This window comes from Ixodes scapularis, unplaced genomic scaffold (genome assembly GCF_016920785.2).
Source record: "Ixodes scapularis isolate PalLabHiFi unplaced genomic scaffold, ASM1692078v2 PGA_scaffold7__128_contigs__length_106722199, whole genome shotgun sequence".
Classification (NCBI taxonomy): domain Eukaryota; kingdom Metazoa; phylum Arthropoda; class Arachnida; order Ixodida; family Ixodidae; genus Ixodes; species Ixodes scapularis.
Genome location: NW_024609882.1, coordinates 51,323,039 through 51,611,396, shown reverse-complemented (window position 1 = coordinate 51,611,396; position 288,358 = coordinate 51,323,039). Strand labels below are relative to the sequence as shown.

Genomic DNA, 288,358 nt, shown 5'->3' with positions numbered 1-288,358 from the left:
CCAAAGTTTCAACACTCGTTATGCGAATTGCAAGCTGTGTGGACATTTCATCGCGCGCGTTACCTACCCAGTCCACCCATTCACGCCGCTTTGCGACGGCAGTCTGCAGCGGCTCATTACCAGAAGAGTGGTCTCACATCGATTTCAGTTCAGCTCATCCACGGCAGTCGCCAGACCCCGAAGGAGAGGATTTATTCGGACAGAATGCCACTAAAGCAGTGCAGCTTTAGTGGTCAGGATAGACTCTTCAAAAAGTCAAATTGGACGTTTAGTGTTTATACAGTGTAAGGTTGGTCTGCCAGGATGAGGCGACACTGGTTTACACTGTAGATGAGCAATTTTGCCAGTGCAGTACGACTGCTAACCTGGGGTCTTTAACGTGCTCACGCAGTAGTGATACACGACCGCACGCCGGTACGATGCTCATCCAGATCGAAACGGGCAGGGGTGAGGCTCAAACCCAGGATCCCTGGGTTCTGCAGCGCGAGCTTTCGCTCCACGCGCGTCGAGCTGGGTGTGCGCTTCAGCCCACTCGGCCACCGATCCCCCCTGGATAGACTCTTTTCTGTCTGTTTTGTTATATTGTCTCGGATGGTTGCTCCAGTCCTATTTTCTATCAATATTTACTATTCTGGAAAGTTCCAGGCCATGCTCAGCTGTCATTGTATGTTCTGGTGGAGGTGCTGCGCACTTTACCCATAGACCTTCACTCTGTGTCCACCCTGGCGGCTCCTCAGCCGAGTTGCCCGATAACAAGACACGGGTGGCACATTATCCCGAGTCTTAAAGGGATACTTCAACGAAATTTGAAATATTCCCGTCGTGTTCAAAATAGGTTGAATATGATCCGCAATATCCGCAAATGACAATCGCACGTTTGTATTTTGATCCTGGTGGCTGTATTTTTCGTTATAAGCGGCCCACTCTGGCAAGCACTCGGAGAAGGCTCAGCTTAGAGCACGTGACATCCAACGCAATCGTGACGTAGGTCGTCTCAAGACAAGCAAAGCTACGGCGAGGCTGACCTAGAGAGGATGACCTAGTCGTTCCAGCCACCGAAGCGGCTGCTTTTGTACGAATTTTGAGTGACGGGTTAATCTTCTATAATCTTCTAGGGGGACAATAGCGACTTCAGCGACACACAAAAGGGATTCTCGGGAAGAGGGGAGTTCCTCCTTCCCCCCTTCTCTCGTCGTGGCCGAAGACGAGACAACCTCCGTCACAAGCTGTCAAGGTTCGTAGACGAGCATTACAAACGAGGCGTTAGCGACATCCACCAGGTGCTCTTTGCTAATCGTTTAATTCGTTTTAAAATTCCTTTTCGAGACTTTTTTAACAAGATATTGGTATGTTCCATGTGATACTGCTCTTTTGAACACATATAGAGCAAAAAAATGGGCACCGAAATTTCGTTGTAGTATCCATTTAAACCCCCGGCGAGCCGTGAACCAAGTCCTATCCCGAGCCCGGCAGCAAAATTGCAAGACAAGCGATTACCACAAGGGCGAAACTCGGAAATACACCACGAAGAACTTGAAATCCAAGCCAGGCGCTGCTACCAGCAAGAACCAACGGAATTAGGTCTTTTGCCAGAAAAACCGAAGCTGACTAAGCCAACAATGACAACCCTGTCGCAGCAAACCACGGTCGCTCCCACCATCGTTTGCAAGCCCGTCGCGCCTTGCACTCCATGCCCTTTCACGCAAGGTGCACAAGACGTCGAGAGCTGGATTGAACAATATGACCGTGTCGCCCGCCACAGTGGGTAGATGGACAACCAGTTCCTGCAGAACCTATACTTCTCGTGGAAGAAACTGTGAGGCACTGGTTTGAGAACTACGAATCCTCCTTAACGTCGTGGGAAGTTTGCAAGACCGAGCTGAAGTGCATGTTCATCAGCCAACATTGACGAGAGAGAGGCGAATTCCCGATTCTGTCCAGGACACGGCCCCAACGAGAGCGTCACCACCTTCGTGGAGGATGTTTTGCTTGTGATCGAGCACCCACGCCAACCCTGATGCTACAGAAGACAAGAAGCTAAGAATCCCATGTTCTTCGTGTAAGGGACACCTTCAGCAGCCTTGTCCGCAACCCCACGACAACAGTCGAAGGGTTCATATCAACGCAGCTTCCAATATTGAATGCACACTGCAGGCCCGAGCACGTCACTATTAAAAACTCCCCAGCGTCGCGACACTCAAGTCGCCCAGCTGCAACTTCGACGCCAGCCCCCCAGGCATCCGTGACATCATTCACAATGGTGTCCGGGAGGAGATAAGGAAGCTAGTTCCTGCCATCAGTTGCCCGGCTTTAATTTTGATCGCCGAGATTTTTTCAGAAGTTTGACAGGCATTTCAACTGGAGACTTCTTCGAGCGAAGCGGCATTTGACGAAACGAGGGCGACTTATGCCACAAAGTCACAACGACCACCACCAGCTACCTATTACTATTCAATGCCAATTCAACGAAATACCCCAATGCCGAAGCATTCCCGATATCGAGAAGGACCAGTGTAGGTCCGCGCTGAACAAAGTACACCGAGGAAGACGGAGGTACTGCGAATGGCCAACCGAAAACCACTCTGCTACCACTGCATGAGGCCGACCTTGTCTACTGGAGGTGCCCGTACCAATCAATTGGCTTGCAAGGGTTCGTGCCGAACGACCCTCGGCCACGTCTTGACGAGCGTCCGGGGAAGATTGAGGATTATCTTCGGCTGTCTTTGTCCCTGGTGCCGACATTACCCCGAAGCTCGTGATCTACTTCATCTGGACGGGAGGTAAGCACGACAAAGCAGGTGAGCGGCAATGCAAGGAGAGTTGATCTGGTGTCGGTTGTCGCCCAAGGACAATACCTAATAATTTGCTGACACTAATTATCTGTGTCCACGCCATGAAGCACACAATTTCCAACTTTGAGGGTGAACCGCTCAGTGACCTTAAGAATTAGAATGGTTGGTTTCTCTCAAAAGTGGACTGCAAGCATCACGAGACTTCACTTTGCCACACAAGACTTGCACAAGTTGCAGTGGTCTTGGGATGCACAATAAATCTCCATTACGAAATGGAAGTGAAATGGCTTGGATGGCAAACATTGTTGCCAGCTATCAAGTCAACGGTACAGCAAAAGGCACAGCCATATAACCAATACAGGCCCGAGCTTATTGCATTGATGCAGAAAACTACCAGGAAAATTTTGCGGATTAGAAGCCAGCCCTGCAGCTTCAGTGCATCAGATGTCAGTAGGCGCACATGACGTATGATTACAAGATGGCATCAGTCGGTTAAAGTTGTTACTCGACCAAACTGAACACCGACGTGCCAGGAGCGTCATCCCACAACAAGGTCCACAGGTATTACGATTGAACGCCTGACAGGAGACTGTCGCAAAAAGAACTCGTTCTAGAACCATTAACTAAGAATCAATAATTATGTAATGCAGTGGAAATAAACATTTGATACACTAACCAGATAAACCTATTTCCGCTTGCCTTTATGCCTTGAGAGTTTATACACCAAGAATTGTGTTCACCAAACGCGCAGGTCGTTTGGGGACACTCGCATCTCTGACCCTTCAATATTAATTGATGGGACATACCAGACTGGCAGACTTGTTGCATAGGGCTGCACTCATCCCACTTTTCCTGAACACACCTCTGAGCATATACTTTAATCGTATGTGTTAATGCATTGTTATATAGCGGGACACTTCCTATATGTAGACCCTTTGCAGAAACCCATCAAGCAACACAACTGTTGCCATTTTTTTTCGGCGTAAAGCACACAAATGGGCCCCAGTTCACGTCAAATGCTAATGCAGCATTCGAGTCCAATGGGCGCTGAGCCGAGTTCACAGTGATGGCGGACGTAACATTCTTGTCGAACAAATGACCAAAGTATAAAAACCTGGGGTAATTAGAGTAGTAGCTACTGTAATTTGTTTCATCACAATTTGGCAAACAGCAAAGGCTACAGTCTCGGTGAGCCAATATGCACGTTGGAGAGAGGCACATGACAACATGTCATTCAGAGTGCTCATCTGCACAGATTTGTCACACACCTTCGCTCTGTCTCTCTGATTGTCTCGAAGGGGCTGTGGCGGTTGTCCTTTCCCAGGTTACAATAATACGAAGTATAGACAACCCACACTTTTCAAAAAAAGGCTATTGAAGAGACCAAAAGGAATGGTCAACATTTTTCAACAAGACTGCTCTTCAGGCAAGGGATGAACACAAATATGAATCATCTTATCCAGGTAATTAGACCAAGTAAATAATTGACTGACTAATACAATGCAGTTTTGATGAAAAAAAAGTTTTGCTGCAATAAATCCTACGAAAGAGAAAAAGGTGCAGTTAATCTATGCATACACCAAAACAGTTGTTTTTATTGCAAGTCGAATAGCTTTGAAGCAGGTGCGTGCAACGATTTATTCATCCCCACACTCAATAAAACGTCATCTTCGTAGCTGAAAATAAGTGTGCACTTCGCACTCACCAAAAAAGGAAGAAAGGCGATCGAATGTAGAATCGCCGATTAGCACAGAGGGCGCAGGAGCTTCGTCGCTAAAAGTTGCTATGGTTATTGGTGAGGCAGGCCTGAAACAACTTCTCCTAGGCCGTAACGCGACGTATACCTTTCGCGTCGATTCATAGCCATTTCAGTGTTAAAACAAAGCTAAGAGAACGCGAAAATTTCATGCTAAAAGCACTCAAAGTTCTATCGATCCTCGAACACATCCCGGAATCCGAGCACCGGTACGGCGATACGGCTGATACTGTCTCACAGGTGTTAATATCCATATGATCCAGAGCGATCTTGCGCAAAAAGGGTATGAAGTCTCATTCCTTTATATTTTCACAATATACCTGCGTCAGCGAGCACGAAAAAGCCCGAAATCGTCGGAAAGCCGCTGCACATAACGGCTGCCGCGCACCGAACAAACTCGCATCCGCCAGCTCTGGGCGCTGCCATCTTACCTGCGACGTCACGGCTCTTGTGAGGTCACGTGAAGAGTGGTCACATTTGCGTAAAACATGGCGGCAACCGGGGGGGTGCCACTTCGAAACTTCCGGTTTATCACTCTAAGCCCCTCTACCTCGTTGGACTGCGCCTACAACAACTCATGCGCCAGCGTACACACCAACCACTGTTAAATGCACATACATATCAACAGTACAACAATGCACAAGCAACCGCAACACACCTCCGCGACTCTGTACTCTAACCACCTTACCGACCCGATTCGTATATATGCCCTACCATGTTCTGACAAGGATTAGGCAAGTGGCTGGCGCTGTTTACTAGATGAATACAAAGAGCGTCTGCAAGTATTATTAGTATACAGGTGCTCTGTGTATTTAAATTGGCAGGCTAGACACCTCTCTTAATTTAGCACTTCGAAGGGCAACATGATATGAAAGTATTTGGCTAAAGTAACACCGCACGGCATGATTCCGATCAGTTTCAGTTTCAGATTCACGCAGTGATAAGCTTACCAAAGCCATGTTTCCCCATGTTCGTTCCGCGCGTGTAATAGCAGCATAAGTTACAATAATATCTGCATTCCTAGCCAGTAATCGACTAAAGGTAACATAATTCTTAGTCTTCTGTTGTTTTATTCATTACTTTTTCACTTAAATTTAGTGCTTCAGAGTAGGTGACAATTGTAGCGGTCAAACGCTGGCGACACGCTTTCCCGTGTTGATCGAGTGACCGATGAGTCGCCCTACTCGCTCCACTTTAGAATCCCCTAAATTATTCAGGCTTTCCCCAGGGATCCGTGTTAGGCCCTCTCCTTTTCCTCGTGTATATAAATGACGTAGTAAACGATAACATAAACATAAATTTTCGCCTGTTTGCCGACGATCTGGTTATATTTTCTGAAATTAAAAATGGTGCAGATCAAGCTAATCTCAATTCGAGCCTGAGCAAAATCAGTGACTGGTGCCAGACATGGCAAATGCAGTTAAACCTTGAACAATGTATTTCGATGACAATAACGCGTAAAAAGTCTCCGTTGGTCTTTTCATACCGTTTAAATAACTCTGCTCTGCAACAAGTTTCTTCATTCAAATATCTTGGAGTCACTATATCTTCTGATCTCAGATGGAATGCCCACAGTGAATCGCTGTGTCAGAAGGCGATGTTCAAACTGTGGTATCTGAGACGTAACTTAAGACACTCTACACCTGCAACAAATTAAGAGCATACAAATCTCTCATCAGGCCACGTTTACAATATCCTGATATTATTTGGGATCCACACAGTATCGAACATAAATAGACTCGAAAGAGTACAAAAGAAGGCACTAAGATTCATTTACAACAAATACAAAAGATTAGATTCTGTGAGTGCCCTATACAACATAGCCGGTATCCAGCCCCTCTAAACGCGTAGGAAAATTAGCAGACTCACTTTACTATACACACTGATAAACGATGGCTTTAGAATAGAGAGGTCACGCTATGTCACTCTAAAATCTGCGAGAAGCACACGTAGCTACCATGCCTTATCACTTACAGACTATCAATGCCATACCCACTGCTTCAAGTTTTCTCTTGTTCCTAAAACCATTACTGAATGGAATGAGCGGCCATTTGACATCGTAAACACGAATTCCATCCAATCATTTAAAGCCTCGCTCTTTTCATTCTTTAAATAACTTCGAGGCTACTTGTTGCTTATTGTTTTAATTTTGTTGTGACTGCTGGCTGTTAGCCAATCTTTCAACGCACTGCCCCTGAAATATTTTGGCAGCTATATATCTCGAACGGAAGTTGTGCTGGTCGTTTGTGTATACAACATCGCTCAATGTCTTGTTCGCTTTCTAGCGTAAACGGTAAAAGGTACACGGTAAAGTGTAATGATGCTCACAGTTTCATTTGATTGTTGTGCAATATTTCGGTTGTGGGTTTCACGGTTTCTGCACCTTACTATATTCGTTGCACTGGCTTTGTTCCATATTGTATGCTTCAGTCATTGTTTAGAAGCCCGTCCTACAACGCCTTCTTGGAGAAGGCGATTCGTAAATAAATAAATAAATAAATAAATAAAAATACATATGTGAAAAAAAGTATTGGGGTAGCTGTAAAAGAAAAAAACAACTAGCATAGCCGAGGTTTCTTTGTGTGTGTGTGTGCTGCATTGGGACAACATACACACCCATATCAAATGATTTTAAATCTTTCAGTTTTCTGTTGACAACAAAAGGTCGCCACTTTCCAAGTATGGGTACACTTGATATAAACAGTGTATTAAGCTCAAACCATTAGGGCATTACAACCAAAACTATACTGTATATATATGTATAAAGTGGCTATAATGAAGACAAAGTGTTCAGGTGGCAATTGTTTGTATTTTTTTTTATTTTCCAAACATGATTATACAATTTTATATTGAAAATATTTCCCTCTAAATATAAATAAAACATTTAGAACAACCTCGTAGGTACTTTTGAAACATTGTGGAAATGGAAATCTGAAAAGGAGTCTTTTTCCAGCACTGGACTATCAAACTGTAATAATTATAGCAATTATAAATTCTGAAGCCGGAAACAACCCTTTGAATATAAAACAAACCAGAAAACTTACATGAAAACAGGGAACATTGAAGCAAAAAACAATGTTATCTATGCATGACAAACATATTAAATCATCAAAATATGTTTAACACAAAAAGGAATATGATTTACACCAAGCAAGATACTGGGCCATAGAACCAAAGTTTCAACAATAAAAAAAAAGTATGAGGGGGTACCCAAAAATAACTGGAATGAATTTTAGGAGGCCGGGCATTCGTAGTACCAGCATCCACCTCTTGCAGCACTATGCGGCACCCTTCCCAAGTCAGTTTGCCGACCAACATTGTCTGCTAAGGATCTCGCGGCAGTTGTGAATTTTCCCCCCAAGCGCTTCAAAATTATTCCTCGTTTTTTGCAATGTCTGACTTGAAGGACCTTCCACATTCATAAAATGATTTCCTTTCGAGACTTTTATACGGGTGAACAGAAAAAAGCCACTCGGGGCGAGGTCCTGAGAATAGGGAGGTGGAAAAACGGTGTCATGCCGTTTTTGATAAAAAAAATTGTTGCACTGACAGGGCAGTGTCTGCTGCCCTGTCAGTGCATTGTTGTAATGGCACAATCATTCCCCCATTCTCTCATAGCGGGGCATTTCTGCCTTACTGAGTTTCGCAAGTGTCGCGAAATTCCCAGGTAAAACACCTGATTAACGGATTCACGAAGAGGAACAAACTCGGAGTGAACAATGCCCAAATATTTCTGTGTTTTCCTCAGTCGAGGAGGTTGAGGGTCGTCCAGAACGAGGTTGGTCATTGATCAATAATTCACCAGTCTTAAAGCGAGAAAACCTCTCATAGACTTGCGATTTTTTATCACCATCTTCTTTGTAAGCTCTCTGAAGCATTACAAGAGTTTCCGGCACAGTTTTACCTAAAGCAATATTTCACAGCCGCATGTTGCTTCTTCAAATTAGACACTGCAAAACAAAAACGATTTTGAAGTGCTTGGAAAAAATTTTTATAGCAGACAGTGCCAGTCGGCAAACTCGCTCGGAAGGGGTGCTGCAAAGCGCTGCTAGCTGCGGAACCTGATACTACAAACAGGCCGCCTTTCAGAAATTCATTTAAGTTACTTTTGCATCCAACCTGGTACGAATCATTGCACCAAAAGCATTCGGTATATGCCGTGTTAAAACAGAAAAAAAGTGGAAACCAATCAAATAGGCTCAATAGACTTGATGAAAAATTCTTGGTGATCTGACAACAGTGGCAGCGTCGCCATTTTAATGTTGGCAAGCGTCGTCGGTACCAAAGCACGGTGGAGGCATCAGAGGGAGCTGTACGGGCAGTGTACGATAGCGCGGCAGCCGTTTTCCGCCTTCTGACCATGAAATGCGGACAAACAGTTTAAACAACTTACTGCAACTGTCTCATGAAGCTCTGGGAGGCCTGTGCACACTGGAAACAACCTCGTTGAATCAGCGGAGCAAGTCCTACGCCTTTGCTGTGGAAGCTTACTCACTGCGGGTTGTACGTCGCTCGCCAGCGTGTGCACAGGCCTCCGAAAGTTTCCTCAGACGGTTGCGGTAGGTTGGTTAAACTGTTCGTCCACGTTCCATGGTCAGAAGGCGGAAAACACAGCTGCCGCGCCCATCACACACTGCCCTCCACCGTGCTTCAGTACCGACAACGCTTGCTAACATTAAAACAGTGACGCTCTCAGTGTTGTCAGACTACCAAGCGATTTCGCATAAGGTTAATTGAAATGAGGCAATTTTCTCTGTAACATCAAGCAACATCGGCCACAGTGTGTGCCCAAACAATGGCAGACTTCGATAATTGGTGCTGCAGCTACCATACTCCATTCACCTCTAAGCTGAGACTGTGGTGGAAGCTACGTCCTCGTTAAATTAGTCATACGCCTCTCTTTTGCCACATCATCACGCTCCCGGCCATACCCACGCGCGAAGAGTTGGGTCAGGTGATAAGAGCAGTGATGTGATTGGTCATAGCCATTTTGGAGCAACTGTTGGAGTAGCCAAAAGTTCATTTCGGAGCAGCAAAAAGAGTTTTTGGAGCATAACGGCACACTTCATTTTCATTTATATAAATGCAAATGTGAGGAGAGATGGCAAATATTAGGGGAACAAACACTAGCTGTTTAGTTGCTTGTGGAAGCACGAGACACGGTAACAAGAAGACGACTGACGAAGAACAGCGCAAACTGCTGTGAATGATTATTTTATGAACAAAATCATATAAAAAAATCTTAAAATACAATCATTTTGAGCACCCAGATTTATGTGTCCTTCAAGTTCTAAGGGGGGTTGTAACAAAACTACAACTCTTAATTCAGACAAAAAAACAAAGCATAAAAAATAAACCTACAAGAGTCCATATATACCTTCTTGCACCCCGTCTCGCTTTGGAAGAGTACCATTCCCCTTAGTACGCGGGTGTGCTGCGGCGAAGCAAGACATAGAATATCGCGACGCCTAGTTCGTAATTGTTGCTTCACTGCATTACACCAATATGCAGTGAGAAGCGCACTCAACAAAGCTAACTAACCCACCAGAACAGACCACGAACGCGAGATTTGTTGCGAAACTTCTGCGAAATGAAATCGAATAGTATGTTATTTGAGACGATTATCGAAAGTCCTGAAAACCCGCACGAGCCTACACTAACGATTCGCCCCGGTAGCGAGGCCTGCAGCTGTTATGTTTTCAGTATTATTTAATTGAACTTAAGTTCTGGTGCAATGTTGGTGCAAATTCCTCATATTTTGATCAAATGTAGCAAATGTAGCAGAATAAGCACTTTGGCGCAGTTTGATACAAATGGTGCGGCAATAACATCACTGGGTGATAATAGGGAGGCGGCTGATTGGTCCGGCAGGGTGAACATAGTAAAGCTGGTGCACACTTTTGAAAAGGGTCTATTCAAGGGTAGCTGACAAGCTGTGTGTGGCTGCAATACAAATAGCAGAAGCGCATACTGCAATGTTCACTCGTCTCCTACCATTTTTATATAGCCTTTGTTCTTCTCATGGGCAACACTGAATCCCACCGCTGCCGGCATGTCGTGGTCGAGACAGGTTAACGACGACAACTGACTTATTGCATACAATACGTGGTCTTGGGGGTTGTCGGGTTGGTGGCATCGATTACATGGTGGGCCTTGTCTGCTAACCCTCTTTCCCATCTTTTTGCTGGTGCTTGCCAGATGAGGTGCTGTGCTCGGCGGTGGGCACTGGTGTTTCCCACAGAAGTTCTAAATCACTATAAAAAAGTGAAAGCCGTTTACAACTCCCTGTAACACCGAATTAGAGCGCAGCTCTTGAGGAGGAGGAGGGAGGGGTACTGGGGGGGTGAAGTGACCTGGGGGGGTCACGTGACCTTGGGGGGTCACGTGACGATGCCGATGATGTCATCAGTGACGTCACTGATGACGTCATCACTGACGATGACGATGCGGACTCCGATGACGTCATCAACGATGATGACGATGACGATGCGGATGTCGGTGACGTCATCAGTGACGTCACTGATGACGTCATCTGTGATGATGACGATGACGATGCGGATGCCCCCGAAGTCACGTGACACCCCCAGGTCACGTGACCACCCCCAGGGTCACGTGACCTTGGGGGGTCACGTTACTTCGGGGGGTCACGTGACTTTGAGTGTCACGTGACCTTGGGTGACCTTGGGATGACCTTGGGGGGCCACGTGACCTTAGGATGACCTTGGTTACGCCGACGCCGACGGCGACGCCGCTCAAGCCGGGAACGGGCCCCTAAGAGCTGCGCTCTAAAAACAAAACAGGGTGACAAACCTGTAACAATGTAGCATACAGATATGTTTTAGGCTGGCTTCACACGAAAAATCTTCTTCAACATTCTGACATCACCAGGCAAACAGAATTCTGGAAGTTTCACGATCTAAACCAACAAGCACGGCCCCCAAAGGATTGAGGATCCATTCCACCGCGTGGCCATGGTCTGACGAGCAGCTGAAATCTCGTTACATCTTGAAGTAGCAATAGCTGCAGTTCCGGTCTCTTGAGTTCACGAGCAGCAACTGCTAAATAGCAACGTGCTATTTCTGATATGATCGTCATACAACAATACCATTAGTTCATGCTGTATAGACCCAAACTTTTGGAGTGATCACATGCAACTATGCCTCTGTCTTTTGCTGATGCACCTGGAACCATAAATTACAAAACTAGAAAAATAAAGCAATCAAATTTTGTTGCCAATTACCCTTCTGACCCTGCAGTGATAATGAAATTAAACTACAAGCATATAAAAATGCATTAAAATATGTTTAATTTCTATCTTGAATTAATTGCTATACTTTTATTGTAAATGTCCCATTCTTGCAAGCAAATCCAGCGCAGTCTTCGAAATGTGACAGAGACATCTTGGGACATTTGGGATGCGAGTCACCTTATCGCGGCCATTGCTAGCCTAAGTGCAAGCATGCCAGTTGACAGTGTCACCAAATACTTTACCAGGAAAAATACATTTGTCTCCATTAATTTATGCCAGCGCACCCACCCTGCCAAATGTTGCTCTTCTAGCGGTGTAGACACCACGCATCTGAGAGAATGCATGAGGATAACACCGTCCACGCTGTACAGCAATCATGCCGCACCAAGGGAGAGGGCTGCCATGGGCACACCGAGATACCGGGTTTGCCGAGACAGCAGAGGCAGCTGTTTCGACTAGTGCTCCAGGTGTCCACAACCATTGACGGAAACAGTCATATATTGTTGCCATCAATTGTCCTAATAGACAGATCTCACTAAGTGTTCCACGCATGCGTGATGCCGCCATAACTTTAGTTCACAGGAGGCAGTGCACGAGACGGCTCGTGTCGTCTCATCACGTGCAAAGCTCCAGCGGGGTTCTCCCACATGCAGAAATACTCAAGTTCCTTGGATGCGTTGTGGCAGCGGCGGCCTAACGAAACTGGCTGGTGAGATTGGTCTATTCAAAGGCAAAAACCCTGAGGCTGCTGCACATCCAGTCGTTCCAACCATGCAAAGCCTGTTTGTGCCAAGGCCATTGGATTCTCATGCGGTGAGATATTTTCATAGTAAAGTATTTGGTGTCGTCATGTCACACCCTGGTGGTCTTCAACACCCATGGGCTATATAATTCCTCTTCACTTTGAAAGAATTCTGTTACATCAGAAAGATGAGAGGTTGAAAACAGGGATGGAGAAGAACGTCAGAAGAAAGGAGAGGTGAAGCAAAGTGACTGGCCGAATCGTCCTGGTCGAGCCAACGCAGGACACCTGTTTGTGCGGAGCGCGGGCTGGGGTGGTGTGTTGCCTAACCTGGGGGGGCCTTTGAAGGAAACCTAGCCCGGGCTTGGCTCAACTGCCAAGACCCCAGTTTCATCAGGCACGGGGACACCTAGCACAGCCAGGCATACAGGGGGTCTGAACCCACGCTGGGCTCGGGGCTCATGGTGATTGGTGACACCACTCACCAAACACCCACAAGCGCACAAGACTCCTGTGTCCACGCAACCCTGTAAAAAGGCATTCAGTACATGAGGTAGATACTGATCAAGCCGAGCGAAAGATACACTTCAACTGAAAGAAGATGAAGGCTCAGCTCAGACATATCATAGATGCCCAAGTGCGGTTATCTGTCAAAACCAATGTATTTTACATGCTCCAAGTGAACTACTAGTTGTCATAGATAAACTCAAAGCTGCAGAGCAAAATGTACCCAAAATACTGAAAGCTGAGCTAAAGTATACACAGCTTTCTTAACCGAAACACCTAAGAATGTTTTTGTTTCACTTGTCTTTCTAATTAAGTGACACCTCTTGTTCAGCTACAAATGGAATGTGCTCATGTGAAACCTATAACTTCATGCTAAATCTGGGTCATTCCTCCTCTGCAGTGTGCTGGCTTGCTCAAAATAAAATCAAGTGGCCTTATCTCGGTCTCAAGAAAAAAAAATTGGCAAGGGTAGTGCTGTCTTAGCAAAGCTTTTTCTTGAGGCTTCCTTAGATAGACCGACTGAGTTACTTTCGAACAAACCAGCCAATAAAAAGATTATGGAAAGACAGAATCAAGATAAGACATTCCACTGAAACGAGTAGCCAAGTGAAATCACCAATTAGCTGAATGCTCAGGCGGTCGTAACCTGCCAACTCGGTAGCCTTCAACAAAAACTCTTTTCATTTCATCAGTTGGCAAAGTAGATCTGAAACACATGCACGACAAAGACAGGCATTGTATGATGGTTCCCACATCAATCGTAGCTGGCGTCCCATGACACTGTGACATGGCACGTCCCGATGTCGCATTCTGGGAAGCTGGCCAACGCAAGCAGAAATTGCAACCGCATATTTTGATCATTCCACTGCAGTGTCAGCTGTATGCAGTTTGAATGTTTTTGTGTTCTGCGAAGTTACTGCAAGCACCAGGAGTGACAAGGAAGGTGTTGTGATATCACCATCTCAACCACAAACCAAACAAAGCATTGCAACAACGACAATGATGCCGAGCAGCGGTGCTAAAATGCTGAAAGTTAGTGCATGCCTTGGTTTTGCTGCATAATTGGTTTTGCTTTAAAGTTCAGAAGGTGAAGAGGAATTGCAACAGCCATGGCCCTCTGGGGTAACAACCACTATGAAGTCACGTAAGCACTGTGGAAGGTGTTAGCTGTACCGGGGCTCACGTTTAGTAACGAGGCACTGTCCCTGTTGTCAGGCGCCCGTCACAATATACCTCGAGCAGTGCGAGAAAGATGTGCGTAGGTAAACAGTAACAGCTAGTCAAGCAGCGCCAAAACAGGACCTGGAAGGTTACATGGGCTCATCCAGCTTTGACACCAGAGAGGCCTGAGCCAAGCTGGGCTTTGAGTGGAGCCTCAGCAGAATGCACGAAGGAGGACCAGACATGACTTCCTTTATGTTCGTCACAAAAAGGTGCTTACCACACACTATTAAGTATATAGGAGGTCGAATTTGGGACGCAGTCTTTCCACAATTTAAGCTTAAGTCACTTTCCATGATCCCGGGTGTTGCTTGGGGTCTCGTGAAATGACAGCCCCGGCAAGTTCTTTCCTACAGGTACCACGACAAATGCCAAAAACAGCACCAAGAATACAAGAACGCACGAGAGGCTTATTTTCATTCAGATTTTCTGCCTTGTATAGGAAGGCAACACACCCTTGTGGTGATAGCTGGCAACTGGCAATTGAGCAGGCATTATCAGTATACAGGAGGCTATGCTCCATGACGCCTATATTGGAGCCCTATGTTACGCTTTTTGGACTCCCACGGCGACTAGGGAGAAGGAAGTGACGTGAAACACGCAGCAAACGCAGATTGGATGTTGATTGGTGAGAGTCGCTGATGAAGAATTTCCGCAAACGAAAACAAAGAAAAAGTGAGCTTTGTTTTCTTCTGCGGAAAATCGTCATCATCGACTTTCACCAATCAACACTTAGTCTGCGCTTGCTGCGTAGTTGACGTCACTTCCTTGTTCCCAGTCGCCGTGGGAGTCCACAAAGCGCAACATAGGGCCCCAGGCAGGTCAGTCATGAACAGCTTGGCACAAACCATCTTCTGGTACCCCGGTGTTGACAAAGACATTTAAGACTATGTAAGAAGGTGCGAAACATGTGCCCAGTCCTGTTAAATGCCCCTGGTGCAGGTTCGGGTCAGTTGATTGAATTCCAAGCAACGCTGAACATGGCTTATGTTATGCTGTACTGCTGGAGACTTACGTGATACTGATCGATCGTTGTCCACTCGGTCACAAATCAGATAGAATCATCGACCGAGACCACAGTGGAAGCCCAGTGCGACATCTTTGATCGATTTGGACAGCCACGGACACTTATGTTTAACCATGGACCCAGATTAATAGTACTGTTTTCAAACAGTTTTTACAACGTTCATGTACATCACCCCACCACCACTTTGCATCACCCGCAGTTCATCGGGTTATCCAAGCATGCGATATGTGGAGACAAGGGGGCATTTATGAGGTTCAACCTCACAGTCTTGGAACCAAGCTTGCAAGCACTACCCCACTGTTGTTGAAGTTCCATTGCTGCAGAACCTCAGCAAAAGATAGGAAGTATTCATAACTGTTATTTGGCTACCACATCAGATCCCCGATTAATTTTTGTCTACATGAATTTCGACTCGTCCCCGCACATGGGAGGCAACCATCCTTTTGGTGTGGGACAGACTGTGTGGGCGCGCCGTTTAGGCCTATGGTGGATTCCTGAAATTGTCTGCTCACTTGATGGTATACGAATGACTCGCTCTGGACACGCTTCTCAACAAGCGTACCGGCCTGCCTGTAGTAATTGTTTGACGGAGAGGCAACAATGTTGGAGGTTCAGTGGTTCAATGATCAGGCTAATCCTTGGCAGCGGGAGACATCCAAAAAGGGCTGGTAGAGCGGCCAGGTGATGGGGTACCCTGATGGGAGACGAGTAGTGGCGGGGTTCACAGTCAGCGCGAACCCTGCCGGCGACAAAGCAGAGGTGATTGACTTTCAGGTTTAGATTTAATTAATTATACAGCAGAACGTCAGAACTGAAGAACAAGAATGGCAAAGAGGTGCAAGCTCGGGCTCAAACTTGCACTCATAAAGCCAATTATTAGATTCTCCTTTCCTTATATTTTTTTAACAAAACCCCAAGAAAGACATTAAGGGGCTACAAAATCAAACCTTGGATTATTTCCGGAATACTTCGAAATAAGTGAAATATGATCAAGGATATCCGTAAATGATAGTGGCACGCAGATGGCTATATTTTTTGTTCCAGCCGACAGATTCTGGCGAGCGCTTCAAAATCAGCCATCGAGTCGGCACGAAGCATCTCGGGATATTTGCCCGTGACGTCACGCTCGCAACGAGTAATTACGATCGCCGTCACTAGGTGGCGCCAGCTTTATCGTCAGCGCGTTACAATTCTGCCAAGTGGGAATGCCCGAGGTGCGGTGTACTAGACCTGAACGTGCGCCAAGCGCCGCTCGCTCCCGCACGCCTCCATCGGACACGCCACACCGTGGCGTAGCTCCTGATGTGCCCGTGACATCAGACATTCCGAGAAAGCTCAGACCTTAACTACCAAGTGATATTAGGAAATTGTGTTTTTTTTTATTTTTTTAAATTGCTTTTCTTGAATTTACAGACGAAAGACTGCTGTTTGTGAGCTGCTGTCATGAAGCAGACCATATGTCTACACAAAGAAATAGGCACTAAAATTTTGCTTCCGTACGCTATTAAAGAAGAACGAAAAACTACTGCACTCCCATTCTTAATATTTTTTTAACATTAGCTATAGGGAGACTACAATAATAAAAATACCAGAACACGACACTTACCTTCTAATACACACAAGTAGTCAATGAGAAATGGTATTGGAAAAACTTCATATCCGAGAAAAGTTAGTCATATTTGAGATAGTTGCAGTCAGAGGAAAATGTCAACTTAACGGCTGTTGTAGAGGTCACAGGCATTTATGATAGAAACGTTTTCTTAAAAGAAAAACCGAAAGAGAAATAATTAATTTCATAGCACTGCGATTCACCGAAAGCACCCGTCTAGAACGGAGGAGATGCTAGCTCCTCCGCGTACGGGCAGCCGTCGATGAAGTTTCGTGTCGCACGCTGGTACTTCGGCATACGGTTTCGAGCGAGGAGGTCCATGAAGACAGCGGCCGTTTTGTAAACACCAACTTCTTGGGAGGCCAGAGCTAGGTGGGCATCTTGCGCGCTTACTATATTCCATTCATCTCTAAGCTGAGACTGCGGTTAAAGCTACGTCCTCAATGGACCAGTCATACATCCCTCCTTCGCCACGTGATCACGTCCCGCTCATATCTACAGACCGAGGACTGGGTCAGGTGATGAAAGGGAGGCAGCTGATTGGTTCGGCGGACACGTAGTTCCCACTGCAGTCTCAGCTCAGAGCCGTGTTTAGAGAGTGTTTGGTCAATGGGAGGCGCGGGCAGAGCCTGGGCGTGTACCAGAAGCAGAAAGTGGGCTTGACATTCTCTCTTGGCCAACCAGAAGCCTAAAAGAATCCCTAGCGGTAGTAGCGAGAAACTGTTTTAATCATAGTTATATGGTTTTAATAAGCACTTAGGTGTGAAGTGTAGTGACCCTTCATGGTTGAAAATAGGGTGTACAGGATGTTACAATCATGATCATGCAGAACGATGCAAGAAACAAATGTGCCGCTCAACTCTGTTTTGCTCGGGGAGAGTGTGACCGCTCAGACAATAGATTCCCGGACCTCGGCGCACGGATTATGTCGATCGTTCCGCCAGTCGCACTATTTCACCATAATTTCGGAGGACCGTGATTGAAACATCACATGCACCACATTTTCAGTCACCGAGAGTTACTCCGACGCACTTATTAATTTCGTTTCTCGCAACCGCCGCCAGGGTATTATTTCCGGCTTCTGATTGGCCACATTCGAATTTGTGAAGACGCCCTGGAACACGCCCAGCCCGCTTTCGGCCAATGGCGCCTCCTGACTTGTCTCCTATACTTCCCAACGGATGGCCAATCTTTTACATATATGGCTATGTCTCAGCTTAGGGGTGAAAGGAGTATAAGGCAGCATGTCTCAAGGCACTGAAATTTCGTGAAGTCCAAAACCGGGTACAGCAGAGCGACCGGCCAAGGGGAAAAGATCAGGAGGTTTGAAAGGACGTCTTGCAGGACAGACTGGTAAACTGAAAAATCACGAGCGTTGGAACACTGTGAAGAACATCAGGGTCTTATTTACTGTCCTAAAAGAACTGAAGGAACACTGGAACACTGCAAAGAACCTCACAAGCTTATTTACTGCCCTAATAAAACTGAACGAGCACGAGCGCAAGAACGTTGTGAAAAACCGCGGGGGCTCTTTTTGTGCACAGAAAAGAGTTAAACAGTCGAAAAAACAGGATGGGCCGACAGGCTCGGCCGACGCGCCAAAATATAGCGGTAGCTGACGCGCCGAAATATAGTGGTAGCTGACGCACCAAAATGTAGTGATCCTCTGGTGGAGAGGCGACGATGGTGGTAGTTCGACGATCGGGCTGCTACTTGGCAGCAGGAGACATCCAGGAAGGGCGGTAGAGCGGCAGCGCTATGGGGTGCCCTGACGGGTGACGAGGCAAAGGTGATTGACTTTTAGGTTTAGGTTTAATAAATCATAGAGCGGAACATCAAAACTGAAGAACGCAAACGGCGAAAGAGGCGCAAGTTAGGGCTCGCGCTGGCGCTTGTAAAAGCGCAAATAGCGCCCGTGACGACGCAAAAATCTAGTAAAAGCCAATTACTACGCTGCCAATGAATTTCAGCCTGCTACTGAATTGGAACGTTCGCGCACTACGTCCGTACAGCGAGGAGATCACAATGACAACGGGTGCAGCTCAAAAATTCAACCAGTCCGAGATTGATGGAAACAGTACGGGCGACATGGTCATATAGGCTCTGAGCATGTTTACCCTGCCGATCCTTGGTCTCAGTGTTTAATCGTTCAACACTATCAGATATACAACTAATCATTTTTCTTTTAAATATTCTTTGCAATAAAATAGGGCAAAAAACAAAAACCGCATCTCCACGTGGTGAATGATGTTGATTGGGGCGAAGCTCTGGAAGTGCTTGTCTGCGTAGACGTTGAGCCGCAGCATGCCGAGCCTTTCCTTGGTTTTCATCCATGTCACGCTGCGGTCAAATGCTCAAATGCGTATAGACGCTTTGCAGCAGCTGTGCATGGACGCCGCCATAAATGACCTTCAGTTTTTGTTTCCTCTTATTCCGTTTATTTCACTTCATTATTACCATAGCAGGCCAGGTTATTGCCATATTAGGTTCAACTGTGTCCTTTTCTAAACCATCGGCCTTTGTAGAAGATCGTCAACTACCGTTTCAGTTGCTCGGCATTTCGGTAAGACAGGAGAAGGTCAGCAATGGCGGCTGTAATTTGGCGCGTGTGTAAAGCGTCTATATAACCACGTTCCATACCACACATTCTCTTTCTGACATGAATGAAAACGAACGAAAGGCTCGGCATGCTGCGGCTCATCGTCTACGCAGGCAAGCACCACCAGAGTTTCGCCCCAATCAATATCATTCACCACGTGGAGATGTGGTTTTTTTTTGCCCTACACGAGCGCGGGAGCACGTGCTCGCGTGCTCGTGAGCACGTGAGCGCGTGAGCTCACGAGCAGGAGCACGTGCGCCCGACGGCGGACGGACATACGGACATGGCTAGCCCCTAAAGGGGTATCCACACGAAGGAGAAATCCGCCCTTTTCCTCCGCGGAGCGTGCATCACGTGAGACATACGTCATTCCTTTTTGACGCCTCGCGGCGCGTTCTCCTCCGTGGCGGAGGCGGAGGCTTTGTGCTGACAGCACGAAAGCTCCGCCGGTGCACGCGGCGGAGCCGGGGACGGAGTTTCCCGGGATGTTGACGTCACGACATCCTTCCTCGGAGTTCTCCTTCGTGTGGATACCGCTTAAAGGGGTATCCACACGAAGGAGAACTCCGCGGACGGATGTCGTGACGTCAGTAACCCGGGAAACTCCGTCACCGGCTCCGCCGCGCGCACTTGCGGAGTTCTCATGCTAAGAGTACGAAGCCTCCGCGCCTCCACCACGGAGGAGAATGAGAGAACGGCGCCACGAGGCGTCAAAAAGGGATGACGTATGTCTCACGTGATGCGCGCTCCGCGGAGGAAAGGAGCGGATTTCTCCTTCGTGTGGATACCCCTTAAAGGGGTATTCACACGAGGGAGAAATCCCGGGGATTTCTCCGCGGCACGCGAGCATCACGAGATGAAAACGCGAGGCTTTTGCACATCGCAAAGCCTGACGTTTTCGTCGTGGGATGCGCGTGCCGGGGCGAAATCCCCGGGATTTCTCCCTCGCGTGAATACCCCTTAAGGAGCTTCGCCAATAAAGGATATCCTCACTTCAATTTGGCAAATACCCACGTCGTTGGTTGTTGTTATGATGCCACAGCTAGTACAGTGCTAATCACACTTTTCTATAACGCGCGAGCGTGCGGCTTTCTCGGGGGAGCGCTAGACTGGTGGCATTCGCGGACACTAAGCTAGTCACGTGGCGCAACATGGAACAGCCTGCTCGAGGGGTGTCCTGCCCACTCTATCAGCTTGATAAGCGTTAAAAGTAAAGTGCTTTATGATATATTTTTGTTTTTTGATGCGAATTCATGCTTTAGCTTGTTTATTGTTCGAGCAATGATGTTTGTAAAAAGCGTGCGAGCAGCCTTCCGCGTTCGCAGCCAGCTGATAGAGTGGGCAGGACACCCCTCGAGCGGGCCGTTTCATGTTGCATTACGTGACTAGCTTAGTTTCCGCGAATGACACCAGTCTAGCACTCCCCGGAGAAAGCCGTACGCTCGCTCGTTATAGACAAGTGTGATTAGCACTGTACATCATACCACGGTCAACAGCTGTCAAGACCAGTGTTGCTGCTCGCGCTGACAAAATGTTTATTCCACCAATTTACGCGAATTGCACAACAGATGTGATCTTGGCGGATCTTAAAGGATCACGAAAGCTAAAGAAGAATATAATTTATAGTCTTTCTGTAGTTATCTAAGTTACTAATATCATTTACGACTGCCTGCACGTGAATATCGGATTCGAAAGTGACCACACCCCTGTCGTCACCTGCAGAAAGGTGGTCATTCCAGAGCGGTTTGGTGTCGTCACTTTGCCCAAAGGCTAGTAACTCGCGTTTTGGGGCAGTCAAAGCCTCCAAAGCGCCATTTGACTAACCAGGGTAGTCATTTTTTCTTAGAGTGTAGGAGCTCGAGCCAGCAGCGTCGACGGCATTGCACGGCTAGCATAAAACAGAGTGTAGAGCATGCGCCAAGAACTACGTCTACCATGTGCGTAGCGACCAGAAAACGAAGACAGCGACCGCAGACCGTCGACGAACACATGCAAACAAGCGAACACGACTCGTGCGGCAGGTGAAGTGCCAGCACATTGGTGCGCTCCGGTATGTAAGCAGCGAGAGACAATCGATATCCGCGGAAACAAATTCAAATTCAAATTCTTTATCTATATCTCTCGGTTAAGGAGAAACGAGACAAAGAAAAAAATCAACTTTTTTGCTGCTTGATTAGACTCTGACTCCCCGCTGTAGCAGGGGGCACAACATGTAAATATGCCCAATATTTTAGCATTAATAAGACACAAAAAGTAAACAACAGGTAGTAGGAAGGAGAACGGTAATCGGTTTACCCACATTTTCAAGGTTCGTAAATTCCACGAACACTCTCTCACAAACATTGAACAAACGCTTTGCCGAGATTTACACAACACATCTCTATTCAGTTCAGTCAAACGATTTACATAAAAACAACTTGGCCTTGTGTATTTCAACATACGATTACCATAGTTCGTTCTAGAGTGCGGCACTATCCACGTGTCTCCAACAGCCAATCTGATAGGCAACTTCCATCAACCTAAGGTCGGAATTGGATATGAATATATTTTTGGTTTGCGCAAGAGCCCTTTTAAACGGAAGAGAAAAAGTTTACAACAATAGTTTTATGAAATGTTTACAACATTCAATTAAAAAACAAATTTAGCGGTATGAGTATCGTACGCAGTATTTCGTATATTGCGAAATGCTTTTTTTTTAGAGTATACATTAGTTTAATGTTTGTGGCGGCCGTATTTTTACTTTTACTCAAAGTATTTATTAATTTTTTTATTCATTTATTTATTAAACCTCAAATGCCCCAAATGCCCCAAATAAGGGGTATTACATGAAGGTAGTACAAAACATAAAAACATTTCTTCGATGAATGTCTTAAAATAGGCGTTTTTGGAGTGGAGCACGGCGTCGGTGGGCAGATCGTTCCAATCCTTTGCTGTCTGGCAGAAAAATGAAAAAAAGATGCGCAGTGCAGCGGGCATGGGGGGGGGGGGGGGAGAGAGAGAGAGAGAGAGAGAGAGAGAGAGAGAGACAGCTGCCTGATGATTGATGCGGCATGAAAAGTGGTGAGCTGGTGCGATAACGGAGCTGCCAAGTGATGAGTGATAAAACTTGTGAAAAAGGCAGAGGCCGGAAATATTTCGCCGTGGTTCGAGGTTAAGAAGCTTAGCTTGAGATTTATGTGCGGTGACACTGTTATGATAAGAGTAGTCTGAGTAGATGAACCTTGCTGCGCGATTTTGCACGGTTTCGAGCGTTTTAGTAAGATTAGATTGATGTGGGTCCCAAACTGCAGATGCGTATTCTAGTTTGGGTCTGACTAGTGAGGGGAAGCTTTACCGATGGGAAGGGGGGGGGGGGGGGGGCTAAGCGTAGGTTGCGATGTAGAAAGTCAAGGGCGCGATTCGTGTCATTAGCTATGTTCGTTATGTGAGATGACCTAGTTCAATTGTTTGAAAAGGCAATGCCTAGGTATTTATATGAAGGTACAGGAGATATGATTAAACCACAAATGACGTAGTCAGGAGGTGGGTGAAATTGCCTACGATGAAAAGAAACGAGGAATGTTTTGTTAGCATTCAAAGACATAAGCCACCTAGCACACCAGGCTCCGATATGGCGAAGATCAGACTGCAGGGTGTGAACGTCAGTGCTGTTATTTATAGGACAATAAACAACTTAGTCGTCTGCGAATAAGCGTATGTTAGATGATATATTATCAGGTAGATCATTTATGCAAATTAAGAAAAGTAGGCGACCGAAAACAGTGCCCTGGGGCACTCCAGAAGCAACCGGGGATCCACAGGTATGATATGATCAGCACTTCAACTTTGATCGTTAGTAAAAAGAGCAAGCTGTGTTTCACAAGAAAACCCCTTTAGGGAACCATGTTGGCTCGGGTGAAAAAAAAATAACAAATACTAAGAAATTTATAACATGCGAGTAAATTATATGGTACATTAATTTTGATGAAACGCTGGTAATTGAAATGGGACAATAACTGCTGCTTGAGGTTGGTGGACCGTTTTTTGGTATTGGAACGATCTTGCCCACCTTCTAGTCCAGCGGTACCACTCCCGATGAGAGAGATTGCTGAAAAACGTGTGACAAAAGGACGCTCGTGGCACTTTTTTGTGTTTTTTATTATCTTTGAATTGATACCGTCAACACCAGCGTATGATGTTAGTTTCAAAGCTTCGATTGGTGTAGTACTCCATTAGAATTAAAGTTCATGTTGGGCATAGCCGGGTGATCAGTATATGGAAATTCAGGGAGATCGCCGGCTAATTCTTGCGTAAAAACAGAACAGAAGGAGGAGTTCAATGCTTGGGGAATGCCATGTTTGGGAATGGGCGAGGTTCTGTTGACCGGGATTGATCATTCTCCGAAATTGCTTGCGATTGCTATGCAACATCGCGGGCAAGGTAGAACAAAGAAAACTTGCCTTTGGCTTGAGCAACAAGAGAGTCAAACATTTTTTCGGTAGCATTGTATTTATCCCATGCCCGCGTGCTGTTCGACAGTTTAGCCGATCTCAACTGTCGCTTTTTTTTTTTTTTGTTTGTTGCTAATACGTTTCTGCACGTTATTGAACCACGGAGTTGATGTTTGCTCAATTACAGTGATAGTGGGAATATACTACTACACACACCACAGCGCACTATAGCAAACAACACTCACACCTTACACACGAAAAATAAAGCAAAATTCAAACAAACCGCGCTGACTGACAACTCTTTTTATATAACTTTGTCTTCTTCAACCTCTAGCACCACCAAATTTCCCGAATCACGCGCACGGATCTCCAAGATGCCTAAATTTTTTTTTCTCTTTTTCTGTCAGGTGTAAAGATGGTGTACTAATACAGTTTTTATAATTCCTGGCGATATGTTCTGCTTCGATAATTTCTCGAGTTAATTGGTTACTGTTCCTATATACCTAAAATTGTTCAGGATGGCAGGTGAACTTCGCACCCACTACATCGGCAGTGTATGCCTAGATGCCTTGAGTTGGCTCTGGTGCTGTTGGTTTTGTGTTCACGGAGCCTATCATTAAGGCATCGTCCGGTCTGACCTATGCACACTTTCCCGCACGAAAGGGGAAAGGAGTACACCACTTCATCGGCACACTCAACGAACCTGTTCTGATGGTTTTTGGTGCAGCATACCGTTCGGTGGGAATCAGGCAAATTGACTTGTTTACACAAGTTGCCATGTTTATTGGGAGCAGTGAAGACGACATTGATGTTGAACTTGTTAGCGATTCTCTTGATGCCATGGGAGAACCTGTGGAAGTAGGGAAGAATGACAGGTCTCGTAGATCTTTCTCTGGCTCTTGGTGTGACATATGTTCCCTTATTTTTTGTTTTCAAGATGCTCTCAGCAATCGATGTTAATAATTGCATGGGATATCCGGCGGATGTTAATCTGGAAATTTGCGCATCAAAGCTTATTAAAATAGAGTGCTCGCAGGATTTTTGAAGAGAGTTCTTTAGACATAATTTGACGATTCCTCTTTTTACCAGCTTAGAACGTGCCGAGTTCTACGGAAGAATTGTTTTTTTTTACCCCTTGGCTCATATTTTCAGCATATATGAGTGTGTTGTAAATTGAGCCTGAGATCGAGGAATCGGATTGATCTTTCTTCCGGAAGCTCATGAGTAAATTCCAGTGGTTTTAGGCAGTTTTTAAAGTTTGATAGAACACCGGTAACAGTGGTTGGAACATTACAGTTCTCGGCGTCAAGAATGATCAAATAATCATCGACGTACCGAATTACTCTAGCAACTCTGGTGGAGTCAAGCCAATTGTTCAAGAGTGTGTCGTGGTGGGCGAGATAGAGATCACTTAGCACTGGGGCTATGCACGACCCAATGCAGACACCTTTCTTCTGTAGATACGTTTTTTCTTTCCAGGTAATAAAGGTCGAGTGTAGATAAACTGAAAGTAGATGTAGAAAATTGTCTTCGGAAGTACCCGCAGAATTTTGGAAGGCTATGCCACCAAAAGAATCAATACTCTCTTCTACACATCGCAAAAGGATGTCCTGGGGCAGTTCGTAGTATAGGTCTTTTATGTCGATGGAAAAAGCTTCTAGGTGATCATAACTCTGCTGTGACAGGAATTGGATTACCTCGTTGGAACTCTTAATTAAGAAAGGGTCGTCAATTGTAAGAAGGTTTAGCTTTTTTTTTTAGAAAAAGGGCGAGTGATTTCTGCCAAGTTTATTTATTTATTTTATTTATTTCAAAATACTGCCAATCCCGGAAGGGATTATTGCAGGCATTGGTACATAATAAAAAGATACATGTGAGGCACTTAACAACGAATGAACAACACTTCTCGTCATTCAAGACATCCAATAATTACGAAAAAAGTTCATCTTCGACTGCATTGATAAATGATTCAACAGTGCCGTGACTGAACACGTGTGGATCAAGGCTATTCCAGATTCTAATGGCAGAGGGAAAAAATGAGTGTTTAAAAGTGTTATTATGAAACGAATAGTCAACAAGTGTATGGCTGTGCTTGTGTCTAGTCGGTCTTGTGTTAGACAATTGAACGTACTTGGATGAGTCAATCTTAAAGGCCCCTTGTAAAAGAAGGTAGAGAAATTTTAGACGATTTAATGTTGCGCGGTCAGTAATGGTCTGTAAACCTGCTCTTTTCAGAAGCTCTGTGGGGGAGTCAAAACGACCATACTTGTGGTAAACAAACCTAATTGCCTTTCTCTGAAGGCTTTCAATTGTGTTTATGTTTATATTCGTGTGAGGGAACCAAGCAATATTTGCGTATTCAAGCACTGGACGTATAAGGGTTTTATATGCTAGGAGTTTTGTTTCACAAGACGAACATTTTAAGGTTCTCTTCAGAAGGAATAATTTCGTGAGAGCTTTATTAAATACATATTTAACGTGTGCGTTCCAGTTAAGATCAGATGTTATCAAGACTCCTAGGTACTTATACTCGGTGACTCTATGCAAGGGTTCATCTTTAAGGCTATATTGAAACTGGGAGACATTCTTTTTCTTTCTCGTGAAACTCATGGAGACTGTTTTTTCTTTGTTAATCACCATTTGCCAGTCATCGCACCAGTCGGAAATCTTTTTAAGAGATTTGTTTAGTAGGATGTGATCGTCTTGGTTCTTAATTTCTTGATATATGATACAATCGTCAGCGAATAATCTTATGTTAACATCAATGCCATCGGCTATGTCATTTATGAAAAGAAGAAATAAAAATGGAGCTAAAACGGAACCTTGTGGGACGCCGGATACTACAGCAACTGGTCGCGTACTTTGTCCCTCGTGATAAACAAATTGGAAACGATTTTTTAAGTAGTCTTCAATCCATGCAATTATCGGTCCTTCGCCCATAACATGTTTAAGTTTTATTATCAGTTTGTCGTGGGAAACGCGATCAAACGCTTTCGAGAGATCCAAGAACACTGCATCTACCTGACTTCTGTTGTTTATGCCCATCGTGAAATCGTGAAGAATCTCAATTAGCTGTGTAACGGTCGATAGTCCACTTCTAAAACCATGCTGATGTGGGAATAAGATATTGTTATTTTCTACAAATGATGTCATGACTTTGAGAATAATATGCTCGAGAAGTTTGCAGCAGGTGCAAGTAAGTGATATGGGCCTAAAATTTGAGGCTAGAGTCTTATCGCCAGATTTATGTATAGGGATTACTTTCGCAACTTTCCATTCGGCGGGTACCGAAGAAAGGAAGAGAGACTTGTTAAAAATTAACACTAAATACTTGCTAACCCATTCGGCGTATCTTTTAAGAAACATATTCGGAATTTCGTCAGGACCGTTACCTTTTTTGGTGTCTAAATTGAGTAAAAGTGCAAATATGCCTGGTTCCGTAACTATTAGGCTTCCAAGTTCTTCAGCAGTGTTGCATTGTGGTAAAGTTAAACCGTCATTACCATCATCAGCTGTAAATACCGACTTAAAGTAATTGTTAAATTCATCTGCCATTTTTTGTTTCTCTATGGAGCTCATACAATTCATTTGGGACATTTTTGGGTTAACGTGGTTCCAAAATTTCCGAGGTGACGTTTTCATGAACTCGTGGAGGGTCACGTTATAGTACTTATGTTTGGCTTCTTTAATTTTTAATTTAAGAAGTTTAGAGTGCTCTGAAATCTTTGCTTTGTAGTCGATGTTATCCTGGATGGAGTGTATTTTGGATGACTTCCTTAGCCGCTTGAGTTTGCGTTTCAGGTGGATAATTTCTCGCGTGATCCATGGGTTGTGCTTTCTTGTTATTTTTTGTTTTTTTGGGATGAACTGTGTAACACAGTGCGTAATAATTGATTTAAACTCGTTCCATATGTCGTCAATACTGACATCTATCTTGTCACAAAGTTCACGGAAATCATAAAATCTATGAGCAAGGTACGTTAATATACACGCGTCATCGGCACTGTTGAAATCAAGTACAGTTTTGATGGTACCATATGAGAATCTAGATGTTCGTATTCCCTTTTCCCTTTTCGGATACAATAACTCTGAATGGGTAACCGGGTTTATGGGTTTTGGCACTGAAAAATACACTGAGGCTTAGCAACGTTGTGATTAGATGTTCCATTTTGATTTTAAAAAATAACCAATTTTTTTCAACAGAACGTTTTGCAAAGTCAGTGAGAAACCAGCGGCAGAAGGTGTCTAGTTCTTCGTTCATGCTTTTGTAGTCACCTTTATCATACAGTGTTAAAGTTTTCTTCACTTTATTAGGGTGCGGAAGTTGACGCTGAAATGTGGCGTGTGTCGTTACGCGTGATCACTGAAACCGGGTAAATATGTAATTGACGACATGTTTTCTGGATGCGAAGCAAGTACAAGGTCAAGGATGTTAGTAGAATGATCAGTTTGTCTGGTTGGTGAAGAAACAAGTTGCGACCAACCAAATGTGAGGCACGTGTTAACGAAGGCGCTTTCTGTGTTGTGTTTAGATGTAGTAAGTGCCACGTCGGCTCAGGTTATTGCAGGAAAGTTAAAGTCACCGAGCAGAAGAATGGGAGCGTGCTGATATGACGCAGTCATCCATCGAAGGGCTTCATGAAATTCAGAAATAAAAAAAGAATTAGCATCTGGTGGGAGGTAACACGCACCAATAATAATGGGTCTTTAGGAAGCATTACAGGATATAAACATGATTTCTGAAGGGGAGTGGGTGAGCAACGCATTGCAGGTTGCGATGAGGAGCCAACAAAACGCCTCCGCCGCGTTTGTTCGCACGATCGCATCGAAAGATATCAAAGTTAGGAAAAGGGGATAACAATTCTGTATCACAAATAGATGAATTCAACCACGTTTTGGTGAGCACGACAATATTACATTCAGTGGTGTCAATGAGACTGCGAAGTGATCCTCGTTTGGGCAGTATAGTTCTGACGTTTGCATAAATGAGAGATAAGCAGCGGTTGTTTGAACTCGCAGAAAATTTTGTTGATAGCTGTGAGGGACGTAGAATAACCTTTTGTGTAGTGTGACCGAAAACGTAAATCCTGTTGTTAATTATAAGTTTATCATGACGGAGCCTGAAAAGACTTCGTTGGTTTTTACCGAATTCAAGCAAATGCTTTCGAGCAGTGCGTGTGTTTGGCGAGTAGTCTTCAGAGATACTGTAGCCGATACCCTTAAGCTTATTAGCAAATGAAAGAACTCGCTCCCTGATTTTGAAATGTGCAAACTTTATAATAATAGGCCTATTTCTGTTAGGCTGGAAGTTTCCAATCCTGTGGGCTTGCTCGATGTCTGTTGGTTGGAGGGGTACGTTGAGCACCACGCTGCAATGCTCAATTATTGGGCTTTCTGACTGGGCCCATGTTTCGCTTTGCTTATCTGCGTGTCCGAAAAAAAAAAGATTTGTTCGACGAGCCCCGTCTCCAGAGTTGTCGAATCTGGCTGTCAAGTGAGCGATTTGCGTAGCGCTGTGCTTGGCGAGAGTCTGAACGCTTTCGACCTGTGACTTGATTGTAACTATAGACGAGCAGTCCTCTTCTATACTCGTAAGCCTTTTTTTAATGTCGTTGAACGTTCTATTATGTTTTGATAGTTGTGAACGTATATTTATACGTTCACAACTATAGTTGTGAACGTATAAAAAAGTATAATCGTACTTTCAGTAAAAAAGGGAATTGTATATCAGAAGCATAACAGAAATCGGGATATGGCAGGCACGTTGCCACGATTTTTATTCGTGGGAGGGGGGGAAGGCGGCCCATTACAAAACGATGTATGAGGGGAAGAGGAGAGAGGAGGGTCCAGAAAAATGGAAGATGTCGGGGGGGGGGGGGGGGGGGCTATGGGTTTTCCCACCCCCCTCCGGCTACGTGCCTATGATATGGTGATATTTATACATAATACCTACAACTCTCTATGGCTTTTGGCATGTCTCATGTACCGTTTTCTTCCCATGGCGTGTACTGATTGAATTTAATTCCCTGAACTTCTACGTTTTCCACTATACCTATCCATTGTTTTGCAAGAGAAAGAATAGAGGAATAAAAAAAATCGTATTTCCTGATTTGAATAATACGGCTATGGTTTTTCTACGATTTATTTGTAAAGAGTTTGAATCTGTCCAAGCAATAGACTTTTCCAAGAATGTATTTTCACTACTTCTAACCTCATCAGTGTCAGCACCTAAAACAATATACTGGTATGATCAGCACTGATGATGAGACTTACGTTGTTATCACTATTTGCAATGTCATTGATGTAGAAATTAAAAAGAAGTGGTCCCAGTATACTTCCCTGCGGCACGCCGGGAGTTGGTAACCTAAGATCTACCTTAGGTGCTTCTTTTTTTCCGCTTTCAAGATGACGACGTTCTAGGTTCTGGGCGTTTTATCTCACGTCGTTGTTTACTGGAACAGTGTGCAGGAATAGGGGCAGTAGCAAAGCCAATTGTTGTGTGTATGTTTATACAGCCGGAAGTTATTCTGCGTCCGAGGGCGTCTGGTGTCTCAGCTGTAGATGAGAAATTTATCCAGTGCGATACAACCGCTAGCCTGGGGTCTTTAACGCGCACCACGCAGTAGTGATACACGACCGCACGCCGGTACGATGCTCATCCAGATCGAAACGGGCAGGGGCGGGGTTTGAACACAGGAGACCTGGGTTCTGCAGCGCAAAGCTTTCGCTGCACATGCTTCGAGCTGGTGTGCGCTAGACCAATCGGTCACCGATCCCCCAGGGGCAGTAGAGTAATACCCGTGCCACACGGGCAACTGAAGTGCCATTTACAACGAATGACATTTGAACGATCGACCAATCAGCGCGACACGCACTCCGAGCGTGGGGCGTTCCACGCGCGACAGATTGCGAGCCGATTCGTCGATCACACGGATCTCATTCGTTGTGAATGGCATTCGAGTTGCCCGTGTGGCACGGGTATAGGGAGTATTCACTGGCGGCCATATCCGAGTGCGCTGCTGCTGAGCGCGTGCTGACAGCGAGCTTCCACAGTCCTTTTGGAGCGTGCATTTAGCACCATCAAGGTTGCCGGTCTTAGCAGATTAATGATAGCTCGTTCTGAGCATGCGCTCTATACATCGCCCTCAAATATGGCGTCCAGTGAATACCTCCTATCGACCTTTCCATTGTTTACAACATCACGGTCCAGCGTGCGATCTTCACAGTCCAACACGTGCGTGTTTGTCGCTTCGAAAAGCGAGGAAAGCACGCGCCATACGCACGAACACACAAGATGGCGTCGGCCACACGCTCTTTATTGGAAAGGTTTATAAGTGCAGCACGTTTTTGATTGCTGTCACCACCAATGACGAGAGAAGCGACCACCGGTGGCGAATGGCTTGCGTCCAGTCTTCGACGTGTCTACTGAGGGTATGGTTGGGCAGTGAATTCTAGTCTCGTTTCAAGTTGGGCTTTGGTGCCCCGTTGCGTGAACCACAGTGAGATTGGAATGTGTGCATGGACTCTATTTCCTATCAGCGAATTCCAAGAAACGTCTGACCTGAAGCAAAATTGCAAACGAGTCTGATCTCGCGATTAGACTATGCACACCGAATCAGGGGTGAGTATATTCAGGAATGCCGATATTTAACCTGAACGCTCTCCACCAAATGTACCGAACGTCCCTGCTCATTGAGAAAAAAAGAACGAAACTGTCATTCCAGCAAGGAAGGTACCATTGTTGACTTCAGACTCACCTGGTGTAGACTGTGTATGAGCGGTCGCAAGCGTCGTCGCGTTCAGATATATCACTCGCGTAACAAGCATTGTAGGCTTCCCGACGCCAAAGAAGTGCATTTTACTCCGTGTTCCCCAACCGCTCGCACAGCACAGGTGAAGTGAATGTGGAAAAGGCAGTATATTTTACTGAATGCCGACGTTTTCTTCTCCGAAGATTCTCGTGCCAGGTAAGCTGGTGGCAAACGTGGCAGGGCCAAGCACTCAGTATGCGGAAAACGTATAGCAGCAGGTCACGGCAGGACTCAAAGAAATCTCCTGATAAGAACAACCTCACACAAAGCTTGCAAGGCAAAAAAAAAAACAAAAAAACAGTACTGATAATAAAGCTCCGGCTGCTTCTAGCATTGATTAAGAAGGAAGGACAACAGTATAAGAAGAACTATGCATTGCTTGCATACATCTAAGAAAGCCCTATTTATATGGCAATATCGCCCCAAATTACTTAAAAGCGCGTAATAAAGTTTAACATGTATGCAATTATTTTTTTAAATTTTAGTTTCGTGACTTTTTTACTTGTTGGACATCTTGGCTCTTTGTGAATCTCTTAACGCGTTTGACATCTTATACCCTATTCACACGTTCAAAATAAAGGTACCATTAACATAGGTCACTTTGCTATCGACGAATCAGCCCGTCCTCTTGGGTTGCGAGTACACGCCACGCGCGGGAGATCCTGATTTGATTGACCACAGAGAATAAAGGTTCCTTAGTTAAAGGGACCTTTACAGTCATGTGAATGGGGTATTAATTGGACATCTCGACCCACATTTGATCTCTTGACACAGACATCTTGACAAGAGACATGACGAGTCAGGTGATCCTGACTAGCCCCCCTTATCTAACAGTGAACTTTTTTCAGGTAAATTAAATCCACTGTGTAATTAAGTTTTAACTAACCATAAATCTCTTCAGTTGTTGATCTTTGGAGTTGTAGTTTTTAACTCGTTGAAGCTCTTGACTTCTGGCTGCTCTTAACTTGTATTGATTCTCTTTACGCGTTTGATATCTTTACTTGTTGAATCTCTTGACTCGTTGGACCTCTTGACCCGATTCTAACCACTGGAAACCAATGACACTTTTGATTTCTACTCCGTTTTGCTATGGGCGTGAACAGAAAAGAAGCTACAGGACAGAGCCGTTTCTACTCAGAGAGTTTGGCCAATGCGCGGAGCTTGTTCCCCGCTACAACCAGCGGAGTTCGCGATAACACAAAATAGCGTTACTTTCTTGACTTTTTTATTCCTTGGGAATCGCGTGGAGTTCCTGAGTAACAAATTGGCGGACGGGAGGAGTCATTCCCCGTTTATCAAACTACGCTGCAGTGCTGTGGTTGCCAGGCTGTCAAAATCTCCTTAAGACGTCCAAACGGCTCTGCTGCAGGAGCGAGCACAACGCTTTGAGAGGGCCTTCTATTCACGCTCGCTCGCGAAGTAAAAGCGCGATTGAAAACAAAATACTTGCCCTTGTGACATCGGCTTTGCTCCAACTTATGGTAAAACAAATTATACTGTTTCATACTTAGAGTGCAACGCTGTCAAAGATACTGGCGCGAGCAAGGGGCTTGATCTCGTTGATCATTTGCACGCGTTCTCGCGCAGACAGAACCGTAGACGAAGCCACGCGCTCGCGCCAGTAGCTTGGACAGTGTTGCACGTTAAGTATGAAACATAAGTGAAAGGTCGCGCTGCGGAACCCAGGGATCCTGGGTTCAATCCCCACCCCTGCCCGTTTCGATCTGGATGAGCATTGTACTGGCGTGCGGTCGTGTATCACTACTGCGTGGTGCACGTTAAAGACCCCAGGCTAGTGGTCGTACTGCACTGGCTAAATTGCTCATCTACAGCTGGGAGACTCGTCGCTCGTTGAGGCAGACCAAGTTCTAGGCTGTATAAACATACACGCAACCCAATTTTTTTTTATGAAACATAGTATAGCTGTTTGTGACACGTTTACAGCTCGTCATCTTGTCAAGTTAACGGTAGCGCCGACAGGAAAAATAAACGTTCGAGCAAATCTCGTGCTTTCGCCAGACCAGGACGCGATACCGATAATGCGCGGTGAAAACAGGCGCGTTACGGATGCCCTTGAACTCAGCATTCTCAATTTTAGATGTTTGGTTTTTTAGAGCACTTTAGATGTCAAAATAATATGCTAAAGTACTTGCGTTGAGTATTTGTTGAGCAGTGCTGAGACCCAATTGTACAATAATCTTGATATAAGATACATTCCTCCTTTCCTTACTCAACGAAGGAGTCCTGCGTCTATTCCTTACCTCATGAAAGGATGAGGTGTGTTTCTGAAACCGAATGGCGCCCTTCCTTAAGTGAAGTCATTTTCTTTCCTTACGTCAGGTAAGGAAACGAAGAAATGAAAGGCTTTTTATTAAATGCGGAGGAAAGGATGCCTCCACTGCACTCACTCATTGAACGTGTTCGAATCGAAAAGCAAAACGACGGACGCCGGCGTTCCGCGTTCTAACGCCTTCGACGAGTGCAGTGGAGGTGAAGGCAGCTAGCTTTAGATCTACCTAGACACATTGAATGTTCCCAGAGTACCGAAACTTCAATGCTCGAGCCATCAAGATAGCGGCTCAATCTTTCGTTTCTTTACGGTGGTCACGGTGAGCGTGTACAAAGCATGTTTTTGCGTAAAATCAAACGGAATATTTTTTTTAGCAACTTTTCTTGGATATTTGAACAAAATGATAGGGGCGTCAGGTGTTCACAAAATGTTAGTTTATAAGTTTTCCGGCACAAGTAATATTGTTTTTATACAACCATGTCTCATCGGTTATTTCAGGTAGCGCATCCTGACCTGGGCGCGTCCTAACTGCCGTGGTGATTCGCGGCGCGTCGGCTTGGAAGACAGGGGTTGGCAGCTGCGTCTCCGATTGTTTTCGTACGCCAGGGTCCCTAAACTTGCCAATCACGAAGTTGGAGCCGAAAGTTCCTGGAGCGCGCCGATTGAACGCCGGCGAAAAAAGCTCGAAGTCATCGTCGGGAGAGTCCAATCGGTGCGATCCGTTGACTGCGGTCCCAACTTTGAGTTTGACAAGTTTAGAGCCCCTGGTGTTTTCTGCTCCGTCGTCCATTTTTTCAGCATTTTGAGAAACGCAGAGTCATGGCTGCTGCGCCAACGCCGCACTCTCCTCCGCCGAAGGCTGAGCCTTTGGCATTGTCGTGCCTTTGGGCGCCTCGCCGGACGATCTCATCCTTGCGGTAGCCGGTGCTGTCAGATTTCTTGAAGTCTATTAGGGCAGCACCTTGGTGCGCAAAGTTTTTGAAATCGGTATCAAAAACTGTTCCGCCGCTGTCAAGCTCAACGAAGCCGGCGTCGTCACCACAGCCTCTACCCAGTCCCCATGGTTCCAGCCCGACCGCAGGTGACAAACTTCACTTGCTTGTTGCTGCCCACCTATGTCCGCAACGACCTTCTAGTCTAAGCCCTGTCCTCTCACAGGGACGCCCTGGAAATCAGGGATGCAACGTACCACAGCACACCAACCGTGAAGACCGAGACAAGATATGTGAGAATCGAAATGACCGAGTCGGACACGGTCCCAAACATTCTTCGTATACGAGGCCACCGGGCGACATCGACTATCCGGGCATCAAGCTGGTATGTCGGCGGTGCCGACTGGAAGAACACATTTGTGTCAACTGTACGACAGAGCACTGCGACCGATGCGCTGTCTTTGGACGCGCCACAGAGGGTTGCACACATCTGACTATCGTCCTTGCGGCGGCTCCCATGCGACTGTGGACTGCGTGACTCGGCGGAGGTACTCGTCTATAATCACTGTGACAGCCTCGTTCGATTTTCCCGCGTTGTCCCCAGCACATGAGGTGACACACCCACGACCAGCCGCCCAGGCTGGAGCGCCCACAGACCCAACCAAGCCCCAAGCCAACGTCGACCCGGAGGACTCCTAGTCCGAGCTGTCAGAAGGTGGGCCGCCCCCGTCTCCGCTGCCGGACTCGGTGGGTGCGACGTCCCTTGAGACGCGCCCCGTCGCACCGGCTCCTGTTCTGTCTGCTGCGCATCCTTACAACCGGCGGAGTGAGGTAACGGACGAGCCCGAGGTCTCTATTAGCCCCGAGAAGTTCGCGTGGCGCCCCCTTACCGCAAAGCGGGGTGACGTCACGACGAGGAGAGAATTTTTCCCCGACTCGTCCCGCTCGCCCTGTGGAGGCTGTGACGACGCTAGCTGTCGGCGCGCTCCTTTCTATTTAATTTTTTTGGCGTGTTTTTCGTAGGAAGTGCAAATTTTTATATGTGCCTCTATTGAGGTACGGCCTGTAGCTACAGGCGATCGAACTTCAACCAACATTTTAAGCATGCTTGACAGGGCAGGCAACGCATGAATCGGAGCTGGTATATGAAAATAAAGAAATACGGCCACAATTGCAGGAGCATCACTATAGGTTTACATCTCGCACAATAAATGCTGCAGATGGTCTGAATGAACTGGCAAGTTATGTATACTATTTTTTTTATCTTTGTTTTTAAACAAGATCGCCGAAGCAGAAAAGCTGCATGCTGCTCGTACAACATGCTAAATACAGTCTGGGCCATGGGGAGAGAATCACAAGTAAGACAGCCCAAGTGCAGGGGCAAAGTAAAAAAAAAAAACAAGGAACATTTATTATATACATTGCTTGCATTTGACCTTTGCTGGATTCGGATAGTATCTCAATGGACTAGACGGGTGGTATCTGTGGGTTTGTTTATATCCACCATGAAGTAATGTATAAGAAACGTAAGCGAAGGTGTTTAGCTCGTTATTAGTCCCTTAAGCCCTAAAATTGAGATTGTATTTAAATCGAATTGTCCTGAAGCTAAAATACCAGAAGCTTTTTTCACGTAGACTGTCGCCCTTCACGGGGTCCACATGTTCTGCTACTAGTGCTGCATCTACCACTGGACAGACGTTCGAATGCTTGCTTTTAATCCTGGTTCCTCTGTTGTCAGAGAGTCCAGCTGTAGGGAGTTTGGAGGCTGAGGAAGCTTTTGGAGACCTGCAGTGGTGTCTCTTTTAATTGGAAATGACAATTTAGACTAAACGGTGTATTTTCCGAATACACAAGGCCGGGATAAAAATGTCAGGAAAAAGTATAAACATTCCAAATTACGGCACTATTGCTGTGCATATTTTGGGCAGTTCAATACATATCATACAGGCAACTGGGGGAATTCGGCCGTCTCTGCTTCTACCATGCATACAAATTAATTTCCAGTAATTGTGTATCTTCTAAGAAATATGCCTGGATACGTGTATAAACTATATTTAATCCACGAAGAAGCTACATTTATGTAAAACAACCCTGTTCCACGAGCACTTCAAAGATAATCAGACACAGGGCCTTTAAAATATCTTCGAAGCAGCGCATGCAGAGTGGCAGCGCAAAGTCGGGGTCGCGAGCTAATTGGCCGACCACCCAAAGGCCCATGATATAAATGCCACTTCAAATGCCTTGAAAGCGGGATGTAATATCGTCCTAAATCATGAACATGCAAGGAACAGAATTCCAGCGTCTGAAACACTTGCGCCACCGCTTCACCGATCCATCGCAAAAAATTGCCTTGTGTCGTGTGGACGGCCGGGGGGTTCATCAGCGGAATTGCCTCCGCCGATAGCTTTCGGGATTTGTAACCCAATCTTGAAGGTAAAAGGGACGAGCAGGCATATAAAATGTACGGAAGCACGTCAATATCGGCCTAAATCAACGTCCTGTACACCTGGTAAACGAAGTCCAGCTCCTCGAAGAGCTTGCGGCACACCACACCAAACCAGGAAACCGGTGCTGGGAAGCGAGCCGATGCGAGATCGCGGAGCGGAGTCATCGCCCTGACCTCATGGTACACCTCACCCAATCAGGGCGCGGCGACCGCAGCGACGCTTGTGTTCGCTCTCGGGGCTATATAGCCCCGAGAAGTTTAGGTGGCGCCCTCTTACGGCCAGGCGGGGAACTAGCTAACTGACGTCACCAAAGGAACGGTTGTTGAGTCTGCCGCGTCTACCATGTTGTTGTTTGGTGTGCACTGTGCACTTGGTCTCTTTTCTTCATGCGTTGCTAAAACGAAGTTCGAGTTTTTGTTTCTTGTTTTATGCGTTGAACAATCTTCGCTACCTGTATGAACGGAAATTGAGTCGAGGAGTTTCGGTTTCACTCATGGACGACGACGGACGCAGCAGTGATCGGGTGTCGGGTAAGCAAGCTCGCTCTTCGTTCTCCGCTTCGCGCGGTACGCCGTCTGAAAATGCTTGGTGTGGTGTAGTTTTGTAGCGGCTGTAAGCCAGGCGAGTAACCGGCGCTTTTTTTATTGTTCTTTTGCAGTCGCGCTGCCGGTGAGCAGTATTAATCGATACATTGACAAGGCGTGCGAGACCAGTCGCTGCCTCAACGAGGCCGAAGATGTGTACTACGCAGGCCACGTTGTCGAGTGCGCGGTATCAACGATCTTCGGGAGCCGTGCTACATTCCTGGCGTTCGTCCTGCAGACCACTGCAATCGCTGGTGCCCCGCACGAAGTGAAAATCACCATCTGCAGGTCGGAGGTGGACCAAGCCAGCTGTTCGTGCAAGGCAGGGTATGCTCCGTTTAGGGCCGTGCCGAGTTGTCAGCTACGAGCACAACTTTTTGCTTGGTTATGAAATCATCGCAGGGAAGTCGTTTGGGTGCGGTTCGCACACATCGAGCAACGGACTGAGTATGCTCGTCGCTTCGCCTGGTCGCGCCACCCGAACCATCGCTCACATGCGGTTTATAGTGCCAGCTGTCTCGGGCGAAAAAGTTCAAGCCGCCGATACGTGCGGTCCATTTGATGCGTCGTGTAAACAGGCGTTTCTTCGCTCGTGCACCCGAACAGTTTCAGCGTTTCTAGGTTGCGCTGATTGCGTCGATAAATCAGACGCTCAAAATGTTTCGTTCGTGCGACAGAAGAATTTCGGCAAGATTAGACCACGCTAATTGCCACAATAGATCTGCCTAACCACTTCCGTAGTTGTGGCAGCTTGTGATACAGTGGAAAATTTGGTTGTCACATCTTTTAAAGTCCACTTTTTTAGACGTGCCTTCTGTTATTGTCTTACAGCAACTTCAAATGCAAGCACATCGTAGCAGTCTTGCTGCACATCAATGCAGCAAGAGAGTTCGAACAACTCTCATCAACTGACCAGCCCCAGAAATGGGGAAAAGCCCAGAAGGAGCGAGTCATGGAGAAGTATGAGCCACGGAAGATGGTTGACCTGCCCTGTGCAAAACAAGGTATGATAATAAGTTTGGCACTTTTTCACTTTCAAAAGAGCAAGCGTGTCATGACCCGGCAGTTGGCGTGGGTCGCTACAGGAAGTTTAGACGTCGGTTATCCCACGGGGCATAGGCCCAAGGGACGCGGGGGACAAAGACAAACACTGAGGTGAACTGGATAATAAACACATTCATTTCCAAAATATTAATTAGAACAAAGCACACAAGAACGCTACGCAGGAATTTAATCGGAGGGCAGATAATACGGCATCACTAACGGGTACAGAGGCTTCACTAGTAAAGGGCAAGGTACAAACTTGCAATAAAATGATGGAGACAGTACTGCACGATGGACCAGTCCAGCATGACGCGGCTTGCGAGGAGGAGCCGAAGTTCCTCAGACTTTCCTCGTTGTGGTGTGGTGCTGCACCACGTACGGCAAGTGAAGTTGCGGGGACGTCACACTGGGGCAATCAAGCAGGGGAAGAACTCGCAGGGCTGGCACTGGAAGGTTAGCCACTCGGTGTCGAAACTGAGTCCTCACTGCTGCGGTGTGACATCCGGAGCCGAAAAGTCTAGCGGCTAGTTGCCGCAAGTTCTCCTAGGCGACTCATTGGACGCCACGTCGCTCTGTAGCAGTACAACAGAGGAAGAACTCGCAGGGCTGGCACACAGAGATCAGCCACTCGGTGCCGAAATTGAGTCCCCTTCAGTGCCGTAACGCCCGCGGGGCAGCATCTGGAGTCCAAGGGTCTGATGACTGCTGGCTACCAGTTCTCCACATCGACTGGCGCGCCGTTGAACACAAAGTGGTGTGCACAGCTCGTTGAAACCCAACATCACCAAAATAAAGCCTGCGCGTTCCCTCCATTTCAACGAAACAACCATCACACCATCCCACAAGCATCACAAAAACACACCTAACAGCTTCAAATTATTCCTGAATTCGGAGGATTAGGTCTTGGTAACCCGATGTCAGACAGCCGGAGCTTCTAGCAGAAAACCTTGCACTTCAAAGGCCAAGGGGCCAAAGAAGTGTCACAAATGTGCCCTCGCCGAGGGTGAGGCATAGGCCCCCGCAATAACGACCCCGCCGACTACCGCCTTAGAAATCATTCGGAGAATTGCCGTGTCACACTAACCGTTGCCTGGCTCTCTCTTTGAAGTTCAGGTAGGTTTTTTGCGGCGATGTTTCTTGATGAACGAGTGGTTTGGGTACACCAACAGTGACACCGATTGTTTCACAGCATCTTCGTGACAAAATTGCAATTTTATTTCTTACAGATATTGGCCCACTGCTCTAGCTAATCATTTTTCCGGTTGTTTCAGGTTTCATGCACTAAAAGCGCCCTCTTAACTTTTTTTTGATCAAGCAAATATAGCTTCGAGAGAACACGTCCAAGCGAAGCATTTGCCTGCTGTGGAGAAATCAATCAATATTGTAACCTCTATTCGGAATGCGCATCCTGATCTTTGACATCGCTTTGTACTGTTTTTAAGGTAACTCTGAAGGAGACTCCGCAGTTGCAAGGGAACATCCTCGAGAGACTCCTGAAGAATGTTCCTCATCGATCTGCAGCGAAAATGCACTCGGAAACGGCAGTGGAAACAGGTATGCAGATGCACATGACTGATTTCCAGTACAGTAGTACACCGTATAATAATGGTTTGCAATACAACTATTTCAGTTGCACTACGAAAAATTTCAGGCAGTCAAAATGAATCGTCAGTCCTTTGAATGTGTCATTCTGGATGCCCTTCGTTGGTTTAGCATGTAATTCCCCAAGTTTACCTTTTAACCATGCTTAACTGGAGGCATGGCAGTTTAATGTGTCAATACAGCACAGCTTGCCGGTACTCCAAATTCTTGTGTTATGAGTCTAATGCTGATTCCTTTCAGTTTTCGTGCATATGGCTCTTATTTCGGTGTGCACTCATGTCAACCGCTTCTCTGGGAGGTGCAGTAGTTGCTGGTCTTAAATGCTTCTGTCGCAGCAAAGCCACTAGGAACCATACTTGAATGGCAGGTTACTTTTTTGCTGTCTAAAGGTCCACATAGCTGAATTTGACATGCTTAATTTGAATATGGTTCTGATGCTCAAACACATCGTGCTCATCAGAGCAGGCTTTGAGCAGCAAAAGGCAGTAGTTACTGGGAGTAGCTTAACAGTATTAGGAATGGAATTGAATCAAAAGCCGCGTTTACATGAATGCGACTTAGTCGCATCGAATCTAGGTGTCGCATTCAATGCGGTCATGTAAATGGCATAATGCACAAAGAAAGCGCATCGCATTCAAGCCGCCAGAGAGAGGTGGGTCGAGATGGCGAGTGCACATTCATTCAGCCCATGTAAACGGAGGTCGCATCGCATTTTGGAACGGGGAGGATTATGGGAAGGCGCTCGCTGCGGGAGCGAGTGAACAGCTGAGAACATGGCGGCGGCCAACCCCGTCGGCGGCGCGGAGAGCGGTCCCGTATAGTCGCCCGCAATTTTTTCCCCGAGAACAAACGCAAGCTTTTATTGCCATTATAAATAAGCGGATTTGCTCGGTGAGGGCGGCCCCCGTCCAAGCCTTGCGAAGTACGACTTGCGCGTCCGAAGGGGTCCCAAAGGCTTCGGCGCAAGCACGAACGACACCGAGAGCTCCGAGCACTGTGGAGCACTCATGGTAGCGCAGAACGAGCAGCTCCTACCTCGGTGCCGTTCCTGGCTGCGCAGGAGCCTTTCGGACTCGGGGTCCGGTCGCGATCGGCGAGGTCTGGCGCGGTGAAGCGCGGAGGCTTCCTCAAAGCGTGCGCACACACGTCGCCTCTGGTCCAGAGTGACCCGGCGGCCCGGCCTGGAGCCATAAACGCTTGGGTTTTGATGTTTCTTCCGCTCGTAACTTCTTCCACAGCACCGAAGTCAGAGGGCACAATCTTTAGTTCACTGAATGCGTCAAAAGACCTCCGAGGCATCCACGAGCGATGCACCGGAAAACGTGTAGCGGCTGGTTCCGGAAGTGCATAACTTCGAGCTTCGACACGGCCTGGCGCCACCTTCGTGTAGGGCTTGGTGCGCATTCATGTAAACGTTGCCGCGTCGGCTTCGTTTGACGAACGAGTGGAGTCAATACGTTGAACGCGCTTTCATGTAAACGAGGCTAAAGTAACAATGCTGGCAGGTTGGTTTATAACTTTGAAAAAAAACTTATACGGCACACAAAGATGCAGACAGGACGAGTACTTGTCCTATTAGCAACGTGGTTAGCTTAGGGTGCCTTCATGTGCGCTTCGCATAGAGTGATGCCAACTGCCTGTTTCCCTTTCCGACACCCTCTTCCACCTACATTTTCTTCCTCTCATTGTTTCTCCGTGCGCCGGAAAGTGGCCTTTGTGTCTATCAATCCTTCCATCCGAGGGCGGAAATGCTAATCCTCCCTCCGTGGGTTCCACAACGCTGCTCCGAACTTGTGAGATAAGGTGCTTGTTTCCGGGAGGGTTATAAGCCCCACGGATTATCGCCGAGGAACAAAATGGCTGCTGGTTTGTCGGCGAGTGGTATTACAAAGGGTGGCATCACCCTAGCAAAGCGCACATGAAGGCTCCCTAGGTTAGCTGCCACCGGGTAGCTACTGCTCCTTATGCACCCTCACTGGGGATTCCAAGATAGGTCTTTGGCTCAGTAGTGGCGACGACACTGAAAGTGGAGCAGGCCACGGCAGGCCTCTCGCTTGGCAAGTATGTTGTCCCTCCTTTGCTTTCAGCTGCACCGGTTATGTGAATCTCCTCTCATTCAATGATTTGTTCAAAGAGAAGCAGGGAAAGACTGATTACCGTATATGTGGTGGCTAGAAATGATGGAACTTTGCGACCGGTGCCACTCGGGTGCATAGATCAAAGCTGGGCCTACTACTTGGTCGCTGCTCGTATATGCTGCATACTTTTACACCACATGTAAACATCCCAGCATGCTAACTGTTTTAACGAGGGCCTTTTAGCTATGAGAGAAATGTGAGTGAACAGGTGGCGACCAAATAGTAGCCCTAGCTTTGATCTGCACACACTAGTGGCACCAATGGGCCTTTTTCACATACCGACAGCACCAGGTGGTGGCTGCACAAACTAAAAATCGAGGAAGTGACCTACCTATGCTACCAATCGATAATGGGAGCTACGCTACCAGTTTCTTCGCTCTCTGAACTGTGGCGTGTGCCCAATGCGACTTTAAAGAAGGGCATCCGTGGCGTCCACCTAAACGTCGTGTTTTTCTTTCCATCCGCTTTCTTTTTTTGTGTGACACAATTATATATATGCTGCAATTACCTGTTCTACTCGCTGATCCACAGCCTCCTTCTGAATTTCCTAGATCTTTGGTGCCGACTTCCGCCGCTTGGCGTCGGGCGCTCGCGCGTGTACAGAACGCTTCTCGGAAAAAGTCTATTGCACAGTCGCATCGTTTCCAGCCACCACATCTGCAGTCATCAGTCTCTTGCCGCTTCTCTCTTAACAGAGTATGTGACGTTATGAGATCCACGAAGCCAATGCAGCTGGAAATAAAGGGGGAAAAACTCATCCGCTGAGCAAGAGACCTGCTGTGGTTTGCTCAGCTTTCAGTGTCGTCGCCACCACTGCGCCGAAGGCCCGTCTTGGAACCTCCAGTGGAGGCGCGTAAAGGGTAGTAGCCACCCTGTGGTTGCACTGACGTAATCTTCGAAGTATTCTCTCTCCCATTCAACAAAGTTTGAATCCCAGCTCACAGAATCAGTGGATGTGCTCAGCATAGCATAAAGCCTTAGTTTGTTTCTCACTAATATGCATATTGCTTCTGGTTTGCGCAATATTTTGAAGTAGGTCATGTTTTATTGCTAACATTACTGTGTTGTTGTGCAGCTGTGGAAGCTACCTGGGACCTGGACGCTTCCCCAAAGCCTGCTTCCAGGGATCTAACCCTTCTGGGTTCCTTGGATGAGCTGAGGGAACTCGCTGGAAACCGCAACGTTGGGCTACCGCTGGAGGAGGTGCTTCGGCACCTACAGGAGAGCCAAAGTAGAAAAGACATTGAGGACATAGAGAGGGCAACGCGGGATCAGGCAAAATCCAGCCTCTGGATGCGCCACAGAGTGGGTATGATAACTGCGTCCGTCGCATACAGCGTATATTCGCGAGTGAAAACACTCAGAACGAGGATGGGTCCGCATGACCCGAGACCCCTGTTAAGAAAGATCCTAAGGCAAACGAATGTCCGAACGGCTGCAATGCGTCGGGGCAGTGATCTAGAAGGCCCTGGGAAGAAGTGCTATGAGGAGAAGCACTCTCAGCATGAGGACTTGGTTGTGAGAGGGTGCGGGTTGTTTGTCATGGAGGGACGGCCCTACATTGGTGCAAGTCCAGATGGACTGGTAGAGTGCAAGTGTTGTGCCAACCGAGTGCTCGAAGTAAAATGCCCAGAGATAATGAAAAAGTTTTTGCAAGAGAACGTAGAGAAGAGCACGGACAACACTCCTTTAAAGCTGAAGCGCACAAGCCCACACTTTTGCCAAGTGCAGGTGCAGATGGGGCTGACAGGAGTAAAGCATGGAGACCTGTTTGTCTACATCAGTGACGAAGAGTATGAATGCATCTCTGTAGACTTTGATGAAGAATTCTTCAGGGATGTAGTTGAGAGGTCCACATATTTTTTTGAGAAGTATGTGCTGCCAAGATGGTTTGCGTGGTCTAAGGGGAATTTTCTCACTTTAACTCATTCCTTAGAATTAATACAATGATTTTATTTTTTCATTTGTTAAATACTGTAAACGACGTAATTGTCGCGAATCTCCTACAATTTGCAAAAAATAGGCCCCACGAATAATTCCGGTAAAATGTAAACACAGTGAAATCTATCGAGATCCCACCGTGTTGCAAAAATTAGAACCCGCGAATTATTCCAAAACTTCAGCTTTGACCTAAATTGCGAAATATTGAGCCCGCAAGAAATCGGTCGTTTACAGTACTTATCAGGATTAATTGTTAATGTTTGTGACCTAAAAACACGATGTGGATTTTTATCATTTTTAAAATATGCCAATATTTAGAGCAAAGCTAAGCCAATTCTTGCAGATACTCTCACATTGAAAAGCCATGGACATCATAATCATATTGTTTATTAAGAAAAGAATGCAGCAACAATTTGGGGACAGGAATTATTCTTGGTAAGATAACATTGCACGGTCTTGTTAAGACATTTTGGAGCAATAAGTTCGTTTAATATGTATAGCTTGAACAAAGTTGAAATTTTTGTTCAGTAGCATTTCAGAACTAATCTTTCTGGTTGTTATTTGTAATCTGTTTCATATTTCCCCTCATTGCCATCTTACAGTGTCATTAAAAACAAACATAAAACAGCAAATGCTTTTTTCCTAATTACAGCAGCCAAAAATGCTACAAATGGAAGTTACAATGATTGAAAAGAAACGCACACATAGCACGCAACGGCTGTGTATCTAAACCTGTGTGGGACTCGTGCATCATCAACAGCTCTACTGGAACAAAAATTTGTTCTCGCTGAATAATGGCTTCGATAAGTTCAATATGCCAGAGATCACAGTGAAGATCTTGTCAATATACGGAAGAAGATCCAGATCAAACCGATGTCGTAGAATTCGAAAGAGCTTCATTCGTTGAATTGCCCTTTCCACGTGTACTCGAGCACTGGCTATCGAGTGATTAGCCCTGGCTTCCTCTGCAGTGAGCTGCTTCTCCATTAGGAACGGAGGCCTTATCATCTTTACATTTTAGAGCGCAGCTCTTAGGGGCCCGTTCCCGGCTTGAGCGGCGTCGCCGTCGGCGTCGCCGTCGCCGTCGCCGTCGGCGTAACCAAGGTCATTCCAAGGTCACGTGACCCCCCAAGGTCACGTGACCCCTCCCAAGGTCATCTCAAGGTCACGTGACCCCACGTGACCCCCTGAAGGTCACGTGACCCCATCGAGGTCACGTGAACCCTTCCAAGGTCATCTCAAGGTCACGTGACCCCAACATGACCCCACGTGACCCTTTGAAGGTCACGAGACCCCCAAGTCACGTGACCCCTCTGAGGTCACGTGACCCCCGAGGTCACGTGGTCGCCTCCCCAAGGTCACGTGACCCCCAAGGTCACGCGACCCCTTCCAAGGTCATCTCAAGGTCACGTGACCCCCAGGTCACGTGACCCCTCTGAGGTCACGTGACCCCCAAGGTCACGTGACCCCTCCAGGTCACGTGACCCCCAAGGTCACGTGGGGGTCACCTTTGGGGTCACGTGGCCTTGAGGTCACCCCCAGGTCACGCCTCCCCGAGGTCACGTGACCCCCTCCCCGAAGTCACGTGACACCCCCCCCGGAGCATATTAAAGAATGAGGGGAGGAGGAGGAGAAGGGGGAGGGGTCTACCCTCCCCTCAGTACCCTTCACTCCTCCTCCTCAAGAGCTGCGCTCCAATTCGGCGTTACAGGGATTTGTAAACGGCTTCCACATTTTTTTCCCGGCACAGCTCATTAATTAGAAATCCTTTGTCAACCATGACACTGTCAATGTGTGGAATGCATTTGTCAAGGATCTGCGACTCCTTTGTTATGAACGTGTCAGATGCTTTTCCGCCATACGCTGGGCTAACATAACTAATTAAGCCACCCGGCGTTTCACTCACCAGGACCTTGGCCGTGTACGTCCGTTTGTAATGACTGTATGTCAGTAACCTTGACACAAGGTCTTTGGGCCGCTCAATTTCAATTTCTGTACAGTCGAGTACCATCCTAGTTTCTTTGTACTGCCAGAAATATGTGGTGAGACAACTTACCACAGCTTCTTTCTCGGGCCAGAAAACGGCATGCTCTAGGATGCTTGCAAGAACTACTACGGATTCTTTATACATGTTGGAGGCTGTGGTCCGGTGAATACCAAATAGCACTCCCAACAGGGAAAACGTAATGTTATGGTAAAGCTTCATGAATGTGAGCAGCACAACATCGTCGTCACCTAAGCAGAAGCTACGGGATGACCGAAGAGTGCGGGCTTCTGTGTATAGTTCCGTAATATTGTAGAACAACTCAAATGAGCAAATTCCAGAGAGCACGAGCAACCCGTTTTCATCCACTACTTTGGAGATTGTGATCAGTTGGTTATCACGGAAGGGACTACTGGTGGTGTCAACTTGCACCCCGGTTTCCTGTCGGAACTTGTCAAGCTCCGCATTGACCACTGCAAACAAAAGAAAACGAATTCCGAGTGTAAATCTCAATTCAATCATTCATACAAATGAAAATAAATCATTCCAATGATATACTTCCTACCTTCACGAGTTGGGACGTGGTTGTCGAGACCCATGTCGGGGATCGGCGAGGCGTTGGCATTTGTTGCAGTCGAGACTTCAACTGGTTCAGGCGTGGGTAGCATCCGAATCACTGATAGCGGAAAAGAAATTGTGACATCCGCAGTTGCATGCCAGTAGATTTACATCACTCAAGCAATGCTATGATAGGCTCAAGCAAAGTTAGAAGTTGCGTGTTTTAACTTTTTTTATGGTATCCCCACTTTCTAAACATATACACGTTAGAAAAGCTGTTTTTTGAGCAGCACACTAAACAGATTTCTCAGCTACAAATAGAGAACCACAGGTAACTTATCCCATGTACAGCTGCAAGCAAACAATGGAAACAAGATATCCTAATTACTTTAAGGATACTAATTACTTCAAGGTTCAACCCAACTTCTTTCCCCTTTGTGCCAAGTCCTTTGAGTTCTTCTGCATTTGTGTAAAGAGTGTTTCCACTTTCTTTTTGGTTCGTGGGGGCAGCGAAACACTATATAAATACAAACTTCTGTGGAATAAAAATCAGCTGTGTTTGAGACTGTGTTGTGTTGTCCTTCGTCTTTTCCCTTGTCTCGGGGGTGTTGTCTTAAATTATGTTAAACCTTCCCCAGCTCGTTTGCACCCCAACTTTTTGTTTACTTCGTTGTGTCTCTACCTGCTCATTATATCTGTCTACACTGCTTACAGTTGACTTTTGCTGGATTTAGATAGTGCTTCACTGGAATTCTTTAGTAATATTGGGGGCTCATTAATATCGGCCCTTGCCTGATGCACAACAAAACCAATGTGAGGTAGCGTGTTAGGCACATTACTTTTTTTCTCGAAGATTTAATCTTTATGGGCAATAAAACATTGATTTTAAGAGAAAAACAAAGTGGCAAAGCCTAAGCAGAAAAATTTCGTACGTAAACTGTCACCCTCCATGGGTTCCACGCCTTGTGCTGCTACTCCCGAGACATCTTCCACTAGACAGCTGTCACCGTTCTCCGTGCTTTCCTGTGTTATCAGGGGATCCAACTGTATGGAGATGGAAGGCTGTGGAAGCTGGTGAGGATGTGCAGCATTGTGTCTTTCACCTGAAAAGAACAATTTCATTGTGCACTGGCTTAATAAACAAGAATGGAAAAAGGGCAGTGCAGTCAAGCAAAATGTTCACTAAGTATCTGGAGTGAAATTGCTCTGTACCTACACAGAACTCGTAGGAATTCGACTGTTTTCTGGTTGCCATAAAATTGTTTTTTTTTTTTTTAGAAAAAGTTTGTTTATGTCTACTAACTGGGTCACAGTTCATTCGTGATGTAGCTGCATTTGCGTAGACTTCCTCTGTCACGTAGGTCTTTGGGCATCTGCGAGCGAGCGAGTGCTTGCCGAGCGGCGCGCGGGAGTCAGTAGCGCGAGCTGACTCGCCGCTGGCCTAAAGGCGGTAGACGTAAATGCTATCTGGAATGCCAGTGAGACAGGGATCTAATATTTTTACGCTATTTTTTGTAACTAGGGACAGAGTTCGAAACACTTACGCCGCCGTTTCTCCGGCCCCTCACACGATCGCATTCTGTCGTGGGGACGCACGGGGAGGTTCGCCGATGGAATCGCCTCCGCCGATAATTTCCGGCACTTGTAACCTGTTTATAAGAGACAAATAAACAAATACGTTCATGCTGTGTACGGAGACGTGTCGGTATCGATCTTACCTAGTACCTTATACACGGGGTAGACGAAATCCTCCTCTTGGAAGTGTTTGCTGCACACAAGGGCATACTTCGGCGCTGGCTTTCCCATTCTTAACTTAATCAGCCACGCTTTCTTCAATCTCGACGGCTTCGGGTACAGGTGAAAGCTGATACCTGGTTCTTTTTTGGATTTGCATTGTGGCACCGAACAGAATGCCACCATAGCTGAGACCGTGCGAGCGTGGACCAAACCGTAGACAGGTACGACTCGGGACGCCTCTGTCGCCGCGTTCCTTTGCTTACGTCACAATACACTTCATCCAATCAGGGCGCGGCGACCGCAGCGCCGCTCGGGCTCGTTCACGGGGCTAATAGACCGTTCCATTAGGGTCATAGCAGAGAGGGTAAAAAAGAAAAAAATGCACTCCCCCTCTCACCCCGATGTCGTCCGCTCCGCCGAGTGGGCTGTAGCTAGCGTCCGGCTGGCGTGCAAACTCTGTTTAAAATCGAGTTATTTTGGAACTTTCAAGCGCATATGCGCAGATTTTGGTATGCCAGTTGTCGTGTAATATTATGCTAGATAAAAAGACTCACAGGGTCCACTTGCGCTATTACCTGCGTGCAAATAAAAAAAAATAGGGAAAACTGTGTCAGATGGGCCAGTCTCTTTGGCGAAAAGTAAATCCGGTTGCTGTACCTTTTTTACTATACAAAGTTCGTACTGGTGTAGGCCTTTAGCGACCATGAGTGGAAGTCTGAAATAATAAATAAAACGTGCTCTCCTGCCGCAATCCACGCAGTAGTTGAGGTTAGTACTGCCGGCTGACTCAATGCTATTTAAGTAACGGAAAAAATATACGCTAGTTGATCATTTAGCAAAATAGAACAACAGAGAGCTAGAGGCTGATTTTCGAGTAGCCACAATTATTCTAAGAACGTGAACCACTTAACCACTTCACAACGGCAGCCACGAGCGAGAGTTCGATGTTCGGTAGAGCCCGCCGATACAGCCCATAGATGGAGAACGGCAACCTCCCGGTTTGTCGTCTGCTAGCGGAGTCGGGCGCGTGCCCTCTCTCTCGTTTTACCCCGCCGAACCCGCTGAACTTCCCGGATGTGTGGAGAGGACGCTGCGGTCGAACAAAATGGTGCCGCCCAGAGAGCGCTAAATGGAATGGTCTCTAGCGACAGCGAGCGCCTCGTCATCATGGAGGAGGAGTCACCTGCGGCGGAGGACTCTTCCCTTTTTTTTTTCTTTGAAAGCCCCAAATACCTCAATGGAGCCAATAACGGCCGGCACCAAGCACATTACCAACAGCTCGGATCCCTCGGGACCTTCGGATATCATGGACCCCTTGGACGACTGGACCCGACAAAGACACGCCGGAGTTAGGCCCAAGACGGCAAGCGCGTCATCTCAAGTGACTGCTCTCGTTCCCCTCAAAGCCCAGACAAAGCGGGTCGTTGTCCCAAGAAGCCGCGACCGAGCTCACGCGACACCTCTTTCAGCTCGGCCGAGGACATTTAGTGAGTAGATGGTAGAAAGCACTATTTCATTTTGTTTAAGTTTTTGATTTATTTCATTTAACGCTCGTAGATTTAGCGGCTGGGCGAAGCAGACAGAAAATTGCACTTGGCCAGACAAGCAACTGGCGATACCCTCTGCCTCCAGGGAAAACCATTTTCCACCCGGCGTGAGACTGCAGAGTTAGAGGCTACTTTTCCTGTGACGTCTTTTTAATGCAACATTATTAACTGTCCCATGGAACGAGCCGTCGTCATCAGCCGCGGTAAACGAAAGATAAATTCCCGAAGCCGCGATCTGAGGCATCCCAGCTTTGAAAGCACTCGGAAAGCCACGAAAAACGGCAGTGATATGAAGCCGCCGCGCGTCAGTTTCAATTGGCGCCACCCGATCGAGCTGCGTGTCCGCGAGGCAGCGGCTCCACCGCTCCTTGCCCAGGGTCAGCACGGCGAGGAGAGCGTGCGCTCTCGACCGTCAGCGCAAGTACGCCGCAGACGAAATAAGGGAGCCGAGGAACCATGCATGCTTTCGCATTCACAACTCATAAGGTGTGCTTAGGCGTACCTCGAGCCTTCTACACCGGAGCTGTTAAGGGCTAGTTTCCCCAGGATCGTGTCCCCCGCAGAGAAATAGACACCGAACTCTGGACACCTGTCGCCATCTATAAGCGACGGCGGCAAGTTACGTACTTGGTTTCCGCCGTCGCTCATAGATGGCGGCAGGCTTTTCACTCTGGCTTGCCGACTTGCGGCCGGCCATTACTTTTCATTATACAGCTCCGCTGGTCTTCCTTCTTCACCAGAGTGGCAAGGCTGAAAGTTTATTTTTTTTCTTTAGCATCCCTGGGTTTGTGCGGCGTAGGTGGAGTAGTTTTAAACCATGAACTGCTGCGTCATGGCTCCTATTTCCTCGACACTCAGGGCGTATAGTATAGGCTTATTAACGTTTATGATCCCGCGAACCGCGCTTTGTCTTATTCTTTTTTAACAACCTAGATGCCCGCCTCCTCGATGCGTGTCCTTGCTTCATCGTGGGGGATTTTAATTGCGTCTTTGACTCAATGACGGGCATGCGGGGCCCGGGAAGGGGACGATCAGTTTGGTACAAAGGCGAACTGCAGAGGCCGGGGCGTTATTTTGAGCTTGAGGATGCGTGGTCTTTCAACTTAAATCATCTCAGCTTATATTTCACCTCGTGCAGGTAAGTAGGTAGGGACTGTGAAAAAAATGCTTCAGCATTGCAGTTTGACGAGTCCATAGACCCTTAATATTGGCGGTTAAACAGCATCTTCCCCCCCCCCCCCATAAAAAAAAGTAATTATAACTATACTTTGATGTTGCACTCACAAAAAAGGAAGAAAGCAAGCAGGCGCTGCGGGAAAATAACCACACGAAAAAACACATTGTGAGTGTGAAAGTTGAGAGCGCGCACATTTAAACAAAAAATTGTAAAAATCATACTCTCAATTTCATACACTGCACGGAGTTCACTGTATTTACAGGTGAATAAATAAAAATACATGAGCTTATATATTGTCACGGGTGGTGACCAAAAATAACAAATAAACAGGAAGAAATAAACGTTTAATGTGGCGAACTTGTGCCAAAAATAAACGAGTACAAAAGATAATAATAGAGCGTCGCGGGCGTCGAAGTCGGCGTGGCAGCAGAGTCGAACGCTGGGGCGAGACTGACTCGACAAGGTAGCGGGCGGCCTCTTATCTAGAGTGTGTCACTATCTCGAAGATTCGGCGAAAGCGGCTCGAGCGTCGCGTGATCAGGGCGAGAATGAACACGCACTTTCTAGAAAACAAAAGCAGGAATAAATTATAGAAGTTACGTGCGGTCCATGAATAGACGAGAACTTTCTGGGGGTCCGTGACCGAGCGTTGCTTTCTCAGCCCTGCGCGCGGCATTACCCCCCCCCCCCCCCCCCCCCCTTTAAAAGTGCATCGTCCCGATGCAGCACAAAAACGGAAAACAAAAAAACAAAAGGACAGCAGAATTGCTAGCCGGAGTTCACAGTCCACAGTTCACTCGTCGACGAGAGTGGAGAGTCCTATCGTTCGTAATACGGCTTCAGCCGGACGACATGCACCACCTCGGGTCGCGGCCGACGTCTTGCAGATGGGCGCGTTCCGTCGGGTAGAACTTCGTAGCTCAGATCGCCGAGGCGTCGGGTGATCTTGTAGGGCCCAAAGTAGCGCTTCAGCAATTTCTCACTGAGGCCGCGGCGACGGATGGGCGTCCATACCCACACCCTATCTCCGGGCTGGAAGTGGACGTCCCTGCGACGAAGGTTGTAGCGACCGGCGTCGACGCGTTGCTGGTCTTGAATCAGGAGTCGGGCGAGCTGGCGAACTTCTTCGGCGCGTTGAGCAACCGCCTGGGCGTCGTCGCTCTCGTTGTCAGATGGCTCATGGGGCAGCATGGCGTCCAGCATGGTCGTTACCTTCCGACCATGTACCAGCTGGAAAGGGGTGAATCCAGTGGTCTCTTGAACCGCCGTATTGTAGGCGAACGTGACGTAGGGCAGCACCTCGTCCCACGTCTTGTGCTCTACGTCGACGTACATAGAGATCATATCGGCGATTGTCTTGTTGAGTCGCTCCGTCAGCAAGTTGGTCTGCGGGTGGTACGCAGTTGTACGACGATGGCTGGTATGACTGAGTCGGAGGATTTCTTGGGTCAGTTGTGCCATGAACGATGATCCGCGATCTGTAATCAGAACTTCTGGAGCGCCGTGCCGGAGGACGATGGACTCAATGAAAAACTTGGCAACTTCCACAGCAGTCCCCGAAGGAAGAGCTTTCGTTTCGGCGTACCGTGTGAGATAATCTGTGGCGACGATGATCCAGCGGTTCCCCGACGTCGAAGGCGGAAAAGGACCAAGTAGATCCATTCCGATCTGCTGGAAGGGTGCAGTTGGAGGAGAAATAGGCTGCAGGAGTCCGGCCGGCCTCGTCGGAGGTTTCTTGCGTCGCTGGCACTCGTGGCATGATCGTGTGTACAGGTGGACGGTTTTGGGGAGCTTGGGCCAGTAATACTTTTCACGAATACGGGCCAGTGTCCGGCTGTATCCAAGGTGTCCGGATGTCGGGTCGTCGTGACATGCTTGAAAGATGTCCCCTCGAAGGTCGGTCGGGATTACCAGCAGCCACGGCGAGTTGTTGTCCCCGAAGTTCTCTTTGTAGAGTACACCTTGTCGAATGGCGAAGGTCGACATGGCTCGTGAGAAAACACGGGGTACGGTACCGCCGCGCCCTTCTAGGTGCTCGATTAAGACTCGCAGCTCCGGATCGTCTCGTTGACGTCGTGCCATGTCATCGGTGTTCACTGCCCCTAGAAAGCCCTCGTCATCATCGTCGTCGCTGCTGCCGGAAGGTGTTTCGACAGGGGCCCTGGACAGGCAGTCAGCGTCGCTGTGCTTGCGTCCTGACTTGTAAACCACAGTCATGTTGAACTCTTGTAGCCGGAGGCTCCATCGAGCGAGGCGTCCTGACGGGTCCTTGAGGTTCGCAAGCCAGCAGAGCGAGTGGTGGTCTGTGACTACGCGGAACGGGCTTCCGTACAAGTACGGACGAAACTTCGTGATTGCCCAGACGACCGCAAGGCATTCTTTCTCAGTCGTGGAGTAATTTCTCTCTGCCTTGGACAGTGTCCGACTTGCGTAGGCGATGACTCGTTCGGTGCCTTCTTGTACTTGAACTAGTACCGCGCCAAGTCCTGCGTTACTTGCGTCAATGTGAATCTCGGTGTCCGCATCCTGATCGAAATGTCCAAGAACCGGAGGCGTCTGGAGTCGTCGCTTCAGCTCGTCGAATGCCTGCTGCTGTTCCTCGGCCCATTCGAACCTCTCGGCGGCCTTCGTGAGGTTTTTGAGCGGTGCGGAAATCCGTGCGAAATCCCGAACGAAGCGACGATAGTAGGCGCAAAGTCCAAGGAATCTTCGCACGGCCTTTTTGTCTGTCGGCGCTGGAAATGACGCGACGGCGTGAGTCTTCTCAGGGTCTGGGCGCACGCCTTCGTTGCTAACCACGTGACCTAGAAACTTCAGTTCGTCATAGGCGAACCGACACTTTGACGGTTTGAGGGCGAGTCCAGCGGTCCGTATGGCTTGAAGAACAGCTCGGAGTCGTCGCAAGTGCTCGTCGAAGTCGCTGGAAAACACCACGACGTCATCGAGGTAGACCAGACAGCTCTGCCACTTCAGTCCTGCCAGTACGGTGTCCATAACACGCTGGAAAGTTGCTGGAGCCGTGCACAGTCCGAAGGGCATCACCTTGAATTCGTACAGCCCATCTGGCGTGACGAAAGCTGTCTTCTCTCGGTCCCGTTCGTCGACTTCGATCTGCCAGTAGCCGCTCTTCAGGTCCATCGATGAGAAGTATCGAGAGTGGCGCAGCCGGTCTAACGTGTCGTCGATTCGGGGGAGTGGGTAGACGTCTTTCTTCGTCACCGCGTTCAGCTGCCGGTAGTCCACGCAGAACCGAAGCGTTCCGTCCTTCTTCTCTACCAGTACGACTGGAGAGGCCCACGGACTGCTTGATGGCTGGATTATGTCGTCGTTCAGCATCTCTTGAACTTGCTCCTGGATCACCTCCCTTTCTTTAACGGAGACTCTGTACGGTGATCTATGCACAGGGCGCGCGTCGTCCTCGGTAATGATGCGGTGCTTCGCAACGGCTGTTTGGCGTACCTTCGACGACGTCGCAAAGCCGTCACGGTATTTGGCGAGGAGGTTAATCAGCTGCCGTCGTTTCGGGTCCGGAAGCTTAGGCTCGATGTCGAGTTGCGCTGGCGACGTACCGTCTTGCTGAGGTGGCGAGGATTCATCAGTAATGGTGGCGATTTCGACGGAGTTTCGGAGATCCTCGACGTGGCCAACGGCTGCACCTTTTGTGAGGTGTTGCGTTTCATTCCGGAAGTTCGTCACGAGGACCACAGCGCCGCCATCCTGAAGTTCAGCTACTCCTCGTGCGACGCCTATTCCTCTTCCCAGGAGCAACTGGAGGTTACCTTCCAGAAGAACTTCGCTACGGGTAGCTGCATCGGTCACGACGGGTACGACAACACTTGATCGCGGCGGCAGATTCACGTGGTCGGCAGCGACTCGGACGGCGGCTGACGCAGTTTGGAGTTTCTCTGAAGGCGGAACAGGTGTCCGCAGCGTCAATCTGTTTTCTCCAAGGTCGATGACGGCGCCGTATTCACACAAAAAGTCCATTCCGAGAATGACGTCTCTGGAACAGTCTTGTAGAATGACGAATTTCACAGGACACGTCTCGCGGTGAATTTCGACGTGAGCGGTGCACCTTCCAACAGGCGTGATGAGGTGTCCTCCGGCGGTTCGTATCTGCGGTCCATCCCACGGCGTCGTGACTTTTCGAAGGTGGCGGGAGAGCCTCCCACTCAAGACTGAGTAGTCTGCTCCGGTGTCCACCAGTGCCGATGCGTCGTGGCCGTCGATGATGACGTTTAGGTTGTTGGACACCGTTTCAGGAGCGTCGTTTCGGTCTCCAGTAGCGTTCGAGTGGGGGCCCTCCGACGTTCGTGGAGGATCTTGGCGTCGGTCGTCTTCGGCAACTCCACCTCCAGGGGTTGCCGCGCCTAGTTTCCCCGGCGTGGAGCGAGGGGCGACAGGCTTTCACGTCGGGGTCGGTGCATCGGCGAAGCTGGACGTCGTGGTGAAGGCGATCTGAACTCTCGGCGGGACGCAGGCTCGGGGGACTGGGGTCGTCGCAGATACTCGTCGATCTCCCGAGGGCGTTCACCATACCTGGGGCGCGGGTCGCTTGGGTGGAATCCGCGCAGCCCGAGTCGTCGGTATGGGCATCGGCGGTACACATGGTCAGCTTCCCCGCAGTGGTAACACAGCGGGCGTCGGTCGGCCGTCCTCCAGACGTCTGTCTTCCTCGGCGCAGGTCGGTCTGGGCGAACGTGCGCCTGATCTTCCTGTCGTCGGGGATACTGCGGCGTTGGGGCGTCTCTTCGGGGTGGCGCCGCGGCTTGGCGGGGAGCTTGCGGCGGTCCTCGGGCTATGGCAGCGTAGCTCAACGTCGGTTCCTCCGGTGCCACCGTGGTGACGGGAACCTCTGGTTGGAGCGCCCGTTGTACTTCCTCGCGCACAGCCTCGGCAATGGAGAGCGTCGCTGGCCGACTTGCGGCTGGCAGCAACTGGCGGAGTTCCTCCCGGACGACCTCCCGGATAATTTCGCGGATGTCCGTACCAGGAGCGTTCTCACCGCCAAGCAGCGCGGTTGCAGCGACACTTGGATGTCGCTGGTAGTGGGAAGCGCGCGTTTGGAGGGCGCGCTCGATGTTTGTCGCCTCGGTGACGAAGGCTTCGACGGTGTCCGGCGGGTTGCGCACGAGGCCTCCAAAGATGTCGTCACTCACCCCGCGCATGAGGACCCGCAGCTTCTTGTCGTCTGTGGCTCGTGGGTCGGCACGGGCGCTCAGGCGGAGGACATCTTCTACAAAGCTTGTGACGCTTTCGTGGGGGCCTGCGTTCGAATGCGGAGGAGATCTTCTGCCTTCTCCCGTCGGTGTAGGGTGGCGAACGTCCGCTGCAACTCGGCCACACAGATGTCCCACGACGTAAGCGAAGCCTCGTGATTCTCGAACCAATACCTCGCAGTACCCTCCAGCGAAAAGTAGAGGTTCTGGAGGCACTGCTCCGCAGTCCATCCGTTGTGCTGCGCCACACGCTCGTAGTGCTTGATCCAGTCTTCGACATCCTCATGGATCTCGCCGTGGAAGGGAGTCGGCGTACGAGGGGCGGCGGGCAGGTAGACGACGGCAGGAGCGGCGGGGGTCGGCGACTGGTTGGCCATCGTCGGCTTCGTTGGCTGCTTGGTCCTGGGCGGCAGAAGTCCGAATTCCGGGTGTAGGCCTTGGGTGCGAAGACTGAACCGGACCTCGGTAGTGCCTTCGTTGGTTCTTCGTGGGCTTGGCGTCGGACTTGCACTGCGGTCCCTCGGAGGGGTACGCGGCAGGGGCATGCGTATGTACCCCGTACCTCCACCAAAATGTCACGGGTGGTGACCAAAAATAACAAATAAACAGTAAGAAATAAACGTTTAATGTGGCGAACTTGTGCCAAAAATAAACGAGTACAAAAGATAATAATAGAGCGTCGCGGGCGTCGAAGTCGGCGTGGCAGCAGAGTCGAACGCTGGGGCGAGACTGACTCGACAAGGTAGCGGGCGGCCTCTTATCTAGAGTGTGTCACTATCTCGAAGATTCGGCGAAAGCGGCTCGAGCGTCGCGTGATCAGGGCGAGAATGAACACGCACTTTCTAGAAAACAAAAGCAGGAATAAATTATAGAAGTTACGTGCGGTACATGAATAGACGAGAACTTTCTGGGGGTCCGTGACCGAGCGTTGCTTTCTCAGCCCTGCGCGCGGCAATATGTTTAATAGAGATGGAGGTGTATAATGTAAGCTATCGTTTCCATAGTTTGAGGGAGGTGTAGGCAGTAACCAATTTTATCGATATCTTGTCGAGTAACTAGCTATGTCTTGTATTTGAGGATGAGCCGGATCACGTATGTTATTGATATTGTTTCGTGTACAAGTTCTATATATCTATACAAGTTGAACACTCTAATTACATGGGAGCGGTAAACAATTTCGTACTTGGCGCCCGATGAGGCACGTGTAAATATACCGAAGACATTTTTTTTTTGGAATACATATAAACACGTTTAAACTTTTTAAAATGTTGCTCCCCAAACCAATTGACAATAGGTTTTATGGGAGTAAAAGAGCGAATTATAAAGGTGTAACCTAATTTTTTTTTTAAAGAAGGTATTTAATGCGTTCCTGTAGCACCCGTGATCTGAGCAATTTTGGTTACTATGTGGTTTATGTGGCAATGCCACGACATAGTTGAAGAAAATATGACACCAAGACAATTAAAAACCTCAACAATTTTTAGAGAATGGGAATTTAGGGTGATATCTTTATGTACTGGAACTGGCTTTTTTTTGTCTGAATATGATTGTTTTAGTTTTTACCTCATTTATCTGCATGCAATTAAACACTGACTACTACTCTAGTGCTTTCTTTGTAAAATTACATTAAGCTACCAGTTCGTGCATTTCATTACCAGAAAAGAAAATGCTTGTGTTGTCCGCGCATGTGATACATTTAGCAATAGTTTTGATGTTCACAATGTAACTAAGATAAATGTTAAAGCGTGGCGGCCCCAGTATACTACCCTGAGACACAGCACAAAGGACGGGTCGAACTTTGGAGCACATGGCATTTATTGGAACGACTTGCTTTCGATTAGATAAGTACACACTAAACTTTTTTACACCCCTTAGGGGTGTAAAGCACTTGTCCCAGGACGAGCACCCTTTGAGGGTGCAAACGAGCACCCCTGTACCAAAGCACCCTATAGGGGTGTGAAGTGTATAGGGTGCTAGGTGCAATGCACCCCAATCCAAGGGTGCTGATGCTGATTTTAATGGGTGCTCGAGGATGATTCATTCTAATCGAAATAGACTTTTGTAAAACAAAACTTATCTTATTTACACAGATGATCGCGTTACAGATGAGCACTTAGCCAAGCCGCCACTTTGTACAGGCAGGCTGGCACTAAAAGTGGACTATTATCTAAAATTAGTTGATTAACTTTTTCAATTACTGGTTCGACAGCTGTTTCAACTTGAAGACAATCACCTCCTTAAACCAGTCAATTTTTTATAAATCCTGAAATGAGCACACAGGCCAAAAAAAAAAAGAGAAAATATAATTTCACCAAATGTAGCGGTCCAGAAAGTACTGTATCTCACAACCCGTTTTGTGTGCAAGAATCTTTCTCAATCGTTTTTCTAAGGTTAGTGCTCATTTCACGAAAAATAAGCTGGTCTAAGGTGACTGCCCCATTTTCACAATATGTGCTGGTGTCATCAAAGCAGTCACTAAAAAGCTAATCCATGGATTTTATGCAATAAGTCCACTTTTAGCTGTCATCTTGCCTCTATAAAGTGTCTGCCAGGACCACTATGACTCAACTGTAAAAAGATAATTTGCATAAAACTGAAGTTTTATTTTACAAGAATCTGTTCCAATGAGAATGAATCACCCTGTATCTCAGCACCTGTCAAACTGGGTTCAGTATACCAGGTATGGCAACCAGAAAACCACGAAGTATGCAGACCAGATAAGTGATGAAATAAGGAGATGCAAAAGTACAGTGCCAGCATAGGACCTCGTTACAGAAACTGGATTCATTATTTGATATGTGTGCAATGCATCGGCACACATGCTACTTCAAGCAGCTGTGCCTAGATGCACTGTCCGATAATGAAGGCAAGATGTGCATGGCAGAAAAGGTAATATTTCAATGTGAATCTTAACTTATGTGCAAACGGAAGTTACAGGAAAATCTTGCGTGATTTAAGTTTTAGTTCCCACAAAATTTGGAAGGAAAATAAAACAATATACCAGAATTTGTTCCATGGCTAAAGCTTCTGAATTTATTAATAGCTTGATGGTCTTAATACTCGTATACTAGAAAAGATCAGTGGGAGATATTCTCAAACATCATACTAAAGAAGGAGTCTGCTACCAATCTCAATGTGTCATTAAAAGTGTCCAATTGTCAAACTGCCAACACAGAAGTGTGATATGCATCACATGCATGATCAGCACTTGCTCATGCAAACTATGCAATGTGAGAAAGTGTATGGTACAAACATAAACAACAAGGAGCTTAGCTTGTTCAATCCCGATACTTGGTCCTTGCATCCCGCTCTGGCTCGTCGGTCATTTGCCTTGCATACGAGGTGGTTACGAGTTGTCATACTTGGTATGCCGTAGTACCGTTACACATTCGCCCAAGGCATGGCGAGTGGCATCAGCTGCATGCAAACAGCATGTGATTAAGCTGCAAGTAAATAAAAGTTGTTATAAAATGAGAAACAGAAAACTGAAAGGAAAACTATATTAATAACTATTTATTGAGCTATTATGCGACCACAAAAAAATAATGAGGGATGTCCTCCACACACATATCAAAATACAATACTTGAGGCATTCCGTCAAATATCACAGCATATATAGGCCTAGATGCTAGTAAAAATCGAGAAACAATTGGGGGGTTTGAGTCAATAAAAGCCAAATTAAATGAATACTCATTTATTGAACTATTATGTGAGCACAACAAAATAACCAGCTATGTCCTCCATACAAATAAGCAAATATATTTTCTTTAAATATCACAGCATAGGCTTAAGATGCTAGTAAAAATAAGAAAAAAAGCAAAAATCAATACAGATTACCTCAGTACATCACAATGGTTCTTGATAAAAATGACTATAACAGAAGAACAATCTAGATGCCTTCCGTTTCGAGTGTATACTTTTTGTTCCATTGCACATGCGACTTTCATTCAGGACCCTAAAGTTGCATAAAAATCAAGCTACACTTCCTTTAGTTTAGGACTTAAAACATTAAAACAAGCTACCATATTTTCCAGACTATAGTACACAATCCGTTGTATAATGCGCAAGGGTAAATTTCGGCTAAAAAGAAAAAGTATTTTCTTAGATAGTCTGCACTCGGTGTATAATCCTCGGGGAAAACTTCAGGCTGGAGAACTCCACAAAAGGGATATCTGCGGATGAATGTCAGGGGGCTTTCTGTGATCCGCTCGTCAGCCAATCGCAGAGCTCCTCAAGATTAAGCTTGACCTGAGTTGGTTGCTTGCAGGCTCCCAAGCAAACATGTCAGATACGAGGTATCGAAAGCCTGGGAAACAGACTGACAGTAGGAGGTTGTCTTGATTACTTTATCCCAGCGTAAAATATCTAAAACACGGCAATCTGGCCTAACCAGTTTTGTAATAATGAACAATCTTGAAACAAAAATTGTAGAGTCCACACCTGTAGATAGACTGTACGATGTAAAATATCAACTTTTAGACATGTATAGTTTGTGCACTATAGTCTGGAAAGTATGGTACATTTATTTTAGTTTAGAGTTAGAAAGTTAAAAGTTAAATGGGTGCTGGTACTGAAATTTGACTTCACAAAACAAGGCACCAGAAGCACACAGTGGGATGCTACAGACCCCAAAACACCACTCATGCAGCAGTATCTCAACTGGATGGGCATATTTTCGAAAAAGAGAAGAGGAGAATACAGATGTCGCAAGCTTTGTTCAATCATGCTCATATTTTCCAAAAAGTACTGCCATCCATTAGAGATACCGTCATTTGAGTTATGTTCTAAGGTTTGCAGCATCCCACCTAGTGCTCCTGCCTGGTTTCGTGCCATCCAAATCTCGGTTCAGCATCCCTTTGGTACTAGAACGGTTGTTTGTCGGCCTCATTGATTTTACGCTCTTGCAACCTTGTTCAGGAATTTCATCACAACTGGCCTCGGAGTAGTGCTGCTGAGGCCGACAAACAACCGTTCTAGAAGAGCAACTGTGTTTGCTGCCTTTTTCAAGTACTTATATTAAAAAGCCAGTAAGCCACCATGATGGCAGTGATGTCGTCCTCTGCATTCTTCACGGACAAAAACCGCTGCTTATCGACAGCGAGGTACAAAAAGTCAGCCCCCTCGGCGTCATTGCCAGAGTACACGACGCACGGCATTGCCGGGATGTCTTGCTCCTGTGTTAGCAAACAAAATGAATGCAATGTAAGGCAGACACCATGCGTGATAGTCTTCTCTAAATCATCACAGTTAATATATTACTATCTACCAGCGAGCTAGTCCACTGTTATTTGCTATAGTCACTTGATCTATGTTAAATATGTAATACCCCCACCCCCTGCAGGCCTGATTACACTTGTGCAGAACGCAACTTAGACAAGTGGCAGTAAATCATGCTTTCCCAGCACTGAAAAATATGCAAGATCGTCAGTGCAACAGGGACACCTGCATTATCTCTGCGATTAGTAAAATTTCGGCAATGCTAGCCAGAAGTCAGGTTCCACATAGAGACGTAAACGTTGCTTTGGCTTGCTCATTGCAAAAAAGCCAGAATCAGTCAACAGGAGCCGTATTCTCCTTGTATGATCTCCTGATCTGCAATTACTTCACCTCCCATGTACATTTTGGCCAAAATAGTGTGCCGTGCAGTGATTAGAAAGCTTGTTTGTCGAAGTTGTAGTCAAACATGTGAAGCAGTGCCATCAGCATCATATTGGCTCCCCTGAGACCATGCGACTTCTAAACATCACCTCCAACTGCATAACTTTGCTAAACTCTGATCTAGATGAAGGCTAAACTAGGTACAAGCATGGAACATGGCTCTATCTGTTGTGCAAGAAAGGTGCTAGTTTGTAATGTACTGCATGCTTGGCTGCCATTAAAAAAAAAGAAAATGGAAAACTTTAATAAGATGGATACATTCACAATTGCAGATGGGTGATTCCACGTCAGTTCATGCAATGGTTTTCCGGGTCATAATTTTGATATTTTTGTTAAAAATATATATGAAAGCCATGTTCTTGGGAGGAACATTCCGCTATATATGAACGCCGTAACGTTTTTTTTCGCTGAGATATAAAATAGAGAAGCTCGAGGCGTGGAAATTGAGAAGATTTTACTATGCTACTTTGCACACTCGTCATTTTCTCATCGAAGCTTTCACGTTACCATAACTTTTTTAATAAATTTCACAAGAGATATACAACACATACCCAAAAAAGTAAAAATATCAATAACATATTTCTATGCAAACAAAAAAGTCAAACATGGCATAAAAACACGTTTTAGAGACATATTCACAATTTTTTTTTGCAAATAAACTATCCTCTATAATACTTCACGAAACATATCAAAATGCGCGCCTTTGAATTATCCTAACGAATGTATAAAGATAATATGGGCCCATCCTTAATTGTCTTCTTGTTATTAACGCGGAAATGCGGCTGATTTCACAAAATGTGTCAAGATTGGGCGTCGATATTTAAAAAAACTCCATCTTTTATTTTTTTAAAACTCCCCTTGGCAGTTTGCAGTGACATGAACTAACCTGTGATGGCAAAACATTGAGTAACATATGACCTCCGAACGGGAAAAGCTGCGACAAACCTTCACTCAGAACGAGCCGACGTCTCGTTATAGCGGCTTTGCCGCATAACGTCCCTTTGATGGAAGCGTCAAAAGCTGGAAAGCGGGACTCTGTCGTAGAGAGCGGAAAGTCGTGCTGTTCCGAGCATTGCTTTATCGTTGTGTGACTATACCCCCCCCCCCCCCTTCCCCCGCCCTGCCCTCTTCTTCCCGCCCCTTAACATGAGCAAGAAACGCCTGCGAACATCACTGCTTGCGGTAGTTAGTAATCGTAAGCACATCACATTGCCTTGAAACCCAAAGCTGTGAAGAGTCAGTTACGGCAAAATAAGGCGAGAGTAGTTGTAAGGAAAAATATGCATGTCAGTTGGTCAGGAAACATTTCAACCTAACCCAGAGACGAGGAAAAACAAAAATAACGGACAGTGCGAAACGAACTCTCAAACGCAGCTGAACTTATTCACAACAAGAACGACAATAAATGCATGTCCAAGCGGAAAGAAATAAAATAGGGAAGATCAAGACATGCGACCGCAAAGACTTGACCGAACCTAACCAGACAAACTAAATCACTCCAAGGTTAAGGACAGCAACGGGAACGGGCACCTCTCCCAAGGACCTGAACAGATGGGTTGCACCACGCTATGCGAACCGACCAAGACCGAACCCCTAACCCTCTCTTCTATTTTGCTGCCGTAACCCCCTTCCCCAACACACACACACACACACACACACACACACACACACACACACACACACACACACACACACACACACACACACACACACACACACACACACACACACACACACACACACACACACACACACACACACACGCACGCACGCACACACACACGCACGCACGCACGCACGCACGCACGCACGCAAACTACACTCCAACACCGAAAACCCCAAAAACATTACAATATAAAAAACTTTTAGAAAAGAAAAAAAAAAGAAAAAAAGACGGCTGACTATCGCTATGCTTACAGGAGACTCGGTGTCTTTGGTGCTCAATAAGTGGTACTACAAACAAACAACACCAGCTTAACCATGCGCGACGCACCGATTATATCTACAATGGAAGACAGAAGTTGATAACCACAAGGACATTTTCTTTCCGAACTCTGACCGGATATTCGGAGCCGGGAGAGAAGAATTCAGAACCCCTCAAATAGGCGTTTGCGAGGAGGTTTGAAGTTCTGTCATTTACGAAGCGAGTAAGAGTCTAGTGTCAAATCGAACAGCCATGGCCCAACGATTCAGCACCGTGCGATTGTTCTGTGTGGACTATCTACGGAGACACAAGAAGAAAGTGTATAGCGATAAGCACCTCGTATCGGTAGGGAGACTCAACCAAGTGCGGTTGGAAAAGCTACTGGCTCCACGGACAGTGAACGAATCTGACCTTTTATGCCAACATTGCTACAAATACCTCCAGAATGAGATTGCTTCTCCTCACAACGTGAGTACATCAGACTCTTCTTTCCGGGACTCTGATGAAGTTCTGGCTAATGTGAGTCAAGAATTGTGTGCTGCTAGTCCGTCGGTAACTCCATTGAAACCACGTAAAACCATTAAAAAAAAAAGGCGCGAAGCGTATTTGAAGAAAAAACAAGCTCAAGTGAGTTCTTCCATTAGAAGAAAGCTGTCAGGCGTTTATGGCATGAAAACCGGCGAAGACAGTTGTGAGCACTGCGCGGAGTGGTTTGACGCATTCCGCGAAGCGCTGAAGGCATGCAGTTCCCACCAGGAACGCAAGCTATTGTACACGCTTCTGCCACCAAGCATCTCGAAAAAAGAAATATTGCGTCTGGTGCCAGAAGCGACTGCCTACATGATTGATCAAACGTAAAAACTGAAGCGTAAAGGTGGTGTATGGGCAACGCCTGATCCCTACATGGGGAAAAAGGCGAATGCCGAAGACGTGAGAGTTGCACTTGAGTACTACACACGCGACGACCTCGCATGCTCTATTCAAAGCCCCAACAAAAAGGACGTCGTCAAAGCCATGATCAACGACAACAAGACCAAAGTCGTAAAAAGGTTTATGACCCGCTCTGTTAAGGAAACTTACCAGCTGTTTGGGAAGGACCATCCCCATCGAGAACTAGGCATCTCTAAGTTCTATTCCCTACGACCAAAATGGGTAAAAAAGAGTCCCGAGCATGAGGTGTGCGCTTGCATATGTTGCGTCAATTTTCAGTTGCTTTTAACGGCAATAACAAATGCCTCACAGGAGACATTTACTGAAGACGACTTCAAGTGCATCTACCTCTGCAGCCCTCCACAAAACGATTGCTTCATGCGCCGTTGCGAAAAGTGCCCAAAAATGCAGAGCATCTCGCTGCAGTCGCTCCATCTCGACGAAGACGAAGAGATCTGTTACGCGTTATGGGACGCCGGCGAACTCGTCAAAAAGGTTATGGACACTTCCGCTTTCCTAAAGGAACTGGAGTCATGGAGCGAAAAGTATGAGGCATTCTTACATCCGTGACCTTCAACGAAGCCTGATACGTGACACAAGAACCGCCTTACCACCCAAGGCAGTGATGTTCCACTTCGATTTTGCGGAAAATTGGACAGTCATCTTCCCAACCGAAGTGCAAAGTTTTCATTGGAAAAAAACTCAAGTGTCTCTCCTCACATGTGTGGTTACGTCCACGCAAGGCACGGAAAGCTTTGCCGTTGTCAGCGATGACACGATACATGACACAGCTCACGCTCTTCTAGCCACAAAAGCCATAGAAGAGTATGTTGATGAACATTACCCGCTCTTTTCTGAAATAATTTTTGTATCAGACGGAGCGGCGGCGCATTTCAAGAATCGCTTCCAATTGCACGAATTATCTCGGAAGCCGTACTCTTTGGCAAGATGGATCCTTTCAGCCACTGGACATGGAAAAAGCGCTTGTGATGGAGTAGGTGGTGTTCTTAAACACCACGCAACGCTCACCAACTTGAGATCTTCGCTCAACTCAACGATTGTCACCGCTAAAGACTTTGTGGAAGTGCTGTGTGAAAAAGTAACAAATGTCTGAATGTTCCGCCTGTCTGCGGAACGGGTTCGAGAGTTTCGTGTGGTGAAGCAAGTAGAGTGGGCCACCGTAAAACCTGTGAGAGGAATCCAGGCATCTCATCTGTGGAAGTCATCATATGCCGAGAGGCCGGATGTATACATGGCCACTTGCGCAACTGAGAGTTTTAAGCTTAGGTATGCATAGTTAGCGAATTTGCAGAGTGGGGCCATTTTGTTTTTGTGAATTGTAAACTAAGTAATGGTATTCCAGCCTAAAGTACATTTTCGTGTCAGTTATACTAACCCCTTCTGAAAAAAAGAATTTGAAAAATATAAAATGCATGCCATAACAAACGCTCAAAATATTTGGCGCTGTGCGGCAAAGCCGCTATGACAAAGACGTCGGCTCGCTCCGAGTGAAGCTGTGTCGTAGCTTTTCCCGTTTGGAGGTCATATGTTACTCAATGTTTTGCCATCACAAGTTAGTTCAAGTCACTGCAAAGTGCCAAGGAAAGTTTAAACAAAATAAAAGATGGAGTTTTTGAAATATTGACGCCCAATCTTGCCACATTTCGAGAAATCAGCTGCATTTCCGCATTAATAACAAGAAGACAATTAAGGGTAGACATATTATCTCTATACATTCGTAAAGACTATTTATAGGCGCGCATTTTGATATGTTTTGTGAAGTATTATGACAAATGGTTTATTTACAAAGAAAATTGTGAATATGTCACTGAAACGCGTTTTTATGCCATGTTTGATAGTTTTGTTTGCATAGAAATAATTTATTGATATTTTTACTTTTTTGTGTATGTGTTGTATATCTTTTGTAAAATGCATTAAAAAAGTTATGGTGACGTGAAAGCTTTGATGAGAAAATGACGACTGCGCAAAGTAGCATAGTGAAATCTTCTCGATTTCCACGCCACGAGCTTCTCTATTTTATATCTCAGCGAAAAAATTTGTTACAGCATTCATATATAGCTTAATGTTCCTCCCAAGAACATGGCTTTCATATATATTTTTAACAAAAATATCAAAATTATGACCCGGACCATCATTGCATGAACTGACGTGGAATCACCCATATGTGCCCCAATGTTGCCTAAACATTTGCTTAGAAAGATTGTGCGCAAGGGAGTTCATAAAAGCGCTAGGTTACATTTTGCAACCTATGCTAGAAAGGATAGTTGAGAGCTTACCTCCTCTCCAACAAACAGATGTGACAGTGCCATGGTTTCCTTGACATTGTAAACCACGATCATCGTAGCCGCTACTGCCAAGATGTCTGAAAAATAGTAGCACCGTTCCAGTATAAGGTTAGTAGAAATTCTCTACAGTTTTTATGCCCTTGGCGCCGTGGAGGGCTCGCCTTCCACGGCGCTTGCCTACATGATTTGCAAGGTCCATCGAAGTTGGAGCTTCGGGCACTAAAAGGAGTGTGGAGCTGGATGCAGTGCTGTACAAGCATACTCCTTGTAAGCGTCTAAAGCGCACTAGCGAAGACTCTTGGCTCTAGCCGATATCAGGGGCAGCAGAAGACGACCAAGACCATGCTAATGTTCCGAGCATGCCTACTTACAGCGCCCGGCGAGTCGAAAACACAGATTGGCGAGCATTTGTTGCATTAGTCCCATAACCACCTGTTGCACAAAATTAAGGAGCTTGGTTCTAAGCAAAGTTTCCTGCGATCACACAGGTGTAATCGCAGCCACTGCACAGCTGTGACAACTGCTCAAGTCACCTTTACTGCTGAGAGCTACTGTGGTGCACCCCCTGTTCCACCGCTTCATGGCGGGTGTGTTGATGATTTGATGTTTTCGTTGCTTTCAGATGTTCCTTGTTTATCTGCAATATTAAATAAAAAGTACCTTAATAAATAACTGGAGCAGCTCCCTGATTATAATATTCATTTTGCTTTAAAAAAGACATAGCGGGTCTGACCCATCGTAGTTGCTTCATGAGGCATCGCCAATGCGTCGCAAGTCACGTGCATTCGGCATTATGTGACGCCACTGCACCACAAGCTGGTTCTGCCTTGTTCAATTAAAACATAATGCACTAGTAACATAATTCTCTCCTTATTGCCTAGGTTGCCCAAACCACCAATACAGGGATTCTAAGGATTCTTTTTATCTGAAGAAGCTGAAATGGAAGGTCATAAATAGCGACAAAAAAAAAATGCTCCTTCATCGTCTATTGCCCAGTACAAACTGACATGTCTAGCTAATTGCTTCAGGGAGCCCAACGACGTCACAACGCACAAAATGAAAGCAACTGCATGGCAACTCCATCGGTAGTGGATTATTCTTTCCGTCTTGTTTTTCTGTATTATTGTTCTGTCGTGTGTGCATTCAATTTTGTTATCCTCTGCCTGCATTCCTCCAGGGCAATTTCTCGGCCACTAATACATATTATAGATTTTTGGATCCAATTAATTTGAAGGATATGAACTCCAGCTTTCCCAGTGGCACAGAGGCATTGCCAGCGCCTGTCCTACTCAAAAGATAATGAAAGCCCATCCCCTCTCCGCTTCCCCCCCCCCCCCCCTCCCCAAAGTCTTCCATTTTGCTGGGGCCTCTTCTCCCCCATCCCCCTCATACAGCATTTTGTCATGGGTGCCGCCGAATCAAGATTTTGGTTACGTGCCTGGCTTGCTCCAATTTTTTTGTTTGTTCATTACTGTAGGATTTAACTGTAAGCGCAGTGTTAACGCAGAGTAAAAAATAGCAGCATACTCTTGTTGGCTAGTGCTGATGATTGGGCCAGTTGGTAGACAATTATTAAAAATAAATTGTGAAGAATATGGGAACAGAGCATACGGACATGGCACAGCACTGTGTTCATCTCCTCCTCCTTGTCTGTGCGACTCCCATTCTTTGTTTCTAATAATAATTCATTTTTAATGATTTTCTGTTTGGTATCATCTGTATGGGGGTTCACTGTAACGACCCACCTGCCATTGCATTCACTTTGGGGGCAGCTCCCTCTTCCTAATGGTGCCATCGTAGAGGAAGTGCAGGGTGGGCGTCACTCTCACCCTTGTGGTGCAGTTCTCCAGGTTCCCATAGGCTGCAAGCTGCCAGCCAAACTGAGTCAGGCCTGCGGGAAATGTCAATTCCACTCTTTTAGACGTAGACACCCACGTTTTGAGTGTACCTGAAAAAAAGCTTTAATAGAGAGGAAACAAAATAATTAGCCCTTTTTGAATGCATCTTTTTCTTTCGCTCGGAACATACATAAAAGTCACAAGCTATTGTACATTCAGTGGTGCGGCTTAATTTACGATGAGCATTTTTTATATAACTTCAAGCATTTAGAGAAAACATACAATATAATGGGTCGGACATAAATTGTTCCTGTGAACTATCCTATACATTTACACATTACCTGATATCATGAAAGCAACAGAGCAGGGAAGACTGTACTGCATGATTTACACATGATTGATAACCAATTAGAAGTTGGTATTTATTTCATTTATTACTATCGGCTATCATTTTTTTACAGAAAGAATAACTGGGCGAGTCGGTACGTTGGTAGTCTTTCAACACCATCGAATATTCAGGAGCGTGCCGCTTCGGCATACGCGAAGAGACAGCGCGTCTCTGCGGCACAGGCATAGGCAAGAAATCATGCTGCTCGCTCTTGTAACGTTTTTTCTCGCTCCCGCTTTACGAAACGAATCGGTGGCGAGCGGCTGTTGAGACCACACGGCAGAACTAACATAACCTGTGATTGCTTGAACTGCCGTCAGACTGCACTTGAACGCTCCGCAAAATGCGTCATCGGACGAACGTCGTAGAACGGCGCCCAGAACAGCCTCTCGGCTCCGCCGCACACGAATCTTTCTCACCCTGCGGAGCAAGCCATAGGTTTTGAACAACATACGCTCTTTTTAATTAACGAAATAACACCGGCCAGAAGCATCGTTAGAATCAAGCATAGCTTAGCAAGCACATGGTACACGACAAAGTTTCAAAACAGCGACGCAGTTCGCAAAACCAGAAGTGCTCACCGGCGTTTGCAGCAGTGTTGATGGACTGTCCGCAACTTGCGTTGGTAAGACGCAGCGTCTCCCAGCTCTCAGTCATCCCTTGCTACGCTTGAACACGTTATTCGTAAGGAAGATATCTAAAATATCGGCTAAAACGTAAAAAGGAAGCGATCCTCGAAGCCTGCCTAACTTCCAACGGCTGCCACCGGTAGCTGAGTGCAATAGCGATGGGCCTTGCGCAGTCTTCAAAAGGCTCTTCTTTTTTTTTTTTTTTTGAAAACAAAACTAAGCAAATAAGTATTATATTACTAATAGTGTCACTATAATGTTGTAGAAAGTTAACAAAAATTTAGCTTATCTTAGGTTTTATCTAAGTTTTAGGTTTTCTTTTTAAACACGAAACCGAAACTATAGCTCAAGCACGTTTCGTTCGTCGTATTCATTTCCGTGCGTGCGTGCGTGTGTGCGTGCATGCTCCCGTGCTCGTGTGCGCGTGTGGATACGTCCGCGTGGTTGTTTGTGCGTGCGTCTGCGTCTGCGTGCGTTTGCGCGTGTACATGCTTGCGTACGCGCGTGAGCGCGTGTATGTGTGTGTGCGCGCGCGCAAGCATATCTGTTTATGCATTCTATTGAACTACGCTAGCAAGAAGGCCAATAGACCGATCTCACCAAGCGTTCCACGCATGCGTGACGCCGCCATAGCTGTAGTTTGTAGGAGGCAGACGCCAATTCACGAGATAGCTCATGCCGCCTCGTGCTCTGCTCGCGCAGAACTCTAGCAGGGTTGTCGCGTGTGCAGAAAGACTACAGCTCCCACGATGCATGTCGGCAGCGGTGGCGTACTCAAACTAGCTGTGGGATCGGTCTATTGAATGTCCCTGGGCACTGCAAAAAACAATAAATGATTTTATTTTTATTGTTATTATTGAACTATGCCAGCGTGAAATCCAGTGATTCTTCCTTAACCCTGCAGTAAATACTAGTTGATTGATTGATTGATTGAGCTTTATTTTTGCTGGTCGTAATTTGAAATAGATGCCGATCGGATTTTCGCAGTATACAGATTTTGGTTGATTAGCCATAAATAAAAATAAAATGAATAAAAAAATATACTGTGGTTCATCAATTCATTTAATGTACGCTGAGCCTAGTTATATAAACTGAAGATGACATACAGATAGCTATCGCTTCCTTTTTTTTCTAAATTATGCTGTTAAAAATAAAGAACACCCTTGACCCAATAACTGAGCACCGTTCCAACACCCTTCCAGCTCTCAGCACCCCTCACAATGAATCGGAAGGGTGCTCGCGCAAAAGCACCCTCGCGCTCGTCGTGAGGGGTGCTAACCCTGCAAGAAATAGGGTGCTAGACGGCTAAGTGAAGGGTGCAAACCCACTGCAGCACCCCTAAAGGGTGCTGTAGCACCCTTAAAGGGTGTAAAAAAGTTAAGTGTGTACGACTTCAAAAGCAGCAACACCTGTCCACGAATCCTTCATGGCGCCACTTTTCAAACCACACGAAGTGACGCCAGGACCAGCTGCCGCTTGGATCGCGTTCACGGGACTCGTCGGCCCGTGAAAGTGACGTCATGCATGGCGGTGACGTCATAGAGGTGACGTCATGCACCGCGGTCGTTTTTCCGCCGACTCCGGTTTGCTTGTCGGATCATAGCTCCGTCATCGTCATTCTTTCTTTACCCAAAGCGAGCGGCCTGCGTCCATGGCGTCTGGACGTTCGAGTTTTGCTCGATGAATTCACTAAGAGGACGCTGTCCAACCTATTAAAACAGTTTCTAGTTAGAATGCGCCCGACTGCCGCTACGTGGGACCATCTCAAGGGCAGGTGGCGGGATTTATGCCACAAGCAATGGACGGCATCTTCGAGCGGACCGTCGAGTGCTCCTTCAGGATACAATTCTCCACATACGCATTGTCCGCAGGGGTGGTGCTGCCACCTCTATAATGCAAACGTACCTGGCAGAAACTTCAGCAACGCTACCAGCGCCTGCTCCACTCTGCTTCAACGGCTTCCATGGATTCTTGGGTGAACCGTTGTCGAGCGACCCATCCTGAAGTCCTGCGATACACCCGGCGGGCTCTGCGGCCTTTTCTAGTGCGTCCTTGCGGCTTCCTGCCCCTGCTCCCTCGACGCGCACGTCCCCAGATGTGGTCCATTGTCTAAACTTCGCCTTTCACTTCAAGGCTCTCGCGCAAAGAGATGACGAGGCTAATCGCCAGAACTGATCGACGACTGATGTGTTTGTGAGCTTTCAAGAATTTCCGACGATTTTGGTGTCCGACCTTCGAACTGGCCCCTACCCTGGTGGGGCTTCAACGCGCCCTTCTTTCATATGAAATCGGACTCGGTGCCCGGCCCGGACAATCCCCCAACAGAACTTTATAAAAACTTCTGTCCTGTTCCTTGCGACTTATTTCGTGGCGTTTTACGTTATTTTTTTTTTTTAGGAACAGTGTTTTACGACCGTCTTCCGGCTTGGTGGAATTGCCCTTCTCTCCAAGGACGGAGCAAGCCCTGGTGACCCGGGAATCTGGCGCCCGAAAGCGCTGTTCAACGCCGACTACAAACTTCTGACCACTTTTTTTTCGTTACGGATGTAGACCGTACAAACAGAATTGATCAATCTGTGTCAGACATGCTCGGGTTGCGGTCGCACCATTAATTCCCTGGTCACCCTTACGCGAGACCTCGTGCGAGCACGCGCGAGCCCGACAGGCAGGCGGTCTGCTAGTATCCCTGGATCAGGCCATGTCCTTTGATCGCTTGGAACACAGATAACTTTTTAGTGTGCTGGCCTCTTTTGGATTACCCCCGAAGGGAATTTTTCTGTTCAAGTATTTCTACAACAGAATGAAAAGCGAATTGTTTCTGTGGCGAATTCCGGCAGCACGTTTTCCGGTCACGCGGAGCGTTCGCCAGGGGTGCCCCCTCTCCCGACTCCTGTTTGTGCTCAGCTTAGGACCCTTCCTTTGTGGACTTGAGGGAGCCTCGAACGTTCGTGGCCTACAGCTCCCAGGGACGGGTCAGGTCAAGGGGACCGCGTACGCTTACAACGTCACGCTCTTCGCCCGTGAGTGCGACAGTGTTCTGGGTGCGCCTCAGGTTTTTGCTACCTAGGCTGCTTTGTCATGCGCAGAGCTAAACTGTACCAATTTCAAAATCGTTGGCATTGGCGATCCCCCACGCAATCCCTGGTCGTTCCCCTTCGCGGCAACAGTTAAATTATTGGGGTGATCTTTGATGTAGACGGCGTAGCACGTGAGACGTAGTCTGCGCTTTCGAGTGACCTAAACTCGCGCGTAGAGGAGGCCAGAGGATACGCTTTCTCAATGGTTGCATGGCGTTACTTGGCACAGGCAGTGTTTTGTGGACGGCTTTGGTATGCCGCGCGCTCGGCTTCGCCGCCCTCCCCGTTTGTGCGCCAGGCGCGCTCTTCTGTCGTGTCCTTCCTTTGGGCAGGCAAGACTGCTCTGGTGGCTCGCCCAGCGCTAAGCCTCCCCTCGAGAGCGTTGTGGCTGGAGCTTTCCTTGTATCAGACTGAAAGCATAAGCCCTAGCTCTCAAGACCCTCTTGACTACCCTGAATGACGCGGAAAGCACGGCTTGTCCGGTGGTGGTTTATTTTCTCTGGACATCGTATAGTCACCTATCTAGAACCCTTGCAACCTCCCCTCATTTGCACCCGTGTGGAAACGGTTCCCCCTTTCTGGAAGACTTCCCGGCAGCTCCGCGCCCGTTTGTCAAAACAAGACATTGTTGAGGCTCTGGCGTCTCGTCTTCCTGAGATCCTCGACTCGTCCCAGTTTCCGGCGCCATTGCCGGGACTTGGGCCGTCCTACACGAGACCACCTCTCTCACACGGTTGCCTGCCTGGAGAAGTGGGTGACTTCCAGTGGAAGAAATGTTGGGGAGTCTTACCAACCAAGGACGTGCACCTTTGCCGCTAGGGTGTGGTCAATGGTGTGAAGGTTCGCAACTGTAGCGTAGTGGAGAGGAATGTCCACGTGGGGGCGCAGTGCTCGGCGGCGCAGATTTTTTTGGCACCTTGTGGCGCATGCCTTCCCTGACGCTGCTGTGGCGCCCTTGTGTCAGTAAGGGTCGTCGGCCCCGAGGGAATTTTGCGTTCACTGTAATCGCGCTGACCGAATGGCTTCTGTGGCGCAACCGTGGCTCCTTGAAGGTACGGCAGCGTGGCCAGTGGGCAATATGGCGGCTTGTATGACGTCTGCGGCGCGAGCAGGCCACCTTTTTTGGAATGTAAGCTGTTTATTTATTTATTTATTTTTATTTATTTGAATAATAATGCCGGCCTACCTTTCAGGGCCAAGTCATGTGAGTACATATGTGACACATACAACAGCACAGCTCTTGTTACACATGGCTTCAAAAAACAGTTGAGAAAAAGTAAAAAGGCATATAGTACAAACGCTTCCCAATAAACAGAGGTAGCACTTGGCAAATGATTAGTCAAATGGATTTAAAACTCCATCTAAGGCGCTGACAAACGATTCGAAGGTGGCACTGCCTGTAATGTTGTGATGCAGGCCATCTCAGTCCCGGACAGTTCTTGAAAAGAAAGAGTAGTTAAAAATGTATTTTCTACATTGAAACTCTCGAAGAAGATTGTCATGCTTCTGCCGTGTGACTCGACTGAGATTGTACACCAGCTAGCCTTCGAACTTCGTTCTAGTCTTATCGTGTATTAATTTATACAAAAAGTTCAGACGCTTCAGTTTTCTGCGGGTTGATAACTGGGTTAATCCGGATAACGCATAAATGGATGACACAAACGTATATGTATGCATTATATATAAATCGCAGTGCCTTTTTTTGCACTCCCTCAAGTTTGTCAATCAATGACTGTGAATACGGGTCCCATAAAATGTCCGCGTATTCCAATAATGAACGAATCAAAGTAATGTACGCAACAAGCTTAGTTTCCGGGGTACAATGTCCCATAGTCCTTCGAAGACTCCGCAGTTTATGAGACGCTTTTGCGATAATGTTCTCTAAGTGAACAGACCAGCTTAAACTAGATGTGATGGTAATGCCCAGATATTCTTCTTGGGGAGCCCGAGATCCTGCGGCGCTTGCGTTCCGGTGCCTGACGGTGCTCAACGGCCAGGTGCACCCAACTTGCCTGTCCTGGGACATGTTGTAATACGGGCACTCTGTGGTCCCGACTCGTCGACCACACCCACCCACAAAACTGTGTAACCTTTGTTTTGTGCAGAGCATGCACCACCTGTGACCTTGTAAGATTCCAAAAACTCGCACTGGAGTGCATACAAATTTTCCTTACCCTGAAACTTGTTCCACCGTACACGTTTCGGCGCCAACATGGCCGATCAAAGCTGAAATTGAGCAGTAAAAGCGGACGCTGTCGAGTGCGATAAACGGGCAACGCACAGTGACTCTAGGTGTACCCAGTAATCCGTCCGACTAGAGCTCGACGTTCTAACGTCCCCACGCGCTTTCTTCTCCTCCTTTCCCTCAGTTTCTCAGCGCATACGCTCAGGCGCGGTACGAACACCAAAAAATCAACAACCATCCTTCTAAACAAAAAGAAAAAAAGAAAGAAGGAAAAGAAAACACGCACAGATATAACATAGGCACTCCAGCTTCATTCACTCGCCATGACCTAGGTCTCGCACGTGGCTTTCGAAACCAAACAGATAAAGAGAACGAAGCGTCGGCGGCTCTGTCCCGTGCCCGCACGCCGCATGCAGCCGGCACCGCGCTCGGAGCCTGGAGTCGCGGCGTCGTTCATTGCGACCCATTTTTTCTTTTTCTTCAATCCACTGGCGAGGCCACAACCGCGCCGGGCGCCTGAACCGCTGCCAAGAAGCCTCGTTTTGGGATCCGGCGCGCGGGCCACCTATCTCCGATTTTATTAGCCCTATTTTGTTGGCTCTCACTTTTTTTTTCTTTCAGGTTTTTTCTTGTTTCTTGTTTTGTTTTAATGTGTGTGGGTGCGGCAGCGGCGGTCGACTTGGAGGGCGAAAGACACTTCGCGCCAGAACAAAATAAATCGCGGCAAAAATAATTAATAATAATAATAATAAAAACAAATAAAAGCGCGTCCAAAAAGAAAAATTAAAAAAAAGAAAACTAATTTTTTTAATAAAATAAAAAACAAAAATTGGGAGGAAAACAAGAAGTAAGAAAAAATAAAGTCGGTTGGTGTATAACGCAAAAAGATAACAAGACCAATACAAGTGTGGAGCTAAAGGCCCGTTCACACTCTTGCGACCGAGTTAGACCGAGAGAGACCAAACCGGTTTTTAAGCCTCTTGCGACTTCTTAGGACCAGCTCCGCTGCATCGCATCCGGTCCTAAGAAGTCGCAAAAGGCTTAAAAACCGGTCTGGTCTCTCTTGGTCGAAGTCGGTCGCAAGAGTGTGAACGGGCCTTAACACTCTTCGCGGCTCTAGGTTACCTTTCAGTTCGCCGAAAATACACAAGGACAATATACAAGAAAGGAGACGTGAACAAGGCGCACTCGCAACTAGCGTTTATGAAAAAACCACTCATGGCAAACAACACAGTCATACTACGCAGTCATACTACGTCCGGTGTAGCCCCCTTCGTAGAAAAGTGTGCTCTTTTGCCGATAGTGACACAGACGTGTCACTAATGCAGTCCTTGCCTTTTTCTTTTATTTCGAAGGCCTCGTGCAGCTCCCTCAATATCCGATCGGCGTATCTGGCCAAAAACCTTGTGTCACTAAATGACGGTGTGCAGGAGCAACGGCTGCAGTGCGTGGCGAGGTGTCCCAACGGGGTAGCCCGTGTAGCCGCAGCATGTTCGCGGGCGCGATCATTAAAGCATCTGCCCGTTTGGCCAATGTACGATGATCCGCATGACATGGGGATTTCGTATATGACGCCCGTGGCACATTCCGTGTACCTGTTGCGGTGCTTCGTATTGCAAGGATCTGCGGACTCACGGGGATTGTTGATTCTGCGACATAGTCTCGATAGTTTGTTTGGCGCGGAGAACACAATAGGCACATCGTACCTATCAGCAACCTTTTTAAGATTGTGGGTTAGTGAGTGTACATAGGGGATTACCACCGGCCTCACTGCTGCTCTTTCACGGGGCTGCCTCCGTGTACCTTTAAACTTTTTTTATTAGGGTGTCCGCTACATCCACCAGAACTCTCTGCGGGTAGCCCGCTTTTTGCAACCTCGCTGCCTGTCTCGTGAAGCTCGCTTGAGCGGTGTGTGCACATGATCTTCTTAGTGACGCCTCGAGACAACTAGATGCAGTTCCTCTTTTTACAAGTTTCGAATGGGCCGAGCTGAACGGAAGGATGCCCTTCTTAGAGCGTGGCTCATATGTCCAGCATATGTGATTTTCTTCAAGACTTAGCCTAAGGTCCAAGAACTGTATATGCCCGTTCACTGGCTCTTCATGCGTAAACGACAACCCATCCCCGCATGACCTAAATATGTCAAGCACTTCTTCAACCCCGCAGCTCGGTGCGTCAGCGGGTCTGCCGAGGACAAGAAAGTCGTCCACATATCTGAAGATGCGACACCGGTTCGCGTCGCCCAACCTCTCGGCAATCTTTCTTCCGCACACACTTAAAAAAATATTGGACAGTATCGGCGCTACACAAGACCCGATGCATATTCCCCTCTTCTGCACATACATCTCTCCCTCAAAAGGGACAAACATGCTCTCTAGGTAAAATGCCAAAAGTTCCAAAAAATGATCAACGGAAATGCCACAAGAGGCTTGGAACGGTAGAACACCGTTTCGTTCAATGCGCTCTCTGACAGACTCAAACAGGGGCTTGTGCTCAATCGAATAAAACAGATCTACAACATCGACCGAAAAAGCGCTGCGCATGCCGTGTTCTTCATCACTCAGGTATTCGATAATGCAGTCTGAATTTCGCGCAAAAAACGGATCATGCAAATCCAGCAAGGTCAGATACTTGCTAAGGTAGCTGGCAACATGAGCCTGCCATGACCCCCTCTCCGTGACAATAGCCCTGAAGGGGATATCTGTCTTGTGCGTTTTCGCGGTGAAGAAAATGTCAGGTTGAAGGTTCTTACTGGACTTGTCACTCGTTAGCAGTCCCGTTAGTTCCAATGCACCACACATTTCAATGGCGCGGGATTTCACCTTGGCTAGTGGGCCTGGTCTGACTCCTTTGAAGTTCTTCTGGATGGCTTCCTTTGCTTTGGTTTTGTAGAAGGCTTGAGGCAGGACCACGAAGCCTCCTTCTTTGTCCGAAGTGAGGAGCTTGAGGTTGTGCTCCAAAAAGTGGTCGACGATGGTGTTGGTCTTGAACTTCCTAGTCGTTTTGCCCTCCAGGCGTTGCAGGACATCCACGCCATCGGCTACACACCTTTCTCTGTCTTCCGGTTTGGCTTTGTCTCCCATCCATCTTATCAGCGACAGCTTTAAAACGGGATTCATGCACGGTTCCTGACTGTACTTCGGCCCTTTATCCAAGCAGTCCTTGATTTGCTTTGGCAGTGTTACGTCTCCAAGCACAGCACGAGGTATGCGTGTCTGAGACGGCATGCGTGTCTGACTTGTTGCAGACGTGAAAGTGTAGTAAGTTCAGTGTCGAAGTGAGGGCTACACGAATCAGTCACAACCGCATCTTTCTTTTTCTTTTTCTTTTTGTAATTTTCCAGCTCTTTATGAAGTGCCAAAAAATATTTTGCGTACCTTAGCTCATCGTAATATTAGTATGGAGCAAAGATCGGCAAGCTGATGGGGTCTGATCCTTACGAGGTCAAACTTCAAAACTGCTCAAGCTTGAAAGCATGAAGGGTGCTTAAATTAAAATGCAGAATAATTGGAAGTAAAAAAAAAATAAGCTAGGTTTTAATATTTTAGTTTATCGGATTGTCAAATTCACTTTGGAGCATGAGTTTGAGTGAGGTATTCTACGAATCGAGCCAATCTTTTTTTTTTTTTTTTTTTTAAATTTGAGTTTGAGTGAGTCCTGGCCGAAACTCTGTGCGGTGCTGTAGTCTACCGCTTACGTGTGAATTTCGGTTATTTTACATTGCCTAAAAATCCAGTCGGTCGTTTAGAATTTACCTTACCTTTTCACGTCCCGTCAAATTTTAAACTTAAAATATGGCAGCTATTCATTGGTGACCTTATAGAAATAAAATAATGTAGTCGTGAACGGAGTTGCTTTCCTTCGGATGCAATGATGCTCACTCACAGGAGGCTGAAATTAAAATCCCGTGAGGTTTACGTCCAGTCACTGAGTGGATAAGTTTTAAACTGATGTGAGAACTTCTGGTCCCGTTTTAAGGTGAGGTGCGGGCAAACAACAGAAACAGCAAACACGTGTCTCGGGTTCAATTCAGTTCAGTATGATCAAAATGAACTTGATTCCATCTTCAAAAACGAATGCATTTTGGCCCGGTTCTGGCTTGCAGCGTCATTATACGATCGGTCGCACAAGCTTAGCTCTGCAACGTGCATATTCTGCTTGAGCGATCAATCGCTCAAGGGAATCACATTCTAAGGCCACGCGCTTTTCGAGCCTGTTTCTTTGTCAGTAGAGTGTTTTATAATACAGGGCCCCACGGCCTCGGGACCTTCAGGCGGCTTGAGACGTCGACCTTCGCATGCGGAGATCTTCTGCGCCTGTGGAGCACGATTCCTCCAGCTGTTTGGGGGAGCTTAAAATTCGGGGCATCCTATTGTAAGACTCTTTTATGTCATTCAAAGTTTTTTTTTCCGGCTGTTTTGTGAAACAATGCTTTACAAAATGTGTTCTTCCTGCACTAGAAGCTGCGTGTACGTTTTTGTTCGTTTCTCTTTCCGTTGGATGTAAAACGCATACTAAAAGAAATATGACTATCCAAAGCATTGAAGCGCGCTTGCCTTAAAATTAAGGTATAAAACAAGAATGATAAAACCCAGACTACACAAGCTGCTTAAACATTTTGTGTTCCAGAATCTAGATTGACCTGGGCAACATTGCTGGACGCTCTTTATTTTCCTCTGGCATAAAAACTATTTATGTTTTTTCTCAGTACTTTTTTGGTTCAAAGGCGTGCTTATACAGTCTCACGCTGTTACATGTAGTCTTCGGAAATATTACAGTCCTTCGTAACGGTGGGCAGAAACTCAATACGTGGCAGATGTGGTTAAAAAACCTCTGCCCCGTCCTATATATCAATATCAATATATATATATATATATATATATATATATATAAACAAGTTTATAATCCTAAGGGTGTAGTGAGTTTTATTTTGCATCGTAATGCATATTTCCCTCTATAAATTTTGTTTGCAGGGAATATCAAAAGTCGTCCGCTAATAATTTTCCCCTTGTCTTTGCGTTGAATGCTACGGGCTCGTTCGACCAAACGCAGAGGCCCATCTTTCGCCAGGTGATCACGCTTTCGCTCCTAAGAACTCGCAGAGAGCGGGTTCCGGTGATCAAAGGGAGACAGTTGATCGGGCCGTCAAAATACTACGCCCTGTCAACCCACAGAGTGGAACAGAGTATAGTTAGGTGCTCAAAGAACGAGGGGCCACATTTAGACCCTTTTCAAAAGTGCGTGCCGTCTTAGATCTGCACCAGTCGACCATCGAATCTGGCACGTACTCTGAGCGCATGTATTGGGCACGAGGACGGCGTCACCGTTCGGCGAGAACTCGGCTCAGATCGCATTGGAAACGAGTGTGACGTCATCATTCGGCGAGCTGTCGTATCCACTCACTCGTTTCGTGGCCAAGGAATGGCGCCTGCCGATGTTTATCGCCTTTTTGATAAAGGTATATTACGCTGCGATTATTGCACTTTAGTCGGGACAAGGTACTAGTAACGATGTAATGACGTAGAGGTCGTTAAAATGTACGGACTCAAGGCCGGTGCACGCAGCCGCGTTTGCTCATGTGACGTTGTGTGTACGAAAGCTTGCGTCTGCTTGCGTTGACAGACACCGGGACACCTACATTTAACAGTAAAAGGCCCCTGAAAAGAAAAAAAAAGAAATCATCTTTTTCAACAGTCTTGTTGGGACAGGTGTGTCACACAATTAATTTTGCGCGAAAAAAAAGAGAGAAGGAATTAGAGCAATATTGACGGCGCGAGACGCGATATCAACTGTTTTTCTCTCGGTATTCGGCCGCGTGGAGGAGAGGTGAATCGGCTTGGCCATCACGTTGACGTGGAGAGAGTGTATGACCATTCCGTAATGTCATGGACTTTGCGCGCAAAATTTAAAATAAATCTCGCGCCGCCAATATTGCTCCAAACATTTCTTTCTTTGTGTAAAATAAAGATTTTGACACGCGTGTCCCAACCAAACTGTTAAAAGATTTTTTTTCAGTGATCTGTTAAGCGTGCCAACCAGTTCAAGGCGTGCACGCGACGCATGAGGCACGGATATTTTCGGCGACTTAAAGGAGCTGTGCAACGATTTTAAAGTTGAAAAAATTGGCATTTTCTGCTTTTGATATTGTTCACTGTGTTACAAATGGCAGAAAACACACCTCCTTTCATCGAAATGCTGCGATTCCGCCGCGTAATAGCGAGGCAAAACTTGGAATATTTCCCGACCTGCAGCCACGAGCGGCGGCCATGAGAAACAAGCGGCGTGACGTCACTTGGGAAGTTGTAAGAAAGATAGCAAGTTGTGCAAATACCTGCTCGATAAAAGGTAACTTTTTATAAATCCTGTCGTTCCAGCACATATATAAATGCGTCAAAACCCAGGTACACTTTTAGCAAGTCCCGTGTATTTGGCGAATATTTGGGGTGAAAAACACGCCATTTACACAAATTACCATAAATTTACACGATGCGTAACGGATAATTCGTTCAGAAATCATGCGAGGTTGTAAAAAACGTGTTTTGGTTCGGTCATACACGCATAACCGTGTAGCCGACCTCGAAAACACGCATCGCCCCCGGCGACGACCGCGGCATTGCCGGCTATCGAAGCACCGGAATGCTTGGGGACACACTTAGAAAGGACCGTCGAGACAAATGCCGCAGAAAGAAACATGTCTCGGAGACAGATATGCACCAAAAGCAATTGCGCCATGTCGCAGGACGTTGGCGAAACCCACGCTCACCGGGCTCGCCGCCATCTTCTGGTCGATGGCAATGCGGCTTGCTTCATGTCGCCCATGTTTGTATTTAGTTTAGGGGTCCTGATAACAGTTTCTTAGACACCACAAACAAAGTTATGGGTCTAATTATTCGTTCCAAACAGTTAAAATGGATATAAAAAGCGTGTCCTCGATGTGAACACGTGACATTGCAGTTGGTTTCGTTTTTGCTTCAACCTTCAACTGCAAGCGATCTGGCGATCTGGCCACGGCGCAAGCGCAACGCCGATGTACGCTGGAAGCAAGCGCCAGTTGGCTTTCGTTGTTTTTGTTTGACCGGAGAAAATCTGGCAAGTACGCATGGCGTCGCTACTGTTTTGGTTTGACGGGACGCGAGAAGCTTCGCATAGAGCTTCGGAGTTTGCGAGCACATGGTGAAGACGTGACCGGAGAAGTGCCCCTGTGATGTTCCTGGAAGACGGAAAGTAGCATTCGTAATCGTCGTGTGTGCTTTGAAAGCGAAGGGAGTCACAGGGTCCACGAGTTCGCAACCACAAGCCAAGGTTCACGACAGCGCGGCGTTGACTTCGGCGATCTCGTTCTGTTTGGTGCAACCCGGCGATGCGAAAAAGAGCTGAAAGATTCGTCGTGTGTGGTGCGGTGCTTTGTATTCTGGGTCTGTTTGAACCACGCTTTTAACACGGAGCGCAAATTGTTTGTTGCGTGATGGAGGTTCAACGGGTACAGTCCCGTCGTCGTCAGCTGATCCTGTCCAGCTGGTCCGGGAGGACGCAGCGAGCGTTTTTAAAAGTAAATCTTCCCTCGTTCCGTTTCGAACTGTGGAAGTATCCCGACACATACCGTGAGTAAGAAGCAGCGGCCGTTTTCAACAAAATTACGTTGTCTTAATTGAATAATGGACTCCGGATTGTTGTCTTAAATCTGCCGTTTTTTATGCTTTGTGTTGGACTGCGTTTGCATAGCGACGCACACCGCTCGAGTATGATTCGGTCCTGCAACGAGTTTGTTGCGGCAATCATGCGGCGTGAATAAATAAGGGCAAGGTTTCCTACCTGCCCACAGATGCATGTACTGAGACCATTTTTTATGTTGTGAAGGTAGTGCTCTTTCTTTATTTTGGAAGACGCGTTGGTGCATTTATTATGGTACAATCACTTGAGAGTTGAGAAATTAGAGAGCGAGCAAGCTTTCTCAACTTTGTCTCTTTCTCTCTGGCACTGCCCTGTTTCAGTTTCAGTAGGCATATCTACTAGCAGGTACAAACTGCTCTAAAGCAGGTAAAAAACGGGAAGCTTAGGACGGTGCGGACTCCGTGTTTCGCGATTTTCGCAAGGTGACAGGGTAAATGCTTCTGTGAGATATGCGGAATATGCAAGCGATTTTGTTACGCCCGTCGTTTGCGTCTCTCCAGCAAAACGAATAAGATGATATACTACAAAGGCGCAATCACAAGCCAAGATTTAAGATAGCAGTCGTTTGCTTCGGTGATCCGTGTAGCTGTATTTTACCCTGCTATCTGCAACACCGTGTCATGACGAAGAGCTGGAATGGTCACGGTTTGTGCTGGCCTCCCGGTTGACAGAAACCCGCGTCGCCCGCATCGGCACCGAGTGCGCTTGGGCTGTTGATGCTCCAGCCTTTCATCCGCGGCTTGTCGCCAGCTCATCCTGCTGCTCAACGGTGAGAAAGCGGCGAGAGTAACCTCGGAAGTGAATGTAAATCCTCGTTCATTCAGTTATCCGGTGTCAAAGTGTGGAAAATGTCCAACGTGTACTGAGGGCGGGAACTACGAGCGTTTTGCCTTGCTTTTATAACCGAAACCAGAACAACGAGATAACTGCCTTGCGTACTCTAAAATGACGGAAGCAATAAGTTTCAACAGGTCGAGTACGTCACCGGGGATGTAGGCGAGACGGTGCACACTGTTTAAACGCTTGCAGTATCCACGAGTGGTACCAGGAAAGCGACGTCAACAGAGAAGGAGCTCGCGATTCAGCATAATACACTGCTACGGGCCCGTGTATCTTCAAAGTTCGGGGTGGTGGCAGTATAAAAAAAAGACGCATCAGCGCCCCACACCAGTGTTCACGAATAACACCGGTCACAAACTCCCAAGCCCCACCGCTCTTCTCGACACCGACACGACATACGACAACAAACTGCATCAAAACGCCCCAAAAGTGAAGGCGTCTGCTCCCGTACTGCAACTGCTGCAACTAGCGGAAGTGAAGTGTTGGCGGATGTCCGGATGTCCTTCACAAAAATATATAAAAAATGCTTTGCGCAAGGATCATTTTCATTTATTATTGTATACGTAATGACAAAATACCAATACTTTGTTTTCCTATCTGATTCAAGCTAGTCGGACTGCTCATAACACTGGTCAAGCAAGAAAATAACAAAAATTTGAACTTTTTCATGACCGGTTTAAGATTTATTGTTAACATATCATTATTTATTGCAACGGACTAGCATTATAGATTTTGCCTCCATACTTTTTAAATGCAAACAGTTCTTACACACGGCTGTCCATTGCGCCGTGTTGTGTGTATTCTTCTATAAATCTGTAATGGTCAGTGACCAAGGAGCTCACCCGCACATGTCAAGCTTATATGCGCCGCGGGGAGAAATGAATTTCGAGTAGGAAGTGTCGGGCGTGGTGTCGGTTGTTGTGTTTGTGTATATGTCGGTGCCGTGTAGGTGTGTGCTGTGTTGCCTGCGTTGTATGTAGGGTTGCTGTGTGGCCGTGGTCGTTCCCAGTGTTAACAGACTCGTCTTTTTTTTAAAAACAGGCTGCTAGAAATCGCGATAGGTGGCGCAAGTTACCGCCCGATTCTAAATAGTTTGCTCAAGTTATTTATCCATGTGAGTTCGGCATTCGTTTTTTTCTTTTTTGTCTAGCGGCTCGTTGAAGCTATTGACGCCGCCGACCGCCGACAACACACGTACGTACCTTTGCAAGTAGCTACGTCCGCCGCTTGGAGACTTTACTGTGTATAAAAGACATCGAACGAGAACTAACGCGCCCTGTGTGCTTTCAATTCAGCTGAAAGGCGCGCGGCTCGCTGGGCTCGTCTCTCGCCTGTTCTCGGCCGCTGGCCGCCATGCTTCATAAGGAACACGCTCGAAACGGTTTTGCGGAAGGCAGACACGGTGTAGCGTGTTAAGTTTACACAGCAACTCATGTGTAGACGAAAAACACAGATGGCCTCGTGTAAAACGAACACGTTTCGACGTGTCCGCTATGGGACAACGGTTTACACGTCTGGGCGTGTTATTTTTGCTAACAGTGTATCGTCGACAAAACTTTTATTGTACGGAGTTTTAGTGGCGCCATCTATCCTAGGTCCACAAAACCGCGAAGAGCCACCAGAAGCCGGAGGGGGAGGGGGACAGCGCCGGACGGGCAAGGACGGGTGGTCACGCGGTCGCGAGCGGATGAGTTCTCGCTGCTCGTTGATGGCTCTAAAGAGAGAACTTTTCCGGAACTCCGCGCTTACTCAAGTGACATCACTGTGCACGTGACCCGGCAGACGATGCACGAGTTGAGAGGCGGCAAAAACCTGGATCTTTTTCATTTTTTTTAAATAAAAACTAGGTTATCCAGGCAAATTCTGTTTTCTGTAGTTCACTGCAGAAGTGTCAGGCATCAAGTTCCACAATTATTTAAGCAAAGCCCTGAAATTGTTGCACAGCTCCTTTAAAAGGTAACGCAAGAAAACGCAAGCAAACGCCCCTGCGTGAACAGCCCTTAAAGGGACACTGACACCCCCCCAAAAAGGTTTTGTTTATCTTTTGCCAGGCGATTCATTAGGGTGTGAAATAACGCAGCTGCTCCAAACTGAAACTGAAACTTGACTGGAGAGGAAGAAGAAGTATGGAGTTTTCGTAGAACGAGTTTTCCCCTCCGCTAAGCCTTCGACAACGAACAAGCCGCTACTGCGCCTGCGCGCCGATGTCCTTGGCTGTAGAGTTTTGGTATCGTAGCCGGTTGCAGAGAGCGTTGCGGGACGGCCAAAAGGATCTATGAAAACTCCCTAATATAGAGGAGGAAAAAGTTAACGGAAATCACGTGGCTGTGCAATTTTGTTTTAATCAACGTATTAGCAGCTTTATAGAAGCCACGAAGAAAAATGGGTATGAGATTTTTTGTCTTTGTTTAGTATTGAGAGTGTGCCTTCGATAACCCACGACTCCGATTATCTCTGGTGGTTGTCTCTAAACCATAGTAAACGGCACGTGACCACGGAGGAGAGAGTGAGCGCGACTCAAACCGGCCAGTTCTTGATCGTCGTTTTTTTGGGCGGCGAGAAAACAAATTTCGACTCCCAAATTGTGTTCTGGGTAGATGGGCTCTCGTATGTCATGTACAAATGTCATGCAGTGTCATGCCTTGGGCTTGGCAAGCATATATACCCTTTCAGTGTCCCTTTAAGGTAGTTTATACCCGTTAGAAATGTAATTGTCGTTACCCCACGCTGTCGTATTATGTCCCGGAGGCTTAACATACCTCCCAAGCAGAGTTGGGTAGTATCGCGACACAAATGTACCGCTAGAGTATTTCAGAAATGCGTTCTGTATTAATACTTCTGTATCGTGGTACCATCTTCCAACTGTATTTTGTATTTTTTGTATGGAAATACATTTTCGGGTGTATTCTCTTTATCGCGACGTTATTAAACTTCGTCTCACCCTACGACGGACTAAAGGTAAAAGCTACGGCTCACAAGATCCAATCACAAGCCACTTAGAAATTGCGTCGTATTTCGCTGGACGGTGGCGGTGCCTCCGTCCAGGATCACGAATGGGTATGGGTGGACAGTGGTTCGAATCGAATAGCACTGAGTGACTCATCGATTGTACATCGCAAAGAAAGCCACGACATACAGACTCTTCGCAGTGTCGAAGCTATAGAAATGATGCAGCGGTTCTTGATTCTGAGCATTATTCGTCCACCCCTAATCAATATTAATCATGTCATAGTTTGGCGTGTAACGTGATTGGACCTTGCGGCCCGTGGCTTTGGCCTTTAGTCCATCGTAGGATGAGACAAAGTATAGGGCCCATGTATTTAGTCGCAATTTTAAAATAATTCTTGACCTTCACAAAGATGGTCAGGATCAAGTTTCTACACTGACGTTCTGTGCGTCTGACCGCATATGACTTCCTTCTTTATTGAGCAAAAGTTAACAAATGTTTTCCCACACTTTTAGGTGGTCGACTATTCCAGTCGATTACAAAAGTTGATGGCCCTGTCGGCGCGCCCAACGAACAGATAAAAGGTAACGGGTTCCTTGAACTTCATTCCACGGTGACATTCTAAGGTCACTGCGGAAAGACGCATCCGGATTGGACATAATCATAGTGACTTCTCGAGGTTGTTTGTGAGGAAACAAAAGTGCTTTAGATGTCGCTGGGAAGTTTGCCTCGGAAAGATTGGAGATGCCGAAATAAAACCGCACTGGAACCATATAGTGAAAAAATCGCTTGCTTCCCTTATCCATGATTAGAACTAGCTCATTTAGCTACCTTACTACTTGCTTCCCTTGCTACTTCCCAGCATACAATATCCTGATTTTGCGGTATTTTTTATTTGACTTTAATTCAGACTCCAACAGGCAGTGATAACTCGCTTGCTGGCTTAAAAACAAAATCTCGTATTCCAGAGCATGCTTCTTCTTTTTTCTTTCGTACCCTCTAAGGGGCGCACCAAAACATCCAAAAGAATGTTCTTATAACGATGTATTTCAGTGTCTGTATTTCAGCCCCAGCAAAATTTTTTCCTCTTTTGTATTTCTAAATAGTTTTCTATTTTTTAAATGCATTTTTGCTACGTATCGCGATACATTTTTATCAATGTATTCCATTTTGAGTATTCCAGCTGTTCATGCCTTGCATCCCAGTAGTTGTATTTCCAAATACTTTTGAAAGCATTTCTGCCCGATCCTGCTCCCAAGCTCATTGAAAGGCGCGTCTCTATACAACATCTTAAAAAGGGAACGACCCGAGAAATTTTAATAAATAAATACGGCGTCTGAGACAGGGCATGACAAATTTCGGTGGTGGCGTTGTTGGCACAGTTTACCTCGTGACATCATCAATAGGTTATATTAAAAAAATAAGCTAAACGGCTTCGCACCTGGGAATCTTAATGCTTTACCCTGTCTCTTGCCTGTCATTTTGAAACTCTTTAAAAAAAGTTACCTTAAAAAAAATACAGGTCTGGAATATCTGATATGACCAGTTTCAGTACATGAAAACAGAGTTCTAGATTTAACTGAATAATTTGTTTTTGGAACGTTAATGAAATTACTTCTTATTGAAATTGCAAATTGTTTTGGGAAAATATGGGAAATTGTTTTGTTTTGTATGTGAATCTCAGCCGCATTCTTTTCTACAATGCTTTTGTATGAGAGCTTTTTTAAGAAGTAGGCGAATTATTTCCACCCTATTTCTCAATATTGGCTACGCGCGCAGGTTCCCGCAGAACAGTGCAGGTGCACCTATACGGTTAACGGAACAACTACGTTATATAACTTCATTATTAAGTGCTTTATTGAAACGAAGCACGCGGTAGTGCACTGCATTACTGTTGCTATTAGAGAGTTTTCGTAGACCGTGCGCTGCGGACTGCATGCCTAGCGGGCGCGTGCTGTATCCATGCTTCAAAGTGATCAGCACGATCGCTCCCGCTTCCAAGCTCAAAGCTCTAACCCGCCGTGAACTCAAAGTCCGTGATACGTTCCACAGAAAAGAAAATCAGATCACAACTTATTTTAGCCACGTGCGGTTCAATTATCATCTCTCTAAAAGCAAGCCTTTTTCTGCGTTCTTTTTTTTCTGTTGCTTTTCTGCTCCGCGCGGTATGTTGCCATCCATCACTCCTCCGCGAGACCTCTTCCGCCCCACGACAGCGGGCAGCGCCATGTTGGCGGACGCTGCGGGAACTAAGCGGCGCTGTCAGCGCTGGCAGAGGGAAAGACCGCTCGCCGCCGCCGAATGGCATATCGCATTCTCTCACACACCGTTCGCGGGACAAAACGGGGACTGCAGCGCTTCGCTCGCCGACCATTGGATATCCCGTGCTCGCCCTCGAGCTCCGTACGCCGACTCGCTCTTTCGTTGGTACGGCAGAGAGCCCTGAACGTGAGTACGCTTAACCTCTGTACGTCACGTTCAGGTACCCCATTGAACAGGGCAAGATTTCATCGGAGTTGGTTCGGTAAACAAATATCTGAACTTGCATAAACTTCATAAGGCGCATATATAGGAGGCATATAAGTTTTATTTTTATGCTCGTATGCGTTCTCGTCTGTTTACTGGATACATTATTTTATAATTTCGTTTTCACTAGGGTAGTAGACAGGTTTAGCGAAGCGTGCCTATAAATCCGATGACGGTACCCGGTAGCGATATTATACATACTCAAAGGCGCCGGGGGATTATGGAGTAAGGTTATCGCGGTTATCGGAACAATTTGTTTCCTATTGTGATGGGGCTTCGAAGACATTATTTGAGCATGCTTCGTTGAAAAGCCCATAGATATTGGCGTGTCGGCCTATAGCAAACTAGATTCTACTCGGAGGAATTGACTTATGTGGCGACATTCAGCTGTTAAACGTTTAGAACGTCGAAACAATGCATTTATTTATTTTGGTACGCTCAGGGTTCATAGCGAATTGCCAGTGGGGGAGAACATACAAATTCTCGTTGAAATATCGCGCAATAGAATGTAAAGAAAGCTAGCGATTTTATTTCAAAATAATTAGTCCGGCGTGTTAGCAAACGTGGTTAATTCGCGCCTCTAGATGTTTGTATTGATGGTACGCATTTAGGAGAGATTCTGGAAAGGGGTTCCAATCAGGAGTCGATGTACGCTCAGGTTCGACACAGAGGTATGCCGACTTTAAGATTATGATCAAGTCGTGCAGCAGTATATGAGGGGTTAAGGTGTGATTTACTGTTCAGTGAAGCGTTAAAATGATAAATTTTGTAGAAGAAGCGTAAACGAGATATTTTACTATAAAAGGAAAGGAGAAGAGGATATTCGGATATCTGCTGTATACGCTCCCCGTGACTTAAAGCAGTATATGAGGGGTTAAGATGTGATTTACTGTTCAGTGAAGCGTTAAAATGATAAATTTTGTAGAAAGAGCAAAACGAGATATTTTACTATTTAAGGAAAGGAGAAGAGGATATTCGGATATCTGCGGTATACGCTCCCCGTGACTTAAAAAAAATATTTGCTTTAATAAAAAAAAACAATATGGAATTTATTCTGCAAACATAGCACATCATATAGTACAACGCATATATGTGATGAATATAAGGCGCGTATAAGTTTTTATAAGCACGTTATTTTTCTTATGTGTATATTGAGAACATCATTATTGTTTTTGTTTCCACTAGCATAAAAAAACTTGCTATTATTTTTTTTAACTGAGATAATTTTTTTTTTATTGTTTAGGTTACAACCGGTTAGGAAAATAAACATTATATTAAGAGTTTAGCTCGATGTCTTCGGAAAGCTTTCTTTTTGTGTGTGCGTGGAATAGGTTGCACGATGTCGGAATAATACTAGTATCTTAATTGTTGCTTTATTTACATCAACATGACACCAATAAAAGATTCTGAAAAAAAAAAAAAAAAACCTGCGTCAAGAGAGTTTGACAAGTGCATCCTCCGTTTCATACTTGCGGTGAACCGCACAGTCACTGGAGCCAATCTGATAAAACGAGAGTGTCACGTGACCCTGGAGATGGGCGCTTCAATACATGGGACCCGTATTCGCGTGATGCGTTCACATCGCTGGATTGGCTGAGATTGGCTCGTAGTTGGTCTGTCCTAAGGTAAAACGGGGTATATGGATGCTGGAAGGCTAGAGGTATCCATCTCGAAATCATACTCGCGCACAACGTACAACTCGAGAAGGAAAAAAAAAGTAATCCATTACAATTACGATCACTCTTGGTGAAAAAAGTATCCACTTAGATAACTCGATTACTCGAGAAAAAAAGTAATTAGACGCTACTTAAAAAAAAAGTAACAATTACTTTTCTTGTTCGCATTTTTCGAAAACGATAGCTTTTTCGGCCCGTCTGAAAACGGGTCTTTCGTGATGTTCGTGATTGAATTAGAATTACCGAATGAAGAAGGAAAGGTAAGGGGGAAAAAACTGTAACCGTTAGAAGTAATTTGTACTTCAATACATAGTCAGATTACTCTCGTAATTACTTCCTTATAAAGGCGTTCGGATGGTTATCAAATTACTTGAAGGGAAAAAGGAAGGCTGCCTGTTGAAGTACGCTTTTGGTGAGTGCGTTATATGGTCACCATCCTGGAGTCTTGCACGTGTATCACGCAGTAGTGATTTCACGAACTCGCCGCCTGTTTGACGGCTACAGAGACGGGCAGCGGCGGAAGGACGATAGTATTTCGCGATGTCGAAGTCTTTTTTCAACAACATGTTGTAAACACGCCTCGTATATATTTTTTTTTTATAACGTTCAAGGTGCTGTGTGGGGCTCTGTTTGTTCGTGGAAGAAATCCGCGACGGCGCGTCGCATGCATTTGGAAGGCTCTCGAGGTGGGGATGCTCGGAGCGTCCCCCTCCCTCTCCCCGAAATGTGGGTTAGGAGAGGATGGTCCAAATTTAGACGAGGATTGTGGGTTGTTGTTTTGGGGAGGATGTGGCCACGCTGATTTCGGCAGCTGCTGAGCTGGGGCGCGTAAAGCGTAAACTAGAAAAAGAAAAAGAAAGAAAAAAATGGACTTAAGTTTTTGTTTTTTTTTAGCTTTTTCGGCTGTCCGATTTTGTTGTTTTTGTTTTTAAGGCGGATATTGATTTTTTTTACGTGGCGGAAACAGTGGTTTTTAATAGTAACGGATTCTATATACGAACTATTTTTGTAAGCGTATAATAGCCACGGCGGACAACTGCTGCGAATTCTGATAAAAAACAGGAACTTGCTGGTTTTTGTTTGTTCGTGATTTTTTCTTTTTTACCTGACGGATACGAGCGTTGACTACTACAGTTACGGTTACTACATTTGAAGCAGTTGGTTAGAGCATACATCAAGAGTCACCAACTAGCTGCAGCGGTTTCTGTGCAACTTGAGACGTTAAAAATAGGCACTTTATAGAAAACACTCCGTTTACAAACAAGTCCGTGCTTGTCCACACAAAGTGCGGGCACTGCCTGAGCGCCAAAACCGCTTGAAGTGAACCGTTTGCGTATCCGCCGCGCCGACAGCAGCGCCACCGCAATGTCATGACGTCAGAGCCGGTGGTTGGTGCATAGTAGTACTTGAATGCGTTCTAAAGCGTTCTCGCTATTGGAATTGCAATGTGTGGTTATGAGTAAAGTCAACAGATCCTGGGAAAGTAGCGCCAAGCTTCGACAGGCCGCATTATATGAAGACATTTCTTGTATGCCGAACTTTCTGGTATCCTCATCCTGGCGAAACAAGCGGACATCGCACCGCCACCACGCGCGGCGCCACTGCTTGGCGGCATTGAGCCGTACCTTGAAATGCGCATGAAGAACAATATCATTGTAGGAGATCTGGGGAGATAAGCATGATTGATAAGTGGATGGTGTGCACAGCGCCAAAGGCGATTGTGTTAACAAGGAACGCTTTCAGTACGATGACTTTCTATAGCGACTTTGGCGCGACTGGCTCAGAACGACTCTTTCGAGGCTTCGAAAATTTCGAAGGACCGGAATGGAGATTGTCACTACAACAAAAAATGACCGCCTCTCGAAATTTTGGTCGTCTGTGTGTTAGTATATGTATAGATCTGTTTGTGTCCGGCTAGCAGGCAGGGTAGACAATGGCGCTCTTTTTCCATCAATCAGTGACGTTTGCTATGAGGGCACCATACGAACTACAGGGAACTGTCTAAGCGAGTAACTCCGGATGTATAAGCTGAAAGTAGGCGCAATATCGTAAGACAAATGCTATAGCACGGGTGGCCAAGCTGCGACTCGCGAGCCGCATGCGGCTCTTCGCGTGTTAAAGTGCGGCTCGCAACTCCCTACCGCACCCCCCCCCCCCCCCCCCCCTCCCGGCCACCCTCCCGGTCGCACGAGCACTTCCACAAAAAGAGAAATGAAACGCGTTTCAAATCGAAAGACAGGTAGCGGTTTCGTAGTGTTGTGCTACTGCTACCTTGCGTACAGGTGGACTACTTTTGACTCGGTAGATTGAAAGTAGCAGGAGTTTCGTTAATTGCTCTGGACAAAAGTTTGCCCCCCCAATCCCCTCTCCCGCGGCTTTTGGAAATTTTGTGGTTTTGTTTGCGGCTCTTAGGAGGGTCAGCCTGGCCACCCCTGTGCCCAGATACAACAAAACATTTGGCCTTTACCTCAAGATTGCCAATGTTCCTGGGTTTGAAGTGACGCTACACGCTTGTCGGCAGGGACAATCATTTGCATCAGAGTATCGTTTAAATTTGGACCAGTTGGTACTGCATTGCGAAATTAAAAACAACGCGAATACGGACGAAGGCAATTAGATGCACACACACAGGATCTTCTGTCTGTGTAGATCTACTCATCTTTCGTCCGTCATTGCGCTGTTTTCAATTTTCGCTTACATCATACAAGTCGCTGAATACGTGCCGACAGTTCATCAGTGTCTTCCTTGACACGATAGACACGACAAGGCGAGTTGTGCCGAAGTAGTCCCGTGGAAAATAAGTACCATTACATGCGCTCGGTGCTGAGATATCCGGGAAGTCTTGTTTTTTTTTTTTGTGTGTGTCTGTGTGCCGCGTTACGAGGAAACCAACGGGCGCAGCTGTCGGGCGGCACTCGTGCGAAGGTAACCTTAATGCTTTGTTTATAAGTACGTCGTCTACGGCTCGTTCCTCATTTTTTCGCTTTGTGCTAGTATCCGCAATATTTTGTTTTTGTTCAGCCAAATGTCTTTATTTTCGACGAGAGTGAATTAAATATAGACACATTTATTAAATGATACCCCAATTTTTCGGGTCTCTTATGTACAGATTTCGCATGGATTTTAAGTACCCTAAATTAGCAACGACATGAAATAAAGTGAGACAAACTCATACCGTAGAATCAAACGATCTTGCATTATATGCAGCGAAATTTCAATACGAATCGCAGTGACAATATCAGCAAATGTTTGTTTCTTCTGCTGGCACTGACGTTAACTAAAGCAGGACGCACACGTTTCGGACGCTGTATTTGATGAGCGTCGTACCGGCGTGTGCTCGTGTATCACAACTGCGTGGTGCACGCTAAAAGCCCCAGGCTAGCGGTCGTACTGCACTGGCTAAACTTTCCATCTACAGCTGAAGAGACAAGATTGAGGCAGACTAAGTTCAGGCTGTATAAACATACACCCTCCCCCCTCCCCTCTCCCAGAACGCTGTAAATTAGGTTTGAATTTGAGTACAAAAACAAGCAAACCATAGAGTGAAAGAGACATGGACAAGGAAGAGGACAGACAGAACAGGCGCTAATTGGTAGATCTCTTGGAGAAGACATGCGCCATCTTTGATCCGCGCCTTGACCGCTGGCCAAGACGAATTTCACTTGTAGTTTTGAAATTGAATGTGAAAGTGTAACTCGGTTCTTACGGACGCTTTACACACGCGTCAGATTCACGTCGCCATTGCTGACCTTCTCTCCTCGTGCCCAAATTCCGAGCTGGGTATGGCAACGGCCGATGCTGGGGAGAAGGACACAGTAGAATCTAAGATGGCAATAACCTGGAATGCTGGGGTCATGATGAAGTGAACTAAACTTAATGAGATGAAACAAAAATTTAAGATCGGTTATGGTGGCGCAAATGCACGTCTGCTGCAAAGCGTTTATAGAACGCGAGAACGAAGTCCCGTGAAAAATTATTCTCTTCGAAACAAATGTTATCTCGTGTTAAAAAACAAAAACAAAATCAGCGCTGGCATGTTGCGTGGAAAACCAACGACCGCGCTCGCGCAACAAAAAAAGAAGAAAAAAAAATGCTCGCCATTGCATTACGTTTTGTACTGCGTCCACGTTTTCTTTTTTTGAATTAATTTTTCCACTATGAGTCGCAGGCCTACGTCAGGAACATTAGAGCCTTTGTAGAATATCTAGAGTGTCGATCTTGCGAGTGCCGCTATGTCGGAGCGTAGTGCAAAGTGGGCGGAACTGCGAACTCTTGAGCTTTGTTTACGGCGTCCAAAAGTTCGGGCGATGTTGTTTTGCTTTGTCGCGGAATGTTTTAACGTTTGGGGAGAAAGAAAAAGCGTTTCCCGTGAGTTACGATAAGGCTTCACATTATGTTGCAACAATGATTTCAATGGCCAATTCGTGAGGCCAATCCCTGCTTATTCATCCGGTCGACGCAAAATGTGCGAGACCCCCTCGCGATCGAGGTCTTAAATCTAGTAAGTCTGTGACACTTCAGCCTCCCAAAAAAATATGGTACAACCCTATGAATTGAGCACTACCGTTTGTGTGTTTAATTTTGCGAACCCGAATGCGCATCATGTGGTGCCCAGCGAGCGGTTTTTAATTCATAAACATTTCTTAGTAAACATTTGATAGAACAAATTATTCAATCGCCTCAAATATCCGAGTCAGATCCGGCAATTTGAAAATTTTAAAGTTTCTGCTTTTCTTCTCAGCAAAAGTCGCGATATAAAACAGTTGCTGAAAAGCATTTGCTCGTCAGTAGCTGCGGAGTTACACTTGGGTACAAGCGCCGGTATCGGCAAGATCAATGTAGCTAAATCAAGTGTGCTGCGCTTTGCAACGGAACTGTGCGCGCTTGCACAACTAAGAAGACAGCACATCATTTACTCTGGTGAATTCAAAACCACTGTGTACAGCGGCCTCCACAGTAATGACGTCACGAAAGGAAACCATAGGAGGGCGCCACCAAAACATCTCGCCGCTAATAGACAATTGCAAGCAAGGCGCCTCACTGCTGCCCCATGTAAAGCCGCTCTATCCTGGGAAAAGTGGCGCCATTCATTGTTGTGGAAATGCTCGAGACACGTGCCGCGCGCCACTGTTGGGAAGAACATGGCGTCTAAAATCTAGTTCAGTTCTGCGCTGTGCCGCCGTGATCTTCCCAAGGGCTGCACGTTGCACGTGCCTCGTGCATCGACGCACCTCGCGCTACTTTTGAAACATGAAGGGCTTTAGCCCTATGCGTGCAAACATCTAAGCAGCGGGAATATAGGTCTACGCGCCGCACGTGCTCGCCTTCCCAGTGAAATAGATTGGAATTGAATTACCAAAATAACGCGTTGACAAGCGCGTCTGCAAGATGTCATTTGCGTTAGGCTTTTGCTTTATAGAACAGCTGCTACTGCTGACGCCAGCAAAGCAGCGCGTGTAAATGCACTTGTAAGCGTGTTCCTTGATGCTTGGATAATTTAGGAAAATATATATTGCCGCCGTCTCGTGCTTCTACAAAACAATGTAATATAATCATTTTGTTTCAATAAAACAAAACAAAGTGTGTGCCTACCTAATTCTGCAAATGTCCGACGATTCTGGAGTGATTGCACTTGACCTTTCGTCGCTGGATTGAGATCGGCTTGTCAGTAGTGCGTACGCAGAGATAGCCACGTGAATGAATGAATGCAAAGTGTGCCCAGCCGCTGGTGTTTCGCGGCTTAAGATAGACTTTGCGCTTTGGCAGTCTGAGCACAAATCCAAACTTGTTTGGCAAGTTTTCTTTTTATTAAACGCGCGCTTTATACAGGAAAAGAAAATCCACTTCACTGCACAAGAAAGAAACAGAATCTACAGAATACTACTGCTCACATCTTTACACACCTGCAATTACATTCGGCTTTGCTGTCATCGGCGACAGTGATTCGGTCGCCACGGTCTCTCGCAGGTTCCTTCTGCAGCGCGAACTTTCAGTCCACGTGCTCTTGACATGCGGTGCGCTCACACCGATCCCCCCATACCGCCCATGTAGGGAATTTGAGCAAACCGGTTACCGGCGTTCCGCGTGCCGCACTACCGGAGACTTCGAAGCATACTTTTAAGCGCGCGCTCCGCGGTCACGGTATTTCGCAGGCGCGCGCTTAAAAGCATGCTTCCTGGGCTCCGGTAGTGCGGTATACGCGGAACGCGGTAACGGTTTGCTGAAAGTCCCTATTAGACAGTTTTAGAATAGGGGGCTCCAAAGCTTGGGGGCCCCAAAGAAATAGGGGATCTCCACTGCGCATGCGGCGAACCCAACCTCAAGTTTGAATTTTGGGTTGGCGCTCACCCCTGACGCAACATTCGAGAAATATAGCGTGGGGCCCCTATTTGCTTGGGGCCGTGTTGCGCCTGCAAACATGGCGGCGCCCTTTCCGCTGGCCTCAAAGCAAATTCGTCTTGGTCGCTGCAGTATTAGCCACTTTCATTGTCAGTGAATGGTGCAACCGGCTTTCGCTTTGCTTTATATCGCCCAACTCACAAAGAATGAGCGGTGGGATCGCCCCACTTTAAAGATCGTCCCTGATTTTGGCCGTTCCTAAGCCTAAAGAGACGCGGTAACCGTTGGCTTGCCAACTTATTGCTGCTTCGTGGCTCCGAGTGGATTTCGTTCGTGGCACGATAAGTACAGCTTGAAAGCCAATATTTCAAGGCTTCAAAGTCGCTCCAGCTAAGATCTAAATAGAGCAGCTGCTCGCGGGGTATGTGCGCTCGCGTTCGTTTCAGTTTCTGCATAGTTTATGGCCCAAATCTTCGACGGGAGACGATCAAAGCGCACACGAATGCCCAAAGAATATGCGTTCAAGCGCCAAATTACAGCGCTACGGATTGGATCGTTTTGGCTGAATACAGCCAACAACATTTATACTAATTTTAGATTGTCTTCTGTTTTAGTCGGCCTTATTTGGCTTTACCTTAACTATTATTTTTAAACAAAAAGTACTTGCTAACCGCATATGTTTTAAGTTCTTTTTTTTTTTATTACGCTCGTTAGCCGCATTGGCGCTGCAAGAGGGAAACGTAGGCGAGGCGCGCTGCGTTGCGAAACCCCTGTTCTAAAAGCCGTCGACGCCAACCTTGTTGCGTTTCGGTCTCTTGATTTCTTAGGGAAACCCAAACTTGGGGGCCCCCTATTCGAAACTCTCTATTAACTCCGTGGCCGGCGCTCGGCGAGGCGGTCTTCCGTCGCAGAGCTGTGAACTATAGAGCCGAACCCAACGGCAGTGCAATACCCGTCGGTCGGCGTTCGGGGAGGCGCGAGGCCACATGACCGTTCAGACTCTACGATATCTTTCATATTTCTCCTATAATCGCCATGAAATCAATCGCGTGTGCTTAATGATGAGTTTCGTCTCCGAATATGAAATGCAACTCGCGTTTCGATCTGCACTTGTTTCGATGGCCCGTGCTACTTCTGATTGAATACGCTCGTGTTTTGTTTTGACATTTGTATCGTTCGGTTCATTGTGTGTCGTTCAGTAGTATACGTTTATCTCTAGTTTAAATGTTTGTTTTTCTTTAAAATTATTTCTTGACTAACAAAGAAATTCGTTTCAGTTTATACTTGTGGGTTTCATTCCATTAATTGCGTAACATATTTTTTTTTTTACATTTGATACATGCGTTTTGTTTTAGTAGATTTGGCACGTAAACGTTGTCACGCCTGAAACTTGCAGTTGTGTCGTATACACAACCTACCCATTTTTTTTTTCATTTTTTTAAATGCACATAATTTTTTTTTCGGGGAGATGAACGATGACGTGTTGAAAGGAAGAGTAAGCAATTTTTCACGCAAAGGTTGATTAGGCGTAGCACGTTTTAAAAGAACTGACTCAGTTGGGAAAGTTCACGACGCAATGCAAGGCGAGGAAAGTCCGAAGTTGGTTTCATAGTTCCGACACTGGCAGTACCTATATGGCAAGGAGATTTACCTCTAACAGCTTAAAGGGCCTATATTATTGCCTAAGGGCGCACTTCCCCCCTCCCCCCACCTTCCCCGTCCCCAATATTACTAAAGTTGCAAAGAGAATAAAAAAATAAAAAATATATTGTTGCCAACAGCCATGCGCGACCGGTGATGCGTCTTCGATGTCGTTCTTTTGCCTTTCTTTTGTTCCCCCAGATAGAAGTCGCTTCGCGACAAACAAAAGCCAGGATCACTCCCCAGGTTCAGAACAGCACTCTCGTTTTTGGCGCGCGCTCTCCAAACAATATTGCAACCCCCCCCCCCCCCCCCCCCCCGCTAAAAAAGATAAATAAAATAGAATACAAAAATAAGTTACGCAATTTTAGACACACAAAGAAAAAACACAACAACAAACAAGAAAAAACACCGCGGTCAGCAAAACATTGCGTGATTGGCCCGAGTAGACGTAAACACGCTCGTCCACCCAAACGCTGTAACAAAGTCCAGACTCAGGTCTGCTAACCGGAAGAGCCTCCCAAGATCAGAGTCAGGGCGACGAACACGCACGAGTAGCGAAAATCAAAAATACAAAAAAAAAAAAATAAAAACTGTGGTAGTATTCTCTAGCGAAGCGACCCTTCCCCCTCTAAAGCATCGTCTTTGCCAGAACGGAGGCAGCGTTGAGGCCGACCTTGCTGACGTTGTACAACCCCCAGAAAAGAAAGAGAGAAAAAAAGCGGGAGTGGTTCAAGAGCAAGCGACGAGGAATGCCTGACGGGTTCCTCCGTCGTCAGTAGCCCGAGCGCTGGCGGAGGAGCTCGCAGCCATCTCCACGAACCGAGGTCGGTGAGGGGGGGAACGCTACACCCTGAGAATAGAGCTCTCGCTCGCAATTAGCTTTGGCCCATATCCTATATTTAGCCGACCTGCCTACCCGCGTGTTCATGTGGTGGCTTGAGTGCTGCCCCCGGAGCGGCTTTGTATGTATGGTTGTGTGCTACAGTTTTCTAAACGGGATTTTTTTTTTTTTAATTTCTTTATTTCTTGTAGTTTACTATTGCTTGTCAAAATATAAAATTTGGATTTATGGGGCTTACCAGCAGAACGCATAGGCTGCCTTGATGGGGTGTCGAGTGTCTAAGGTTGCAGATAGGAAATTTGAACAGTGACGTGTACGGGCGGTCTCATCCCCACGTTTCGGAACATTCGCTTCTTGCGGCGTCTCTCGAAAGTTATAAGTAAAAGTTTGTAAAAAAATTGCATTCGGACGAATAACTGCGTAAATACTAATAATCCTAGAATAATGTTCGACTACAATAATAAAACATTAATTATTACTAAACAGAAACTCTAGAACCTATGATTTGTATTCCTTGGGCCGAAATATTTTCTTGTCAAAACTCCTTTTTATTTAGTTTTTATTTAAGTATTTTATTGGGGGAAAAACCCTAATATTCCCGAGGGCCGTATTAGCTGGGGAGTGACATAGCACTTACCAAATTTTTAATTTAAATATTTCCATAATTACTATTATTCCCCAAAAGCTTTTCGTTTTACCACAGTATTAGCCCCTGTAAAGTCAGCATTTCCCTGTACACCGAGGCATTGAGGTCAAACAATCTTCACAAACGCTCATGGTTATAGGATCGACGATATGATGTTAACTTTAACCGCATTAACGTTTAGAAACCACTTGGGGCCTCGCAATGGAACTAAAACGGAATGTCTCGCAATGGTTGCCGATGGCCTGGGGTCTTTTAATACGCATTACACAGTATAATTAATTTCTTTTATGTTTTTAAGTTGTTTGTCATACTTTTATAAGTACATGTTGTAAACTGTTAAGGCCTTTACTGAGCCAATAAACCTATGTAGAACTATTTACAACTATGCGAGTTTATTGCACCGACAAGACATCGGCAGATCGCTGCGACCATCGAGTTCGCTCTGGCTCGCGCGTCCTCTCACGCGACTCTTTGTTGTCAACGTCAGAATATCCCCAGACAACACGCGGCAACGATGATGCTGTCTCAGATGTAACAGGCTTCCCTCCTCAAGATGAATATCGGCAACAGGTTTCCTGGGTCTTGTCGACCGACGAAGAGCTGGGACGGCCTCGTCTTCCGCTACCTGAATCTTCGTGGATGAGGCTGCATCTTGCTCAGGTGGTTCAGGTGTCTTGCTACCGGTGGCGCAGGTCCCGTGCTCTCTCGTGGACGAATTTGGTCCATGTACCGCTTCAACTCACCTTCTAACGTCTTGATCGTTACCATGCAGGAACCAGCTTTTTTTTCAATTCTTCTCTGAATTCACTTTTTACCTTCGTCGAAGTTGCGTGCCTAGACGGAGTCGCCAGGGCAAAGCTTTCTTTTAGTATTTTCCTCGCAACAGAGAGGAAAAGATACAAGAGGCGGGAGGCCGGTATATAGGCGGGAGCGGACTCGGTATCCTAGAAGCACCTTACGGTAGTTGAATAGAAACTTTAAGAGGCGCGTAGACAAACTACCAGTCTGCAGTTTCTTAAAACCCTCCTTGATGGTGCCTACGACTCTCTCCGCGAGGCCGTTGGATTGTGGATGGTACGGCGCTGCTCGCAAGTGCTTCACGTTATTTTCTGCCAGGAACCTTTCAAACGCTTCGGAAGTAAACGACGTACCGTTGTCACTCACAATTGTTCTTGGTATGCCAAAACGGCTGAAAGATCGCATAGTGCCGCGACTGGGGACTCGGTCCTGGCGTGTTGCATAGCGATTGCATCTATCCACTTCGAGTGTGAATGCACTGCGACCAAAATCATAGCACGTCGAGTGGACCAGCGAGATCCAAAGGAACATGTGACCAGTTCTCTTGAGTCGAAGGCTAATTAACTAGAGTCTTCGTCGGCGGCATGGACCTTGCTTATACAAAGGTGTGACAATTGCTCGACAGACGCTCGATCTTACCGTCAAGTCCAGGTCACCACACAAAGGTACGTGCGACGAACTTCATTGCTGACGCTCCCTGATGTGTCTTACGCAGAAGCTGCATCATCTGGTCTCGTGCGGACTTGGGAACGATGATTCAGTGGCACCAGTAGATATGGCCTTGGACCAAGGTCATATCTAGCTTTCTTGCAAAATGCGCTTGCATGCGTGGATGAGACGCCTTCCTCTCCTGTGGCCGACCTTGAAATATGTAGGACTTTAGAGTACTGAGGACTTCATCCTTCGTAGTCAGTTGACGGATCACTTGTGACGAAAGATGTGTGTCGTCGAGCTGTTGAAGCGAAAGTACATCCTCTGATAGATCATCCGTCATTTCCTCGGGAGTCTCTAATGCAAGTGACTGAGTGAATACGGGCGTTATGGTTGTCTGGCCGGGGTTTGTACTCCATCTCGTAGGCTCCGTGCAGCAATGAACAGCGCTGTATTCGAGTCGCAGCCATAAATGGTGTCGGGTGGTCTTCACGGAACATTCCAACTAGGGGCTTGTGATTTTTTACCAGAATAAACGATCCTCTAAGCAGATAGTCGCGAAACTTCGACACTCCAGCACCTACGTCAGTGCTTCACGATCGAGTTGAGAGTTTTTCTTTGCCTTCGAAAGTCTTTGGGATTGGAATTCAATTGGTTTGTCGATGTTTTCAACGCGATGTGAGAGCACTACTCCTCTAAGGCCGCGGTAAATAGCGTGCATGTTGCGGCTGCTTCGCCGGCGGGTGTGTGTTCTCTTAATATTTGTTTTTGCTCCCGACGCATTCTGCTCGAGTGTTAAGAGCGCGTGGCGTATATGATGTGGCTGCCGCGCCGGCGGTGGGGTGTTCTTTTATTATTTGTTTTTGCTCCCGACGCGTTCGCTCAGTGTTCGGAGCGCGCGTGTTACCCGATCCGGGCAGTCGGCGCTCAGGCGCCGGCCAGGCGGCGAACAATGCACGGGCCGATTAGACGAGGAATTCGATTTTGGCGTATGAGCTGGACGCGCACACAGACTTTGAGGTGCGCAGCAATATGATGCCGGGTCCCTGACTTGTTGTAACAAGGTACAGAGTCAGTAATAATTCGGACAAATAAACACCTTGGAAAACGTCCACCACCTAACGGCTCCTGGATTCGGCGGCAGCAACAGAAGACGCCGAAGATCATCTTCATCAACGTTTACTGGCGCAGCCGACAGGATGGTCTTCAGGCGTCACAACAGCAAGCCGTCGGCCTGCAGGGACAGCTGAAGGCGAGGCACCAGAACCGCAAGGGGTGCCGTTCTTCGCCTGCTGTCGTTATACCTGCGGCAGGCCCCAAGCTCTGAAGGACTCGCCGGAGGAACGCACCGTCCGCTCCGGGGGAACAAGGAACCGTAGCAGTCGAAGCTCCAGAATCACAAGGGGAGCTGCTCTTCTGCTGTCAACGCCAACGGCCTGCAGGGACAGTCGAGGGCGGGGCACCAAAACCGCAAGGGGTGCCGTTCTTCGCCTGCTGTCGTCATACCTGCGACTACGGCCAAGCAAGCTCTCAGGGACTCTCGCCGGAAGGACACGCCGCCGGCTCCGGGTGAGTGGGATTTCTTGCGTACTGCTTAGGTTGACGTGGTTCCACGGGAGTTGGTCAGATTAATGGGGCGCACCAGGGGCAGGTTGGCGACTTCGGATATGGTTGACGCCCAAGGGGAAAGTGGTCAGGGCACATCTGACGCCCAAAGGGAAAATGGGCAGGGCACACCTGACGTCCAACGGGAAAAGGGTCAGGGCACATCTGACCCCCAAAGGGAAAATGGGCAGGGCACACCTGACGTCCAACGGGAAAATGGTAATGACACACCAGTCGGTAATGTGGAGGAGCCAGAGGCGATCACAATGCGCCGGCTCGAGCTCGAATTTGAACTTAGAAGGCTGCAGATGGAGTCCGAGGAGCGAATTGCTTTACGTAGAATTCAGCTCGAAAGCGAGGGCTCTACTCGGTCGAGCACTGAATCGAGGGTCGGTAGCCAGGGCCCCGTAGACCCTCTGGTACAATGTGCTAAAGTACTGAAGGGTCATAGGCTGCCGTGCGACGCGGACGTCCCCATCTGGTTCGACGAGGTCGAAAAAATGTTCTTGACATACCGGGTGCCGGACGAGGCCCGCGTGCACTTAATAATGCCTGCGCTCACGGAGAGGGTCAGATATCTCCTCCGGAATTCAGAGCTCGAAGACTGCACGGACTACGAACAGGTAAAAAGAGCCGTGCTTGACGAGCTCCAGCTAGCACCACCAGAGTACCGCGAGCGGTTTGACAGCACTTCTAAGCGCAGGGACGAGAACTGGACGCAGTTCGCGTCGCGGGTAAGGACGTACTTGAGTTACTACTTACGCGCGAGGGAGGCGGAAAGTAAAGAAACGATGCTTGAGTTGCTAGTCGCTGACCGGCTGAAGGCAAGTCTCAGCCCGGACAGACTAGAGTACGTTCTGCTGCGCGAGGGCGAGACATGGCTGAGAGCGCACGAGATCGCGAAAGTTTTGCAAACATATGATCAGGCGAAGGGCACGAAACGCGATGCCAAGGGCGGGAAGTCAAGGCGTGAAGACAGCGAACTCGCACCAAACCAGACTCATAATGGTAAGAGTGGACACGCGCCCCGGTGTTTTCTCTGCCACGAGCCAAACCATCTTGCTAAAGACTGCCCGCGCCGATCTAAATACGAGGGTTCGAAAAAACAAGAGACAAAACCGAAATCCTTTGCCCACAATGTAAGGTTACAGCGAGATGAGAACGAACGGGTGGAAAACGATGAGCCGAGCGGTTTGGTCGCAAGACTGGCAGGAGAGGTAGACCAGGTCCCAACATCTAAACTTCAACGCGTCAAGCTGCTCTGCGCGGACGTTCCGACCGATGCAATTCTCGATACGGGCTGTGAAATTACTGTGGTCAGGGAAAGTCTGCTACCCACAGACGTAAAAGAGCCTTCAGGAACCGTGAAGCTCATGTCCGCGTTCGGGCAGACAATCGTCGCGAAGCTGGCCCGCGTACCGATTAGACTCCGATCAGACGTCACAGGCGCGGATGGTAGATCGGTGCACGTGGTATGTGCACTAACAGACCAGCTCGCTCCGGAGGTAGATTGTCTACTCACAAGAGAAGACTGGAAGCTTCTGGGTGAGGATGGGCACTTCGGGCGAGATGACACCGCATCTGTCACCCTGGGGGTCCCAATCGTACGGAACGAGGGCACAACTACTGAACAAGGGGAAGGCGCGACGACCTTCGCTTGCAGCGCTGCGGATCGTGAGGAGCAGAACGGCGCATACGAGGTGGCCGATGTTGGAGACGCGACGGCTCACCGAGTTGTGTTTCGCGATGAGCAACGGGGGGACCAAAGTCTAAAGAAAGCGTACGAGGACGCGCGGAAAGGAAAAGGGGGCATGTTCCTCTCGAATGAACTACTCTATCACAGAGACTCGATCGCAGGAACAAGAGTGGACCAGCTGGTGTTGCCGAGATCGAAACGAGAGGAAGTGCTGCAGCTGGCTCACGAGTCTCTGTGGGGCGGCCATCTGGGACCGAAAAAGACAAAAGCTCGCATTAAATACAGCTTTTACTGGCCTGGAGTCGAGCGTGACGTTGCAGAACACTGCAAGACATGTCATGGATGTCAGATTCGTTCTGAGAAAAGACGGGGGGACCGAGTGCCCATTAGTCCATTGACAAGACCAGATCATCCTTTCCAGGTCGTCAATGTCGACGTCATTGGTCCCATGGACACTCCGACGGGAAGGGGCCACAAGTACGCTTTGTGTGTGGTGGATCTTTGTACACGCTGGCCGGAGGTCGTTTGCCTACGCTCTCTGACAGCGAGGGCCACGTGTGACGCCCTTCTCGAAATTTTTTCTCGCACCGGCGTGCCCAGGTCATCTGCTCAGACCAAGGGACGAACTTTACAGCCGAGCTGACACAGTTAATGCTTGAAAAGTTAGGGTGCGCTCCGCGATTTTCCACCCCAGAACACCCAGAAAGCAACGGAGCGGTGGAACGGTGGAACCGCGTGCTGAAAAATATGCTGTTTCACGTCATGGAGAGGGATTCCAGAAACTGGGACAAGTTAGTTCCGTTCGTCTTATGGGCTTACCGTGAAGTACCCCACGACACGACAGGGGTCCCTCCCTTCCGAATGCTTTATGGCAGAAACCCGACCGGACCGCTTGCGATACTCCAGCGCACTTGGGCAGGCGACGTAAGCGTGCCCGACACGTTAAGAGAAGAACCTGCGAAGTACTTACGACAGCTGCGCGAACAGCTAGAGGTGGCCGCTGAGGTCGCCGGGCTAACAGCTAGTGTGCAGCAGAAAAACTACGCAGAAAGGTACAACCGTACTGCACGCGCCAAGGAATTCAAAGTCGGGGATCAGGTACTACTTTTCGACAGAGGCCGAGCAAGTAAGATGGCGCCTAGGTGGATAGGACCATAAGCTGTTATTGGGCGCGAAAGACAGAACTCTTACCGAGTCGAGAGGGAAGGAAAAAAGACGACGGTAGTGCATGCTAACCGACTCAGACCTTACTACGCTAAGGTTGGACACGTCGGTGTCATTTTTCACGAAGATGAGGACTTCGGCGAGGTGGACTATGCGCCCCGAAAGGGACCAGCCTCCTCTGGCGGCACAAATCTCGCCTCCGAGAGGCTGGCCCATCTGGACGAGAACGCCAGGGAGGCGGTTGCAAAAGTGTTCTCGAAACATGAAGCATTGTTTGACGGGACACCAGGTAGAGCGAGCGTGGGAGAACACCGGATTGAGCTGGAGGAAGGCTTCCACCCTAAGAAAGCGTATCCTTACCGGGTACCGGAACTACTAAGGGGGGAGGTGAGTCGACAGATTAGCGAACTCTTAGAGTTAGGGCTCATCTATCCCGTAGAAAGTGACTTCGCGCATCCGGTGGTTTGCGTCTCAAAAAAGGATGGGACCGTCCGCCTGTGCGTGGACTACCGCAAACTGAATGCCGCGACTCGTTCCGATGCGTTCCCCATGACGAACGCGCAGGAAGTCCTCTATAAGGTTGGGCACGCCCAATTCATAACGGTAGTGGACCTTCGGCGCGGTTATTGGCAGGTGCCCATGTCACCCGAAAGCCAGCACCTCACGGCGTTCGTCACGCACGAGGGGCAATACGCGTGGCGGGTGATGCCGTTCGGGCCCAAGAACGCCGCCGCCACCTTCCAACGAATGGTGAACACGCTGCTGTCCTCGCACCGAGACTACGCCACCGCGTACTTAGACGACATCGCCATATTTTCTCGCACATGGGACGAACACGTGAGACATGTGGACATCATTTTCAGTTTGTTGCAGGCAGCGGGCCTGAAAGTAAGCGCCGAGAAGTGCCAAATCGCACAAGGTTCAATCCGGTTCCTGGGGCACATGGTCGGTTCTGGGTGTCATGGTCCTGACCCAGAAAAAGTGGCGGCAATCCGGGGTTTGGAAAGGCCGCGAACTAAGAAAGAACTCAGAAGTGTGCTCGGACTCTGTGGATACTACCGCGAGTATGTCAATAACTACGCCGCTATAGCTATTCCGCTCACTACACTAACGAGGCGCGGAGTGCCTGACCCGATCCCGTGGCCGCAGGAGGCAGAGGACGCGTTCATTAAACTGAAAGATTCCCTCTGCAACGCGGTAGCACTGTACACACCAGAACCTCGCGAGCCATACTGGCTCTTCACCGACCCGTCCGCCACGGCAGCCGGCGCATGCCTTGCACAAGTCGGGAAGGATGGGGCCGAGAAACCAATAGCTTTCGCCAGCCATCGCTTCACCCCGACCCAGACCCGCTGGTCGACCATAGAGCGCGAGGCTTTCGCCATAATATGGGCGCTAAAAAAGTTTGACTACTGGTTGTTTGGAGCCCGCATTCATGTTGTGTCTGACCATAATCCCCTAAGCTACCTCACCTGTAGCACGCCGCATGGCGCAAAGCTCGCGAGATGGGCGCTCGCCTTGCAGAGGTATGATGTGTCCGTAACTCACCGGAAGGGTGCGTGTCACGGCAATGCCGATGCGCTGTCCCGACTTCGGAACTGTAATTGGGGCACTAGCGATAATCTTGGAGCCACGTCGCCTGAGGTGTGCGCGAACGTTCCCACTTGCCCGTAGAGCGAGGAGGTGATTTATCCGCCTTAGAGCTGGAGGCATGGCGGTGAAACTAGCTGCTGGGGCTTGTTCTGCAAGTGATGTGTTCATTTATTTTCTTGCTAGGAGCGTTTTGTTTACACATTTTAAAAACGTTCCAAGGCATGATTGTCAAAACACTTTCGTTCAAACCGCTTTGTTTGCTTTTTATTCTTTGCGTAGCGCCGGTACTGCAGAGAAGACTAGGTTTTGTTTCCTTTTGTACTCACGCGGCCATTTTGTGAATTTTACTGTGTACAGTTCTAGAAGCCCTGTAACAGTTTTAAGAGGGGAGGTGTAAGGCCGCGGTAAATAGCGTGCATGTTGCGGCTGCTTCGCCGGCGGGTGTGTGTTCTCTTAATATTTGTTTTTGCTCCCGACGCATTCTGCTCGAGTGTTAAGAGCGCGTGGCGTATATGATGTGGCTGCCGCGCCGGCGGTGGGGTGTTCTTTTATTATTTGTTTTTGCTCCCGACGCGTTCGCTCAGTGTTCGGAGCGCGCGTGTTACCCGATCCGGGCAGTCGGCGCTCAGGCGCCGGCCAGGCGGCGAACAATGCACGGGCCGATTAGACGAGGAATTCGATTTTGGCGTATGAGCTGGACGCGCACACAGACTTTGAGGTGCGCAGCAATATGATGCCGGGTCCCTGACTTGTTGTAACAAGGTACAGAGTCAGTAATAATTCGGACAAATAAACACCTTGGAAAACGTCCACCACCTAACGGCTCCTGGATTCGGCGGCAGCAACAGAAGACGCCGAAGATCATCTTCATCAACGTTTACTACTCCCATACCACATGGCGATGCGTATCACTCCAGGTGCAGCCGCTTAGCGGGGTCGACGTTGTGAGTATCTCGGCTTGCCGCAGTGCATGCTTGAACTTTTCGAACGACTCTTGCTGCTCCGGACCCCAGCTCCAGCGGTGATCCTTGGTTAGAACTTCGTAGAGTAGAGCGGGCAAGGTAGCCATGTTCGGACGATACTTGATGTTGTACGTGACAAGACAGAGGTATGAACGTAGTTCACTTAGGTTCTTGGGACTTGGAGCTTTTATCAAGGCATGCAGGTTCCCCCCAAGAGGCTGTATTCCGCCGCTGCTGATTTCTTGTTTCGGGTAGCAGACTTCCCCATCCCGAAAGTACACTTGTCTCACACCGTTTTCCCGTAAGCGCTGCAAAACCGCCTTGAGGCCTTTTCCGCCGCCTTCCGTTTTCTCCGCCTCAAGTTCACTTGCACGTTTGGTATACACTTCAGCATGTTTTTTATGGTACGCAGAAAAATATCTAGTGCAGAGGACACCCCAAACGGCTGTTGGTTGTAACAAAACAGTCCCCGATGGGTATTGATGTCCGTTAGTTTATTAGCCTCTTCGGCCTGGGGAATCTCATTTAAGCGTCGCGAAGATCTAGCACGTCTCCCTCGTCGCAAGCTGCGAAGAGGGGCTTGCGCTGCTACTCTGTCTGCGCGGGCAATCCGCACAATCATCACGTTGCCCGGATAAAATGAAAATTGCGGAAAATTCGTAATGGACAAAAATTGTTGTTGAGCTATTTGGAAAAAAATATATTATTTATGTTACGAAGATTGCGAACGTGGTTCCGTTCGGAGCAATACCTTTTATTGTTCTGCACTCAATTTCGAGTTACAGATCGCATTACAAAAACACAATGAAAACAGTGCATGGATCTATTTTTTTATGTTCCAAATTTCGTGTTTATTTTGCTAGAATTAGAACTTGAATGCGTTTTTGTTAATTTGCCGCGATGTACACGATTTCAAAATGACTCGGTCTGACACTGAGACAGCAAATTTAACCGCGTATGAAGTTGCAAGGACAGATTGTAATTCGATTCGAATATTTTGTGAAGTGATAAATGCATATGAACTCGTGTGTAGTCAGCATGGATAGGTGGATTGTTCCTTTAAATGAAAAATTTACAAGCAAAAATGAAACACTACACTTTTTTTGCAAGCTGGCGTAGTAACCTTTTGCAGCCTCATATCAGCAAGAACAGCTGCAGAGTAATCCAGAAAAAAAATGTGGTCACGCCAGTTGACCAAATATACACACAAATGTGCGCCCTGAGCCAAGTTACTTCGAGAGACAACGAAGAGCGGTACAGACACAGGATTCCATTATTTCTCGGTTAGCTTTCTGGTAAAGATTTTTTTCCAGGATGGCACTGCAATGTTCAGCTAGTCATCTTTAGCAAGAAAAAAAAAATATATGAAAGCCGTTTACAACTCCCTGTAACGCCGGATTAGAGCGCAGCTCTTGAGGAGAAGGAGGATGAAAGGGTACTGAGGGATAGGTAACTCCCTGAGTCACGTAATCTCAGGGGGGTCACGTGACCTCAGGGGGTAACCCTCATGACCCCCGTGAGGGTAACTCTTGTGACCCTCATGAGGGCAACCCTTTTAATGGTAACTAACTCTCGTAACCCTCGTGAGGGTTACGAGGGTTACCAGGGTCAATCTCACGAGGTTTACGAGGGTAACCCTCACGATTCTCGTAAGGGTAACCCTCGTGAGAGTAACCCCCGTAACCCTCGTGAGAGTAACCCTCGTAACCCTCACGAGGGTTAAAAGGGTTACGCGCGGTTACGCCGACGGCGACGACGCTCAAGCCGGAAACGGGCGCCGGAGAGCTGCGCTCTAAAAAAGAAAAGCAGGACTGTTGTTACAGAGGCGACTGGCAGTAAACTAAAGTAACCGACCACTTTCACATCTATATATTTTCAACGAGGTATGGAAGGGCTCAATCATCACCTCTTGCTATAGGGTGTTTTCACGCGAGGTATACCCGGTTCAAAATCTCACTAGTCGGTTGGTGAACTTTCGCCCTATGTCTTTCAATGCGTTGAGACAGTGATTTCCAGGTTGCTGGAATTATTTTGCGTGGTAACCAACCGCATCAGCCACAGTAGTCGAGAACATAAAGGAGCATGGGCTGTTACTAAACTTTTATACATACCGTCCTGTACTCAAATTTAAGGCGAGCCAGCGATCGAGAGCTTGACCCGTCGGGGGCCAAAATGGCGGCAATAGATGCCACCGGGGAGACCCCGAAAGGAAACAAACGGAGTAAGCATTCGGTTTTGCGGCCCCCAAAGTACGTCCTTGGTTGTTACTGAGTTCTGTCGTCGACCGTGCCACTCGCCACGCTTGTGCTTTTCACCAAAACAAAAAAACAAAAACAAAAAAAAAACAAAAAAACGACGCACATAGAATAACGTCGGCATGGAAACTTATTTATATCTTCATTTAAAAATACTATCAATCCCTCTGGGATTATGATAGGAATGGGTTTATACACTTTCTGGCAAAAATATAAAACAAAGTGAAAAACACAACACACTGGAACAAGACAAAAAGACTACAGCGTACGCTAAAGACACTTAAGACTACTTACGAGTAGGAATGCGAAAGAATTCTTACATGCAGCGCATTCCTACAAGCTGCGCGCCACGGCTTCCTTTTTCACACGGCGCTCTGGCGGTGACATCACGCTCCCCCACTGCTCAGGCGCGGCCACCCGCCGGCTCCACGGCTTCCTTGACGAAGCATCTGCGTTCCTGTGCTTTGGGCCAATGGGAATTTAACTGCCGTTTCGCTGCTACAGACGGTTACAGCCGCCGGTTTCACTCCATGGGGCCCCAGTTGAAGCTTTCGCATTAAAACAACATAAAATGTGTTAACTGATTGTTAGATGGGTTCAGAAAAGTGCCGGAACAGGCGAAAGGTGTGGCCACTATTCACCAACATTTCAGGGGGAGCGGCTTCACTGTAATAAAAAGGGTGTATTCTTACACCCTTTGTCTCGTATACTGCACCCGAAAACTTCAGTTTGACGTACAGCGCACTGACGTAGATCTGACGGTTCTAACTTTCACGAGAGGCTTGATAGCCCATGTGGTACAACTTATTAAAATAATTAATCTACGTTTTACTGACTACAGAAAAAATAATCGGGGTTTTCGTGGCCCTACTGCAAAACCATAGTGTTTTCTTACTGTGGTCTTTGATACATACTTTAACTATTTAATACGTTATATCGCACCGTTTTCAAGCCAATCGTAAATTTGGGGCCGTCTTTTCGACTATAGTGCGCTGTACGTCGAACTAAATTTTCGGGGTGCATTACATGAGACAAAAGGGTGTGAGCTGATACCCTTCTTTTTAGTGTTGCCGGAAGTGAAAAAGCGTTGCGTGAAGCCCTTTTACCCCCCGGAAGCATAGCACATGTCAGAATAGGTCACGCCCCATTAGTAAACACATTAGAAAGGGAGCTGAAGGCGTTCAAGAATTTTCGTATTAGCACCACGCCATAGCAGTGGCCACCTGTCCGAATGACATTAATTTTCTTTGAAACTCATTTCACGGCGGAGCATGGGTTTCGGGATGGCCGGTGTGAAAAGCGTTTTTGGCCGTAGCCGTCCTCTGTTGAGTCCGTAAATGACTGTTCAAACAGGAGACGCTTTCTGCTGTCCACGGAAAAAACGCGTGCACAAAACGTTTTGGCGTGCGCGTCCGCTTTCAATGAGGACACTAACCACACAAACAGCATGGCTTTCTTTCTTCCCTCCTTGCTGTCGTGTCCTCCTTTTGTTTTTGGGAGGTTGGGGACTGACAACAACAGAGTAGGTCTTGACGATATCTGACAGGGTGTGTGAGTGTCTACCACCCTACGTCATGAGCACGCTTCAAGGCTTTGTCCAAAGACGCGAGGGGATGCCTAATTCTCCGTCAATATGCGGAGGGCAAGTTCGTCTGCTTCTTGCGCAGGGGGTAGCGGTGACGTCAGAACGCCGAGCCCTGATTGGCTGATCGCGACCCCCTATCTGAGCGTCGTCTGCTCCTTTGCAACGTCGTCTGCTCGCAACGTCGTCTGCGTCTGTCTTACCTTTCCTGCGACTTTCGGAAGCGCAGAGGCAAGATTCAAGAAACGATCTTACGTCAAAAATATGCGTAAGACAAAACTTGAGAACAAATTCGTATTCACGAAACAAAATTTTCGTAAGTTTGCGCAGGTTAAGACGTAATCCTACGACAGCTCCGAAGCTGTCTTACGCACTTCTTACGATCAAATCAGCATGGCCGACAGCGTCGCCGTCGCGACGACCAACGGACGTTTATTTTTCTACTTGCGCTTCTCACGCGTCCCGACTTCAAGCAGCAAGAAAAAAGTAAAAAGCACTTGAAACAGACCACGACGAACAAGAACGCTGGATCCACAAACACCCGGGAAAAGCTCCAACGGCCACGATTCCACCGACAACGACCAAGCGATCACGGCAGATAGGCCTAGCAGGCACTCCGACTCGGCGACCGTGTGCCCACGACCGGCTGGCGTGCTGAATGGAATATGCTCGCGCGACCCTTGTGAACCCTTCCCGTCTTATACTTTGATCACTGACCTCAATTTTAGATTAAGAGGTCAATCTCTTCCTCTTGTCATCTCCTTGTTTTCCGAGGCAACGGTGACTCTCGCCGGTAAAAAAGCGGTGAATCTCCGACAGACGCAGGAAAGGTAAAGCAGCCATCGCTTTGACTAGCAGATGTAAAGCAGACGACGTTAACTGTGCCAACCCGCCGACGCCGTTAGAGTGAGGAGTCTCGCCGCACACGGAAGGAGGGAAAAAGTATTTGGGAGGGAACTTGCGGACACTAACTACCCTCACTCTCGGTTCTTAGCAAACAAACCTCGGCGCCTCGGGACACCTCGCCAGTGAGTCCTTTGGCTTCCCTCCTTGATGCGCGTCTGCTAGTTGTTAGACAAAAACAACGTACCGCTCGAGTTATTTCGTCTGCCCTCACTGAAAGGCGAAGTCGAGCTCGCTCGACTTCCGAAAGTCGCAAGAAAGGTAAGACAGACGCAGACGACGTTGCGAGCAGACGACGTTGCAAAGGAGCAGACGACGCTCAGATAGGGGGTCGCGATCAGCCAATCAGGGCTCGGCGTTCTGACGTCACCGCGACTTTCTTTCTTATGCGCAGAAGACGAAAATGAGCCCACTTGCTAGGCGCATACGTTCCAAAGCGGACCGGAAACGGAGGGAAGCCCTCCGCTTCCTTCCCGAAAACGCTGTGCACAGCAGAAAACGTGTCCTGTGTGGAGAGCTCTTGATTGAGGCAAAATTTCCTGGTGGCGGCTGGTGCGCAAAAGGCACCGCGTTCGCGCATGTTTTGAGCGGTAGCCAAGGTAATGCTGTTTCAGAAAATACTACCACGAAGCAGCATTGGATATTTGTTACGTTCCTTCTGCTAGACAGTGAACTGATCGAAACATCGGCGTGCGGAACATCGGCATTAGAGCATTACGCACCGGAAATCTAAGAGGCCATGGACGCGAAATGTATTTCGGTGAATAACCGCTACTTGCCGTGACGTTAAGCGTGTAGGTTCTTCTTTACCTCTTGCTCCTTGATTTCTGCCTTCTGTGGGCGGGCAGTCTAACATCTTGGTCTCTAGGTTCTAGGCTTTTAACTTGTATTGTAGGCTACGGCTCAACGTTCATGGCCAGATATATTCTTAAACGTTTATTTGTAAGATATTAATAAAATTTTCTCTATTTTAAAATTAATAGCTTATTGTGAAAGTACTATCTGTCAACGGGATACGTGAGAAATTTACGGCGTACTCCGTTCTACAGTTATAATTTTTTTAATTCTGTTTCGATGTTGTCAAGAAACTATATTACTCTGCACAAGGCGCTTAGTTGAGTAAAACTTTTGATCAAAATCACCAAATTTGATTGTGATGCGCTGTCTGGAACGCGCCGAAGGAAGTAGTACTTCCTTTCATAAAGGAGAAACTCGTGTGTATCATATATTGCTCTACAAAGGGCGGACATTTCCTTCTAGAAAACGGGAGGAAATTTCCTCCCCTAAGAAGGGAGGAAAGTTGTCACCTATTTTTGCTCGTGGAGAAAACGTTCCTCCTTTAAGAAAGGAGGAAAATCGCCACCTTTTTTCGCCCAATGAAGAAAACATTCTCGCCTCGTGTAATTCATATAGCTTCTACCAGATGGCGTTCAAAACAGAAAAACAAGAATGTTTGTGAAGTACCAATTTGTTTTCGAATGTCCGCCACTCTTGAACGCTACATGGTACGTGCACTACAACACTGACCACGCAGAATACACGAAACACAAGCACAACACCCCACAACATCAAAAACGCAGCGACACCGAACTCCCCATCAGCAGTTTCTGTACAAGCGTAGATTAAAAAAAGAGGAAAATACACGCGTTCACGATCGCTTAGTAAGGTGTGCGAAGCTCCGTGCTTTAGTAATTAATTAGTAAGAAAGAAATGAGCAATCTCAGCAGCGCTGGCCCAGGGCAGTGCGGATGTCTCCACATATCTCCTCATGTGGCCGACTGCCACGACGACCCATCGGTTCCCCGAAGTTGAATGCAGGGGTCCTATTACATTGATCCCCACGATTTGAAAGGTTCAGGTGAATGTAAAGGTTGCAATAAACGCGAAGGGGGCTGAGCAGGACGTTTTAGTCTATAGCAGTTGAGACAATGCTGAACCAATCGCTGTACACCGCAGTATAGACCCGGCGAAAAATAACGCTGGGAAATCCAGACGTGTGTCTTGAGGAGCCTAGCATGTCCGCTTGTTGGATCAGAGTATAGGGATAGCGGGATTTCATCATGGAGTTCTAAGATTACAAATAACCGTCGATTGCTCTTAGTCAGAGAGATAGGTTAATAAGCCAAACCATATTGCGGACCTGAAAATGTTGAACGCGTCGAAGGAAGGCCCGGTCCGAAGTCAGCTGGGCATCATTGAGACGAGTTATGATTAGGATTCCGTGTTTCCGGAGTTTATTTTTCGTCAAATTAGGAGGGTGTGTTTCGGAGTTTATTTTTTCCCAAAAATTTGGAGTTTATGGGAGTTTTGTTTTTTGTTTAATTCTAAAATCTCCGAAATTGTGACTCTAATTTCGCAGTGTTTCCTATGCCAAATAAATAAATAATATCCGGGTGTAAACGTAAGCTAGATAAAGAAAAACAAAACGCGGTTATATCAATTAATATTTATTCAGTTGGATTTGGTGTTGGTGCCATTGCCATAGGCATCACTACTTTGTCCGACGGCAAACGTTGCACGTATCTGTGGCTTCGATAAAAGTCGATACCTTAAAAATAAACTCCCGAAGGTAGTCAACAGGAAGCACGTACACATCCCATCCTATTCCATGCTATCCCGCGGCCGCGCGAGGTGGGGTGGTAAAGGATGTAATAGGGAAGTTTCAACTGCCCCTCCTTCCAATTTTATGCAATATCTGTGGTCCATAGCTTTCACCGTTACAAAACCACAACCTCTCCTTCCTCCTAAAACACAGATAGTATGGACCAAAATTGAAACGAATGCAGAGGTTTTTCTCGTGACCCGAAAATACAATGACATGTCGTCCTGAACCTTGACGAGATAAGCGGTGAGGCCCCCTTTGTCAGTGATCCGATATTTGAAAGATAACTGAGGTGACATCTTCCCGGGACACCACTGACCCTGTGCGCTGATAAAACTTAATTGTAAAATACCGTCTTTATTTACTTTTTTTTTGGTGTGGGGGGGGGGGGACATTGGCACGTCAAAATTTGGGGTTTATCGGATAAATCCGTATAGACCAAAACTTTACCTGCGGAAGTTTATCGAATGTATCCGAAAACACGGAACCCTAGTCATAATACGCTTCATATATGGGTTCCACAATTGCTGGTGGCCAACACTCACAATATTCATAGGCAGGATGAAAACCGGATCTTCGACGTGAGATGTATCGGGTTATGATAAGTCGGGCAGTGGGCACCGAAATTGATCGTCAACGTCGCTATGCTTCCTGCGGGATTTGTAGAGTATGCTATAATCATACTATTGTAGTCAGAGTGACCATATTCCAAGACAACCAAAAGGGTCTTTAGGGTTCGTGCGCCCACAGATGGCGCGACGGTTCGTGACTACATGGAAATGGCGTCCGTACAAATACGGCATAAATTTGGAAATAGCCCATACGATTGAGAGAGCCATTTGTTTGTTTCGGTAGCGGAGTAGTTTATTTCGGCTATTGAAAGGGTTCTGATGGTATAGGTAAAGACACAGCTCTCATGTCCGACTTTTTGTTGGACCAGTACCGCACCTAAACCAAATTCGCTTTCTTCGGTGTGAATCGATGTAGGGGTGGTGTTGTCGAAGTGGACTTGTATGGGGTCAGGTGTTAAGGGGCACTCCAGCGATATTTTTAGCTACCTCATCCAACTATATTATTGGAACCACCGACCTTTTCCCTTTCCGCTATGCAATTATGTATCGCGAAATTCAGAGTAGTTATTGTAAAATCGTCAAGCGAAAGTGATGCCAGAACCAACATTCAGTGGAAGGCAGGCTTGCAGATCGAGCGGGCATTCTATATGTGGACTGTGACGAGCATTTGTCTCGTGCTAGTGTACGGCTGCTGGAACGAGCTTCCAAAGTATTCATTTGATACCATGAAACTGCTTGAAATCAGTTGGGAACAAAGTTTACAGTCAAAAGTGCGAAACCCTGCCTTCTGCTGCCGTCACTTTTTTAATGCTGCCAATAAATATATCTACTTAAAAAAAGAACACAGTGAGGACCGAAATTGTAAATTAATAACATCGCAAAGTTTAGTTCTTCCGAAGTAGGGCTTGTAGGGGCGTTACGATGTATGCAAGTCTAGGAATTACGTGTCTAAATGAAGAACAAAGTCATAAAAATAAACTTCGGGCATCATGTAAATTTCTTGGTAGGGCAAATTCTGAAATGGCTTGACATTTTTAGGGGTCGGTCCGAAAGCAGCCTGGGGAAACGAGGTGACCAAGTCCAAGAATTTCGATACTATTAAAACGACTTTTTTTCTTTTTTATGGTGAGTTGGATGTGTGCGTTTGCTAAGCAAGAGAGAACGGCAAATAATATAGTAAGGTGCTCACAGAATGTTTTTGAAAAAAAAAAATAGCAACATCGTTCTCATAAAACCTTTCCGGGGCTTCGCATAGCCCAAACGGCATGGCGCTAAACTCAAGTAGCCCGCCGGAAGTGAAAAATGCGGTTTTAGCCTTATCGCGTTCAGCCGTAGCACCTGTCAATAACGTGTTCGGAGACCGATGGTTTAAAAATATTCATCTCCTGGAAAACTATTCGACACGTCATCTATTCGGGGCTTGGGTTAGACATCTCTCGTCGTTATGTTTTAAACGGCAAAATCAACGCAAAATTGAGCAGTTCCCTCTCCTTTCCAAATACAACTGGAAAGGACTCTGGGCCTGCCGGTGTTCGTATCATCCCTTTCTGGAGCATGACGTTCACCTGATCATTGATCGTCTCGTTCAGCGGTTGAAACCCGTTATGGTCTCTGCCTTAGTGGAGGTGATTGGTTCACATCTGTATGATGTTTCGCAGAAGACACACGTGGAATGGAAACAAGATGAATATCAAAACATTTTTCATGGCGCTTGAGAACGGTGTACAGATTTTGTTTCTGGTAATTGTAAAGATTTGCCTCGATTGCGCAATTTTTTTTACAAGAAATACTTATGATAAGTTGCAAAATTATTAAATTATAATTCCATTAATTACATCAGGTCGGAGGATACCGCTGCCTTTAATCGGTGTTTTCTGGTTTATTTAGTTTAGGAACTATTTTTTTTTTAAATTTTGTATGGAATGAAATGGGTAGGAGTCGTCATACAGAATATTTATAACCTCTACTCGCTCAAAATTCCGCCTGACACCTGAGAGGAGGAAAATTCTATTTCGTAATGTACCTAAGAAGAAACATCTGCCCTGTGACAAACTTAAAAGAAAAATAACAACATGGCATAAATTGAGCAAAATACGTGCGTCACAGGATCACCAGCATTCCAGGAATTACGTAAATACAGGGACCCAGAATAACTGGCCAAAAAACAACCCTTCATGCAAATTGCGTCAACAAAAAAGAAAGAAAGGTCAGACGCACCTAAGTGACGTCTGTCGCACACGCTTCGGCCTTTAGTGACGTGGGACGACCGGAAAGTGGAAGCATTTATAAATCGCTATTTTGGTACCTGTCGGTGCTTTAAGCTCGCGAACATCCGGAGCGCAGACTTGGCATCTGGCACCCAGGGCGGACTCAGAATCGAAGCTCGCATGAATCTGAAAGGGAATTAACATTGACATCGAGATCCTAAACCAGACAGGCGAGATGACCAAAAGCCAACTTTCCCAAAAAATCCTTAATTGAATGTAATAAAGGTACACGCTTTTTATGCTGATACTTTCTTTCTTCTTTTTTTTTTTGCCTCCCCCCCTTTGCGCTGTTTTAATTTTCTAATATGGGGTCATACCAACTCGCCCAAGCTTCAACCTTAGAATGTAATGAATCTGACATCCGCAATTCTTAATGACTATAGGGACCAGGCAAATTTTTCAGAAAATATTGCGGAGTGCGTTAACGGTCCAATAGACCCTTTTCAAAAGTCCATCAAACAATATTGGCGGCTGCCATCGCTTGGGCACGAAGCATGTGATTGGACCCGAGTCCTCGCCGAACGGTGACGTCACTTCGTTTTCATTACCAGCTCAGCGGAGTTCACGCGGAACGTCGACACAGTCCTGGTGTCCAACAGATGATCAGGGTACGTGATAAAGCAATGGCGGAGAGGCGATGGCATGGACTTTTAGAAGGTCTATTTCATATCTCTGATTGGAGCGTTTTCCTGGACATCGTATCGCCTGGATTACGGGCAGAGAGAAAAGGAGGGGGGGGGGGGGGCCGCTGGCAAGCTTAGTTAAACAAGCTCTTGTGATTCATGCGCTAGCCTTTAGCCGACTTCCGTATTTGTTTACTCGATTAGCTGAAGAAAATCTGGGAGCTGGCATAAGGACACCGCGTGAATCATTGAGACGTGTTTGCCTATGCCTCTCCCCTCCCCCCCCCTCCCCCCCCCCCCCCCCGCCCACCTTTTTCTCCCCTCGTACTCCAGGCGATATGACGTTATTAGTAACGCGCCAATTAGAGAGCCGATATTGTCCCTTTTACTTGCTCTATGAAGCTTTTCGAATGCGCAACCGAATAAGAAAGTTTTTCGTTCGACAAGTGGCGCCATCTTATGCGGAGTACTCGCAACGCTGAGATAGCCCACGGCCGCGGTCATTGGAGCCGATCTCGAGCTGGAACGTCCGAGTGCCTTGCGGAACTCTGACGCAGCATTCGTGACCAATAGTTTGGTGGCGTGAGTTGCCTAAAGTTGCACTTTTTGGTGACCAGCCGCGCTGACTAGCAGCCTTCCGAGGTGCCGCCTGTTCACTTCTCTGGGGCTATGGGCTTCCAGTAACGCTGCGCTGGTTGAAATACTCCTCAACAGCGTACACATTAGAAACCGTTTCAACGCCGAATGGATTTTACACTTTGTAAACAAACGTTCAAAGCCTAGTTTACCTTTTTTACTTCTTTGTGAGGGATTATCTATCAAAAGCGTCTTTCAACTCGGACCAACGGTCAAGAAGTCATCTTTCTGCAATACGTTAATGTTAGGTATATCCCGCATTTGCTCAGACTTTGGCCTCTCAAGTGTGTGTCTTCACACGTGATGTAAACCCGGTGTAGCAAAGCACCCATATTTTATAACACGAAAACGGAAGAGCAAGACGCGGAACGATTTTGATCAGACTACAAGTAATCGTGGTCTAAAGGAACTCGTTCTGCTCGTTGCGCTTATGTTTGCGAGTGTTCTGAAAGATCGGCGCGCTCCGTCCGCAGACATCATAAAAAAGAAAGTCTGCAAACCCGAGTCACCGCAATATCCGTGGTTCAAATGCCGCGTGCCAAGTTTCTGCTTGAACTCCTTTCCATAGGGCATTCGAAGCACGGATCTCGTGGTGACTCGCGTTCACACCTGCATGCAGACTGTCTTTTGTGCGACGCATACGCACTGTAAAGCCTGGTTCAGACAGTTGCGTTTGACTGCGTTTGACTGCGTTGCGGCAGCGAGAAACCAGGACATCCCTGCTACTTATATCGCGTGCTAAGATGATTCTTTGAATTAGATTGCACGCTTCACACGAAGCACAGATGTGCCGGTGACTCGCTTTCGGTTCTCGACGCAACGCAGTCAAACGCACTCAAACGCAAGTGTCTGAACCGGCCTTAAGCCTCGCCTAAGTTAACTTTACCAACGCCGCCGCCTTCGTGAAGTGCAGTTTTTAAAATATGTTCATATTTGGTTGCCTGTTTCGTCGATATATTTTTATTATTGCGTATTTCTTGTTGTCATACCTGTGCGTCCCGAGATTAAGCATTCCAGTACGGAGGTCAAAGACGGTGGTACCGTGTGTCACTATCATTTTTACAAAATAGACTTTCTTCAATAGTGTGCGCCATCTTGTAGCTGCGGTATTAACTATCCGAGTCCGCCATTTTTTGGTAACGTGCTCATTGGCATCTACTGGACACGAGAGTTGCGTCAGTGTTTGACGTGAACTCAGGTTTAGGTTCTATCCAGAAAGAGTGCAGCGTCAGAGTTCATTGAACTCTGACTCTGCGTTAGTAGCTCGGAACCAATCAAAGGCCTCGTGTTCTAAAAGTGATGACCGCCAATACTGCTTGATGGTGGTTTTAAAACGTCTCTATTGAAAAAAAAGTTGGGAGGTTCTTAAAATATTTTTTGTTTGTTTTTTGTTTTGCCCTCAATTAGAAATCAATCTTCCCCCCCCTTAAAAAAAAGATATATATATATATATATATATCTTTAACGTTTTTTGAACGTAAACAAACGATGGACCTTGGATTCATATACATACCTTTCCCATCTACCATTCCCCTTAGCCACGTGGACGAAAAAATAACAAAAGACAAATTACAACCTGCAACAAGTAAAAATAACAAATAGACGATGCATGACAAAAAGTGACATTCGCAATAAAAAAGAAAAGAACACGAACTTTTGTTAAGTTGCGTGGCGATGGAAAAAACGATGTGTTTCTACAAACCGAGGGTCTTGGGATGGTGACGGCCGCGTGGAAGAGAAATGTCCTTACGTATAGTGACTTACATGATGTTCACCAACAAGTCAGCGTTTGCCCACACCAGGTGTGGGCATTGCGCGTGCGAAGAAGCCAGATTCGCATGAAGTGAGGCTTCTGCGCATGTGCCGTTGCAATAACAGCGTCACAGCACCAGCGGCGTGACGTCACAGTCGCATTTTGGTGTATTCGGAGAGGGAATCGTCCGCTTCTTGCGCTGGGGTAATATTATTAGATTAGGTCAGTTACGAAACTGCTCATAGACGCTGCTTGCACAAACAGTATGCCCCCCCCCCCCCACACACACACACACACACACCCTTTTTCACCATGGCTCGCCTGCGGTAGGGCTGCTATGTTAACTGCTGGGGACTGCAGTGTATTCTATGGAATACGTACTGGTAAAGCACTGTGTCTAGATGGCGTTCCACCGTACTCTATGGAACAAACACTTTTTTAACGAAAATCTAGATGGCCCTTCTATCGACGGAAGGCGAATTGAAGTGATTGAAGGAGGGGGGATCTTCCCCTCCACGGGACTTCCACAGCTGAGGTAATCTAGTAAAGTTGCCCAGGGGTAGCGGGGACGTCAAAACGATGCCGAGTTCTGATTGGCTTTGATTGAAAAGATAGTGGGTAGACCTCAACGCTAGAGGCCTTGAGGTCTACCCATTATTTTTTTTTCCAATCAGCCAATACGAGCTCGGCGTCCTGACAGACATCATCGCTACCCCTGTGCAAGAAGCAGACGAACATCCGCTTCACATATGCCGAATGCCAAACGTTGTTGGTCTGTTTTTTTTTCGACCTTCAGAGATTACAAGTTGTCTTCTTAAAATAGATAAAAAAGGTATAAAATACAAAACTGCAACCTCCGGAAAAAAAAAAGGAAGAAAAAAAAAGTTCGAGAATAGACGTGCTCCCTTGCTGACATTGAGCACTTCCCGTTTCCGGTCTCAGGTTCTTGAAATGTTTCTTTCGTGCCCTTGCCACGTTTTTAGTTTTGAAAGTCTCAATTTGTGTCGAGTTTGAAAGACGAACATGCTGTGTTTATTACAATGTGTCACGCGTGCAAGAACTTATCTGAGGAATGCGGACGCTAGCGGGTTGCGGAACGTATGTTTTTTAGTGGCTGATGATCGTGAGGAAAGTGTCACTTACGTGGCAACGTGCAAACCACGTGATACAATTCTTGAGTTCCAGGAAGTATTAAAAAGACTGTTTTCATAGGAATTATTTCAAGCAGCTCCAAGAAAAGGGGCTCGACGCCCGGAGAAAATGCGTACGTCATTTGCGAAGGATGAAGCAAGCACATTGGCACCCGTAAATGAATGAAGACAAAATTCAAACTGATTTTGTTGCAAAACATCTGAACGTGAGGCTTAGAGATTGCGTTTGTTTATTTACAGGGTGAGTCAAAGGGTTCGACGGCTGTTTTGAAGGGACCCCATATACCGGTATTTAAACATATGGAACATTTTTTTTAGAGAAATGGCTCAAGAACGAGCATGATAGGTATAAAAAATTCACTAAAGAAACTAATCAGAGTAGAAAGTTTGGAGCGTAAAAAGCGAAATCCCTACATACGGCGGCCGACTTCTAAAGAAAGGCGTATCATTGGTGCAAGAGCCGATAGATGGATGCACGTAAGATTGGAAGCGGCATGCTCCAGCCTTGCAGCGGATGCAGACGATAACACGGCACACGGGCGTCCGGAGTGGGCCATGGTTTAATGCGTTCACAAACTGATTTATGCGGCGGCTTCTTCGAATAACCATCAATCCCTTTGACTCACCCTGTATTTTGTGTACGTTGCTCATTTGAAGACACTGCAGCGACACTTTTCTAAATTGTTTTTCGCAACTTCGCGCAACGTGGTGCCCTTCCACTTTTTGAGATTACTTTGAAAACATTTGCGTTGCTAGCATCTTCTAAAATGGTAACTGTACCCACCAAAAATGTGGCTCAATCAATATTCACAATACGAGCAAGTGAACTTAGATGCACGAATCTTGTCCTCTGGTAAGAAAAACGGGGAACTGATACCAGTATATATTCGCTAAAACGGCTCTGCGTTGTGGTGTCAGTTTACTATAAAATGTATTTAATCTGCGCAATAATTTTCTACCTGAGCTTAGGGACTGCCAGTTTGTGTCTGCTTCCTTTGCCGAACCTTGGAACCTCTGGCATAATCCTACGAAGATTGACTTTTGGGCAGCGTTGCACGACTTCTGCACAAAAAGAAACATAAAATCTTAAAAAAAAAAAAAAACCGAAGCAACAATAATATTTGCAATAGTACAATTTTCCGTTAAATGTAGCGGTGAAACTGAATGGATGTTTTGGCCGCAAGACGTGAATTTTCCGACTAGATTTAGCTGTGAAACATACTTGAGGTATAGATCACGTGCCGTCAAAGAACAGGTGACGCCACGTGACGCCAGTTTACCGCCAAATTTAGCGGGAAACTGAATTGGTCTGTATGACCCGTGATGCCAGGTCACGTGACATCAATTCTCCCGCTAATTTTGGCTGAGAAACTGAATTCGTATATAGGTCTCGTGATATCGATTCCTCCCTCTAAATTTAGCGGTATATGCACGGACGGATGGGCGTAAACAATTTCAGGATTTGGAAGCAGCGCTAAAAGCATTTCGTGCTTTCATAAATGTTTTCTCGACCTGATGTATGTTCTACGTTGCGTTCCTGAATTACTGATGCTATACGCATTGCCTAAAGTGATTGCAAATCTTTTCTCTCTAAACTAAAGTCCCACTGATCACACATTATACAAAAGACGCGGTGTTCGCTGCAGCAATCACGGCAGAAATATGAGCGGCCTCATGCCTCTTCGACAAGCATAAGCATGCTGCGAACATATCTGCAGATAGTTTTCGTATGACTGATGCGACAGGACCCTCAGATAGCCTCAGGCGCTGTCTGTCTGCAAAACTGCAAAACTTTAGAGCTTCTTGCCTCTCGAGGCGAAATGACTGGAGCATACCTTGACCAACTTGATGCAATGCGAACGTCTCGTTGACTTCAAGCAAATGAGTCGCAAATTTTTACTTCTCTAGGTATGTTCCCGATATTGAAACCATTGTCACAATTACGATGGTTTCACAATTCACAGAGCAGTGGGGCCGCTTTTACCGGTAACCAACATCTTTATTCAGCATCAACACACGCAAAGAAAGAAATCACGCCAGATCGATCAGAGCAGTTGATATGGGACGCTAGGCTTTAGCTAGTCCCGGTACAAGAACAAGCATCCGCACAGAGCTTCCGGAAACGCGTACTTGCGGCAGTTGTTTGCTGCAAACTACATCGGTTAAGCAGATCTTCCTCTAAACTCCTTTGTGAACCCAAATCCACTCGCACTCATAAAAACTGACGAGCTCAACGAGCTTCGATTCTTCAGCGCTCCGCAGACGCCGGCAGCCATGTTTGTTACCGCTTTATACCAAAGCTGCAGAAGTAATATCAGAACACATACAAAATCAATAATGACTCGATCTCGATTATTTGCTTCTCAAACATAACAAAAAGTAGTCGATTAAAATAATATTACGACACGGAGATACAAATTTAAACCAACCTTTCAAACGTCAATGACCTCTTCAGTCAATTAGATATATAAGCACCTTTTAAGTACGGGGACGGGCTTAGCCGAGATGCGACCTCCACCTACCGCCTCTAAATTGCGTCTGACGGCGTACATATTGCTAACAAAAAAATAGTTTTGTCGTAATTTTTTTTTTAATGCGCGTGGCCCATTTGTGCTTATTTTTAAATAGCTTTATTTCACTTGCAATGTCCCTTGGTCTCAGCAGCCTCTCCGCCTGCTTTCCTCCTCGCCACTCGAAAATTCAACGCATGCGCACTTGTGACCAACCTTCGCCGGTGGCGTCCGCTATTGAATTGGGGACGCTCTTCATGGTTTGAGATGGACGCTCTCCACAATCTATCCCCTGTCAGACGGGCTAGTTTAGTGTCACTACAAGCGAGTGCACTTCGCCCTTAGTGTCATTTCTGTAGTGTACCACACGGCTCCCTCCTGAGGAACACACTTGGCTTGGAGCGAGTTTGAAGAACTTACTTCACTCGATCGAGTGCGTGGCATCAATAGGAGTGTTTCAACAGTAAAACATAACAACACGGAAACCAAAAGCGTCGCGTAAGTTTTATTTTATAAAGAAAAAGAAATTTTTGAAAGAGACGACATGTAGAAGAGTGGCATTGCGAAAAATAGTGGCGTGGACTTGGAGTTTAGGCTGATCTGAATCAAGATTAGCGGAGCGCTGAATTGATAAAAGACGACGACAAAGTCAGTCATTCATGGCTATCTTGGTTAGCAGAGAATGATAGAGCCTACTTTTGTTTCAGCATGTAACTATTCGAGACAAAACGATAATTATGATCTGATTGGGCAGTGTAAGGGCCCCCTCGTAGACTTCCGTGGAACGAAGTGGAACGCCAAAGTTGGAAATGTTTCGTTCTTTATCTTGGATTGCGATGATCGATCAGAATCATTCAAATGGCATAAAAAATCGTTAATTCATTTAACGTTGTTTTAGAGCACAGCTCCTAGGCACCCGTTTCTAAGTTGAGCGGCGTCGGCGTAACCGCGTGTTGCATTAAGGGCTGTTTCCCAAAATGAGGTTAAGCGTGACGTCACGTGTCGTCACGTGTGACGTCACGAGGGTAAAATGTTCCCGATAAAGGTTGCGGTAAAAAGTTTTTGCTAAGTTTGGCGGAAAATTTTTCAGCTAAATTTAGAGGAAAAGGTTTGCCCATGTGATGTCACGTGACGTCACATCTAAAATGTCTGATTACGTGTCATGTGACGTCACACGTCAATTCAGCGGGAAAATCTCCCGGCTAAATTTAGCGGAAAATTTAGCGAAATTTTTACGCTACGTGGGATGGGAACAGAAGAGGAGGACGGGAGGGTACGGAGCGGGAGCAGCTGGCATACCCTCCCCTTCGCACCCTTCCTCCCTCCTCCTCAAGAGCTGCGCTCCAATTCGGCATTACAGAGAATTGTAAACGTCTAATTTTTTTAACGTGTTTTTATTAAGGGGTATCGGTGGCCGAGTGGGCTAGCACCCACCAGATCGGAGTACGTGGAGAGAAAGCTCGCGCTGGAGATGGAGAACCCAGTGATACTGAGCTCAATCCCCAGCCCTGCCAGTAGAACTCACTTTCAATGAAGTAAGTTCGGGGAGCACACTACGCTCTCTCCGGTAGGCCGAGTGTGTAATGTCGATAGCAGTGTTCAAGGAGTAAAAATAATAGAAGAAATTAACGCTGCATAAAATTAGTATTATTTTGATATGAGTACTATTAGATGCGCACTTGTCTTCTGTTGGCAGGAAAGTAGTGCATTGTAGAAAAACAAGTGACTAATCTAGTCTCCAGCCTTGGCCCGTGCGCGGCCGCCAGCGACGGCCAGGAGGCACCTGCAAGACTCCACGAGGAATTTGAAGGTGGCAGGAGAGACGCGAAAGGCTTGCTTGAAATGGAACTCGCCCAAATGGGGCAAGGTGTCTTCGAACCACCGTTCGTTTCTCTGGAAAGTCCACCGTTCTTGACTGATCACGGATAGTTTGTCGGTCATGAGAGCGGGCGGCTATGGTGAAGGCATTGGCCTGCAGCTGCTTATCGATGTCACTTGAAATTCTTGCCTGTGTGTCGGCATCCAGGTCCAGCTGCCTCTCATCTGAAAGGCGTCGCGCTCTCACGGAGAAAAGTGCACCAACCACGCGCGTCCACTGTCCGACATCGCGGACATCGCCCTCCAGCTCTTCCTCCACACACTCCATGATGTTTCGTTGTGGCGAGTGGCTAGTGGCCGAGTGTGCTCGCGCACACTAGCTCGGAGCACGCGGAGCGAAAGCTCGCGCTGCAGAACAAAGGAATCCTGGGTTCAATCCCTACCCCTGCTCGTTTCCATCTGGATGAGCATCGTACCGGCTTGCGGACGTGTATCACTGGCTTGCAATGGCTGATCGTAATTGTCAAATGGGATTTAAATTTGGATTAAAGCTCGTGACTTAGCGCAACAATCTGTGGTAACCTGTTTCTAACAAGTTGACGATGTTATTTATGAAAAAGTGCGTATGCACTGTAATATTTTGCGTGCCCATTACTCAACATTACTCAACCATCGTTATTGCCATCATTTTGGAGTGACACTAAGTTTTCCCGTGTAGCACCAACGCACTTGGAGTGTGTTTCGACGTGTTGAAGTGCACTCGCTTGTAGTGACACTAAACTAGCCCGTCTGACAGGGGTATAAGCTCTCAAAATGTTCAACACGTCTCACGCCCCTCATTATTGCGTGCATACGACGCCCGGCAGACTTCCCCTTCCAGCCGGCATACTATGCGGCGAGAAAGTCGACTGTTTCTAGTATAGGAGTTGCGGCGACGTCAGAACGACGACGAGCTCTGATTGGCTTTAATTGAAAGGATTGTGGGTAGTCCTCAATTCTAGACTCCTTGAAGTCAACCCACAATTTTTATTAATCAGCCGATAAGAGCTCGGCGTTCTGACATCATTGCAACCCCTCCAAAGAAGCAGACGAACTTGCGCTCCGCATAGAATCTGAAGCAAGAAATGCTGGATAGGCCAGGGAGCCGTGGGCGAATAACATGCCAGTACGGCTGAAGCTACGGCCCCTGCGGGCCAATAGAAACAACTGAGTGAAGCATGTGATATACGCTTCGCCGGAGCGCGCTTTTACTGCGAAGAAGTATCAGGCGTTTTGCAACGTCATGCTCTAATATGTGTGTGTTGCGCTCGAATAGACCTCTGCAAAAATCGCCTTCTGCCCGCTTCAATCGTTGTCTGCTGGGCTGTGGAAGGCTTTCTGAACATGCGCTGTAGCTCTACTGCGCGGTAAATCAGACCCTGAGCATGCGCCCACAGCTCAGTGACTTAGCATTTTTAAACCGGGGGATAAGCAATTCAAAGGTATATATGTAGCACACATCGAAGCCGTCGGAAGGCAATCTAAGGCGTAGCGTTGATCTCTTGCCAAGTTAAACAGAAGCTGGGTAAAACCGTGGAATCGCGTTCGTTCTGCCGGCGCCGCCTGACCGTTGCCGGCTGGCTCTTTCTCGGCCGCGTTGCTGGCGGACGCTAAGCCGGCAGAATTCAATTAATGGATATAAATATACGGAAAAATAATAAGAACAAATAAGCCACAAGGGAAGGATCGTTTTGATAGGACACTGAAAGCACGAGCTGCGTTTTTCTTTTGTCTGTTTAGAAGTTTTGTAGCTCTTTGATTTTCACAGGCTCTGTTATCGCGCGTAGACATATTTTGATACCACCGACCATAGTTGTACTAGGCTGGATGGCGGATAGGCAGGCCGACGGTGGCACCACCGGTGGCCATCGCTTAACACCAGGTAATAGATGCCAGTCAGTAGGAGGAACGAATACAAAAAAAGTTTTTGATGCCTTTGCGAAGTCTCTTGTGAATCAACTTAGGTTTCGCAGGAATAGTAAGACGCAATTTCATTCGTCAGTAATGGTTGAGAAGGTTATTATATTACAGAAACAGTGTGTCCGTCTCTGTCGTCTGCTGCTATCGATGCGTTATAGCAAGATTGCGCTGGTTTCTAACATCTTTTTAAGATTAATGAATAAAAACAAAAGTTCTTTACGCAGCAGCAACAAAGGCAAAAGTGCGCAAAAAAAAAATGAATGACCTGAACTGTAAGTTAAGAGAAAGAAACAAGAACAACCACAACCAAGGTGGCATGTGCTTCGTGCAAGCTCTATCAAGACACACATCCACACAATCCGTTGATTACGCTGTTCGTCACGCTTGGCGGAAACAAAAATGACGCCTGAAACAGAATCTAGGATACTTCGTCAGTAAAATTATAAAATTAAACATCAAAGCCAACCTTTCTGGCTGCCTGCATGACGGCATGGCTCCCACAGGCTGCTCGTGCGGCTCGTGGGGCCCGTGGAGGTAATCAACGGAGGATAGAAAAATAGTTTTCCCCTAAAACTTTAATGTAGGAAGTATTGACGCAAAAAGAGAGAGAGAGAAAAAAAAATTAATTTTCACCATTTATAGAAAATTTTATCGAAGTTTGGTTGTCCAAAATATAATACAAATAAGAGGAATCTTACTTTCTTTACCTTTCCCCCATAGGGTTCAGAGCCTTTGCTGGTGTCAAGTAATAACCACTGGGGGTGCCTCTCGACCCCAGCAAAACCAGCGTCGATCCGCTATTCAGCCTAATACATTAGATATCAGTGACTGGCACATGCTTCTAAACGATTGCGATTCGTGCATGATCGAACGCTGCAGTGCCGCGTTGTGCTCAATGCAAGCTCTACGTGGTCGCGTTCTAGGGACACACTTTCACTCCCTATGGGCCTCCTGCGCTGAAGCTTTGAACAAACTGCAGCGCCCTCGTTTTGGGTAGTACAAGCTCGCCTGGTTGGGACTTCCACTATTGTGGCGCCTCCGCCGTGATTTTTTCCTTCTGTGTAGTGAAGAAGAACAGAAAAACGCCTGTGGACGTCCGATATCGGCTACATTCAAAGCCGCAGGACAAAAGAAAGTTCCAAATTCATGCCACCACCACTAGGGTACGCGTCTCATATCGCTAAGTGGTGACGTTATACTTCGTTTCAGCTTCGGTCCGAGCGCGGCCTGTTTTATGAGCCGAAGGGCCAATCATACAGCGCAAAAAGCGCAGCGTCATGGCGTGCTCTCTGCGCTTTATAGAACTAGCCGGCGGAGGAGCACGCACAGAGAGACGGCGAATACCGGCTGGTCCTATCAACTGCAGAAAGCACGCCATGACGTTGCACCTCTTTCGCTGTTTGATTGGACCTCCGGCTCATAACATCGGCCGCGCTCGGACCGAAGCTGAAACGAAGTATAGAACATCTGACGTCCCGACGTTTTTGTTTTTGTTTTTTCTTCCCCTTTATGTTTCTTTGGGACGCGTGATACGGCATTTCTTGGTTCACGCTCTTATCGTCCTGGATTTCGCCTGTGCTTCGACGGCGTTAGCATTTTTTTGTTTTTTTCTATTTTCCTCGTTATCGTGTTCCGCGCCCCAGAGCAGGCACGCTTCTATATGTGTGGCAGTCTGAGTTGCTCAAGTTTGTACTACCCAAAACAAGTCCTAACAAGTCATTTTTCGCAGCGCCTCCTGGGCAACGCAGGATGCCTATAGCCGAGAGAAACATGCCTATAGACCTTTCCAAAAAGCGCCATCTGCGCGCTACCACCTTTGTCTGCTGGGCGCTGTTTATCTGGTGTGCGGCAGATCAGACGCTGCGCATGCGTCCACAGTTCAGTGACTCAGCATTTCTCGGCTGGGAGATAAGCGCTGAAAAAGTCTATTGGAACGGCCTATGTGCACTGTTACATAAAAAAATAAAAACGAAGGACTCATTTTTAGCTCTCCCAGTTCTCCTGCGGTGTGCAACGTGTTCGATCTAATTTTCCTGTTTGTTGTACGTATACGCGTGGGAGTGCCCTGTTGGCGTGATTCAAGTGCCGCGCCTGAGAATCTTTAGATTTTATAGGATTCCTTTACGGCATAGAAATTCGCTGATAACAATGACGAGAACCGGGGATCTCGGCTGGATAAGCACAGCTGTTTAGTGACGTCACTCACTGCCGATGTTTGGCTCGTACGTGGCTTGTGTTGCACTTGTGCCGGTAATCGCATAATCTTCGCGGTTGCCGAGGCGACAATCTGCGATGTATACTCTGCGAACTGTCTAGGTTCTAGTCTGAAGCACGCGGAAGGGCCCATGCATTTGAAGTGAACCGTGTCAACCGAAGTGATAATCCCAAGCTCTGTTTGGTGAGTGTTTTTACAGAAACTTTAAGGCAGTCAATATACGATTAGTGACACGCCAACGTCGAAAAACACTCTGCAAAAAGCTACGTAGCTGACCGTATGTATTTTGCACTTTCTTGTGTGTTTATTGGGTCCCCCTTTTCAAACCGTGATGCCGGATATGACGTTTAACCAGTTAGTAATTCGGTTCATTGGCTGACAACTGAGGTTCCAAGACAAAGAACGATAACGAAAGAGCGAAAGAAAAGGAAACAAAGAAAGCAACCGATAAGTTAGGCGTGTTCACTTTGCTGCAACGAGTTCAAGCAGGTCTAGTGCTTGTCGAACCCATTTCCTTTCATTCAATGAGGTGTTTCAGTGCAAAATAAATCCGGCAACAAGTAGGTAGAGTTCGACCGCTGAAGTGGTGTCGTGCCGCTTCTCTGTGTGACCATAAGAAGCGTCGACTGTGCTTCCAAATAGAATAATAATAGCAATAATGCTAATATCTAAATGGTAAAATAATGATGGTAATATTGATAATGATTAATGCATAAATGAATCAATCAATCGTGAGTCTTATTGTGAGAAGAGGCCAAACAGAAGTAGACCTTAGGCGGTGTGTACTTACACGAGCCTAAAGGAGAATAATATACTGCGAGGAAACATGAATAGTGCACTTTTCATGACCTTTTTGTTTTTTTTCAAAATGAGCAAGTCGACATGAAATTTATTAAACGTGTTGTACATAGGATGCATGCGTGTAAGTCGAGAGTCCGATTCTATGTTAAATGGGTAAACAAAAGTGGTAGATCAATGTTTTCGCCGGGAACATGGAATGAGATTGTACTAAGTGGCAGGGGACAGTCAATAACTGCATTGAGCTTCTTATAACAAAACATCGCATCGCGAACAAGCCGTCTAATGAAAGAGGCGAAATACCAAGAGTGTCTAAGAAACGCCGATAATCACCAGAAAAGAAAAACAATTTAGAAGTGTGACGATTATACATCACGCTTTCAAAGCGTCGCTTGCAGAAACTCGATCCTAAGCACTAGACTAACGGTCAGGGAATTCCATACAATAGACAAAACTTGAAACTTAGGTAACACTAACGAGCAAATAGCTGCAGCATGCAGGAGTATCTACGAAAGTTACGAGTCACGCGTGAAATAGCGCCTAGCAAGCGTAAATAATCATTAATTTTTGACGTATGACAACTAAAATTGAGGCGTGATTCAGCCAAAACACAGTCACATAAAACAGAAGAACTTATACTGTCCGCAGCCATTTAATCTGTGAGCATGAACCTTGAGCGAGGAAGAAACAACCTTAGTTTTTGCGGGATATAAAGACAGCAAGCAAACAAAAATGTATTCCATGAACGTTTTTTTTTTTTTTTTTTTTTTTGCAACAATTCATTGCCGACAGACGTGCGGATACTACGGTAAATATTCAAGTCATGAGCTACTTTTATGATTATAATATATGTAAGGATAACGGTAACAGTAATAATCAGAATTTGAATAGTAGTCATATTACTCATAGTAGTAATAATATTAATAATAATAATCGTGTTAAACCTGTCTAGCAGTATGATCCCCCAGGGATCCCGTATTTCCACGTCTTTGCACCGTTGTTCTGAGGCGGCTTAACGGATTCGGAAGAGGGCGGACTTATGTTCTTGTATACTTAATAAATGAACAGATAACAGCCCGAAAATAACGTGTTATATTCCTTTCATCCAGACAAAAGAGACAATATTTCGGGACAGCAAACGTTTCGGCGTATAAACTTGCACAGGAAACAAATGTGGGCTTGAGCAGCGCTCGTTGTCACGATGGCGACAGCTGGTATGACGTTACAAAATAAAATAAGAAAAGGTGCCGGATGAAATAAGGGACAAGGGTCGCTCCTGCCGCACGATTCGTCGCAGGTAGATGTGTCGTGATGTTCTCCGCAGGTGGCCGGATATCCGGGCTAGCGTGTGCGAACGCGTGTCAAGTATGAATTGTAGTACAGCGTCATTAATGCGGTGATGAACTGAGAGAGAGAGGAAAAAATAAGAGTACGCGGGTACGTTAGAACGCTAGAGGAGGAACGCCGGCGTCCAGCGTTCAAACGCCAGACCCTGGCAGAGGTGCAGACCAGGTTCTTGTTCGCTCTGGTTGGAGAGATTCTATGGGTAGACGCAAAGGCAGATAGCATAGCGTGTACCCACCAGTCCTTTCAATCTGAGCTCGGCACTCTCATATTCTCCCCCTTTATTAGTTTGTCACCAATTCGTATATCTTTTTTTTTCTTTTCACTTTTACTAAGATTTTCGTCAGTTCCGGTAGCATTTTGAAAACGCGGTCCGCCGATTTATTTAGATACCCAAACAAACATTATTTTCTAAACACCTGGGCCTCTTGTTTATACTATGTGATTTAGTACCTATAAAATCAATATGGTATTGAGAAAACGGTGAACGAATGTAATGCCCATACGAAGGTACAAATTTCTTTGCGCTTTCCAGCGGCGTGACGCCACCGGCAGGCAGAATGGACAATTTTCGGGAATCGCCGGTTCAGGAATGCCTGGTACAAAAGTACGTGAGCACGAGCTCAAGCGAGTGCGGGCACTCCCCGAGACAAGGAAGCTCGACCTAAATGGCTCCATTGAGCTGCCGTGATCCTCGATTTCGCTACCCCAATATCCCTTTTTCCGATTGTGACTTCTCTTTCTACCATCAACCTCGTTCTAATGGCGAATTCGCGTGGTTCTTTCTGCGCGCTCTCCAACGCTCTTTCCAGAGCGCGGGAAATTGGGTTGGTTGAAAGAGAGTGCTGTGGCCTGATCGGGTGGTTCTTTCCGAGGGCGCCTCTCCCTCTGAGAGCGCTCTCTGGCACTCCGTCTGTAGCCGTCGGAGTGCGGAGCGGCGCAGGCGTCACGTGGTACTTGGACGGGAATCACGAGGTTTTGTTGACGACGGCCGGCAGTGGTTTGTGGTGGTGTGCGGGTCCGGCGAGACGGCGATTGCTATGTGGTTCTACAAAGTGCTCGTGCATTCGACGGTGCGAGGATTGCAACGGACGGGACGACATTTGTTTGTGACCGTAACAGGAAAAGTCGACGTGTGAACTATTCCCAGTGCTTTTAAGAGAACATGAATCTCGCGGCGGTGATTCCGCTAAGCTTAACGGACGAAGAAACAGCTCGCCGCTGTTTTACCGGGTTTTGTGGTCGCTTCAAGAAATTTTCGGGTTTGGTAAAAGTGCGTTGAAAGGTTTGTGTTGTAAAATGAAGGGAAAGCTGAGTCTAATACACAGTCATTTGTGTCACATGGCGATATGTATTTTATCCTGCTTGCACAATATTTCGCCGCGAGAAAAATGGGGGTTTATAATGGGGGTTTATTAACCATTTTATAATTGCCTGCTCTGTTCTATGCACGACAGCTATCACGGTGCGTTCACTGTCGAAGACGCGATGAGTTGACAACTCTTTCCAAGCATTGGCTTTCGTCCTGTTCTGCAAAAATCAAATTGCATATTGCTGTTTTTGTTTTTACATACTGATGCATAAAACAATTTGTGTCACAACCGTACTCTGTTAATGTTTTTTAATGCATTACTAAAATTAAGAAATTTTACTTCCGTGACTGGTCTGAGAATCTCGGAGCGCTCTGAAGCCAGCATTTGTGATTGGCTGAAAAGGATCCCGAGTAGCTCTGGCGGCGAGAAGGGGGCGCTGTTGGCGCTGTGCTGAATCGAGGACAGAGGAGAGAGGCGACCACCCGATTTCACCATAAGATGCTTCCCTATTTTCTCCCGAATGCGCGCTTTGTTTTATCCTGGAAATCTTCGATCCCCGCTTTCCAACAGGTGGCGAGTAATTTTTAAAACTGGTGAATTGCAGGCCGGGCAGGCAGCAAAAAACATATAGGTTGAGCAACGCTTTTGGTGTGGCTGGACGAATGATGGAGTGAGCTTCGGTGACAACAACAAGTATCATGAAATCTATAGAAAACGACTTCCATTAGCCGAATAGTGAACATATGCATGCCGCTGTGGTCACGTGATAAAAAATTAAAATAGCAATAACTTCTAGCATGAGAAAACAAAAAAAAAAAAAAAAAAAAACGGTCGGCCGGAATTAAATATTTAACAACTGCACATATCAATTTTGTGACAAGATTTTTTATGTCTATTGCTGTTTTGGGCCAATTGTAAGGCAAATCAACGACACACACAAAACAAAGAAAGAAACTCGAAGTACCCTCGTGAACAGAAAAATCTTGAAGAAATAATTTGCTTAAACACTCTAACGTAGAATATTTTGTGGTTGAGGCGGAGAAAATAAAAACTGGAGAAAAGTTATTTTCTGACCTTTTCAAGGTTAGGTGGAAGGGTAAAATAATATACAGGGAGAAGTTGCACATCACGAACGTTATGAGCGTAGGTACGTAATGTGCTGTCTTCTTTGGCGTACATGTCAGCTATGGCCCAGCTAGAACTGTTACGAGAGCGCAAACGTCAAGCTCGAGCGTAACGCTGTGCGCATGAAATCCAGCCCTTGAACAAATTATGTGTAAAAAAAAAAAAGAAGCCTCAAGCATATTTTTGCGTTCATAAATATGCAAGTAATACTGGCAATTGTTGTTCCTTGCCAGGCAGTTACGTCTGAAAGGTACTCAAATCCTTAATCTATGAAATTTATATATGTTAAAAATATTACACTCCCTTTGTGGTTGCTGCCAACGATGTGACGAGATAGCACTGGGGATCTTTCGTCTGCTGAGTTAACGTCCCGCGACGTGCCCATGACGCAGTTTCACGCGAGCTCTCAATGGGACGTTGTGGCGCCAGAGACGGGACGTCAGGACGTGTGACGCAGTGTGACATGACGTGATGCCTCGTCAATCATTCACCGGGTAAAGTTTTCACGCTAAATTTAACGACGAAATGCTTCCCGCAAAATTAAGCGGGGAAACTTTTCCACAGAAGTTGGCTATCCAGTCGCTATGAATGGAGGCGCGGGTGTGAACTTGCAGTTTGCTGACCGCTAAAATTCTACTGCAACTTAAAAAAAAAAAAAAAGTTATACAAGCTTGATCACGCTGACAAAGTGCAGGGAACGCAGCATGCGTTGAGGTCGAATCACACGCTTATTCTGGTTGCAGGGGAAAGGCTCCGGTGTGGATGCATGTTGTAAGGAAGGTCAGGCGGCGGAACAGACGAGCAAGGTGTAAGAGGTTTAGCCCGAACCGCCGATGTTTTTGGTACCAGCGGCTCGTTCGACCAGCGCGATGATGATAGTCAGAGTATAGTTTGATGACGACCACGGAGTTACATTAATTGGGTACTGAGGCGATTTTTTGAGCGGACGCCGGTGTACCCCTTTAAGTCCTCACAATATATGCATAATGTTAGAGAGAGATGAAAACGACGGGCGCGTGCTGTGAAAAGGCTCGCAGAAGCTCGTGTTTCCTGTAGTTGCTTTATCGAACTGTCAGTGTCTCTACCTGTAATCGTAAATCTCATCAGCATTAATTCATCGTAGTCTTTATCTCCTAGCATTACAATATTTATTGTTAAACAAATTTATCATATACAAAGATATGTGGTTAGGAATGTTTCTTTCCTCCATCTAAATTGAGCTGGGAAATTTATGTCGGCTCACGTGTCATAACGATGAAGCAGTGATGCCCAAATCCCAGCTTAATTTAGCGAGAATCTTTAATTGGCTAGGGACAAGTCTTGTTTTGCTGCGACCCAGGGTCCTATGGTCATAGCCTCCTCTATACTCACAGAGCCTGGCAGCTCGACGACGGAACCACAGAGTGCCCGGTCGTAGGTTTTGAGCACGAAGATCTGGTAGCACAGAGAATCAAAGATCCATTTCTCAGGGAACCTGGACGTCAGCGCACAGCTTTCGCAGCGGCGAGGACCCGAAACACACTTATTCGCTCGGGAGAAGTGCCTCGGCGCAGCGCGGCGCCAGTCACGTGGCTCTCCTTTCATCCGTTGTATGCCTCTCCACCTTTTCTATTTCGGCGGCCGCTTCTTGTGGCGATCTGTCGTTTAGCGCGTGCACTGCGTGCACGCTCACGTGCGGAAGCACTTGCGGACGGCTGCGACTTTCTGTTGCCCTGCCGACTGCAGCACCGTGATTGTTGTCTAGACACGCAGCCTCAAAAGTTCCCATTATTGAGTCCTGTCGGTTCATAGGTTCATACACTACCCCGTATTCTAGTATAGTGTAGTCGGGTGTGGGAATGACGCGAGACCCCAAATTACGTCACGCAACTTGAGGTCACAATACGCTGTCGCATGACGTGACATCGAATTTCCCACCAAATTAAATGAGAAAATATGTAATATTTGAATCGTTCGTTCGAGAGAGAGAGAAAGAAAGACAAAGAGAGAGCGAAAAAAATATTTGACTGGAGTGTGTGAAAGTTATTTAGGCAGTCTACGAAGTGTGGGCATTTAGTTTGTCCTCGGTGACCTGAAATGGGATAAAGCGTTGCGTTGGAGGCTATGCACAGCGTACGTTCGTGTGCCTCTCGCACAGGGGTCGCAATAATGTCACAACGCCGAGATTTCATTTGCTGATCAAAAAAAGAAACAGTGGATAGACCTTAAGGCAACTAACATTGAGGTATACCCACAATCTTTTTAATCAAAGGCAATCGGAGCTCACCATCGTTCTGTCGTCACCGCAACTCCTGCGCCAGAATCAGGCGACTTTCTCTGCGGATTGTGTTTGTTCCCCCCGGAAAAGCGTGGTGTCTGGCCTTTCTGCTGTTCGGGGTTGGTGGTGGAGGTCATGTGGTTTTGGCGAAACTCTCGGAGGAGTTGTTGTCGTACCTTGTGTTGTAGTTTCCAAAGTTGCGTAGGGTCGAAGTCAATTTTGTGTGAGTTGCGCGGCTTTCCTAGAAAGTTGCTAATAAAAAACATTGTGTGTTAAAGGAATTAAAGCGTACACCCGTGAGCTGTATGAAGGTGAACAGCCATCTTGTTTTTGACACTCCTGCAAGTTTTGAAACAAGCTCTGTTCCAGAAGAGGGCTAGATCGCAAAGTTTAGACCCCAAGCCACATACCATTTGAGACGTTGAGAGTTAATATAGTTTTACCTTTAAAACAGGCAAGAAACCAGGTAAGGTCTTCACCTTAATATTGCCGGCGGGTGTACATACTGAATTCCTCGTTGTAGCGCGGTGCTTCGTCTCGCGTCCTCCGAGTTATCCCGAAGACCCGATGATGGCGGGGGTCTCCGCCCGGTAGCACTTGGACCGGCGTCAACGAGTTCCTTTCTCTCGGGAACCGGTCCAAGAACTCGGCCAGGATGGAAGCTTCAGGTCGTTTATCAGCTGTGTCTTTGGAGGCTGGCCTGTCCCCTTGCGTTACTTTTCACGCACCACAATAGCAGCCTGCTTCCCCTCTTTTCTTTTTCCACCCCTCTCCCCTTCTTGCGAGGTAGCGCGACAACACCGTGAGTTCTCGTGGAATTCGCGTGCTCTCGGCCACATAAAGTGGAGACCACTTATTATCGCAGACCGCGTATTGTCCTTTATCGGTTATAGTGAATGTTATTCCAGCGTCTCTTATTGTGGAAAAGGCAGTGGTAATACCGAATTGGATGCAATACCAACCTAGATTCGCAGGGCTGCATTGCATTCTTAGACGCTTTAATGCACACAAAGTAGCAGCAAAGTATCACTTGCCACTAGGGGCATACCCTAGTCGGTTCAAAGCTTTATTTTGAAGGTAATCCGCCTACATCGCGCGGTCTAAAAGAGAAATGAAGTTAACAAGCATTCAGGCTTAACTCGCCACGACAAATGAAACACGCCTACCCCCCCCCCCCCCCCCCCCCCCCCCCCCACGGTCTGTTTTATTTTTCTGCCTTTCTTTCGCTCTCTTTCGCGTTCTTCCTCTCGGAAAGCCCCGCGCTCGCTCTATTAGACTCTGCTAGCCAGGAGTAGGACGTCGCTCTATATTTAATCACATGGCGTGACCCGCGGCGAGAGAGTGTAACTTAAGTGGATGTACTCGAGCTGACGTTCAACCGAAATAATGTTTTCATTTGGGCGTGTCGGTACATAGTCAAATAAAAAGTGTGTACGCGCTATTTATAGTGGAGAGTGTCAGTTCATCGAGGGTTTCCACCTGTTTGATTGAGAGCACATATCCGCGCTTCTGGGGTAGCCACTGATCTCTATTGTAGTAGGCTGGATCGCGGACCGCGGCCTCGGCAGCTGGGGCCGAGTGTCGCCACCGGCGGCCATTGATTGACACCAGCCAATGCATGGGACTTTACGGGAAGAACGAGAAAAAGTGCCATTTCCCCCGTTTCTAAGCTGTTGTCGGCACTAAAACTTTGTGGATGCTTTTCGATAAGCCCGTCAAATAGCTTGCTTGCAAACATTAAAACTGATAGCCCTCGCAGATCTTATAAATAAATATTTTGTGGTCGAGAGTGACTCCTCTGTAGTGCAGCTCAATGAGGCGAGAGTTACCTAGAGTTACCGCGGAGTCGGTGGCGGTTTCGTTGAGTTGGGTTTAGCAGACGACAAGCTTGAAGGCTTTGCTACGCGGAATTCGCTCACTCCCGGAAAGCCGCTGTCGAGATGGAACTTCTTTGTTATTCATCAACTTCTTTGCTTCCCCGAGGACGGTCTCATTGACGGCTACTTCCTTTGTTTACTCCACTACGAGAGCAAGCTTGCCAGCTCAGCCGTAGGTGCTCCGGTACGTTTGATTTTTTTGGTCGGCGACCGAACGTTCGACAAATACTGATTCGATCTCAAAACAACTGACATAAGGTCCGCAGCACACCATAAAATACTAGCCTCCGAGCACAACGTACATGCTTCAACATTCTTCCTTTTGTGCGTTTCTCCCATAGACTTGCGTGTATTCCCTGGTGTCAAGCAATGGCTGCCGGTGGCGACACCGACGGGCTCCCGATCCGCGATCCAGCCTACTACAATAGAGATCAGTGGGGGTAGCTTTACATGGAACTCGCGGTGAAAGGCTCGCTAGGGGTGCTTTCCTTTTCCTCATTATGGGTAGTGCACGTGTTACCCACGCCGTTATGTGTTAATTTACACAGTGCATAGGAGCTTGGCATTGAACGTGCTTGCATCAGCAGAGCAAGTTGAAATGTCCTCCCTCCGGGTTGTGGACAAATTCCACCAGGCGGCGATACACAAACTTCTCGCCGCGAATAGTCCTGGTCTTGTCTTTTTATGTTTTCTTCTTCCTTTCATTGTGCTCTGGTCTAGTGAAGAGAAAGAAAGAGAGTCGTAAATCAGCGCTCTGTCCGTGTTCTTCTTCCACATGTCCCTGTGTCTTTTGTGCTGTTTCGGTTTTTATAGTCCTCTGTCGAAAGTCACGTGCTCATTCTTAAACGGTCAAGAACATTGCACAATGGCGGAACAAGAGACGCCACAGAATGTGAGATTCCAAAACTACATAAGCTAGAAATAAAGTGTAATTAGTAGAGTTTTTTAAGGTTTCAACAATGGCGGTGTCGTTTGTGTCCGCCATTGTGCACGGATTCCACAGCTTCCAACAGAGGGCACAGTCTCGAAATGGGTCTATTCGTTCAGCCAACGCTCATGTTTGATCAAGGAGTAAGCGAGAGCTGTGTAAGAGTTCGGCAGGTAGTCGGTGTTTTGTTTTCCCTTTCAGAAGTGCTAACGTTACATCGTTCGATGCCAGCCATATAATACCCGTGCCACACGGGCAATTCGAATGCCATTTACAACGAATGACATTTGAGCGGACGGCCAATCAGCGCGCGACACTCCGTGCGTGGTGCATTCCACGCGCGACAGATCGCGAGCTGATTCGCGGATCACATAAATTTCATTCGTTGTAAATGGCATTCGAGTTGCCCCTGTGGCACGGATATTACACATGCTGTGTTGTAAACGAACAGGAAGTTAACCGCTAACGCAGCGAGAGAGGTCCTTCTGCCTTACAGATACGGCGACACTGGTTAATGCCCTAAGCGAGCTGTTACATGTAACCCATGCAGTACAACTACTTTACCTTGGGCTATTTAACTGTCTGAAGATGAGTTGTTTTGCCCAAAAGATGTTTCCAAGCAGTCGGGTTTTGTTTCCGAAGGAATAGTATAAAAATAATTCATGGCACAGGTTTTTTCTTCATTATCTGGCGGGAGCACGTGCAATGCTTGCAAGATGTGAAGGTTTAGAAGCATAAAAAAAAATATTGTTTTATTGTGGTATGTCTGTTTTGGCGACCTTCTGGCAGATTCAGATAGAGAACTGGAGGTACTTTACAGAGCTCTCGGCCTCCGAATTCTATTCTGAGAAACGTTAAAAGTTTGCATCGAAAGAGTTGGCACTCCAATGGCCACTTCCGCCAGAGCAGCCGAAGTGTTCCAGCTCATGCATATCACTTGCGGGGTGGGTTTGATTTATAAACTATAAACAGTCTCAGCAAAGCAAAACGCAGTGTGAATGGAGCGTTTATATTTCGTCAAAGACAACAAGTAGCACGACCTCCCGCGGTGTACGCGGTTTCGCGTTTAGGGGGGCACTTTCAAATGTGTAATCAACCAGGTGGGAACTTTTAAAAATATAATTAAATGAGGAGCAAAAAGCAAGCTGTAAAAATGAGTAGCTTCGCATCTGACATCAGGAGAAATCAACGTGCATTCTAAAAACTATAATAATTAGTGGCATTAACTTACATGACTGAGTTTTATTGATTGGCTTGACGTATATTTGTTTGGTGTGAATACTAAGAAGACTGTTAGGTTGCTCCAACATTTCAATGGTTTAATTTTTATATACGCACAAAATGTTACAACCGTATGATTACCGTTTCAATTGGAAATTTTTATCGGTACCAGATTAATGTAGAAAAACATTTCCTCACTGTCACGTGCGCGTAAATGGACCCAGGCTACCATAATATCGTATAGTATTTTTATACTTACCCAGATCATAGTAGGAGTTTTGAAAATTGTGTTAGCACAAAATTTGTAATATTACAGCGAAATTACACGAATTTATTAGGCTTGGCTTAGAGAAAACTGGTATACTCCTTAGAAAACCACGCATCTTATAGTCACAACAACTAGGATGTCGGGAGTGGTTGAAGTCCTGAGGATCAATTGAAACCAGTTGGGGATTTTTAGACTAAAAAAAGGAGCCTCAATATTACGACGCCTTTTCTACGACACGTCTGTATCACTAGATTAGGTCGTTAGATATACAAGCTAAACAAAATTTTACGAATAGAAAACAAAAAAAAAACAAAAAAAAAATCGAGATCGACCGTTTTGTGGAATGTATGGAAGGACAAATACATCGATCCACAAGGTGCTTGCACCATTCCCGTTACACTTGTCTTTGGGCAGAATTGATTGTAAAGTAAAAAAAAAAAGGCAATTTGAGCACAATTAAATATTCTACTAGATGTTTGGGAATATTCTTCCAGCACTTCCAATATTTTATTGGAAGCGTTGGAAGGTTCTCTCCTGGTTGGCATGTTGGATTTCTGACTAGAAACGCCCGGTATCTAATTTTTTGTTTGTTTCCGGTTTGTAATTATTGACAAAAGCTCCAATGCGCTTTCTTCTACATATTTTACAAAGATATCGAGTAGATCTTTTTCTTTTTTTCTCGGTGTCGGTTTGTAACTTACTTCTAGAAAAGCAAAAACAACAAAAGGAGTAATTTCCACACTCGAATTGCCGGCATGTTCCGATTCCGGATAAAAGGATAGGTACGAAAATGCGGAAACCAAATAACATTACAGGACAAACTATAGGGAATCTTCGATTGAGCAGTCTGAGGCAGTGATCAGCGCCATCTACTCGATATTGCAGTTTCAAGAATAACGTTGCCTGAGGCGTCTCCGACTGGTACACTTACCGCGCTCTAAGAACTGCTCCCTTGATTTCCACCTCAAGTCACCGCCCGTGATTCTGGCGGTGTCGCAACCGCAGAAGCAGTAAATTGTGGCTGTGGCAGACGCCCGCTGTGCTGCAGGCCGCTTTCCAGCCTGGGAGTCGATGGAAGCTTCAGCAGGCAGGTTTTGGAATTTCGCAACTGAAGTGAAATTCGCGTTCGCTCGTACTTTACTATTTTGTTTCCAGGACTTTTCGTTTTAACGACCATGATCAAGACATCTGGCAACATGAGACGGCAACTTCGGTGACGTCATTTGGTGCCCTTCGGGACAGCTTTTGATGTATGGATTAGATTGGACGCTAAGCAAATCACACGAAGGCGCTTTCCAGGCACCCTAGTTTTTAACTTGTAATCTCCACGCGGAAGTCAAGAAATAAAAAAATATATATATATATATTGTGATCCAGATTGTTAGCTTGAAAAGTGATGCATACATTGATAAGCCTTGGGAGTTTAGATTGTGAAATGCATTTTCAAAAAGTATATTAGTGTGAGTAAAATCTTAGTTGTGTGTTTGATAAAGTTCCGGGCGACACTAACTGAGTAATTGGAAGTTGCAGCCAAGATGTGCCTAAAAATTGTAATTATAAGAAAAAAATGGGTGTGCGATTCACGCAACAGACTCGAGGTGCCTTCATCATCAACCACAAAGAAATATTTTTCACACGCCAGTGATAACAGCACAATTGCTAATAGTAACAGACAAGATTGTGATGGCACCCACTGCATGAACACATAGTTAGATTACAACGAAATATAAATGAAAGGAATACTCCTTACATTAAAAGGCAAACGTCTAATTTTGAGCGTTTTCAGTTATGACCAACATTCATACAGTCAAGCAATGCTCGTTGGCAGGTGATGAACAACATTCCTGGTATAGTAGTGAAATGAAATAACAAATTTCCGATGAAAGCAACTTGTTTAACATGCGATAGAAATATTTTGCGCTTCAAAACACTGAATATCAATTTAGATCATTATAACAAACAGAACAACAAAAATATCACGTTCCTACGAATACTATTGAATAGCACGGACATTAAATGAAAATGTATAAACTTTTTCAGAAAACAGGTTGTTTGAGAGAGATGGTAATTTTTGAGTCACCCATTAGAAGCCAAAATTAGTTGTGGATGACGGGATGCGCCAGCAGGGATGCCAATTACATGACGGGTATGAAGATGCATTATCTTCAAGTCTCGCGAAGTATAAAATAATTCTAATATTTTCTCTTAAGGAGCGCTGACATGCGACAGTTAATCTATGGGAGTGCACTTTAGAGATATTAGGTATTTTATGCTTTGTAAGTAAGGAAAATAAGGGATTCTTTGATCTCGGGGGGGGGGGGGGGGGGGGGGGCGGGGGCGTGGAGCGTTTTTAGCTATTCTTACTGCTTTCTTCTTGTAATAACCTCGACCTGTCACAGTTACTCTCTGTTCTTATCCCCCAGACACGATGGCAATAGCAATTTCCGGAATTAAAAAGAAAATTATATAATATTTTAATAGTGACAGGAAATACGTACACTTGTGCTTTATTCTCACCACTTTAAAGTTTTTAACGCGAGAGCGGTAAGGAGCTCGTGTCGCAGAAAATCCGTCGTCGGCGTCAGTGGGACCGGAAAATCCTGATTGGTCTATAGGGATATGACGTCACAGCCCACGTTTTACGTCACACGTGTGACGTAACACGTGACTGTGACGTCAGGACCCTATAGACCCGCTAAATTTGGCGGGAAAATTTTCTTGCCGAATTTAGCGAGAACATTTGGCGGAAAATATAAAATAGCGGGTCGATAGGGTCATGACATCACAGCCACGTGGGACGTCACGCCACATGACCACGAGCGGGAATTTCAACCCCACAACGCTCACGTCCTCCAAGTTGTTTTATCTATGTAAGCATCATGTACATCCCACGACATCTCTACGGACAACACAACACCGAGTGTCTTAATGTTGACAGCAAATCCTACAGTATTCGTCCCAAAATGCAAATCACTGGACAAGGTGATGCGTGGTCATGGGAATTTAATTACAGGGCGTTATTTTCTTATAAAATGCTAACTTTTCTAAAAAGAACAAACGCGAAAGCGACAAAAATGCAGTCTGTACAACTGACTTATTCGTCCAGGCGGACATTATTTTCAAAAGAAAATGTAACTAAATGATGAATAATTAGCAAAAATTCACTCATTACTTTTAATTAGGCATATTAGGGCACATGTCTATATTCAGGAAATGAATTCAATCGTTGTTGATGGCCAGCCCAACTTTTAAAAATCCTGGATTGAGCGCGCAGTAGTAGTTATTTATTGTCAAATTTTGTTCTGAAAATCAACCAATACCAAAATCAAACTCGCGGCGCCCACCAGAAGGAAACTATCGTTTGACGGTGGAGGGCGACGCGTTTTTCAGTTATGTCGCGCCACAAAGCAAAGCAACTTGTCGCAGTTGATGAGGTGTCTTATCGCTTCAGTTCGACAGTCGCTGTGCATCGACTGCAATGAGCCCTGACGCGCTGTGACGCAAATCAGTGGCACAAATTCTTAACACGTGACCCTGCCGCATCAAACGAGGGTTCCCCTCCCGGAGAGCATCGCGCGTTTGGTTTCGGTTTCGACAGATTTACTGAACATAGTAGGTAATAAATAACTCCAACTGCGTGATCGACACAAGAGCTTTAAAAACTGTGCTTTCCTTCAACCTTGATTGCCACCTTTTATTCAATATAAACGTGTGACCTGAAGCACGTAGTTAAAAAGTAATTAGTATTTTTAGAGCGCAGCTCTTAGGGGCCCGTTCCCGGCTTGAGCGGCGTCGGCGTCGCCGTCGGCGTCGCCGTTGGCGTCGCCGTCGGCGTCGGCGTCGCCGTAACCAAGGTCATCCCAAGGTCACGTGGCCCCCAAGGTGATCCCAAGGTCACGTGACCACCAAGGTCACCCCAAGGTCACGTGACCCAAAGTCACGTGACCCCCTGAAGTCACGTGACCCCCCGAGGTCACGTGACCCCCTGAGGTCACGTGACCCCCCCCCCCCCCCCCCCCGAAGTCACGTGACACCCCCAGGTCCCGTGACCACCCCCAGGGTCACGTGACCCCCGCCGAGGTCACGTGACCTCCCCGATGACGTCATTGGCATCCGCATCCTCATCGTCATCATCACTGATGACGATGACGATGCGGATGCCGGTGACGTCACTGATGACGTCATCAGTGATGATGACGATGACGATGCGGATGCCGGTGATGTCATCAGTGACGATGACGTCATCGTCATCGTCACTGATGACGATAACGATGACGAGACCCCCGCCGAGGTCACGTGACTTCGCATCGTCATCGTCATCATCACAGGTGACGTCATCAGTGACATCACTGATGACGTCATCAGTGATGATGACGATGACGATGCGGATACCGGTGAGGTCATCAGTGACGTCACATGACGTCATCAGTGATGATGACGATGACGATGCGGATGCCGGTGACGTCATCAGTGACGATGACGTCATCGGGGAGGTCACGTGATCTCGGCGGGGTCACGTGACCTGGGGGTGTCACGTGACTTCGGGGGGGCATCCGCATCGTCATCGTCATCATCACAGATGACGTCATCAGTGACGTCACTGATGACGTCACCGACATCCGCATCGTCATCGTCATCATCGCTGATGACGTCGTCGGAGTCCGCATCGTCATTGTCACTGATGACGTCATCAATGACGTCACTGATGACATCATCGGCATGGTCACGTGACTCCCCAAGGTCACGTGACCCCCCCAGGTCACTTCACCCCCCAGTACCCTTCCCTCCTCCTCCTCAAGAGCTGCGCTCTAATTCGTTGTTACAGGGAGTTGTAAACGGCTTTTTTTTCATCAATTAACTGGTCATCTTTTAGTAGAATTCCTTCACGAACATAATGTCCGCTCGGTCGTTTAGCTCACTTGCACAAACTGCATTTGAGTATATTTCACGAATTTTTTATAGAAAAATCTGTTTTCGATATAAAAATGAACACCCTGTAGAATTACTTTTGTTTAGGACATGTTAAAAGCGAGATACTTAATGTCAACCCCGTCTTCTAATTCGATTAGAAAATTGTTCGCTTCGAAAGCGAATATATCTTCTCTAGCCAGAAAAAAATGCGCTGGTATCGCCCGCGTACACAAGAGATATAGTGGAAGGTTCAATGTTTATAGTATAATTGACGTAAATAATAAACAACAGGGGACCTAAAATGCTTTCTTGAGAAACTCCAAGTGAATACGCTGCGTGGTGAATGAAGAGTTTACAATCTGAACATCTTGGTAGCGATGCTGTAAATAAAACGCGAGGACTGATAATGGAATTAAGTCCTTGGGGCGCCAAGGAAAGACATCGGACTGCGGATTGTATGGTCCGGGGTTCGATTACTGCCGTGCCCCTTGATGAACCTCGCTGGTTGCGATTAGTTGTGCCTGGTTATGATTATGAATAAATGGTAGGGACTAACTATGCCTTATATATGCTTCGGATGCTTATGAATTGCCGGATATCGGGTATGCATGATTTATGTCGCGTTGGCGTGCTTGTAGCGTGTTTTTGTCGCACTCGTACATTACACTTTTATCGTAAACTTACTCGAGTCGCAAATAAATCCTGCGTAGAAACAACAAGAACAACAACATGCAGCCAATATGGGGTGCTTACAATACGCGTTTTCGCCTTTTAATCACGTCCCTGTGGAAAGCAGGAGGGCGACGGGGTAGTCGCTGAGGAAGGAGGAAGGAGGAGAAAGTAGTTCTGGACTATGTCTTGTCGTGTTCCACTTTGATTTTTTTTTTTTTACAGTCCCCCCCCCCCCCCTTCCCCTCCACCCTCTTGCCACTTTCCCCCCGGTTTGTCTTAAAAGAAAGAAGCTGTTTGTTCCCTGCTGCGTCTCTCGTGGCTGCTTCAAGGACACGTTGCGTGCCATTAGCAAGCGAGCAGACGCGTGTTTACGGGTTAGAAAAATGTTTCCAATTGCTTCGCTTCTCCGCGTGTACATTCGTAAGCTTTTTTTAGAAAGGCTGTTTACTCGAATGTTTGTGTTTCTTTTGGTTTCCGCCGGATGTGCGTTTGGAAAGGTGTTATTTTCTCGTAAGCGTTATGGGGCGTGGCTGAAACCTCGCTAATGCTTTCCGACAATGACGGCCCCAATACAACTCCGTTCACCCTTAGCTGAAAGTCCGGTGGAAGCAACGTGCTCGTTGGGCCACTCGTACATCTGTTCCTTTTCGCGCTTGCCCTCAAGCTGCCGCTAGTATTCGCGCGCTGAGAACGGGGTCAGGAAATGATAGGGTCGCGGTCAAGTCCTTCGATATGCTGCTGGCCGAGAAATGTTTGTCCATGTTTGGTGCAGAGTGAAATGCTGCGGCTAGGGGCACAACTGCCTCTGAAGGGGAATGTTGAGCCACTCCAAATTCGTGATTACAACTTGTTATAAGAAAGTGTTTTTCTGTTACGTCTGTAAGTGATCACTGCATAAAAGCACCGGTCACAAGTTACTGATCTCTAACAACATAACTTGCAAACAAGGTTTTTGTCGTTTGGTTTCAAACTAACCGACGCTTTTTTTTCCCCCCATGAGCAAAAAAAGGGCTGGGAATGAAGCGTACGGGTTCTCCGTACCTCTACTTGACGGCGCTGCTCGCGACGCTGTATTTGGAATATTGTGGGGGTATTGATAGGTTATTTTGAGAAAAGAAAAAAAGGAATGAAGCAAATATAATTTTGAAGATCGTTGTAGAGATGGAAGTTTGAGCCTTAGATTGAGAGTACAAAGCCGAAGACGCTCGCATTCACGAGAACAGCTCCAAGTGCGATGGCGCGTCATGGCGTTCCATGGGTAGCGCATTCGGAGGGGGTTCGAAATTTCGAAACAGTTTCTGGTTGCCAGACTCCCGGTGGCGCTGGTTAGACTGGCGGTTCTGCGCCGCGCGCGGTCGAGTAGCAAACTCTCCCATATCGTTGCGAAGAAGTTTCGTGATCAGTAGTGTATTCAAGGACCCTGCTCATACATTAGAGACTTTTAGCAAACCGTTACCGTGTTCCGCGTACGGCAGAAGCGGAGCTTTGAAAGCACGCTTTTGAGCGCGCATCCGGGTGACACCGTGGCCGCGGGGCTCGCTCTTACGCACTACGGTAACGGTTCGCTAAAAGTACCCATTAGGGAGTTTTCGTAAACCGCGTTGCCTCCTCCGCTAAGCGTTCCGCAACGAAGAAGTTGCTACCGCGCCTGCGCGCCGATAGCCTTGACTGTGGAGTTCCCGCTATCGTAGCGGGTTGCGGAGGGCCTTGCGGGACGGCGAAAACGATCTACGAAAACTCCCTTTTACCTCGGGGGCTCACGTTAAATTTCTTTCCTCCGTTGCTACGTAGCAATTCTTTCGTTTTTTTGTTTTTCGTTTTTTTTTTTTTTTTCTTCTTAAGGGTGCACGCTTGACAGTAATGCGGCCCGGCCAAACTGTTGGAGGACGGAAAGTTTACAAGTTCTGTATCTGCCCCGTTCTACCTTACCAGGAATCGCAGTGGACGGTACGTTCCTTGTTGGCCAATCCCGCCCTGGGAACTTGCCACGTGACTACACACCTCGCACGTCACGTGGCTTCGCTTTTCCCGAGAGTCACATGGTTCTTGGAGCATTGGATTGAATTACTGGATGGCTCGTACGTCCTCTAGGGTTGATCGTAAGGCATAAGAGCGTATAATATGCCGTGCAAACACATAAGCTGAAAAAAAAGAAAAACTCGAAATATGAGACATATAATTACTGAGCGCGAACATTTCTCGGATAAAGTTGCGCAGAAAAGAGACTAGACTTTTTTTTAGTTTTGTGTAGAATTTTAGTCGTGTTTAATCAGTGCGAACTTACCCAACCACCATTTTTCTGTAGCTTATTTTACTGCATTTTGTCTTATAATAGACACACTGCTAATAAACAAAAGCTGGTACGTCCACATTTGTGCTGATCACGTGCATAGCCTGGAGAATTGCTGGTTACATGTTTCATCGACGTTTCAAGCAGCGTTGTAAGGGTGGGCATTCGTTCATGCAGAGGAAAGGGTCTATAAATTTTGCAATCTTATCAAAAGCAAAAACGAGGGATAAATGAATTACAAACAAAACGATAGCATCTTTTTTTTTATTTCATGAGTGAGCGAAGTTGAAGCTGCTACCACGAGCAAGTTGCTCCGAACAATGCTTGCACTCCACGAACGCGCTTGCTTCGCGGGGACAATGAAAGCCCGGAGTTTGCTCTTATTCGCCTTGAGATTCGATCGACTGGGCTCATCTGGTGAAAAGCAGAACTACGCTTTGTTTTACACTTACTTGGAGCAAAACGAATGCTACGCACCCGACGCCAAAGCCATCGGAGGCACCAATGTAGTTCTGGCGCACTGGAATCAACTGCTAAAAGCTCGTGCTCCCTGTCCCTGCCCATGATGCTCTTGTCGTTATTGTCCACCCGCATTGTGGGTAGGTGGAACCTACACGTGCCTCATAGAGAACCATGGATAAACGAAACCACGATTCCACACAATTCAATCTGGCTCTCGAGGCCAGTAGCTCCGGCTATGCTCGATATCAAAGGCCGATTCACACAGCACCGTTTTCTTACGTTTCATTATGTTACGCATAAGTCACCAAAACATTCATTTCTCGAATGTCACGTGCCAGGCTATCTCCTTGAACTAGTAGCCACGCTTATTATCGAAGCACAGATGTCCCGGTAACTTGTACGTAAGCTTTCGTAACATAACATAACGTTAGAAAGCGGCGTTGTGTAAACAAGCCTTGAAGGCTTACTAACCTCCCGAAGAGATTTTTAATTATGTGCCTGTATTTGCGACGAGAAGTTTGGTAATCGCCGGCTTGTGGAATTTTTTCACAACCCAGAGTGAGGATACTTCAACTTCCTCTGCTGGTGCAAGCACGCGCGATGCCAAGCTTCTATGCGCTATTAAAATTAAATCGTAGCCGCTTGGGTAGCGCGTGCACTAGCCATAAAGAAGAAAACAGAAGCTCCCATGGCGAGCTTCTCACAGCGAATAGGACACGTATGTTACGAATTAGCCGATAAGTTTGAGTCGCGTAATATTGTCGCCGCAAGGCACATTTTTAATAGTCCGATCTCACTAAGTGTTCGGTGGATACGTGTCACCGCCATAACTTTAGTTCACGGGAGGTTTAATCGATATGGCAAATTTGACCTTATCAAAGATAAAAAGTTGGGAAGATAGCAACTCCTTGAAAATCAATATTCATAAAACAAAAGCTGTGATTTTTCGTCCAAAAAACAAGCCTGTGGTGCTGTCTAAAGTGCTCACTTTTAGCTCTACTCCAATTGAAATTGTTAGTTGTTTTAAAACTCTTGGAGTCATTTTTAGTGAGGGTATGTCTTGGGATAACCATATAAATTATCTTATCCCAAAGTTAGCTCGAGTAGTGGGTATTATAAATCGATACAGATCTGTGTTACCAACAAATGTTAAATTATTGCTTTATAAATCATTATTTTTCTCCCACTTAACGTATTGCCACCTTGTTTGGGGAACGTCAACATTTACCAATATTGATAAACTTTTTATGTTGCAAAAGAAAATATTGAGATATATATGTAACGTGCCACGCGACTTTCATACCGCTGATTTATTTAAGAACTTTAAAATAATCACTAGTCACAATTTATATCAGTATCGGCTTTCTACTAGTTATAAAAGTGAAAAAATAAGAGGTACATGTCTTTTGGAAAACCTTGCGTCGCTGAGGAAAGCTTCTCCTCCGTATCCTACCCGTAACCCAGAGAAATGGAAGATGGTCACACAGCGAACAAATTATGGCTCTCAAATGTTAAGCTCCACACTCCCGCATTTGTTAAACAACCTTAACAGCAATAACATTGATCTAGAAAATCTAACCTTTAGAGACTTGCGCTTATTATATGCTTGTACATGATCCTTTTCTCTCTTAACATTTGCAGAAGGTGCTTTTAGTTTTGTGTACTGATTTGTAACATCATTGCCTCTAGCACGTTATTATGTTGTTTTTTGTTTGTTTTCCCGCATGCTTCCGCTGTCCATTGTAGGGGCCCAGGGACTCGTCAAGCTGCTTACTGCAGCTTTTTTTCTTGGGCCCCACCATCATAAAGAATGGAAATAAAGCATTATTATTATTATTATTATTAGACGGCCGTGCATGCGAGGGCTCGTGCCATCTGGTGCTCCACCCGCGCAGAGACCCAGCAAGGTTGCTGCACGCGCACAAATGCTAAAGTTTCCTCGATGCATTGCAGCAGCGGAGGCGTGGTCAAGCAAGCTGGTGCCGAGATATTTCGGTGGCGCCCTCTAATGGTTTCCATCTGTGACGTCACGTCTGGGATTTGCCTCGCCGTGACGTCACCAGTTGTTACCCTGGCTACTTACCTCCAGGTGCGACAACGAGTTTGATGGTGTGCTTAAAAAGCACAGTGGAAGCTAAGAACCATCGCAACCGGAACTAACACCGTCACAGTTGACAATCTGAGAATGCTCATGTGCCCATGGTCTGGCCAATCATGGAAAGCTGACCGCAGCGACGCTTCTGGTCGCGCACATCGCTAATTGGGAGCGATCTTGATATTTTTACCCAAGGAACCCCGCCCGTGGCATGTTCAGGAGTCCTTGCAAGAGACGCTGAACACCGGAGAAAATATTGGAAATTTCCTAGGTGCTCTTTCCCAAAAGATAAAATAGCGCTATATTTTCGTAGTGATACTCATTTTAAGTGAAGAGGAATTCGGAAACTCGCTCCCATTCGGACACTCCGTCTCGAACACAAGAACAAATCACAAACACATCGCGCTATTTAAAACGAGTCTCGGCATTTGTAAATTGCGCTATACAGTTTTTTAGGAAAGTGTTTTTTTACACACCTGTTGTATCAAGGCACGCTTAAAAAGGGGTACTCCGGCGATCTTTTAGCTACCTCAACTAACTATATTTTCTGATTCCCCGGCCTTTATCCTTTCCGGTATGCTATTTAGTATCGCGAAATTCATAATAGTTATTGCGAAATCGGCAAATGAAAATGATGCAAAAACCGACGTCAGTGGAAGGTGACGTCAGTGGAAGGTAAGCTTGCCAGTCGGGCGAGCAGTCTAAAAATAGAATATGCCAATCATTTGTCCCGTGCTGGAGCGCGGGGACTGGAGCGAGCTTCCAAAGCATTCATTTGACACCACGAAACTGCTTCGAATCAGTTGGGAACGAATTCTGCAGTCCAAAGAGTGAACCCCTGCACTTCCACTGACGTCACTTTTTCGTTGTTGCCAGTAGAGACTTTCAGTTTGAAAAACACGGTGAGGACCAAAATTGTAAATTCAATAACTTCGTGAAAAATATTTATTTTGACCTAATATTTGGGGTACTATTTTCGCGATGTTGTTTGGCGAGTTTAAGCAAAATTTCAAGCAAATCGGGGATCATGAAGAAATCGCCGGAGTACCCCTTAAAGGGGCCATGAAGTGATTTTTCTACTTCCCGCTAAGCATTACTCAGAATCACTCGCTAACGTTAGTAGCCAAATAAACGTGCCCTAGTTTTTGTTCCTAAGCCGTAGCTGCCGTCAGATACATCTGAGAAATATGAACGTCGTTCACCCCTTCATCTCGGAGCCAGAACAAGCGGTCACTTGGCCAGGTGCCTATCCTATGCCACCAACGCTAATCATAGCCACACGCTGGGGTCGGCAAAGTTGAAAACGTGTGTTGAGCTCCAGGCATTGTTAAGGTTCGGCTATTCCCGTCATCTTGGTGACTGGGCACGAGCCAGTGTCCGAATTTGTATCGGAGCATTGATTGTTACGAGAAAAAAAATCAAATGCCAACGCAGTGTTCGTGTCCACGATATGAGCTGCATTTAAATAAAACTTCCAGCCATTCCACCAGACCCGACAAAAAACCTCTCCGACCTCTATAGACGCTTTACAGCAGCTGTGCTTGGCGCCGTCATAACCGCCCTTCAGATTTTGTTTTCGCTTATATTCTTCAATCTGCTCCATCATTACCACAGGAGGACAGATTACTGGCATTTTAGATACGACGGTGTCTTTTTCCCCAGCATTTGCCTATGTGGAGGCTCGCCAAAGCCCGCTTCAGTGGTTTGATATGTCGGTAAGACAATAGAAGGTCGGCAATGGCGTCTGTAATCTGGCGCGTGTGTAAAGCGTCTATACACTGTTCCATACTTAGTGTGCAACACTGTCCAAGCTACTGGCGCGAGTGCGTGGCTTCATCTATGGTTTTGTTTGCGCGAGAACGCGTGAAAATGATCAACGAGATCAAGCCCCGTACTCGCGCCAGTAGCGTTGCACACTAAGTATGAAACAGAGTATAGACGCTTTGCAGCAGCTGTGCATGGACGCCGCCATAACTGACCTTCAGTTTTTGTTTCCTCTTATTACGTTCGCTTCACTTCACCATTGCCACAGCCGGCCAGGTTATTGTCACTTTAAGTGCTACTGTGTCCTTCTCCCCAGCATAGGCCCTTGTGGAGACTCGTCAACGCCCGATTCAGTGGCTCGGCATCTCGGTAAGACAAGAGAAGGGCGGCTATGGCGGCTCAATTTGGCGCGTGTGTAAAGCGTCTATAGTCGGCAAGCCAGAGTGGAAGGGCTGGAAAGGTTGCCGCCATCTGCGAGCGACGGTGGCAACTCGACAACCGGTAAACCGGTTGTCTGGTTGCCGCCATCGCTCATAGATGGCGGTAGCTGTCCAGAGTTTTGTGTCGACATTTGTTTGCCCGCGGACACGATACTGGGGAAACTAGCCCTCAACAGCTCCGCTTTAATATCACCACGGCAGGGATCATAATGCTTTATGATGCAGTCCCAGGGATCGCAATGGGCGCGTTCAGTAGCGGCTCCCTCAGCTCCGAAAGGAGTCACTCAAGTCGGAGTCATCGGAGCGCCTACTGAATGGCGCAAAAACCCGCGGCTCCAAACCTGCTTCTACGCAATTTCCGCTTCCTCCCCTGTGCCAGGTGGTCTCCGAATAAACTGGAAGCAGACGATGGCGAGCACGATCGCTTTTATTTGACGCCGGTATTAAAGAAGTCTTTACAAGGTCGCTGAAGAAAAAGCGGGTAACTGTACAGTGTACACATTAGCGCTGCTGTTCGAAGCGATGCAACGCGATCAAGCCCTTCGCTTTGCGGTGCGAAGGCCGCTACTGTTATAAAAACCGTCAAGAAACGTCGTCAGCACACGCAAATATAGAGCTAGGCGAATCTACGCCGCCGGTTGCGATACTTTTATACGGCCATACGTTTGTTCTGTCATTCGTAACGAACTTCCTATAAAATGTATTCTATGCACTCTGCTCTGCGCTCTGCGATCAAGGTTTTGTCGGCCGAAGCGAGCCTCAGCCAACGTGCACCGCAATTTAGCTACGCAAACAAAACATTATATCGGGATCATGCTCTGCGTGACTGTCCAACCGGCTTCCAAAGTCGCGTTCATGCCCTGCCTTGCTCTGTTGAGCGCGGACAGGACTATCGTCAATATTACCCAGTTTCCGTGCAACGCCGATCAAGACACGGCGTCAAATGAACGTTTACGTTGTTTATTAGCATATTCAAACCAAACAAAATGCGGTCCAATGCATTTTCCAAACAAGCCTTACCTCAAAGAAATTCGAACGCGTTATTCGTCTTACCTTGAGCACTTTTCATTACCAAAAGCGAGCAAACCGCACACCCGCGACAGAACCGAAGCAGCTTGTCCCGCCATTTTTTTTTCCCTTTTAGCGCCGGAAATCGTCACCAGTCAGGATATGACGTCACCTTTAGCTCCTTTGACTCTACGTGCACCGTCTCCGGACTCGGTGCTTCGGAGCTTGACTCCGAAGCCCCGGAGTTACGTGCACCGGAAGTGACTTTTGGCCGTCCAGTGGAAGGAGTCAGTGACTTTTTGACTCCAGGACCGCCACTGAACGCGCCCAATGTTGGCGTTGTCCTCGCAGATGCGTCTTAAAGGTTTGCGAAAAAAAGAGAAAAAAAGTACGCTTTTATCATGGGAATTTTACCGCGACGAAGACGCTTCTTGGTCAGTGCCGTTACGTTCGAGCAGCCTTGGCGACAATAAGCTGGAGTATGGTGAGAAACATTCCTCACTAACATCGTTGCACAACCTCTTAAAAAAAAAAAAAAAAGTTAGGCGTTTGGGTATTTACGTAAACGAAACGGAGTTTTAATAACTGAGGCTAGCTAGTTTTAAACATTTTATATTCGTTTAATTGTTGGTGACGGCCGCCATTTTAAAGCACATTTTTCGGCGCTAAGCGTGTGCATTGTCTACGCCCGGAAGAAGCACCATGGAAGGCGATGTTCTCGCTCTGCTGGGAAATGGTAGCGTTGAGGCTTTCGCTGCACGCTTATGCTACGGGCTGGAAGCATTTATAAGCACGACAAATGTTTGTCGAAGACGGCTTGGGCGACCGTTGGATGATCAAGGCGATCGAAACGCTGGCGCACCCTTGACGATTGTCTGCAGGTGGTGCTGGGATACTGAAGAAAATTAAAGACGTTTACAACTTTCAGTTGAGTAGAGGGCAGCTCTTGAGGAGGGGGAGGGAGAATACGGAGGGAAGGGTATGGGGGCCCCTCCTCCCATTCTCCTCTCCTCCCCCCTCCCATTTAGCGGGAAATATTAGCTACATTACCCGCTAAATTCATCGGAAAAAAATTCCCCCCAAACTTTAGCGGGAAAGGTTTTCCGCTAATTTTAGCGGAAATTTAGTTGGAAAAGATGTCCGCTAAATTTAGCGGGACCTTTTTCTGCTAACTTTAGCGGGAAAATTTTTTCGCCAAATTTAGCAGGGGAATTCTTCCGCTAATCTTAGCGGGAAATTTTTCCGCTAAATTTAGCAGGGACTTTTTTTCCGCTAAATTTGGCGTAGAAATTTTCCGCTAAACTTTACGGGAAAATTATTTTACGCTAAAGACAGCGGGGAAATTTTTCCGCTAAATATAGCAGGGAATATTTTTTCGCTATATTTAGCGGGAAAATATTTTCCGCTAAATTTAGCGGTATTTTTTTTCGCTACATTTACCGGGTATTTTTTTCACAAAATATAGAGAGGAGTTGTTTCCGCTAAATGTAGCGGAAACGAATTCCCTCTTCCCCCTCCCTCGTGACCCTCGTGACGTCACTCGTGACCCTCATGACGTCACACATGACGTCAATGTGACGTCATTCTGGGAAACCTCTTATAAAGGCCCTGTCACACTGAGGCAACAGGACGGCAACAGCAACACAACACGTTGTCCAACAGTCGGGCAACTTGTTGCTCGCTCCCCGTGTTGTCCGACAAACCTGTAACATCGCGGCAACAGCAGCACAACGTGGACGAAAACAAAAATGTTGCCTCGGTATGACAGCTTTTGGCGACAAAAACAGCGGAAACTCGTGTTGGATAACGTGTGTTGCCCTGATCGCTGGCTGAGCGAATTTCGGGCCGGCAACACCATAGAGTTATTATAATGTACGCTAAAGGTTTAAGTGGCGCTAGTGTGCTGACACTAATTGAAGCAGACAGCAACCAGCTCAAAAATTACTTCCAGTAATGTATTTCTTTGGGAAAGTGTGAGTGCATTTTCTCCCTGTGCTCAATCATAAGAGCGAATTTCTCGAACAATTCGTACGTACTAGGTAGCTTGGAACATTTCTCAGTCAGGCAGACGAAATCATTGGTCAGTTACGGCGTTTTTCTTTCAAATTAATTGCCTTAAAAACGGTGTTAAAACGGCTTCGTACGTGTATTTATGTCCACTGTCGGACATTGTTAGCGCGAACACGACGTTGGCGCTTTTCAGCTTGAGGGGTATACGTGCCAAACGAACAAAGGACATCTGAAAATCAAGGGAGACGGCAGGAACTACGCAGTAACACTGGATCAGCCACTACCCGTGCATGTACGATCAAAATAAATTGAATGTCACGTAAAATATTTCTATTTTAAATAAGTAAGTACCACTTCGTTCTTTCTGCCCAGTGCGAAGATGCTCGTTCTATGTTGAAAATATCACCCGCACGCTCAAAATCTTTGAGACCAAGAGCCCGATAAAAGGTGCCCTGCAGAGAAAACAATACGCAAAGAAACACCTTTCACAGTCCATGTACTTTATTCTTTATGTTTTGAACGTTTTTATCCGCTCATGCACGACAGGGTCATTTTCATACAGTGAGAGGAGTGGCATATTATCAATATATAAGCGTCACGGGAATGCTGGCAAGCCTTGAACACTCTATATTCCTTTCGATTGTAATTTCCCTTTGAATCGTCGCTTGTTTTTACACACCTGCTGCAGAACACATGTTTGGGACTGAAATGTAGCGAAATTAAACATCGTTCACCGATGAAGAAAAATTCCCTAACTAAAGCAATTACACTTTTACAATCTTAATCAAGGTACATACTATTCGCCACGACCCCAATAACCAAAGCGTTCTGTGTTATTTTCCGTCGAAGAGACAAAATGCACGCGCGTTTTCCCATAGGAATGCACAGAAGCACCGCAAAAGTAGACGGTTGCTGTCTGCTTCAATTTGAATCACGGAAGTCGCAGAGACACTAGCGCCAGTTGAACCTCTAGCGTACATTATAGTAACTCTATGGGCAACACGACAATACAGATAGCTTCGATAGCAGAGCTAGTTACCTATCAATAACGTCTTACTCAAATAAAGTCTTGGACAACGTCAGTTAATAATAATTAAGGCTGGCATGCAGCAAAAATATTTTTATTAATGTATTTACTGTGTAATTACGGAAAGCGATTTTCGAAATGTTCACAGCTAGGGTCATGAACGTTCAGACTTGTGTTGAAATTAGAACAGTCAAAATCAGTTCACATTACTGGTAGTGAAATTAAATGGCATGCCTACTCACCCGCTGACAAAGTATAATAAAAATAATCCAGGAAAGCGAAGATTAAAAAATCGAAGCGTCAAAAAGCGACCTCTCTGATCATGATTGTTGATGCTTGGAGCTTGGAAGCAGCCTCTACCATACACCTGATTTGTTTCAAAAATACCCAGGACGTTTTGGGGATTGAAGCAATCACAAAGCAGGTGGTAGGTAAAGACGTTGAAAAGTTTTATTCCACCATTTGTTATGAAGGCCGATGGTGTCGGTGTCACAGTTTTGAAACGCTGTCAGTTGAGCTGAACACCACGCTACAAAAGACGCTTCGGGGTACTGCCGGTGCTTACTGAATTTTACATTAAAAATATGAATTGCATGAAAGAAAGAACCGGACAAAAGCACTTCATACCGGGTGGCGTAAATCCCGAACATATATCAGCGATCTCACTTTATTCGGTTAGGGCTATCTGCTTTGCCAGCGGTTGAATAACATTTTGATAAAATAAAGAGTGGAAAATACTGCCCGGTGTCAAGTTTTCTAATCACTGTCACTGGTTGATGTCGTCCCGTCGTAATTTTTGACCCTTCGAACGCACTACATTTTTGCAGAGACACATTTCCAGCGATGCCGCACCGCACACGAACGAAGGTAAACAATGAAGATGGCGGAGTGTTCCCCCGCGAGCACGCCGCATTTGCTTTTGTTTATTTAGTACTTTTTTCTAGTTCGCTGGACCACCGCCGCCTTTTCTGGCGCTGTAGCTCAACACACTAGCGGACGCTTTCGCTGTGTATTTGTGTGTGCCTGCTCTACGACCGGCGACGTTTTGAGGATAATAAGCTGCATTTTAAGAACTTTTCTCATCGTTATTGCGATTGTACGTTCGATAAAGAGCTACAATCTGATCTAGATCGCATTCTGCTCTAGTCAAAAGATAAAAAAAAAAAAAAAAAAAAAACTTCCCCTAAACTTAAAACAAAATGCGCTGCCATGCGCATCACTGCCTAGCCCCAAACTTCGACCCCTCCAACACTTTTCCTGAGCCGACTGGAGATCCCAAGAACAACGCATATCCACCTCCTAGGTGTCATCATCCACCAGCATTTCGATTTCCATCGCTATGTCGAAGATGTGGTGTCCGGGGAGAGGTGACTCGTTGGCTCCGTCATTCGGTCCACAAGAAGAGCCAGTCCCGATGTGCCCAGATTGCTGTTCACAGCATTGGTGTTGCCATTCTGCAGTTTTGCTGCTCGGTATGGGATTCGGCAACCAGGCGACTTGTTGCCTCCCTCGAGTCGGTGCAACGTCGCGCTTCCTTCCTTAATATGAGGTGCCAACTTGGCCTCCGAACACCATCCTATCGAGCACTGCACCTCCTCCGTTCAGTCGGCAGGGACCTGCTTCAACATCGACGTCAAGTAGCGACCACGCCGCTCCTAGCCACTTTTCTGCTAGCGGACTCCTCGCTTCCTTTTGCCTCCTCCCTGCGGCGTACTCGCACTAGTGGACTGCAGCCCCTTTTAAACCATACGCTTAGTCACTACAGCCCCCTCGCACCCTGTGCAGTGCAACTTTTCACCCCCCCCCCCCCCCCCCCCTGGCAATCACCAGTTTAGCACCAATCGACAGTGTCTCACTTCGAACATTCCCGAAGAGCGTCATGGCCCACTTGCGGAGCATCTAGCTCGATTTTTTTATTCCGATCACGGAGGTGGGCTCCAGCAGGCGGACTGGATATACCATCCTGTACACTCGTATACCCTACTACTGCTTAGCTCACAATACTAACTATTCTGCTCGAGAAAACTATAATATAGTGTCTCATTTTAGCATATTCTGTACACACTATGTGCTAGCATTAGCACCTGCCTATTAAAGGCAACAAAATCATCTGAAACCAACATTATTTCCACACGCTCCCATTCCCTTCCATAGCGGCCGCCGCGCTTTTGTTGTTGAGCTAGGGCGGCGCCTAGGCAGGAACACTCGGTCCCTTTAAGCCGCTCACGTGATATTTCTTGGCCCGTGAGCTCCCGTTGGGAAACGCGGTGTGATTTGGTCGCCCAGTCGTTGTCCCCGCCTTCAGCGCGGTGTGACAGGGTTGTCGGACAAGAAATCGGACAACACGGTTGCCTGGCGGCAGCAACATGTTGCCCGACTGTTGTTGCTGTCGCAATATGACAGGGTCGCCGGCAACACGACTTCCTCGTGTTGCCGGAGAGAGTTGTCCAACTGTTGCCCCAGTGTGACAGTCCCTTAATGTAACGCCCGGTTACGCCGACGGTGACTCTGAAGGCGACGGCGCTCAAGCCAGAAACAAACGCCTAAGAGCTGTGCTCTAAAAAAAAAAAAAAAAAAGTTTCTATTACATAAAGCATTGCTACCAAGACTTCGTGTTTCTTTACGTATTAGTTCTAATCTGTAAAACAATAATAGCATCTCTAATAATCTTCGCCGGGTTCGAATTTATAGTGTTATTTTGGGTTCTCTTAAAATCGCGCGAGACCTTGCAAGGAGGAGAATTGTGGGGCTTTTCGAATGTACGCTCGGGTGCCGGCTCGAACACTTCGTATATCCTGGTAGCAGAAAGATTTATTCTTTCTTATCTTTAGGAGCTCAGAATACACAACAAAATAAAGCGAACGTAACAGGAGGTCATCATATACTCTGTTTTACTTTGCTTCTGCCTTCTCTTGGTTCTGACATCACGAACTGTTAAACCGTCAATTTAGCCTTCGCTTCTTGGATAATTTCACTTAACGTACACCTGAACGTCAGAATGCGTAAAGCAGACAATGGGCGCAACACATATTACCTGAAAGCTCTATTAGCGAAGTGCGCGACCAAAAACGTCGTTGTGGTAAACATTCCACAATTGGCGAAACGCCCACCATGACTTCTCAAGTATTAGGATGCATCGTACTCTTGTTAATGTAAATAAGATGAATGTCTGGCTCAACTTTGACGGTTTTTTAGGATGCGATAACTACAAGCTTCTATCATTCGTTTTACACACAGTTCAAAATTTCGCGGGGAAGCGATAACTATGAAGAGTCCTCATCTTTGTTTGTTTTCTATCATTGGGTGAACCAATCACGCACAGTAAAAAGGATCACTCCGTGTTCACTGTACGTGACTCGTTTAGCAGTTGATAGGGGACGCGCATGGACGACGAGCGCCATCGCCATGATTATCTGCTTTTGGGCCTACTTGGTTGGTTCCATCGGATGGTAGCGTTGGCTGCGGTCAGTCTTAACGTGAAACAGAGTATAGACGAACTCAACTTACTGACGTCACGATACTGAGGGGGCGCTGCTGTTGGTACTGCGCATGTGCGGATGCTTCACTCTTTCCGAATTCGGTTTCCGCGCACGCGCAGTGCCAACACTTGGTGTGTGCAAAGCCGCCTTGTTTGGAAACACTGTGTTGGTGTATAGACTTCCCAACTTCCGCCATTGAATCTCGCAAATAAGAATTCAGTGTTGTTTTACGTCTAAGAATTGACAGGTGACATTTGAACGATAGGCAACACACCTTTAAGAGGAATGTTCGCACGAGGCAAACATTTAAATACTACAATTAGCGAATTTAAGGTAGGTACATTGCTGGGTTTTAATTTGCGTTCATTCTCTGATGTGCGCCATGGTCGACGATGACCTCATAAAGGAATTACCTCGAGTGCAAGTGCCCTTTATATATAGTCAATCTTTGGTGAAATATCGTTTATGAACTACAAATTTAATTTGTTTTGCCCTAATACACGCAATGAATACTATACATATCAATTGTTATTGCGACAATTTATTTTGAACGGATATGCATTTGTATTTCTATAATGAAAGTTACGTGGAAAAAACGTGCTCGTTGAAAGAACCACGCGTCCATCTTTAGCCCTGTGATGGCGCCCTCGCTCGTAGCCACGGTTCATTAGAGTGGTTGATTGTTCTGGCGTGAGCATAGCTCCTACCACACTCTCAGCCTTGGGCGAACGGAGCACAGATGATTTGCCTAGCGGCTGATATTACACATATCTAGCAGATGTGTGTTTCAAGCTCGGGTGATATCGATTTCGTGCTTCGGGGCATTTTTTCAGTTGCACGCTAAGAATATACGATTTTGTTTTCTTTCTAGGGTGAAAACTGCTATGATATTTGTCGACGAGACAGATCCAGATGAAGGTAAGTCGACCTCGACTTCATTTTTGTAAGACGAACGGATGTCTTATCACCTAAAACACACAGGCCCAGCGAACTACTAACAGAACGCTCGTGTCCAACTTCAATTTATTTATTGTACTCAATCTCACTGTAATGATGAAATCTAAATCTTAGTGCACGGGCTTTGATTGTTGAGGGGGTGTTGGTAAGGATGCCTGCTGATAAGTATCGTAAAACAATGAGGTTGTGGGGGGGGGGGGGGGGACTGGAAGTACTGGGGTTAATCGCACCCTTAGATATTTGATGTATTTCTCTTAAGAAATAATGCAAAAAGCTGGAAGAAAATTTCCTTCCTCCCATATCCGGAACACTTCCGACGTCGCTTTGGAGGGCGTCCCATTTTGCTGGCCCATTGTAATCACAATCCTCGTTAGCATTAAAGCGAGAGTTAAAACGCAATTTAGGAGTTCACCACAGAGCTCAGGTTTGGGCGATTGCTTACTGAATAAGGAACGAGATGTGATATGCTCACTGACGCGAGACAAATGGGGTAATTACTGAACCATTAAAATAATCACTGAAACTAACGAAAAGTTGAAACAAAGACATTTATCTTGGGTATTGATTAATTTTATTTAAGAATAGTTAAATGACATCGGAAGTTTTGCCGACGGCGATATCGGTAGTGTCGTCTTGATTGGATCTGCTGGGTTTTGGTCACTTCTAACCAAATCGTTATGTAATATGAATTATTTATTTTTAGTCTAAATGACTCGGTATGTTCGTGGTTGTGGATGAAGGACGAATTTCAATTAATCAGTAGAACACGCGAAATGATTTTCCCAAATTATGCACCTAGTTTTGCAATTTATTTTTCGTAAAAAAAAACTTACAATTGCTTCTTCGTATTTCATGCACCCACAAAAAGGACGACTTGCGGTAAGATATAACATCGTAGTCAATTTCAATATTCATAAGAGCTACCATGGACCAACGTTCGATATCACTTTTTGTGTATTGTCAGTGTCCGATGATAGACCAATCTCACCAAGCGTTCGGCGCATGCGTGATGGCGTCATAACTTTAGTTCACAGGAGGCAAGCGGCGGTGCACGTGAGAGCCCGTTCCGTCTCGTGCTATACACGCGCAGAGCTGCAGTGAGGTTGTCGCCCGTGCAGAAAGACCAAAATTCCCTCAATGCATTGCGGCAGTGGTGGCGTAGTCAAACTGGTTGGTGAGATTGGTCTTCTTTGTAGCGAAGCAGCGTTTGCCCAATATATTTTCAAGCCATGCACATAGAAGCCAGTTTACACATGTAACGCAGCGCTGAAATAGCGCAGAATTTAAACTGCATCAAGTATAGTGTCACCGCTGGCTCAGGGATGAGTCAGAGCTTATCTTCGTGTGTAAACAGAAAAAGGTGGGATCCCACGACTCCATAGAAGAAATCTCATGTTTCTTCTATGAGGTTTGGGTCATCTATATAAGAACTTCATAATTGGTGAAAACTTTGCTATGTGAAGCGTTCAAGGCTAACGTGGTTTCTAGAGTGCGCCAACTCAGGTCAAGTCAATTGCGTGAGCACATGGCCTTGTTTGGCATCTTGTTCACAAGATAGGGCATAGAAATTAGACGCAAGACGTGCGCGCACAGCATGGCGGGGCTGGAGTACTATAAAGCTAGGCTACCTTTGCCAACGTTGTGCAACAACGTTGACACCGATCACAATATTTTTTTTTTGCATGTGTCGTATACGCCACATTCATCTTTGCTTGTCCCTTGAAATTTATTAACTTAAAGAAAGATAATCATCCATGAGGTTCTTTCTTAGCGCAGCACAGCTCCCAGTGCATGGAGTAAAAGCTCACGCTGCAAAACCCTTGAATCCCAAGTTCAACGACCCCCCCTCCCGCTGTCTTTTTCAATCCGAATGAACATCGTACCGGTGTGCATTTGTCTAGCACTATTTGTGATGCACATTAAAGACTCCCTAACTAGCAGCAGTGCTGCATTGCGTACATTACTCATAAATAACGGAGACATAGAACGCCCATTGATAATGAGTGATTTTTTGCTGTCTAAACGTACAAACAACGCTCTTTAGTTGGTTCTCAGTACCAACGTCTCTATTTATTTTTTTATTTTAATTTCTGTCATCCTGTTTTTGCGTACTACCACGACACTAAGTCTTAAGATAATACACATACTTCAAAAACGAATATTGCGTAATATCGCTAATGTGCCTTTTTACTCGCATACTAAAAACCTGTTCAGAATGTATAAAATAATAAGCGTCTATAACATGTATATTTCGAGTTTCTTTTACGAGATATAAAAACGAAGTGCTCAATATTAACAGATACATGACAGAAGTGACTGGTCTAAACAAACTCGTCCTTGAATAAAAATTTCGTAACCCCAAAAACTGGAATGCAGCCAGTTATCGCCTAAATCCTGGAAAATAAATTTTATCGTATAGATTACCCAAACTGCTTAAGACTTTTTACTCGAATGGTGTTATCTTAGATAAAGTAACGATGAATGAATTACGTGATTTTATGTACTTATGTGGTCCAATAATGCTGATTTACAGCTCTGTTTCTTGCGTATTAACTTCTGTAGAATGCCATTGGGGGCCGAGAGCTTGTGAAGCCGCTTCGTGCGGCTGTTGTTTTTCGGTCTCCATCATTGAAATAAGAAAATAAATGTCATTATTAATATTATTACATTCGAGCTCTAACGGCCAACAATCTAAAGCCTCCTTCGAGAAATTGCCCTTAATCCTACAATTCAGACAATATTCTTAATATATGAAATTTACTCGTTTGTTCTACTTTTGTTTTTTGCATATTTGGTGTTAGGTCAAGATACGCTACGTTTGATTCGTGTCCTTTTTATTTGCAGTGTCGGACCAAGGCTTCGAGCCTAGGAGCGTGACCTTAAAGAAAAACAAGGATGTCAAATCGGAGTACAACCTGAAGGAAGAACTTGGCCGGTAACCAAGTAGTCTCTTATTAATTGTTTTTAAGGTGTTTAGCAATTACAATATACCTTTTTGTTAATACGCAGCGCTTCCCGCCGTCTTCTCAACGTAGTACGGCGATCCGATTTACGGCGCTTGAAGGAGTATAAACATAAATATAAGGAGCGGTTTATGTATGTTCAAAAGTTCGCAATTTCGGAACTAAAAAATAAAAGAAGAAAAAAACAGGACGGGAGGGAACCAGGGTACTTATCGGCTTGTGATGTGTTTGCTCTGCTTCCCTTGCGTTCTGAACTCGCAGTGGTTAAGGAAAAAAGAGCTGAGTCCCTTCCAGATCGTATCGAAGGTACGAGCAGCGTACATCTAGAAGGCCCCACAGTAGAGCTTTTTCAAGTCCATCGAGCAACATTGATGGTCGCCATTTCTTGGGCACTAAGCACGTGATTGGATACGAGTACTCGTCGAACGTCGACGCTGCATTCGTTTCCAATACCTGCTGAGCCGAGGCGTAGCCTCCTGTATACTGACAAAGCCTGGCAGATCACCACGAGAAGCGGCCGCCGAAATGGAAAAGGTGGAGCGGCAGACAACGGATGAGAGGAGAGTCACGTGACTGGCGCCGACGCTGTGGCGAGACGCCGAAACACACTTCTCCTGAGCGAACAAGTGTGTTTCGGTTTCTTGCTGCTGCAAAAGCGTCGCGCTGACGTCCAGGGTCCCCGAGAGATGGTTCTTTGATGCTCTGTGCTACCAGATCCTCGCGCTCCAAATCTGCGACCGGGCAGTGTATGGGTCCGTCGTCGAACTGCCAGGCTTTGTGAGTACAGAGGAGGCTATGGCCTAGTTCACTCGGAACAATGACGGAGGCCTCGTGTCCAATGCATTTTAAGAGTACGTGATTAAACAATGGCGGGCTCGGTTAATTGGCAAATCAGCTACTTGGTGACGCGCAGTTTTGCAAACGATCTACTATTTTGCGCCTTATTTACTCTCCGTAAAGTGATGAAACGACGGCAAAATCTATTTTTAGGCCATGGCTATTTGCATGTTTTGTTATCTCGCTATTATATTATAATTGCGACCGAATCAGTAGCATAGATGAAGATAGAAACAACTTTGGTTATACAAAAAAAAAAGTGAGGTGAGGAGCTAGATGTATTTCGCAAATTTCATAGAACTACAGTGTATATATATATATATATATATATATATATATATATATATATATATATATAAGCAAACGCAAATTGCAACCGTCTGCACGGTGTGTCTATATATATATATATATATATTGGCACACCGTGCAGACGGTTGCAATTTGCGTTTGCTTTAGTGCCGCCGTGAAACAAGACCAGTGAATGTAAGCCAGAATGATTGGAGTTTCTGTCGAGCTGTGGTTTTGAACAAATAAACGCGTCGGAAGCGGATGGTGTGCGAAGTTTCAGTTTCATGACTGAAAAGCTTAGCCGAAATCCCACAGCCATTAATTTTTTTTATTGAGATTTTTTGTTGTTGTCGTAATTTGCACCATTAAAAGTTGGCAAAGCTACGTCCACCGGATGTTAGTGAAATATTGCAGATGTCAGCTTCAAGCAACCGACCAATGCACTTCATGAAATGAGGATTGCAAAACACGGAATCGCAACGTAGCTCTTTCTGGCGAGAGAGGTGACGAAGAGTCTTTTTAAGTTTGACTGACGCATCTTAATCAAGCTGGCAATCTTCCACATCTAGTAAATTGGCGCGGTGTGTTGAAGGAGCGATGTTCATGTTTGTTTGTTGCACATTTCGCAAATGTGAGACACCGGATTGAGCCTTCCTGTCGCTATAGACCTATGCATCGCTTATCACCCGAACGAAAAATATTGAGTCACTGAGCTGTGGACGCGTGAGCAGCGTAAGGTATACCGCACAGCAAAGCAACCGTGCTTCCTCAGGCTCAGAAGGTGTTCCGCAGCCCAGCAGACAGAGATCGTAGAGTGCAGAGAGCGATTTTTGCAAAGCTCTATACTCAGCCGCGTGTGCATAAAAACAGACTACTAATTCTGATTACATCGCCCAGAGAGTGAGAAAATTTAAGCCGACTACGGTGTAGGGAGTAAATACATTTTGGAAGTAGGAGTATTCTTTAATGAAGTCGACACGATTGCCTACGGTGAACCTCAGTTATGCTTGATAGAAATACGATTTTTCGGAAGATAATATTGGAATGTCCTGATAGCGCTATCATCAGTCCTGTGGCGAAGGGCAACTTGCCCGGTACTCAGAAAAAAGTGAACACCACTTTGGTTGCGTACAGTATATTTCTTTTGTTGCAAAAAAAAAAAAAAAAAAAGAACAAAAAAATGAAGTACATTCATCAAATTACATTTTGTGTTTTGAAGTCGCACATTTAAATTAGTCATTTGAAAGTAAAACGTGGAGTCTAGTTTTATTCCTTCAGTACTTCGAATGTGACGTTAATGAGTTCAGCTATTTCTCCGCACAGCTGTCTAGAGTGGCTTCAGTACTTATACTTGCAAATAGTTGTGTAAAACTGCTTATATTTTTATGCTGCTCCTAACAGCGATTTATATGTCCGCTTGTATAAGACACTTCGAGCATTTTTTTTTCTCTGTCAATAGTGTACATGTACTATCACGATCAATATGAGTGTCAACACCGCTCTGCGTGACCCTCAGCACTACATTTGCCCCCTGTAGGATGCTCTGCAAAAATGGAATGCATGCTGCGTTTAAAGACACGTATCATCCTGCGTTATTTGCGCCGCCCTGCACTTACAGGTAGTCTGCATGTGCCGAACGTTGCCGCCACCATCTTCGTGAAACGATTATAGGGTGAAAATAATTCAGAGCGACGCGGAACCTTTGCAGAAAAGTTCGCCGTTGATTTATGTTGCGTCATGCATTGTTGTTGGGTCTTTATAGAACTAAGGACATTGTGTATGCTTTTACCCCCGAACGTTTTGTGTCCGACAACGCATTTGGCCCTTTGCCCTTGCATAAGGTCCGCGAAGCAAATAGCCAAACATTTCCCTCACAAATATGTTTATAACCTAATTTTGCTAGCGTAAATGGAGCAAAAAGAAAAAAAAGCTTTTGGTACTTAGTCAACTGTTTCGTAGCTCTGCCGACCGTTCTTTGCTAGCAGATGATCCGGTAGTGCAGAATGGTACAACGATCGTCGCAGGCGAAGTCTTGTCTGCAAAGTACCTTTATTTGTACATTTTCTACGGAGAATTTGACAGGGGTCACTGGTAGTAACGCGGGCCACGCGGAGCGCCGTTCACACTCGCATTGATTGTGATAGTACATTGAATGATTTTGAAAGAGTTCAACTGTCTTAGGAATTCGCTCGTCTGAAGAATGTCGCTTTTATTACAGCAGCTTGGTGTTTTATATTTAGGTTAGTTGATGCAATAGGTCTCGGTATGCTACATTGAACTTGGGACCGCGCTTTTACCATTACATTTTTACTAAAGTATTCAACATTATAAATTGATTTGGCGCTATACAAGTAGCTCAATCAGATAATTACACACATATCTACATTGTATATTACCACGTTCGTCAGCGTAGTACCATTACTGAAATATAGCTATATTTTACCATTATGGTGCCCTGCATCAAAGTACCAAAAGGGTTCAATTTGGGACCTGTTTTGTTTCTTATTTTTATCCATCACATTGCCACATGTGCAATAAAATCAAATGTCCCGCTACTTGCTAAGTTTTTTTTTTTTTTTTGAGAATTCGCTTCTTGACTCTTTTGATACTCCGAGGACTGTAGGCGTCTGCAGGGCGTCTACAGGGAGTCCACAGGGCGTCTACAGTCCTCGACTGCGCATTTATTTTATGTGCATGACATGGTTTAACCGGTTACAGGAAACGCTCAAAGACGACGAGCGCCACGAAGATGCACTTTTATGCGCCGCTTGATTGGATGGTGGAGTCGGCCGCGGTCGGACTTAACGAGAAGCGCAGTATAGACCAACGCAACTCTCTGAAGTCACTCCGCTGCGGTGGCGCTGCTGTCAGCACTGCGCATGCACAGAAGCTTCGCCTCGGACGAATCTGGTTTCTGAGCGCGCACAGCGCCCACATACGGTGTCGCCAAACGCAAACTTGTTTGTAAACAGTGTTTCTTTTTTTTTTCGTCACCCAGAGGCAAGTTTGGCACTGTGTACAGATGCGAGGAAAAAAAGACCGGTCGCATTCTGGCGGCCAAGTTCATCCAGACGTCAAGGCCCGATGACCGCGCCGACGTGGAACGGGAGGTGGAGATCATGCGAATGCTTCAACATCCTCGGCTTTTGCAACTCTACGACGCCTTTGACGACTCTAAGAAACAGATGATTCTCATCCTAGAACTGTAAGTCGGTTCCCTTAAGATATTTCTCTAATGTACATGTTTGATTTCCGCTGTCCTAGTCGGCGCCTCGCGGGTTTTGAGGGAACCAGAATAAAGTACTCGGAGCGTACTTTTCAACTCAGGAAGCGTGTCGCCCTCTTGTCTGTTTACGAGGCCTACAGAATTTCTTCGTGAAGAAATAAAACTCAAAATCAGAAAAGGTGTTGCGTGTTTAGATGTACCAATACCAATTTTCCAAGGTTATAACGCAACAAGCGGCGTGGGGGGAACACTACATGTCCACAACGTCGCGGGCATCAATTCCATGTTTTAAAATTCACGCATCCTTTGTCCAATGCGCGCATCAAGCGTTGCGATTTCTTCTGCTGGGGGTCAGAGAGAACTGCGCCCCTTTACACCCTCCAAGATTTGTGTCCCTGCTAAAATAATGAGTTCATAAAATAACATTGTAAATACCTCACAACCCAAAGAAAACAGGTGCGTTGTCATCAAACACTACCTACAGGACGAAGATTCAAGGGCAAATATAGCAATAACAGGGAGGAGATCTCCTAAGACCTTTGTTATTGTGGTTAGATGTTGTCCTTTCACTTAACTTTGTGGACTCATTTCTAACAAGGTCAAAAATAAGCACCCTTTGAAAGTTGTGTTTTTTTAAGTTAGAAGATAGTTTGAGGTTTTATTTGTTGAACGCTTGTGCGCGCTCTCTGTGAACCCGGTAGCTTCGAGGGCGGTTAGGCCGCGCGATCAGCCAGTTGGCACTTTCGGCCAATATCTGTACATTAAACACTTGGAGGATTGCATGTCTGAAGACAGCAGCTACCATGGACGGCGGAAATAAAATTTCAGGAAATCTCTCGAAAGGGTATAAAGTACTTATCAGGCTGGAAATCTTGAGCAAACAGTAACAAAATACTTAGATTCAATTCAACTCAGAGCTCAGCGGACTCTGCGAGCTGCGGAGGCCAATTATGCGTCCACCAAGGGGCAACTTCACGTCGCTTAACTTTCTGCTCGTGTATATGCAGACGCTACATCAATCAAAGAGCAATGCATGCTTCGTGATATTTCGCTTTTAGAAGGTGTCTCTATGCCCGTATATGCATAGCCTTCGACTGCATTGTGACTTTCGCTAATGCGAAGATTAACACGGGGGCGACTTAATTTAAAATCGCAAAGAAAGAAAGTGTCATGTCTCAAATGCCTCTTTCACAAATATATCTATGCGCCGTGAAAAATTTCTCACTATTGCAAAAATGAAAACTGTTTTTGTGCTAAATGTTTAGTTATCAAGTTCTTTACTTCTAAAAGCTCAAAGGCAGATTTGGGGATTTGAACGATCGTCACAAGTCAGGTATTTGGGAATTTGGCCAGGGTCAGACACCTTCTTCACAACAAAGAACTCTTTTATGTGGTCTATTAGATTGCGATAAAATAGCGAAGTGTTGATATAAATGCGTTTTTGTTTTAGGTAGTTTGGCAAGCCAAATCCACAACCAGGATTCCTTTGACGATAATTGAACTGGTTTGGGTGATAAATTTTTTTACGCTCAGTTTTACGACATAAATGGTATATCAATCAAAAGCTTCAACGAATACCTATTAAAAAGTTCAAAATATTTATAGTCAAATAGATCGATTTTAACTAAAAGTACCTTTGAATACAAGAGGAACTGTAAAACTACAAATTTCAATGTAAATGTTCTAAAAAAAGCCACTTTTTATTTTCTTGATTTTTTTGGTGGAATGGTCAAAAACATCTAATAGAGATAGATGTCATACATTTAAAAGTAAAAGCTCGAGAAGCAAAACTAGGACGAAAAAACGGTTTTAACTTTCGTCCGAGTGAAGAATTTGCTTTTCATCTACGTTTAAGAGATTTGTTAAAAAAATAAAAACACGAAAACTACACCAATGCAGTTTGTGCGGGTTACACGACCAGGGAGACATAGTATAGAGGACTAATCGTAACGATGACACGGATAATTAACTAAAAAAATGTTAATATAATTATTATTGAAAATAAACTTATGGTTCCGATTTGAGGCTTGTCAAGCGTCATAAAAAACCATTAGATCAGTCAATAATAAAACGAGTCTTGGAGTTCATAAGCATCACGGTGGAGCGCTAAAGCTACCATTCGTGTATGAGGAACAAGGCTACCGGGGCGATAACATGCCAGAGCTGTTTTTTTGTCTCTTATCATCCGCGTTTTGTTACCTTAACCTTGTGCCTCTTGCACGAGTGCAACAGGCACATTAGCGCACTACTGCGCTTCCAATGTGCACTACTGTGCAGTAGTGCAGATCAGCGTACTACTGCCCTTCCAACGCGCTCAAAGTTTTTCTATATCCTTTTCAATGGCTTTTGAGTCATGACTCTTTTTACTTGCTCGATTTGAAATGAAATCGCGTATGAATAACACTCGAAATCCTAAAAACTAATCTCGGGGTAAAAGTTAATTAAGGCAATGCGTCGACAACAATATAGAGCATCGACAATGTAGAACAATTTGGAACATCGACAACAATATAGAATGAACGCAACCTTCCAAATAAAACGTTTAAGAAGATGGGTATATTTTTACACTGGTTACTCTCGTCAGACAATATTACCGTCAGAAAGAGTTTTCCTTGATAGCTGGCATTTTAACGCGACTCAACAGCCCCCGTAAATATCACCTTACGTTCCGCATCTTTCGCACGCTTCCCTCTTCTGCTAGGACAAAGCTTGGTTGCTTAGACTCGCGAATCCGAGGAAAGTAGCACAGTCCAGATCCCTATGCCCTGCGCAGCAGGTACCGCTGCAGCAGGAATGTTTGTGACGGGTTCAAACGATCACTTACAGTGTTACGACATATCCCCCCCTCCCCTTTTTGTTCTATCCAACCTCCGTTCTGCATTCTTTCGCGAACAGCTCCGAATATACATTCCAAACAAAAAGCGAGAAAGCGAGGTTCCTCCAGGGGCCGACACGCGAAGGCACGGTTGCACCTCAGCGCGTCGGCCTTGCTTGTCTCGCGGTTTGGATCCCTCAGTCTGCAATCCTCTCCACCATGGCAGGGAGGGAAGACAAAGAACTCCGAGGGCCGCGGGCGAAACGAAATATAAAACACGGCCTAACCTTCAACAGCGACGCGGGAGCCGGTGCCAAAAAAGTAGGGGGCCTCCTCCCCGCGATCTCTAGAGAGCTCGACCCAGTGCCCGGAGGACTCGGGCCAAGGCTCGGAATAGCTGGGCAAGGCGGTGTCGGGCGACGAAACCCGGGGCGCGTATGTTCCTCCCTGCCACGCGTCGGCGGCATCTTGATAACGATCGTGGGGTATTGGGTTTGACTCGTGTGCTTGCTAGAGGTTTTCTTTTTTTTACGTATTTTAAAAGTTTTTTTTGTTTTGTTCATGAGGCAAAAAAAGTTCGAGGATACGTTGCCACAAATGCTAAGATTTGAGTTTGCTGTTTTCGGTAGATTCAGACGATCGTCAGGATTTGGTTCAGAATAGAGTCAATCTGAAACGCGATGAGACATAACGGTTCGGGTTGAAGTTGTACCATTTTGCGGAATCGTTGTCATTATTTTTCATTTAAGTGTGGATGGACGTCCAGTTATCCTTGTAATGTGACAATAAAGCAACAGGTGTTATTGCGAAATATCTAGATTGACAGATTTCCTTACAGTTACAACTCTATTGGCCAAAAGTGAAATTATCACTCGTGCTGAAGTTTTATACAAACGTTTATGAAGGTAGTAATTCCTATATTAAGTGAGGTTAACACGTTTTCGGGAAGAGCGCGGAAAAATTTATCCATTTTATTAATAATTCAGAAGCCATATTTTCTTGATTACTGTACTGGTTTCCATAGTGAAACCAGAATGTCTTTGTAGATATGTTGTTTTAGAGGAAAATGTCTCGAAAGAAAACATCCGGATCAGCTGCTGTACATGAGGATATATTTACCTATTAAACATGCAATAAAAAAGGTTCAGGTAGCTGTGTAGCTATAAAAGATGTACAGAGTTCATCAGGCTCAGTTCCTATGTTGCAGGTACAGGCGCTAACACTTTTACACTTTCTCTTACCTTGAGGTGGACAGCGGCAAGAGCAACAAGTGTGAGGGGATAGCATTATCTGGTGATTCAACTCCTCCATCATTCCTTCAGTGAAATTGAGATCAGTGCTAAAGAGCTCGTAGTATAACCTTCTTTACTTTTCATGCTATGGTGAGACAATAAAGGCACGATGAAAAATAAGAAACCTCGATGATTTAAATCGTGAGTAAATTCATAATTTAAATAACGCCAGTTTTACAGTGATGATTTATATCAAGCCTTTCCCGTACCGAAAATTCCCAAATAAGTTTCATTTACAATTCATCTCTTGTTTGATGCTTTCTATGCGTTTTTAATTCGAAAATTAATGAAATGACTATCGAGTAAGAAAGGTTGAAGCAAGCTGAACACGAGCAAAAAGCGGTGCCCTCCTGAGAAAATTAAACGGCTGAGGTTTCGATCTACCTTCCACTTCGTTCGTCAGTTACGTGGTGTTGTATTGCAAGCGAATCATTACGCAAAAGAAAAAAAATTACAAAAAAACAATAAAACAAAGTAATATTGCACGCAAAGAAAATCGCGCAGAAAAACTAATAATGCATTTTCCCTAACTAAACAAATCAAGATGTGTTTCTTAATATGGACAGATTTACAACAATAAAAATTTGTCAAATAAAGTGCTTTAAATGTAGACATTCTTTCCTCTACATTGCTTTCAATGAACTCACGGATTGATCAAACTATCTGCCATGTTTAAAACACATCTGGTATGAATTAAACAAATCTGTTATGCTTGATTGTAAAGAATATAACGATGTTTGTTTACCCTAGGTAAAATAGGCTGAAACTTTAACAACGATTTCCACACACACTCTGCCTGAAAGCAAGTGTAAGTCAGTGTGAACACTTCGATATAAAAGAAAAAAGAAACACAGCACTAACTTTGAAGTCGTAGACAGGCGTCTTTGGAAAGGCTTAGGGAGTGAGTCAGCAGGTCGATTTCGGCTCTCTGATCGAAGCGCTTTTATGGAGGTCACATCGCCTGGTTTACAGGGAAGAGAGAGGGGAGAGGGGGCCTTAGGCATAGGGACGTCTCAGTGGTTCACGTGCTAGCCTTTGGCCTGCCTCCCAGATTTGCTTAATCACATCGGGGAGGCGGCTAAAGATAAGCAAATCTGGCAGGCGGCTAAGGGCTAGAGCGAATATCACTGACGTGTGTTCACCTAACCCTCGCCCCTCACCCTTCCTTTCTCTCTCTTCCCCGGCAATCCAGGCGATGTGACGTTAGTTACACAACAGAAGGCGTCGACACGAGAACTTTTGTTCTGCTTGTCCGTTTGGTGTCATTTTGTTTTGTCTTGGGAGATTAGACTTTGAACGTCACATCAAGCTTAAAAGTTTCGTTCCTCCTTTTGTGTGGGTAAAAGTTTCGTGGTATATATTGAGGTGGTTTTTCGGACAACACTTCATCTCTAGAAGAAGCTTTTTTTTACGGATACAACTGTGCCGTGTGACCAATAGGTGAGAAACTACGAACTTTTAACAAAAAGCAAGAGCTTCTAAACATGCTTGAACAAAGTAAACCAGGAAGATCATTTTCAAGTTTCATAAAGAGCGTTTAGAACGGAACATTAACACTAAGGCTACCGTTCGGAATTTTAACAGGATCTTAAATGTTGTAGTCCTTTTTTCCCCTAGAATGATTTCGAAATGTTTTCGCTACCACTGAAACTGTGACGTGCTGCTGTAACAACAATCCTGTTGATAGAGTAAGAAGTAAAACTGGTGACTCGACAATATTATCAGCTTTTGTCTGCCGATAATTTGACTCATCTCTCTATCTAGTAAACATGAAAGACCTCTCTTAGTGCCGACTTCTGAAAAAATCTGAATATTATATCAAAATATCAGTATTGTTCTTACTCCGCCGCTTCAAGCCCAGCAGGAACAACATAAACCGCTTTCTGAGTGACCTTTCGAAATATTTTTTTCAGCGACTTTAAACTTTCTCATTTTATTCTCTTCTGCTGATTTACCCAGCACAGTTTGTAGGAACTTCACATCGTTCTCATTGCGTCGGTTCCTTTAAAGGGTTTTGCTATGCCACTTTTCTTGCCATAGTTGTTCATCATTAAATTTGGCGCCATGTAGTGTCATTTATCTGTGCTCTATTACCTGTATATTTCCCCTGAATATGTAAACGCTTAGTTTTATTTAGGATAAACATGTGTTTGGAAAAGATTCGAGTCATTTTTAATCCCACTTTTAGGCTTACTAGCTTAAAATATGTGCTTTAACTTTATTTAAAAACATGTGTTTTTCTTTTCAATTTCAGCATTGAAGGTGGTGAACTCTTTGAGAGAGTGATCGACGATGACTTTGTCCTCACCGAGAAAGCCTGCGCGATTTTCGTGAGGCAAATTTGTGAAGGCATCGATTATATGCACTCCAAGAATGTGCTTCACCTCGATATGAAAGTGAGTGACCTTCTCCTACCTTCTTGTGTCAATTCCATGTGAACTTGTCGAAAGCTCGTTGCGGAATGAGCAAAATACTTATTCTTGTTACAACAACTCGGCTGGGGTATCCATCTATCGGCAAATTTTCATTCTGTTTGTCTTGGCGTCGAGGTCCGAAGATCCAGGTTTCATTATTTGGACATTCCCTACTTCGTGGAAAGTATGGGGCGTTGTGGGTGGCTTTAGATGGTAACCGAAAAAAAACCTGCAACTGCCTCTTTTTTTTCTCAGCATGACTCGGCTTTCTAGTGGTGTATTTTAGTTTTTCGTAAGTTTTGCTCTTATGAACTGTATTTTATCAATCTTAATAAAGCATCAAACCTCCACTTCCCATGAGGTATTTGCGTGATTAAATTAATATTTTCAAACGTTTATGCGCTTTGTTTCAGATGCTTTTTGAAACGACTCGATAAAACATAATTATCATTATTTAGTTTTTATACACAGGATCGTATTCAGTGCGGTTGGGGGCGAAGGTAATGGAAGGATGTATGGGGAATATAGAAAAGAAGGTGGGCGGGAAAACACCATGGGGTTATTCTCCTCTTTACTAGATTGCACCTCTGTGTCACCACTTTGATGCCCTGACAATGTGCCTAGTGACCGAAATGGGAATGGTTTGTAGGTTGCTTCTTCCTATGTTGCTGCGCGTGACAACGCAATCCTTGATTTTATACCTTTGAAATACTGTTCCTTTTTTAAAAGTTAAAAGTTTTAAAAGTGTGGTTATATTTTTTTTTTGCCAGGAAGCATAATATAGAAAGTGAAGAAACTCAGTAAGATGACGCACATCACATGGCATCAAGTGACAGGGAAAATAAGCCTTATGGACAGAAGCCTATACCGGGTGTTTTATTAAACATTGAATGAACGTTTTCTGCAAAAAAAATGCTAATATCGGAGGAAAACGATTGGTGGTGCCTTTGTGATTGCTGGGAGGCCAGTGTAATGAGTTATAGAGCAATTAAATTAATTAGGTTTTAGCAAGTGAAGTAAACGTATGATACTTATAGGTTCATTTTGAACGTATTTGAAATTGATTAAATTAGTAAATTTTGTTGAAACTTGTAGTTTCTATGGAGGGTTATTTTGCACCATGATTACGAACCCCGTGTTCCAAATATTTTCAAAATTTACAGACTTATATGTTTCGATGAATCCGATAAAGTTTCTGAGATTACAACTAACTCTTCATTTTTAGCGGATTAAATATTAGAACAAAAAATAACGGAGAAATTAAATTTTCCTAAGTGCTATGTGTCCCTCAATAACTGGGCCCCTTGGCAGTGACCAAGGAAATGTCTGTGTTGCTTCAGTGCGAAACGTCGTTTTCACAAAACTTTTGATCAGTGTTCGGTGAATCGCACAAAAAGGCAAGGATACACAGATGCAGCATAACATATTGCAATGCATGAATACATCAAATTACATAAAACGCGGGAGTAGGAGTGGTATAAGGTGGGCTATTCTAATTTGATACTGCAAACAGAAATATAGTATCACACATGTTGTTTAACTGATATTTTGGTGGTAGCGTTTGATGGTTTCTTGTTGCTTTAGAGTTGTGCAGACGTAGTTAGATTTGGATACTGATACTACTCCTGTAATCCTGTAATTATATACAAGTATCGCCAAGCAGTACATATATATCGGGAGATTATCACTACTAGTACGTCATGTTATAAAACCTGAAGTGAATGGGTCATATTAAATTTTATAGCAAACTCAACTACAATGCGAAATTCGAGACATTTACTGTTGTGTCTTGTAAAATGCGCTCGCGTTAGTCTGCTTCTTTTCTTGTCTTTGTTTCTTAGCCAGAAAACGTCCTGTGCACGTCGCGCACCGGCAACCGCATCAAGCTCATCGACTTTGGCCTGGCGCGCTTCTACGAACCGGACAAGAAACTGCAGGTTCTCTTCGGCACCCCGGAGTTCGTGGCTCCAGAGGTGGTGAACTTCGAGATGGTCGGATACCAGACGGACATGTGGAGCGTCGGGGTGATCACCTATGTCCTGTACGTGTAATGCAAGCCTGTATTCTCCGGCGGCTTAAGAGACGCAGTGCGTGGCGGCTCCCTGCCATCTCATTACCTCCGCGCAACCAATCAGATTCCAGCATTAGCCAAAAGGAACATTAAAAAACGAACCTGGAAGCGAGAAACGTCAACATAATTGGCCACTCCTTGTGTTTCTGAAGCTGTACCTGACTATCGTTCATTTGAGTTACGCGTACGGTCAGCGTGACTCTTCCGACCGCGCACTTTCGGTCCTCTTTTACTGAATGTCAGACATAAGAATCACACGTGGCACTTTGACCGCCAATCCTAACGTTTCGGAGGGTGTCAATTGCGCGTCTGGGGCGCTAGTGTCCGACACCTCAAAAAAGAAGGGAAAGAAAGAAAAGGATCCGTTGGGTGGTGCTCGTGCCCTTTCTCGCGTTCTTGTCTGGTTGGATGAATCAATGAATGTATGTGGTGCAAAAACCTTTTGAATCGGTCGGTAGTTTGCGCCGCCTCTAGCCAGTGTTTCAAAGCACCGCCACACGCGACGGCACTAGTTTCTGCCACTCTAAAGTGGAAGGAACAAGAAATGACTTAGTGAGCGGTTCTCTGCTCTTACCAACCTCCTTAACGGGTTGGGAAGATCGTTGGATGTATACCGCGTGAAACCCTTTTAATTTGGCGATGATTTGCGCCACCTATTGAATGTTTAACGGCGCTGACACACACAGTAGATGCGTTCGATACTCTAGAGAAAATGATAAAATAGAGACGACCATGCACGAGGTTGTGAGTTGAGTTGCATCAAAATAAAGATGGCTTTCATACGTTCCTAAACTTAATATATTTTTTTTTGCTTTGATTTCCGTTAACTGTCTATTGGCGTGTATCCAAATGATTTTGTCTTGTTATTTTCAGATGAACTGCTGCATTTGTTTAAAAAGGAACCATGTTTAGGCTGTGTTCCTTGATGTCTTGCTTCAGTCTTTGCGCTATAAAGAGTCTAATTCAAAATTATATTGCAAATGCTTAATTTATGCAAAGTTTCGCTCAGGTCCGACAGCAACACTTGGCTTAATAAAACTGACACGCTATCATACGCTTTGCCACGAGTATGGAGTTCGTAAACTTGATGTAGCAACCGTCCTGTGGGTTACCTAACGCAAATTTGTACCTGTATTTACTAATTATTCAAATGAACTAAACGTATACCGGCGCACGCTTTTGACAGTAGTCAGGAAAATCGATATTCTAATAACATTTTTGTAAGTTGAATAAACGCACTCTCATCGGTAAATGCTGTGTTCCTCGCTGTACATTTCTGCTTTGTTTTGTAGGCTTTCTGGGCTTTCGCCTTTTATGGGCAACAGCGAACTGGAAACCATGGCGAACGTCACGAGAGCAGAGTATGATTTCGACGACGAGAGCTTTGAAAAGATTTCCGACGACGCAAAGGACTTCATCGCAGTGCTCCTAGTCAAGGAAAAAGAGTGAGTATTGCTTGTGCAATATCACACGCACACACACACAAAACCCACCGGACTCCTGCAACGCTCTTAAAAAAGCATTAAAAAACATTTTCTCTAAGCAGGCTGGTTGGGACACGCGTGTAAAATATTTTACTAAAAAGTATAATATTAGAGTAATATTGACGGCGCGAGATGAGATTTAGTAGGTAGTCACCACCTTTCCACTTGTTTTCTTTCTCGGCATTTCGGGGGCACGGAGGAGAGGTGGATTGGCTTCACCGTCACGTTAGGTGGAAAAAGCGAATTACCCTCTCCTTGAGTGAATGACCATTCCGTGACGTCAAGGACCTTTCGCGTAGAATTGCAAATAAATATCTCGCCGTCAATATCGCTCTAAAGAAACTTTTTTTTTTTGCGTAAAATGTTTTTGGCACGCGTGTCCCAACAAGACTGTTAAAAACAAACGTTTTTTTTTTCAGGTCCCCTTTAAGTGGCGGGTTCTGCAACACCGCAGAATTACTGCTTCGGTTAGATTTTTCTGCAGAATTCTGGGTGATAGTGCGACTGATGTGATTTTGCACCTCGAATTAAATTCTTACTGGCAGGGACGTCGCTCTTTAGTATGCACGTACTCTACGCCACAGGGGATCGTGCTTGATGAGAGCAGCGGCCCTTTGGAGAGCACTCCCCTTCAATTAAATAAAACAATACTTCTTAAGAGAGACGGCTTTCAGGGGCTCTGTAAGACTAGCAGCCGAATATTAGCGTAATCTACTACCCCTTCTTTCCGCTCTCTTTGCTTATGCTGACTTGCTTGCGTACATATATTTCCGTAGATTCTGTGTGAGCATGTTTGTTTGTATGTAGTTTTTTCGTTAACTTGTCTTAGCGCTGCCGGGACGGTGCCTGGAGCATTGGCCGAGCATCGCTGCAACTCCTTTCTCTGCTCACCAGCACACTGAGTGACGCTGTGAACTACAAAGTGCATTGAATACTATCACTATTAAGGATGAAAAAGCAGTTGGAGCAGCGAAATATGAAATAGTTGCGTGTGGAAAATGCAGTTCATTACCAATCGCGTTGGCGTCTCGACCCGTAAACACGATCTTATGCGCTATACAGCGTGTCAGAAAAGAAAATTTACACGATTTATTTTACCGAAAAAACAAACTAGGCATCGCCGAGCGCTCACCCTTTGCCCAAAGGTAGAGCTAGAGGTCACAACCAGATGCCAAAGTTTCAGCCCGATCCGATAACTTAATCAAAAGTTATAAGTGATTTTCTGAAAATTTCAATTGGAAAATGGAGCCCATTTTTGCCCGTTTTCGGTTTCTGGTGCCATAGAGCCCCATGTGTTTGAAAACTCCGTCGGCCGCTATTTTCCCGCTGAAATTTTTAGAAAATCAGTTATAACTTTTGAATAAGTTATCGGATCGGGCTGAAACTCTGCCATCTGGTTGTGACCTCTAGCTTTACCTTTTGGGCGGAGAATGAGCGTTCAGCGATGCCTAGTTTATTTTTGCGGTAAAAAAGACCGTGTAAAGTTTCCTTTGTGACACCCTGTACTTCGTCTCACCTTAGCGTGGACTAGCTGCGAAATCTGTGCAAGCGCGAACGGCTAGACCTATTCTTTTGACTGAAGCAGTCGCTGCACGAGCGCTCGTGCAGCCGCCGAGGCTTCACCCAAACATAGCCTCCTCTGTACGCAGAAAGCCTGGCAGTTCGACGACGGAGCCAAAGAGTGCCCTGTCGCAGGTTTGGAACGCGAGGATCTGGTAGCAGAGAGTATTTCTCGTGAACCTGGTACTCAGCGCGCAGGTTTTTCAGCGGCGAGGACCCAAAACATGGTTTTCAAACCCGACGAGGAAAGAAGCGGTAGCGTGAGGAACGCGAGGAGCACGAGCGGACATTCCACCACTCGGGAGAAGTGTGTTTCGGCGCCTCGCCGCAGGGGGGCGCCCGTCACCTGGCTCTCATCTCATCCGTTGTGTTACGCCCTACCTTTTTAATTTCGGCGGCCGCGTCTCGTGGCGATTTGCCAGGCTTTGTCAGTATAGAGGAGGCTATGACCCAAAGCAACTAGCTCGCGCTTTTAGCAGGCGCGACAAACACTAGTCTAGGCTAAGCTGAGACGAAGTATGAAGCCACATAGAGGATGAACGCTACGAGAAGGTTTTTCACTTGTCCCGCCTCTAGCGCGGGCTTCCTACCTTGCATAACCGTAGCCTCCTATATACTGACAAAGCCCGGCAGATCTCCACGAGAAGAGGCCACCGAAATGAAAAAAAAAAGGTGGAGCGGCAGAGAATGCATAAGAGGAGAACCACGTGACTGGCTCCCCGCTGTGGCGAGAGGCCAAAACACACTTCTCCCGAGTGAACAAGTGTATTTCGGGTCCTCGGCTCTGCAAAAGCTGTACGCTAACATCCAGGTCCTCCTTAAGTACCTTCATGTTTCAAAGGTAGCGCAAGGTGCGTCGATGCAAGAGGCACGTGCAACGTGCAGCCCTTGGAAAGATCATGGCATCGCAGCACAGCACTGAGTTAGATTTCAGACGCCATGTTCTACCCAGAAGTGTCGCGCGGCTCATGTCTGGAGCATTTTCACAACAATGAATAGCGACAGTTTCGCCAGGATAGAGGAGCTTCAGGGTCCCCGAGAAATGGCTCTTATACCCAATTCACACGGTCTACATAAAGGTACCTTTAACATAGGTCCTTTTGCTATCGTCGAATCAGCCCGTGCTTTTGGGTCGCGAGCACACGCCTCGCGCGGAAGATCGTTGATTCACTGGCCGCAGAGAATAAAGGTCCCTTAGCTAAAGGTACCTTTACGGTCGTATGAATGGGGTATTAGACGCTCTGCGCTACCGGATTCTCGCGCTACAAATCTGTGACCGGCCACTCCATGGCTCCCTTGTCGAACTTCCAGGCTTTGCGAGTACAGAGGAGGCGATGCCATAACACTTGTGCGTTTCGCGGGATTCGATCGTGCTCGAGCGGCCAGTACATGGCAGCGAACGCGTTCTCCAGGCCGGTACACATGCCCGTTAAACAAGAAAGGCCTCAAACAGTGTCTACTGACTCTTTTCTACTAGCTGTGTCGTCACTGGTTAGATCCGGCCTCACACTGCATAACGATCGTACAGTCTGCCTACAGTTTCGAATGCTAGTCAACGCGAGATCCGTGCTTCAAGTGCCGCACGGCAATGAGTTAAAGAAGAAAACTTGGCACGTGGCATTTGAAGCACGGACGTTGCGGTGACTCGCATTTGCAGACTGTCTTTTGTATAATGTATGAGCTGTGTGACCCAGGCTTAAGACTTCTTTGCGTGTTTCAGTGACGTTTAGCGAACGGTTGAATTCAGAAATACTTCTGCAAGTAACCTGTACCAACTTTTTAACTTAGTCGTATATGTTAGGGTAATATTTATATCGTGAATCAAAGAATGTCCAAGTGATTTGACGAGTCAACTGAAACTGTCAATAACCCTCAACATAACGCCTTAATGTTCTCGTGCGGGCTTTCTTAAAAGGAAGGACATTAAATATTCGTAATAAAAACGGACATGGACTAGGCGTCTAAAACGTGACTGAATATTTCTTATTTGCAGCGAACGTCCAACGGCTTCTGAGTGCCTTAACCACATATGGCTTCGGGTATGTGTATTTCTATGTTCCTAATGTGTTACTATATATTATTAGGTGCATATCGAGGTAGTAACAAGTGTGTAATACTTCATTAGGTTCTGTTGGATGTATGCAGTTTGATTGTAATTTTTGAATTCTTAAAAATTTGAATAAATTTAGATTTTATATCTTTCTTGGAATTCTCGAACTCTCTAATGCTCCCCAAAACCGTCCCTTAAGCACTTCCTAATGTACTTCTTCAATGTTGGTTTAATGTTTTTATTCGTGCCTTGTTTGCATACATTACAGGTACATTTTGCCGGTATCGTTTGACGAGATAAGCGGGCTTTCAGAATGTTTTCACAAGTTTCCCAAGAAACTTTTTTCAGTTTTGCCTAGGTATTGTATATGTGGAATATCAGATACCATAAAATGTTTTATACGGCTGCCCTAATATCTTAATAAAGTATCATTGCCACAAGGAGCTTTTGCAGAGCGTCTGTGCTATTTTACTGTAGATGTTCTCTAATGACCACATTTTTTTGCACGGGGTTGTTTTTGATGTTTTATTGATATATGAAATTTACTAATAGGCTGAATTACTTAACACACTTGGGGATGTGTTAAATTTTCAGATGGCCGGGAAATATCCACTACAATTATGAGTTTTTGCTGCGGTAACTTGAAATGCATCTGGATGAAACAAAATTTGAATGCAGTGAATTGAAATAAAATTAATATTTTGATCTAGCTAGAAATTAGATTTTGAGATATTAGATTTTATTAATAATATATGACAGCTAATCGACGTCCTTAAACTTAAAACGTGATATCCCATATTGTCTTCAGTAACCGAGGGTCGTTGTACAAGATTATACGGTGTGAATCCTCGTTTCGTTTCCCAAGTTAGGCTCACTCGAAACATTTTCTTCGAAATCTCCTGAACACTAATTTGAAAGTTCAGACAAGTAAATAGATAATCAGGTGTTTTTATTGCTTGCGTATTGATTCCCAGAATAATTTTATATCTATTTAGTGCATTCACGGCTTTCATCAAGTAGTTTGAGTGGTATAGGTTTTTAATTCAACGCCTGTTATCAGTTACCGCAACGTTATGGCTTACTTTCACTTGCCGTTAATCTAGAGGCTGTTAAATTTTATATCGAACCCATTTAGTTTTCGAAAAGAGGGTGAGGGTTAAGCCTGATTCACATGATGCGATTTTACTTTGGATTTCGCATTTGCGATGTCGCTGCTGTGGGCAAAAAAGCCTGCTGGAAGCTGCGGCGCTCGACGTCGCAACTGCGAAATCGCAAACAAAATCGCGCCATTCAAACGTTAGAAGAGGGCCGTCTTCACCATGTTTTTATCATGCTTGGCGGGCATTAAATAAGGGGATCATCGTCGCCCTGATGTGACAAATTACATAGAATCTGTTAGTCAACCTTTAAATGATTTATTTTGGGAATTATGTTGTACTTTGACTATTGACAACAATTGTTATTAGTGGTCAGACGAATTTAAGGGATTTGCAAAAAAGGGAATGTTTATTCTTTTTTTTTAATAATAATCGTTCAATTTTCGTTGAAAATTGAACGATTATTATTTTGGAGAAAGTGACAACATGATTGAAACGACGACGTCACTCTTCTAAGCGTCGTTGTGGCAGAGCTTGCTACACTCTTTTTGATCATAATTTTTGAAGCGGGAGAAACGAACGTGAAATTTTATTGACATATATCTAAAAAATGAAAAACAGTACCTTTTCACATTAAAAAATTGTTTTATATTCTAATAGGAGTAGTATTTGACGTCATATAATGTACGCCGAGTCTGTTAAATACATAGTAAATGTATAACTATTTTTGAAAAAAAATATGTGTTCGAATTAAAAGCAAACAACCTGTAAAGTAGAAAAGGTACTCGTGACCGCATTCAAAAGACAGATTTCAGCTGTATTCACATACGCTCGTTATCAAACTTTTGTTTGCAGAAAGATAAGAGGGCAGATAACCAACAACTCGACAAGAAGAAGCTAAAACGCTTCGTCATCCGTAGGAGGTGGCAAGTACGTTCTGCTTTCTTCTTTTACTGAGTATAATTTTGAGATGATCGCACGGGTTGAGACTCCTTGATCTTTTTGTAGAGGTGTGCCAATATTGTTTCAGATCGAATAGAGACGCATCGTTTGTAGCTTCCCCACCGTTAAGAGAGCCAAAATACCGTAATTATGAAGAACCTCAAGACTGAGGCCAACGGCCTTCACGAACCCAAAATCTCAAGCACCACTGAAGTTGACTAGGCAACAGACTTCATAAATAACATTCGTTTTCCTTTTGTCCCTGTAACAATCACTTTCTTTCCAGGGATAATTCATAGACCCGCCTCAACACAACCAGACAATAGAGATAAGAGAGCCTTTATTCAGTTCCTTAACCCAACACAGACTAGCAAGAAAACTGCTGGAGGAACAGGAGGAAGCCCTAAAGCCCAAATTGAAGACAATGTTGTAGGAACTTTCTTAATTTCGGAGCAAATCTCAAGGAAGATTCGTTTACAGCATTTCCAGGTTTAAGAAATATGACGAATACCGCCGGTTATCTTTGCGCTGTGAAGGTTATAGCTGACGCAGCCGTATTCTATTCGAACCAATGTTCGCACACCTCTCGGATCTTACATTATGGGGCCTTTTAAAGAAAGATCTTGTTGTTACCGTGGAGTAGTCGGCCAAACGTGTGCACAAACGCGGCACCGTTTTGAAGTGCTTAAAGTTCTACCATAATCATTCTACGGCTAGATTTACATGAATGCGATCGTAGCCCATTGAATCGAGCAGGGTCCAATCACACGCGCATTGTCTCTGGACTTCTTCCTGTTATACCTATTTATACATATCAAATTACTCAAATCTCGATTCGACGCGCTACGGTCCCATCCGTGTAAACACAGCCTATAGCTTTGATATGAATGGGCGTTGCGTGCATGCTTTCGTGTATTTACTATTGCCTGATTAAGTTACAGCCTACAAACAAGCAATCATACCACTCTAACCAAATTCCCCTTCTACCAATAAGAGAGACCAGGTATGTTCAAAACAAATAAGAACCGGCAGTTTAAGATGTAACTGTACAAAAGCTGGCTTGTCTATGACACGTGTTATCAGACCACATCTCCTCGGAGCACGTGCAGGTTCGAGCTTCAAAACTCTGTGTTCAGTGAGCGCCAATATGCGAGCTTCTATTTATGTGAGAATTTTAACTTTGTTTGGTAGAGGTAGACCCACTAAGTAGGTTAAGCTTAGAGTATGGGCGCTGCATTCCCAATCCCCAATCAGTTTTAGGACGCCACCATTTCGTTGGCTAGTGCCGGTAGATACGACTCGAAAATGCGACTTTCTGAGGTTTGGATACGACACCACGAAACTCGGATGATACCGATTCGCTCTCTTGCGGACTGATTTGACATTGCTCGAGAGCAGAAAAGCGTTTTCAGTGATGTCAGATACAACTTAAAGATAAATGTCAACAGTGATTACAAGCACCAAAATGGTGGAAGTGTCGTTACTATGAAGCGTACACAATTTCGTGGTTTTAGGTCGAGATATCACTACTCCCACAAATCCCCAGGCTACAGTTGTGTTTTTTCTGATAAAAAATCATAATTATAGCATTGAATCTGTTTCGCCAAATTTATATGGCAGGCTGACCTCTTGTATAAACATTCGTGACGTCCAATTTACTGTTGCATTGTATTTTCACCAAAATATTACCAGTCATCACTGTGCAACGGGAAATAATAAAATTATATTTTAACACGATTGCACCTAATGTATAGTTTGAGAATGTGACATTTAATGCATCAAATTATACGAAAAAAAATGCGTCATTGAGCCGACGCCGACCTAAGACTAAAATTGATAGAGTAAAGATAGCGCGCTATGAACGGATTTAGCACTAACTAAAAAAAAGAAAAACGAAAAAAAAACTTAGTAATATAGCCGACATTACTTTTTCTCTTAGTGACAAGTATTTTCTCACGGAAATACATGTCACAGGCGCCTACTATGCCATTCTTGTCTTCATGAATATTAGGCTGGGCCAATAAAAGCATTTTGTTTTTCTTCCGTATCTTTTAATTCAGGTAACGTCATGTTTTCAAACTTTTGCATTTTGTCTCCACCGCTGGCGTCATGTTCTCACAAAGGTCCAGCTTTCTGCAAGGCGTATTTTAGTTTTGCGGACCGAAAAATCGAGTTTTATTTTCTTGATCGACGTGTCTAGATTTTGCAGAAATATATATCACGTAGATTCCTATCAAATGCCTTTAATACAGCAAACAGAAAGTAATATGAACGGAAGATACTGGTAATGTTGGTGTTCCCTTTCAGTGCTTTATAGTAGTATCATGTTAAACTTGAAATAAATGTTTTGCATGATGCTTTGTTTTTAGAAAATCATCAACGCCATACTGGCCTTGAGACGCATGGGAGCGACGATCTCACCACCGTCACCCTAATTTCCTCGATGGTAAGCAACGCGTCTACATGATTTTTAAGTTCTCTAATGAAAACTCGTATTTCTATAAGAAATTTCTTGGTCCAATAAGCGGTTATGATCAAACAAGTTCATATAAGAAATAAGTTCATAAGGAACGTTATAAGAGCATATTCGAAGATATAAAAAACATATAAGGAGTTTCTCTTACCATCTTACATTTTTTTAAATATTTTTATACTGTTCTTATATGTTCTTATAAGATCTTATTTGATCATATGCGTTTATTGGGCCGAGAAATGTCTGAAATAAATAACATTTTCACTAGGGGTAGGCAACTAAACGCAGCCGTCTATTGACAATAACGAAATCATAGTTGACTATACTCACGCGTTCCACCTTTTGAATACCTTCGACTGACTGATGCAAAGGGTTGCCTATTTTTGCTCTACAGTGAAAGATACAGAATGTAAAAAGGTACTTTTACCGCCTTTTACCGAGGGCAAAATGACTGTCATCGGCAGTCGTACTTAACGCTGGAGTCGTCGGCGCCTTGGTTTCTGTCAAAATTATTTATTTACATATCTACACTACTCCTAAAGGGGCGGGCCAATTCGAGGACCGCCGAGTCAAAGCTGCTGATAGTCGCGCCGCTCGTGGATCATGCGTGCTCATGCCTTGCTCGCTCATGAGAAGCTTGAACCCCAGTCATAGCCTCCATTATACTGACAATTCCTGCCCTATTTCTGGATTCCCCATGCTTTGGCGCAGTTGCGCCAGCTTCACATAATTACCGCCAGGTGCGCCACCTCCCCATAAATTGAAGACGATGCTTGTCCGCTGTCCACTTCTGCTATCGGAACGTACGTGATTCCAATACTTTCGCAACGGATATTTCATAGCGGGTGAGCAGCCGCATGTATAGCTACCAAAAGTGAATATATGTTCCGGACGGTAGGTACGACCCAAAGAAAATTACGGGCCAGACGGACGAGTTGGTAAACATGTACGATGTCGAAACAGCGAACACTGAAAGTTTTTATTGCTGAGGCAAAGGACTAGGCATATAGCAGACAGTGCAGAGGAATTGCAACGGCCAGAGTCCTCTGGGGTAACGAGCGCTACAAAATCCTCAAAGCAGTGTGGGAGGTGGTAGCTCTGGCGAGTCTCACGTTTCGTAATGACGTACTGTGCCTGTTATCAGGCACCCGTCACTAGCTCGAAGTGCATGAAAGAGAGAGAGAGAGAGAGAGAGCTGGGTAAAGTCAGCCAGTCAAGCAGCACTGAAAGAGGCCGTGGAAGGGTGCATAAGCTGATCCATCTTTGATGACAGGAAGGCCCGAACGCTGAGTTTCGAGCGGAACCTCAGCAGAATGCCGAGTCTTCACTTAAACGGACATTGAAGAAGGCCTGTCTACAGAGGCCTTCCTTAATGTTCGTCACCAAAAAGAACCTACTGCATACTCTTGATTAGCAGAAGGTAAAATCTGGGACAGAGTATTTTTTCAATATGAGCCTCAGTCTCTTTTCATGATTCCAGCTGTTGATTGGGGTCTTGGAAAATAACAGCCTCCGCACCTTCGCTTGCGAGTCTGCCTAAAACGCGAAAAAAAGCGCGGTAAAAAAGAATTGATTGCCTAAGTGCGACCCACAGCTAAAACGTCAAACATCGAAAACAGCACCAAGAACGCAACAGAGAGGCTTAATCACCTTGTCCTTTTCGTTCATGTTTTATATCTTGCGCGGGGGAGCGACGCATCTTTCTGATAGCTGGCAACAGGCGATTGGGCGGGCATTATCAGTACACAGAAGGCTACGCCCCGGTACACTCACAAAAGTTGCCTCTGTAACATCACTTGAAGACGAAGGTAGGTAGGGAGATTTTCCCTGACCTCTCTTCTTTTTCTCATGGTATTCTGCCGTGTTTGAAGCGTGAGGGAAACTGAAAACACATCGCACGACTCACTGCTTTTTGGCAATAAGGGTCTTTATTCAAGATGGGCCGAGTTTGACGTCCAATTAATGTTTGCTCCTCGATCTGGTTCCCACTACATGCTGAAATCACGAATGAGCTCATGCACGTGGTCACATAGACGAGCGTAGTGTCGCTCTTAAGGTTCACAGAACAACGTCCTTAGGTATATTGGCACATGAAGGTCTCTGTCTTCAAAAACCGCGCGCTCATTGTGACCCCACGATATGCTGCCCTCTTTTTTTGGGGGTGCAAAACTGCTTTCAAATTTTTTTTCATCACACTTCGTATATCAGTGGCAAGGTGCTATACGCTGAAGGGTTCTTCGAAAATCACGTCTGTTTTATAGTTCAAGAGCTTTGCTGAGTGTCACATGTAACCACTGTCGAGACAGGATTTAATATGTTGAACAGTAGTTTATTGAATTGGTACTGTTCTTCAGCGAACTAATTTTTTTATAAGTATGATCCAAATAGGCACAATCGCATATTTATGAAATCAAACTCTATAGTGGTATCGCCCATATAGGTAATGGGAAATATATTCACACTAGCATACCCCCCTGAAGATGCAGTTCGCGTGCATCGGGGAATCACATTAAGTCATAATAAAAATATTGACTGCTGTATTTAAGTAAGTATGAGAAACGATGAGTTTTAATGCAATTTTGCGAAGGAACACTGAATAATCACGTGACGTCACAGAGTCAAGTAATGGTGTGAATGACGTTGCTCACTGGACACTGTGCTATGATGACGCCACTACGTCACGTGACCTGATCTCACGCAATGTGTCCACGTGACTTGACGTGATGTCATGTTACAGCATGACTTGACAGCCAGCGTTACCAGATACAATAACGTTGTTTGCCCTGTCAGTCATATGACCTGACAGCACGGACGACAGGCCACGTGACGTGCCACGCACGCCAAGGAAGAACGAAAATGTGAGTTAGCTTCCCTTAGAATACATTTCTACGTTAAGAAAGTAAAGCGAAGAATGATAGTCGAGACCAGCAGACCACCAATGGACAAGAAATCCTTTCAAAAATATGAAACGAATTTCAATTGAAAGTCATTCAATTGAATATAAACTCAATTGAAACTCACTGATAATTTTTCTAAGGGTTAAAGCTCCCTTGACGGACTCCATGCACAGTCCATCACCCTAATAGTATGATTGATCGTTCTATTTGGTTACGTAAAGGCCCAGGGAAGGAAGGTGAAGTCACTTCTACGTTTTATTAGTGCGATTGCTGTATCGAAGCAGTAATACTGAAACATTTGGAAAAAATATATTTGACTCTGTGGATAACATCGTGAAGGTCAGAAGCGAGGGTCGTTTTCTTGTGGGCCGGAAACAGCAAACCGGGCAAGTGTATTTCCGGTCATTTGAACAAATGCAAACTTATACTACCTCCAGCGCACCGACTACGTCTTCACAGAGAATGCGAAAACTTAAGGACTCGCAGATTGCAAAAGGTCACGCAATGATCTTAAAACTAGAAAACCAAAGGAAACAATAGAATGGACAGGAATTCATAAATGCACAGTCAACAAGACACGAGGAGCTAATTTCGATACTGAACAGCCAGGCGAAAATAATTGAAGTCCTTGAGCACAAAGGAAATAAACCGAAACAACCAATTGAAAGGGATATAGAAATCTGGGAGCGGAGAAGGGCTGTAGACAACGCTGAACAGTCTTTCAGGCGACGAAACGTTCTAATTCACGACATAAATAAAATATCCAATGAAATCTTGCTGGCCACACTTAACAACCGTGCATCTAAGGTTGACCTGGCGCAGCTGGAAACTAAAACCATCGAGGTTGCTCATAAGCTAAAAGCTAATTAAGACAAACTTGCACCTATTCTTGTGAGGTTCGCCGAAAGACGCACAAGAGACCTTTGGTCAAGGAAGCGTGTAACTCTAAAGGGTGAGATTATCTACATCAACGAACCCGAGCAGTCAAGAATTTACTTTAGGCAACTAAGTCATTCAGGAGGGAAGAAGCGTGAACGTTAACATGTACGAAATATGGAAAGATTTTTGTCAGGCAGAAGGATGGTGGCTATTCAGACCGAGAGTGAAAGTGATCAAACCAAGATCGGGTAATTACGAAGTCTTGTGAGTACACTGAATATAGTTTTACAATCAAGTCAATGAGAGAAGGGAGCTATAGCAATACAGAGTTGAGTTTACAATATATATACGTGAGAAGCATTCACAAGCATTTTGATCAGTGAACAGTGCTTTTAGCTGGTCGGCTACAGTCTTGGAACATACTTGTTTTGACAGAAGTTAACGCAGACGAGGCAGCTTGCTCGTCATTTATATTACTACGCTTTACTCATACTGCTTATGCAGAGAAGGTGGACGGGGGTTGAATCATATTGTGTATCAACAACTGCTTGTCGGATAGAGTAGCGGCTTCATTACAACATGCAGAAATTTACGTGGCAATTGTTCATAAGATGGATTTCTTTTACGTGCCACGTGCTATTTACAGGCCACCAAGTCAAAATGCAAATGCCCCCTGTGAGGAATTGGTTAACCTATTTCCCATATTTCATCACAATAAAAATTTAGATCTGGCAGGTGGCTTCGATATTTACGTTTCCAATGAGAAAAAAACGTGGAGTGAAGTGTTACCTTAATACTCTTTCTTCTTTCGAATTTGAAAATATAATTCATGATTATACCCGGAAAAATGCTAGGGTCAGAAATTTATATACACTATCTGGAGTAGTCAAACAGAAGGCTGCCAACTATTACATTACCCTACTTTTAGTTCTAGGAGAGGAGGTAGCGGAAAACTCGACAGTAGAGAATGGCCGATTATATTAGGTAGCGAAATGATTGATTGTTTCATGCAGAAGCTTGAATGGAATTCCTTTTTTGAATCTGATCACTTAACAGCCTACTTTAAGGTTGTTGAGATGTTTTAAGATATTTATTCAGATTCAACCAAGAAGGCAAAGTTGAGACAAAGAAGGCCCGAGAATATTTGGATTAAGGACGAAATTCTATCACTATGTTGCTGAAACAACATGCCTTGGAGCAGATGTCAACAAAATCCAGGAGATAACCTTTAAAAAAAAAATTGTTCCGCGAAATTCGTAATGAAGTCACAGCAAAAATACGTTTAGCAAAACGAAAACACTGTGTACACCAGTTTACAGCCTCGTTGAGAAACCCCACAAAAACCTGGGATCTCGTTAATCAATGAATTGGTCGGAAATCTAAAAACACTATTGATGATACGATCTAAAATAATTTTGACGACACCACTCATACAGGGCCTTGTCATATTTTTTAAACGACTACCTACAAAATATATTTGAACCAGGGTGAATATCCTTCTCGCAAACCTTTCCATTTCCCCTCTTCCGCTCTTAACTGCATGGCCGGCGGGGGGGGGGGGGGGGGGGGCTATTTGTTTTGCTGCATAGTAGGGCTGGATGAGCCGGGATAATTTCTCGGCTTATCCAGCCCCTAGATGCTGCAACAAAAGGAGTCCCCCCGCCGTCAAAATAGCAATGAAAAAGAGGGGAACGGGAAGGGTAGCGAGGAGGATTTTCTCACTGGTTAAAACACAATTTGCAGGTGGGTCTTCAACCAAATTTTTATGGAACCCGTAAATGCTCTCAAAAGTTATGAACCGGCAATCAGCTCACTAAACATCACTTCCAACATTGAGCTTCGCGAATTCCGCGTACCTACCAGGCGCGAGTGAAAACGACATTTTGAATACCACACAGCCAATGACAATAACTAAATCACCCGGAATCGATAACATTAAAATTAAGATGTCCCCTATAATTTTGATAAGTTAAAGAAAACTTCGCTGAAAATATTCAATGACATTTAGCAAACAGGCAATATTCCAAAAGGTTCTGAGACTCCGCGAAAGGCCCTTTTATAAGAAGGGGAAACAACAGCAAATTGACCGCTACAGACCCATATTTACCTTACCAATGAAGGCTCATATTATTGAAAGATGGGTACAAACAAATCCGAATAATTTGTGTGAGGCATTTTTTTTATAAGCTGTACGCAATATGGATGTCGTCAGCAGAAAAGCACGATTTCCCTTTTGGAAGATTTCGCGGACTCTGTACAAAAAATACTCGACACAAACAAGGATCCCTGGTTCTGTTCATAGACCTATCTAAGGTTTCGGTACCATTATCTAGAAAGAGTGGGGTTTAGGAAACCGTATCCTCAAATCCTTCAAGTTATTTTACAGAAAGACATCAAATGGGTACAATTACGAAGAATGTATGTAGCACAATTTGAGTTCCATTTAGTGTACCACAAGGTAGCACATTGGGGCCAAATTTATTCAATATTTATAAAAGCTGGGCAGTTGATCGATTAACTTACCGATTCATCGATTAATGCTTTAATCGTGGTCATTTTTTAACCGGTTCATCGGTAAAATGTTGACGAACTAAAAGGAAGTAAACATTCAACGCTTTCACCGCGCAGACGTGGACGAGTACACCTTTACGATGTGCAAACTTTAGATGAAAATACAGCCTAAAGTAAATTGTAGGGGCGAGGTTTGTAGCTTAGGAGAATTGCAGAAAGTTAAACGCGTCCCAGCCACCTCAACGCCGTCGAAGTGTCCGTTTGGCGCAGCGGATACTATTGTGAACAATCAAGAGAGATTGCTCTTGCGGGGGGATCTCAACGATCCTCTTTGCCTCATGCAGCTAAAGTAATAATCTGTGAGTGTGAATGTATTTAAACCATTCACAGCTACACTTTGAGGCTGATTCGAAATGACATTTTATAATGCGCCGTTTGTCATACATTCAACAAGGGTAATTAAAAAGTATTATGGATGGAAATGTACGCGACCGAATAATATAACAATCAGTCGATTAAAAGGTGGCAATTTGTGGGGTTTAAAAGGTTTATCGACGCCCAGCTCACTATTTTAATGAGTGGGGATTAGTTCCACTGCAGTCCAGTATACTTCAAAACGCAGATGACATGGCACAACAGTTAACACACTATAAATATAACGATGTAATTTTAGCGTTTCGAAAAGCCTATCTTATATGAAATGGTTTGCAGCAAATTTTATTTTTGTGAATGTTACAATAACAACTCATTTGTTTTGAAAATCACCATAAACGTGATGTACTGTCACCCAACATATCTTTAAACTCTACGCAGTCCACTAATTACAAATGCCAACCTTTACCCTACGATGATTCCGTCAAATATCTTGGTATATATGTGGACGAGCACGTGCTATCGAACAAACAAGTCGAATTTAAAACGGAAAATCTGCGTTGGATTTCTGCGCATTTATATAAAATAAGAAGTGTCTGAAGATAAGGCTGCTGGTATTTAAGGCTCTAGTAGAGTCGTCATTGTGCTATGTCATGACCAGGGTGTAAGATAGACAGATAGGGGAAACGGCCCATAGAAGCCTACCGTAGCGCCGTGACAGGATTGTGTACTCGTCTGCTGGCGGGTACCCCCGATTTGCGCAGATGGCGCTGCAATAAGAAGAAAAACATCGGAATCGGATTTGCATGAAACTTTATGGGAGAGTGCGCAAAATAAACCGAGAGCACGACAGTCCTCCATTGAAAATTCACGAGAAACCATCTCCGTCAGTTTAGCCGGTCGCCACCGGTCGCCCACCCGGAGTGAGAGTTCGCGGTGCTCCACATAGATGGCGCCACAGAAAAAGAAAAAACCGAAGGGGACACAATCCGGTCGCTCATTTGGCTCTCGTTTCCCCACCTGTCTATCTTACACCCTGGTCATGACGCTCTATGGTCATTGCTTCCAATCGAAAACAAGAACGACAGATAGGATAGTAAGGCACAGAATATATAACATTGCATATGGAACTGCATAACATATTGGAAAAAAAAAAACCACACACAAAAGCTTTGGTATTTTTTTTTCAAATATGTTGCAATTACAAATAATTATTTCAGGGATACCTTAATAATCAAATTTAAACAGAGATTTGAGACGCGCTGAAAGGTTCGCAATTCCGAAAGAAAAATTAACCCTTTCTGGAAGAGTAACAAATATTGTTTTCCTTGTTGGTTTAATAAGCTTCCGGAGACATTTATGATTGTAACGGCCAATAAACTAGTAAAACAAGACCTAAAGAAATGATGCCATACCTGCAAACCGTATCTTGATAGCCGTATCAATTTAGACGATATTTTATATGTGACATGCTTTTTATTTATATATGTCACATTTTATTCCCCTGCCATGTATGAAACGTATTCTCCGATATTAAATGTTCATTTTTGTCATATATTTCTGCAAGTTTTCTTGTCAACTCTGTTATGTTGTGATGGTTTTACTCCTTTTGGTGGCCCAGTTGTGAATTTTTTGTTATTGCTTTACCGCTTTGATCGCATTTTAAGTGGGTGCCTGATCCCACATACAAGCAGAATGCTGCTTTAGTGGGCCAGAAGCTATTGTCTGTAATATGTTCTCCGGAAAATAAAAATTTATTTTATTGTAATCAACGGCAGAAATCAGAACACCGCCGCCAGTTTTACCACTCATATCTGACAAATAAACGTTTAACGTTTTCCGACAAGAAACATTGGCTGTTGCTAATTTTATGAGCCGGCAATGTTTTGGTTAAATAAGAATTGAGGCATTTAAAGGTCTCTAATTAAATACAAGTCATGGAATTGTTAGCATAACTCCTGATATGTGTAAGCTTACATATCCATTTTTGCAGACGCTTCGCTACACGCTACCAAGTGTGCTGTGAAATATTCTCTGTTTTGTTTCCTTGATAAGCAACAATAGCTGGGAAAGGCACACTTCCGTGAAAATTGAATGCTGTGTCCACAAATATGCAAATTTATTAAACTGATTGCTTTTATCGTAAATTTAGGAGCGCGAGAAAATTACGTCCGCTCCGCCCGCTGGTCCCAGGTCGTTTCTCGCTTTCCGCCGGGGGCAACCAAGCCTCTCAGATCGTATCGGGTATCCCCGGTGCGAAAAAGATACTCTTCGAGGTCAGGAGTCCGTCTTGCGTGCGGCGTCATAGGAATGAGCAAGCCACCGCACTTCGATTACGTTTAGATTGAGTGGTATTTCAATAGTGCCCAATGAAGTAGCCCTCCAATGAAGAGTTTTACCTTAGTTGAAAATGTGTGCTTTGATCAGTTTAAAATAGAATACGTTTCCTTCTGGCCTGGCTGGTCACAAAACTGAAATCTTTGCTTAGCATGGTGATTGCATTTTCGAGCAACCATTTGTTTTTTGTTTTGCAGAGTCCGATGTTCCAAGACCCGCCATGTGTTCTTGTCTTTCACCCGGCCTGAACTTCGAGGAGTGAAGAACGACAACATCATCACCCAAAGATCCATTTGTTTTTTGTTGGCCCTTCCGTTTTTTTTTCTATAAAATTCTAGAGGACCGCCAGAATAAATACCTATCGAGTGCTGTAGACACCTGTAGTGCCAGCGTAGGACAAAATTATTAAAGAAACGGACCGTCTGAAGGGTCACCACCTTGCAAACTGATTTTAATATATAGTTTATAATAGGTCTTCAGGGAAAGTACGTATTACAGAAATAGGTTAATATAGTTTGTGTCGATGTGACCTTGAATTGAAGTATTTAAATGGAGAAATAACGGAGACATTCATCGTCCCACTTTGACTTCATTATTATATAGTTATTGTATTCACAATTTGACATCTATTACTCAGCTGTAGCTCTTAAATTTGGCAAATGAAAAAGTGTAGGTGACAACAAAGAGCGTAATGGCGACAACTAAGGTGTCTGTAAAGAACCGCTGTTTGTATGCGCACCCCAGAGGAAAACAATGTGCTGAAACAAACATAATTCGAAAAAATATTTCGCCTTACATGTAAATCTTACTGCAAGAATGATTAGAGGCTTTCCACTGTGTATCCTTGTTTTTTAGGCTCTCAAACTTTAAATGTGGACTGTTGAAGAGGATTGTTCTTCTTGGACGTCATTGAAGGCGCTTTGTTGGATATATTTTGTTGGAATTTTCACAAGCCGGAACCAACTCCCGGTGTTTTGTTTTTCGATCTTCGTGTTATGTACATAATTATTTTCTGTTGTTCACAACCTCCCTGTTTATATATTTACAAATATATAAATATATTTCTTCCCTCCATGGTTGCCTCCGCTTGCATAAATTGTTTCCTGTTGCCGTCATATTGATGTCGCTTATATTTGTTTGAACGTCTTCCACTTAATAAGGGGTGTCAAAACAATATTGTAGCGGCTTGCTGAGGGGCGTACCGGGAACCACGGAAGACATAGACGAAGCCCGTGCAGACGACACGTGGCACACTGCTGATCTGGCAACATTTTGTGTCAAAAGTGGGATTCCTTGGATTGGTCCTGACGTCCCAAGACATAATTTTACGAGCAAAGACATTCTTTGCGCGAGTGTCAGCACCTGGGGTGGCGTGGCTGTAACTGGACTGCCACCAACCAGACCTGCTTCCTTCACCATGTTTCATCTCAGAACCTATGCTTGCCGATTGCCACATGAGTATTCCGCGAGCCTAGGTTACGAAAGCGTGTGTGTGCTAGGCTAAAGTGGTTTTCGGACACGTTGCGCAGTTCTGCGGTTGAAAGCATTCAGAAAAAATTAGGATGTCTTCTGTATTAGAAAATGATTGTGCATATAATTGTCGGCGTTAGCTCCTCAAAATGCGCACATGTGCTGTGAACTTTGGCACCGACATGTTCTGTACCAGCATATTATTCGTTCTCCGACATGTCGCAAGGGGTGATAATGAGGTAACCACCTGACCCCCCGGTATCAGTACTCTGCACATCAATCTTCCGAAAGCGCGAACGTGCTGCACTTTGGAGCTGCGCGCAGACTGTGATGTCGTCCTGAACTTTAGAGTATGCGCAAATGAGCTCGAAATTTCTGTCAAGAATCTGCATGCTGAAAGGACTTCACTCGAAATTAACATTTTCGAAACAAACAAGCACAAGCGGACTGTCTAATACCACGGCAATGGGGTGAGGTTGTGTGGCAGAAAAACACGCTCATCAAAAGACGCATCCCTCCAAAAAAAAAGTCTTCAGAGGAAATAATTTAGCGACATTCTGAGATCCGTGCCGGGAAGCACGGAAAACGAAAACGAAGCGCGTGCAGACGGCACATGGCACACTTCTGATCTAGTCTAGTTTGATTATGGACGTCCCCTTCTAAATGAAAAACCTAACAATATTTTAGGGATTGCTATAATAAACCTTTACTGGCGTACTCTTTTCTATTGATAGAAAACGCAGGTTAACTCTAATTGCATACGTGCATGTGCGTGGCAAATCGGCCAAAATAAGGCAGGAAAACTTTTGAAGCCCACTTTTTTCGTTCTGAAGTATCATGCTTTCAAGATATTGAAAATTCGCCAGCTAGCTTGCCTTTTTGCGGTTTCTTCTGGTAATAATCTTTTCAACACAAGTGAACTTTCCTTATTCTGCCATATAATATTTAAAGTAATAGTTAATTGTAACTGTTTAAGTTATTCTGGACCAGTAACTTTTTTCCCTAAAAGTTCAAACAATTTAAATAGGTTAAACCCGTTTTCATTCCCAAGGAATGTTAAGTGTTTGTAAAATTTAGGCTCAACGTGTTAAGTTTTCTTCAATGGCATACTTCTTCTGCGTAATGCCTATTCTACTTCGAAGGCAGTGGTTCTAAAGGAGGCTCACAAATGCAGTAAATGAGCGAAGTAACTGGGGGGCGAGAGCAGGGAGTTTGTTTTTGCCTCCATGAAATTAAGTATTTTCAATCTTAATAGGCATCACCTTTATAGACGGAAAAATTTGTATTTGGAGTATAACCCCAGAAATAAAAATATTGATTTTTTACCTACCAGGTCTGTTTGATTCTAGGCGCTTCCAATTAGCGCTGCGTTTTTAAGTTCTGCTGCTACGGCAAAGGCACTCTGCACTAGTCTTAATAGCTCCTTGACTGCCAGGCTGGCTGAATATACATAAAAAAGTAACTCTGCCAGCGTGAAACTTGTTAATTCTTTATCAGCAACACCGAAGATATGAAGGATCAAAACTCTGCCGATTTAAGTAAGCGTGCAGAAACTGTTCAGGCTGAAAACTTACAGGATCGTTGCGTGCAGTGCGGTGGCGATTTTGCATGGTCGATCGACATCCGTTCACCAGAAAACTTGTCTGCACATCAAGTACAAAAGCGACTGTAAAATGAATTTCAAAGAGCGACTGGTGTTGAAGAAGTCTGCGAGTCCAATTATCGAAGAAAGTGTCCCACCCTCTCGGAGGTGCGTAATATATGACTAAGATGGTGGGACGACAGGTGCCCAGAGTGATTTGCAATTGAGGTATACAAATGTTGGACCTGGCATCAGAGCTACCCCCCCCCCCCCCCCTCTATCTGTGTCGAGGAAGCTATGGTTTGGTCAATTGCGAACTTCAACCACAGCCACGCTTTTGATTGGCGCACGTCGCTAATAAGGCTCTTGCTTTCACTTGTGGAAATGAACAGCTTGTCTTTATTCTCCTTTTGCACGGAGCCCATATATTTCATTGCCATCTTAAAGGGGCGGTGCAACAATTTTTGCGATTCGCGGGAATACCGCTTAGACATTGACTTCAAAGGAATCCCTGAGTTTATGTCCTTGAAACAAGCGTTCCTTTCTCTCCACGCGCAATAAACGTCACTGAATAAAATAAAAAAAACAAAAACAAAAAACGAACAGGGTTCATTTAAAGCCCCTCTATTCTGGGAAATGTGGCACCCTTCGTTGTTGTGGAAATGTTCGAGACACGTGCCGCGCGCCACTTCTGAGAAGAACATAGCGTCTGAAATCTAGCTCAGTGCTGTGCTGCGCAGTGCTGCCATGATCTTCCCAAGGGCCGCACGTTGCACGGGCATTTTTTGTTGACTCGCCTTGCGCTACTTTTAAAACATGCAGGAGCTTTAAGTTCACACCTTCAACTCGCAGCCAATGCTGATCGTAGCCACCCGCTGAGGTTTGCAAAGTACAGGACACGCCCTGAGTTCCAGACATTGTTAGAGTCCGGCTAACATTGTCATTGCCGCGATTGGACACGTGTCACTACCCGAATTCTTCTCGAGCTATCGATTGTAACAAGCCCAAATGGAGTGCTCACGCAATAATCGGGTCCAATCTGTGAGCCGCATTCAAATACCCTGAATGGGAGATACTGCCATCGCCTCCTTTATACTCACAAAGCATGGCAGTTCAACGACGGAGCCATTGAGTGCCCGGTCGCAGATTCCGAGCGAAAGGATCTGGTAGCACAAAAACTTAAAGAAACATTTTTCGGGGAACCTGGACCTCAGCGCACAGCTTTTGCAGCGTCGAGGACCCGAAATACACTTGTGCAATCGGGAGAAGTGTGCTTTGGTGTCTGGCCACAGCGGGGCGCCGGTCACGTGGCACCCCTCTCGTCCGCAGAGCCCTATGTTGGGAGAGTTTGACCATTGGGCGGAGTGAACGCCGACGCCAACGCCAAATATTTTCCCCTTGGTTAGAGCGTAAACTAAAAGTCCGACACAGCGTCGATCAATCAGCAGACCTCGACGTCACAATATTGGAAACGACATTTAAAGTGTAAAATATAAGCGTTCAATGTCGCAGCAGCAATGACCACCATTACGCAGTCTGCTCTGGTTTGGAACGCGCGTTTGTTTATTCTACGGTTGAATATGGACGTGATGAAAATCTCACACGCGCGAAGTTTTCCCAAGAGTTACAACTTTTTACTCTAGCGACGCTAAAGCGGCTTAAATTAGTCGAGTCGCACTTTTATAGCTCACAACCACCGCTAAGGGCTTTTTCACGGCCTGGGGTTGGCCCCGAGATGCTAGTCAATTTCAAACAATGAGTGGCCAAACTCTCCCAATAAACGGCTCTGCTAAATCGTTGTCTGCCGGTCCACCTTTGCCAAGTCAGATGCCCAAGCGCTAAGAACCCGAGGAAGAGGGGGAGACGGAAGCGCGCGTGGGGGATGTGAGAAGGCACTAGCACTGGTTAAAATGATTAGTGGGCAGACATAAAGCTAGCTACTTTTGTCTCCACTGCGCTCGTCGAATGTGTTAGAACGCGGAACACTGGCGTCCGGAGTTTGTCTCTCGCATTTGAACGCGTTCGACGAGTGCGGTGGAGACAGAAGCAGCTAGCTTTAGGTCCTCCCACTAATCATTCGAATCACAGCTTGGCCTTATGAAGTCCCCACGGACTTTCACCTCCTCCTCTCCCTCACATTTTCGGTGGATTAATTTGTCCTGGCGCTTTGGTTCACGCACCCCATGGTGCGTGAATGCGATGCCGAGGACCAACAACCTCGCCTTGGCATGTCGCAGCTATCCCCGTGTCTGCATGTACCGTGTATTAACGCAGGACTGCTCAATTCTTTCGTAAAGCTAATTTTGTATCGCGTTAAGAATGTGCTCTTTCTTGCTCAGTATTTAACTGCATCTTGCCGGCTACGATAGACTTACTTCAAATCTCGTGGCGCCTCAAAACGGGGTAAGGCCATGCTATGCATTGTGGAAATCAGTGGGAAGCAAAATTCCTAAGCGCTCCGCTACTGGCCCGCGAGTTCCCAGAGTGCGACGCTGGCGATGACGGATGAATGAGAGTTCTCTATTGGTGGGGCCCGCTTTTTTATAATTAATGATCAAGGAGGACAACCGGCTGCTTAGCGCCTCACTGCAAGTGATGATGTAAATCGACGAGGAAGGGATTTGAAGAGTAGTTTCCGTTCCCGAAGATACTAATCATTTTGGAAATGTTCGCGCTTTGACCGGAGGGCAAATAACTTCAGGCTCAAAAAATGTCGTCGGAAATGCCAGCGCCACCAGTGATCCCTCCGGGGTATTATGGGAAGTGTGAGGGTTTCACGTGCTTTACCTAAGTCAAGTCTAGCCTAGTTGAGTTTTTGCGTGCTGGGTGGCGCATGCTACCGCCCGGACTGCAGCACCATTTTAAATCCATTTCCGCATCCAGGCGAGCGAACGGTCTCCGAACGGTGTTGGGATCGTTCAAAAACGCCCCGATTTTTTAGAGCGGAGCTGTTCAGGGCTAGTTTCCCAAGGATCGTGTCCCCCGCAAAGAAATGAAGACACCGAACTCTGGACACCTCCCGCCATTTATGTGCGACGGCGGCAAGCCACGTATCTGGTTGCCGCCGTCGCTCATAGATGGCGGCAGCCTTCCACTCTTGTTTGCCGACTCTGGGCTGGCCATTACTCTCCATTGTACAGCTCCGCTGGTCTTCCCTTTTCACCAAAATAAAAAGGCTGAAAGTTTTCTTTTTTTTAGCGGGGGAATTGATAAAAAGAATCAATTAGTTCGTTCGATTCCCATAGAAATATTTAAAACAAAACTTTTGTGTACGAGTAATACCTCGTTTTTTTTAGTACCTTCCCTCACCTTTCAAGTTGACAGCTTGTTTTTATTTCCAATAATAAATGTGAAATTAATCCTACTAAAGGTGTCTTAATGAACATGTATACAGTCATTGAATATCAATCACGTCGGAAAGGGAGCTGAGTGGGCTGTAGCTGTAGCTAATTTCTCAGTGATCACGTCAGCCCTTACAATATTTGTATCCACTTTCTGCAGAACTTCTATAGCAAATAGTATATAGAGGCTATATATATTCCAAAGAAAATGTATCCCCTTTTCTATCCACTGTCTATAGGGTGATTTTATTTAAAATCGAACACGGGTGTGGGCTAGGTATTTTAATTTGCCTGCAAAAATACATTTTACATCCTCTTTCACGCAATGAAGCAATAAAGAAAACCGCTTATATTTTTTAGAAATGTTTTTTTCCACCAAATGTTTGAAGAGGAACTATGTGAAATGCTAGATTTTGGGTGATTGGTTTCTGCATCCAGTTCTGTCGGTTGTTAGAAATAGTTAAAAACGAATACACTCACAATAATTTTTCTTTTAAATACACGAAGCATGATCTATTATTTCTGCTTTAATTTGAATTGCTTGGCAGTTTTGTACGGAACGGCGTTCCAAGAGACGGTGTTCCTGGAACACGTTCCTTTTAGGAGGAACGAAGGAACGCCGCCGTTCCGTTATTGTTGGTGCAACTGGAACGGAAACTCGTTACATTTTTACTGAAACAGAAAAAGGGATGGCGTTCTTTTTTTTTTCGTTCAGTGGGTTAATTTTTTTTTAATTTCTAACCGGGAAATTAAAAAAAAAAAGCTATAAAAACAATATACTTACGAAGAGCACGATCTCGTTAACGTTTTGGTTACTTCTCCTGGGGTTTATTTTGTGTGGTCCTCGCTTGGTAACAGTCGGATGTAGGAGAGCTAGTGGACATCGATTCTTTTTCAGCGCCCGAGACTGCCGTACGAAAAGCAAAACTTTCAGTCGAAGGAAAGGACACAGAAAGAGGGACTTTTTAAACTCAGCTACTTTCTTTGCTTTCACGAATCCTCATACACCAGAAATCCAAGGCCGACTATAGCCATCACTGAACTTCCTGAAAGAGACCTACAGATACAACAAAGAAACAGGTTACCAGAATCGAACACACCGTATATCCCAAATATTGGACTCTTAAAAGATACATAAAACTTAGCCTTTATTCATTCTCTGCTTGTCCCCCACCTTCAAACTCAACAAAGAATCCAGCCTCTATGAAGAAAGACTTGCAGCTTTCAAGACTGTCCTTCCAAAAGCTCTACCATCTATGTACAGATTTCCTGGCGTCCCTATGTAAGCTTTCTACACAGTCTAGGATACACATGTCTTTTTTCTCAGCAACAGTCTTCTCAGCTATCCGTCTCACAAGGGAGAGCATTTCCGGGGGCTTCACGAGGGGCTCAGTAGCATATTTTGGGCCCTTATTCAATATGTGTGTCCTTGACTTTTCGATTTAAATAAGTATGGTAATCAGCGAAATACAAAAGCAACGTATATGTAACGATACGTTCCATTTTTTAACTGTAACGGGAACGAGTTCCTTTTTCGCATAAGAAACTTGTAACCGGAACGCGTTCCAAAATCGTTTTTTTTTAAGGAACGTGTACAACATTGCTGCTTGCTACATTTCGTGTCACAAATAGAATGCCAAACATTGCATCTATATTTGAGCTTAGTATTTTAGTGTTTATTGTATATATTGCTTTAGTAAATGTTATACGCCTTTAGATCTGCACATGTGCCATTGACTGGTAGCACTTCAGTTTTATTGATTTTCACAAAATGAGTTTTATATTTTTTTTTATTTCGTAAGAAAATTAGATTGCGATAATTTAAACCTGCTTTATTAAGATACATTTTTTTTCCTTCCTTTCTGTTGTTCACAGATATGTTAAATTTTAGTTGACATAATCAAAGTCCCCCTTGTTGTATTTACTGTAGAAGGGCTGAAATGCAGAACCATTCACCCGAATCGGCAAAAGGGTACTTTCGAAGGTTGGCTCTAGTGCAAGGTTTTAAGCCTTAAAACGATAAGGACAGGAGGGTCGGAAGTGCTTCGGACGTGAAGGGATGACTGAAAGTGACGTTGGAGAGGGAAAGGTGGAGAAAGTAGTGTGGAGATTCCCCCATTAGGAAAAAGAAAAAAGGGGGTCTCTACTTCTCCGCTCTTCCAACACCACTGGCTACGCACGATTCTTTTCTTATTCCTGCCGGGGAAGGGGGGCGGAATTTTGATTAGAACATTTGAGTGGGGCTGCATATCTCTATTCATATCAGTTAGTATATAATGTTTTTTTATCCATCATCTCGTCCGCATTTCTCCGCAGTTAGAAGCCATAAGACGAGATCTGCCACCGTCAGTCTTTATGTTGCAGCAATCATTCCAGTCCTCTGCTTAAGATTTTTACATTCGAAGTTGCTTGTGTTCAGTTTTACAATGGCTGTCGTTCAGAAATTTGATCAAGTCTCCTTACGGTGGTCGACATAAAAAGAAGATATATCGAAAAGGAACGCTTTCGCTCTGATAGGTGGTGTGGGCCCCTGCAACGATTTCCTACTGCACTATAGACCCTTTTTATGGCGAACGCCTGCAGGTGAGTCTGCAATTTTTGACGTCCCAGAAAATTTCCAGTTTATAAAAAAACATGAACATAGGCTACCTTAACACCGCTGCTGGAAATATAGATGAAACGTTTAAAAACCAATTCTCCGGGTGAACGCCGAGAGTACGGAGTGCGAGATCTGTCAAAATATTTTGAGTATTCTTGTAAACCAACTTGACTCCTCCAGGATATAATATTGTAGAGCTGAAGGCCAGCATTAAGTTTCCCACTTTGTTGTCCGTGTAGCCTCTATGCTTTCTAGCACTGGTGACAAAGCAAGGTCGACAGGCACGCAAATACGGTGAGACCGGACGTCGGTTGGGGCGCAAGAGGCAGTTCTAGTTTGTAAACAGCAAAAGGGTATATACCAAATAAATGATGAAAGAAAAGTAAATGCACTGTACCAAAACTAATTTTTATATATGAAAGAGTTCGCACGCTGCCGTTCCCGCGGCAGCTTATGCAACCGCAATCTTTACCGAGAAACGCATGCGGGGAGCACTACTTCCTTCGCACTGTTAGTGGGGCTAGCGACGTCGCTCCACACTTCGTACTCTGCCATTGCCGTGGCAGCTTATGGAACCACTATCTTTACCGCGAAACGCATGCGGGGAGCACCACATGCTTAACATCTATCACGTGGACTTGACACTTCCCGACCAACGATTCTTATCCAGCTTCACTGTAAAAGTGCGTCAACGTGCATCTGCTGAAGTCAGCCTTGCCCCGTCACAGCGCTGCTGCAACAACATATACAAACATGTCTAGGTCGTAATTGCTTCGCACGCCTGTCTATAAACTTTAAGTGCTGTGTTAGTAAGTTTAGTTCAGGTTTCTGCCCAAGTTTAATTTCCATGCGTGATATGCTCAGAGACGTAAAAGGAGCGGTGTAAAGATTTTGGACAATTAACTGCGGGAATTAATCTCTGTCACACATATATAAAGCAATAGAAAACCATGTTCTCCTGCGCACCCAAGATTATATTAAAAAAAAAATTGAAACAAATTGAAGGAGAAAGGGCCCCTCGACTCTTACACCGTCTTTTGAGTGACGTCTTTGGGGGACCAGCTGTTTTCCCGTGTCGTTCTTTATTCAGTGACCCCAGCCGCTCCCTCCGCAATCGTCGACTTTTCACGGATTACCATCGTCGAAGGTCTTGGCGAGCGATCGACACAAAAGACGGTTCGACACAGGGCTGCCGGCCAGTGTAGAAGCGGAGGGGGACAGGTTTTTGTGACTTCCGGGTGTGCCCGAGTGACGTGCCACCGTAGTTCCCATAACCGCCACACGCGGCTAGAGATTGGGAAATAATTTGTTTTTTCCCTTTGCGATTATGCAGCGGTAAGGATGCGGGCCAGTCGGGCGCCTCGCGGCGGTCGCCTATTGTTCACCGCCACCTAGCGGCAGCCGCCGCAGAATCATCGGGAAGCAATGGCGACGTACAGCGCAGCGGACAGCGTCCACCTGAAATCCGGAATGCTCCTTCGGTAGCCGGCGCCGAATCATCGGAAAGTGATGGCGACAAACATCACAGCGGACAGTGTCCGGTCGTGTGAACGGTTACGAATGCAGAAAGCTTCTTCCGTAGTGTCGTTATGACGGAGGAAAAACTTTCGCGAATCTGGCTACGTGTACGACGTGGAGGAGGTCCGTTTGGACGGACAAGTCGATGTCACGGCGCGCTGTACTTCGCAGACGAAATTGAGCGCGCCCGCAAGAAAGGTACAGCCTCGTGTAAGCACATCAGAGAGTTTTCTTAGTTGGCATTGAGAGGACTGTGCTAATTTGGTACGATTGTTGCTTTCTGAATCAGCTTGAAAACAACAGGGCGATTGTTTTCGCGCCGTTCCGCAATTCCCAGCACTACTCCCGTTCTGGAACCCTAAACTCGTCAAACACAAAGCTAGAGCCGCAATTTCGCAAAGCGCGTCAATTGGACGTTGGCGAAAAAAAAAAAAAAAAAAAAACGAGAAGCTATCGTCATGATAGGCCAAACGGTGCGCTTCTTGGACTTTGACCCCAACTTTTTTGTTTCACGAGTTTAGAGGCGTTGTAGGCTGACGAAAACATCCCGGGGTATGCTGTAGCTTTTGTGGGCGACCTCGTTCCGTTTTATAGGGGCGAAGCTCCTTGGGGTCTAGCCTTGTCCGTCCGTCCATCCGTCCCCCCGGCGTCCGTGCTCACATAAAAGGAAAACAATGTTCCCGCAGTTGACAGGATTCAAACCTGTGCGGGGTGATCCCAATGAATTTCTAGTCCGGGACGAGTAGGGGGCTCTGAGATGTGGTAGTAACTCAAGAGCTGGGGATGTCATGAATAAAACGTTGCATGTAGCCGCTCAACGTCTATACAGGAGAGGGCGCTGCGGTCAAATGCGTATATAATCGCGTTAAACTTTGCATGCACTGGCTCAACGTTTATAGACGAGAGGGCGCTGCGGTCAAATGCTCAAATGCGTATATAACCACGTTCCATACCACACATTCTCTTTCTGACATAGACCGTCGACTTAAGCGGTGGAGATGTGTTCCCATGGCTTCTAGCGGATCCAAGCTGATCGGCTAGAAGAACCACTGGCTCTGCATTTCACCAACCATAAAGCAGTAATAATGACCCCGAAACGCAACCCGGAACTCAGCACTATTTATGAGCAATAAAAAAATCAGCACTATCAGCACAACCTATGAACAATAAAATCAGTATCATCAGCACCACCAGAGCTTGGCCCCAATCAGCATCATTCACCACGTGGAGATGCGGTCACTTTTTTTTTAATTGTTTGCTGTATGTGTCTACGCTCCATCATCGTTGGAAATAGTTAATTGTATTATTTGTTGGCAGCTTAAAGCAAAACGCGAACTACAAAGTGAGAAACACCACTTGCATCGACGCACACGTCGCACCCAGGTCGCGTGGCGTTCCGGCTAGTACGGATTCGAAGGGAAGCCGCAAAGCTTCGTGCCGTGCGCGTTCTTGTACGTACAATTGCAGCCGACCACGCAATAATTGTTCCGTTTTTGTTGTTGTTGTTGCTGTTGTTTTTGTGAGAAATAACCATCTTAGAAATTACTCCACTAGCCCGCTACTCCCGCTACAACGCATAACCAACGCAACGACTGGCAGAAGCTTCCCGATGAAATGGACCCGTTTGCTGCTAGGGGCGCCTTGGCCGGGGCTGGAATTAGGTCTGGCCAGTTCCTATAGCTGCTTTTTGGGGGAAGATGACTTGTTGTTTCTTACTTGTACCTATACAAACAATATAAACAAATACAAGCTGCTAATTGTTTTAGCGTTACAATCGTTGTACTACCGATTTCAAGGAAGGAATAGACGATATGCAAAACTGCTTGGTGGTCTGGCAGCACTGTGTACGCGGCCTTCTTGGTAGCGTCAAGTATCTTGTTTTTTAGTTTCTCAAGATTTCTAGGGTATGGACGCTCGGACACTACGCAATTCGAAAACTTAATTTTTTTTTCGGACTTCCGATCAACCAACGTGGACAAAGGACTTGGCCGTCATGCCTTCCATCTCTGAGGACACTCAATTTGTTTTTCTCAATGCGACTCAAGATTAGTTTTTTTTTTTAAGTTTTTCTGTCGGTTTTTTTTTTCTTTTGTGTAAAGCTCTGTGTTCTTCTTAAATAAACTGTGCCCTGGGCAATATTTTTAGGCGTTGGAGAGTGCTAATAGCGGTTTCAAATAGCATTGACCTTAAGCACAGTTGACGGATGTTGCACTATTAATAAAGATTTGTACAAACCTGGCAGTAACTGCATTGGCTATCTAAAAACTGCCCGCCAAGTTTGTTTGCACTAAACCAGAATTCTACCTCAGCGGCGAAAAAAAAAAGGAGGTTTGTGAAATGAGGTTGGCAGCGCCCGTGTTGTTCCACTCGACGTCCGCAACGTAAGTTTTCACCGCCGCCGACATCGAAGTTTTAGCCACTGCGATGAAACTAATGTAATCAAACGTGCACACACACACAAAAAAAAGGAAAAACAGCAAAATTTAGTTTTTGCCCGTGTTAAGCAAATATACACGTTGTCCGTATCCATTGTGTTTTCTACTCTATATGATAGCTTTTAAATATTCAATATTATTTTATCAACAAACTCTGCTGTTTTGTTTTAGAGCTATTTTACAAACCTCGTTTACCGTCATCTTGTAAACCCTGAGATGGGGAACGATAAAAAAACGGACGACGCCAGATCAAGTGTATAGAAATCGCTGCAAAGCAATGAGATTGTTTTTCGGCTTTTCAAAGTAATCAATTTCTTTTTGATATATGACATTATAATTATATCTCTGTGGTGCTTTGAGCGTTTCTATTTCACTGTTTGTAATACGCATTTTTAATTATGGTTGGTGGTGTAGATTATTAAAACAGTTACCTTCTTGCCTCGCTCGGCCTCGTCTCGTCCGCATACATTGAGGTGCTTGCGCATTAAGAAAAACGCAAACCGACTCAACAACGCGCACAAAAAAAAGTTCAGAAACAAATTTGGTACAACTTCATGAAAAGATTAGGGCCCAGTTCAATGGTTGAAAATGGCTTCACGCCGAGCGATAACGTCAACATGTTTTCTGGCGTTGTCGCCGATTGTTTTGTTCAAAAGCTGCGTCTCAAGTAACAAATAAAAATAAGAAAAAATGGTGAAGCCTGTTCACATTTGCGTTCACGGCACGCAGAAGTCGAAGGTATATCGGAGCGCAGCAACGCGTTGGCATCGTATCGTTCGCACAAAGCGCGGTCGCCTGTTTACAGGGTCTTTGCCGGTCGGGTTACTGGTTTCGTTTCCTCGCCGCTACCAAAATGGCTGACGCAGTACTCGGCGTGCTACTGTATAGCAGTCTACATTTCGCATATGGTCTATTTCTGGCAGCGGACAGACGATTACACAGAGAAGCACGTCGGCGTATAACAAAAACTTCCAACAGTCAGAGAAAATATAGCAGACAACAATTTGCGTTCAGTTGAAATGTTATTAGGAAATTAGCTATCTATTGCCTATTAACCAAAACCAAACACTTGATACTTCCGAGACGAAACACTTGAGACTTCCCAGCGTATTGCTCCTCTTGCTTCGCGCGTAGCGATTTGTGGCTCATTGTGCGTCAGGACTTTGCAAGTCGTTGTTGAGTCGGCAGAAGTGCCTGCTTCAGATTCTCACGTCTGTCATCGTTTCAGTAATTTCTGATTAATTCTCTATACATCAAAATTCATGCTGTGAAAATGGGCAGAACTGCGCACTCACTTCGGTGTGTGAAAATTATGACATGTTTAACGCACGGGGAAAGTTAGAGTCTAGGTATTTAACTTGGCCACTGTTTACTGAACAAGGTGGGTCTTCATTACTTTAATCAAATTCCAAACATAAAACATTCCGCGAAAGTACTAAAGGATTGCGAAAAATAATGAGTATCATTTAGAATATACATGATCAGGCAAATTTGAGGACCTATAGATGATGTTTCTGAGAACCCATACAGAAAAACATTTTAATGACTCCGTCTAAAACGAATGAAGGTCAACTCAAAGCAAACAATATGCACCTGCGTGTGCTGTAACAATTTCTGTCTTTGATTTTGTACTCGATCTAAAATGAAATTACAAAGCAAGAAATGGTCTCAATGACTTTTTTACAAAACTAACCTTAAAGATACATGTTGAGGTGTTTTATGAGCTGGAAACGTTCAACCTTATATATAAATATATATTTGTGCAGGTCCTCGGATGAAGAGTCGTCAAAATCTGCTAGCGACACTGATTGTTCAAACTGGACACAAGTAGGTTCGAGTGTAAAGAGCAGGATCAGCTAGGGAACTGAAGTGCTAACGACCACACCAGGTCTAATGTTTGTAGATATTAGGGGCTTGCAGGGAACCGCTTTCGCACATCCGATACGGTGCGATGGGGCTTCCGGTACTGCACGTGCGCTACCACAGAAGTCTCCCATATGCCCAGTTCGTAGCGGAGAGCCCATCGGACCGTATGGGATGGGCAAAAAATGATTGCCTAAAACTCTGGAGTACCTGGTTTTAACCGCGATCAGGATTGAGTCGGTCAACGCTTCGAGAGGAAAATAATATGGCAAACCGAAGAACAAAGGCGATAGAAGGGATAGAAAATAACATATATACTAAACAGAGATAAACAACCATATAAACCCCTGAGTCAAGTTTCTTACCTTAAATAGTAATATTAATAATAAAAATTATTATTATTGTTATATGACTACTACACCAATGCTACTAGTACTACTACGACTAATAATAACAATAACCGGGTGCTTTCAGATAAGATCGACGAAAGGGTGGCTGGTCGACATATCTAAACCAACTGATGTTTTGGTATTCCATTGTCCAATGTGTGGTATAAGCGAATACACACTTGTTTTGACCAAAAAAAAAATTCGGGGAGAGGAAAAGTCGTAAGGCGTGGAGTTGTGGCCAGTTGCATAAACGCGCATTGATGTAAGGGGCACGTTTGAAAGTGAATAACTGAAACGATAAAATTAACATAATTCTAATACTTTTAGAAGAAAACTATGGGTACAGCTTGCTTGTCATATATACTAAGAATATTATTTAAATTACATTTCGTTTTCTAAAAATTGGCAAACACGCGTGTTCGAACGAAAAATGGCAAAATTTGAAGGCCTGTATTTCATGAAATAATTTAATCCCCATCATGTACTTTTCAGATAGTATTCTAATTATATATGGATATTATTTAAAGATATCTTAGGTATCTGAGTAATAAGATAGTCGTCATATATTTAGGCAAACATGAGGAAAAATCAAACATCGAAACATTTAATGCGAATAAAAAAAGAAAACCCCAAAAACCACCACCTTCGATTTTTTTTTTTTAGTTGGAGCACACTTTTTTGTTTTATTTCGGCATTCATTTTTATTGAAAACATGCTGCGTTATTTGATTCAGAAAGAAGACATACCTCCTCAAAGTAGTGTGCTTTTTTAAAGCCTACACTTAGCAGTGCTCTATACGAGAAGTGACTCCGAGTTCCAGTTTCATGAAACTAACATACATCTTTTATATATTTTATTCAGACGAGGTTATTGACAACTAGAGCAATCGGTCACACAGTGAAAGTGAGGATAAACTATGCACATCATTTTGCACACAGTGTACAAAGAGGTATCATATTAGAGAGTAGTGATTCGAGAAGAATGATGCAGGGTGAAGTTTCACTTTCGGGTATATTTTATTAGAATAAAAGAAATAACTTCACTTCCGCACACAAATGTAAATATATAATACTAAAATTGTTTAGGTTGGCTATGTATTTCCGGGGACAAATAATTTCAGGTGAGGGGTGCCACCGCGTCCGACTGCTGAAGCTTCTATGCCCAGATTCGACTGTCCGTGCTCCATATATGTCACAGGTGCCGTCTGTTGATGGCTTGCACAGCCGCCACGCGTGCCAGGACTGAATGCCAGGAAAAGCGCGCACCGTCAGCCACTCTTTTTTTTTTTTTTTTTGGTGACGATACCGTACAACTTCATTTTCGTCCAGAAACACAAGATGCACCCAGTCTCTCGGATTGAACGCTCACCATTTTCCTGGCCGTCTGCATTGCCTTTATTGAACGTTCTCTCAGGTTGTTCAGCGTGGCCTGGTGCTTCACGAGTCCGCCAACTCTGTTGCATGTACTTTCCCGTGTCCAGGTGCAGAAAATATTTACTCGGCTTGCGGGCAATCGTTCTGTGCAAACTGGTGAAGCTGGTAGCGATTCTTAAAATGACTGGCGGCCCCGTCACTTACGTACGTCACGTGCGAGTATACCGGAACGTTATCTTCGACCTACTCTCACTTTTTCTAGGGCCAAGCACGTGTGAACGGCGTCGTCATACAGGTCTTCACTGATGGTAGCAAAGCTGTTTGTAGATTTTCTTGCCGTCACTACACATGCAAATATCGTAACTTTTTTTTTTGTTTTTTTCCAGTGGTATGCTTGAACTTTGACAGGAAGCACGACGGTCCAGTTTTTAGGAAAGAGAAAATGAAAGACAATGCTCCCGCGTTGCATGCACCTGCGTTTGTCGCATATGGTTGTGAAATATCCAACTTTCAAACGTTACTGGAACGACTTCTAGGAAAATCTTAAAACCCAATGTTTTTTTTTTTTTTTTTTTTTTTTTTACAAGGTTTTCGGATTTCCATGTTGTAAGCACAATCTCTTCACCTTCCGGGATATGAAGTTCTTCGAGTGTAGGAGACTGGCCTTTTGGGCAGTGATCACAGTTTCCTCAAAGACACAGACCTGTTAGTGGGTTGCACAAAAATGCGGTGTTCATTTCACCAGTGTTAAAAGTTGAGCGTGTAACGTTCTCTAGGGCGAAATACAAAGGTAATGATAGGCGCAGCGCACACAAACGCACACTTCGTGGTGTGAAATACATTTGACACATTTAGGGCGCAAGGAATAAAACATCGTTAGCACAACGCCGGAATCAGGATGCTTGTCTTTGTATAGACGAAATGCCTCTCGGATTGAGCATGTCAAGAAGCACTTTGGCACGAACGTTTCCTCCCCGTCGAGCATAACAGAGATCACGTCCTTCTGATTGAGACCTTGGCGCGAACAGTGTAGCTCGTCTTTCGTGAAGTACTCTAGGGAGGGCACCAGACGCGTCCTCGGGGCTCACCTTGCGCGTCCTGTAAGAATCCGGCTCATATTACACGACATGCCTTTCCTTACCTAAAGCGTAAGCACTGTCGCCATGTTAACCGTTCCTATGTTAACAAGGCTACAGTGTTTACGCTCTATTGTATTTAGGCGGGGCTCGAGTATTGGGGGATTCTGCTGTCTCTTGGTGTGCCCCTCTGTGCCTGATATCATCACCCGTGAGGCCAGCGAGTGGGGTGGCGACAGGCACGACTGCTCACTAAACAGGCATCGGCGGCCATAATCTCCTTGGTTGAAGCGAACCCCCTTATCCTTAACAGCGACCGGGGAAATGCGAAAAAAGATAGTATTGACCGTTTCGCCCGAACTAGCGAGGAGTGTTGTCGGCTACTTCCGTCAACAATTGCGCCATAATCGTGTCTTTGCGAGGAAATGATTGTTGCTAGCCACAGAAAACTGTCACGCAGAAAGAGAATGCTTGATTATGTTTTTATTCTAGAAGAGAGATAGAGATAAAGGGGAAGCGAGAGGAGCATATAATGTCGCAGGACATAAAGTAAACAAAGTTCTCAGTGGCTGATGGCTGCGGGATCTTTTCTCGGATTACTAGTCCGTAATGTGACAACTCTTTGTACACAGTAGTTTCTCCTCACCTCTATTGTGAACGATTGCTATAGTCATCAATGGCCTCATCTGAATAAAAATGTATGAAAATATATGTGTTAGTTTCATGAAACTGGAACTCAGAGTCACTTCTCGTATATGGCACTGCTAAGTGTAGGCTTTGAAGAAGGACCCTACTTTGGGGAGTTATGTCTTCTCTCTCAGTCTAATAATGCAACATGTATTTGATTGAAATGAATGCTGAAATAATGTGCGACAGGATACCCAAATTAAAAAAAAATTGAAGGTTTTTTGTTTCATTGGAATTTTTTGTTTCTTTTTCCCATGTTTGCCTAAATATATAACGACTATCGTATCACTCAGATACTCAATATATATTTTAAATAATAGCCAAATATCAGTAGAATCCTACCTGAAAAGTGTATGATGGTGATTAAATTATTTCGTGAGATATAGGCCTCCAAATTTTTCCATTTGTCGTTCGAGCAGCGATGTTAGGCAATTTTGGAAAAAGAAATATAAATTAAATAAATATCATTACTATATATTACAAGGAAGCTGTACCCATATTTTTTTCTAAAAAGCATTAATATTAACTTAATTTTATTGTTTAAGGTATTCGCTTTGAAACGTGCCCCCTCCATCAGTGCTTGTTAATCCAACTGTCCACGTATTTGGGGACAGGAAAGGCCTTACGACTTTTCCTGTCCTCACATTTTTTTTTCTGGTGAAATCTAAGTGTGGATTTGTTTATTCCAGACACTAGAAAATGGCGTACAAAAACATCAGTCGATCTCAAAATGTCGACCAGCCAACCTTTGGTCGATCTTATCTGAAAGCCCACAACAATAATAATAATAATAATAATAATACATCGATACATACATATATACATTTAATAATGATGATATTAATACTAAAATAATAATACACATTATTGAATTGAACTGAATTCATCTTTATTTTTCCGGTAGCAACCGAAACGGAGGCAGAGACTAAAGGCGTTAAGCCTGACAAAGATCTCTGTTTGCAATGCGGCACTTAAAGACAGCACACAATCTTACAGACAAGGTCATACATAGCAATATTACAAACGAAATAATGGATCAAAATAAACATGTCGATGATACACTTTTTACAAAAGAGCAGAACCCGAAAAGAATTGGTTTCTCTACAAATAAAAAAAAAACGCTATGAAGTGTTACCTCTATCCACCCATAATAATAATAATGATAATAATGATGAACAATAATAATAATAAAGTAATATAAAAATCATATGTTGCAGCAATGCCACAAGTGTGGAATGTTAGGGGCAGACTCCTTTCTCCTAATATGGGCGCGTCCTCGTAACCCTCTCCCCTCCCGTCTTTCAACCACTCTTTTCTAAAAGAAGACAGACCGAGGATGCCAGACGAGTGTCCCCGACCCAAGGACTCATTAGAACAGAGGAAAGCCATCCTCGATTTACTGATGCTTTACAAAGGTCTCGTACTCATCGCCTATTCTACTCAGGATAACTTGGCCGTAGCAGGCGATCCTTTGATCAAATTAAATACATGTTTTAGCTTACTCACTCTGTCGCCCCTTCACCTCCTAAGCACGTCCGAAAAGACTGTGAGTGCGCAGGCGACCTGGTGCAGCTAATCACATCGCGTAACACCTGCGACAGGGCCAGGAAATGAAAAACCCGTATTCGAAGGAACTTACACAGAAGGGAACCCCTCATAGCCAGCTTTTTCATCATGATTCGTCATTTTAGATATAGACTGAATTGCGGAGAGCACATCCATCTTCGACTGTTTTAGGTTTACACAAAACTGTCCTTCTACTAATAGTCATGGAAGTAGGCTTATTTCACTTTTCCTATGGCCCCACTCTTGTTCCGCGGCCAACCTCTCTACTCCTTCCAGCATTTACAATACTCGACAACCTGGGACGACGCCTCGCGGAGCTGAAAGCAGAGGTCGCTTTCTTTGGCACCAGTTTGAGAAAGTGCTATGTGGACGCGGACCTCTTCAAACACTTGCCAGCATGAATATTCTCATGGTGTGACAAAAAGAAGAACATTAAGGTGTGCAGACAAGGTGCAACCAAGAGGAGTGTAGAACTACGCCAGGCCTGTGACCGCATCTGGACTTATCTTCCGCGTCCAATAATACAAGTACGACCGGGACGACCAACGTTAGAACGCCAAAAAAGAGGTACTTTTTGACAGCCTTTGAAATGTGAAAGGAAGAACAGTGTTAAGAAGCACCCAGAAAAGGACACTCGTGCAATAACAAATGAAATTTAATCAGACCGGACACATTCCGTCCGATGTACCTGTAGCGCGCGGGGAAAGTCTATGAGAATTGTATATTTCTGGCTAGACAGAGCGAACACTGAGAAATGTTCCAAAGTTTTGTCTGACGTAATAACCTCAAGGATGGACGTGTTCTCTGCGATACATTTTATATATAAAATGACGATTCATAAGGAAAGAGCTGGGTTTGAGATGTTTTCTTCAGTGTCTGTTCCTTCAACTAAAACTTTTTTTCATTTTCTGTACCATGAACCACAGTGTCAGGTATTAAACGACAGGACGTCCGAACACCCGGCCCTTAGAATTTTAAGGCTAAACAAATCTTAACAGCAAAGCCAACATCCGAAACTACCTTTTTGCCGATTCGGGTGCATAGGTTTAAGCACTCACAAAAAATACAGCCAATAAAAAAAAGGGAACTTTGATTATGCGCACAAAAAATACGTAAATCGAAGCAATAAAAAAAATTGCCTGTTTTAATTACACACTTTCAAATAATGCCTACATAACCTTTTTACGAAATTTAACAGTTTATATAATATATTTAGTTCTAATAAATTAAACTAATGTAGTACCAGTACGTGAGAAAACATGATAGCGATTTAAGCCAAGGACAGAGGAAAACCAGACACCACAGAGCGCTTTTGCCCTCTGTGGTTTCTGTTCTTATCCTGTCCTTGTCTTGAAGCGCAATCATGTTTTCTCACGTGCAATACCAACTCGTCCGACAGTCAGCACTTCTCAATGTTTGACCAGTCGATAGAAAATGTATAGGGCTACAGACATATAGCATTTATTAAGCATATTTATAATAAATCCTAAGGTCCAAGGCTTCAAATATTTCACCAAAACGCGAAAGATCAGATTTTTTTTTATTTCTGTCAATAATAAAAAAAAGAAGTTATGCGTTACACAGTTACATAAAGAAACTCCCTTGAGTTTTTTTTTTTTTTTGTCTATTCATAACCACCGACAGGACTGGCAACAAATATCAAGCAGCCTAAACAAAGCACTCAAACTTGCTCCCCTTAAAAATGTTGATGGAGCGAAATAAATGTTCGAAACATTTTAGAATGTGTTTATGCATCTCGGATATGTGGCTATAATATTTAGTTTTGCTGAATCAAATCAAAATACCCACGCCGACACGCGTGTTCGATTTGAAATGAAAACACCCTATAACTTTTTGGCCGCTGTTTCGATAGAGTTCATACAGATCTTGGTTTATAGAGATTGTATAGAAATTGTACAAAAAATATATAATAATTTCAACCACGTTTGCACCTCTTTTCATAAAAAGCTGTTCAGAATTTTGTTTGATTTTTTCCCGCTGTAAAAAAAAATTTGGAATAGTAATTTTTGGTATGGGGCACAGTACATCCATGGAAACATGCACTCGTCATTTCCTTGTGAAGATAAGCATGCATCACAAATACACACCCTAGGGAGCATTCATAACGCCAGTAATTCAGTAGCATTGAGTGCTCCACCGCCATATATACACAACACTTAAAAGGCAACCATTTGAACCAGGAACATCCTAGAAGATAAACAAAATTAAAGCATGTAGCTGTTTTCTTGCGAGCAATTTATACGAAATGGGGGTTTTAAGGGTTGGTAGTGTGCATCTACTACTATAAAGCATTGCGAAAGTAATATTTATTTGATACCCTCACAAAAGGCAGCCTCCGCAAGGAAGCTCTGTCTGGATGTGATGTCGATTCTCCACACAGCATCTTATTACTCTATCAAAATATACCAGTGCCCCAAATCTTGGCCCCCAGCGATAAAAAGGGGAAATCATAATCTCAAACGCAGGCACTTGTGAAGAGGGTGGATAAGCATAAAGCAAGATTTTTGCTTTTTATGGCATTGTTGGCATCGGTGTTGTATTTGGAGCTTCGTAACTATGCGTTTCTGACGTTCTTGCACTATGATATGTGCAAAGATTTCGAAATAAATGGAGTCTTGCAAAAAGCAGAGCCCGTACTGTGTCATGGCGTCAGCATAAACAGACATGGCGGCGCCCATGAAACAGTGCAGACACTGGCCTTTAGTCTATTGAAAATTCTAGAGGAATACGGACACAGAATCTCTACTGAGACATGGCGATAGAAATTTTATAGAATTTGTATCGCCTGTACTCTATAAATTTTTGATAAAACAAAGTCAACCGAAATTCTATTGAACATCGTCCATACGACGTGACTGAATATAGAGTTGAAAGAGGTGGTTAAAATGTGGATAAACATTTTTATGAACTGTGAATTATTCTTGTAAGGGATGCTCAAGAAACGCGGAACGTTAATTTTATAACACTTACACGGATGGGAGATTTTCCCGTTCATGGTGGAATGCTAAGTTACGACCGCGTCACATAGTGCGTTGCTGTTAAGTTGAGGAAGAGAAGAAACTGGGGTTTTTAATACTTTTTTATGTAAAGGAATTGAAACTAAACCGGCTTAATGCTTTCGGTTTTGTAAACGTTTAAGGAAGGTCACTATTTTAGAATAAGTTTGGGAATTTCTCAGAAATACTTTTATTTTTTCTACATTTTTCTATAATCTCTTAATTATTTCTATATTTCTTCTGTATCTCTGGTTCCCATGACGTCCGCATAGCACTACTTGGTTTCTCGAGCAACGCTCGTTTAAACGTGAATGTATTACATGGAGAAAACTCTCCATTCATATTTCGGATATAACGTTTTCATGGTTCATACAAGAAAACAACTAAAGCAGGGCCAACAATTACCTTGCGTCATCTTTTGAAAACAAAACGTAGCGTACAAACAGCAGGAAGATGTAATTATAGCTTATGTATGAATGGCAGCAAATGACAAATAATGGCACCATGATGAAACAGAGTCGGTTTACACTAGGAGATTTTGGCAGTCCTGTAAAGATGCCCAGATTCTAGGAATCGAGGCTGGATGTCTGGCAACCGGAAAACGTTATACGTTCCTTCCGCCATCCTGTGCTGCTGGCATATAAAAAACCATGGCCATTTCCAGAGCAGACAGCGCGCCTTATTGTGTTGACGCGAAGTCGGCTTGCTTTACGGACGACCGCACTGGTTTACAAACGAGACAGCGTTTGTCCACTGCATGTGGACACAAACCAGATCCCCACGTGTGCGCATGCGCAGTGCCGACAGCAGCGCCACCGCTGTTCCTTGACTTCAAAATGTTGATATGGTGTACTACACTCTGCTTCGCATTATGCACGAGAGACTCAGCCAGCGCTGATATCCAATGTAGTCAGTCAAGCAGGGTCAGACGTCTATCGTCGGGACGCTCGTCATCTCTGTTCGTTTGCTATCACCGACTAAACCAATCACACGCAGAACGAAAACACAATAATGACGCCGAATCACTGTGCGTGATTGACAAGCCGAGGGGTCTCCAAACCTTAAAGGGGCCCTGCAATTACCTTTTTACTAATTTTTAATTTGCACCGAACCCGAGCGCACTGAACGAAGTAACTTAGTGAAACTTTTCTTTTCTCGAAATTCCCTTTATTTTAAAAGTTATAGACAAATTAAAATTACAAAAACAAGCAAACAATAACCTCCCTCATGACGTCCTTGGTTGCTTGGGAGTGGCCGTGAACTGGAGGCGAAGTAGTGAGCTCATCGAGCGCTCACGGCTGCCGCATTCCGTGTCGACGGCGCGAAAGGGCGCCATCAAAGCGTGTTCTGGACAGGCTGTATGCAGCAGGCAGCCAGAGCGGCTCTCATTGCATTTGCTGCGCGATTAAATACTAATTCGGCAAGACAATTCATTGGCCACAAACGACAGCAAACACGGGGTAAAGATCAGTTCAGAATGGGAGCTACTTTTATTGCGCTGCCATACCGCGAAACGGCCAAACCGCAAGACAAAGCTTCTCGCTGAAGGCCTTCGGAACGCTCGGAGCCAGTCGGATCCTCCTGCCCATACGACCGCAGCGCCGCCGAGTACATCCGGGATCTTTCGGTGTCAGCGCCTGATCCCACTACTCCTTTCTAGTATGCGCCGCCTTTTTCCACCGTTGGTGGCGGGTATGTCGACGGGTCATTTCTTGTTTCCGAGCTTTATGAACTGCATTCGTTTCTTTTTTTTATCTAAAATACTTAACAAAAACTACTTTTACAATTAACTGAAACGGTTCGCGCCACTTATATTTTGTATTTCGACTGAAAAGAAGCTTTTAGCGGCTCTGACCAGTAGTTAGGCCAGGACCAACGTTACTAAAACACTCAGTTGGGAAACTCGCCGTCGAAACTTGGGCCGCTGGCGTCCACCAAGACCGAGCTAAATACGACAACAGCGCCCCTCTTTATCATTTGTCTGTACTGTGGTCACCTTTAGCTTTTACAAAGCATGTTTTTGCGTAAAAACAAACGGAAAAGACTATTTTTGTATGAAAGTTATTGGGATTTATTACAAAATGGTAGGCGCGTGAGGTTTTTAAAATATTTAGTTTGCAGGGTTTGCGGCACAATTGATATTGTTTTTATACAACCATGCCTCAGCGGTGCTTTCAAGTAGTGCGTCCCGACCTAGGTGCATTTTAACTTCGGTAGTAAGCCGCGGCGCGTCCGCTGGGAAGACGGGGGTGGCACCCCTGTAACCTCTTGCGCTCTATCTGTTTCGGCGCCACAATGGCCGATTAAAGCCAAAATAGAAGTAACGTGCAGTTCCTCGAGTGGCCGCTGCGGGAGGAATGGTGGCGTTGTGTTCACCATTAGCTCGGTTCTCGAGAAGAAATCGGGGCCACTTTTTCAGAGTAGTCTCTATGGCAGTTCCCAACTGAGTGTTTTAGTAATGTTGGCCTGGACCAAAGACCTCACATATCGCGCGCTTTCGGTACCGCGGGTCGCCCCAATCTGCGGAGGAGGTCCGCGTCATCCGGTTAAAATATGACGCACTGATATTTAGTTGCTCTCTCCGTGCCCGCTGACTTGCCCGAACGCTAGGAGACGTGTAAACCGCAAAAAAGGTAGGCGCTTATATATGATTGCAGGGCCCCTTTAACCCGCAGGTCAAATCCGGCTCAAGGGTGTCTTCCGACCGATTCGTTTGCTGGCCTCGGTACTTTCAATGAAGCCCCGGCCCGTGGCCTGCTTCCAGCAAGGCCGCTGCTACCGGCGCAACCCCCCCCCCCCCCCCCTCCCCCCTCCCCAAAAAAGAAAAAACAAAAAAAAAAGAAAAAGAAAAGGGCCCGAGCCACGCAATACCGTCACCACAAGGAACGAGAGGAAACTGCATATTGTAACACAGATCCTGTCGCCGTATTATTCATTGGACGAGCATCACTATTATTAGTCCCCTGATTCATATATGTGAAACTATATACGTGCTCGTACGCTGCAATCCCTTTGTTTTCCCGAGCATATTGTGCTTAATGTCCTGTGTCTTTACTTCATATTGTCAGCACGAGTTCGACCATTCTCATTAGTGTTCTGCCCTTTGTGAACGTGCCAGTGCTCCTAGGCGCTTTAAATTATGAATATTCTGGGTTACAATTATTGTGTAATGTCATACTGACATAAATATTTAATTTTTGTATAAAGTAGATGTAGTCACGATTCCTTAGATTCTTCTTTCAGAGTTACTCCAAGTTGAAATTGTGTTTTACGGTGGAGCTGTTAAGGGCTAGTTTCCCCAGTATCGTGTCCGTGGGCAAACAAATCTCGGCACAAAACTCTGGACAGCTACCTCCATCTATGAGTTGCGGCAGCAAACCAGACAACCGGCTTGCAGGTTGTCTGGTTGCCACTGTCACTCATAGATGGCGGCAACATTTCCAGCCTTTCCACTCTGGCTTGCCGACTTGCGCCCGGCCATTACTTCATTTCCACCATAGTACAGCTTCGCTGGTCTTTCCTTCTTCATCAAAGTGAAAAGGCTAGTTTCTTAAATATTTATCTAGGACTTTTATTTAGCGTTTCCTTATTTGCATTTGCTCAATTATTTTCCGGCCCTCAAGACCGCGACAGATGCCCGCTCAAGCCCCTTAGCCAAAACGTTTGGAGTACCCCTAGTTTAGTCGATGATAGTAAACACGCAGACATTGAACGCCTTGACGATACACCTTTGTCACTGTTCGATTGGCTTCATAGGATTGTAGCGTTGACTGCCGTCGGACTTAATGTGAAAAGGTGTATATAAGACCATAAGCTTTGCCAATCAGCCGAACCCTCTTAGTATAAGGGGCTCTTATAAAACTGTGATTCAAATTTAACATTTGTCCGATGGCAAAATGACACTTTGTGGGCCTGTGCCTTAACCATGAAATAGGCGACCCAAACAGCTATTATTCAGTACTTCAGCGGTGACGCTGGCTCGGCCTGGGGCCGCTAAACGCTGCTGAAAGCTTCAACTTTTGAGTTTTCTGTTAAGCTCCGGCATTCAGCGGGATTCACTTGAGTCTTTCCCTTGGTGTCAGCAGTCTCTTCTCCGGGTACCGCTTTGACTGTAGTTGTCCCGATGAACTGGCAATGCAAAAGGTCGTATCTAGGAGACAGGAGCCCCGCCCTGAATGTAGCCTTGGCGGCGGCCGACACGACCACCAATGTTGCGAGACTGGCGAGCATGGCAACCGTTTTGAGCGGGAATAGCTGCCGCTGAGTCGCCTCGTCGAAGTACGGGTACCGGAACAGCGCCGGGATCCCCAGCACGGGCTCGCCGCCGACGGCCCGGAGTCCCAGCCCGACAAAGAAGGCCGCGAGAGATCCGTATGTGTTGCATAGTGACGGGAAGTGTACGACAACCAATAGTTGAGGGAACAGCATCACGTACACCAGGTCGCTTATGATGATGGAAAGACCGTACACCGAATCTACCGTGGCAGCCACCGCGGACGACATCAATGCCGTCACTGCGATGGAGGTGCGCAGGACCCAGACTTTCTCGACCTCGGAAGCCTGTGCGAGAGGATTACGGAAATGTTAGCAGTCCAGTGCCAATGTTTGAGCACTCTTTGATTAAAATATTGTCTATTGCATCAAGTAGATGCGAGATAAAGATATGACTCGCCATTGGCAATGTATCTAAATTCTGCTGAAGGAGGGGCGGGGGTTAGATGCTGCCAAAAAGAATGAAACGATCTTTGCTAATCAATTTCATTGATAAAATAAGTATATGTAATTTTGTGTGTAACGTCTTGATATATTGTTCTCCTACAGTCGAACTTGGTTGGAACGCCTCTTCATAACTTTAACCAACCAAACAGATGTCCGCTGAATGTTTGCGTTCATGTTCTCTCTTTGCATCATAAGGAAGATGAGATAAGTCGCTCAGAGATTAGCCTTTCCTTAACCAAGGTTCATGGACGCCACAATGTACCTTACTGCTATGAAAGCACCCGTTTCTGTGAGATCGGTGTAGCAAAGAAGCTCTCTCCTTCTTTTACAAACTCTCTCTCTCTCTCTCTTATTTTATCTTATCCTTCCAAATATCTTGTTCATCTAGCTCCACTTTGGAAAATTGTAGGGTTTCATTTATTGTTTAAGGTATTTTAGCTTTAGTTAAATTTTTGGTCGACTCATGAAAATGTTTTTTCATTTGCTCTGTGTGATAGGAGTGCTAGGATTTGAAAGGCTGATCTTATTTAAAACACTAATCAACTGTTCTTGTAGCTTTGATGTGAAAACGTTTTTTTTATAGATCCCTTGGAATGAAGACTGTTACTGCGCATGCCGCTCATATTTTAACTTCAATTTAAACGTTTTCCTCATTCTGTTAAAAAAAGTGTGATATAAACAAACATTTCCATGGGCGGGACCAGTGCAGTCTAAATGTCTAGGAGTAAGTCTCTAACAAATGTTTTTATGGGCAGTCTTGCTACAGCAGCATTTCTTTCTTTTTTGGGACAGATTTGTTCCAGCGCGTCTACGGAAGAAAGTACCCAATATAATTACTCTTTAGGATGCACTGCCCGGTCCCACAACGAGCGTTTTACGCTTAAGCTGGTCAGTGATTTTATATTTGTACTTTTCTAGAAATAAACACGATCTTTACCCTTAAAACTGTTGCCAAACCTGTCGAAACCAACCTTGGGCCTCAGCAGCGGCACGTAGACGTTCCTCGTGAAGAGTGCCCCGCTGCTGAGCATGCAGGCGTCTGCCGAAGACATGGCGGCTGCGGCCACAGCCCCTTGCCCCAGGAAGGACACCGATGCTGGAGTGAGATGCTGCAGCGTCAAGGGCAGCAGCAGGGACCACTGGGAATCGTCATCCAGAGGAGACGCGGGGCTACCACTGGCGCTGGTATCATGGCCAGCTTTCTGGGACATGCCGGCCTAGTTCCTGACTTTCACGCCACGTGGCGTATCAACCTTGAACGGACTCTGAAACGCCGGTGCGTCGGTCCACCGCTATCTTAACCTCCTTTCTTATAGCTCGTTCCCCCTCACACCCTTTTATCTTTTTACCCAGCGACCGCATTTTGGAAGAAAACGCTTCATCACGCGTCATAGGCGCAGAAGCCTATCGGTCGGAGAAAAGCGAGGTTTGGGGGGAAGTGTTACCTACTATTGTAGAGTCAGTGCTGTATTTACCTCAGCTGGTACTATACGCGAACCCACACTATAGATTATTCTAGCGAAGAAGTGTCGGACGCTCGACCACGTGACAACGCGCCCACCAATCGCGGCACGAGGGCGCGTTGTCTCGTGGTGCTTTTATATTTCGCGTGGGTTCTTTTTAGGCCGGAAAAAAATAAGCAAGCTAATCCTACCTGGGAACCCTAAGCCTACCATGCTTCAAACACCTCAGTCGTGTGTCTCAGGGCCGTCCACAAGTTGCAAATATATTTCGTATCGCCTTATGCGCGAGCGAAGTCAAAGCTAGAAGTGCGAGCCCAGCGCTCTGAGTGTTCCTGTTTCGCACGTGTGCCTGTGGATTGCAAGCATTATTCAAGGCAGCCTGCTTGTACTTGTACCTTTGGCTTCGCTCGCAGATCACGTGAAACGAAGTATAGATGTTTTTCGAAATTATCCAAACCCAAGGAGCATGCTACAGTGTAATTTGACGCGACGTGCACCAGTGCGTTCTGACGTGCACACACTGATGGACGCGCGGGCAACGTGCCATTTGCTTAAAACTTTTGGTTTCAAATTACCGCTCCAGACGGCAGCATACAGAGCGGGTGTACCTACAAACACAACATGCTTCTTGATGATTGGGTAATTTTTCGAAATGTCTGTTAACTCCTTGACCTTTCAATCAATATTAAAAAGTAGCTTACTTGTGTTCAGCATCACGGTTGATTTTATATTGCTGAACCCATTTGATATGTTCTCCCGCTGTGACGGCGAACTTGAGAATAAAAGTCCGTCCTAGACGCAGGATTGAAATCAGGGCTTCTGGCAAGATGCTCACAAAAAATATCCATCGTCAACTGCAAACTAAGAATTCACTTTAGTGCCCCTTTAATCTGTGTTGGCGCTGGCTGTAAGTAACACTATTCAAAATGGTTTTTAAGAAAATTCGCCAATTCTATTTGTTTTACTAGTGGAACTTCCACGCACATGATTTAAAACACCATTTTGAATATATTGGTAAATTGGACGAAGAGCGTTGTCAAGACGCACAGAACATCGTGGAATGGATGTCGAGAATGTCAAACTGCCCTTTATATGATGTATAAGCATGTCGATGCACAGTGTAAAATTTGAATAGTTCAGTGGAAAAACTGAACGCCTGGCGGTCCGATTTGTAATGAGGGTCTATCATGCGAACAAGGCTACGAATCGTTATTCGCACGTCAGACCAGGTAGTACAAGACTGACACGCCGCTCTTGAAAGCCCAGCAAAGCGCAAAAAGATTAGTTCACAAACACACGCCCCGTTAGAGCCTGGGACCTTGCTAGTTTGCAGAAAACTCATTCCACCAAAACACAAAACTAATCTTTATCTTTTTCTTTTTAAAGCATGTAGAATGTCACGTTCTGCTTAAGGTTGCACGGCAATGACGCAAAAAAAAAAAAGAAACTTGGAGGACACTTGAGCTTCGCCTTTAAAAGTGGAACGCGATTGCGTTATCGGGGCCCGTTCGCATCGCCTTCTCATTCGCTTCTCATGCTCTTGAGTCACACAACGACCTAGTTCTCATGACACAACACTCTTCGTTCCCAAGCCGTGCAAGCTGCCTTACGTGGCTAAGTGAGTAGCGTGCTGGCGCGCAACCGACAGGACGTGGGTTCAAATCCCGCCTAAAATTCTTCAAATTTTTCTTCGTAGAAAATGAATTACTTCATAAAGTGAAATCATTTGAGACATGCGGCGATCCTTAATTCGCATTACATGTAGTCTTTTTATCACTTTCATTCCACGCGTGACGTCACTTTTCACGTGAGCGTTGTGGGTTTGAAATTTCCGCGCGGGGTCATGTGGCTGTGACGTCATCACCCTGTCGACCAATCCCGGGCTTTCGCGTCACGCCACCGACGTCAGCTTTTCTGCAACACGAGCTCATTAACGCTATGGCGTTAAAACACACTGGGAGCTGATTCTATTCACATGAAGACGCGCCGAAAGACGACAAGGCATTATTCCGCGGCAAGGAAGTGTTCTTTTAAACCGTCGCAGCCCTTTTGCAATGAAGCAAAACAAACTGAGTAAGGGCATACATTTATCATATCCCCGCACGGTGGTGCCGGGTACCAGTTTGTTCACTCCGCAGGTTGCGTGATAGGAAAACAACACCCAGTCGTCAGTTGATTGTGAGCGCGCATAAATGTCTATGACATTTTACCTACACTCGGGTTCACCCCTAAGCTGACAATGCGATGTAAACTACAGGTTCATCGGACGAATCAATCGACTGCCTGTTATCGCTTCACCCAGAGTGTGATGACGTGTGGCAAGAACGACAGGTGACTGGTCCAGCAAGTACGTAGCTTCCACCACACTGTCAGCTTAGGAGTGTTGTCGAGGAAAAACCAATAAATGTGCCTTGAAACATCAGGGCCGGCTTGTTCGAACCAGCGTCTGAGATGAGACCGTTTGAAGGAAAGAAAGCCTGCCAAACACGGGGCGCGTGAGCATTTGAGACGCGACTTCACGCGCCACTCCGCTCATGCGCTAGCTTTGGCAGTGCTTTCTTTCAGACAGTCCCATCTCAGACAATGGTTCGAGCTAGGGTGCCTTAGTTCGAGCAAGCCGGCCCTGTTTTAAGGAACCTTATTCTTTTGTCTTTACATGCCAAATCAACGCAGAGCATCTATACTTCGTTTCACCTTCAGTCCGAGCGCAGCGGACGCTACGAGCCATCCCAGCCAATCCAGCGCCGGGAGAGTATCACGTGACCTTGTGGTTGGGCGGAGCGACACGCGGAGCTCGAGATCACGCGATACTGCCCCGGCGCTGGATTGGCTGGGACGGCGCGTTGCATCCACTGCGCTCGGACTGAAGGTGAAACTAAGTATAGCATAACCCAGCGAAGGATTGATGATTTATTCAGAAAACCTAGGGGTATTTTGACGTGCAACCAAAATGTCGTGGAGACAAGATCGAACAGCCACGCTGCTTCATGCGTGGGGGCAACAAACAAAAATTGCTTTTTTATTATTGGTCCGAGAAGCCGAACGCGATTATTCACGATGCGCGAAGCGTAGGAAATAAATTTGTGTCCAAGTTCTTGCGTGACCAAAATAGGGGTTGGAGCGACGAGCTCGAGCCCACACAGTGGAATGTGGTTTTAATTTTTTTGTTGTGCGCACCGCAACCATTGTTTTTATCCTGCGTAAAATTGAAAAGGACAATCGTGGTGACGCAACAGTCGCCATGGAAAACGAGGGACGTCTCTACAAGCAAGCCGATCTCCACGAACCAAGGCAAAGACCAGAGAAAGGAGCGCCATTACAGTAGCGAGGATCACATAAAGAAGCTTCATCAAGTCAAAGATGACGCTGACGTCCCTTAAACCGACGCGGACACAAACGAGCCTGAACGTGCATCCCTTGAAAGTCGGGACCATCCTACCCGCGGTCAAACGAGGAGAGAAGAAACACACAAGGCGAGCATCCAGAAGACGGCAAAGCGGCTGGCCATATTACAGGTGGCCAGGGAAGCCACAAACAGTCACCAGCGACCCAAATCACTCATGTGCACCGATTCGCCAGAAGCCTTCAGAAAATGCACACTTTTCTATTGGCAGGGCGGCGTCACACTTCAAATTCGAAGCTTCGTGAAATAACCGAGTCGTCATAGACTGGATCTCGGGTGACGAAGGCAATCCGGGAAACAAAAGGTTGAACAACACCGCGATTGCGCAGCAGTACGGATGTACCCACTCACTCGCGGTTCCTCGAACCGCGAGAAGATAGGCCCGGCATAGCGCGGTCTCAGACGAGGCATAGAGAGATGATCTGTTAGCCTGCAAACTCAGGCTAATCTCCCTCCTCCCACCAGATTCTCACCCTATTTCACCGGGCTAGAGCCGGTGGGAACAGGTGATTCTCAGGCGGCATCAGACCAAGCCAGTTATCAGCTATAATCACTCTTTTCTAGCAGAAAAGGTTTTGCAGACCTACGGACCCAGACGACCTATGAATCGCCCCCAACATTGAACACTGTAGGGCCCTGGCGATATGTTCGCACTTCGTAACGGACTGGGCCGGGGTCTCGCGATATCGCGAAGCGTGGCATAAGCTCTCCCGAAGAGGAAACGAGGTTCACATCATACGAAGGATGGGCCCTCCCGAATATGGGAAGCTCTCATAGAAAACACATAGTGGAATCTATTTCTCCGTCTATGAGGGCTGGCGAAGCATATGTTGTTACCTTTTTCCCTCCCCCTTCCTTTCCTTTCACCCCAGATGGCGTTAACCAAGAAAAGATGACATGAATCGTTTTCTGAGAAGCGATACATACATATTGTACTACTACTACTGCAGGGAAACAGTAAATGCATTTTGTACTACGACGTATCTCAAAACAAACACAGATGGACAAGAAACTCGAGAAAGCGCCCCATCTAGGTCGTTGTCCTTTCCATTAGATCTTATGTATCCCATCCAGCGTACTATGTTACATGCACGACTGTATTCATTCTTGCTTAATCTGTGCCTGGATTACTGCTAGCATGAAAGTATATGTAAAAATTCTATGGCTGTCTTTTTAGGTGTTGCTACTCCGCAAATTTTAATATTGTACCACAAATACTGGAACCGCGTGCGACAACACAACGTAAAAGAATATACATATTTATGTTAATACGTTGAGCAAACATATATAACCTCGAAAAACATATCTCGAAAGAAGGGCGCATGCCTAACCAATCTTCATTTGACATGTAACTACTGGAAGTAGCTATTTTTTTGGAATAGACGATCAATACAGAGTTGTAAATTAGGCATTTATTCATTAAAATTCAAGATATTTCACTATATAAATATCAGAGCAGTAGTAAAGTAACTAAGCTGTAATCACGAGCAATATAATGAAACTAAGCAAGTAACATTTTAGACAAAACCCCGAGACCGGGGAAAAATTAGGGACGATACAAACACAGCGAGTGCGTGGGTTTAAAGGCGCCTATCGTGTCTAAACAGAAAAAAACTCACAGCCACAATAAGATTATGTCTATGCGAACGGCATACCAGCGGCTGATCTATTTTTTTCAGCCAGCTCTCCACCCAGATTCCCTACAATGACTCAGTCAACGACAATTTCGACGCTAATTGGGGAGGCATTAATCAAAATGCTAGTTAAATAGTTAAACCGATGGAGGTTGTCTCTATTGTGGAGTGTATTGACTGCGAATGCGCCAGCGTAATTTATGGATTAGGCATTTTCTGAAACACGACACAAAGAAAAAAAAGAAAAAAAAAAACAACGTCGGAATTGTCAATTTCTGTCAATGGGAATACAAACTGCTCGAACTCTTCGTTCTAAGGAAAGTAATATTTTTAGCATAGCTCATGGGCACAAACTAGTTATGCCTTCATACCGCTTCATAAATATTCACTGAAGTCCGGATCCTGTCCCGCGACCTTGTCTCCGAACGCACAAGCATTGAAGACCCGATTGCATTAGCCGTGATCGCTCCAGCCTTTTGTGCCAGAAAGCTGCCAGCGTAATCTAAACTCATCGTCGATAACAACGCCGACTCAGCAAAGATTGGTCAAGAGGGAAGCGACAAGAAATTAACGGCCATCAAAAATATCGTGCATGCGCTATCAGTTCCATAATTCAGCTGTTATATAACTGTACTCCGCCTCACAAAACCCGCGCAATACAGCCAAAGTTACAGCCGTCGTAAGCGAATCAGAAGATCGAACATCGTCTGCTTTTTGCTCATGTGAGCGGACACCGCCAACGCGGACTCATGCGCCGCAGAGTGATAGTGCAGAGTGCCGTTTGATTTTCTGGTTGGCATACGAGGCTGTAGCTTTGGCGTCACTGCACGGCTTTAGTGATACAGAGTATACACCTTTCCATCGCTTATCTCCCGGGCGAAAAATGCCGAGTCACTGGGCTGTGGACGCAGGCGCAGCGTACGATATTTCGCAAAGGGAGCTATTGCGCGTGCTCAGAAGGCGTTACACAGCCCAGCAAAGAAAAATGGCAGCTCGCAGACGGCGTTTATTGGAAAGGTCTATAGATAGCGCGTCGAGCAAACACCACCTATGCTCTAATGAAAGCCTGTTAACTGTCCCCTCTTTATTAATGGAAGTCCCCACACTCCGACGTTACCAACTTAGCGACTGAGCCTGACCCTGACGTCCGCGCAGTGACTGAGCACGAGTCTCAACCTAGCCATGCACAACGCTGAGCACTCCTGTTCAATCTGTGCGTTAGCCCGGTTAAAGTATGATGGTGTCAAAATTCAAATGTGCAAGCCCTGGTGTTTCCATGCGCGTAGCATCCATTAAGGCTGCGGTCGCACCGCGGCTATCTTGAAAGGCAAGAGAACAGTTTTTAATTTATTAAAAGCAACGTATAAAAATGAATCAAAAGTTGCTACGCAAACATCTTTCCACTGTTCTTGGGCATTTGAGGAAGCAATGTAATAGTCATAGCTACATTATTTAATTAGATAATTAGCGACAAATTATTGCTACGGAGTTCAAAGTTTCCTCCGTTAATATTAACGTTAGGAGGGCGATAATTTTACACTACACACAAGCATGACCGCTGAAGGCAAAAGTGGTTATCCGATTGGCGAGTTTGCTTTGCCTTCTTTTATTTTTTACAGAGCTCTCGAATAAAAGCGTTGCTTTATCGTGTGGCGGCCATGTTTGTGGGCGCTGACTCAGCAAGTGAATAGACTATTGTGTCGAGGTGACCTAGATCAAGCTCCCTCTAAACCACTTTTGTTTATCTTTACGATTATCTTTCGCCCTGAGGTAAATACAAAGAAGCCTTCGTTCCTCTCCTCTTGGCCAGCACGAAGAGAGAAAGGGTGACAGATCCATTTACTCTCGATCCCGTATTTCTGCAAAACGTCCATTGACACATCATATGTCAATCTTCGCCAATCTTTGCGCACGAACATTCTGTGCCCTTCAGCTTTGTCACCATGACCAAGACTTTGCAATTTTTTCCACAGGTTCCCAGCTGAGCCGTACCTTGGCAAAACACTTAGCGGTTTGATCATTTCCATAAACGTAGGAAACTTCAGTGCCACGTACCTCAGCAACCAAGACGTATCTCGCAAAGTTCCCCGGGAATCATATTGAACAGTTACCAGGGTACATGTTTTAAGAATTTTCAGACGTCTGAGGCGTTCTCTGTAGGTTCCCAGCGGAGGCGCACTTCGCCAAAAATACGCGGTTCACTGCTTCGGGGAGAGATCTTGTCAAAGGAGCCTACTTCAGCGCTACGTATCTCGGCAACCAAGACGTATCTCGCAAAGTTCCCCGGGAATCATATTGAACAGTTACCAGGGTACATGTCTTAAGGATTTTCAGACGTCTGAGGCGTTCTCTGTAGGTTCCCAGCGGAGGCGCACTTCGCCAAAAAATGCGCGGTTCACTGCTTCAGAGAGAGATCTTGTCAAAGGAGCCTACTTCAGCGCTACGTATCTCGGCAACCAAGACGTATCTCGCAAAGTTCCCCGGGAATCATATTGGACAGTTACCAGGGTACATGTTGTAAGGATTTTCAGACGTCTGAGGCGTTCTCTGTAGGTTCCCAGCGGAGGCGCACTTCGCCAAAAATACGCGGTTCACTGCTTCGGGGAGAGATCTTGTCAAAGGAGCCTACTTCAGCGCTACGTATCTCGGCAACCAAGACATATCTCGCAAAGTTCCCCGAGAATCATATTGAACAGTTACCAGGGTACATGTTTTAATGATTTTCAGACGTCTGAGGCGTTCTCTGTAGGTTCCCAGCGGAGGCGCACTTCGCCAAAAAATGCGCGGTTCACTGCTTCGGGGAGAGATCTTGTCAAAGGAGCTTACTTCAGTGCTGCGTATCTCGGCAACCAAGACGTATCTCGCAAAGTTCCCCGGGAATCACATTGAACAGCTACCAGGGTACATGTTTGAAGAACTTTCAAACGTCTGAGGTGTTTTCTGCAGGTTCCCAGCAAAGGCGCACATCGCCAAAAAGTGCGCCTTTGCTGACGAGTGTAAAGTAGTCTTTCCCGTAGCACTCCTCTTCTTGTTGGAAAGATGCCTTTACGCGGCGGAAGCTACAGGTGTAATTAATTATCTCGCTGGGAACCTGGGATAATTAATATACATGAAAACTGCTTGAATATTTCGATAGCATAAATCTTCTAGAATATATACCTGCGGGAACTTATTCAAATATTGAGGGGTTGCTTTATTAACTCATTGAACGTGAAAAATAAAGCGAGATTTCAATGGCAGTCTATGGGGGAACTCACTCTTATTTCCTGGGAACCTAGAGAAAGAGTGACGAAGTGGTGAAAATTTTCCTGAAGTTATCAATCACAATGATCTCAATAATTCCGGGGGAACTTTGCGTGATTTTATTCGGATCGCTAGATCCGACTGTTTTTCAGCGATATTGCACACCTACCAAGAGAGGGCGCAAGTAGATCGTGTCCCAGAATCTTGGGGTTGTAAGACGTGTCTTGCCATCCTGGACGGGAGCATACAGTTATTGGCAGGGAATATACTTTCTGCAGTTAAAACATGCCGAAATAGGGCTGTAGACAGGGGTAGAAATAAAGCAGGACATCAAAGAGTCCTAACGTTGGAGGGGGGGGGGGGGGGTCTCGCTAGTTATGAAACAATAAGATTACTTTGAAATCCTAAAACATCATTGGATAATAGCCTTGCTGTGATTGTACCAGGAAAAAAAATATCACTTGTTTGCGCGGCTTTACCATACGCAACGAAGTTAATACGTAAGGCTAAGGTTGTACAATCCGGAAGAGTGAACTTGTCAAAGAGAGTTCTGGAAGCCTCAGAGTAGGAGCTGACGCCTCTCTGGCAGTGTTGACGTTAAAGCAAATAAGCAAAGAAATGCATTACGCGTTCCTTCCAAATGAAATGGAGTCGTTAACGACCTGCTCTAACTCAGCATAAAAGGAACGCGTTACTGTTACCAACAAAAAGTAACGAAGGTTACTTTTGCATTCATATTTTATTTAGGAATAAAACATTTTACTGTTTTCTATATTAGAGGTATGCATAAGCGCATATTTCAAGGAAGTGGGAGTGTTCGTGCGCTAAGAAGAATCGAAAATTGTTGAAGGTATGTGGAATGAGTGCAAGTATACATGTAACTGTTCCAAGAAACACTAAAAATAAAGTGCACTTGTTTTGATGTCTTTGGAAGATTTAACGAGAACGTAACTACGTTTTCCATTACCCGTAACTCAAAATAGGTGACACAAGTACATTATACGTCCGTGTTTTGCAAATCTGAGCCGTTCCTTTCAACGCGTACCGCCAACACCACTCCCTGGGTCCATAAATGACCTGACGACAGGCAAACAAAATTATGCCGACTCGTAGAACGGTTCGGACACTCCACCTATTAGAGAGTCAGTGTGACTGACGTGGTTGTGTTGCAATGTATTAAGTACGTGGCAGAATCCGCACATATTTCTAGGGGCTTAGTGCTTTCCGTCATCAACTCCGGCGTTTATGTTTATATTGTCATTCGTATCATTCATATCATAATAATCAAAGATAGAATTCTAGTCACTGTCAATATTACATGCGCGTCATATCCTAAAGGGTGCTCAAGCCTGCAGGCTTAGCTTATAATAAAAAACAAGAATGACTTGTTTTTTCTTTTTGTTTTTCGAATTGCTGCTGACGACCGGGTAATTTATTTAGAACGTCTATTTTTTCACTCGTTCTTTCTTACTATTTCGCACTCCTAAGTGATCTCTAGAGCATTAACTATCTGATACCAGAAACAACGATAAACAAAAATATATTTCCTATATTTTGTTTTCTTACTTATTTTACCACCCATTAGATCTGATGGAGAGATGAAGGAAAACATGCTGGCGCTTCCCTTTCTTGTACGAAATATTACCCCTAGTACTACACTCAGCGTTGGTTAATCAAATCAAATAAGAGTTAAGATTACTGCCTGGCTTTCCCTTGATGTTAACCATCATTCGAATAACCTTCGCGACTGAAAAAGGCGTTTGGCCCATTTTATACAGAGGTATTTTCATATTCCCCTAGTTCTCCCGGATGGCTCCTCCTGCAGTTAGCGGGCACAATGCAGTAACCTTCGTGGTAATGAATAGACTTTTTCATTTATAAATATTACACACTGGCAGCTCTGGCAACGAGTCCTAGGAGCAGAACGGGTACCGAAAGCACCAGGGTACCCACGCAGCCGGCGTAAGGAAGAGCCTTGGCCCGGAACTCGGTCTTTGCAGAAAGCACCCTCTGGAATAGGTTCTGAAAAAAAGTTCAAAAGTTGAATGAAGCGACAAACAGCCTCTCAATTTAACATTGCTCAATGTTTTAAACACGAGCGGGCAAAACACGTTCTAGAAACGCCTTTCACAGAGATCACCCAAAGAGCCAATCACTGTGGCCTACGGCTGAAGCTCGGCGACTAAATATACCGAGGGAAGGTTTTGACCTTGACAATAAGTATGCGAATCGACAGTGAGGATAACGCTGAAGTCGCTGAAAAACTTTGTGCTTGACATTTCACATTAGTTACCTCACTTTTGGGTAAGCTTTATGTAAGTTTATCTTTGCTCACTGTTATATGTAGAACCATCCGTCCATACAAGTCGTCAGTTATTCGCTCTTCAATCACTGTGAATGCGGAATCATCTCTAGACAGAGGGCCACTACGTGCGCCATGTGTTGACTATGTGGTAGGCTGAAAATTAAATTCGGTACTTTTTTATTAAAAGTGCTAAGAAATATTATGACCAAGGGAGTGTTACGAATCTGATTAAATACGACAGCACATTAGAAAGAAAGGAAAGCGATATCAGTTGCGCGTTACACACAAATATATTTGATAAATAAATAAGAAAATGTCGCGCGCGTGGCGTGGGCAATCAATCTTTTGATCTTCAGGAACGTTATACGCCATTCTCGGTTGTCATAGTCTATTCTAGTAGAAAACATTCCTGAGCCTACCGCAAGCATAAAAAAAGTAATGCCCTGCATCGGACCAGTTCCTCTGACGTCGCCGGGGCATCGTGTGTTTTTTTGTTTTTGTTTGTTTGTTTAAGTTTGAAGACGCAACTACGCCTCATTAAATGTTTATGTTCAGTTTCGCGTTGATCCCCCCTTTTTTTTTGACAGGATGTGTAATCATTTTTATTTACGAATATACTTATATTTATTGAAATGCCTGAAAGTGGGCCAAGCACGGATTCATATTTTTGTAGGAGGGCAATATTAATAGAAACCTAATGAGAATAAGGGTTACTGAGCTTTCGCGTTTTTTACGATAGCGCTACTGAGTATATATAAGACATAAAAAATTAAACTGTAGTATAATCTCAGACGTATTTTTAACTTAAAGGAAGTGGAGTTAAAAATACGTTTGAAAAGATAATTCACATAGTTTTAATAGGTCTGAGTTAACATAGTGTTAGCTCAGTGTGACATCGTGTTAACATGATCCATGTAAAACATGCTCTGTCTATAGAGATTACCGTTGGGTCCATGATAGTTTATTTATATGGCCAACAAATTTTCATCGCATCATGAATTAATGCACTTTGCCAAGATTTAAAAAAAAAAAAAAAAGATCCCGCGTAAACGATGTTGTTTCAGAGTCAGCAATAAGATGGATTTATGATCGAAGCACTTCGTCCCATGTATGCGAGGCATGTAAACTAATTAAAAAAAGAATAAATCCTTATCAGACTAATAGCTGTATGTATTTCAACGATATGATGAAATGTTAAACAAGTACACACTCTTTCCACATATTTGACAGCCCCGCAAAGATCTGTTTCTCAACGTATCGCGCTAACGTTGACTACAGAGATAAATACAAACCTGTAGTGGAAGATTACAGCGAATATTGTAAAGTTAACTCGTTGAAAAGTAACAACCTATTTCAGAAAATGCGCCAGCACTTCGCAGTCCTTGCATGCTGCCGACCGACAGTGTACGTCGCGTCGAGGAAGCGCCGCCCGATTCGGCTGATAGCGGATGATCCCGCAAAATAACCCGAATTGCCCGGCGCTCCCTCGACATGGTACACGAGATCTGTCATCAACACTTCTCTACGAGTGCGTCTGTCTGGAAAGTAGATTGCCCAGAACAGGTTTCCTTTTTTTAGAGCCAAGCTGTTTATGGCTAGGGTTCCGTGGATATTTCGTGAGCAGTGACTCTACGCTCGCACCTCCGCACGAGCCGCACGCTCACGCCTTTTTCGTATAAAGATTCCAAGTAAATAACCAAAATAAAGCGTTGACGAACGCGAGTGTAAGATGCCATTTGTTTAAGGCTTGTGCTTTAGAACAGGACCTGCTGCAAACGCCGGCGCCGCACGCGCACGCCTTCCCGTATAAAAGATTCGAAGTGAATAACAAAAATGAAGCGTTGGGACTAACGCGCGTGTAAGATGCCATTTGTTTTAGGCTTGTCCTTTAGAACAGTAGCTGCTGCCATAGTATAGAGGAGGCTATGCTGTTGCCGATGCTGGCTTGTGCGGCGCGAGGAACTCCATTCACAGCATTCTCCTGGATGCTTGGATAATTTAGCAAGAGGTCTATTCAGTAAATTAGTTATCAGCAGTCACCATTTTTAAGGTCAGTAGACTCTAAGGTAGATAAGAATTCAGAGTCTCTTACGTTATCCCTAAGATGACTTGAAGGAGAGAGCCCAAGTGCCGATTTAAACGGGATAGCGAACCTCCGAAGACGGAGCGCTCTCTGACGACGCACTTCTGGCGTCGTTTCATTGGCTCACTCGGATCAAGGCGTCGGCTGCGGTCCCGGTGATATCGAACCTCCGAAGAGAGCACGCTCTCTGACGACGCGCTCTTGGCGCTGTTTCATTTATAATCTTCGTTTAGGTACCTTTCGTGTCGCCGACGTGTTTTCGTACTTTTCGTGTCGCCGACCTGTTTTCGCTCAAGGAGTTTGAAGGTCGACTGAACGATGAGACATATAAGGCTTTCGCGTTGATAAAGGTTTCTCAAAGATTCGCCGCTGTGCGACCGGCGTCGGCCATGCCCACGCTCGCACCGCCCTCTCTTTGTCATTGTTCCAAACCGCTCGCGTACCTAGTTTCCTTTCCTCCCGCTCTCTTGGGGTGGCGGTCCATTCGTGCGTGTCTACTTTCCGCAGGGTGGCGGTCCCGTCGCGCGTGTCTAGTTTCCTCCGGCTCCCTGGGGCGGGTCTGTGTCGTGTGCTAAACAGGCTCGCTGGTAATCCACCTTCACAGGGAGGAATGGCGCATAAAATTCTTCCCTTGAACGAGTTAAGTAAATGCCTTTATTTTTTTTCCTATAAACTTCTCCCACCTGCTTGCATTTCTGTAATAACTCGCAGCGCGATACGTTTAGAAACTAATTTTTCCTGATGGTTTAAAATGCCTTAAAATCGTTAGTTCCCTCATTTCGTCTGCGAGCTATACAACATACACTCGGCGAACCACGTCTCTCGGGGTTTCGGCAAAAAAGATGGAGTAAAAAATAAGCGAATTCCTTCAAGAAGAGTGAAGTAGGTGTTAAGTGTCTCGACAGCTTGAAGTCCACATTTTTTTAGATAACGCGACGCTGGTTCAGTGTGTAGATGGAAATTTTATCCAGTGCCATAGTCTCGGCTATACTGACAAAGCCCGGCAGATGGCCACGTGACGCGGTCGCCGAAAGTGAAAAGTTAGAGCGGCAGACAAGAGTCGTGTAACGGGTACCCTGTGGCGGTGAGTCGCCGAAACACTCTTGTCCCAAGCGATGAAATATCCGGAAGTGCTACTCGCGTTCTTCGGGCTACCGCTTCTTTTCTCGTCGGGTTTGAAAACCATGTTTCTTGTCCTCCCCGCTGCAAAAGATGTGCGCTGAATACCAGACTAACTAAGAAATGCTCTATGCTATCATTTCCTCGCTCGCCAAATCTGCGACCGGGCCGTCTATGGCTCCGTCATCGAACAGCCAGGCTTTGTGAGTATAAAAGAGGCTATGCCAGCGGCGATAGGCTGGGATTCTGGACTCGTATCGTGCATCATGCAGTTATAATTTCCCGAACGTATACCCCTAAAGTGCTCAACATTCTGGTAAGCCGTTTGACCAAAAAAGAAACACGGTAAGCAGCAAACCCAATAGGATATTCTATAATATTTGAAATACAGCATTTTCGGATTGCGCGAATACTATATTTCCCACTAAGTTCAAGCGTAGCCAACACTACCATCCGATGGTGCCAATGAAACCACTTTAAATGCGAAGCGTCATGTCGCTCATCGTCTCTGGGTGTTTGCCATTAGCGGTGAAACCATACTCACGTTAGAGTAGAGCGCAGGATCACGGCGCGTTCACTGTGCCCGATTGGTTTAGTCGTGGATAGGAAACCAACGTTACCAAAACACGGTTGGGAAACACACCCTTGAAACCCGGATCGCTTGCGTGCACCGAGACAAAATTAAATACGATAATAGCGCCGCCCTTTAGCGACGAGTCAAAGCATGAAAGCTCATTTATATAAGTACTGCGGTATGGCACTGTGAGATGGCGTCACAGGCCCTTACGCAACTCTACCTGAACCAATATGTTCAGCCGTGCAGTTTCCGCGGAGTGGCCGCTGCTGGAGAAATGGCGGCGTCGCGATCGACATTAGTTCGGATCTCGAGTACGGATCGAAGCCACTTTTTCAAAACCGGCTTTATGGCAGTTTCCCAATTGAGTTGTTCTAGTAGCGTTGCAGAAAACTAACGAAGACGACGAGCGCCATGACGATATACTTTTGGTGGTGTTTAATTGACTTCATCGGATCGTGGCACCGTTGAGCTCGGATGTTTTGTGAACCGAAATATAAATACCTTTCGTGACCCGAAAGTTTTGATATAGTAATCGTTTCTTTAAATGTCAGGTCCTTATTGCTTTCTGATGTTTGTTAATCGACGCTTCGTTCGTTACTGATTTTTTTGCTTGTATTCTATGACGGCTTTTTATAATTTATAAGCTCTTCCTGGGACGCAAGAAAACCATTCGACTCAGACACTGAAAGGCCGAAGTACACTTCGCGCTTTCTACTCTTGCCCGCCTCCTCCTTTCCTATATGCTCTCCACTTTTTACTTTGCCCCAACTTGGCTCCCTTCGCAGCTTAGCAGAGGGCAGCGCTAAGAGGATTGTCTTCCCTGCAGAAAACCGAAGTTCTACGTCTGCCTTTAAGACTGCTTACGTGCGGGAATGCGGAAGCTTCATAGTCGCTTTGGTGAAATGCTTTCGATTGATATTTCTGACATGCATTAAACTTCTTTCTGCTGATTCAGTGCGTGGCTCGCGGGAGTCGGCGGGCTCATTTTATACACTCATGGCGTGACACCACCTTCTCCCCACTGGCTGCGCGTTCACGTTCCCGATGATGCACGTACTAGGCACACCTTTAGTCAGCCAAAAGCGTGGACCCCCCGTGGCGCCGGGGAAGCGTGCTTGTCTCGCACACCGGAGCCCCGGTTTTGGTCCCCACCCAGACCAAAATGTACCACATTCTCTTTTCAAATATATTCATTTACTTTGATCACAGCAGGGTGTCCAACCGAAATTTTTATCGGTTCGGTTCCGGTTCGGGTTCACGGCTTTCGGTTCGGTTTCGGTTCAGTTCCGGGCAGCAAAAAATACCGGTTCAAACCGGTTCGAACCGATTCGAACCGGTTCGAACCGGTTCGAATTGGTTTGAACCACTAAATTGAGAATATATTTTCCGCGTAAATTGTGTATATACTGGCAATATACACTATTTACGCAGTGAAGCGATTAACTATATAGTTTCTTCAATCGTCCGTGCAATTTACTTTTGTTTTTAGGTACGAAAAATATTAATTTCAGTTATTTATTTTGCACGTAAGAGTAGAAGAAAATCTACATTAACATACATAACGTCGTGTTCATGCATCCCTTTGTTTACGAGTAAAATATATTTTACCTAAATCGAAATGTTTAAGTACAAGAATAAAAAGTTGAGCTTGTTGGTACATACCTGTAAATAGATCAGCTTCGAATTTAGAACTATACGGTATTTTTTTGTCATTTCTTCGTGTTTAAGTAAAATTCTAAAGTTCAAGCTGATCTATTTACACGGTATAAAATGTGGTCGCGAAGTAAGGTAGGTCGTCTGAAATACCCGTGATTGGTACAACTTTGTGTCGCAGTATTAAAAGTGAAACCGTGTCCTTGAACTAAGGAATTAATTTCATCGCATAAAATTATGAAATGAGCACCTCGTGGCCATATATATCATTAAATAAGGTTTACGAAATACACTTCACAATATATATGTATATGATGACGACCCTACTGAGCTAAAAGCAATGAAATTTTCAAAATGTAACAAAAGTTTTAGGATAATTTCTTTCAGTCTACTTTTTATAGAAACACCGAGCGGCAATCCAAACACCTGTTGTTCTAACCAAACATTGTTTAGACTCAACACCGCATGCATGCGACTAATCATGCAGCAAGAAGTAATCGCAATTGTTCACTCTAATCTATACGCACCTTCGAACTCAGATCAAAGCTGGCCCAAAATAGCGCATGCCCCTAGTGAACATTTCCTTATACAGAATAAGCTGGCATAGCCTGCCTGTTGAGGCTTAAGCCTCAACAGGCAGGCCGGCATCTTGTCAATAACAATTGTTCTTGACAAGATGCCGGACAATTTAATTTGCAAATGAGCATCACCCTTGGTAATTGATGATTATTACACGATAGCGTTAAGGAGCTCATGTCGCAGCAAATTCGATGCCGGTGCCGTGACTAGAAAATCTATATTGATCGATAGGTTCATGACGCCAGAGCTACATATCGTCGCGCAAGATTTTTAAACAACCCACAATGCTTACGTGAAACGTGAAATCACGCGTGGAATGAGTGATTAGAATATGACATGTAATGTGAATTAAAGCTCGCCGTATCTTTCAAATGATTTTACTCTTGAAAACAATTCCTTTGCCTTTAAGAAAAAAAGAATAAAAATTTTAGGCGGGATTCGAACCCACGACCCTTTATTCGCGAGTCAGACGCACCGCGAGGCACGCTTGCGGGGCAAATGAGAATGCGATGCAGACGAGACCCGTTGACGCTATCGCGTTCCACTTTTAAAGACGAAGCTTAAGCGTCCTTTAAGATTTTTTTTTATAAGTAAAACGAAGTAGTATATCCCGTTCTACTCGACATGGCAGCTACTTAATTGGACGCTTTCTGACGGTTTGCGTGCGTAATCGTCATAGTTCCGACGCGCGTTTTGTCTGGACAAAAACAAAGTGTTTACTTTGTTTTTGTCCAGCCCACAGACCCATAAAAGTAAGGTTCACCACATAAAAGAGGCAATAACAGACTTCTATATGTTTGAGAAGTTAGATGTGTGAGGAACACATAGTTATTTAAATTAGCTTCAAAATCAGAAATGTATGTAAGGCCGCCCCATATCACTGTCGAGGATAAAAACGCCGGAAAAGATTGGCGGAACACCTTTCAAATAATTTGGGGGGCATTGCTTTAGAGTGGTTGGCCCACTGCTTATGTTGTCAAATATTCAGTTAGTAATTAAATATATTTTATATTGATCAATAAATTGTACATTATAAAGTTCTCATAACCGCTTGAGACCGACGCTGAAGGACGATACTCGAAACTACGCGAGCTGTGGAGTCTGCGTAAAAGTGTTTTTCTGCTTGGCTGATTGGCAGTTGTGAAACACCGGATTGCAGGTTTCGCTAAAAAGGACCCTGTGCTCACATAATGGATTGGAAGTCACATACACGAAATGCTCAAAAAGGAGAGAGATAATTAATGTTATTTTTTTCCAAATAATTACTTGCAAAACGCCTCACTGCAAAAAGAGATGCGTAAAGATGCGCGCAATGAAATTCATGATTTTGCATAAATATCGCGAAGGACAGACAAAGATTCTTAAAATCTTAGTATAAATCACATTTAATCAGCTTGCATGAGGAGGCTAATGTTATAATCGGTTTTACCTGCACTTGTTTTGGGCCCTCACTTCACAACACTATGCTAGAGTAGTCATGCGCTATAACATTTCTCTAGGCTGTCGTATATAATCGCGAACTGCTATAAATACTGCACAACTTTACAACTAGGACATTTATTGCTAGTGTTGCGAGCATCACATTTCAACAGAAAGCTGAACTATTTAGCATGGTATGCACGTGACGTCATCACAGTATAGGCTAGTGGTCATTCCGATTTCTTCTTGCTGAGAAAATCGAATTCGACGGTGCAAAAGCCACTCTGCAGGAGGTTCAAGCTCAGTGAAAACCAAGTACTTGAAAGGCTCGTATTATTATTCGTAGTGCATCGTCGTGAGGAACGGCCCGAGCGTCCGGCACGACAAAAACGTGCTTTTCGGCAAGAGCTCTTTTGCAAACAAAGTAGTTTCCGGGGTCACCCTTTTTGGTCTGCGCCAAAGATGCAGGGAAGAGGAACCTTTACAACACAGTATGCTTTTAAAACTCCCCCCCCCCCCCCCCAGACACACACACATACACACAGATGCACTTCTTTATACAGCGGTGCTGTTAGGGGCTAGTTTCCCAGTGTCGTGTCCGTCAACGAACAAATGATGACACTAAACTCCGCCATCTATAAATGACGACGACAACCAGACAATCACCTTGCCGGTTGTCTGGTTTCCGCCGTCGTTCGTAGAGGGTGGCAACCCCTCCAGCCTTTCCACTCTGGCTTACGGACTTGCGGCCGGCCATTACTTCATTCCCACCATAGTACAGCTTTATTGGTCGTCAACAGGGTGGAAAGACTGAAAGCATTCCTGAGGAATTACCTCCTTCGTTTGTGGCTGTTAATTTGACAATTTTATTTGACGCTTGTTAACCGCAACCCTTCATTGCTTTCATTTTGCACCCTGTGAAGTTCCAAGGGGTCATGAAACGATATCGGGTTGGAATGTTCATGACCTTTCCGAGGCGTACTGGTCCTCTAGCCCAAGTGTACTCGCACAGGCCGCCACTGATTCAGAAGCTTCTTCGTCGTGGTGAAATTGCAAAGATTAAACGAGACTATTTCTTTTAGTCTTGCCGTCCCAAAGATTGATGACGTAATTGTGGGATTGAAACCACCCGCCTGTCGACAGTCGAGCGCGGCTCATGGATTGGACACGAGAACTGTGTCAGCACTTGACATCGGCTCGTAACAATCAATGCCTCGGTGGACACTCGGGCAGTGGCTCGTGTTCCAACCACTGCGGTGATGAGAATAGTCCAACTCTAGCCATGGCCGGACTGGAAGCGCGCGCTCTCTTCCTCTTCTTACGGCCTTTGCAATTGGGGCAATCGCCACCTCCCGCCGCAATTCGCGGGGGGCGCTGTCACCTCACCCCTGGGCTACCCTTTGCCGTTTGCACAGAGTGCGTCTGACATGCAGTGTACCTCAGCGCTGTCGCAACTTGCGGCCGAGATTTTTATAGCCTTTGACACCTGATCCTTACGTTTAGACCCTCAGCCACTATCTAATGCGTTTCTGATGACCCTAAAGCGGTAAATATTTGATGCACATCTCCGAGAGATTCGGGAGTAAAAAGTTGTAAGTAGAGGCAGCGAATACAATTGCGGAAAAACTATACTTGTCTTTACCTCCTTCCGTTGCAACTCAAGAACAGGAGGAGACGGACGCCTTCTACGGAGAGGAAATTTAAATGATAAATAATTCGTACACTCTCGTGAAATGTAAGCAGGCCCAATCTATCTAATGCCGTGGTCTGCGTTATCATTTCATAAACCGCCTATGACGTCGGTCAGCTGCTCTAGACGAGGGTGTAGTAGTCTACAATTTTCGCACAGTGCACACTACAGCCTAAAGTGCTTCCTCGAGGGATTGTCCACATATCCAGCTGATTTTTTCGTTTTTGTCCATGACCGTCTTTGCATGGTTAATCAGAAGTAGTCTGAGCAACTTCTTGCAAATTAAACCAACCAAGCGCTTTGAGTGACTGTTGTCAGTGCCTTCTGGGCAACGTAGGATTGGCGCGTCTTCAAGATAGGGTGCAATGAGTAGTTGCAGAACTTCGTGCACATTTCTACGCGGAGGTGCATAACAGCCTTAAAAGAGAAAGCAACATTGTTGTCCAGAAGTGCGAAGAACCTAGGATTTGGAAAATGAAGTCCGCGTTTATTCTGGCCTTGCAATAAGGCGAACAGAGGATCACCTCTGTTACTCGTAGTCAACAGCATAACACAGAAGTCGCACTTAAACTCACTAATGAGTTTCACCAGATAGCCACCGACGTACACCAGGCCAGAGTATGTCACGGATGGAGATGGAGCGCAAGGCTCTGTAGTGAACGGCCAGACCGAAGGGGAGGAAGAAGAAACGCGGATCTCGAGACAGAAGATTGGAGGAACCGATCTCGTCGGGGCTAGTGGTTTGAACTGGATGTATTTTAAAATAACGTATTAAATATTTATGTAGCCTCAACGCTACAGCTCTTTTAGATTTTTCAGGTCAGTGGTAACCGAGTCGGGCAAAGCCACTGCCAACTGCTCAGAATCAGTGTCTGACATCTGTATTTGCTTAAAAGGGGCCTTTTCTTTGACCATGACCGCGCTTTCCGAACAACGGCGTGCGAGGGGTCAGAGAAGTACAGAAGTCCATGTCATAGGGGAACGCAGTTTGCTGACGACATTGCCTGTCGGTAGAGTGACTTAAATCGGAGCGAAGTTCAATAAATCGTTGCAAAAACAACAACCTTTGAAGCTCGAACACCAGCGCAAAGCAGCTCGAAGGGACTCTCCGAGTGGGGTGAAGTGGGGTGAGGTGGTTGCGCTCCTGGCGGCGAGCAAGTGAACTAAATACGGAGAAAAAATGCCATTGACTCCCGGGCGATTGCAAAGGCCGTAAGAAGAGAAAGAGAGCGGGCGCTTCCAGTCCGGCCGTGCTCTAACAATGCCTGGAGCTCAGCACGCGTTTTCGTCCTTTAAAACCCCAGCGCGGCGGTATGATCAACGTTGGCGGCATAAGATAGGCACCAGGCCACGTGGCCGCTTCTGGCTCCGAGTTGAGGGGATGAACGATGCTCATATCTCTCTAACTGTTTGGCGACTGCCATTGCCTAGACAAATACGCAAAGTCAAGTTCAATCAGTTATTAGCGTTAGGGAGTGATCCTGAGTAGTATTTAGTAATGTATAGAAATATTGTTTTAGCTCATTTAAGCAAAATACAAAGGGGGTTGAAACTTTGGCAATATCTTGAAAACAACGCTCGTGTGAGATTTACCGCGACTGCCAACCTTCGGCTGTTCCTCTGAGGTCGCTAAAATATCTTATTTCTTTTTTAGGTATTCCTTCCGTAGACACGTGTAGTTCTATGTAACGTCATATTAATAAGTCGCATTTAGTCATTTCAGAACTTCTATTCTCAAGGACATTTCTCGGATGCAGTTCAGCAACAACTAAAAAATGTTTCGGTGCCTCAATAATGTAAAGTTGGTCTTGCAACATTTTTTTTGTACTTTCAATAAATAGTGTTAAGAAATAACCTCTGACGTTGATAGCTTGCGGAAACATCCATTAGTTTTCCCCTAATAACAGATGCAGAAAAATAAAGGACAGAGACAGCTGTCGATATCTCCTCAACTCGCAATTTGAACAAGCGGCCACGCGATCTGACGCTAATTATATACCACCAGTGTTTGTCACAGTCATGCCCTCGGCGGCTAGGGTTTGGAAAGCAAAAGTATGGGCAGAGCTTCAGATATGGTTACTGTTGGGCTATTAATTATCATATTTAATTGACATGAGTTGTTACCCGAATGTTTGGCGACGCTGATCGTCATGAACCCGAGCACTCGACTAGGGGTTATGAAAATCGCTTACGTCACGGTGTCACGTGACCCTCGGTGCGAAATCGTGATGTCATATTACGTCATGCTGCCAACAAGGTTAATACATCTAATGACTTCCTCAAATTAAATCGAGTTGATGCAGCAAGTCACGTGACATTACTTGACAACATGTATTGACACCATGACGTCACGTGACAACGTGACACTTGGTTAATCATAGTGCCAATACAAAGGTGCCACGAAAACCCACAATTTCATACATTGGAATTCTGTATATGATGATTTGATCAATAGATAGAAATAGAGCCGCCAATTTTTTATTCCCATATGTTCATTTTGTGATACTAACAAAAAAGAAAAAAAAAGAAATATTACCTTGAACCTTTTTGAACCGGTTACCGTTATATTTTTTTTCGGTTCGGTTCCTGTTCAGTTCCAAGATGGCGGCCAAGATTTCGGTTCGGTTCAGTTCCGCTTCGCCTAAAAATAACGGTTCTGTTCCGGTTTTCGGTTCGGTTCGGTTCCGGTTCGACACCCTGGTTCACAGGAACCTCCCTGTGAAATTCGATGTCAATCCCAGTATTTTTAACGTGTTTTTACTCTTTGCGCCATAGGCCATTTTTGGTACCATAACTTGGTCACACCGCCGACGACACCGGACTTTTGCGGAATGAAGCGTAAATGCGTTCGGAATGAAAAATCAAAAACAAAAAAGTCTTTACCTGCCAAGGCGCGCCTCCGAAGACGATCATGAGGAAATTGTCGATGTAGGTGGGGACCTGCCACGGCAGCACTGTACCGAGCCACTGGTCGGGCGGCAGGCTGCCCAGGGGCCTCACGTGCTTGTTGCTCAGGGCGAATGGAACGCACGTCCACTGGAAGATGACGCTTGTCAATATCCAAACGATCGCTTAAGGCACCCTATAATGTAGAGCAGTGATGCTGGTTCGGGTTGACGTAGTCAATGGCAGCCGAAGAAGCTCGAAGTGTGGTAAGCTCCGAGGATCTTATCATCTCTTCGCAAACTATAAGATACGACATTCGTCAATAACAACATAGAGGAACCAATCACGAAAGAAAGAACGTGATCAGATAAAGTCACGGCCTCCGTCACCAAATTTCGGTGCTTATTTCTTGGTCGATTCGGGCTCAAGAGTGCAGTATCACATCAGACACACCAATCTCTTGTTGAAAAAGACACGAAAAGGAATTTTAAAACGATTTAAACGATTAGTAAAGAAAACCTGGAGGATATCTCTAACGCCTTATTTGTAATGCACGTCTAGGAACTTTGTCAGGTAGCGATGAGGTCTGTCTCGCCTCCGGCCACAACCAGAGAAGAGGGGAATGAGGGACTCTCCTTTTCTCGAGGCTCTTTCTTGCGTGTCCCAGACGTCGCTATTCTCCCTCTACAAGAGTATAGAAGCTTAAATCGTCACCCGAAATTCACACAAAAGCAGATTTGCGGTTAGCTGCGGTGGCCCGATCGCTGGCTTGCTTCGACCACTTCGGTGGCTAGAACGGTCAGAATATCCTCTTGACGTCAGCCTCGTCTTAGCTTTGCCCGTCTCGAGACAATCTACGTCACGATTACGGCTGATGTCATGTGCTCTCCGCTGGGTGCTCTCCGAGCGCCTGCCAGAGTTGGTGGTTTCTAACGAAAAATACAGCCATCAGGCTCAAAATACAAATCTGCGGTCGTCATTTAGGGATATCGTGGATCACATTCAGCCTATTTCTGAAGATTACTGGTATATTTCAAATTTCGCTGAAGTATCCCTTGTGGGAGACGAGGTTGGATTTAAGTAGATGACGACTGGGAGGAGGCCGCGAGCTGAGCTGGTGCCAGAAGCACGAGCTGGCGCCAGATAAAGCGTGCTGCGCGAGGCTGGGGCCGGGCAGGAACGATGGAGCCGTTCTGGCAGGTCTGACCCATGGCGATCCCCGGAGAGGTTCACCAGCGAGGTTTAGAGCAAAACCGGTGGGAACGGCGAGCCCTGGCCCTACCGTTCGGGGCCATGACGATGCCGGAGTGGTTCCGCAGTGAGAACCGGGCTGTGATAGCCCGGGACAGCTAGCCTACGCTGCGCTGGCGTGGGAGGGACGATCCGCAGGGGCCCTCTGTTGCGCTTTTTGAACTGCCACGGCAACAGGGGAGAAGGAAGTGACGTCAAAAGCGCAGCAAACGCAGATTGGATATTGATTGGCGAGAGTCGCTGATGACGAATTTCCGCAGAAGAAAACAACGATAAAGTGAGCTTTGTGCTGGATTGCGGGGCGTGGCAATCTCTGAGCATCTTGTTACCGCCTCGTAGCCAATCAAACAGCACGCGTCAAAACAGCACCGCGTCAAAGCAGCGTAGCGACAAGAAAGCACAGCGACAACAGAGCATGCGTGAAAACAGCACGCGACAAAACTGCATGGTGTCAAAACAGCAGAGTGACAGAAGAGCGCGTGCCGAAACAACACACGGCAGAAGATCACGTACGTAAATTTATGCCGTTTATTTGCTGTAATACACATTGTTAATAGCACGCGCCTAAATTAAGTACATTTGCTAGCGTGTTCAGCAGAACATGCTTATATAGCCTTTACATTTTAGCATCTACCGTTATGTTCAATTCATTCATTTTATTTACTCCCATAACAAAAAATGGGCGATGGAGGCAGGAGAAAAAGCTGCAGAAATGCAGCTTGACGAAGCCCCTGCCCCCTACAGGCAGATCGGTCAGCGGGATACAATTACATCATTTGAAACAAACAATGTGACTTTATATTATTAATTGCGCCGTTGCATTTTATCGCATACTTATAGCTTTTCGTCCAGGCTCAGTAACATAAAACCATACCAACGCGAGCCAATGAAGCTAATTGCCTTGCCGCCTTTTTAATGACTGATAGATTGTAAAGGCGTTAAGCTTTAACATGGATACAAATGCGGCGCCCTATTTACCCAAAAGAAGAATGAAGATCACAATTAATGAGCTCAGTGGAACTGGTAGAGGGATAGTTTATTTGACATACACTAATATTTTACACAAAGCTTACATGCAGTAAGAGGAATGGCAATCCACAAAAGTGTCAATGAGAGGCTTTGTGTCATATTGGGAGAGGACGTTACCTATAGTCTTTGCGAAATTCTCGCGTGTGGCTTTGAACCCGATTTGATGCATGCTCTTTGGCAGTGGATCATCTGGTGACTGAGGTTCTGCTTCATCTTCAAGGCCTCGAGTGAAGACTGGAAACTCCGGTGCCATGCAATGGCAATGTACACGTTGAAGATCGAGCGGAGCCTTACCCAGCTGAAGTTGGCTGACGGCCAAAGAGGATGAACACCATCGGGTTCAAAGCAGTGCGCGAGAATCTCGCAATAACTACAGAAAACCCTGTCCCATTTTGACACACAGCCGCTCTTTGACACTTTTTCGGGCGGTCACTTTGTTTACTGCATGTAAGCTATATTTAAAACAAAAGTGTATGTCAAATAAACTAGTTCTTTAGCAGTTCCACTAAACTCGTCAATTGTTATCTTCATTCTTCCTTAGGGTAAATAGGGCGCCGCATTTGTATCTGTGTAAAAATGTTAACGGATTACGAATCATTCACTCACTGAACAGACAACAAACAATTAAGCTTTATTGGTTTGCGGTGGGAAGGGCTTTTCTTACTGAACATGCATAAAACAGCTGTAACTAGGTAATAAAATATAACGACGCAGATAATAACATAAAGTTATGTAACGGCAGATAATAAAATGTAACGACAATACAGATGTTCTGCTGCGTCCTATACATCGACAAAAACAGCATGCATTTACGTGCGCGCTGCTTTGTTGCTGTGCTGTTTTGTCGGCTCATAGTTTGGCAGGTGCTCTTCTGTCGCGCCAATGCTTTGACGCTGAGCTGTTTTGTCACGTGCTGTCTTGACCCGTACTGTTTTGTCGTTTTGTTATTTTGACGCGGTGCTCTTTTGACGCGTCGTGTCTCGACCGTGCCGTTCTGTCGGTTGCTGTTTTGTCGTGTGCTGTTCTGTTGTGTTTCCTGTTTGACTTAGTGGGTAATCTCACACGCAAAGAGCGACAACGAGCGTCATGACATGGCGGTGTTGGTGCTGCCCGATTGGCACCATCGGCTCGTAAGCATTGGCTGCGCTCTCCCTTGTCATAAAGGGAAGTATATTGAGTAGATGTTTCGAGCGTTGCCCGGGGGGAACCAACTTGATGCGATTGCATAATGGTGGCCTTCGAAAGCTATCGGTGGCTGCACAACGTCATGGCATTAAATCACCCATTGAGAGTATTGGTGCAATGAGAGTATCTAGTGAATTTGTACTGTGCTTCACACTAAGTCCCATCTAACCAAGGCTACTGTCCGACGAAGCGAGTAAAGCAGCTTTCAAAGTTCACTGACACGGCAGTCATCGTGCTCCGCAGACTAAACAAATTACACACAGTGAATTCGTCGTGGTCTTACGTTTTTGTTTACATTTTGGGTGATTTATTTATTTGGTGACAGCAAAATCACACAAATGCCGAATGCCGTCATGACGCACTTTAAGCGCAGCTTGATCGAATGCATTGAATATTTTAGCGTCGGCTGCGCTCAGAGCTGGTACTAAAAAAATATACATTTTGGAAGTCTTCCTACACTGCCGTGCTGAAGCTGCCATTGCAAATTTGCCTTCATGAACAAAACAATTCGAAAGAAAAATATAAAATGCTATGCACCAGTGCGAATATGAGTTCAAACATCTGATGATGCCTTTTCTTTCACCTGCGGTCCCCACAAGCTTTATATTTCTCAATTACTCAATAAGTCCGAAGTACGGGACCTCAACCTCGCACTTCATTTCTAGCGTGGACCATAGCTCCCTCTAAAACTGGCAGGTACGTCAAAGAAGCATTACGGACTCTTTCAGTTCAGCTGTCCACGTTAGTATACGTAGACCTCCCTGGCCAACCCCGATGTTGCTCTCTGCTATCCGGTAACTCGGGTTTTCTTACCAGGCCGACGAACATGAGTAGGAGCTGTAGGACGTCGGTGTACGTGATGGAGTACAGACCCCCGATGCAGGTGTACACCGTCACGACTGAGGCGGTGACGAGCACGCAGGTCACGTGCCCGAGGCCCGTGATCACGCTTACCGTGGCACCTGCGAAGTACCCGATGGTTTGCTTCAAACTGTAAACACAAACTGTATATAGATCTTATTCACTGTAGCTGATAACGGGCCTGCAGTAGTCGTTTAGATCTCGATCGTTGGAAACAGGTGTAGGGGATCTCGTATGTGGCTTTATGATAATAGCTTTGTCCGCGAGATTTGAGTAGTTGTGTACGACACAAGTACCTTTCCTCACATGGCGTACCTTTCCCTAGTTTTGTAGCTTAAAATATTCAATGTCACGCGCCAACGATGTGTCTATACTGAACGGCGTGATTTGGAATGGATTAAGCCAAACAAAAGATGTCAGAACGAGTACAGAAGGGTTTGACTATGGAGCCGCAAAGTCAAACTAAATCGGTCCCTCGGAATCACAGAGAGCCACCGACAGCTCCGACTCAAAATTAGATTTATATCTTCTGCTGTATAAGAAACGATTTATCGCGCGCAATAATTGTGGCAACCAGAGCTACACTGCTAATTGGCGTGTACGATAATTCAGGAGTGTACGTTCACGCCCGTGCAGGAGTGAACTCATAGTAATATGTGAGTTCAAAGTGTTGCTGAGCTTAACTGAAAAAAAAAATATTCAAATATTAAGGTGATATATATATATAAAAACGTTGCAGCATTATTTTCGTTCCAACTTCTGCTGCCATTGGAAACTCGCGATGAGCTTGAGAACACTTGTTTCACGCAAGTATTCGCGTGGAAAAATAAATAGTGAAGTAAGAGACAAATGGCACCTCCCGTAAACGAATTGATTGCACGTTGGAAGTGGGAATCGGTTTCTCTGACCCTCAGCATTTTTAGGCTAATATTGTGGGACGTAAATGCTTTCCTTTCTGCAATTTACTACTATTCAAAAGATGGCTTTAGAACTGCCTTGGCATGAGGAAGCGGTACCCCGCCAAAGTCCGCCTGCCTTATGTTCTGGGATTTTGAACACCGAGTTTTAACACACTTGGGTGTTATATTTGTATGTCACAACTACTGGTAGCGAGATTTGCTGACCAGGATTGCTTCGCTCTGCAAGATTAACGCGCGTTTTCTAGATTCACGCGTGGTCAATATCGTTGGTGTAGATGCTTAAACTTGACGTGATACGGAACAACAGAGTGCCACAAAGTACATAAAAGAGCCGCGGAAAAAAAAACAAAAAAAACTACACTATTGAATTTGGCACATGAGACTGATTGGCATAAAGAAAAAGTGCGTGCCAACATATTTTAGGAATAACGGCATATCACACTTCTCTTAACAATATGTTTGAAATTTCATTATCATATAATGTTTCAATTTCAGAATATAATGCCTGATAACATGAACGGATTCAGACAGGAACTATATTGTCTGGATAAGGACGATGTCCTTTATGAAATGAACGAAGATAAAGCATATAATTTGCTCTTGAACATTAAAAAAAAAACTATATAAAAGCTGCTATCCGTACAAACAATTAGACACTCATAGAAAAAGTCGTAAACCATGGATTCACACAAGAATTGCTAAAAAAAATTTGTAGTAAATGTGAGTTGTATCAAAATGAATAAAAACAAAATCAATCGAACAGTCAACACTTTTTAAACGTTATAAAAACCAATTAAACAAAGAAAGACAAAATGGTAAGAAAATTTATTTTTGTGACTTTTTTGTTTTGTGTAATAACAGAGTCGACATTGTGTGGAAAAAACTAATCTCTGTCGACCTTGGGTCATTCGTGCTCCACGAAACATGTTTCTAAGATCAGTCGCAATGGTCAAGAGCTGTCAAGACATGCTTTGTGAAATGCGTTTGATGAGTAGTTTGTAATGTCTAGTTAAAGATCGTCCAGAGTCAGATGCTTGCAAGAATATCAATGCTCGAAATAATCAATCCATGTTTCTTATGCCTTTTACTGCTTCAGAGGTAATATATGTCTTTAATATACTAAAAAATAGCAAAAACTGCTACTCCGATGGATTGCAGATCAAACCAGTTAAATATGTAATTGATCTTATTTCTCTTCCCTTAGCACAAATATTCATACTCTGTTTTATAAACGGCGTGTTTATCTGTCAAATGCAACTAGCGAAGGTAACAGGTTTATAAAAAAAGCAAATAAGAGGAACTGGGCCATTATCTACCTGTTTGAATTCTTTCTGTTTTCTCTAAGGGTTTATAAAAAGTTGTACTACTTCCAATGACGACAATTGCTGATAATCATGACTTAATTAGCTCATGGCACTTTAGTTTTCGAGAACAACGACCCACAGAACTGGCTCTCCTTGCGCAAAAAGAACATATGCTTAGAAATTTTGAAAAGAATAAGAAATTCCCTTTCGGGTTATTCATAGATTTTACAAAAGGGTGCGACTATCGAGATCATAGTTTGTTACAAAAGAAGTCAAATATATAAGGATTTCGTGGCCATGTATCAAAACGTCTACGTTCATATTTATCTTCCCGCAGACAGTATGTTCATATAAACGGCCACTCATCTGAAATAAAACCGATTGAATCGGGGGTTCCCCACGGAAGCGTTCTCGGGCCTTTTTTATTGAATATATATATATATACATCATATCGTAAATATTAGTCACTCAACTCAATTTTTTATTTATGCAGAGGATGGGAGCTCATTGTTTGATGGTGATGACGCGTTGGAGCTTATTGATGACGCCAACGAAACAATAGAAAAGCTTGATAGATGGAGTAAACATGATGCATTAAAAATAAACGCCGTGAAGATATATATATATATATATATATATATATATATATATATATATATATATATATATATATATATATATATATATATATATATATATTCCGACCGAAGAATAATCATACCAATATTACCAAGAATATTTTTATAAATGTTTCTCAAATAGAAACTGTTCCCGCTTTTAAAACTTCGGGCGTTAGTTTTAAAGAAAACATGTCCATGGAACGACCATATTAATCATATCATAGGGTGATTTCAGATAAGATCGACCAAAGGATGGCTAGTCGACATTTTCAAATCAACTGATGTTTTTATATGTTATTGTCTAGTGTCTGGTATGAACGAATCCAAACTTAGTTTTGACTAGAAAAAATACTTGGGGACAGGAAAAATCGTAAGGCATGAGGTGGTGGACAGTTGCATTAACGCGCACTGATGGAGGGGGCCCGTTTGAGAGTGAATAACTAAAGCGATAACATTAGGAGAACTTTAATACGTTTTAGGCGCAAACTATGGGTATAGCTTGCTTGTAATATAAAGTAATCATATTTATTTAAAATTTATTTATTTTTCTAAAAATTGACAAACATGCCTGCTCGAACGACAAATGGCAAATTTTGGAGGTCTGTATCTCATGAAATAATTTAATCATTATGATATAATTTGCAGATATTATTCTACTAATATATAGCTAATATTTAAAAAATAACTAACGTATCTGTGTGATACAATAGTTAGGATATATTTAGTCAAACATGGAAAAAAATCAAACAAAGAAAAATTCCGATGCGAATAAAAAAAAAACACCACCCTCGATTTTTTTTAAATTTAGGTAACCTGTTATACTCTATTTCGGCATTCATTTCCATTAAAAACATGTTGTATCATTTTATTGAGAAAGAAGATACAACTCCCCAAAGTAGGGTCCTTTTTCAAAGCCTACACTTAGCAGTGTTTTATACAAGAACTGACTCTGAGTTCCAGTTTCATGAAACCAACACACATCTTTTATATATTTTTATTCAAATGAGGCCAATGATAACTAAAGAAATCGTTCACACACTTAAATTAAGGAGAAACTACTGTGTACAAAGAGGTATCATATTACGGACTAGTGATCCGAGAAAAGATCATGCAGCCATCGGCCACTAGGAACTTTGTTTACTGTATTCTCCTGCGACACTATATGCTATTCCCTCTTCCGCTCTACCTTCATCTCTCTCTCTCTCTCTCATATATATCCCTGATATATATCCAGAACAAAAACATGTTCAAGCATTCCCTTTCTGCGTGGTAGTGTTCTGTGGCTAGCAAAAATAATTTCCTCGCTAAGCTCACGATTATGGCAAAATAGTTGCCGGAAACCGCAGACGACACTCGTCGCCAGTTCTGGCAAAACGGCCGATACAATCTTTTTTTTCGCATTTCCCCGCTCGGTGTCAAGGACAAGGGGGTTCGCTTCAACCAGCAAAACATGACCGCCGACGCCTGTTTACTGAGCAGTCATGCCTGTCGCCATCTCACTCGCTGGCGTCACGGGCGATAATATCAGGCACAAAGGGGCACACCAACCGGCAGCATTATCCCCAAATACTCGAGCCTCGCGTAAATACATAGAGTGTAAACGCTGTCGCCATGTTATCGTAGTAAGACCGCCCCCCCCCCCCCCCCCCGTCCCCCAACGGGGGACTGCAGTACGCGACGGCGTACTAACACAACGGCGACGATATCGACATCGCGGGCTCCGAATTTTCCCATAGTTCTACTCCACGGGCATTTCTCGAAACGCTTGATATTGTGTACGCCCGCCTGGAAGGATTTCAGGCGCGTAGTTAAGATAAGGCGGTTCTCCGCGGCAAAAGAAAGCAATTTCACAAAAGCTTAAAAGCGGCGGCGACGCGTGTGCGGTGAACGCTTGTAGTTTTGGTGTAGACAGGGTGTGTGTGTTCTCGTCGTTGACACCAGCCGCCGATAAGGCACTGCAGGCGGTAGCTCAGTGCAGCAAGGGCTAATCCGAGTGACCATCAACGTAACCCCACCGCCAACCCCTCGCGAACCGGTCGCCGACATGGCTCAGGCTGTGCCATGAACCACGTGGTAGAAGCTCGGGTGCTTTCATATCAGCGCGTGGAGGGACGACAGTGCGATTCCGGAAAGTCTTTTTCGAAGGCCGCTGACCACAATTTTTTGTCTGGAGACTTTCCCACTTTCTTCCTTTGACGTGGATCAAGCTTTGCGGACAGCCTCAGTTGTGACCTCTCTTTTCAAATGTACGTTTGCAGTGAGTGAGCTCCTCAGCCTCGGACTTGTCACTTGTGCACCCAGTAGTTCTTTCACTTGGCAATGATATGCCATCAGTTGGGGTTTAATTTCTATTATTTATGTATCCATTATGAAGACGTCCTGGAGCTCCGAACGAGTGTTTTGTGCAGATTACTTTTGCAAACACAAAAAGACTATACCAAAGCAGCGGAATTATCGAAGTGTTGGCGAGTTGGACCTAAACTCGTTGAAGCAAATTCTTCCGCCTGACTGTTCCACCAAAGTGAGTGCGACGGACTACCTGTGCTACCATTACTTCATGCACATCACTAAGGAGATCTCGATGCGAAGCTCAGAGCAGTGCCCTGACATATTTGTGCCAGCTGAAGAAGCAATTGAAGATCTAAATCGCAGCATACTACCTACAGATGTGTCGCCGCTGAGACCACCAACCGTCGTAAGAAGTCGGGACAGGCCTGCCTATGTCAAGAGAAAGCAGACAGAACTGGAGCAGGTTGCTGTCAAGAATATACGCTCAAGGCTACGTATTGCGTACGACAGGGACGCATTATCGGGGTCGTTCGAACCAACATGCTCCACATGCACTGAGTGGGTGGACAACTTTCGGCAGGCCTTTGAAACCGCCACCTCTCTCCGGGAACGTTGTCAACTGCTTACACTCCTGCCGTCAACACTGACGAAGAATGAGGTTCAAAAGATGATTCCACAGGCCTCAATGTACCTCATCAGTAAATCCCGAAAACTCAAGGAAAAGCATGGCGTGTGGTATGAACCGGATCCTTACACGAGGTGCAAGGTGAGCCCTGAGAACCTGTCTGCTGCCCTAGAGTACTTCACGAAAGACGAGCTGCAATGTTCGCGCCAAAGTCCCAACCAGAAGGACGTCATCTCTGTCATGCTCAACGGAGAGAAAACGTTCGTGCCAAAGCGCTTCATGACACGCTCAATACGAGAGGCCTTCCGTATATACAAAGACAAGCATCCCGATTCCGGCGTTGGGCTAGCGAAATTTTATTCGTTGCGCCCTAGATGGGTCCAATGTATTCCACACCAGGAAGTGTGCGTTTGTGTGCGCTGCGCCAATTATTATCTTTGTATTGCCGCTCTAGAGAACGTTACAGGCTCAACATTCAACACTGGTGAAATGAACTCGGCATTTCTGTGCGACCCAGCAACAGAACTGTGCCTTCAAGGAGACTGTGATCACTGCCCAAAAGGCCAGTTTCTTACACTCCAGGAACTTGATATCCCGGAGGATGAAGAGATTGTGCTTGCAACATGGGAGTCCGGCGACCTTGTGAAAAAACTTTGGAACCTGACACTTTCCTAAAAGTCATCCAAGTGACGGTTGGAAGTTGGGTACTTCACAACCATATCCGGCAAACGCAAGGTAAAGCGATCTACGATGAAAAACAGTGCATGCAACGCGGGAGCATTGTCTTTCATTTTGACTTTGCTGAAAACTGGACCATCGTGCTTCCTGACGAAGTGCAAGCATATCACTGGAAAAAAAAAAACAAGTTTCGATATTTACATGTGTAGTGACGACAAGAAAATCTACAAACAGCTTTGCCATCATCAGTGAGGACCTGTGTCACGACGCCGCTCACGCTTGCTTGGCTCTAGAAAAAGTGAAGGAGTGGGTTGAAGACAACGTTGCGGTATACTCGTACGTGACGTACGTAAGTGACGGCGCCGCCAGTCATTCCAAGAATCGCTACCAGCTTCACCAATTTGCAAAGGACGATTGCCCACAAGCCCAGTGGTTATTTTCTGCATTGTTCAGCGTGGCACCAGGCCACGCTGAACAACCTGAGAGAACGTTCAGTAAGCGCAATTCAGACGGCCAGGACAATGGTGAGCGTTCTATCAGAGAAACTGAAAGGCGTGCATCTTGTATATCTGGACGAAAATGACTTTGTTCGGTATCGTGAACAAAAAAAAGAAGAGTGGCTGACGGTGCGCGCCTTCCCTGGCATTCAGTCTTGGCACGCGTGGCGGCTCAGCAAGTCATCAACAGAAGGGACCTGTGACGTATATGTAGCACGGACAGTCGGATCTGCTTGGAAGCAACTTTATTAAATGGGTACAGCGAGGAAAACCTTAGCGTAAAGTGCCGAATTTGATTTCCCAAGGACTGCTCATTTTGAATGCAGGGACATCTTATTTATCACATTTTTCTTCACGGGGTATTTAACCTACTGTTTTTGTTGGTGGTTACTAATAATTTTTATCTGATCACTATAAAAAAAAATCCCAAAATGTTATCCTCGAACAGGATAAAATATATCGGCTTGCCACGATTCATTCATACACCGAGAGCATCGAAGCTGCTCCAGTTAGGCACTATGGCATCCGTCACCTGAAATTGTTTGTAATCGTAAATACACAGCCAACCTAAATATCTTACTATTATATCTTTGTTTTTGTGTGTGGAAGTAAAGTTATTTATTTTACTCTAGATGTAAAATATACCGGAAGGTACAACTTCACACTGCATCATCTTTTCTCAAATCATTAGTCTCTAATATGATACCACTTTGTAGGCTTATGTAAAATGCTGTATATAGTTTCTCCTCCCTTTTACTGTGTGACCGATCGCTCTTTTTATGAATGACCTCGTCTGAATAAATGTATATAAAAGATTTGTGCAAGTTTCATGAAACTGGAACTCAGAGTCACTTCTTGTATAGGACACTGCTAAGTGTAGGCTTTGAAAAAGGACCCTACTTTGGGGAGTTGTTTCTTCTTTCACAGTGCAATGATGCAACATGTTTTTAATAGAAATGAATGCCGAAATAGAGTATAACAGGGTACCCAAATTTAAAAAAAATCGAAGGTGGTGTTTTTTTTTTTATTCGCATTGGAATTTTTCTTTGTTTGATTTTTTTCCCATGTTTGCCTAAATGTATTGTAACTATTGTGTCACTCAGATACCTTATTTATTTTTTCAATAATAGCCATATATTAGTAAAATAATGTCTGCAAGTTATGTAATAATGATTAAGTTATTTCATGAGATACAGATTTCCAAAGTTTGCCATTTGTCGTTCGAGCAGGCATGTTTGGCAATTTTTAGAAAACAAAATAAATTTTTAATAAATAATATTACTTTATATTACAAGCAAGTTGTACCCATAGTTTGTTTGTAAAAAGGTTTAAAATTCGCCTAATTTTATTGTTTTAATTATTCACTTTCAAACTTGCCCCCTCCATCAGTGCGCGTTATTGCAACTGTCCACCTCTCCCTGCCTTACGATTTTTGTTGTCTCCAAATATTTTCCTAGTCAAAACTAAGTGTGGATTCGTTTATACCAGACACTAGACAATGTCATATAAAAACATCAGTTGATTTAAAAATGTCTACCTGCCACCCTTTGGTCGATCTTATCTGAAATCACTCCATAGCGAAATTATATAGAATCACCAGTATTTTATATATTCATAAACACATTTTACCACTTAGAACAAAGTTAATATTTTATAATTCATTATTTTTTACATTGAAATTATGGTCCGCCTAAATGGAGCACTACAACCTATACGAACCTCAAAAAATCTTTGTTACAAAAATATAGCATCTCTAATGTGTCACTAGAACATGTAATTGATGATCTTTGTAGTCAAATTGTTGTGATTGAATTTTTTTTGTTTATATAAATATTCCTTATATGCAAGGAAGAAAATAGAAACAAATTTATCCCAATATCGCCATAAAAAGTTAGCGCAGTTAACTGATATCACTTATAAATACCCAACACGAAATAAAGAACCTTGGGAAGTGCCCTTTTTTGGAACAAACTACGGCCACGAAAGTTTACAATATACTTTGCCGACCACCCTTAACCATGGATGCAAATAATCCCTGGAGAAGGGGAACAAGAGGGACAAGGGACAAACACAAAACTTGTTTGTCCCTTGTCCCTCTTGTTCCCCTTCTCCAGGGATTATTTGCATCCTTCATGTCCAGCTCGCTTGCACCTTTGCATTTAATTGCATTCTAATTATACCCATTACCAGCTTACTAGGCAGGGAACTGAACTTAGCAATAAATCGGTGAGCATCTTACGGGAAATGTTTATTTCAAATGTTTATTTGGAAGCAAATTTTCTACGATAAGCGGTAAAATCTGTTTAGTTGTTTTCGTTCGTGTTTATTTCATTGAGGCTCTAACTTTCTGTATATGTTTTCACTATTGTGCAAATTGAAGGAATAGGCTACTTATCTTGTATAGCGTTAGTTCCCGTTTGTAATTTGTTTTTCATATATGTACTGAACATGCCGTGTTTCATTTTTCAACAATTTCTTTGGTGCCTGCATCGCCACTGCGATGCTGGCTCGGGGATCACCAAACTGTTTCTACAGCCCCTTCCCTTGTCACCATTTGAACATTGCTTTTGTTTGAAAAAATAAAGGTACTAATATCACATACGTAGCAGTAAGCAATAATACCGTGAGTAGTTAATTTTTAAAATATATAATCGTCAATGAAAGGAGAAATAAAACCGCGTCCTATTTTTGCGCGTTCATGTAAGCTACCGGTGCAAAACTCTTTGTTCTATGAACTAGCCTACGCACGGCGAATGTTGGACAAACACTGCTCGCCGACATAAGACATCGGGGACTCTAAGTTGTACACAGCAAGAGAGTGATGGAGATCTCCAAGGCGCTGAGATTGGTCAGAGTCGTGTTGTGGTTGGCCAGCACCGAGGTCAAGCGCTGCGCTGACCAATCGCGACGGTTGGTCGGCGGTGACGCCGACTTTTTCACCGAGTGTCAAACATAAAGCCTCAGCTTGCTCTTATTATCCGAATAGTCTTCAGCGTTTTCCCTTGTACAGAAGCACGTTCTTTCTGGTGATTGTTTGGGGCGCTCTATCTCCCAGAAGAAAGCCATCTGCGGTGCGCATCGTTAGTTTAAGTTCCACTTTCATTGTTTGCTCGCAAAGGAGAACCAAAGGAACGGCAAAAGAACCACGCAGTACATACTTCTGTCACATTCCATTGAGAAAACAAGCATCTACAGAATAAAATGTTTGACCCCCTCAATGGTGTAAATTAGCATGTGCCATGGCTAACACACTAGTGGTGTTACACCAAAAACCGTTAGGTTGCTGGCTAAACCTCGAAAAATAGAGCTGGCGATCTCGTCAGTATCCTAGGTATATTGTTTTAGAAGCAACAAAGTTACAAGCAACACGCATAACTTACAGCTGTCCCGTGTACAGAAACCACCAATGCCGATGCAATGAAGCACTCGCAGGACCGGAATCAAGACCCTCTTGGGTGCTTCTGCACCTTATATACTCACCTATTTAAGGATACTCCTTATTTTCTAAGAGCCTCTTCAATTAGAAAAGCTGCAAGTACGTTGATGGCATCTCGTATTTTACATAACGCATAATATACCGCAGTTCAAGCAATGTATGACCGAACAAAAATGATTCGTGATGAAATAAATATTTCATGTCCATAGTGGCCCGACCAACTTCCGCTAAATCTGTCTAGGTACAAGACACGGAACATTATTTTCCACATTTTTCAAAATCAAGTGTGTTCTATGGAAAAACATCCTATTTTATTAAAAAAAGGGTATTATTAAAAATAAGGACGCTGAAGGGGTGTGCCCATAACTCTATGCCCTTGAAACACCCTTTCTTACCCTTAAAGGTATAAAATGTTCCTGTGCGTACCTAGTGCGTTCAAGATGGCGCCGCACCAGAAGACCTCTCCCAGTAGAGCCGGCAGGAAAAGCAGCGCCGTCACCCGGCTCCCGAACGCCTGCTCCAAGGGGTCCAGCATGGTCACGTGACGGGCGCGCCACATCGGGCCCGAGAACAAGGCCCCGACTGCACGCGCACGCGGTGAATGGCTCGCATCAAATAAAGCGGCAGTTGAGCAGAAACGGACAAAGTTGTCTGTCCCTGTCCATTTTCGTGACCTTAGTTTGACAAAATACTCGCCCTGCAGAAAGTTGATGACGAATTGTGTTGAATGATTTGCCTCGAAATTAGTTCAACAGATTAATAGACACATCGGAAGTAGTACCCCAAATCACAAGTCCCAATAATGTTTCTTTTGCGAAGTTATTGAGATTTCCAGCTTGGCAGTGAGTGGCTCTACTGGCAATACTTAAAACGTGTCAACGAATGTTCTAATATAGGGGTAGTACTGTTTTCTTCTCCGACTGGTTTTAAGAAGCCTGCCCGACTTGCACTTTTACAGCATGTGACGTCACCACCATAAAGAGCGCGAGAAAATGTCAATGTTAGTTGTTTTTTTCGCTTAACCTCCATTGGGCCGTTTTCGCAACAACTATTTTGAAGTTAAAATAATAAATAGAATGAACAGAACAGTAAATCCTAATCACTACGACAATGTGTGCCCTATTTCTATGTCAAACAACCGCCGGAGCTCCCCTTAAAGCACGACAGGCGTTTTACTGTAATTGCCTGAGCATTCGGCGGGGGAAAAAAGCGTCCGGAGAAAGCGTTTCGAAAACGACAGATGCCGGAGAGTTAACCAGCTGCCAACTTCATTTTGCCTCTCAGTCCAATTGCTCCATTTCGAATTGGTATGATGTTAGAAACAATTATTTTGAAAAGAGAGGAGAGTAAGAGAGGCTGACGAGTGTACTTTACCGCGTCGCGTGTCAACGCGCTTCTCGTTCCTGGGGTCCAATTTTGGTCAAGGCGAGAACGACAGCGCTTTTGGCCTTTGATTGGGCGTGGAGCCATAGCTTGAGCGTAATGAACCAATGAGTCATTTTTGGACCAATTCGGTAGTTAAAAAAATGATAAAACGTTTTGCGAGACCTTCTCACCAACTCCCGAATAGCGAGATAAGTCTCGCGGCCTCTGATGTGGTGGTCCTTAGTACTCCTTAATCTACCGGTCGATGTCAGATTCTGAACGACAGCAGGACAACTTGAGGTTCGCAAAATGAAGCGCGGGTTGTAAATGGCTTCCGACGTGAGATATCAAACAATAATAATTTCCGCCCGCGTCCGATCTGACTCCTCCACGGCGCTCAATGGTAGCAGACAATTAACTTTTTTTTCCTGGCTTGTTAGCAGATGACGTACGGTGTTTCCCATCCTTATTTCCATCTGCCAGTGACGCCTCGAAGCAGATGAACCGCGTTAGTCGCTTGCGTTAGCAGACGAGCCGTCCAGAAACGCTATCATCGCAAGTTCCTTTAATGGCAAATCAGACCCCACTCTAGCTCTCGCGGTGACCAAGATCGGACCCCATGCTACGTGACCGGTCACGCAATTAATAATTGCGTTCCAGCTCGGCATAACTGAGACGTCTTTAATGACTGCGACGTCTCTTAATAAAATCATTGCATGCCCTCGGCCTAACTAGGTGCGCGAGTTTTCTAAACAAATGTCCCAGTGGAACGAATTCTGTAAATAGTGAGAGAACTTATAATGTGACATCTTGATCATAAATTTTAGTAAGGATAATGCAGATAAAATAATGTTTTTGTTTTATTTATTCCATAATCAAACACATGAATGACACGCCAATCACGTTCCAATTACTACTTTTATCAAAACACTCCACTTATACTTATTAACCGTACTAAATATAATGTTTAATGACACATAACATTATAAATATTATGACCTAAAGGAATAACGCACGAGGGGTGTTTGCCTCCCAGGTTGTGACTTTTTTCATTCATTGATGTAACTGAGACATTTTACATTCGAATGAAAGTTTGGAATCTCATCTTTCCCATGAGCGCATAACGTTTTAATATAGTCGCCACCGGCGGCGATGCATTTCCGCCACCGGTGCACCACCTCTTCAGCTGTGGAGGAAAAACCTTTTGAACACCCCTCGTATTTTAGTTTCTTTTTTGCGATTTTCGAAAACTGCTGTTGTTTTCTTATAGGGTTAAATCTGCCATTTAATGATAAGAATACGTTCCGTTCTTTTATATTATGTCGTCATTATTTTCAGCGAGCGTAAAGTTGTGTCAAAAGCACATAAAGTTTATTGTTTAAATGTAATATATTCCTTTGTTCCTTTTTGTGGGTATTTTCGCTTTCATTCTCTATTATAGTCGTTGTGTGTCATGCATTTTGGAAACGTTGGTTTGATCTAATGCTAAAAGCTGACCTATGAAATGAAACCAACTTAGAGTGCGAAAGCAGACGATGCACGAAACAAGAACCGTCGTAGACGAAGGTACATCAGTTCGGGAGTAGCATTTGGCGGTTTTATTTATTCATATTAATGGCATGGCACTTTCCGCAGTGTGAGACTTATCTGAAAACCCAAACAACTTTATTTTAGCGAATATACCGCGGAACCAAACATTTCGATAAAAGCGCGCTGGCGCGTAGGGGCTTTACGTCCCGTAATATGCAGCGCCATCTCTGCATAAGGCGAAGGTGTTCGCTCGGTGTCTCCCCGACAGCTGCCACTCCGCCATTAAAGAAAAAGCACTTTTTCTAATATTTTCTTTTTTGTACTCGGATTTCCGACTTGAAATTTTAGCACAACAATGTGACCAATTAAAGACATTTTCGAGAAAAGTTGCTACAAGATGAGTCAAGATTTTTTTTTTTTTTCGAGTTATTTTAGCGTGCAAATGTTTTTGTTGTTGTGATACCTTGTATATGGGAAAGGGCACGCAGCACAACGAACGCTGCGGCGCGATCGACTAGATGAAGTCCTCTTTAACGCGCGCTTTAGTAGCCTGAACCAAAAAAATAGGGTAAAAGAAAAAAAAAATGAAAGCCGTTTACACTCCCTGTAACGCCGGGTTAGACGCAGCTCTTGAGGAGGAGGTTGGAAACGTACTTAAGGCCCTGTCACATTGAGGAAACATGGCGGAAACATCAACAAAACATGTTTCTCAACAGTCGGGAAACATGTCGGCTGTCGGCTCTGTTGCCCGACAACCCTGTCACGTTGAGGAAACAGCAACACAACATGGACGACAGCGACAGTGTTGTCTCGGTGTGACAGCTTTTGGGAACGGAAACCTCGGCAACTTGTGTCGGACGACACGTGTTGCCCATTTCGGTGGCTGAGCGAATTTTTTTCCAGCAACACGGCAACATCTATATTTTTCAGTACAGATAGTCGCACGAGAATACTTCAATAATTGACAACTCCCCATTTCTAAGCAGCCCCATAACTATTGCAATTAGCACATGCCTCCTTGCACTGTGTGGTTTGTCGGAGCGGTCAAGTTTATTCGATCAGTTCCGTGCTAGGAGATCCTCAAAGGAGCCGGTGTCCATCCGAATCCAACGCCGGTAGGCCTCGGAATCTTCCAGAGCCAGCTCCCGCATCAAATTCTCATAGGCACCTTGTTGATGCACTCTTGCGAGCCACTCGCTGGTCCATTTTGAACGCGGCTTCTTGCGCGGCGGCAGCTGATCGTCAGAATCATCTGAATCGATGGCACAAAGAAGCACCAAAGCAGGAGCTGCTGCTGTGGCCGGCGCGTATGCCATTCTGCAAGGGTCTAGCCCTGTAGCAGAACGCAACCGCCAAATCCAGAGAACACGAGATGGTTCGCGCGGCTGATGATTCGACTACGGTAGAGCGACAGCGATGAGACGGCGATCCAAAATGGCAACGATTCAAGGGGCGAGCGGAGCCAGCGGATCTTAGCCTAGCCGCCTATACTTCGTTTCAGCTTCGGTCCAGACGCAGCCGATGCTACAAGCGCGAGCATGTGGCCCAGAACAGTGCTTGCACTGCACGAGCGCGCGTGCTTGGCAGGGATGCTGAAAGCCCGGAGCTCGCGCTTGTAGCTTTGGCTGCGTCTGGACCGAAGCTGAAACGAAGTATAGCCGAGCCGAGCCGGCCGGGCAGACGAGGGCGAGAGAGAAAGAGAGGCAGCGCGCAGGAGAGGAGGCAATGTGTGTTCTTCCGACACGCTTTCCCGGTGTGACAGGATGTTCCCCGAGTGTCGGAGAACAAGTTGGGAAACATGGTTTTCGGACGACAGCAACATGTTTCCGGACTGTTGCTGTTTCCGCAATGTGACAGGGTCCCCGAAAACATGTTCTCCTCGTGTTGAAGGACAAAGTTCTCTGACTGTTTCCGCAGTGTGACAGGGCCATTAGGGATATTTGACTCCTTGAGGTCACGTGACCTGGGGGGGGGGTCGTGTGACGTCGGGGGTCACGTGACCTCGGGGGGAGGGGGATCACGGGACCTCGGGGGGTCGCGTGACCTCAGTTAGGGGTCAGGTGACCTCAGGGAGGTGACGTGACCTCGGGAGGGGGGGGGTCACGTGACCTCAAGGGGTCACATGACCTCGGGAGGCGGGTCACGTGACCTGGGGGGTCATGTGACCTCGCGGTTACGCTGACGGCGACGCCGACGCCGCTCAAGCCGGAAACCGGCCCCTAACAGCTGCGCTCTAAAAAGGAAAGCCGTTTACAATTCCCTATAACGGCGAATTAGAGCACAGCTCTTGAGGAGGAGTAGGGAAAACTACTGAGGGGGGGAGGTCATTTGACCTCGGGGGGGGGGGGGGGGGTCACGTGACCTCGGGGGAGGGGGGTCACGTGACTCCCCCTCCTCCCCGAGGTCACCGAAGGTACCCGAGGTCCTCCCGAGGTCCTCCCGGAGAAACCCGAGGTCCTCCCGGAGTCCTCGTGGGGGGTGTCGCGATTAGGCCGACGGCGACGCCGACGCCGACGCCGCTCAGCCGGAAACGGGCGCCTAAGAGCTGCGCTCTATAAAAACTCATTCTAGGACGCATGCGTTTGCCACTCGGATCGTTCTCTCTGAACTTGAAAGACTCTGGCTGGCTTGAACACCGCGCCAGAGATCTCTCCACTTCAACGCGTTCATAAAACTGTTATTGCCGACACGAAGGCAAACAACTAGAGCCACTGACGAACCAGTGTCTAAGCAACACGCGTAGCACAAGTGACAACCTCTGCATGACGTAGTGAGTGACAAGCTCTATGTGACATGACTCAGCAAACGTTCGGTCCATCAATACTAAATATCATTAGGCATTCCAGGTGCGCTTAGCTCAGAGCGCGCTCAGTCAGTACGTGCTGTTCGACATTCTAAAAGTGCTGTGGAGCCATTCATGAATCCGGAAACACGTAAATACTCACCGACGACGAGGCTGAGAGCAAAGCCCACTGGGGCCTGGCACCAAAGGACTCCTCGTACGGCAGTCTCCTCTACGATGCCGCTAAGCAAACCACCGTCCACCCAAGTGGCTGCACAAGAAAAAACAACAACAAAAAGGCAAGTTTTTTAGCGAGATGCCGTCCGTTTCCCATGAGTTATTTTGAAGTCGTTTATTTTGTACCACCGTTGACTGCCTACAAGTTCTTTTGTGCCCTGTAGGCCCTCTGTTTGCTACTATTGGAGCTGGATTCATTCCCCAACTACTGTATCAAGAAACGTATGCGTCGTAACACTACTCTTTAAGATTATTTGCTGAATCGCTGATCCACGCTTTGAGACCCTTGTGCGATTGCGGCCACCGGTTGGCCATCGTACGTCTTCGACATGGAGCGTGGCCAAGCCTGGAAAGCTCCCCCCTGTGGGGCACATTTTGTGGTTAACCACCATCGTTTTTCGAAGTAGTTTCCTGATACTTTATGTAAACTGTCAAACAATTACACGCGCGTTCATTCGACCAATGGCGATAAAATGCGTTTGGTCGGATACAGAAACATTCTTAGTAAAAACAATTCAGAAATTAAATGGTACGGTGATGAAATGGTCATGATTAATAATGCAATTAAGGTCAGAGTTGCAAGCGAGCTGGACAAGAATGACGAAAATAATCCCTGGAGAAAGGGAACAACAGGGACAAAGGACGAACACAAATCTCCAAACACAGCTAGGTGACTGGAGTGCGACCGAAAAAACCCGGAGCAGGCGGAATTCTTCGGTCGCGCACCAGTCACCTAGCTGTGTTTGGAGATTTGTGTCTGTCCTTTGTCCCTCTTGACGAAAACAATCCCTCTTCAGGGATTGTTTTCGTCATGAGATGGTTTAGCATGCCATGCACATATCAAGGACAACGTCAACGACGTCGTCTAGGACGACGTAGATGACGACCTCTGGGACAATCCTCAGTGCAGCCTCAAAGACGCTGGCAAGGACAACGTTAGGACGGTGTTTAAGACGGCGTCTAGTACGACGTCTAGTACGACGTCGAGGATGACGTCTTAGACAACGATGTCAAGAAGGACATCTAGGACGACTTCTAGGACGACCTCAAGGACGACCTTTAGGATGACTTGAAGGCCAACCTTTAGACCGATTTCAAGGACGACGTCGAAAAGTTCTAGGAAGACCTCTCGGATAACCACTAGGACGACGTCGTTGATGACGTCAACAGGTCACGTCAGCTGCAGCTACCAACGCTTACGAGCTTACGCGACCAGCGCTTACGTGAACGGAGCTTACACAACCGACGCTTACTTGACCTTGATCACACAACCTTGCACTTCAGCCACGTGCAATTACGCGACCTTGCTACGTGACCTCGCCCTTCAGCCACTGGTGGTATGTGACCTTCAGGAGATGACCTTGAGCATGGTTGGGTCTATAAAGCTCACTGGCTATACGTGTGGTCGGCGCAATCCAGGTTTTCTCGAGCCTGAGGTGCTGTGGTTTTGTGAAACTTTAATAGGACACCGGAGGGCTACTGTTCGACAGTTTACATGAAGTTTCATGAAACTGGTTCGACCAACATCTGTGATTGAGCACAAAATAGGGTCTACAGATTTTCAGGCTTGAAAACGTTTCATAAAGGTGAGGTAAGGTAGCCGACCGGTGGCCGCGTTTGAGGAAGGGCGATCAGTGATTCAGCAAATCGTTATACAGATCAGTATGTCGTAACAAGCCATCTGCTGGCAGTTACTGTGGTCGACGCGGTCAAGGGAACAATGAAATGGCTGTGACATAAAAAGGTAACACAGCACTAAAATAGGCAAACGACGCAATCAACAGTGTACACAGAAAAGCAACTGATTGTTTCTTTCGTCCTTAGTCTCTTTTAGCGCTGTTATAATTTTTTTAAATAATAGTTTTGCAACCAGGTCAAGTTGATGGCATGCTGATATTGTGCATCCTGCGCTGGGGGGACGATTCGCTACGTTGTAGGTCAGAAAAAGAAGTTTGTGCAAGACAGGAAGGACTAGGCTACATGACTGAAGTAAAATCAGTGAGCCGGTCATGGGTCATTTTTTTCTTTTTTTGAAATTTATATTCTTACCTAGGAATAATTGATAACGAGCGTGTTGATGAATAGATACGAATACTTGAAACGATAAAAATATCGAAGCCGGTCTCGAGACGGAAACCAAACTTCTTTCACTGAACATCAACATAGAAGGGCAGAAACTAAAAAAAAAAAAACGCTCTCCAAAGGTTTTAACTTTCTTAAAGAAGGTGGAGAAAATTATTAAAAAGAAAAGAGAATTTAGTATGAATATAAAAGTTTAAAAAGCGCTGGCGTTACGACGAAGAATCCGTTATCTAGTTACCTCTGGTGCAAAGAATTCGACCTCTGTCATTTTCAGTTATAAAGAAGGAGCAGAAATAATGTTGTTCACAGTCCCAAAAACATTGTACGATAAATTTAAAAGTTTAAAAAGCTCTAGTGTCACGACGAAGTATCAGTAATGCAGTCACCTGCGGTATCAGTAAGGCAGTCAGCGATAATGAAGGTAAAGAAATGCTGATACTGAATACTGGGTTGACACAACAACAGATTTCTGAAATAAGTTACTGAATCATTTGCCATCGGGTCTGTCAACAACATTTGTTTGCCTTTGTTATCACTGCCAAAGACCAAGGTCGAATTCTTAAAACCAGAGATGGCTAGATTACTGATAACACGTCGTGACGCTAGTGCTTTTTATACTTTTACATTCATAGTACCTTTCCCCTTGGGACTGTCACGAACAATATTTCTTTATCTGAATTCTCACTGACAATGACAGAGGTCCAATTTTTTGCTTAACAGATAACTAGATTACTGGTACCTCATCGTGATGTCAGCGCTTTTTTAAACTTTATATTTACAGTAAAATCCTTTTTAATTTTTATAAATTTCTTCTTTCCTTCTTCGAGAGCTTTGAAACCATTGGGGGGCGGTCTCATAGTTTGTGCCATACATATTTGTTGCTCAATGAAAGAAATCCGGTTTCCGTCCCCGTCCCAATGTTTTTTTTTTTTTTTCTTTCAGGTATGCTTGTCTAGGAAGGCGATTATTAGTGAGTGACACTGAGCCCTGAATTTTGTTTGGAGCCCTAAGCTGGTTTCGCGAAGAGTTTTGGGAGGAGTTTCCACAAAAAAACGAGTCACACAACGGAATGAATTGTGGTCCGTTTTAACATAAGCCCACTAAAAGAAATTGCTAAAACGGTGGGCTGAAATAATTGAGGTTTGTTGACATATTCACATATTTTTCAACTAAACAATAAGTTGTAATGCACCATCCAGAATGTCAGGTCAGTAGGCGAAATATTTTTCTTGAGACACATCTATTTCGTCTTCGACAAAAAGCTTTCGTCTCTTAAATAATGGTGCCACCACGCTTAAAAAACAGTAGGGCATATATTTTGGAGGCAAGGGCTCTAGCACGCGCTCGTCGGCCTCCTTCATGCTTTGGTTGCGCGTGCACACCCGAAGTCCGCGAGACTCCGCAATGGTATCAAAGGTGGGGAGATCGCACTCGAGACGGGACAACCGTAAGATATTTCTTTTGTTCTCATTTTGTAATTTATCACAGAGTATTCCAAATATGCACTCAAGCTCGTGCCGTGCAAGCACCTTGTAAAACAACATTACACTCTCGTGGCTACGCCTTCCCCCCAACTAATGCAAACGCAAGCTAGATACTTGGAATCTTTTTTTTTGGAAGGCACTGTTTCTCAAAGTGCGTACTGTCTTCTTTCAAATATTGCTGCATTTGAACTAGGATTTAAAATGCCTATACATGCATCTGTGGAATCTAGCGTTCCTCATTGTGTAATACTCGTAAGAATCTCTGATACCAAAAACTAGATTGTTTGTTATTGCTTTTAAAAAAATGATTTAAACACGTAGTGCTTTCTAATCCCAGAGATGATTTATCTCAGTTAGATGATATTGGCAAGAAGTGTTCCTGAGATAACTCATTATAAATACAGCGCTTATGTACCCAATTTGAAATATTGTTAGAGAGAAGACGATGAAGCCGAAGCTGAAGGGTGAAGCAGAGCCCGCTCTCAGCTGGAGGAATATGTTCGTTCAATTCTTGAACTCCAGGTAAATCAATCATAAACCAACCATCAACTTATCGCCTTCAAACAGCCTCTAATATCTTGAGTTTAAATGTTTCATACGTATATGTCTTTTAAACCTAGAACTGATGTACCCCATTTGGGATCTCTTAAGATCAAATGTTTTATAGGCCATGCCATTGAAACAAAGATATCAGGTGTACCATTTATAATATCTTGAATTAAAAAGCATATTAAGTAATGCCTTCCAAACCCAGAGCAGATGTACTCATCTTTGGATATGTGGTCAAGAATTGTTTCATATGCTGTGCCTTTTAAATTTAGGCTGATGTACCCAATTTAGGATAAATAAATACATTAGTTATGAGAACTTCTTCAACATATCAATGTTTGCATATTCGGGGTTGAGATATAAGGGTAAAGCAAGCAAGCAAGAGGCGAAGTTTCGGGCGAAGAATGTTCTCACAACCTTCTGGAACGTGACGAAAAGTCCTGAAGTCGCAATTTTGCAAACGGACCTTAAAGGCTAAAGGCAGACATGTACACGTTACCCCAAAAAAGTAGCTAAATACCGTTACTCGTTACTTCCTCAAAAAGTAACTAAATACGTTACTTGTTACCGATTCTCCAAAGGAACGAGTTACACTACCTCAAGTGTAACGAGTCACCTTTATCGCTACTTTGACGACCAAATCCACAACTTCTTTTTTGTTTTATGGTATATTGTTCTCTTTTCAGTAGTCGTTGCACTTAAGCAGTAGCTGCCTATCTAAATCTTCATCAGCTATGTTTCCCCGCTTCCTTAAGAATACATCTCCGGCGAGGCTGAAGTGTCGTTCTACTGACATGCTCGAAGGAACGGCAGTGTTGGACTTCAGAAGAGCTGATGAATCTGGGATTCTTCTTTTTGTCCTCTCAACTTCTAATGTTCCAGGTTAAAAATGGATTCTGCGCCGACTTGGAAAGTAATCCGTTACAAGTAACGGATTACTTGCAATTTGTTACTTGTAACGGATTACAAGTAACACATTACAACGCGCAATGAGATGTTCAAATTTCAGGGTATTAAGGAGAAATGAAACCTAGTGTTTCAGTGCATACTTTGCTTGCCAAAAAACACACATTGCCATCAGTAAGAACAACTGAATATAATTTAAGGAAACACATCAAGGTAAGCTGGGACACCTGCCTTCTGCATTGGCTATACATTGTAATATTAGAACCAAGTTCTTTCTTTTCTTGTGAATAGCAGGCGAAACACCCGAGTCAGAAGGAAACTTTCGTAGATTCGCTCATCAGCGCCGAATCTCGCAGCGGAGGTAGACACTGCTACTGAGCATGCACACCGCTAGCGTTGTCTGTACAATTCCAGGGATCATTTCCGGAGGCCGTAAGCTAGCGGGATGGCGGGTGTGGTTGCAGCTTTCGGTGCCTTGTCATCTTAGAGGTGAACGGAGTGCACCTGCACACTTTGTCTTAAATACAATAATTTATTTTTAGAATGACCACGATAATACGGGCGTACGAGAAATAAAAAGTAGTTTCGCAAAAAATTTTTTTTAATATCAAAATTGTTTTTATTGTTTTCTGGATAAGTGCACAAAAAAAGTAACGAGAAAATAATTTGTAACGTAACGAGTAAAGTTATCCCTTACTCTTCAGCGAAAGTATTTGTGAAAGTAATCCAATACACCAGAGGCTCGGCAATTGGTAATTGTAATCCATTACGTTTTTCAAGTAACGAACACAAGACTGGTTCTGTGCCTCTTTTGTTTTCAACCTCTATGTTTATATTCGGTCGGTACATGATTCTAGAGTGTTAAACCAACCATCATCTGGGACCCACCACAAAGTTACCTTGAACAAAAGTTGGAACGGGTTCGAAACCAGGCATTACGGTTCGTTACAGGTGATTACAGCCCTTATAGAAGTTGTGCAAAAATAAAAAACAGTTTAGGTTGGGATTCACTCAAAGAGCGAAGAAAGTGCTTGAGATTGAAATTCTTTCACAGCATAAATTACGGACGAACTGGTATTGAAAGAAGCCTTTACATTTTTGAACCACACTATGCGTCTGCAAGACGGGGTCATTCTAAAAATGCCGAGGAATTTTGTTACAATACTGACTGTTTTTCATTTTCATTTTTTGTTCAAACCATTCGAGAGTGGAATACACTTAGGGAAGAAATTGTGTCTATTACTGATAATGATCTATTTTATGATAAACTGCAATCTATATCCACGATTAATAATGTATGTTTTATTGTTGTTCCGTTTATCTATTGTATGAAGATCTATTGTTATTGCATAATGTTTCCTGTACCCCCCTGCATGATGCCTAACGGCGCTGCAGGTATCCATGTAAAAAATAAATAAATAAACATGATTGTGTTCACAGGGGGAAAAAAACATTCACAGCTGTAGAGTTCGACTGACGTGTTGAGGGATAAACGCTTCTATATTGTCATACTATTTACTTGTTTTTTTTTCGTATGCCCATCTGCTTTCGTCGCAATAGTCACGTACTAAAGTTCGGATTAAAACGAAGCTGCTTAAACGTTGTTGTACACGTTACTCCTCAAAAGTAACGAAACACCGTTACTCGTTACTTTAACTTAATACGTTACTCCTTGCTTTTCTAAACAAGTAACTCTATAACCTATTTGTTACCGAAAGAAGTAACCAGGTAGAAGTAGCTCGTTACTGGCAACGCGTTACGCACATGTCTGGCTAAAGGCTGTTTTCCTGTTGAACAGCTCGTCTTATCGAACGTAAAAAGAAAGAAAAAATTAAGGACGCTTACAATTTTCAGTAGCACCGAGTTAGAGCGAAGCTCTTGAGGAGGAGGAGGTAAGGGTACGGAGGGAAGGGTAGGCCGCTCTTTCTTCCCCGCTATATGTAGCGGGGATATTTAACCCCTAAATGTAGCGGGAATATTGGCAATATTAAATGCGTTTGACGCGACACGTGTCGTCATACGCCACGCGTTTTCTATAATGACATGACACGTGACGTCTCATGTGACGTCACGAGGGTAACCCTTGTGGCCCTCGTGAGAGTAACTCTGGTGACATCCGTGAGGGCAAACCTTTTGACCCTTGTAAGGGTAACGCTCTTGACCTTCGTGATTGTAACCCTTGTGAGGGTAGCCCTCGTTATCCTCGTAAGGGTAACCCTCGTCACGCTTGTGAGGGTAACACTCCAACCCTCGTGAGGGTAACCCCCTTGACACTCGTGAGGGTAACCCCCATGACCCTCGTAAGGATAGCCCTCGTAACCTTCTTGAGGGTAACCCTTTTGACCCTTGATAGGGTAACTGTCGTGACCCTTGTGAGGGTAACCCTCGTAACCTTTATGAGGGTAACCCTTTGTGAAATCACACGTGACGTCACGTGTGACGCCATTATTGGAAACGTCCCATTATGCAACATGCTGTTACGCGGACGGCGACCGCGTCGCCGCTGAAGCCGGAACCGGGCGCCTAAGAGCTGCGCTCTAAAACATTCCGAGGACACCTAAGCACTTCTTATGACTTGTGAATGCGAAAGCATGAATATCGCTCTTTCGCTCCCTTACTTCGTCTGCGACGTACTGGCGTGCACGGCCCCGCTTCAATACTGCCGAGGTAGCGGCCGACGGCCGAGCGCGCGCTCCCGTGAAGTGGCGCGCCACGCTGAACTCGCGCTGAACTCGGCCGCGCAGCCTCCCCGGAGTTTGCCCGTGAAAGCTCTGCGGCCACGATGTGTGGCCGCAGAGCGTTTACGTGCTTTCACGGCCGCCGGTAAGAGGGAGCCTCTTACAGGCGGCCGGGCCGCTGGGTGCGCTGCGCTGCAATGGAGAGGGCTTCTCTGGTGGCGTTCCTTGGAACTAGGCCGCGCGAAAGACAATGGAAGCGAGAGTTCCTTGAAACTATGATGTACGACAGCCAATGGGATCCTATCCATCAGGTTTCTGCCACAGACGACAGGCTTCGTTCCATTTGGACAGGGGAAGGTGCCCTTCGGCTTGGCTTCAAAAGCTGTTAACGTCGGTTCGCTCCATAAGAAAGTTAATGCTTTCGCATTAAAAAATGTGCGCAACTTTGCGAAAGAAATTATGTGCAGAACTGCGCGGATCACCTTATTTTTATTAATCTCAGTTTTTTTTTTCGTCTATTGAACTGCAACCATTCTGTAGGCGAGTAAAATTAAAGTTGCCGAAAACCTTTTAATTATTTCCAGACTTTTATTCCCTGTCGAAAGCACATTTCCCCGCACATCTTTCTCCCTTGACTCTCATGAATATTTTTTTCTTCTGCTAAACTCGCTGTGTAACCGATATGTTGAAATATGCTGACTTCCCCGCAGTGCTTCCTTCGCACATTTAAAATTTAAAACCCTTTATCAGACTGTGATGGGCCAAAAGCCAGGTAGGTAATATTTTCAATTAAGATATCACTGCCATGTCGGGCTAGGATGCAAGTATTCTCGGCGCTATGGACGACTCTACTGAGCTAGAAGGTTTATTGACAGACAATGTGGAAACATTGCCTTGAAAAGACTCCTCAACAAAGGTGAACTAAGAGGCAAATTCAACTGTGTAAATGGCCGACCTAAGGTCGCTGCCATTTTCTGAACGTTTATTATTATTAATATTTTTTGACGGCCGATTGTTGAGGCGACTACATTAGAAAAGTCGTTTTGTGTTTTAAAACGTTCAATACGAGACAGTCTCCTGGCGGTATACCGATGACGGTGAACACTCCGACGACGAGGCTCACGCTGCGGCCTCCAAGCATCAGGTCCTCACTAGGGTTGGCACTGGGCCCTCCTCCGTGCCTCCGCCGGGCGCCCCAGAAGCCCACGGCCACGATGAGTGCGTAGAAGAGCACGCTGGCCACCAGGCCTGGAACGCTGAGGCCCATCGTCCTGCGGAGACCTGAACAGAAATGGTCGGATTGAAGAGGGAACATCTCGGTCATGAGGTCATCTCGCAAAAGAGCTTACATTGCTGCTTACAAAAGAGAGAAAAAAAAAAAAAAAAGACTGTTATCACACGTAATAAAACTTTCTAAGCTCAGAGAAAAAGAAGAAACGAATGACGTATTTTCTTGGTGGACATCCAGATATTATTGAACGGACACTGGACATCCAAAATAACTTTTAACGTAAACATTGCGACACTGTTAGCGCGAACACGACTTCGGCACACTTTAGCATCCTACTTCTAAATAGCATTAGCGAGCACGAAAATTTATCGCTTACATTCGAGAATTAAATGAGTTCTTTCCGTAGCAATAATAACTTGGATGGGATCCTTTGGTTTCAAAAAGAAAAACTGGAAAAACCGGTGATCGCTTGTTCGCGCTAACAGTGTCGCGCTCTCCACCTAGATAGGACAAACAAAAATAACAAAATAAACGCTCCTAAAAAAGTGGTGCAATATTTAAGCTGAGAGACTGCTTTTTGACTTTGGAAAGGTTCCGAGACATTCTTGTTTTTTCTAGACGTAGACCCCCAACTAAAATAATGTTTAGATAATGCCTAAAAGGCCCCTGAAAAGGAAAAACAAAATTTTTTTAAACAGTCTGGTTGGGACACGACCGTCAAAAAATAAATTTTACGCGAAAAAAAAATTAGTGCAATGTTGACGGCGCGAGACGCGATTTAGTCGGCGGTCACTTTTTTTCCCACTCGTTTTCTCTCAGCATTTCGGGCGCTTGGAGGACAGGTGGATCGGCTTCGCCTTCACGGCCGAAATGGTCATTTTGGAATGACCCGTGACGTTATAGAGTCCGCGCGCAGAATTTCAAATAAATCTCTCGCTGTTAATATTGCTCTCAAACATTTTTCTTTTTTTGCGGATTTTTTTTTTTTTTTTTTTGATACGCGTGTTTTAATTAGGCTGTTTAAAAAAAACATTCGTTTTTCTTTTCAGTGGCCCTTTAAAAATCTGTAGAAGTAAACTTTGTTCTAAACTTGTTTATTCGGAAAAAGGTCCATGACAGGCGTGTCAATAGTCATTCAATAAAAACCTCTTTTTAGTTCAACAATGTAGCGTGTTGGGCTAGTTGGCTTAAGATGAACATCTTGGAAATAAACAGCGGCAAAGAAACTTGGACAAGAGTAAAGGAACAAGGTGCAGCGCCGTCCTGTCGTGTTTGTTCCTTTACTCTTGTCCAAGTTTCTTTGCCGCTGTTTATTCCCAAGATGTTCACCTTTTTTAGTTCAGTGATTCTTTAAGTGGGGATTGGAAAATGAATATGAAGCGCCTTAGGATATGAGTTAGAATTGTGTTAAAGCTGAGACAAATAAAACAGAATTTTGTGTTTTTATGAAACGAAATGTCCACTGAAATTTAATTTTTAGTTCGTATAATATACTTCAAAATTTGCATAGTTGGGCTCTGCTCTCAATTTAATCTTAATGTACTTCATATTTTAGCGCGTGGTGCAGACTTTGACCAGTCTGGCTACTGAGTGTAAACACTGAAACTGTATAGGGAGTGCCGATAGCGCATTACGCTGTAAAACGAGCCGAAAAAATCGGCGCCTGCATACAGAAGGCTGTAACTTCCACCAAATGTGCACTGTGGAGGTGCCAGTTGCCTTGTAAAATTTCAAGCCGTCTTTTTCTTCCTGCAAAACATTAGACCAAGACACTTCCTAAAGTTAACGGCGAGCGTGTTTGCAGACGATCGAGTTAGAGATAACTGTAACATAAAGCGCTATCTACAAGAGACGCAACTAGCAGACAACAGGGAGCGTCGTCTGCTCTTTATGGCCGGAGCCGCGTATAGACCTTTGTCCGGAAGTGCTCTTTTTAGCCTCGACCGCAAGGAGCAAAAGCGAACAATAATCTCGAACCCAGACGCTCACGGGGAGGGGGGGCTGCGTCGGCCTGCGCCGCCGCTTCCCGTTGAGGGCTTCTCCGCTGGTGTGCCGACTGCCGTTTCGCCGGCATCGGTCCTGTTTACCGCGGTATGTGAGTATAGTGCCCGTAATGTGAGAGCCGTGTGTCCATACGTCACTTTGCCGCTGTTGGTTTCCATCTAGCCGAGCCAGAAAACATCTCGCGACGAGTTGACCGCGCCGCGAGTGACGAAGAAGAAGCAAACATGGCGATGGTTTGTGCGACTGCTTTGGTGGCTCCGGTTGTGAGTGTCTTCAACGTCCTCGTGAGAAGGTTCCCCTGCCCTTCGAAGTTATTGCAAGCACCACGAAAGATGTGGAATCATCGTCGTCTCAACTACAAATAAGCAGGCCTTCACGAGCAACAACAGTGCCGAGCAGGCGCTCGGCACAGTTGTGTCAGGCTCACGCAGCCAGCGGCACAGTTGTGTTGGTTGTGTCGTCAGATGTTCAACAACGCCGAGGTATTTTCATTTATCATTTGGAATGGCTTCAAGAGTGGTAAATTAATCTATTTCGCGGATTGTTAACGCCGAGGCGAGTGCCCTCCGTTGCAGTGCCGTCGTCGCACAAAGTGCAGAGAAAACCGGGTGGCGATGGCGGCGGTGCTCTTTGATCTTGCGCCGTCGGGTTCATGAAGTCCGGAGTAAACGTACGTACGTGCGTCTGCTGGATCGGTGTTTTGGACTGCCACAAAACTCTTTCTCGCGGGCATTTACCTTGTGAAGCTTAGTAGCTCATTACACCTCGTCGTCGACTGCGCTCATTTGACTACGACGGACGAGCCTGCGTGATGTGAATTTCACTGCCTAAGATCCTTGGTGTGCTGTAACGAGGGCTAATAAATATCACCGCGAACTTCTGAACAAACGAGTCGAAGTTTCGTCTGCTATCATAACTGACCGCCTGTCACAATATTAATCAGTAGCGTTCCTAGACTCCGCCCCCACAGGCACCGTGCTTCGTTGCCCGATAGTAAGTGTCTCCTGGTACCTCGTAGAATTCCAGCTCCCACTTCAAGTAAGTACCATCCTTTAGAACTGGCAATTAATAGTTTCGAACCCAGACGCTCGCAGTGTGTGTTTGTGTGTGTGTGTGTGTGGGGGGGGGGGGGGGGGGGGGACGGGGGACGGGACGCGTGCTAGCATACTCGGAGCCCTCGTTTACGCCGCTTCGCAGCGGCAGACAAGGCGCCACATTACAAAAGAAAGCTAATCCGAGCTGTCTATGTAACTAGACCCATTCGCTAGTTATTCGATGAAACGTCGTGGTCTCGTTTTCATTCGCTAAAACGGCGTTCGAAGAAGTGAACGCCTCCCACTTATTTCGGCTCGGCAGAGCCGCGCTGCCGCAGAAAGGCAAGCAGATCGCGAAAATCGGTCTCGAACGTGCCACGAATGTAATGTCGTATACAAGAAGCCAACAATCAAGCATTTGAAAGCTACAAGAAAGCGGTAGCAAAATATTTACTACGCAATGAACCCGGACTGAAACGCGGATGTCAAGGGTCAGCAGACACCGAGAACATTTAAGACAAGAAAGGTTTTCTCTTGTTTTCTTGATCGGGATGGGTTCTCGAATGTTCATGACATCTTATCTGTTGAAGAACGGGTCCCGGAGGCTGCTGGTGAAGACATCGTTCACGATGTGCCGGTGCATTTGGACAGCCTGCCGCATCCAACTCCCCAAAGCAACGCCGCCAACGCAACCCCCCCCTCCTGCCTGCCAGTTCTCTCCGCGTGGTGGCGCGAGCGTAGATAAAAATGGCGGCGCCCTGGAATTGGCGCGAACACTGGTCTATACAGAGAGTTTGGTCAATGGGAGGCGCAGGCAGAGCTAGGGCGTGCACCAGACGCAGAAAGTGGGCTTGGCATGCTCTTTTGGCAAACTAACTATAAGCCGAAAAGTATCCCCTAGCGGTGGTTGCGAGAAACAGATTTGGTCTTCTTAATAAGCGCGTAAGAGTTAAATGTAGTAACCCTTTATGGTAGGAAATAGGGTGCACGTGATGTTTTGATCATGATCATGCAGAAAGATGTAAAAAACAAATGCGGCCGCTCAACTCTGTTTTGCTCGCACAGAGTTTGACCGCTCGGAAGGCAGATTCCCGGCCCTCGGCGCTTGGCGTACGGATCATATCGATCGTCCCGCTAGTCGCACTCTTCTACCATGATTTTGGATGACCGTGATTGAAGCATCACGTGCACCATATTTTCAGTCACCGAGAATTACTCCGATGCACTTATCAGGTTTGCTTCTCGTGACCACCGCCAGGGTATTATTTCCGTCTTCTGGTTGGCCATATTCGAATTTCTGAAGACGGCCTGGAACACGCCCAGCCCGCTTTTAGCCAATGGTACTAACTCATTTGTCTCCTATACTTCCCAACGAAAGGCGAAACTCTTACATATACGGCTCTGTTTACGCCTATAGGGTGATTGCGCCGAATGTTACATTCATCGCTAACTCGGTCATCTGCAAACACGCCCATCGTTGCCTTTAGAACGTTTGCTTGTCTATTTTTTTTATTTTTTTTTTTGCATGTGAAAAAGTAGGCCTTGAAGTTTCACGAGGTGAAATGCACCATCTCAATGCACATTTGGTGAAAGTTTGATCGTTCTATATGCAGGTGTTATAGATTCATCCGGCTTGTTTTAAGACGTGAGATCCACTGGACGCACACTTTATTTTTTATACACTAGTATTTGTATCGTACTCTACAACTTTCTATTTAGTTCTTAACTTATTTTAACTATAATATTCAGCACAGGACAAGGTGGGGAATCAAAATGAAAATGATTTAAATAATCTTGATCACCATTTAAAGTGATTTAAATCACGATGGAATTGGTGATTTGGATCAGATTAGCTTTAATACGGTGATTTAAATTAGACATTTCCCTCAAAAAAAGACCCGAATCTGAACACAGGTAAAAGCAGTTGATTTTCTGAACAAATCGGAGCGTTGAGCCTTCTTTGTACCTTAACATGCATTCGTTACCTGCGAACATCATGTTGCATGCCTATCAGAACGCGATATAAAACACAAATGAAGCTTTCTATCTGGGTAAAAAAAAAAATCAAGTTGTTTCTGCTTTAGTATAGCTCTGTTTAAATAAATAAAAACGTTGCTTATTATATTGCAGTTTAGGTTACAGTAATTATTTTTTTTCGGCGCTGTTTTCGTTCGAAACAATCAGCATTGTTTAAAAGACGTCTAGTGATGCAGAATCAGTTTTTTTAACTACAGTTATATAAATAAAATTTATCTAATTTAAACCAAGTAAATCTGATTTAAACACAATAAATTTACTTAAAAACTTAATAAATGTTTTTTTTTTATTTTGAGAAGAAATGAGAGCAAAAACCAGCTCGTGTATACCAAACGCACTTAAGAAGACTCCAACGACGTTCATCGAATTATTCAAAGTGTATTTCAGATTTTGTGCTTATGCTGACCTTCTGTTTCCTCAATCTCGGGTTTCTTCATAATAATGAAATATAGCGTACTGCTAATTTTTCTAAAAATTCCTTCAAATTCTCCTGAATTAACTTTAATCCCGGGTTGCTTTAGAATTGTTAATTGCTTCATTACTGGAGAATTTCTTATGACACTTTACGTCTCAGCCATTTATGAACCGATTTGGATCATGTTGATTAGTTTTTATGATTTTTATTGGTTGTTTTAGGGTGCAATAGGCCATTCATTAGTTATAATGACTGAAATACCGAGATGTTAGTCTGAACATTTGTTCTAGGTGGCAGCTCTGCAGTGGTGTTTGTGGAGGAGGGGTAAGATATATAGGGAGTTGAGAGAACAAAATGAAACGATTATGCTGATGATTACGCAAGATAAGTGAGGATTATGTTAAAACATACTTGCGCACGCACTCACGAACACACAAACGCACATAGATACACAAACACACGCCCGCACAAGCAGAAACACACAGACACAAACACAAGATTTTTATGAATGCATCATCTATGATTTCAACTAGAAATTATTTGCGGTACGTAATTTAATTAAAAAAAACACCAAGTTAGTTTATTTTTTTTTCTATCTTTGAAATGATACTGATTACTTCCTGCGTGCAATAATTGCATCGGGTACAATGATAAATGCGTGTACATTTCTCTTTAAGTTTGTAGGAACAAGTTCGCCTCATCTAATGTTTACTTTCAGTTTTACATTGGCTAATCGTTTTCCATTCGTGACACTATATTTAATGTCGATAACAGTGTTTTTTAACATGTCGTCAAGGGTGTCGAACCAAACCGAAATTTTAAACCGAAACATAAGGCAAATATAGTCAACAATGTAAAGCGGGAACGCAACAGTTTTTTTGTTGAAATCACTCGTAATTCGGCATTCTCTAATGGCCAGCTATTGTACGTGCGTAACGCTCTGATTTAACTAATTGAGTATTCAATTAATAACTCAGTGATGCGAAATAAAAAGTTTGGCAACATAAACCTACGAGTGTTGATATTATGTGTCTCTCGCACTTGACGGCGTCAAGAATCATAACATTGTGAACGATCTATAATAAAATATTTTATAACAATGTTTAAAAACACACTAATGGTTGTTGAGCAAAAACAAAAAGGGCAGCGCCGACACAGATAGCTCACCGTATACACATTCGGTGTGTATTCCAGCTTCCCAGTAATTGAGTAAATTCAAACTTCTTGACCTAAGGGCTCTAACGGCGGCCATCGAGAATGGGTAGAAAGCGGTATTTAGTTTATCAAAATCAACATGAAAATACATACTCGGAGTGACCTTGCTGGCACAATCCCTGTGTAATCGGGGAGTTTATGTCAAGCTATTATAGGAATATGCCAAAGATTTAGTTATGTAAGGAGCGGGTAAAAATGGCCACATTCTTCTCGTTTTTCTCGTTCAATAGTAATGTTAAAAGGGTGATCATTGAATAAGCATTATGAACAATAATTAGCGCAAAAAACCAGGCACCGGACCGAGAAAAAGAAACATAAATAAACAACGGTATTCTTGTCTTTATGTTCTTGAGCTTGTCTCTCCTTTGAGCTCTTTATTGTTCGTATGGTCAAGAGGGTGATATTTTACATCGCGTAATCAGTGTTATATAATTTTTTTTAAAAATGGACGAAAATGTTTCTAAATTTTGTTTGAAATAGAGTTGTCAAAATAAGTAATTGGAACCATAAAAGTTTTTATTTAAGACCGAGAACCAAAATTCAGCAAAGAGCTCTGGGTAAATTCTTGAATATAGCACTGATTGCGCGGTGTATTATTACAACTGTCTTAACGTTCATGCTAGAGAAGAAAAATGAGAAGCGCCGCAGGAATGCTTCCTCGTTTATTAGTTAACAAATTAACTATTGACCTTCTTAGCTCCCGAGACTCCCAATGTATACAGGGAATGTTAGCAGACCAAGTTTTGGTTATAGATTTTTATATATTTTTAATAAATTCAAGACCGGTTTGTAGCCTTTCAAGATGACCGCCGTGAAACCGATTGCTGCTGTACTCAGGGGCGGATCCAGAACTCCGTTTTTTTTCTTTGGGGGGGGGGGGAGGGGGGGGGGGGCGCAAAATTTGTAAGGATGCTATTCTCCCAATCGTTCGTGCGCACCGGTAGGTCTACCCATCTCAAATTACCCTCCGAAAAGGGAGGAGGGGGTCGACTCGGTATGAGGGAAGGGGGGGGGCGGCCGCCCCCCCCCCCTTCCCTCAAACCGAGTCGCGGATCCAGGGCGGATCCAAGGGGGGGGGGGGGGCGACGGGGGCGGCCGCCCCCGTCGCCCCCCCTTGGATCCGCCCCTGGCTGTACTACATACATTTCCTGCACAGCCGTCGCCGTGTTCAGTGTAAAACATGTCACTATAACAGCCCCAAAACGTTGTTTTTATCTCGCCATGCGATGAAGAGGTGTTCTCGTTTTACCTAAAACTGTTTCTCATTCTTTTTGTTTTTTCATTTGATCAAATATTATTTATTCAGGTAGTAGCGTCCTGCTTTATTTTTGTCCTGCATACCACACAC

General features: G+C 45.2%; 5 protein-coding genes across 6 annotated transcripts; 2 read left to right on the top strand and 3 right to left on the bottom strand.

Moving 5' to 3' along the window:
* Positions 1-40,452: 40,452 nt before the first annotated feature.
* Positions 40,453-44,730, top strand: LOC115316518 (the record flags this gene model as incomplete). Its single annotated transcript, XM_040218326.1, has 2 exons — positions 40,453-40,594; positions 43,856-44,730. Coding segments are annotated over 2 exons (1,017 nt in total), but the record flags the coding sequence as incomplete, so codon positions are not given.
* A 615-nt stretch (positions 44,731-45,345) lies between these two features.
* LOC115316528 lies at positions 45,346-47,125 on the bottom strand. Its single transcript, XM_040218329.3, has 2 exons — positions 46,448-47,125; positions 45,346-45,729 (listed from the first exon to the last, which is right to left on the bottom strand). The coding sequence occupies exons 1-2, from the start codon at positions 46,925-46,927 to the stop codon at positions 45,484-45,486; spliced, it is 726 nt and encodes a 241-aa protein (XP_040074263.2). The 5' UTR covers positions 46,928-47,125; the 3' UTR covers positions 45,346-45,483.
* LOC121832902 lies at positions 46,957-49,107 on the bottom strand. Its single transcript, XM_042286227.1, has 6 exons — positions 48,982-49,107; positions 48,808-48,912; positions 48,196-48,366; positions 47,271-47,381; positions 47,078-47,178; positions 46,957-46,995 (listed from the first exon to the last, which is right to left on the bottom strand). The coding sequence occupies exons 1-6, from the start codon at positions 49,067-49,069 to the stop codon at positions 46,957-46,959; spliced, it is 615 nt and encodes a 204-aa protein (XP_042142161.1). The 5' UTR covers positions 49,070-49,107.
* Positions 49,108-89,606: 40,499 nt separating this feature from the next.
* Positions 89,607-200,151, top strand: LOC8034905 (myosin light chain kinase, smooth muscle). 2 transcript variants are annotated; one of them, XM_040503829.1, is made up of 11 exons: positions 89,607-89,784; positions 164,484-164,530; positions 167,414-167,504; positions 171,656-171,862; positions 178,245-178,386; positions 180,246-180,445; positions 181,768-181,920; positions 185,513-185,558; positions 187,522-187,596; positions 189,978-190,054; positions 199,275-200,151. In XM_040503829.1, exons 2-10 carry the CDS (start codon positions 164,497-164,499, stop codon positions 190,041-190,043), a joined length of 1,014 nt encoding a protein of 337 aa, XP_040359763.1. In that variant the 5' UTR covers positions 89,607-89,784; positions 164,484-164,496; the 3' UTR covers positions 190,044-190,054; positions 199,275-200,151. The 2 variants fall into 2 exon arrangements, with proteins under 2 accessions (XP_040359763.1, XP_002410770.1); XM_002410725.4 differs by lacking the exon at positions 89,607-89,784 and adding an exon at positions 132,103-132,506.
* A 25,835-nt stretch (positions 200,152-225,986) lies between these two features.
* On the bottom strand, positions 225,987-280,341 carry LOC8034904 (high-affinity choline transporter 1). Its single transcript, XM_040218327.3, has 9 exons — positions 280,164-280,341; positions 271,302-271,409; positions 265,888-266,043; positions 255,045-255,193; positions 250,764-250,916; positions 238,348-238,477; positions 236,666-236,687; positions 227,684-227,897; positions 225,987-226,553 (listed from the first exon to the last, which is right to left on the bottom strand). The coding sequence occupies exons 1-9, from the start codon at positions 280,339-280,341 to the stop codon at positions 225,987-225,989; spliced, it is 1,677 nt and encodes a 558-aa protein (XP_040074261.3).
* Positions 280,342-288,358: the final 8,017 nt, after the last annotated feature.

Bases quoted from the DNA above. Each gene is read 5' to 3' on its own strand.
- LOC115316528 (XM_040218329.3), bottom strand. From the start codon at position 46,927: ATGAAGCTTTACCATAACATTACGTTTTCCCTGTTGGGAGTGCTATTT. The intron at 45,730-46,447 runs GCCGTTTACAAA...TAAAATGTAAAG, and splicing joins GCCGGGAAAAAAATGTGGAA to ATGATAAGGCCTCCGTTCCT.
- LOC121832902 (XM_042286227.1), bottom strand. From the start codon at position 49,069: ATGGGAAAGCCAGCGCCGAAGTATGCCCTTGTGTGCAGCAAACACTTC. The intron at 47,179-47,270 runs GTAGGAAGTATA...TTTTGTTTGCAG, and splicing joins CCACGTCCCAACTCGTGAAG to TGGTCAATGCGGAGCTTGAC. The intron at 46,996-47,077 runs GTAGTGGATGAA...AACTATACACAG, and splicing joins AACTGATCACAATCTCCAAA to AAGCCCGCACTCTTCGGTCA.
- LOC8034905 (XM_040503829.1), top strand. From the start codon at position 164,497: ATGATATTTGTCGACGAGACAGATCCAGATGAAG. The intron at 171,863-178,244 runs GTAAGTCGGTTC...TTTCAATTTCAG, and splicing joins ATGATTCTCATCCTAGAACT to CATTGAAGGTGGTGAACTCT. The intron at 181,921-185,512 runs GTGAGTATTGCT...TCTTATTTGCAG, and splicing joins CTCCTAGTCAAGGAAAAAGA to CGAACGTCCAACGGCTTCTG.
- LOC8034904 (XM_040218327.3), bottom strand. From the start codon at position 280,341: ATGGGCCTCAGCGTTCCAGGCCTGGTGGCCAGCGTGCTCTTCTACGCA. The intron at 266,044-271,301 runs GTGAGTATTTAC...GTGCGCGTGCAG, and splicing joins TGCTCTCAGCCTCGTCGTCG to TCGGGGCCTTGTTCTCGGGC. The intron at 227,898-236,665 runs CCCCAAGATTCT...TGGCCATGATAC, and splicing joins TGGCAAGACACGTCTTACAA to CAGCGCCAGTGGTAGCCCCG.